General features: G+C 33.1%; 28 protein-coding genes and 3 long non-coding RNA genes across 43 annotated transcripts; 17 read left to right on the top strand and 14 right to left on the bottom strand.

Annotated features, from left to right (window-relative positions):
* Positions 1-8138: 8138 nt before the first annotated feature.
* LOC135840858 (noggin-like) lies at positions 8139-24681 on the bottom strand. Its single transcript, XM_065357584.1, has 4 exons — positions 24469-24681; positions 11888-12190; positions 10652-10971; positions 8139-10068 (listed from the first exon to the last, which is right to left on the bottom strand). The coding sequence occupies exons 2-4, from the start codon at positions 12170-12172 to the stop codon at positions 9870-9872; spliced, it is 804 nt and encodes a 267-aa protein (XP_065213656.1). The 5' UTR covers positions 12173-12190; positions 24469-24681; the 3' UTR covers positions 8139-9869.
* Positions 24682-35078: 10397 nt separating this feature from the next.
* On the bottom strand, positions 35079-47787 carry LOC135840870 (putative sodium-coupled neutral amino acid transporter 11). 2 transcript variants are annotated; one of them, XM_065357607.1, is made up of 8 exons: positions 47316-47787; positions 45749-45830; positions 38088-38297; positions 37626-37878; positions 36803-36873; positions 36540-36701; positions 36091-36341; positions 35079-35999 (listed from the first exon to the last, which is right to left on the bottom strand). In XM_065357607.1, exons 1-8 carry the CDS (start codon positions 47391-47393, stop codon positions 35781-35783), a joined length of 1326 nt encoding a protein of 441 aa, XP_065213679.1. In that variant the 5' UTR covers positions 47394-47787; the 3' UTR covers positions 35079-35780. The 2 variants fall into 2 exon arrangements, with proteins under 2 accessions (XP_065213679.1, XP_065213678.1); XM_065357606.1 differs by lacking the exon at positions 47316-47787 and adding an exon at positions 46075-46299.
* A 1888-nt stretch (positions 47788-49675) lies between these two features.
* LOC135840866 (pre-mRNA-splicing factor CWC22 homolog) lies at positions 49676-52573 on the bottom strand. Its single transcript, XM_065357595.1, has 3 exons — positions 50937-52573; positions 50429-50746; positions 49676-50122 (listed from the first exon to the last, which is right to left on the bottom strand). The coding sequence occupies exons 1-2, from the start codon at positions 52527-52529 to the stop codon at positions 50447-50449; spliced, it is 1893 nt and encodes a 630-aa protein (XP_065213667.1). The 5' UTR covers positions 52530-52573; the 3' UTR covers positions 49676-50122; positions 50429-50446.
* Positions 52574-60942: 8369 nt separating this feature from the next.
* PDCD-5 (programmed cell death 5) lies at positions 60943-61951 on the top strand. Its single transcript, XM_065357617.1, has 4 exons — positions 60943-61200; positions 61287-61404; positions 61483-61652; positions 61770-61951. The coding sequence occupies exons 1-4, from the start codon at positions 61135-61137 to the stop codon at positions 61812-61814; spliced, it is 399 nt and encodes a 132-aa protein (XP_065213689.1). The 5' UTR covers positions 60943-61134; the 3' UTR covers positions 61815-61951.
* A 333-nt stretch (positions 61952-62284) lies between these two features.
* Positions 62285-64570, bottom strand: LOC135840872 (uncharacterized). Its single transcript, XM_065357608.1, has 8 exons — positions 64331-64570; positions 63920-64246; positions 63474-63829; positions 63334-63407; positions 63183-63261; positions 63060-63116; positions 62829-62989; positions 62285-62749 (listed from the first exon to the last, which is right to left on the bottom strand). The coding sequence occupies exons 1-8, from the start codon at positions 64458-64460 to the stop codon at positions 62653-62655; spliced, it is 1281 nt and encodes a 426-aa protein (XP_065213680.1). The 5' UTR covers positions 64461-64570; the 3' UTR covers positions 62285-62652.
* A 151-nt stretch (positions 64571-64721) lies between these two features.
* On the top strand, positions 64722-67352 carry Tmx3 (Thioredoxin-related transmembrane protein 3). Its single transcript, XM_065357609.1, has 12 exons — positions 64722-65111; positions 65185-65242; positions 65304-65343; positions 65429-65592; positions 65659-65845; positions 65917-65994; positions 66080-66146; positions 66224-66404; positions 66479-66532; positions 66608-66800; positions 66870-67068; positions 67143-67352. The coding sequence occupies exons 1-12, from the start codon at positions 65078-65080 to the stop codon at positions 67160-67162; spliced, it is 1275 nt and encodes a 424-aa protein (XP_065213681.1). The 5' UTR covers positions 64722-65077; the 3' UTR covers positions 67163-67352.
* Positions 67353-67444: 92 nt separating this feature from the next.
* On the bottom strand, positions 67445-69005 carry Fitm (acyl-coenzyme A diphosphatase Fitm). Its single transcript, XM_065357615.1, has one exon. It carries the CDS (start codon positions 68693-68695, stop codon positions 67631-67633), a length of 1065 nt encoding a protein of 354 aa, XP_065213687.1. The 5' UTR covers positions 68696-69005; the 3' UTR covers positions 67445-67630.
* A 146-nt stretch (positions 69006-69151) lies between these two features.
* On the top strand, positions 69152-76671 carry Gp210 (nucleoporin 210). The gene is made up of 18 exons (XM_065357592.1): positions 69152-69448; positions 69526-69797; positions 69886-70097; positions 70169-70309; positions 70382-70686; positions 70776-71060; positions 71146-73381; positions 73466-73705; positions 73858-74028; positions 74114-74299; positions 74378-74524; positions 74605-74826; positions 74904-75153; positions 75230-75456; positions 75529-75699; positions 75775-75913; positions 75992-76048; positions 76125-76671. Exons 1-18 carry the CDS (start codon positions 69297-69299, stop codon positions 76259-76261), a joined length of 5550 nt encoding a protein of 1849 aa, XP_065213664.1. The 5' UTR covers positions 69152-69296; the 3' UTR covers positions 76262-76671.
* A 52-nt stretch (positions 76672-76723) lies between these two features.
* On the bottom strand, positions 76724-82174 carry LOC135840868 (tRNA (guanine(37)-N1)-methyltransferase). 7 transcript variants are annotated; one of them, XM_065357604.1, is made up of 5 exons: positions 82090-82173; positions 78783-80855; positions 77479-78636; positions 77076-77193; positions 76724-76996 (listed from the first exon to the last, which is right to left on the bottom strand). In XM_065357604.1, exons 3-4 carry the CDS (start codon positions 78634-78636, stop codon positions 77179-77181), a joined length of 1173 nt encoding a protein of 390 aa, XP_065213676.1. In that variant the 5' UTR covers positions 78783-80855; positions 82090-82173; the 3' UTR covers positions 76724-76996; positions 77076-77178. The 7 variants fall into 7 exon arrangements, with proteins under 7 accessions (XP_065213676.1, XP_065213675.1, XP_065213674.1 ...); XM_065357603.1 differs by having other exon boundaries at positions 77076-77196; XM_065357602.1 differs by having other exon boundaries at positions 77076-78636; positions 82090-82174.
* A 779-nt stretch (positions 82175-82953) lies between these two features.
* On the top strand, positions 82954-85661 carry CCT2 (chaperonin containing TCP1 subunit 2). Its single transcript, XM_065357596.1, has 10 exons — positions 82954-83160; positions 83228-83401; positions 83474-83609; positions 83680-83809; positions 83878-84080; positions 84166-84394; positions 84465-84639; positions 84705-84882; positions 84951-85154; positions 85230-85661. The coding sequence occupies exons 1-10, from the start codon at positions 83158-83160 to the stop codon at positions 85400-85402; spliced, it is 1605 nt and encodes a 534-aa protein (XP_065213668.1). The 5' UTR covers positions 82954-83157; the 3' UTR covers positions 85403-85661.
* Positions 85662-85721: 60 nt separating this feature from the next.
* Positions 85722-88924, bottom strand: LOC135840869 (zinc finger protein OZF). Its single transcript, XM_065357605.1, has 5 exons — positions 88724-88924; positions 88474-88602; positions 87865-88385; positions 86665-87432; positions 85722-86590 (listed from the first exon to the last, which is right to left on the bottom strand). Exons 3-5 carry the CDS (start codon positions 88152-88154, stop codon positions 86308-86310), a joined length of 1341 nt encoding a protein of 446 aa, XP_065213677.1. The 5' UTR covers positions 88155-88385; positions 88474-88602; positions 88724-88924; the 3' UTR covers positions 85722-86307.
* A 142-nt stretch (positions 88925-89066) lies between these two features.
* LOC135840875 (uncharacterized) lies at positions 89067-90608 on the top strand. Its single transcript, XM_065357612.1, has 2 exons — positions 89067-90283; positions 90356-90608. Exons 1-2 carry the CDS (start codon positions 89275-89277, stop codon positions 90523-90525), a joined length of 1179 nt encoding a protein of 392 aa, XP_065213684.1. The 5' UTR covers positions 89067-89274; the 3' UTR covers positions 90526-90608.
* Positions 90609-90714: 106 nt separating this feature from the next.
* On the bottom strand, positions 90715-93410 carry rush (rush hour). The gene is made up of 9 exons (XM_065357616.1): positions 93027-93410; positions 92857-92921; positions 92658-92795; positions 92519-92582; positions 92318-92443; positions 92147-92253; positions 91834-91999; positions 91601-91698; positions 90715-91524 (listed from the first exon to the last, which is right to left on the bottom strand). The coding sequence occupies exons 1-9, from the start codon at positions 93040-93042 to the stop codon at positions 91468-91470; spliced, it is 837 nt and encodes a 278-aa protein (XP_065213688.1). The 5' UTR covers positions 93043-93410; the 3' UTR covers positions 90715-91467.
* A 264-nt stretch (positions 93411-93674) lies between these two features.
* On the top strand, positions 93675-94585 carry RNASEK (Ribonuclease kappa). Its single transcript, XM_065357619.1, has 3 exons — positions 93675-93879; positions 93969-94091; positions 94327-94585. Exons 1-3 carry the CDS (start codon positions 93811-93813, stop codon positions 94426-94428), a joined length of 294 nt encoding a protein of 97 aa, XP_065213691.1. The 5' UTR covers positions 93675-93810; the 3' UTR covers positions 94429-94585.
* Positions 93734-99128, bottom strand: LOC135840874 (farnesyl pyrophosphate synthase-like). Its single transcript, XM_065357610.1, has 8 exons — positions 98739-99128; positions 98492-98660; positions 96992-97132; positions 95903-96106; positions 95523-95690; positions 95359-95436; positions 95156-95290; positions 93734-95064 (listed from the first exon to the last, which is right to left on the bottom strand). The coding sequence occupies exons 1-8, from the start codon at positions 98897-98899 to the stop codon at positions 94864-94866; spliced, it is 1257 nt and encodes a 418-aa protein (XP_065213682.1). The 5' UTR covers positions 98900-99128; the 3' UTR covers positions 93734-94863.
* Positions 99129-99309: 181 nt separating this feature from the next.
* LOC135840876 (mitogen-activated protein kinase p38a-like) lies at positions 99310-103578 on the top strand. Of its 2 annotated transcripts, none has more exons than XM_065357613.1 (10): positions 99310-99548; positions 100005-100134; positions 100221-100279; positions 100352-100493; positions 100573-100735; positions 100812-100883; positions 101027-101106; positions 102851-102929; positions 103008-103181; positions 103267-103578. In XM_065357613.1, exons 1-10 carry the CDS (start codon positions 99448-99450, stop codon positions 103332-103334), a joined length of 1068 nt encoding a protein of 355 aa, XP_065213685.1. In that variant the 5' UTR covers positions 99310-99447; the 3' UTR covers positions 103335-103578. The 2 variants fall into 2 exon arrangements, with proteins under 2 accessions (XP_065213685.1, XP_065213686.1); XM_065357614.1 differs by lacking the exon at positions 101027-101106 and adding an exon at positions 101639-101718.
* A 102-nt stretch (positions 103579-103680) lies between these two features.
* ND-13B (NADH dehydrogenase (ubiquinone) subunit ND-13B) lies at positions 103681-104848 on the bottom strand. The gene is made up of 3 exons (XM_065357618.1): positions 104689-104848; positions 104451-104612; positions 103681-103995 (listed from the first exon to the last, which is right to left on the bottom strand). Exons 1-3 carry the CDS (start codon positions 104707-104709, stop codon positions 103822-103824), a joined length of 357 nt encoding a protein of 118 aa, XP_065213690.1. The 5' UTR covers positions 104710-104848; the 3' UTR covers positions 103681-103821.
* A 235-nt stretch (positions 104849-105083) lies between these two features.
* GCS1 (mannosyl-oligosaccharide glucosidase) lies at positions 105084-108455 on the top strand. The gene is made up of 2 exons (XM_065357593.1): positions 105084-105310; positions 105383-108455. Exon 2 carries the CDS (start codon positions 105390-105392, stop codon positions 107775-107777), a length of 2388 nt encoding a protein of 795 aa, XP_065213665.1. The 5' UTR covers positions 105084-105310; positions 105383-105389; the 3' UTR covers positions 107778-108455.
* On the bottom strand, positions 106577-111126 carry LOC135840864 (uncharacterized). The gene has a single exon (XM_065357594.1). It carries the CDS (start codon positions 110834-110836, stop codon positions 108629-108631), a length of 2208 nt encoding a protein of 735 aa, XP_065213666.1. The 5' UTR covers positions 110837-111126; the 3' UTR covers positions 106577-108628.
* Positions 111127-111562: 436 nt separating this feature from the next.
* ND-B17 (NADH dehydrogenase (ubiquinone) B17 subunit) lies at positions 111563-112595 on the top strand. Its single transcript, XM_065357620.1, has 3 exons — positions 111563-112000; positions 112067-112171; positions 112242-112595. Exons 1-3 carry the CDS (start codon positions 111674-111676, stop codon positions 112452-112454), a joined length of 645 nt encoding a protein of 214 aa, XP_065213692.1. The 5' UTR covers positions 111563-111673; the 3' UTR covers positions 112455-112595.
* LOC135840884 (uncharacterized) lies at positions 112584-138233 on the bottom strand. Of its 2 annotated transcripts, XM_065357622.1 has the most exons (5): positions 138008-138233; positions 113497-113616; positions 113231-113422; positions 112987-113151; positions 112584-112898 (listed from the first exon to the last, which is right to left on the bottom strand). In XM_065357622.1, the coding sequence occupies exons 2-5, from the start codon at positions 113566-113568 to the stop codon at positions 112785-112787; spliced, it is 543 nt and encodes a 180-aa protein (XP_065213694.1). In that variant the 5' UTR covers positions 113569-113616; positions 138008-138233; the 3' UTR covers positions 112584-112784. The 2 variants fall into 2 exon arrangements, with proteins under 2 accessions (XP_065213694.1, XP_065213693.1); XM_065357621.1 differs by lacking the exon at positions 138008-138233 and having other exon boundaries at positions 113497-113727.
* On the top strand, positions 114599-120416 carry LOC135840614 (dynein beta chain, ciliary-like). Its single transcript, XM_065357239.1, has 16 exons — positions 114599-114724; positions 114817-115050; positions 115191-115387; positions 115483-115619; positions 115700-115852; positions 115928-116139; positions 116207-116304; positions 116417-116546; positions 118407-118691; positions 118781-118891; positions 119027-119181; positions 119261-119453; positions 119539-119675; positions 119756-119871; positions 119969-120173; positions 120251-120416. The coding sequence occupies exons 1-16, from the start codon at positions 114599-114601 to the stop codon at positions 120414-120416; spliced, it is 2655 nt and encodes an 884-aa protein (XP_065213311.1).
* LOC135840885 (dynein beta chain, ciliary-like) lies at positions 122471-137913 on the top strand. The gene is given in 54 exon segments (XM_065357624.1): positions 122471-122681; positions 122777-123294; positions 123404-123569; positions 123734-123857; positions 123949-124097; positions 124166-124411; positions 124499-124723; positions 124824-125050; positions 125127-125265; positions 125343-125576; positions 125648-125826; positions 125901-126036; positions 126099-126233; positions 126439-126701; positions 126800-127005; positions 127056-127297; positions 127391-127601; positions 127715-127842; positions 127969-128400; positions 128872-129045; positions 129116-129311; positions 129386-129498; positions 129568-129761; positions 129831-130050; positions 130119-130280; positions 130369-130568; positions 130662-130818; positions 130893-131081; positions 131166-131405; positions 131474-131707; positions 131790-131916; positions 131994-132127; positions 132206-132334; positions 132404-132557; positions 132631-132773; positions 132843-133012; positions 133081-133219; positions 133297-133461; positions 133543-133736; positions 133832-134036; positions 134107-134412; positions 134481-134651; positions 134735-134883; positions 134962-135129; positions 135245-135377; positions 135462-135605; positions 135684-135821; positions 135900-136125; positions 136212-136387; positions 136473-136715; positions 136799-136981; positions 137056-137229; positions 137326-137474; positions 137562-137913. Coding segments are annotated over 53 exon segments (9909 nt in total). The 5' UTR covers positions 122471-122681; positions 122777-123121; the 3' UTR covers positions 137857-137913.
* Positions 138234-139095: 862 nt separating the features above from the next.
* On the bottom strand, positions 139096-141489 carry LOC135841074 (uncharacterized). The gene is made up of 2 exons (XR_010557835.1): positions 141218-141489; positions 139096-139699 (listed from the first exon to the last, which is right to left on the bottom strand). It is a non-coding gene; the product is annotated as an uncharacterized LOC135841074 (long non-coding RNA).
* Positions 141490-144469: 2980 nt separating this feature from the next.
* LOC135840893 (uncharacterized) lies at positions 144470-190648 on the top strand. Of its 4 annotated transcripts, XM_065357637.1 has the most exons (8): positions 155034-155245; positions 165639-166174; positions 182462-182598; positions 182716-182922; positions 187230-187403; positions 187509-187631; positions 187736-187863; positions 187960-190648. In XM_065357637.1, the coding sequence occupies exons 2-7, from the start codon at positions 165778-165780 to the stop codon at positions 187859-187861; spliced, it is 1164 nt and encodes a 387-aa protein (XP_065213709.1). In that variant the 5' UTR covers positions 155034-155245; positions 165639-165777; the 3' UTR covers positions 187862-187863; positions 187960-190648. The 4 variants fall into 4 exon arrangements, with proteins under 4 accessions (XP_065213710.1, XP_065213709.1, XP_065213708.1 ...); XM_065357638.1 differs by lacking the exons at positions 155034-155245; positions 165639-166174 and adding exons at positions 144470-144862; positions 144952-145139 and having other exon boundaries at positions 187736-190648; XM_065357636.1 differs by lacking the exon at positions 155034-155245 and adding an exon at positions 160452-160622 and having other exon boundaries at positions 187736-190648.
* A 1009-nt stretch (positions 190649-191657) lies between these two features.
* On the top strand, positions 191658-194182 carry LOC135840891 (uncharacterized). The gene is made up of 2 exons (XM_065357634.1): positions 191658-191825; positions 191948-194182. The coding sequence occupies exon 2, from the start codon at positions 191991-191993 to the stop codon at positions 194112-194114; it is 2124 nt and encodes a 707-aa protein (XP_065213706.1). The 5' UTR covers positions 191658-191825; positions 191948-191990; the 3' UTR covers positions 194115-194182.
* Positions 194183-196953: 2771 nt separating this feature from the next.
* Positions 196954-201016, top strand: LOC135840944 (uncharacterized). The gene is made up of 3 exons (XR_010557815.1): positions 196954-197751; positions 199524-199597; positions 199691-201016. It is a non-coding gene; the product is annotated as an uncharacterized LOC135840944 (long non-coding RNA).
* A 1255-nt stretch (positions 201017-202271) lies between these two features.
* On the top strand, positions 202272-206759 carry LOC135840894 (uncharacterized). The gene is made up of 3 exons (XM_065357640.1): positions 202272-202547; positions 204646-204719; positions 204823-206759. Exons 2-3 carry the CDS (start codon positions 204686-204688, stop codon positions 205407-205409), a joined length of 621 nt encoding a protein of 206 aa, XP_065213712.1. The 5' UTR covers positions 202272-202547; positions 204646-204685; the 3' UTR covers positions 205410-206759.
* Positions 206760-210022: 3263 nt separating this feature from the next.
* On the top strand, positions 210023-211638 carry LOC135840895 (ejaculatory bulb-specific protein 3). Its single transcript, XM_065357641.1, has 2 exons — positions 210023-210296; positions 211232-211638. The coding sequence occupies exons 1-2, from the start codon at positions 210125-210127 to the stop codon at positions 211372-211374; spliced, it is 315 nt and encodes a 104-aa protein (XP_065213713.1). The 5' UTR covers positions 210023-210124; the 3' UTR covers positions 211375-211638.
* Positions 211639-214563: 2925 nt separating this feature from the next.
* Positions 214564-217348, top strand: LOC135840898 (uncharacterized). Its single transcript, XR_010557797.1, has 3 exons — positions 214564-214733; positions 214822-216208; positions 216280-217348. It is a non-coding gene; the product is annotated as an uncharacterized LOC135840898 (long non-coding RNA).
* A 5706-nt stretch (positions 217349-223054) lies between these two features.
* On the bottom strand, positions 223055-228023 carry EbpIII (Ejaculatory bulb protein III). Its single transcript, XM_065357682.1, has 2 exons — positions 227735-228023; positions 223055-223423 (listed from the first exon to the last, which is right to left on the bottom strand). The coding sequence occupies exons 1-2, from the start codon at positions 228006-228008 to the stop codon at positions 223224-223226; spliced, it is 474 nt and encodes a 157-aa protein (XP_065213754.1). The 5' UTR covers positions 228009-228023; the 3' UTR covers positions 223055-223223.
* Between the last annotated feature and the right edge of the window lie 7647 nt (positions 228024-235670).

Here is a 235670-nt window from a genome sequence, read left to right on the forward strand (position 1 = left end):
CGATTTTTGGAAAGAGCATAGTCTAAAACCCCCAAAACCAAATTTTCAGCTGCCCAAGTTCATTTTTCGATTTTTGGCGAATTTTTGAAAATTCAAAATTGACTGTTTTTGGAGATTTATGCGTTTTTTAAAAGTGTACGTACTTGATCAATAAAAATGGTCAAAATAAGTCCCAAAACTAATATTAATTACCCAAATCTAAATTTCACCATTTCCAGCCATACTGGAGCCTCCAGCGCGATTTTTCAATTTCTCCAGCAAAAGATGACCGTTTGTGAGGAAATTTTTGAAATTTGCGCGAATCGCTGTATTTCTTCAAGAATTAACCCTCGGAGCGCAAATTCTACCATTTCCAGCCGTTTTGGAGCGAGAGTGACACCTCAAAAAACCACTCTTGAGGTGTCACTCTCAAAATTGGCTCAAATGTGGATAAACTCGTCAAACAGGTCGAGTATAATACATAACTCGATTTTTAGCTGCCCAACTGCATAGTCACGCCTTCTGGAGCAAATTCAAAATTTTGGAGAAATTGAAAAATCGCGCTGGAGGCTCCAGAATGGCTGGAAATTGTGAAATTTGGATTTCGAAGGGTTGGTTTTGGACAAAATACAGCGATTCGCGTGAATTTCAAAAATTTCCACACAAACGGGAAGCTTTTGATTTTTTGGATTTTTTAATTTTGAAAAAAACTGGTCAAAACGCCACTTTTGAGGTGTCACTCTCAAAATCGACTCAAATGTGGATGAACTCGTTAAACAGGTCGAGTGTAATATACAACTCGATTTTTAGCTGCCCAACTGCATAGTCACGCCTTCTGGAGCAAATTCAAAATTTTGGAGAAATTGAAAAATCGCGCTGGAGGCTCCAGAATGGCTGGAAATTGTGAAATTTGGATTTCGAAGGGTTGGTTTTGGACAAAATACAGCGATTCGCGTGAATTTCAAAAATTTCCACACAAACGGGAAGCTTTTGATTTTTTGGATTTTTTAATTTTGAAAAAAACTGGTCAAAACGCCACTTTTGAGGTGTCACTCTCAAAATCGACTCAAATGTGGATGAACTCGTTAAACAGGTCGAGTGTAATATACAACTCGATTTTTAGCTGCCCAACTGCATAGTCACGCCTTCTGGAGCAAATTCAAAATTTTGGAGAAATTGAAAAATCGCGCTGGAGGCTCCAGAATGGCTGGAAATTGTGAAATTTGGATTTCGAAGGGTTGGTTTTGGACAAAATACAGCGATTCGCGTGAATTTCAAAAATTTCCACACAAACGGGAAGCTTTTGATTTTTTGGATTTTTTAATTTTGAAAAAAGCTGGTCAAAAAGCCACTTTTGAGGTGTCACTCTCAAAATCGACTCAAATGTGGATGAACTCGTTAAACAGGTCGAGTGTAATATACAACTCGATTTTTAGCTGCCCAACTTCATGTTCACGCCTTCTGGAGCGAATTCAAAATTCTGGAGAAATTGAAAAATCGCGCTGGAGGCTTCAGAATGGCTGGAAATGGTGAAATTTGGATTTGGGTAATTAATATTAGTTTTGGGACTTATTTTGACCATTTTTATTGATCAAGTACGTACTTTTAAAAAAAAGCATAAATCGCCAAAAACAGTCAATTTTGAATTTTCAAAAATTCGCCAAAAATCGAAAAATGAACTTGGGCAGCTGAAAATTTAGTTTTGGGGGTTTTAGACTATGCTCTTTCCAAAAATCGCAGTCCCGTTCAAATCGGAGAGTGACACCTCAAGAGGTTCCCTTGTAAGTATGAGCCGTTTTTTTTCTTTTCAAAAAACAAGAACATTTATGACAGATTAGAGAGAATGTTTTTGGCTGAAAAATAAGCATTTCCTGCCCAAAAAAGTTCATTATCAATAGAAATTTAGGCGAAAAATAGATAATTCTAACTTACTTAATAAAAATTTAAAAAATCGTGTTTTTGGTAAAAAATAACTGTTTTTTTTTGTAGAAAATGGGCATTTGTGTCGTGGAATGCCTTAGGTTTGTGTGTTAGTGAACAACATTTTTTTTTTTTTTTCGATAAAAATGCGTTTCGAGATAACATTTTTTGATCTCTGATGAGAAGATGATGGATTGATGGGGCTCAGATTTCGGATGCATAAAGCTCAAAATAAGTGGTATGATGAGAGCGACATTGGGTGTGAAAAAGTTTCAAAAGTTCAAAAATCGCAACCTCACCTCTCTCTTTATTGCTAGACTACACAGAAAAAAGTTGGAGCCTTTCAAAATTGATAACTATAGAATTTTTTTCAAAAAGAGATGAGCTTTTCGGGAAAAATTATTTTTTTTCCTTCAGAAAATATCAGAATTTTTGGCGACAGAAAATAAGCAATCGGGAACATTTTTTTCAGAAAACGAGCTGTTTGAATGAAATAAGCTTTTTTGGTAGAAAAAGCATTTTATTTATTTTTTTTTTTTTTGAAAGACGTTGCATAGCATTTCTTTAGGTAAAGATGAGTTTTTTTTGCAAAAAATTAGCAGGTAAGTATTCATTTTTTTACTCATAAAAATGAGCGTATTTTTTAAGAAGAATCAAAAAGAGAGCTTTTTTTAGGAAAAAAAAATCAGATTTTTGGCACAGAATGACATTTGTTTAGCAAAGTATAAAATTTTTGGAGAATGTGAGGAGAATTTTTAGCAACTACATATTGTAACAGAAAATGAGCATCTTTGACAGAAAGTGTACCTACATTTTCAGCAGAAAATAAGATGTTTGTACGAATAAGAGATTTTTTTGTTTTTTTTTTTGTTTTAAATGGGCATTTACAGAATTTTAACCATTTTTAGCGAATTAGAACATTTTTTAAAGGAAAAAATGAGATTTTTGGAAAATATGAAGTGAATTTTTGACAAAAAAGTGCCTTGTGACAAAAAATGAGCATTTTTGATAAAACACGAGCATTTTAGACAGAAGAACGAATATAAACATTTTAAGCAGAAAATAAGATTTTTTATGAATGAGTTTTTTTGATGGAAAATAAACTTTTTTTTGTAATAAAAAAATGTGCATCATTCATAGAATTTTTTGTACATTTTTCGACAAGGCATTTTTGGCAAGAAAAAGAGCATTTTTGGCATAGAAGAGCCAAAATGAGCATTTTTTGGAAGAAGAATGAGCGTTTCAATTTTTGCAAAAATGTGCATGTTTTGGTTGGGCAAGAATGTTTTTTTTGGTAAAACTGAGATTTTTGGTGAATTAGTACTTTTTGGTGGAAAAATCGGAGAATTTTTGTATGTATTTTTGTAAAAAAGTTATCATGATTGATCCTTGTACAAAAATATGAGTTTTTTGGCATAAAAATTGAACATTTGTTTTTAACAAAGCGTACTTTGGTAGAAAAATGGGCGTTAGTTATTAACTTATTACCTATTTTTTGCAAAAATGTACCTACCTATATTTTGGGAAAAATGAGTTTTAAAAAAATCATCTTTTTGACATGAATGATCTTGATCTGTATGTTGGCAAAAATTAGCACATTAACGTCAGATAAAACCGTTTAAAAATATGTAAAAATAATATTGTTAGCTTTTATGGAGAATCATATAATAACTCATGGGTCTTTCAAATACGCAGTGATGCGTGCTGTGCTTATTAGAAGTATTTTTTGAAGAAAAAAAAGTTGACTGAATGAAAAGTTATGACTCATAAGGAGCTTTTTAAAATATCCAAGTTCATTTGCAGTATTTTTTTTAAACAGTACGTTAGCTGGATTAAAAATTACATACGGTGTTTTCCTTATTTTTTATTCGAGTTACTGGATATATATTTACATTTTTGAAGCGTTTTTAGTTGTTCTTGTTTTTATGACATTTTAATAATAAGTTTTGAGATTATTTTTAACCAATATTTTTCAACTTTTATTCATTTTATCAATTATTTTAGTAATTTGTTGCGATTTCTACGTTAATTTCACAGTTTTTATTACACTGATTGTAATTTTTGCAAGGTTTTATTTATCGATGATTTTTGATCAATTTTTTTCAATACTCTTAATTGTCAACAATTTTTCAGTCATTAAGACATTTTTTAATAAAATGATTTTCTGTAACAAATTGTTTATTTTTTAACCAACTGTTTGCGATGCATTCCAGAAAATTCCTAAGCACTTTTGGTGAGAATTTTGCTCAATCGGGCACCTACCTATACCATTTTTTTAAAAATAAATTTTGTTGTATCCTGCAATAAATATCAAGTACATAGGTATTTAGGATTTCACGAATAAATCCTTCATACACATGCGAGTAAGTACCTAAGCCAACGAAGTCCGTAGTCAAAACCTAAAAAAAAATCTACACCTCAGGCAGGCGTACTCAGAAGCAGGGTAAAAATCATCCCCTGAAATCCGTGTAACAATACGTGCCTATCTTTACAAAACGACGAAACCTCGATCGCTAACACGAAGTTAATCCTCATTTACTCGGCTATACTTACCTATTCATATACGCGCCCAAAAGTATATTTATTGATATTTAATAAGGCAATAAGTCATCCTGATTTCTATTCAATAAACTAAATCAGAAAAGGGCTGAAAAGGCACCTACCTATAGCCATTTTTTTCTACTAAGACGTTGAACGAATTGTATCAAATTTAATACGGTGGCACTGGCAGAGGTACCTTTCGGGACATATAGTAGGTATGGATGAATAGGCCTATGTACTAATCTTCCAGTATGTCTAGCTATACGTACGTGTTACGTTATAGAAGCTTGATTTGTCAGACAGCATCATCGCAGCGGCGAAAAAAGTAAAATCTTAAGTTTCAAACAAATAAAGGATATATATTCGAATACAAATAGTATTAGCCAACTGGCTGGAATGTAACGAGCGGTATCCATTGTTCTGGAAATACTTGGAAGAATGATCTGGTCCATTGTTGGGTATGATTTTGTAAATGTGAATTCGTGCTTAGACGGGTCAACATTGGATTATCGCTACCAAACGTACTGAAGAGCAGCAGCATTCGGACCATGAATACATCTATAGGTTGCCTTTCAAGTAACACTCACACATACATTTACGTACCTACACACCGAGAGAAAACTACTAAAAAAGATTATAGAAAAAAGATTCATATTAAAACCTAGTAGTACCTATCTATTCGTTTCCTGTCGAATATTTTTCTACAATTTGTGTAGGCCTACGGGTGTTGTTTGTAATACAAACATAGGCTAAGTATGCTCTCATAGAATCTTTAATATGTACAAAAGCAAAGATGTCAAACTGTTGACACCCGTTGCAGTTTTTCTAAATTACAAATACGTTTTTTCTTTCTTTTTTTCTCTCTTCTTGTTTTTTTTTTTTTTTGTGCATGTTCTTTTACTACATATTAAAGACTCGCCATAGGAGAACGATTAAACCTTTCGAAAAACAATAAGTCTTCAAATATTCACAATAATGGTTAAATTTACAAGATCTCTTCTCGAGACCCGTATTAAATGTCCGTTCTTGAAAAAACGTCTGCGCCTGGTTTCTGAGGACAGACCGTATTTTCTCGTATTTTTCTGACTATATGAGACGACGAGGCATCATTCACGAGACACGGCGCGATTCTCTCCTACCATCGTACGATTATCATCGAAAATGTGAAATCAAAGCTTATTCATCGGTTATTTTTCTAATTATTCAACCCGACGCCGTATTGAATTGCTTCCCACTAACCCACACTTCTTTACTATTAAGTCATCGCCAACCACGTAAACAATTTTGTCTCCCTAATGCGCTTATCGTTTGAAATCTAATAGCTCTCGGTGGAGTACTCGACTGACGCCCGTACATTCGGCTCCAGTTCTGAAAATATATAAGTTACAACGATTCAGACCGACGATGAGATGTTGGGTCAAAAAATTGAAATTAATATTTCTAGAGAGTCTTTTTTCAGGATATCAAATATTGAATTCATTTTATAAGATGAGAAATTTTTTTAAAAAGTACTTCCAGGTACATTATACCTATAGGTATATGTGATCTGTGTGGAAAGCTGAGTGTTTGAATTAGATATGATTATTAATTTATGGCACAGGTGGATCATAGATTACTGAAACTGTAATTTTCCATTCGGAAGATCTACAATTCTACTCATTCTTACTTTGCTGAGTGGGAGGCTCATCTATCGTATACAATTTGGTTTTTTATAAACAAGCAAAACGTATACATCATTGACCAAAGCACGAAAATAAATTTAATAAGAATAAATAAGTGGGTAATCGAATATGAAAAATAACAAAGTAATTTAATACGAGCTTGGGAAGCACGAGGGTGTAATCAATAACCAATGTATGTACATACCTCCTACCTGCCTCTTTCATTTCAGCACCTTCGAAGCTTTTTTTCATCATTATGGTTTTCCGAATGTATTGGGGGCTGGAGGAGCTAATAACATAATTTTTATTTAATTAATTAATTTCGTTTTAAAAATGGTTGATTAGATTTTGGTCTAAAATTTAGCGCTGATTTCAAAAAACAAGTGTACTTTTTTCCATCACATGAAAATTTTTTACATTTTCACAAAAATTAGGTACCTAATTTATTTCTTGATTGAAAATTTATGTCTTTAAATTTTTCATATTTTTTGATAGGAAAACGTGAATTTTCTGGGACAATTAATTAAGCATCCTACAAAAAAATAAAAAATGAATACAGAAATGAAATTCTATCTAGGACATAAAATGTCTTATCAATGTAGTCCAGTTACATAATTCTCTTCTCGAGAGCTTAATATTTTTTTATAAGGATTTGTGATTTGAAGTTCAAGTTTTTTTTTTTTTTTCATTTTCCATCCAAAAAACTATAAGTAAACTGACAAGTTCCTTTGAAAGAACATATGGAAACTTTTCCGCTATAAGAAATTTTATGCCCTATAATTTTGTTACTATTTTTTTTTTTTTTTTTACGTAAGATGCTTAGTTAGGTCAGAAAATCCACTGATGAAAAAATTTTCAACTGGTTACATACAAAATTGATTTTGTGGAAAATTCTTTGCCTACTAATCCGGTGGAATTGTAATTATTTTTTTACTTGAAAAAAAATAGAAATTTTGAGGGACCATAATGGGTCAAATCTAAAAAAATAAGTAGATTATTCGATTTTTATTTCAAAATTAGAACTCAGAAGGTCATTGAAATTAGTAGGTAATGTTTGATTTCAGAACCCTCAAAATTTTGTCAAAAATTACATTTTCTTATTTCAATAACTATAATATTGCATTTTTCGATAATTTTTTTTGAAATTTTGTAAAAATACTCGTGTTTGCTCCAAGTTTCATTTGTCTTGACTGTGAGATACTTATTATAGTCTTGAAAGTTTTTCAGTGTCATGAATGATTTTCATCCCTCTGCCATACCTCTTCTCTCCTTTGGAGGGTTAGAAATAAAAGTATAGTTTATTTTTGGATTTTCAACGTTTTTTGTGGCAATTTTATAATTGTTATGTTTTCTTTTCTTTTCAAACAAAATGAATAAGTGAGAATAATTTCTTCATTTCAAATCTTCAAATGATTCAAATACTACCTATTAATTTTATGCCATTTTAGAGCTAATTTCCTCCAGAAATGTCTATAGGTACCCAACTTTGGTTGATAAAAGTGACATTTCACACAACTTTTTTAAATAGAAAAAAATTTGAAAATCTTCAACTATCTTAGTCCTATGTGTAAATTCAAAAAAAAAAAAACGGTAAAAATAAAATGCTGCAAGCTTTAGAATGACTTACTTACTAAAGTTTTGTTTTAAATTGGAAATTTTTTTAAAATTTTCAACATTTCGTCAAAATCCAAAAATAATCTTTAGCACCTAAAATGTTAATTGCGGGGCTTAAAGCTCACTCTTTCGATCTAGTTTGGTTTTATTCAAATCTCGAGTGTGCCAGTTCAAGAGATTCTGAGATTAAAAGGTTCAAACCCGCCTTCTCTCCATCATCCCTTTGTAAAGGAACCTGAAATTGAAAAGAAATTCGGAGACTCGGCAGCTTTTTAGATCAATTTCTTTGACGATTCTTGCGACTATTTTTAAAAACAGTGAACTGAACACAATTTGTCATGAATGCAGCGATGATAACTCATTTATGTACCTTTACCTACATATTTAGATAGGCAGTTAATTTGAAAAATGATCGACAATAGGTAACGAAAAAATATTTTAATCCTTAAATATAAATAATAATAATTTTTTAAAAATGCACAATTTTTAATAATAAAGCTTACAAGTGTAGTAAAATATACACGTCGATAATTTTCACTGGTTTATGTTCCATAATAATTAGGTACCTAGGTACATACTAACAAATGATTTATGTATTAGGTACTTCACAGATCATTTTTCATCCATCTGTTCTCACTATTTTTTTCAGTTCCCTAATCCCCATTCATATATGTGATGTCTACTTGATCTTTGTTCCTTTTTTGCTGGCGTGAGTCTTTTTTTTGTTTTTTGGTCAAAATATACCCACAAAAGACAAATGCAGTATAGGATGGCAAATTGTCAAGTTGTTTTTTTTTTTTTTGAATAATGCCTTTGCAAATTAGTTACAATAAATGTTGAGTTACGATCTTATTATTTGGTTTTCTTTATAAACAAGTTTCCCTTTCTGACGGAAAAAATAGGCTTTCTTTCATTCATAAATGGTTCCAAGTAGGTATTTAGATCTACTAACTCATAACAAAAGAAAAAAAATCGAAACAGATTTCAGTTTTGTTTGTCATGTTTTCTGTAATTCTTTGTCGGGGTGATTTTTCCTTCAGTTTTAGAAAAATGGATTTTAAATTATGCTATTGTCTAGGTATTCATTAGTCAATTCTGCAAGATGAGAATGTGATAGTAGAGGGAGAGAATGAAACACTAGTAGGTATACTAATACCTATCTTTTTTAAATCAAGTACCTACCTATGAAAAGTTGACTATCTGATGACTTATAAGAAATTTAAACAAAGTGTTCTTAATTTCAACTGCAAGTAGTTTCACTTATCCTAATTACTTCTATGAATTTCAAAAGCTGCTTCAATCATCTCCTCTCCTCTTTTTATATGTATGTTTTGGTATTTTACTTGAAAAATTATCACAACAAAAATGAGTACCTATCTGAGATAGGTTCTTAGAAACAATTTAATGTAGAAAACTTGATCACGTTGTCATTATTTGTATACCTATCTATGAATTGTTCACTTTCTTCATAGGTGTAAGAAATCAACCTGTTTTGAGAAACATTAAAATACAATTACAATAATTTTGTTGGCACCCTTACTGATTCATAGAGAGGTACCTATGTATTATAAAACATTTACCCATTTATTTAAAAATGCAGCCAAATCTGAGCTTTTCACAAACAAAATCATCTATTCCATTAGGCAAGTATAAGTAGGTAGGTACCATTGAAATAAGCTGAGATTTACACAGCAGCAACTTCATTTTTTTAGGATGAATATTTTCACTTAAAACCTTTCAAGACGAGTTACGACTTTATTAAATGAACATACAAATAGAAAAAAACTCATAAATGTTTCATACTTCGATCATAAGTGGTGCTACTTTCACAATCATGATGAAATTTGCAATCATCCAATTGAATTTAAATACAAAAAGTGCAGGGTAACTCCCTGGTGGTATTAAATAAAAAAAATTTATCTACACAAATGATATAGGTACACATAAATATAAATATAACGAAAGACTTGTTTTACATGTTAGAAAGAAGTACAAAAAAAATTTATGTAAAATTTCAACGAGCTACTTTCATCCAAGGAAATAAAATTTTTACATTTGACCCGATCGCTTGCGGTACATTTACATACCAGCAACAGGTTTGGTGTACATTGATCTTTGAAATGGGAATTTTTTTAGCTCGTCTTGATGCAATTTTCATCCGCAAGAACAAACACAATCTTCTGGAACTGGATATGGCACTTTGATCCACATGCATCGATACTTCTTCCTCTTCTTTCTTTTGTTAATCTTGTTTCCAGTTTTGTTTGTGTCTGTAGGGGCTACATTGTTATCATGTTTCTTGACCTGGTTGACATTTTTTCGTTTATGGCCTTTCTTCATTGATTTTTTCTCACTGTAATGAAACAAAAAAATGTAATAGGAGTAGGTACCTCTGAAGTTGATGAAAAAATAAAGCTATGGTAGGTATGGTATGGTATAGTGTAAGTTTAGAAACATTCCTGGACTTAGGTAATATTGATTTTATTTTAAAATATTTCAGGGGTAGGCTAATTTGACTTGTGATGACTTTGATGCCACTTCATGATGGAGGATGACACTATAGAATATAGGTACCTACTATGAAACATCAGATGTTAACTAACTCGCCGCAAAATACACAAATTTAAAAATTATACTTCAAGATTAAAGCTAGTGTGGCATTTAAATGAGCTCATTTATCATATTATAAAGTTTGTGGTTAGTTTTATATTACACTTAGAAAGAATGGAGGTTTCCGACGATATCGTGTATCACATTTACAAAGGTAGTGAACCTTTGTGGTGTGGTTTTGTAAAAAAAAATAATATACTGACTAAAGTGAACTTAATATAATTCAATTGTCAATGTCCTTCGTGACAGCAGCCAGAGTATACCATGTTACTCTCTGGCTCAATGTATATCTGGGTACCTATTTATAATATTCGCATAATACGTACCGACAATGCCATCTCAATATATTGAGAATTTTTGCAGCTCCAGGGGCACAGGTCATGCCTGGAGGCCAGCTGCACGTCATATTCCCTAAGCATTCGCCTAGTTTAACGAACCTAGGCCAAAAATAAGGCCCCAGATCATTCCAAGTGAATCGAATTGGACATGTTGCTCTTCTGACCAGCCAATTTTTCACTAATTCTCGATATTGACCAGGAAGATCTTCTGGTAATTGGAGCAGATCTTCTTGCCTCGACAACGTACTATTGTCCACTAATGCTCGTAAAGCTCGTACTGCTTTTCGTTCATTTTCTTCTGCGGCACCCTGTGAGATTGAGTAATGTGTTAAGATTTTAATCTGAGTACCATAGGGCTCCGAGACACCAAAGGGCCCGGATTTGAAACCATCACCAATTGACTCGGGAGGTTGAAAATGGGCTACAAACCAAATTTAAACTTTCTACGCTGGTTTGCTGAAGTTTTGTTTTTTTCTAATTTTTGTCCAATAATTTAAATTTTTTTAAATTCTCAAAAATTTGAAAGAAAAATTTCATCCCCTGAAATTTTTGACTGGTGGTAAACGAGTCCAAAAAGATTTTGAAAATTTGAGCTTGAATCGCTAGAATGAGTCACAAAGATAGTACCTAACAAGTTAATAGATGCTGAATTTTATTTTCATTTTACATACAGCGCTTTTTTTGAAAACTGGAGAAACCAAAAATTTGCTAGAGGCTACAGAACGATTCAAAACTGTCATCAATCGACACAGGAGGTGAAAAATAGGCTACAAACCAAATTTCAGCTTTATAGGTCGATTTGCTGAAATTTTGATTTTTTTATAATTTGAATTTTAAAAAATTTGAAAAATCAATTTCAGCACTTGAAATTTTGGCTGGCGGCATATTTTGCGGTTCTTTTTCAATTCCCTTATATCCAGTTTAACAATTTTCCTACCGATTAGGATACTTCACTTGCGAAAGGTCCTTTGAGGCGAAAGTCAGAAATTAAAATTCGAAATTTTCGATAAATTCTGAATTTTAAACGCTTGTATGATTTTACTTAATCTCTGAATCAGCGTCAAATACTGGGATGCAATAACGACCTCAAATAAAAGTGGAATTTTTTTTTACTTCCATAAGTAAAATATTCCCAATTTTTCCACAGCAAAAAGAAAACGCAAAAATTTCAATTTTTAAATATTTTACAAAACTATTGAAAATAGGTAATGAAAATCATCTTACATTTATCGTCTGTTTTTCTCTATTCTTTCTCATCCATTTGTGATCGTAATCATTGCCCATGAGCAGCAATAACTTAGGTTCGTGCATATCTCGTTTTCTCGGCTTGAAGGCTGATTTTCTGGGATTCTCCCAAACTTTGAATGAGAACTGCATTTTGGAGGGTTCAGTCTCCTGCGATCCCATTAGCATTAAAGGCGAAGTGTCCACTACATCTCCATTAAAATTACTCGTACATATTTGTGTCAATCCAAGAAGTATCAGAATTGACAAAAAATAATCCAACATGGTTCTGCATTCGTCTACCTATTTTCAAAAACATAAAAAAAGACAACTTGAGTTCAACGGCAAAAAAATAGAAAACTCATTCTTAAGTACAAATTTTATATTTTAAACATTTACATAATTATTATGATATCGATAAAGATAGCATCCATATATGAATACAAACGGAAACCTCTCGCGGGCTTCTAATTATTAATGAAAAATGACTACGTTAACTGTACGTTTATTGGAATAACATTCAAATCAGCCATATAAGTGTATAGACCGCGAGTGCTTTGATATAACCATAGTATATTAATAATCGCTATAAAAAAGCAGAAAATTTATTCGACCAACATTTTCGACGATATTGTTATTGGAAAGAAAAGTGGCGCGTTCAAAGGGTCGCATAAATTTCAACCTTATATGTATGATAAAACGCCACACATTGTTCAATCAACATTCATAAATATCTGGCAACTGGTTAACGCTCAGGGTACCTTACCTTTACCTACAAATTACAATACATGGTTAAATACTTGAGCGGTATATCTTCCACTGTACTACACTTTTTTACATACGAGTATATGTAAGTAGAAGTACACATGGTAAATCTTTTATATTTGTATACTACCTACCGAAGTAGGTAACAAGGATGAAATTAAACGTTGCGTAAATGTTAATATAAGGTGAACAATGTCCATAAATGTGGAATATACTGCCGCTATTAAGCATCGTAGGAAGTGATAATGAATTTATTAGGTTGAGTTCGTGATTATTCCACAAGTACTCGGGGGTGGCGATGGTGGAATACGACAAATTTTCATTTTTCCATATGTACATTATATACCTACCTATACCAATCGTAAGTAAGCACTTAAACTCATTTGCGTTTATTTGAACAAAAAATTAGCAATAGTTCTCAAGACTTGGAAGGCGTTTCCGCGTAATATTTGATAAATCAGTTGTCCTCTGTGTAAATAAAGTTGAACATAATATGGTTTTAAGGATGATAAACCGATGTAGGCCTACAGACAAATGTATTTTAAATACTTGAAATGGATTTCCGTTATGGGAACATTATCACGAAGGACGTTCCAGCAATTATTTTGTGGAAAATGTCTGTTTCTGTATTCAATAGCTATGTACCTAATCAGCTGTTTATCTAGGGAGGTGGTGAATGAAAATGTTTATTTGAAGCTGGCTCCACTTTTTTGAATTTTTAGTGTTTTAGCCCTTCCCTCCCTTCTCAATAATCCTTTATCATTTTTATTGAGATTGTTCATTGTTCATTTAGGTGACGTAGTTCTGAATAAAACTTTTGCTTTCCCTCAATTGACGTATGTATATCAACATCAAAATCATAATCAATTAATTTTGAGAAATGAAAAAAAATCAAAAATTCTGTTTTTGAAATATTTTAAATTGAAATTGCAAGTTTTGGTGATTTTCAACTCGCCTTTTTTGAAACGCGGAAAGGACGAAATAGATTAATGTTCATACTTTTTACTTTTCTTTCCCAACAGTGAACTGCTCCTTTGTTTCAGCGGATAGGCAACATGTTTAATAGGGCGGTTCGCAGAAAGAAATGTTTGATCATTTTGACTCAATTCAAAAAAGAAAAAACTCATTTTGATTTGAAATTCATTCAGAAAGATTTTGAACCTCAGAAGTGCACAGCTGAATGGAAGATATGAGTCTTCAGAAAAGTGGAATTTTCAACAAAAAAAAATGTGGTTTTTTCGCTCTTGCCACGTATACTTAATCGTTTGATGGGAAAAATAGCCCATTTTCAAAAAGTAGTATTTAAAATTTAAGGGGAGGGGTGATATCATTTCCGAATCTGGGGAAATATTTTGAAACGCAGTAGTGCCAATTTTTTGGTCAATATTGGCAATTTCAAAAAGTCAAAAAAAATTGCTTGATAAGTTTTTGGTTATTCTTCTCAATTTTTTAATAATGACCAAAAAATTGGCACCACTGTATTCCGAAACATTTTTCTCGTTTCAAAAATTATATCTTTTTGGAACTGGAATATTTTTCCCAAATCAAATTGGGTAGGGGCTATAGAGCGAAAAAATTACGAATTTTTCGAAAATGCTCTCTGTTTGAGGACACATATCTCCTATTCAGGGGTACCTCCGGAGCTAAAAAATGTTTGAGTAACTTTCAACTCAAAAAAAAATGAAGGTCTCCGCTGAATTTGGTCAAAATCCTCCTACATTTTCTCTCACGATCCAACCATTAAGTAGGTCCTAACAAAGGGGACCTTTCAAACTGAGACCCTCCGACTCGAACGAAACTAATTGTTAGCTAGATGGAGAGAGCATGTCAGAAAACCCCGATAACCAAAGTTTTAGACACTAAAAATAGCTTTTTTGATTTCTGGCAAATTTCTGAAAATTTTTTTGAAATCAAAAAAACTGCGTTTTTGGCGATTTTTCCAACTTTTTTACAAATTTTTCATTCGCAGCTCCAAGATTTCTGATATTTTGATAGGGTGTCCAATAAGCACCAACCAAAGCATTTTCGATCTCTCCAGTTCGCAGAAATTTGGAATTTGTGGAGAAAATTGAAAACTCGATGAAGACTTCAGGATGGTCTAAAATTATTAGTTTTCGAGGGGAGGGGGATGTACTGAAGATTGATCACATTGGCTCATTTTGTTCAAGGGAATAATCTTTCATAAAAACAGTTTTTTTTTACAAATTTTTTTAAATTTCAAAAGTCTGCCAAAAATTTAAAAATGAACTTTGGCACCTGAAATTTTGATTACAGCAGAGGTTTTAATGAATTCTCTTTTGATCTGGGTTGGTTTAGTTGAAATTAGAGGACGTCATTTCAAAAACGTGCCAAGGTATTTTTTCGAAACCAACTATAAAATCCCCCCCTTCCCTCTAACTAACCACCTATGACCTATCCAAAAAAAAGTACATTAGTTTCGTTCAAAAAATTTGGAAAAAATTTCGCCTCGCAGTTGAACAACATTGAACATGATGTGTGCTCGTGTTCCCACCATAATTCACAGCAAAGGTTCAAGTCGTGATCATAATTCAATATAGGCACCTTTTCCAGTAGACATTATTACCTACTCGAGCGAGCCTCCGTAAATTTATTAATTTTTTAATACGTACCTACACATACCCAGCTACTGGTACGTATAATAAACCGAAAGTAAAATTTTTTTCCTGTGTAAAAAAATTGCGCGCTTTTAAATTTGATTTAATTTGCGCGGCGTGAGATGATGCCATGTTCTGTGTCCATTTTCACAGCTAATACGATTTGAAATTTTTATAGGATTCCCTAAAAGGAAATTTTTTATTGCCAATTAAAAACGAATGTATTTGAGGTTAGTGTTTGAACGAAGGTCATTAATGCCCTGTAAAGAGTATAATAAATGCGAAAAATTGCTAGAACTTATGATATTTCATTAAATTGTACAAGTCGTGTCGATGAGAATGTCGAATAAATGGAGAAATTTTTAGCGTACGATTCGAATTACTCATAGCGAGACCTTGAGATTTGCTGCTACTAGGAAATTTTTCTGCGATGTTTTCAATCGATTTGTTGGCATTTCGAATGTGTTAAGGTATCCCACAGAGATGCTCGATATCGGCGATTTTATTTTACCGCTGTGATCGAACAATCACAAGTTTATAGTGTAGTTAGGTATACACTGGTATACGTACGAGTATGACATACCTACCTACATTGAAGATCGAAACGATACTTCATCTGAATAATGTTGTAAAAATACTCGTACCTGACTTAATAGTTAATACTCGTGTGCTTCACGCTTCACATTCAACTTTTACTAAACTTGCCTGCACTGAAATTACCTATTTCTGAAATTGGGGAAATATTTTAAAATGCAGTAGTGCACATTTTTTGGTCATTATTGCCAATTTCAAAGAATCGAGAAGAATTGCCAAAAACCTATTTACCATTTTTTTTGATTTTTTGAAATCGGAAATAATGACCAAAAATTGGCATCACTGTATTCTAAAATATTTCCACAGTTTAAAAAATGATATCTTTCGACGTTTTGGCTTAATTAGGTAATTAAGGTGCAAAGCAAAATATTTGGTAGAAAAAATTTTCAAAACACGAATTTATCCGAAAATGAGCGGTTTGCAAATTTTTAACTGCTCAGTGTAATCTTAAAAGTGGTTTTGGATTTTTATGACATGCAATGGCCTTAGTCGATGCAGAATCTCAAAAACTACCTATCTGTTGAAACTGGTCCATTTTTCTCAATATTATAGGTTCGGTAGGGGCTAGAGCAAAAGAACTCACGATTTTTTTGAAAATGTCCCCTCTTTGAGGACTCCTATCTTTCCTCTAGGGGCACCTCGGGTACCAAAAAATTTTCTGAGTGGCTTTCAACTCAAAATGAAAGTCTCCACTGAATTTGGTCAAATTCCTCCGATATTTCTTTTTTGCAATTCACCCCTGCCTTTCATTTACCTACATAGGTACTTACTTGAACTAACACCCTGAGCATGCCTCAAAACTCTCTTAACCAAAATTTTTAGTACTTACAAAAAATATTTTTTGAATTTTTGGTGATGGCAAAAATTTGATTCGCATATTTTAAAAACTGTTAATGTGGAAATTTTTCAATTTTTTTGTTGATTACATTTTTTCAACAGTAAATTTGATTTCAACCTACTGTACAAAAACAACCACTCTTAGGTCATTCTGAAGCCTTCAGAAAATTCTAAATCTTCCTCTTAAAATTTTTAATTTTATAAAATTCTTCAGAAATTCACAAATGACGAGCTTTATAACGTCCTAGATCTTTGGTTATGGGAGAATTTTTAAAATTTTTGATTCTCAACAAAGAGTGTGTAAATAAGTCCCAATCGAGCTCTAATAATTTTTCAACATCATTTGCAAAGTTTGAATGCATTTAATTCGCCATACTGTAGGTAAGAAAACCACAAGATTTTTACTCCTGATATCCCTGGTGGTGGAAAAAAGGTTGAGGGGATCTCGAATATTTTTGTAGAGCAACAGCTTCTTAGTTCCAATACCTAAGTACAGAGTTTCTTCCCGAATCGTGCGCTCTGATTTTTTGAGTTTTGAGAGCTATTAATTTCAAATTCTAACCTGTTTTTCAACACAAACCTCTCAAGACCAACAAACAAGCCAACAAACTTTTTAAAATTAGAAAAATTACAATTGTGACCAGAGCTTTATTGAGTTTTTAGAGAAATATGGGGCATTTTGTGCGGTCTAAAATGAGCATACTGCACCAAAAAAAACCTTGAGACACATAACAGAAAAGTTGAAAAAATTCCTAAGAATAACTTTTGGATTTGAATTTAGTTTGTATCTAAATAAAATTTGGAACAAATAAGTTGAAAATTGACACATGAATTTTGATCGAAAAGTTACTCTTGGTGTGCTCATCCTGGAATGTTCAGAGAATGGGAGTTGGAAGCTTAACATAATTATTAATAAAGTTTTTCAATTTCAAAATTCAAGCTGAGGCATAAATTGGTTCTTCAAGAAGCTACTTTACAAAAAGAAACGTTTCAGGAAACTTGAAAAAATCCAGGAGTGATCCTTGAGCTGGTCTATGACTTCGTAATAAAAATACTTTTAAAAATTTGACAAAAGAACTTTGATCGAAAAATTATTTTGATGCCAGTGTGAGGCACAGGGTACTGGGGAGGGAGTAAGGAATATAAAAACTTCATCAGCGATATCTAGCTGGTTTCAAAATCCAAGTAGGGGCATAAATTAGGAACACCTTCGGGCACACTTTGAATCCAAAATACGAGCTATCGTTACTCTTAGAACAAATCGAATTAGATGACCGAAAATTCAAAAAAAAAAACTTTGAATACCCCTGATTTACTCTGCTGAAGAATATGGTGAAAATATAATTTAAATCTCGACAGGCGCATAATGAGGGCATCGGCATTAAACACGATTTCAAAAAATAATATTCTCAAACGTTCGTACGTATTTCTCCTTTTTCGTTTCCAATTTATGTTGTTGGTATCATCTATTCTCATTGCATTACGTCAGTTGAAAAAATAACTTGTCTAGACAGGGTCCGACGAATTTATTAAGAAATTATTATTTATATTAATTTATTCATCGGATGCATTTGTTTTAATTCGATTTTCTCGCCTCCAATTTTTTTTCGCACGTATCAAATTTCTCTGTACCTACGAGTCATGCCGGCAATCGATGACTTAACTTAGGATGCTCGATGCAACAAGTCGATCTCGATGAGATCTTCGCATAACGTCGAAACGATAACGATTTATAGATTTTTTTTCCACTGGTTTTTAAAATATACTCGTAGGTAGGTAAGTTACCTTACCTATATTATAGAATGTGTGAAATTTGGAACTTAGTTAATGGAACCATCTGAGTGTAAATTTAATAAATATAGTTTTTTTTCCTTTGTACTTATACTTGAGCCCCTCTCCCCCACAATGAAACCCGTCTAACCAGTTTACCTGTTGGTACACGTACTACACGACGACTTATATATTCTTTCTATATCGACGCTTACTTATTTCCCTAAGGAACAGAAACGTTATTTGAGGGCAACGTGCTTGTTCGTCCAAAAAAGAAGAAAATCCGAACACGATGAGAATACAGTACATGGTTGAAAATTAGCAGCGATTGCCTCTATGACATATATATGCCGGCGTAGCCTCCTACACTTCTCCGTGTCATAAATCGAAATCAAAAGATACTGGAAGGGAGGGGAAGGGAGGGAGAATGTAGTAAAATCATAACGTTTATGTATTGAATGTTGTTTGTGGCTGCCTCCTACAAACCATGTACTGTACACTATTCTAATATCTCTATACACCTGGATGGCGATTGAATTAGAAAATAAATACGTTTTTATTTTCAACACTTTTCATTTCAAAGTTGACAAGTTTACGAGTAATACTACAAATCGTGACTAATCTGACGGTCAAGGTTATCGAATACTCATAATATGTATAATGTCGTTAGGCGAGTTAGCTCGATTGCTTTCGGCAACTAAAACTTCCAGGTTAAATCGTCATAGGGTAATATTCACGTACACGATTAATGCATTTGTAAAAAAAAAAAGAAGATATGCAACATTGTGAAACGCCTAATTAAACAATAAAATGCGAACATGTCGTTTTTGATAAGGGGACGTGGATATGGACGAGAGCCAGAGTAGAGGTAATTATGGACAAAGAGTTTATTATTTTTACTATTTATTTTTTTAAAAATTGTACCATTGTATAATTTTTCCAACCGACGCCGACGTCGGCAAATTTTATTTTTCTCGGCCAAGGGCTAACCTATTTTTCTCGCTTTATTACAATGTCGATTTGTTGGTGTTTTTTTTCTTTCTTATTTTTTAATTTAAGTATTTTATTGCGATCACTTTCTCGTTCTAGTTTTAATTGCGCGAGACTGACTTTATATTACATATATGAACGTATAAAGTGTAATTATCAACGCGTATAATGATGTCCTGATTTCCGTACGTGAATTAATTATTTCATCGAGCGGTGTGTCATCGATAGGTAGGTACTGTTATTATTGCATATAATTTCGTTTCGAACAAGGTAACTTGCAACAAAGATGTAGTCTAAATTATGGTATCGTTTCTTCTTGAAAATACTTATGTAGCTTATACGTGAATCGTATGTAAGTATTTTGGTGTTGGAGCTCAACTGCTCGAGCAATTTGGCCTATAACGAATAATCCAAGTCTGGTGCAAATTATGAGCAAGCCAGTAGGCCAGCAACCCATAGAATTTGGTCGAGCTAGAATTTAGCTCACTGACAAGCCATCTTACCTGCAGCTCGAAACCAAATTTTGAGCTGTTGAAGTCGATTCTTTGATTTTTGGCGAATTTTTGAAAATTATTTGTACAGTAATATGAGTAGGTTCATTTTTTTTTTTTTTTTTTCAAAAGAAGGTGAATCTTGAAAAAAAGTCTGTAGGTACCTACACCTACATCGATTTCCGTAGGTACTGAAATCGATCCCTCAAACTGATTGTGACCACTTTCAAGCATATCTGGCGAGTCTTTGGCAAAAATTTAATTTCCTTCGGCACACTGGAATGACTCTTGTCCAGAAGGAGTTGAAATCAACTTCTTTTTTGGCGAAAGTTCCACATCAGTTGGAAGAGGTCACGATTGATTCAGTTCAGGTGGGGGAAAAGTGACCTTGAAGATGGAGGGAGTTTCCGAGGATTTGATGAAGAAATTTGTGCAGTTTTGATTTTTTTTTTTTTTTTTGTTGAATGGGTGTTGGAAATTTTACCTTGAGAGAAATATTTTTCACCACGATTGTTTAATATCAAATCTTATGAAGGAATTAAATGTTCAGGTAGGTACTAAAATTTATTACAGTTTTTTCTAGAGCAATTCTGCAGTGTTGGGAAAACGTCTACTTTTTCCAGATATTCCAGATCGATGCAAAAATCGTTGCAATGGCCACTGGAAGGGTCCACTATAGAGAAAATTGGGTGTTCTGAGTGATTTTCTGCAAAAATGAGAAATTCTGAATGTTTTTCAACACTTAAAAAACATTTTGAATCCTGTACTTCGGATGCACTACCTTTTCATCCCTTCTTCCAATCGATTCGTGATAATACAGCATGTTTTAGAGTATACTTAGTTACAAGAGGATGGAAAAAAGGCAACTTCTGCAGGAGACTCAAGATCGATTTCAAAATAGTACCTATAGCAGTCGATTTGAGAGAATGAGAGGATGAGTGTTGATTTCGGGACAGAAACGTTCAGATATCTGTCTTGCGAAGTTCTCGTGGGCTGTTTTGCAATTTCCAAAAATTCGTCAAAAATCGAAAAATCAGCTGTGGGAGCTAAAAATTTTATTCTGAGGTGTGGGCGACATTCACCAGTATAAAGAGCCAAAATTTCAGTTCGATCGAAGCTAATGAATCGTGAAAGTTCCTTATTCAGGATTATTGAATAGAAACGGTCACTTCACTTATCAAATAGGTAAATTTTGGGGTACCTATTGTTTCGCCGCGGACGATTCGCCGCGGACGTTTCGCCGCAGATCATTTCGCCGCCGCCGAAAAACCCGAAAAAAAGGTCAGTTTTGAAAAAGCGTTCGTTTCGCCGCCGTGGTGATACACTACATAATACACATCTTAATTATTCTGGATTTTGACCAAAAATTGTTGAGAAAGTTTACCTCGAGTGGGAGACTACCCTAAGGAAATTTTAGCCTCCAGCCGCACAGGGAGCTGAGCTAGGGTCGACCAAATTAAGATCAATATCGAAAAAACGTGTTTTTGACAGTTTTTTTTTGCAACTTCATCTCTGCAAAACTTCGCCCACTTTTCTAAAAAAGTGCTACTTCATTTTCTGAACCTCCCCGACTCTGTGACTTTGAAAGAAACGAGGATATTTCAACCTGCTGAGCCCGAATTCAGCGTTTTTTCAAGAGGAAGTTTTGATGCTTAAAATGTGTCACGAAATCGGCAAAGAATAGTGATTTTTGCCACCCCCTAATCCTCAAGTCGATTGCAGAGGACTGAAAGAGAAAGGAGTTGATCGAGGTTCTGCTCACGCGACTACTAAAAAATGGCAAAAGACCACGTTTTTTCCTAAAATGACCCTTCTTATAATACCTCTGGTTCAGACAAATACCATAATGTTATCTGAATGTGAACAGTTTTCTAATTTCGTTCCTACTTCTTATTTTATAAAATATAATTTCGTTTTTTATCATTACGTAATCTTTCACCACCGTGGCGGCGAAACGAACGCTTTTTTAAAACTGACCTTTTATTCAGGTTTTTCGGCGGCGGCGAAACGTCCGCGGCGAATCGTCCGCGGCGAATCGTCCGCGGCGAATCGTCCGCGGCGAAACAAACGGCTCCCTAAATTTTGCACACGGTTTTATTTATTTAGGTAATTATTGATCTTTTAGCACATTTTATCAAAAAATTATGAAATTTTCTTTCAAAATGTCGGAAAAATCGGGTATTTTTCAATTTATCATCCGTTAAAGCATATAATTTGTTTGCAGTAAAAATTGAAATTAATTCAATTCGAGTATTAGATCATTTTTTTGAAGGGGGGGGGGTGCTGGCACATAGGGGTGCAGTAAACCTCCTAGGTTAATTAAAAAATGCATCCCCTAATAATAATTGTCAATCCATATTCCTCCACATCCTTTTAACTTGAATTGAAAACTTTGGCTCACAATAGGTAGGATCAATAATAAAACCTATCAATTTTTCCCAAATACCTTACTCCTTTTTTTGTGATAAGAAATTTGATATTTAAAAAAATTGTTGATGACAAAAATGAATTTTCAAGGAAACATCAAAGTTTAATAAATAATAATGAGTGATCAATGATCATGATTTGGCATTTTTGATTCTGCAAACGTTGAATGGAAAAATGTTTCATAAGTGATTTTTTTGTTGAAGTACTAGGTAGGTACTAAATCATAAATGATGGAAATAACAATTAAAAGTCTACCTATGCATGTACTTCAAAAAGGGTTGGGTGGGGTCACGAGCATGCCCCTAGGTAAACATTACCAAATGGCAAATTTTCGTAAATTCTTGATTTTTTTTTTTTGAAATGGTAGAAAAATAATTTTAAATATTCTATAATTTCAAGATAAGGTAGGTAAAGTAGGTACCTACCTACCTACATATTTTTATTTATCAAAAATGAAGTCTTATGAAACTTTCGATTAATTTAGTTTCTTGATTTTTTTGGTATTTCAAGTGCAGGACCAAGCAGATTAGGTATAATGTAGTCCGAATTGCCAAACAACAATTGATCCGCGAAATCGATTAAAATAATTTTGAAGAAACACAAATTTTCATTTTTATTGCCAATTTTTATTTTCCCGTTTGATCTATGTTGAAGAAAGGGGCAATTGACTTTTATCAAAAGGCTGAAATTTACTACCTATAAACAACATTTATACCTATAAATTCATTCAAAAAATGTTTATGTTTACATTAGTATGAAGAATTCATCTGCTTAGCGAGCCTTCCCATTCCTTTCTATAGCATCTCTTTAAAAGGATAGATCATGTGCAAAAAATATTGCCTATGTTTTCTAACGAAGGAGCAGTTAATCCAGAGAAGATGAGCATTATGATCGTTCATGCTGTAAAATGCAACTCCCTTCAACAATTTTCCATCCTACTTATTCCCTTCTTCCCTCCCTCACCTTTCATCCCTTCCTTCTTTCGTCCAAATTATGCACGAATGATGCAGAATTTTGAACCAAAGTCGGTGAGCCTATATTGTCTAGTTGATCAGTCTTTTTACACTGCTAGTCCCATAAAAAAAACTCATGTTCGAATGGTTGGTTCAGAAACCACGAATTTTTGAAAAACTATCAAAATAGAACGTCAAAATTTAAAAAATCTTTTTCCATTCAGATTTAGATTAGTACACGATGGCATTGCTTAAAAAATAATACCTCCCCCCCCCCATTCACATCCTCACGTTCAATGGACTTTGGATTCTATCCGGTTAATATTTCAGTCATTTGACTAAACCAAAAATAAAACATTTTAAATTCCATTATCACCTGTATTAAAAATGATAAACACAAATCCAAAAATTAAATTAGTCTCAAAAAATATACTCGTTAGTAAAGCAAAATATTGACAAAATGATCTAAAATTTCGGAAATAAAATCACTGTGAATTACATGTATTATGAAAAAAATTGAAACAAATCGTACTTTTTTCCAACTTTAATTCGTACATGTACCTAGATCATTGACCCTGGTTTTAAAATGATGAAACTAACACGTGGGAAATTTAATTTAGGAAGGCACTCTGCGTTTACGTAGGTATTTGAATCTATTTAAAACAGCAACTAGATAATTTGCTAACCATTTATGGTAATTTAAAATCAGATCATTTTTCGAACAAGTGGGTATTTTTAGCGTTGATTTCCTCTACAAAAATTCGAACAAGTGCACAATAACAATCGTGAAAATGTTTTTATATAAATTTTTAAAAAAGGTACTTACAAATTATGTAAGTATAAAATACCTATCATCAAACGAAAATCTGAAATACCGAAAATTGTCGAATACAACGAATAAAACATGTCAATGAATTATACGAGTGAATTTTTTCAAAACCATAAAGAAAAGGAAAAAAAAGATCAACGCACTGAACAAACGACAAAGTAGTAATAATAAAAAAACGACGAATTGAAAACACAAAACACTATTTAGCCGGCAAAAGGCGCACATTAATCAGAGGCATCTCGTTAACAAAATACGAAATCATAATACATTCGAGAAAAAAAAAATACGTAAAAAATTGTATCAAACTTACCGCATTTTTCGCGTGTTGTGTACATAAACAGCGAACAATTGATAGTTGAAAAAATTGTTCATTTGAAATATAGGTAGTTAAGATGGTAACAAGCGAACCGTACAAACAATGGTGTATTCGAGTATTGAGGGATTTTGTGCATAAACCAGTCGACTAAGGTTCACTCAGACAGCTTGGCGACTTGGTTTGGCCACCTCTCCCTCTACACCTTGAAACGTATAATCAGACTTCTCCATATTGACCAGTATATCTTCCCACACTTAACACATACGCTTTCACACATAGCTCTTCGAATATACTCTTACCACACGTGCACACTGATGCATGTTTTTATTCTTCTTCTTCTTGTTCTTTTGTTACGGTCGTGCCAAGCAGCATTAATAAAAAAAAAAAAAAAAGGAGAGAAAAAAAGGTACTCGGCTTTGCCTTTCTAAAACGTCACTTTTAATAAGAATTATGTTCAATTTAAGTATATAAAACGTGCAATGTAGCAGAAGTATTTTTTGTCCCCCGCGCTGCATTTTTCGCGATTATTGATGATCTTAATTTTTCCAATGGATTAATCTCTTTCTCGCGAGAAGGTGGTTTAATTTTTTCAAGGGTGTGGTGTGGACTGTGGATGGTGGACGGTGGACGGTGGACGGTGTTGTGTGCTAAATGCTTTTTGCAAATAGCCGCGCTGCAGATCTTCCAGTTCCAGCTACAGCGCTTACGTGCATACAGGGTGTCACATGTCACATCAAGGCCTATATTGATCTTGCCATATTTCGGATTTAGCAATGCTTGCCTGTCTTGAGATTTTAAAGGGTACCTAGTGATTTTGGAAATTCCAGAAAAGAAGGCATGTTGTTGGATTCTCCCTAAAGGCTCAGATTCTCTACAACTCCTCATTTGAGAGAAAGTGGAAGACCATGGACCAGAGAGACACTGAAAGGTCGGATTGATGCCGAACCCACAAAATATAAGTTAATTTGAACTCAATGTCATTCTTTCCAAAATTGGGTGGCATGGAGAGGTACTGTGGTAAGAAGAGCCTCGTATCTAAAAAAAAAAGAGTGGATATTTTGAATTTAATGCTCTCGCCAAAACCTAACGAATGATCTGCCGCACGTCATCATTTTGGTGGTATTTTGACTATTTTTAGAGACGCTGGTGTGGGTGTTTAAAGTAGTCGAGTCGAAAAAAATTAATGAAAATTTGTACTAATCGTGCTTAAATAATTTAAAATCAGCAAAATGCTTCTTCACGTTTGCATTTTGTGTATATTTTGATCTAAATCGAAAGTCATTCCTCGAAAATGTAGTTTTTGGCTTTTTAAATTTTAATTATAGGTATACGTATAGGACCTACTAATTTTGAATCTTCCCAAACTATAATTTTATCAAAACTCGAAAGGCACTAAATTTAAGAGGAATGGAAGAGCCAAATTCAATTTTAGATTTAAGCTTATGAAAGGCAAATGAGATTTTATCTTTCAATTGTGATTTTTTTGCTCATCTTGATTAATTCTCCCAAATTCAGCGTTGTAAAATTAACTAAATTTCATGAAAAATTGCTTCGTTTTTAGAAGCCAAAATGAGCACTTGTTCTTTTAAAACTATATTCAAATTCAAAATTTAACAGACGTTTGACAGGAGCACAGGACACCCTGTATACGCGTGGTCTATGCATATGACATATTGTGTACACTCTTCTACTCTGTATACTGCGATACGTGATTTTTAACGAGTTACTGCACATTTCAATGGCTTTTTAAATGTATTAACTCTAACTCGGTATGTTCATTTGCGTTTATGTCTGCTTTATTCTTCAAACGTTGGCAGGAAGGAAGCTTACCTATACGTATATGTACTTGTTCATAGGTAAGTATTTACCTGTTGAAACTGGTGGATTATCTGGTCAAAATATTTCACTTTTCTGGGTACCTATAAAGTTTTATTTGTTGATCTTTGTACCTTTACTTGGGTTTTATTTTCCCTGAATTTCTTTCTCTCTTTCCATTTAGAAAATTTGAATATGCAATCGAGACAGCCAGGTTCATAAACTGTATGCTTAAAAGTACCTTATCTACATATTGAAACTCAACTAGTTTGAAATTCAATCAATGAATGTACAAATCAGTCGGTCACAATGTAATCTAAGTGTATTCTTAATATAATAATGGTGTCCGATTAAAGGATAAATTATTGGTATATAATACCTGATTTTGATTTTTTTTTGTCAGCCATTTTTTTATTGTTGGTACTTCCAATAATTTCTGGAAACGTTGGATTCGCAAAGCACGAGTAGGTACCTAGCCAGTCTAGTTAGTTTATTGCCTATCACGAAAGGTGAATGTGTCAGGACTGAGGACTGTAAATACATATTAGGTTTTCAAATTCACGCGTGAAAGAAATAGATTATCTGTTCAAGAATGTCCAAAGATTGAGAAAGATCACAATACATAGCTAGAAAATTCAATCAGATACAAAGTTGAAAATTTTATTTAAAAATATCTAATATTTTATGTTGGGGTAGGTGGTGGACATTTTTTTTCAAAATTATTCGAAGGTTTCAGTTTTTAATGTTGGTCTAATGGAGCATTTTTCTGGTCAAAGTGAAAAAATTATTGGCAATGTTCTCAAATAATGGGTACCTATCAACTTTTTAAAACTAATTATTTGCATAATTTTGGTATGTTTTGGAGTCTTCGGCGGTGAGGTTTCAATTTCCTCCATTTAAAATCTTGCATCCTGTCTTTCAAAGTTGTTTTTGCTGAAAGTGTGTCCCTAATGCAACCTGATGTAATTCTGTCTAGATTGGTTCGCAATTGATAAAAATATAGAATATTGGGTAATTTTTTCATATTTTACACTTGGAAAATTGTCCACATATTTCACTGCTTTTCCAAATTTTAAAAATAGAAAAGCAACGTGGTATGTAAAATAAATGAAATCTGACTTTTGCATCACAGCATGGGAAAAAACCTCAACTTTTGGACATTTTTCCCGAACGTTGCTGTGTATATTTGGCGAGTGGAGCATCTATGATTTCTACTCTAAAACGCCCTGTATTTTCATATGTACGTATACTTTCGAGGACTTGAAGCAGAAATATCCAGTTTTCTCATTTACATGCATTTGCACCAACTGAAAAAAAAAAAATAGATAGGTAATAAGGTAAGTAGGTAGCCAGTTTTATTTTGGCATGAATGAAAATATATTATCGATTTTTGGCAATTTTTAACGGAATTCTTTCAAACTTGCAGAAATGCTAGTCTCTATCAAGGACCCTTTGAGGAAATTTCTGGAATTTTTTCAAATGTGTCTTCTCAGGAAAATGCTTATTTTTAGCTTTTCGATGGCACTTTTGAAACGTGCAATCATAAAAAATATATTCGCAGGCCTTTTTTTGTATTTCCTTCGTGGGGGGGAGGAGCGTCAAATTGAAGTTGCAAGTTCCCAATTTTCATATCCTCCTCCCCTCCCGGCCACTGTGTTTTGAGAAAAAAGTCGAAGTAGGTGCCTGAATTATTTTTTTATTGTTTAAAAAAATATTTTTGGAAATATAAAAAAGTAACATTTGTTTTAATTCAAGTACAAGGTACATAACAAGTACTAAAGGTACAAACTTAATAAATGCTAAATTTTAGATTTAGAGCAATTTCCAAATTTTCATCAAATTTTCGTCGTAATATTTTGATCATTTTTTTTTTGCACTTCGAATAATAATGTTCCATAATTCAGACCACGATTTTTGGAAAGAGCATAGTCTAAAACCCCCAAAATCAAATTTTCAGTTGCCCAAGTTCATTTTTCGATTTTTGGCGAATTTTTGAAAATTCAAAATTGACTGTTTTTGGAGATTTATGCTTTTTTTAAAAAAAAGTACGTATTTGATCTATAAAAATGGTCAAAATAAGTCCCAAAACTAATATTAATTACCCAAATCTAAATTTCACCATTTCCAGCCATTCTGGAGCCTCCAGCGCGATTTTTCAATTTCTCCAGAATTTTGAATTTGCTCCAGAAGGCGTGAACATGAAGTTGGGCAGCTAAAAATCGAATTGTATATTACACTCAACCTGTTTAACGAGTTTATTCACATTTGAGCCGATTTTGAGAGTGACACCTCAAAAGTGGTTTTTTGAGGTGTCACTCTCGCTCCAAAATGGCTGGAAATGGTAGAATTTGCGCTTCGGGGGTTAGTTCTTGAAGAAATACAGCGATTCGTACATATTTCAAAAATTCCCTCGCAAACAGTTCATTTTTTTGGATTTTTTAATTTTGAAAAAAGCTGGTCAAAAAGCTACTTTTGAGGTTTCACTCTCAAAATCGGCTCAAATGTGAATAAACTCGTTAAACAGGTCGAGTGTAATATACAATTCGATTTTTAGCTGCCCAACTGCATATTCACGCCTTCTGGAGCAAATTCGAAATTCTGGAGAAATTGAAAAATCGCGCTGGAGGCTCCAGAATGGCTGGAAATGGTGAAATTTAGATTAGGGTAATTAATATTAGTTTTGGGACTTATTTTGACCATTTTTATAGATCAAATACGTACTTTTTTTTTTAAAAAAAGCATAAATCACCAAAAAACAGTCAATTTTGAATTTTCAAAAATTCGCCAAAAATCGAAAAATGAACTTAGGCAGCTGAAAATTTGATTTTGGGGGTTATAGACTATGCTCTTTCCAAAAATCGCGGCCCCGTTCAAATCCAAGTGTGACACCTCAAGAGGTTCCCTTGTTAGGTACCTACCTTTTCAGTTAAAATTTGATGTAGGTAAACGAAAATTCGGAACAATAGGAGAGAGGCTAAAGAAGGGGCAGCAAGGAGAAGCTGTAAATTTAATCAGAGAACTTTTAAACAGATCAGAGAAGCCACTTTCAACAATCTGTTTTAAAATCGGAGCAGGTGGTCCATGTTTGCCCGATCAACTCTCTCACCTATCTGCTAAAATGTCTTTCGGTGAACATCAGAATACCGACTATCGTCAGAATATGGAAAAAATTCGAACTGGCAGAAACAAAATTAAACGAAACAAACATGAATGAGAAGAGCACCCCTTCCCTCCTTATTCCTACAATTTTCAGTACCCGTTTAATTTTTCAATTTTTAATAAGTTTTTGAAACGATAAAAATGAACATGAACTTATCGGACTAAAATGTTCGAAACAGTAGGTACTATCCTCGTAAAATCAAACGATCAAATGTCCAAAGAGGCTATGCAAGTACGAGTATACCTATAGGTGATTAGGTGCATAATTAACACCAACGAAAAATTTACCTATTTCCAACTACGTAATGAAATTTTATAACTTCATCAGTAGGTAATATAGACTGGAAGCGAGTTTATCTAAATGACAAACAAATCGTGGTAGAAACGTGTTAAAAAATTTATTATCGTCGACAAAAGAGCCAACATCAGGACTGGATATACTCGTAATAAAGAAATTGCCATCAAGTAGCATCAGCGCACCGAGTGCATAATTTTTCAACCTTCGTCGTGTGAGGTACACAACGACTCATCCCACGTATTTTCTTCCTTTTTTTACCCTCTAGTGTTGCTCGATCACTCGTTCTCTTTCTTTTTTCGAAAACTAATGAAAAAAAAAAAAACTAGTAGGTAAATTTTATTAGGTGCTACCTCGGTCACGAATGACCCAATAAAGTATTAACGCGTCTGTTTTTATGTATTTCATTGGCACATTATACCTAATTTCTCATTACGAAACCGAAACTATCTCGATGTTAGCTGCGCATTAATATACACCCGAGTAGATAAATATATTTTTTCGAGGATTAAAAAATTGCATTTTCGATCGAATTTAATACCTAAAATTTGCGTGTGCACCGTAGACTAGGTATAGATAAACGTGTGAAGATCGCTATCGTCGACAATTTGAGAGAAGAAAAACACCTTAACAATATGCATCGGACACCTACATTCGTATCGAATTAATATAGCAATGATTTCTGACACAATATACTTTTTCAGCGTTGTGTTTTTTTTTCTCAATCACTTCTATTCGTGGTGAACCACGTAATGTGCGAAATTTATTGTTAACGATATGTCCGTGACCACTGACCACCGACTGACCGACGTCAATGGTACTATTCAAATTTTCAAATACATGCGCCCCGATGAGAACGAGAATCGCAGAGGTATAGGTACAACAATTACCTATACGTGTGGTGATGAGGGGATTAGGTATTTGTTTAAAATTGCAAACGACAATATTAGTCGAGTTGATTATAAGACCAAAACCTACGCGAGTTTTTTTGAAACAAATAACGTCGTTGGTCTAATGTTAAAACAGTGACGAAATTTTCGGTACACGAAATTATTGTAAATATAATCAGTTAACCCACGTAATGAGGTAAAAAGTTATAGAAACTAGTTAATTCTTAATTCCGATATACCCGAGTGGAAGGTTCGTAAATTTGCTATTGTGGTCTGGATTCTATTTTTAATTCTTTTCTCATTTGTTTTCTCGCCCGAATTGATTTTGCATCTATAGGTACTCAAGTAGCCCCTCTCTCTCTCTCGATATAGGTACCAATAAATTTATGATCGAATCTTCGACTTCTCGTTTTTTCCAAAATATCATTCCAACGATGGTTATTCGCGTAATTAGTCTCAAGTCTCGCGGTACCCTTTTGAACTCTTCGTGGAGTTTTCGATGTTAAACGTATATAAAAATGTGAATCATGGCTACGTTATGCGAATATTTGGTTAAACAGATAACACTTCGCGGACGCATTTTTAAACGACGAATTTCAAAGGAAATCGATCGGTGTTTGTCGTTGCGAAAATATATACGATGCGGGAGATTATATTATAGTTAGAGAGGTACCTATACTATTTGTTGAGGAGAGAGAAAAAAAAGCATTGACACATTTTGCTATATAGGTAGTATATAGTGTCATCGAATCCAATCGGACAGCTGAATCCGAAATTCCATCTTAGGTACCGCGTACTATACTACGTTGATAAATCACTATGTGAAGCCGGTTTCCACTTCTACAGCCCGAAAGAACTACCCTTGATTAAAAAACAAATTAAAAAATGTTCGCTCGAGTATAAATCATTCTATTGTGATTTGTAAGTTGGGTATTTTGGACGTCCGCTTCGACGAAACAACTTAGGCGATGCGATTGTTTTTCGAGAACCGCGTGAATCAAGAAGAGAGTAGGCCTATCGAGTGAATCACTGCGGTAAAATCGTATTTTTTTTCGTCTTGAATGGTGGGTGCTGGGCTAGACGTAAAATACGAGTACCATACCTTACCTATATACCTCTCGAATGATGAAAATTTAGATGATCTGGTGTTTAGATTAACTAATAGCATATATGGGTATGAATTTTTAGGTTTTTTTTTCTCTACCTACCTATGTAAATTGATCGAAATGGGTTATTTTTATATTTTTGGTTTTCAAAGTATCTGATTTCTGTACGATTGAGAATATGCTGCGGGAGAATCGGAGCCGATTGCAGTGTGTCGTGAAAAATGTATTATGTTTGGTACCTACGTATTTTAATGTTATCGAAGTCTTCGTGATGATTTTCAATTTTTTTTTTCGAAAAGTTTAGATATTCAAAAGAAATAATTATGAGTCTCAAAAATGCACCTGGATCCGAGAACTACTCGAAAAACATTTTATACTCATATGGCTCAACTTGACGAATTCGTACTGTTCTTCAATCGTCTTGAAATAAAATCAAAAATAATTGTTTCTTATAATGTTAAAAAAAATGAAAAATATGCTGAAATGGGCAGTTGTATAGAGATTATAGCAAATCGCAAAAAAAAATATAAGATTTTGACCAAATTCAGTAAAACCCCTAATTTTGGGCCGGAAGTTACTCAGAAAAATTTTCAGTTATGGAGCTGTCCTTAAAAAAGAGATACGAGTCCTCAAAAAGAGGGTAATTTTAGCAAAAAATCGTGGCTTTTTTGCTGCAACCCCTAACCAATCTATTCTGAGAGAAAAGCACAGTTCCAAAAGGTAGGTAATACCTATTCAAGATTCTGAGCTGACCTAAGCCATTGCCATCAAAATCCAAGACCACTTTTAGCATTCTACTGAGTGATTGAAAATTTGAAGATCGCTTACTTTAGGGTAAATCTGTGTTTTAAAAATATTTTCTTCTAGAATATTTTGCATTATAACCCCAAAACATCAAAAATTTAATTTTTGAAATTAGAAAAGTGTTTTGAAATACAGTGGTGCCAATTTTTGATGCATAAAAACGTATGCTGAATTGCTGATATTACGCAGCTTCATAATTTTTGAACAAAACAAAATTTTCATTTCAGAAGACTCTTGGATTTGTATGGAAATTACACGTCATCGTCTGTTTGAATTTTCAATCTTGTTTGTAATTTCTTTTTGGAATTTGATTTTGTTTTTTAATTTAATAATTTCTCAATAATTAGAAGCTTACACTTCTCAATTTCTTTTACAAATTCCAAAATAAAATCTCGACCAATTTTCAAAACTTATTTCACGTTTTTTCTCCTTGCAGAAAATTTTATTTTATTCAAAGCTGAAATTTTTCTTAATTCAAAGAGTAAAAATATTGTTCATTTTCGAAAACTTTTTAAAAATTTGGATTTTTACCATTTTTTTTATTATTGAAGTTCCGAAACAAAATTTGATCAAAATTGACTCCCCCCCTCCCGCCACATTTTACCCCATTTTATTCCAATTTTGTTGCGATTTAAATACATATTTTTCTTTGTAAACTGTCGAAGTTGTTGAAAAAAGTAATTGAAATTTAGTGTTTTGGAACGTTAAATTTTTCCTTCGTGGGTCTTATGAAAAAATTGGAAAAAATGATCGAAAAAATTTTCAGTTGATAAAATTTGTTATCAAACTATCAGCTTAGTTTTTTGTTTCAGTCGGCATATGTAAATTTGGTTTAGGAAATTTTGGAGAAAATTAAAGAAAATTATTAATTTCCAAAATAAGTGATCACTCAATTCCAATTTTTTTTTACAAACATCACAATCTGATTGTTCAGTCCAACTTGTTTCATGAAAATTTTATCGGTTGAACTTCTCTCAGGTGTTAAAAGGTTAAGATTTTTCAAGTTCTTAAATTTCAATTTTGAAATTGTAGAAAACAAGAAGAGTTCTAATTTAGGTACTGATCTTCGAGTATTCTATCAATAGAGTATTCATATTTTGTCTACATAAAAAATTAAAGGCATTAGAGTATTTTAAACGGAATCATTTTCACCAATTTTACAATATTTCTATAAGGAGTTAGGCACGCGATCTCGAATAATCAATACCAAAGAGCTCAATAATCTTCCCCTTCAACTTTCAGTATTGGCAAACTAATTTACACTCGAGTAGTTTGGGAATCTAAGGTACCTAGACTTAGGTACCTATATATCTGAATCACTAGAATTGGCACAAATCAAAGTGAACAACTCACGTAAAATTATTTTAGGCGTCAAGATTTATTTTTCATTTTCAATTTTTAGTAGGTAAATTTCTAAAAATTGAAAAAATTGAAAAAAAATAAATGGCAAATTTTCAACTTTTTCATGCATTTGTTTTTTTCAAATACCGAAAATGAACACCAAATTATTACTTTATCTCAAATTCTCAACAATAGAATTTTATAACAACTATCTTTTGGCATCTGGGTCATTTATGAGCCTCCAGCAAGTTTTAAATTTTTTTCTTTCAGTAATTTCATGTTGGACTGGAAATAATTCTAATACGAGTAAATATAAAAAATACAACAGACAATTTTGACCTGCTTTTTAAAATTTTTCAATTTGACGAATTTGCTGAAAATCCAAGGCTGAAGTTTCACATTTAAAGTCCAGTCCTGGTATCTAACTGAGATCGCAGGTTTCATCGGTACTTATTATTTTGACCTGTTTTTTTCTGGTTCAAATTGAAATGTCTTCACGTGGTTCTTCAGCAAGTTTTAAGAAATATGGATGATTTTTCTGACAACTTTTTTAAAATAATTTTAGAGACTTTTTTTTCAATTTTATTTCATATTGTTCGAATTCTCAATAGATTGGTAGGCTGTAAACAGATTGAAACTTCAATTTTTAGCATATCTTCAGTTTTTTTTTTCTTTTTTTTTCCGTTAATGAGTCCGTGGTATTCTGGTAGTGGCAAAAGATACGAATCAATAATGATAGATGATTTTGTATTAAAACTCCTACTTACTTACAAATTATTCTTCATTCAGTCAAAAAACTAGACCACTATTGACAAAATCAGAAAATATTTTGATTCATCTGACATATAAACCCCAATTTTTTGCAAAAAGTGACGCGCTATGAATTTTTTATCAAGCTTTTTAAAATTAAGTTGGCAATCATTCAAATTTCAATAAATTCAAAATTGTTCGACGAAAATTATCTGTAGAATGTTATTAATCCTGGTCATTTCAAAATTTCTAAACTAAACTCTTCTTCATTGTTACTGAAAAAAAAAAGGAATAAAGAAACGAAAAAATATACCTATGCTAAGAAAAATGTTTGTTTAGCTCAGCCAGCATTTTTCTCAAACATTTGATACAAAAATGCAAACCTATTTTGATTAATACTCGTTTGAGGGAAGCTTTCACCCTAATTAAAACATAACTAGTAAGTAACAGCAATAAATAAATAAATTTTATTTACAAAAAAGTGTATAAAAATAACAAGTGTCATTTTCTTGAATAAAAATAAAATGATAAAAACAATCACGTCTGCAGATGACCACTTGATAAGGTACTACCTACGCGTGTTGAAATTCTGACTATCGACCAGTCTGTATAATATTACATCTAAATTTTTTTAGAAAAAAATTTAAAAATTTAGGTTTTCAAATTCACGCCTGTTATTATATTAGAATTTTCTAAAAACGTCATCAATATCATAAAGTGTGGAATAAATGCATTAAAGTGAAAAAAAAGGTGGTGACGTTTATTCTTCAAAATTAAACCCCCATTAACATTTAAGATTGAATCAAAATTATGATGCCCTCACAGGAAAAGATGGAAGTAAATCAAAGCTTTTCATTCCAATAGGTATTCACGGAAATACCATCAAAATCAAAATATGTATTAGCCGCAAGGTACACAATTCTTCGAAAGCTACAAAAATACATTAAATTCATCGTGGTTCATCTAGATGCGTTTTGATTGATAACTAAATACATATTTATAATACCTAAGATTTCTGACTTTTTGACGAGTACATCTACAAAATTAAAATAATTGAGATTGGCTTACTATAATATGTAGTTGATACCTTTAATATCAAGGTACCTAGGTACGCAACGAAAGTATTAACCGTATGAATTTGACTGGTCAGCGGCTACAGTAAAACATATCCCTATTCTTATTACAGCTCAAATATTGCGTCCAATTTCTCAGCAATAATAAACTACCGACGATTGCGGTGAAACATCCAAATATAGCCAACAAAATAGCAGGCATTTTTCGTTTGCTTAGCAACGGGCCATCTTCCAATCTAATGTAGATTACTGCTGGTAATACAAATGCTAATGGTATCGCCGAAAAAATACCCTGTAAAATTACAACAATCATTAGATGTCAATGAGTCGAACAAATAATGAGGGATTTTTTTATCAACTATATCGAATTTTGAAAAACTTACGTTTAATTCGAGTACAATTCCGAGACAACTGGTCGTAATGGAAATCAGATATGTACTCAAGACTAAAGTTAAAGTGATGACTATGTGTTTGAAGAGTGATAATTCGTAATGAATTGGACCAATTAATTGCGTTATTACTGATCTCGCTGTCATGCATTCGATAGGATAAGCGAATAATACGGTGAAGGCGAAAGCAAATCTGGCCAAATTGATTAGATCATCGTTCCAGCAATAGTTTTGGAAAACGTCACCTGTACAGAGAAGAGAAATAAATTAGCTCGTGGGCTAACAAAACAGTATAAAATGGCCTACTTTTTTTCGCCATTTTTGAAAATTTTACGCATCCGCAAAGTACCTATTGCAATGACAATAGCTCATTTTATGTTTGAATTTATGGATGGCGTATCTCACATGGATATGGATATTTCTTTTTTAAGGTGATGCAGTACCTTCTGTGTATCCCGTGAAGGTAACATAACCAGAGATTCCAAAAACGCAGAGTATTATTAACGAAATGGTAACTGAAACGCAGGTAACTTGGTTCCATTTTTTTTGACTAACGTTTTCAATTGACTCGTATAATAAGAACACATTGTGGTGGCACATGAAAGCTGCAGAAAATAAGTAAAAGATTATAAAATAGATACTTACTAAGTAACTAATTAAATAGGTACTACTGAAAAGTACATGAAAATGAATAAGTAATTCTTACCAAATGCCATGATTCCAAATGCTGAAAAAATATTTAAACTAAAAAATTTATAAGCGTCTTCACTTTTTGGCCTGCGAAAAATACAATAAAAAATTTGAAATTTTTATGGTTAATATACTTAACACAATATAAAGTAGGTACTAGATAGGTCTATTGTTGGAGCTGTTTTTAAATACAAAATCAAAAATCTTGAAATAAAAACTTGGAAAATTTTTTTTCAAAGAATATTTTTACTAAAATAATGTTTAACTTGGAACAAATTTTAATATCCTAATTTGTTGTTCAATAATCTGGTTATCAAGTACCTAGTTGAAAGAAATTAATTTTTGATTTAATTCTCTTTTTAAAAATTTCTTACAAGAAATTATACCTAAATAAATTCAATGTTTTAATTTTTCTTTCAAGTTGTAACATTTCTGATTTTTTTCGACAATCACTGAAATAACAAAGTAGTTTTTAACGACGATCACGTCAAATTCATCAGTTTTCTGCCATTAAAGATTGTATTCGCAGTGGTTTTCAGCAATGTTTATGATATTTTATCATTTTTTCCACTGTGAAACAATTTTTATGGTAGGTAATTTAATGTACTTTTCGTACATATTATAACAATATTTTTATAATATTTTACGTTATTATTTTGTTGGGTACGATTTTAAAGGAGCATCTCAATGAGCTACATTAAAACATGATTTAAGCCAATTTAGAAACATCAAGACTAGGTAGTTCACATTCAAAAATTATTTTTATCAGTATTTTTTTTTTTTTTAATTTTTACTTTAAAATTAAGGATACTTACGAATTTTTACATAAACATACTTACACAATGGTAGATAAGGTTCCAACTCTTATAAATAAAGCAACCATAATGAATAGGATTAGGCCGAACGATATAATCGATGCTCTGGCCAATCCGACTAAATCTTTCTTCAAGCATAAAGGAACTGTTGTGAAAAGCGTTGCGATTCCGATGACAAAATCACGCCGCACGAATACTGAATTCGATGCCAATGAAAATAATCTGACCATTACTTTGGTTAACGTATCGCCAACAATTATATTATAACTTATCATCGCTGAAACAGAATTCAATCAAATAATGTGTAGGTAAAATTGTATTCTGATCTGATACATATCTAAATAATTGCACTCGAGACATTTTGTCAATATGTAGGTAGGTAACTTTTCGGTTCAAAACAGCGAACTGCGTACACAGTACAACGTACAATATACTTGTAACAATATTTACCTAGATGTACATTCAGTAATTAAAAATTTCATTTACCAGTAAACGGATAAACAAACTGCAGAATCGACAACAAGATGAATCCTCCTCTGCCATAAGCTGACTCCATCATACCTTGGTAGGTAAATTTGTTGGATAAATGAGCACATTCTATCATCAATTTCAGCGAATAATCCGTTATAAATGCTACAACCACCAATAGCATCAAACCAGCTCCAAATCCTGCCTCTTGTAAAGCGAATGGTATACCTATACATTGAAAGAAAAAATATTAAGTATACCAGATACCTACGTACATTCTAAATGATATAATTTTTGCAATAATAATTTAAATGTATATTTTTTTTAACACAGTAAAAATGTTCTCCAAATATACAAAGTGGATGCCATTACTGGAAAGAAAATTATGCAAACTTGAGTAGTAATGAACTATAGCCCTTTTCAAAATATTATGAAATAAATTCCCTGATATACGTGTACCTACAATATGAAAGTATCTTAGATTTTGGCTTACTGCCAAATAGGCAATTTTCATTACATAAGTCTGTACAGAAATCACACCGAAGTGGTTATACTTCTGGAGTGGAGACCAGTCAAATAAGAATATTCAGCCTATCATTAAGGTATTTAATAGGTACTTAATCGATAAATAAATCATTCAGATATATAAGTGAAATGTGGTTTGATTTGAATAATTACCCTGTGGGCACGTTTGGCACTTTAGTGCCAGTATTTGACATTGCGTCAAAGTGAGACTGAGACGCAATGCCAATTTCCAGTGCCAGTGTCACAGTGTCAGAGTGCCAGTGTCAGTGCCACTGGCACCGAGAACTGATACAGTGCGTCAAAGTGAGACTGAGACGCATTGTCAATTTACCAATGCCAGTGCCAAAGTGTCAGAGTGCCAGTGCCAGTGCCGGTGCGGAAAAATTTTGAGGAGCTATGTAATTTTCATCTTTTTCTGTCGTTTTTCGATCGTTCTCAGAACAGTGTTGCCTCAGTAGAGGGCTACGAGAGAAATATCATTTTCACCGTTACATCACTTACTCGAAATTTTTCCGGCACCAGCTGGGCTCGAACCTGGGTTCCTCGCGTGACAGTCCGTTGCTTTACCGATTACGCCACCGCGTGAGATATACGTAAGCGCGATAAAGTGACTGTTAGTTGGTTATTGCAAAAAGAATGTGAGTTGCTCTTGCTCATTCATTTTGAGCATGCATCACTCAAATTTTACACAAATTATTTCATTTTGAAAATTACTAGGGTATAGGTATTAATTCTAAAATTAATATCCGATTACAGAAATTCTTATCTGCTGATTTAGTTTTGATTTTTATTCTTTTTTTTCTAAAAAATACTAGAAAGGTTCCAATTGAAATTTTTTTTTTCAATCAAAATTTTCAAAAAGTACATATAAAGCTCAAAAATTTTAAATATTAAAAAAAAACGAAGTTTCATTTGTTGAAAAAGCGCATTTCAACAAAAAATTACTGATAATTTTTTGTGAAAAAAGTTGCAATAAGGTTTCAAAGCAAATTTTTCTCATATTCAAAAAAAAAAAAATCAACATAATAATATGATGAGAAGCTGCTCCTAAAAACTTTTTTTTTTAATATTGAGTTTTTTTCTCAAAAATCAGAGATTTTTTCAAGAAGAACAAAAAACAGATTTTTTAAAATAACGAGCAAGTAAGCACGAGAATACCAAATTTTTTGTAAATTTTATTTTATTTTTTGAAAAGAAAGTAATTATTACGCAATGAAGAAATTTAAAAACTTTTATTTCTTATTAGTGGTGTTCTTTCTGATATATGTTGATCACGAAAAGAAAATTTGTAAGATTTTGAGAAAATTCAGCAAAGACCTCCATTTTAAGTTGAAATTTGCTTAGAAAAACTTTTAGTTTTGGAGGTGCCTCTGAAGAAGGATATTGTAATTTTTATAAAAACTGTGAAATTAGCATTAAAAAATTCACTGAAAAGTATCAAAAATTGAGTTAAAATTACGGAAGATTACGTAAAACATCATTAAGAATTGTAAAAAAAACACACATTTCAAAAGAATTTACTCGTCGAGATTCCCTAAAAAAAAAACATGGTGGAATTTGGCATAAAATGTTAGAAATGAAAAAAATTAAAAATTTGAAATATTGCTCAAATATTATATCAAAATGGAGTAAAGTACCTCATTTGCAAAAAATTTCATGAAATGAGATACTGTAAAATGTAATGTAGAAAGTTCTAAAAATTGTGAAACCTCAACAAAAACATTAAAATATTTTGTAAAAAAAACCCTAGTAGGTAAATGTTAAAAGCGCTAAAATTTATTTTATATTTAAAAATTAAAAAAAACAACGTAAAATTGATCAAGACATATAGAAAGGTGCTTGAAAACATCCTTACCTAAGAAGCCATTACCTATAATAATTAACTTCTGCAATTCAATGAGAAGTCTCGAGATTTGGACAGAATCTCTGAAAAATCGCTTGTAGATCATTAAAAATTAACAAAATGTGATCAGCTCCCATAGAAAACTTCACGAAACTTCTTTTGAGATTGCATAAAAATAATACTCCGAAAATTATTCAACTTTTTATAAGTAGATAAATCAATAAATCGTTAAAATTTAGCAAAACTTTGAGAAAATCGTTTGAAAATTTGTAAAAATGCTATGAAAAATTGAAAATACTTTGCCCCTAACCCAACCTGTTTTAGGAAAAATAGTCCGGTTTCAAAAGATAGTATTTGAGATTCTGAGTCGATCTAGGCCATTTATTTCTTCTGAGCGATTAAAAATTTGCAAAAAAATATCCCTAGGTACTTATAATATCGCCAACTTTGAAAAACATTTCGAAAAAAAAACATCTGATTTCCTATCAATTTTTTTATATTTTTTATCTAATATTTCCCCAGTTTCAGGAATAATGCCTTTCAATGTTGTATTGATATACCTACCTAATTAATGCGAAATATTGGCGAAGAAAAAATTATCAAAATACGAATTTACCCAAAAATATATTTGAAAATTTCCAATCGCCCTATGGAACACTAAAAGTGCTAATGAATTTTGAAGGCTATGGCCTAGATCGACGCAAAATCTTGAATACTTATCTTTTAGAACTGGGTCATTTTCTCCAAAACCACTCACCAGTCTCATTCATTTTAAGGTAATAATTAAACCACTCAAACGCATACCAAAAAAAAATGTACCTACTCGTATCAACAAACTCAATTTCAAACTTTTCATGCATAAATTTTTTAAACTCAACTTTAAATCAAAATTCAATTCAAAAAAAATTGAAAATTTTGCGATTTTTTTAATTTTTAGTGTTTAAGCAAAGTTTTATAAAACCAAAAAAAATTTGTCCTTTGTTTTGTTTTTTTAATTAGAAACTTAGTAAAAATTGTAGGTACAACAATAATAACAATGGTACCGATTTACGAGTGTAAGAACTTGAAAGGTAAATTCCAGTGCCAACATTTTACACTCGAGTGCCGTCGCCTGACACTCCAGTGTCACGATATGACACTGAGTGCCAGTGCCAGTGTCAGAATATGACACTGAGTGCCCGTGCCTGATACTCCAGTGTCACGATATGACACTGAGTGCCAGTGCCAGTGTCCAAATATGACACCGAGTGCCAAAATATGACACCGAGTGCCAAAATATGACACTGAGTGCCAAAATTTGACACTGAGTGCCAAAATGTGACACTAAAGTGTCACATTTTGGCACTTTTACGCTGGCATTGCGTCCTGAGTGCCAAACGTGCCCACAGGGTAGTATATTGAAAAAAAAAGTATCATACTTTTTTTCTAAAAAATAGAAAATTAAATTGAAAAACCCAAAGGTGAGACTGAAAAGTTGAAACTGTCGAAAGGCTACGTATACGAATTTTTTCACTCTACCAGATCCAGTATACCTACCTACGAACTGCATTCGCGTTTTTTGTTGTTGTTGTTTTTTTAATTTTTTTTCAATTTTTTATTTTTTTAGGGGTATAAATACCTATTGAATATTTAAAAACAAAAAAAGTGTTATTACAAAATAAAATAATAAGCTCTTTGAGTAAGTATGGAAAATTATTTAACGACAATATCCAATAAATGTTGCCATCATTCAAGATATTTGTTTGGATGTTTGTATTTTTGCACTCTTATGTTACAATACCTCGAGGCTGTCCATGCTTGAATGCATGAAAACATAATATTTTTATCATAAAAAAAAAAGTAAAAACACAAATAAGTCGAGCAGGTAAATGTAAATATGTCTACTTATAATACCTATGACTAGAAATACCCATAAAACGACCTTGAACACCAATTAATTGATAATTATTCGAATGCAACTTAGGGTGCTTATGCTTACATCAGTTTATAAAAAAATAAAAATTTTAGTGATTTTCTAAAGGAAATTTTACACAGGAAGGCAAGTGATCGGCATAATACGTAAGATGCATTTTTTCTCACCCTTCTCCCTATAAATACAAGAAAGCGGAACTTGACTTGATCAAGATTTCATTTGATCTTACATTTAGTACTTTTTGTCTTTTTCAGACAAAACGATTAAAAAGTGAATTCATTGAAGTTGAAATTTCACTTTCATAAACTTCTTATCTGTTTTTTGTAATTAGACTCGAACTACCGAGAGTCATTGACCTTGTTACATTTTACTCTTAATGTTTATTCTGCAGTAAACAAAATATCATACCTATGTCCTCATGGCTACAGTAGGTTTACGTAGGTACCCACTTTGAATAGGTACATATTGGATTAAGGTGAGATGTCTAGTTGTTTTTGAAAGATAACTCGGTTCGACGACTTTCTGACGTCAATTACATATTAATTGGGAAAGAATTAAAAATACACATGTACAAGTTCTAAGTTATAAACTCATCAGATTGTTGTCACGTTTGAAAAAAATTCCACTGGAAAATTTTAATCGTTATTACGTTACTCGTACCCTTTCCGGGACATGTATCAACAATATCAACATCTTATACCGTCTCGGATGCGGTGAAATGAATCGAGAGCCGATCTAAAGAGGGAAGGGGGGGTCAAGCTATCGCTATCATTAAAGTTGAAAATAAAATATGAATAAATAATAATTTTAGGTTTAATCCAGAATTCCTGCTAGCATAATAAGATAGAATAACCTATCAATTTTTAAATTTTTAGATCTTTACTGGCCTCTAATAATATTCACTAAAAAAATACTAAATTTTTTTTAGGTGGAGAGAGGGGGTGAAAATATTGATTTTTCCGAATAAAACAGTGAGTTTTCAAAGTGAAATAAGAGATAGAATGAGCAATTTTTCACTTAATTTAAAAATTCTCATTATCTCATTTCACTTTTTTGAATTTTTGACAGCTTCAGTAGGTAATGGTTTTTTTTTTGAAATTTAGTTTTTCGATTTTCAAAAAGAAAAAGAGACCCAAGCGAAGCGAGAGCCATCTGTATATTTCAAAGGGTGAAAACACAACATGTTTTTCATGAAAAAGTTTGGTTTTTCCTGGCTTTAAAACTTTAGAATTTGAATAAGTTTTTTTTTTTTTTTTTTTTTAAAGAAACACTGTTTTTAATGTGACGAGCTTATTTTTTGGTTCAAACCAAAATTTGTTATAGCATAGATGTTTGAAAAGTTTAATTTTGAAACAAACAAACAGACTTGAGAGAAACTAATAAGGCTGCGAAAATGTATTATTTAGAAAGTAAATTACCTGCACACCTATCATTTTTTTTTGCAAGAATACGTCAATTTTTCTGTCTTTAACGTTCTTTAAAATTAGATCATGTTTTTGATGCAAAAATTCAGACATAAAAAAAATCAGACCCGAGCCACGCAAGGGCAAACGCTTTCAAAAATTCGTAATTTTCAACTTTAACTGATCTGAAACGAAACTTTCCAATTTAGATTAAAATTTTCAACCAAAATTGGCAATTTTTTTCTTATATTATTCGGAAATTTATCAAATATAGCTTTGTAATTTAGGTATCAAAAAAATCACAATTTTTCCAACTGAAGGCTCATTTTCCAATCTCATTACTTGAATTTTCATGCATTGTGGTGGGGGACAGGTTGCCCCTTCTAAAGATAGAATAGATCAAATAAAACTAGTGAAAAGTTTTAATTTTGATTTTTCGATGGTTCCGCGTATTCAAGCCCTCGAATATTTAACATGATAAGGTGACCTAAACACGTTATCGAATCGTCAAATAGCCTACCTTCATACTTATACTTACATGTTGAAGTACAAATGATGTGAGAAACTTAATATGTAGGTATTTATGTGTAGTGGAAGTAAACGTATCATAATACTCGTATAATAATATGTAAATATGCCTGTTAAATTTACTTTACATTGTTTTTCTCGAAAAGAAATAAGATAATTTTTCATCATATGATTGGTGGGCTTAGTATACATAGACCTCGTACATAAATGTATGTGCGTTGTACCTACGTCATTTATTTTATTGTTCGTTGCATTCTCCTCAAAATAACGTTTGGCACAACTACGTGTAGGTACACATTTTTCTACAAATTTTATTTAAAAATTGCCCACAATTTCTTGAACGGAGACTTTAAGGTACAAAAAAGAAATCGAATTGAATTTTTTAAAAAAAGCTCAACTTCTTGTTTTTTCAAAAGCTGAACTTATTACCTGTAGTACATGTTTACCTACTTCGATTATTGAAAATAAAAATAAACTTAGTTATGTTATCGAATTACCCATCTTTACGTATGTATAATCGATATTTCTATTAGGTATCTAAGTACATGTGTATAAGACTGTAAGTTCTTTAATTAATTAGTGCTCCGTTTAAGGTATCACGTTTTCACGTTAATTGATTCAAAAACTCAGCTCTTAAACCATTTTTGATATTGCAATAATCATTCGGGACCAATTTCTCTGTTTTTAATTAAGTATCTAATCACGAGACCGATAACTACCGTTTGCGTTTCTCTGTTCGAGGTTAATTAATTATTTATCAGGAACTTCGCGAACATAAAATTCATTCATCCGATGGCTAAATAGGTACTTAATAATGATAAAAATGAGCTACTAAAATCTCTCTCGGCTTTAATTTTTTCACCGTAATGATTTTGAAGCGCTCTGGTTGGTAATTGTTTAAAGCACCTAAGTACTCAAGTAAGATGAACTTTGGTAACTTTGGAAGATTATTTAAGTAGGTACCTACGTATCTACGTATGTTGAATGAAAAAACCCAACGATAAAATGTCTCTGTTTGTATTTCGATTGGGAAAAGGTTATCACGTATTTACCTCTATTGTACTCATTTGATTTAAAAAAGAAAAAAGAGAAACATGAAAGTGAGGTAGGTTGAGGTACCTGCATGTGGAAGATTGTATAAAATGAAGAATACCTAACATGATACTTAGGCAGGTACTGTAGACATTAAAAATAGAACAAGTGTCTGATTCGATGGGTACCTAACTAATTTCTTTTTGCAAAAATATTTTTCAGAAAAAAAAAACAACAACAACAACAAAACAGGGTAAGTATGTAGAAGTACATAGGTATGAAGTATCTACTCAATTATACATCATACAAAATATCTACTCCAAATTACATTAAAGTTGAATCTCAATCAGCACGCAATCCTAATAATGAATTGGTCGAGATTTGATTAAATTAAATGAAAAAAAATCCATTTCAACAAAATATTTTTCATACTCACCGATGACTCCACTGCCCACAATACAGTTGATGTAATTGAAACACGCAAACTTCGAACCATTTTTTTTCACCAATTTTTCCGTCTGCAAATCAACAAAGTAACTTTTTTCAGTGATAAAAGAAACGACCATTTTTTTATATGTACTTATGGTGAATAATTCCCTATAGGATCAAAACTCCATTAATTTTAAAAACTTCGCGAAATTGATCTCGTGATCATCTGGTCCAGCGACCAACAACCGTGTGATGAATAATCATTGGTACCTAATAAATTAAAGATAAAGTTTTTAGATGTTGGGCTACTCTATGCGATACCTACTAACGTACCTCCGAATCGTTATCTTCGATGAAGTTCACGAGACAGAAATTTTTCACTGGCCTAATGACGTAGCTTATCATATTAAAAAACATATGTTTAAAAAACTTATCAAAATTTATTTAGAACACGATTTGAATTTTTAATTGAAAATTCTAACGAAACAGGTAGGTGTCGATAATTGTCAAACGACATTGCATGAATTCACCATTGAACTAGTAAAAATGTGCCATGCACTGATGAGTAAATTTTTTCTGGTATTGTTTAAACCTTAGTTAGGTGCAATACATGTGTGGATTATTTACGACGTGTGTTACACTTGTTTCAATACAAATTGTATATGGAATTTAACTATCGAACGTTTTTACGCATAAATGAATGGTTACGTTAAAAATTTTACCAACATCAAGTTTGAACGATGTTTGATCAAAATTTTATTGTTTTTTCGCCGTTATAATTTTTTAAATGTATTTTCACACTAATTACTATACGTTCATTTCATTGTATTGGCGAAGTAATGTAGGTATAGGTACGAGTGCATGCATCGTCATCACTAAGTATATTATACCTAGGTACATTATATTCCTTAACTTCTGTCGATTTGTTTTTATTCAGAATTTTTCCAACGATTTGTCGGAACAACGAGTAAATTACATGTACTCATCTCTTTTAACATGAAATACCCAGATGATACTTTGATATTACGAGTAATTAAGAAAAAGAAGAAATCAGCGTAGCAACAACGAGAGAAAATTAGCCAAATAATAAAGAACTAGGCGAAACCATTGATTAAAGGTCAACTTATATTGATTATTACATCGAGCTGATCGTGAAAAAAGAAACCTAGACGAGCTATCTTCAGATAAGCTTTTATGAATCGAATTCAAAATCTTTTCGCATTAATGAAAACCTTCAATGATTTTTAAATGCTTTGGATAGGTAATTAGGTATAAACTCATATCAATTTATACGTGCTGTAATCGTCGCATGGAGTCTAAAAAGCCCTGCGCAAAACAATTCGTTAGCAAAAAGTTTTCTTTTCTATTCATAAGACATGAGTAGGTAGGTTGAACAATTAAAACTTTCATTTGTTAGCTCCACGAAATTTAAAAAAATATATCTAGGTGTTGTAGGTATCTGTCCATGATTTCAGTTTCAGGGAAACTTTTTTGCACTGCAAATTCTTGATTAAAAAATTGAGTGGGTAGGTATAAATAAATTAAAAGAAACAATAGGTAACAGAATTACTCACCCCGTAGATGCGAATCGAACCATTACGTGCTTCTAAAATACATTTTTTTTCGTTTTGCGAGGTCGAATCGAAACTCATTTTTAGAGCTGTGAATGTGATAGCTTAAAGTTAAGCTTAAGTAAAAACAAATAAACAACCAGTTGTACATTAAATAAAACTTCGTTATCCTAATCAGAAAATGTCAAAGCAGACACGTTTCGATATATAACGTGGAATTCAAAAAAATATGAAGCTTTCAAGCTTTCAGCAATTAGCAAAAAATATCGAAGCGAAAAAACACACGACTGAGTAGTCTCGTTTAGAATTTACACTAAAACTAGATTATTCAATTCATTACTGAATCGAAACATTGTTTCAAAGGTCAAAATTCAAAGATCTTATCTCAGGCGAAACTTTACGTACGATAACGTATCTCACAACAAGAAATCACAGGACGACTTGGTGTTAGCCAAACTAGTTTGCAAATAAAAATATACCTAAGTAAATTATTTTTATCATTCATGAACGAAGACGAAGGTTCGGTTTTCGCCTGTCGTCAATGTCGTCCCAGTTCTGAGTTCAGTTTTCAGTTCATGCCACTTGCCTGAATCATCTGATCACTTCCGTACGCTGCCACCTTACCATTTTAAAATCAATGGTATTTAATTATTTACCTATTTATAATTTTCTAGTCAGCACGTGTATCAAGTATGGATTGGTTAGATAGGAATTTTTTTAAATTTTAAAATAAATTCTGCCTTCCCCTTCGCCAATGAAAAAGAAGATGAACTTGGTAGGTAAAGTTGTTTGCTATGCAAACAGTGTTGCTTTCAAAAATGAAGTAACGTTTTGTCAGAAATAAAATTAAAATAATGCAGTTGTAAGTGATAACCGAATTGCACCATTCATAGAAGAAAATAAATCGTAAATTTGATTATTCACAATTTTTAAGCTCTAAATCCTTCTTGATTTCCCTTCATTTTCTAAAAATTTCCATTTCTCTTCAACATTACCATTCAGTTGCAACACTGAACAATGTTACAAAATTCGATGAACGCGAAGCTCATAAGTCATAACATAACCGCTGGATGTGAAGTAGGAGGTAGACCTACGACATAAGAGTACCTCTAGTACGGTTATTGACCGGATGCGGACGTTAATAACCACGAGGAGGATACACTGATTTGTTCAACGGATAATACTTTTATAACAAATTAAAACCCATGTACAGAATAATACGTTTATTATAATTAATATCTGTACAATTACATAAACATACATGTATTATTCTCTTCAGCGTTACTCAATAAGACCGACACCAATTATTCTCATTACCGTTCTCGGCTCGAAGCACTGGACGGGTTTAGGAATAGTAGCATCAGATCACAAGAGCCAACACTGGGCAACTTTTGGTAGCCCAGCTTCTTCTATATATATTGATCGGATACGTAACTCATCTGCGAGAAGCGTTCCGGCGCAGTACGTAGCGGTTCCCTGCACGCCCCCTACCCACTACATTGCCCCCCGAGCCGTCCAAGGGGTCACCTTGAATCGGCGCGGAAACCACGCAGCGGGGGAAGGGGGGTGCCACCGATCCTACTTTTCAATCAGAGGCCGGATAGCCAAAGATTTACAAGTAGGGCGTACTTTCCCTAGACCAATTTTTACAACAAATATCGAAAGATGGAGAGACTCGGTTCAAAGAACCCCCTACTTTAATTCTAATTTCATTAAAACAATAAAAAATTCTTAATACTAAGTATAAAATAACAAAAAATTGGCAAAAACGCCGGTCAAAAAAATAAAAAACATTACAACATAGTTAAAAATATCGACCGTACACAGCGCTATAGTAGCGTCACGATTACAAAAAAATAGAAGTTGGCAGCAGTGGCCGAAAATCAACAACAACAGCATCGTGTTTGTAAACACGACGATAAAAAATGGTTGACAATTCCAAAATTTACAATTTTTTATTAAATTTTGAGTTTTTTACCCTACAAATTCTCGTTTAAATGCGGTAACTGCAAAGGACGATGTTGTCGACGATGTTTTTCGACGCTGGATACGATGACCGGTAAGTCTTCTCTTCGTAGCAACTGCTACTTTATACACACTTTTTTAGATGGATTTTCAAGATCTCATCTTTCTTACTCTGGTTTGTTTTTCAATTTTTTAGGCCACTCAACCGCATATTTCAGGATGACTCATCTCACTACTCATTGCTGCTGGTAAGTACTACATCTCACACTTACTATTATTTTACTATTTTTTACTAAGATTATTTCATTTTACTTTACAGGTATTTTATCAATGGTGATAATTTCCATGGTTCAATTTGGAACCGAAGACTTTTCTCAATTTATTTGGTAAGTTCACTCTTTCCCTCTCATGCTATTTCTATTTCTTTCGATACCAGAGTTTTTTGAGTGTTTTTATTTTTTGTTACAGAATTGAATTTTGATTTTTGCTCGGTATCTACGGTTACTTTGGTCGAACGTTACGATGAAATGATTTTGGATTTTGCCTTTTTCTTCTTCGAGCGTTTTTGCGAGGTGTTTTTTACGCATAAATAACAGGTACAATACTATTTATCGTTTTTTGTCGTTTTATTTGGTACGAGTTCTTATAATTAATATCACAGTTATTTCTTGTTTTTTAATCATCTTCCAGGAGTTTTTCTAGCACGAAATCCGCCGGAAATACTTCGACCTTGTGCCTTGCTGGAATTGTTCGCTGCGATAATACCGTGAAAGAACGGTTAATTATTGTCACCACATTCACCGTCACCGGAGGTGTAATGACGTGCACCCGTACCATTTCTTGTTCTGAAACAGAAAACACATTCATCGTGAGTTGATTTTACTTTTTAATTATTTTGCACAATTTAAAATGAACTTTGTGTATAATTTTCTTAATCAAATTAGCATTAAGCGGGATGAGTTTTTTTTTTCTTTTTTAGTGTGTAGTGTAATTATTGGTTAATTATGAATACATGAGATGTGATTATTACTATTGATTCGTGCATTAATTATTTGTTTGTAATATGGTAATGAGATGAGTATTTTGCAAGCAAATGAGTAGATTACTTTTTTCGATGTTTTTCGTGCTTATTACTTTTTTCTTTCTTTTACCTATTTACTTCTTTTTGTTTAATAGGTTCTGCGAGGTCTTCTTGACCTGCGTGGTGCACGATTTGGATAGCTCGACCCCCGAAGGTACTCGGCATAATTTTGTGGCGGTTGATTGTACGATTCGCGATATTGGTCAGGCGGATACCGATTGCCTGCACTTTGCTGATAGGTTTGGTGGTTGGTTTGTTGGCGATTGGGCTGTCTGAACCTGTTACCCATGTTCGGCTTGAACTTTCGCTTCAGTGGTCGTTGACCTTGCCCCCTGGGCATTTGGTGCCTTTGTTTTGGCTTTGGGTGATCGTATTTCGGTGGCTGTCGCTAGGTAAATATAAGATTTTTAATTAGAACATTTTTCGTCGTATTTTTCGCATGTTAGTAGGTACCTATTTGTTAGATTTTTTTCTTAATTAATTTTTTTACCAATTTACCCGAGATGTTAGGTTTAGGTAGGTACCTATCTTATTTTAATGGTTAATTTTTTGATACTAATTTTGAATTTTATTTTTACCGATTTTTCAGCCGAGTTATTTTCCGAAGATTCTGACGATGGAGCCAACTTTTTTCCGGTAGCCAATTCGAGCTCTCGAAACAAATATTCGACTAAGTCGTTGGAAGGTACGTAATAGCCACTTTTTGTACGGTGCCATCTTCCTCCTCTAAAATCCTCGGTCGCAATTTTAATTCTTTCGCAACATTCTACCCTTTCGGCGGATTTTCCCCAATCGATTAAAATTGAATTGTATTTTTTGATCTTAGCATCAATTTCAAAATCACCCACATAGGGTACCAAAGAAATACGCGTAAGTTCGACGTTCGGTTTTAATCCGTCGACAAATTTTTTCACTTCTTCGGCTACTTCTTCGGGTAACCGGTTTTGATTTTGAAAATCTTCAAAACCACACTCAATATAATAATGTTTCTCGGTCGTCGGTGGGCAGTTATCGAGGAAACTTTCCAACGTTGATTTTGGCGCCACATATCCGGCCATATCGTGCTTTACGTAATTTGCTACTGCACCTAACACTCCGTTGCCCAGTACTAGCCTGTGTCTCCAATACAATTTGTTTTCTTCGAAATTGTAGGTCCAGTTTCGAGTTGGCAAACGAATTTTCTTATCCGTTGGAACTAGAGTTTTTTTCAGTTCCTCATTTCGGTCTTTGAGGTCGTTGTTTTTCCTCATTAGTGATTCAAATTTCTCTTTTAATGAATCATACTTCGTTTTAAATTCGAGTGCTTTTAATCTTAATGACCGTTCGTTTCTTTCTGTTTCAGATGAAGTGAAACTTGGTGGCGAATACCCTGACGACGATTTCACCGGTCGCTGTTGTATTTTATCATCGTCGGAGTCGAACAATGATTCGACATGTTTGTTCTGGTTTGCAGTTAACGACGGCGAGACATTTTTGGCAGATACCTTCGGCAGTGGTGCTGGTGACTTCGGAGGTTTAGCAGTTTTGGCGGTTGCTTTTGTCGTTGGTTCGGATTTTTTCTCGGTGGCTTTCGATTGTTTCTCGTTGCGCTTCGCTTTTTTGGTGCGCTTAGACTTCTTTTTAGTTGATTTGGGTGAGTTTGGTTTTGTTTTCTTTGAAGATTTTTTCACTTTCTTAGATATTTTACGTTTTTTCACCGGTGACGCTAATTTAGATTTGTTTTTACGTTTTTTCAGAGGAGAGGTACCGATGATTTTAGGTATTTTAAACTCAGAAATCTTACCTTCGTTCTCGACGACGGGTATCTCTTCGAAAGAAGTACCAGCGATTTGCGTCGAATGGCGGCGGATCGGCGGCGAATTTTGGGGCGAATCGTCGGTCTCGGATTTCAAAAGCTTGTCTTCGAGTTGCTTGGCTGCTATCTCGTCGGTTTCATCTGGCTCGGATAATGATGTCGAGCTTGGAGATTTCGACGGTGACGACGACGATCGGTTCGACGAAGAGGACGACGACGATGATGACGACGACGACGAACTCGACGAAGAAGAAGAAGAAGAAGACGACGATTCCGAGTCAGCTTTTTTAGACTCTTGATACGGTGACGGTGATTTTTCCCGTTCATTTACCGGCGATACATTTAACGATTGGTTATTGTTCGATTCGTCGTCCATACTAGCAACAGAAAATTACAAGCCACCTTTTATCGATCACGTTTTATTTGGTAAGTTTTTTATTTTTAATTGAATTATTTTTAAAATTAAATAGTTATTAGCTTTACCTTGTAGATTTATTCGACGAATTGATCAGCTTATAGAACTAATTGAGTTCTTTTTCCAGAATTAACACGTAGGATTGGAACCCAATTTGGCGAGCACGTTTTCACGATGCAGATTTCGGTGGTGAGCAATTTTTCACGCTTTTTCCGCGAGGAAGAATCACTTTTATTACTCAGAGGTAATTTTCAACAGTTTTAATCACGATGTGAACAATAATTGCGCTTTTTAACACTTTATTTGCAATAATTAATTAGTAAAAAAAAACTTTTCACTTTTCAACTTGCACGAAACGTATATGTGAGCTACTAGGTAGGTACCTATTTCACTGACACAAGGCAACTGCAACGTTGTTGCGTTCTGCGTTCGGTTCGTGGTGGTTTACGTTATCATTGGGACTTGGGAGGTGGTTTTTTCCCATTGTTTGAGTTTTTCATAGTTTATTCCCAATAACAAAAGATAGATTTAGCTTGTTCCATACTGAGTACCTTTTGGATGAGGTGGGATTTTACTGCATTGGTAGCGTCTGTTGTTTTACACGTTGATAGGCACAGAACACTAAGTTCGTGTAACCTATCTTGTGTAATCTGATCGCTTACTTTTTGCAACCAGACTAAATCTTTTTCATCTTGACTTCTCAGTATGGTATGAATTTCTTTGACTTTTTTAGCAATTTTTATTTTTTGATCTTGTTCTCTTTTTTCTCTAATTTGTTTTTGGCGTTCTTGAACCAAAAGTTTTCGAGCTTTTTTCAAATTTTTCAAATGCTCGTGCAGTACAGGGTCAAGCTCCCTATTTGGTAATTTAAATAACCATTTACCAGTTGCTTTGTAATGGTTATGCGCTATTTCTTCTTCTTTTAATTTTTGTTCAGCTCTTTCTTGTAATTCTTTCATTCTTCTTTCTTCTTTCAAAAGCATATCAAAAAATGCATGCTCATCATCAATTTTTTCCTCAATTTTTTTCTGTTCTTTTCTTTCGGTTAATCTGGTCCTGTCATAAATTCTTTCTTGGAAGGGACGTTCGTCAAAAATGGATTTATAACGAACTTCATCCTCCAACATTCTTAATTGTTTTTTATTTACAAATGGGGTCATTTGGCGTACGTTGGCGATAGGCCTATCTTCTTGTTGAGTTGATTTATAATTTTGGACTCTATAACAGTTGGTATGTATTTTATATAGGATAACGTAGGGTCCCTTTCTTTTAGGATATAGTTTACCAGACACCATTTTATTGCTATCGCTTTGGCAATGGGTGTCTAGCATCACGAGGTCACCGACCTCTACTCTTTTTGCTACGTCATCGTTTTTGTTAAATTCTTGTTCATCTTTAATAATTTTTTCGTGATTTTTGAGTCTGATGTAGGTACCTATCTTTTCCATTTTGGTATTCGGATTTTCGCGTAGAATTACTTCTAGCTCATCCTCATACACAGCAGCCTTAGCCAAACGGTCTGCAATGGCATTTCCATAGTCGTACTTATGCCCCTCTACATACTTGATCTCGATATGCTCAAATTGTTTTTTCAATTTGTCAATTTTTTCTAAAATTTCTCTGTTTAAAATTTCTTTTCCATTGCTTTTCCAATTTTTTGCAATGTACTGCTCGGTTCTTTTTATAGTATCGATTGCATATCGAGAATCAGTATTAATTTGCAATTTTTTATGATCAGTTTTTCTCAAAATTAATTCCATGGCCAATTCAATCGCCGTCAATTCAGCTACATTGTTGGTATTTTTTTCTACATTTAATTTATGGCTTACATTCTTTTTACCATAAGGTTTGAAACAAATTCCAATGCCAGCAACCGCATCATCGTTACCATTTCGAGTACATGCCCCATCAGTATATATATGAACGACCCCTTTTTCGATTAGAAGGTCATCGTCCTCTATATATCGATCATTTTGAATGTTGTCGAACGGTATGTAATCCAGCATCTTGGTCAATTTTTCTCTTAATTTGGAATATTCGCCATCTAAATCATATTCTTGCATTTCAAATACTTGGGGGTCGGGTTGTTCATTAAATGCCCCAATAATCTCATTTGGGGTCAGACCAAACTCAGTTGGCCGAAGGTTCATGACCTTCTCTGCATCACGGATATATTTATCCCAATTTTCATGGGTGTAGTGGTGTTCCTCTTCAAATTGCTCATTTATTGCAATTCTGAGCAATGTCCCCAATTCTCTCATCGTACGCTCACAGGAATTAGCTGGAGCATTGTACGGTGCAATGTGTGTACATTTTATTTTATTCTTTTCACAGGTGTCTTTCCATTCTTGGGAGATAAATTGGGGTCCATTGTCAGTAGTAATAGTTTGCAATTTATGCCCCAATGCTGCCAATTCGTCGCGAATTCTGAGTAATAAATCAGTGCAGCGTTCAGTTGTCATGTCGGGGGCATCATAGAACCAAGTGTAATGGCTAAATATATCCTTGCCAACAATGACTGCTTTAGAGCCACCTTCTTTATTTGGCAATGGACCAAAAATGTCCATTGTTACGAGTTCGCCGACCTCTTTGGCTACAATTTTAGAATATTGAGGATATTTTTTAAATCCATAAACTTTATTTGTTTTGCAAGTTCTGCATACATTTAATAATATTTGTATGTGTTTTTTAGCATTGGGGAAATAATATGTTCGTTCGAAGATGGTGGCTAGCCTGGCACTGCCAAGATGACCATACCAGTGATGCAGATAGTTCACCACTTCAGCAAACAAATTTTCAGGTAAGACCACCATGTCCTGCCTTTTTACTTTTCGATATAAAACACCATTTTTAATTATGTATTTATCTTTCAAATTTTTAATTTTGCTGTTTACTGCCTTTTGTCCGCGTACCTCTACTTTTAACTCCACTTTCCCGCTCCTCAGGACTTCTTTAATTTTACTCAGGTTATCGTCTAGGTCCTGACGGACTTCAATCATTTCTAGAGCATTTCTAAGGTTAGGGGGAAGTTTTTGTCGCGTAAAAGAATACTGGATCAAATTGCATTTTAAGGTCACTTCAGGGGGCATAGGGTCAAAATACCTTTTATGGTCTTTTTTGATCGAAAAATCGATATTAAAACTATTCAAAATTGTTATCCAGTATGCTGCTTTGATATGCATTTGCCCCACTGAACGTATTTTGTTTACCATTGTTTGCATACTGTGAGGTACATTGACCTTTCGGCCTATTAGCCAAATTTGACATTTTTTTAATACAGTAATTAGGGCCAAAATTCTTTTTTCAATTAGAGAGTAATTTTTTTGGTGTTTTTTCAGGCATGAACTGACGAACATGACGATGTTGTCTCGGTTTTCATCGTCCTTTTGGTAGATGACCGCATTCACCGTGTCATTGTCGTGGGCCACTTCAATGAAGAATTCGCGATCTGGATCTGGAGCAGTAAGTTCAAACTGTTGGCAAAATGCCTCGTACAATTGGTCAAACGCCCGCATATGTTTTTCTCCCCATTCCCACTTGGTATCTTTTTCAAGTAGGTCAGTCATTGGTCTTAAGATTGTTTGGTAATTTTTTATAAATTTGGAGTATAGCATAGTTAAGCCAGTTAGCTGTTGGATATGTTTTTTCTCTTTTAAAACTACTCCATTTTTCCTTTTTGAAAAAAATTTATTTCTAAATTTTTCTAATTTTTCCAATTTAATCTGCTGCTTTCCAATTTTATTTTTGTCAAGTACATAGCCCAAATGATCGATTTTTTCTTTAAATAATTTTGTTTTATCGGCATTGAGTGTTAAGCCAGCCGCTTGTAGACGTTTTAAAAATTCAACAATTGCTGCAATATGTTCTTCAAAATTTTTCGATTTGATTCTGGCATCGTCTACGTATAGGTCTAGGTCTTTTAAACCATACAAAATTTTTCTGAGCATTTTAATAAAATAGGCAGCAGCAATTTTAACTCCAAAAGGCATTCTCATATATTCATAGGTCTGGCCATCGACCTTAAATGCCAAAAATTTCCAAAAAGCTGGGTGTATTCTCATTTGCCAGTACCCATAGTTGAAATCAAAGGTGGACTGGTATTTTACTCCATGTCCACTATGTACAATTTTGTCCAAATTTGATGCCTCGTTAGGGTCATCTTCGAGCAACATATTTAAAATTGGGGGGTCTATACATATGCGAACTCTACCATCAGATTTTTCTCTGACTAATGTACTGCTAACATATTTTGAATCAGAAGGTCGAGCAATTTCATTTATTAACATTCGATTTAATTCTTCAAAAACTTTATGCTCGTTGTGTTTACTAGGTATAAAATTGCGGTGTTTCCAGTTGACAGAATCTGGATCGACTTTCCAATTTAATTTGTACTCTTCGGTTTTATCATACCCCACCTCATCTCGCCAAACTCCAGCGTAAGGAGAAATTTGCTCGATGGCATACATTTTTCGGTCGTACGTGAGGTTTGAATTTCGAATTTGTCGAATAATTTGGTCGAATCTGTTTTTTGGAGTTTCCACCGTTTCTTCGTACCTCTCTTCAACTTCGCATACGTGGACTGTTACTTTTTTAACTCCATGTATTGCGTGTAAACTGTCTGCTACGAATTTTTTGTACCTTTTTTCTGGTAATTTTTTACATTTTGCACGACCTTTTTCCGTCGACGCTCCAATTTTTTCTAATTTCATGGTATCTCTACCAATTAGGAATCCACAAGGAAGGGTTTTTACGATGTAAAATGGAATTACACATTCGATATCTTTAAAATACATTTTAATATTTACAGAAAATGGGAATGTATTTTCTTTTTCCCCATTTGCCACAGTAATTACTACCCTATGCTTTGGGATTGCATATTCGATCGATTCTTTTTGTCTTTTCTCAATAACTTGCATCATTCTTTCGCTGATTAAATTTACTTCTGCCCCTGTATCTAACAAACCGCAGAATTTTTCACTTCCAATTTTCCATTTGATTACACACGTATTAGGTGGTTCATTTTCTTCTTTATTTTTTCCAGATTCCGCAGAATTTGCTGATTTTTGGTCAGCTGGAAGATCGCTGCTGGTATTGCTGTCAACTTGGGTTTTTTCAACTTCAGCTACTAGTACTTGTTGAGGTGACTCGGATATATTATCGGTCTGTACTGCCTTATTCGATGTTTTGTTATTGGTTTGCTTCTTTTTTTCTTTTTCAGCTGCTTCGAACTCTTGCATGCATTTTGTGAATGAAAACGGTTCGTTTGTTTGCTGCCGGGTGGAATTTGCCACTCCTGAATTGGCCACTGGAATTGAAGACGTCGGCTGTTCAACTGAATCGATCGGTGGTGTTATTACTATTTTAGGTGTATTTGATACGCTCGTTTGAGTTGCAATATTATTTTGTGCATTTTTATCGACGTGTTTTTCGCTTGATTTTGCATTTTGTTGTTGTTGTCTTTCCATGTATTCCCCTCCTTGGTCCTTGTATTTTGAATTTTCGAAAATTTGCGTCTTGGAGTTTAGGGTCGTAGCATTTTTTGGAACTACTTTTTTCGAATTTTTAAATTTTTTATTTTTATTCTTTTTTCTTCGATTTTGGGAGTCTAACTTCGCGAGTAAAATTTCATAATCGATTTGTTCGATCTCTCGACCCTCGATAATTTGTTCTACTTCGCGAACCATTGCTACGTGGCATGGTTTTAACATGTATTTTTTCATAGGTGGTTTATTTGATCGATGATTTTTCTCAAATAGGTGCCTATTAATTTTTACGTTTCCAAATTCGGTTTTTTCGATCGCGTTAGCTTGATTTTTACGAAGGAAAATGTCAGCTTGAGATGTTAGGAGGTGGGTTTTTGTAATTTGAGTGATTTTTTGAAACAATCTGCGCAAAGCAAGATATCTTTTCAACGTTTTCGCGTTTTTTCTCTCTTTTACATAGGGTAACAGTATAGGAAAATTAACATAGATGTTTTCACCGCCATTTTCGCGTATATGGTCGATAATATCGACCATATATTCTTCAATGTAGGCGAAGGGGGCGAAGAGATCGTTGACTTCGTCCTCCCCAATCGATAAAATTACATTTTTGTTGAAATTTTTCATTTTCTTAATATGCAGCCAATGCTGCTCAATTGTTCGGTTGTTTGAAATTCGATTTGCCACTGCGCCTTCTCCTATTCGGTCGTATATTTCATTTTTTATTTTATACGTCCTACCCCCACCTCTCGTTGCAGTCTTTTTGACCACATACATCGTCAATTTCCGTTTTTTGAGCCCCCAGGCTTAGAATTTTGATAAAACAGTTGCTCTGGGGTTGGTTGGGGAATTGATTGGGAGTTTGGTGCTTGAGGTGGTTGATTTTGGGGGGTACCATTTTGTATATTTTGAATGCTTAAATCGCCTCTAACACCTTGACCGGTTGAATTGAATTTTGGAGGGGGTTTTCTCCATTGTGTATCCGGTACATACGATCCATAATTTCCTCTTCCTCGATAGTTAAAATTTCTAACTCGTACCTCGTGGAAATTGGGTATAAAATTTTTACCTTTGTAATTTGAAACTCTTGGTTTCTCTTGTTGAATTTCTCTGGCTTCTTCTGTTACTTGGGGGTCAGTTTTTTGATGGAAATTTGTATGTACGTACTTCGTAGAATGAACGTACATAGCTAGATATTCATCAGTCACTGATTTCTTTGCCACAGTAAGTTTCTTCACGAGGTCTTCCTTAGTATTCAACTCTTCGAGGTTCATTTTATTTTGGATTGCATGGGGGATTTTTTCGAGAATTTTATCAATGATTTGCTCGGCTGTTAGTTTGGTAGCCGCTAACGTATCATACCACATAGAAAAATATTCGATATAGTCGGCCATTGTTTTTATTTTTTCGACATTATCGGTTCTAAAGTACTCGATGGCGGATTGTTTCGCCGTTTGGTCCCAATATAGATTTAAAAATTGCGGTATTAATTTTTCTAATTCTTCCCCTTCTTGAATTTTGGTTTCCCAAGCTTGTGTTTTATACTCTACACAAGAAATAAATAACATGCGACGATTTACAGGGCTTAGGTTTTGCTCAATCTCTTTTGTTTGAAATTGTTTAACAAATCTGACCGGATGGTGTATCATTTTCTGAGTGAACATCGTAGCACTTTTTCTGAAAAGTTCAATAAAGACCAATTCAGATGAAGATTTCTCTCCTCCTGCCTGTGCCACTCTCGCTTCAGCACCTTTCAACAAGATATCTACGGTCTTTTTCATTTCTTGTTCATTGTTTTGCCACATAGTAGTACTTTCAGTTTTTAATTCGTCGATGATAGAATTTTTAAAAGATACTATTGCTTCGCCTACGTCTTTATTCGTTTCAGTACACCATTTTCCCATTAATTCGTTGACAGATTTATCAACCGAAGATTCCAACTCTTTCACTTTTTCATTGTGTTTTGCTAGATAGGTAGCTTCGATTTCTTTTACCTTCTCATCTAATTTGGTCTTGTAATTAGTCTCTAGCTCAGTTGCTTTATCTTCGAATTGCTTCTTAATCTGGTCTTCGATTAATGTTTTAAAATCACTAAACTCCTGTTGAGAAACCATTTTGATTTTATTTTTTCTGGTTTTTCTATGTATAGGTAGCGATTTATCAATCAAAAGATTACTACGGTGCCTACGAATTTGTGGTGGAGTGATTCTAGCAGGACTTGAATCTTCCACTAAAAAACGACGCGGGGTATTATTTTTATCCGTTTTTGATTAATTTTTTAATTGTTCAATTTCAAGAATAAATTCTTGTTCGGATATTCTTGCGTTTTTATTGCAAAGAAATAATACTTTATCAAATATACTTTGATTTTTTAAGCCTCACGTTGTTGGATTAATTTTTTATTAATCGTGGGCGATTTTCTCAACAAATTCATTAATTTGTAAAAAATAAATCCGTGCCTTTGTCGAGCGCCAATGAAGTAGGAGGTAGACCTACGACATAAGAGTACCTCTAGTACGGTTATTGACCGGATGCGGACGTTAATAACCACGAGGAGGATACACTGATTTGTTCAACGGATAATACTTTTATAACAAATTAAAACCCATGTACAGAATAATACGTTTATTATAATTAATATCTGTACAATTACATAAACATACATGTATTATTCTCTTCAGCGTTACTCAATAAGACCGACACCAATTATTCTCATTACCGTTCTCGGCTCGAAGCACTGGACGGGTTTAGGAATAGTAGCATCAGATCACAAGAGCCAACACTGGGCAACTTTTGGTAGCCCAGCTTCTTCTATATATATTGATCGGATACGTAACTCATCTGCGAGAAGCGTTCCGGCGCAGTACGTAGCGGTTCCCTGCACGCCCCCTACCCACTACAGATGTTGATAATCTGATTGATATCAAAATCATCATACACAATGCAAAATACGACTTGCGTAATTTACGTTCATTAGTTCTACGAAATTATAAAGTGATTCATGTATTTTTTAATTTTAAACATCTTAAGGTAGTACAGCGGTTCCCTCTGTATCATAATTGAGCGTCGGAAATCATTGAACCATCATGGGGGATGATATGTTGGACGATATTCGTGCCAGGAGATTGGCTCAACTACAAAATGAATACAAAGTAAGTTAAATTTTCCTTTGTTCAGATCATCTGTATAGATATCTGCGAGTTTACTGTATAATGATTCTACCTACTTCTTATTGTAGGGTCCTGGAGGTTCGGCTACAGATAAAGCCGCAGCTGAAGAGGAACGAAGAGCTACTGCTAATGAAATGAAGAATTCAATGTTAAGTCAGGTGCTAACGCAGGGTGCCAGAGCAAGATGTACGTATATTGTTTCTTATTGATCAAGCAATAGAATTACTTAATCCGAAAGAGAATTAATTTCTATGTTATCTGCAGTGAATACCTTAATGATTGGCAAACCAGAGAAAGGCAAATTGGTAGAGAATTTAATTCTGCAAATGGCTCAGACAGGTCAAATAATGAATAGATTAAGTGAAGAAGAGCTAATTGGTTTATTAGAAAAAGTAAATCAACAATTTGGTAGTAAACAGAAGACCACTGTGAAGGTAAACTTGAAACAAATAACTTCATTGCATTTCATTTTTCAGTTGAACATTCATATTGTACTCCATAGTGATTTTATAGTTGCTAAGTGATAACAAGAGTTCATTTTTCTTTTACAGTTTGATCGACGAAGAGCAGCCCTAGATTCGGACGATGAATTGTAAATACCTGATAAATAACTGTACGTGCAGAATCGAACTGCAAATAACATGAGGGAAAAAACATTGATTGTCTAATTTTAAAATTTTTCTAACTTATTCACGTGTTTAACCTATAAATAAATCAGTTTTGTGTATATCTATTTCGCCTATTTGCTTGGATTTTATTTTGAAATAATTTAATAAAACGCCAAATTACAAACCGATTTACGAACGTGGGTGTAGATTTGAAAATCAAGTATATATGAGTTGTGAGTGGTTCGCAGCGTTGCAGTTCATTTCTATGCGTAAACTGATTGTTCTTGGTTTATTAAATAACTGAAGAGAAAAGGGCATACGATCACAACCAGTGCGTTGAAAATCCCAAGATCATTTTTTGATGTAGATAGAAAACATCAAATCAAATTGATGATCATAATTTTCTAATCTCTAATCGACCAACAACAGCTACAGCTTTGAAAATTATTTCGAATAAATTAATAGAATGAAATAGGTATATTAACATATTACATAAGATAATTCAAAAAACGCATCAGCCATTATGCAAGGCAAGTAAAAAAAAAACCTATATAATATTTAAAAAATTTCATACAAATGATTACATAAACAAAATTTTTAATTTTAAAAGCTAAGTCAATTTTAACAATAAGTTTATCGATTAACATGGTAATTAAATAATAAACGAATACACTGTTTTAAAAGTATAAATATATATGTACTGATAGTAAAAAAAAAAAGGGTACATAAAGATTATCAAAATAAAAGGAAAAACTATAAATCGAATTTGACAAGAAAGGCAAATTGTGTGGAGTTACCAAAATACTGCGTAATATCATCGTGAAATTCAATCATTCTTCGATTCAGGATGTTCTGCAGATGCAATATCTTCATCAGTTATACTGAAATCTGATTTCATTTCACAAATAACACCCATTAATTGCCTGTAACACAAGTTGTTCAGTGAGAAACATAATACGATGTATAAATGCAAATATGCACGATAGAAAAGTAAGAACATACTTCACTAATCTCTCAGAAGTATCAGTCATTTTCTTTATTTTTAAAATTAATTCAGCTTTGGATAACGCAGATTCGTTATTTTTTCCATCTTGTAATACTTTACTTTCAGATCGAGCAGCACCTGGTTCTACTTTTTCTTTCTGTAACTTCAATAGCTCTCTCTGAAACACAAACGGTCATTTAATCATTGATCGTACAGGTGAGAATAAGCTTTCAACTAATATTTTTCACCTTGGATGCTTCTAATTCTCTACGTAGAACCGCCATTTCATCTTCAGATGACTTATTCTGAAATAGAAGGTATAAATAATTGTCGATTCGATAATAAATGAAGAAATGAGTATTAAAAATTACAGTTTGAGTGTTGGCATCACTTGACATTTGCAGTTTTGATATTTCCAATGCCATAACTAAATCTTCTAATTCTTTAATCCTACAAATTAGATATAACATTTTGAGTAAAATGAAAAAAATAATCATTCAAGTATTCGGAAAATTTTACAACCTATCGTCTTTTTTCATCAGTACACTCTGTAATACAGATACTTCATCTCGCAATCGATGGATTTCTTCTCTCAACTAAAAATATCAAAAAATGTAAATCTCCGTCAAAAAAAAAAAGTTCTTTTAGTTTACAGAACATACCGTTGCTATTAAATTACGCCTTTCTAGATTCGAATCAACGCTGGATCCATTATCATTAGTTATAATTCTAGGATCTCGGTGTCGACTAGCCCCATGACCGAGGATGTGCCCATCAGAAAGAAAATCAGGTAAACGTCCACCTGACGCGGCCAATTCTATAGGACTTCTAACATCACCGCAAGCAGATGCGTTACCAGTTTGTGTAGTTAAATCGAATGGTAACGAAGAAGCCTGTGCCGGATGAGGTTCGTCCGAGAGAAAATTTGGCACAGGTAAATCGAGAGGAATTCTATTTCTATTTGATCTGTTAGAAGCTTGCGCCAAGTCTTCATGAAATCGGTGGCTCGAACTGGCAGCTATTTAATAAATGAATAAAAAGATCAGTGTTTAGAGTAATACGTGTACTTGTACACAATGTATAACCATCATACATGTACTACACTTACCTCTGGATGGTTCGCCGGATTCCGGGTTATAAGATTCGTATGGTGTAAAATCAGGCAAAACTTTAGGATTAAAATCGCTGTTGAAATAGATGTGTTCTAAGGCCAAATTATCTTGAACGAAATCTGGTAGAACTGGACTCTCAGGATCTACAGCTGATCCTTCTGGATTTGGTCTTTCTTGACGCGAATAACGATATAAGTCGGGGCAAGCTGAACTAGAGGATGCGGACGATGATGCAGCTCCAGCATCATTTTGTAGAAAATGTCGAAAGGAGATGGGTCCATCTTCTCGACGAGTTTGGCTGCCATCAGGATTCCGACGTTTTCCTACATGATATGATAATTTTTTATAAAGAAAGGTGTAAGGTAAGACGCGGGTAAGGTGATGTTACAAGACAGAATTCTGATTACCTTCCTGCGAATGGTCTCCTAAACCAATGTCCGGCTCTAATCTTACAATGTTGGGAAGATATTCTTCTCTTTGGGTTTCACGATTATCTTCATCGTTTTCAATCGGATTGTTATTACTTTCGTCGGTCATAATTGAAACGCATCCGCTGAACTGCAATTAATTTTTTCTCGTCAAAATGTACGAATTCAAACTTTTAACCTCAACTTACTAGCATCGTCGAAAAAATGATAATGTTATCTTTTCAAAATAGGTAATAACCACTTACCTACCAAATTTATGTAGTTTGTTTACAATCTGGTGCATGTGCAAAACCTCGGTATAGGCAACCTATTCGACATCTCACAAATTTTTCGTTTCGAAGGTGGAAGGAGGGAGGATAGAGGAGAGCTATTCAAAATTGATTTTTTGTAGAATTAAAATTGGATGATGATGTGAACATTCATAAAATTATTGTAAAATATATTTCAATTTTTGCTACATTGTATTCTGAAATAAGTATACTGTTGGAAATTACATTCATCTGAGTGAATTCTTCAAAACCGGTGTGATTGCTTCTCATTTTACTATTTTTTTTTTACAAGAAAATGAAATGTACCCAGATACATTTCTTATCATATTTTGAAATAGTATTATTGAATACGATTGTTATTAAGACGTAAAATTTAGCACTTATTACAATTCCGAATCAATCAATCATTCATTCCAATGTAGCTTTCGTTTAGATTTACTTTCTTGTTCTCTCAATCATGTATATCCAGTCCGGTATTATTTTATTTTTAGGTGAGTCGATTATTTTTTGTACCTTTACCTAGATGTAAATATTATAGAATAACATATTAAAATATTGTTTCAGGGTTCATAGTCAGTTTAGTATCATCGGTGAATCCTCGTGTTTTGGAGTTGAACGAAAGGTAAAACCTCTTCATGATGTACAGATATATGGTCATTGTACTAATCTTTCATTTTTCGCAGATTCCTCGATGTTAAGAAAGATGGGAATTGGTTAGTGATGGTGAGTACTTTTGCCTACGAAGAATACTGTATTGAAAATAACAATTACATACCTAATTGCTTGCTTGATTTGAAAACTATTTCAGTTTTATGCTCCTTGGTGTGCTCACTGTAAACGACTGGATCCGATATGGTCTCAAGTTCAACAAACTCTTCACACAACTAATATTCGAGTTTCCAAAATGGACTGTGTTTCCAATAAAAACGCTTGCCATCTATTAAAAATCCAAACCTACCCAACAATCATGTTGTACGTTATTTCAATGTTCAATGAATATCGTTTAACGCCTGATATTTAATAATTATTTTTCTTTAGTTTGAAAGGTGATCAAGATCAGTTTATTTATAACGGAGACCGTTCGACTGAAGAAATAGTACATTTTACTCTCAGAGTTGCAAATCCACCGGTTAGAAAATTCAATAATGGTGAGCTGATCGATCGACTGAAACGAGAAAAGATAATTTTCTTTTCATATTTGGGAGAACCAAAAGGAGATCTATGGGTAAACAGAAGAGTTGTAGCCTATATTCTCGTATTAAGTGCAATTTTATCGTAGGTATTATCTTTGTGTAGGACTTATATCGTGAAGTTGCTGTCCGATTTCAACCGTATTCTTATTTTTATCACGCTCCTCCATCCATTGCGAAAAAGGTAGGTTATGCAGCTCTTCAAATTTGAGTTTAGATGAAGCTACTCGATTTACGAAACTGTAATCAATTTTTATTAATTTATGCAGCACTTCAAGTCTCATGGAATGCCGGCAATTGTCGTTCATAAGGAGAATAATGTTTATGTTTTTGATGGTGAGTGCTAATCTGATGTGAATTCGTTTTCTGAATTGATGATTTTTTTCTATTTGGTCGTTTTAAATGAATTTCAGAAAGTGAATGGAGTCTCAGTCTGAACCATAGTCTCCATCGCTGGGTTAACGAAGAACGTTTCCCTACGTTTATGAAGATCACACGGCTGAATATCAATTCTCTCATGGAAACGAATAAATTTTTAGTGCTCGCAATAGTTGAAGAAAACAAGGTTCAAGAAATACCTGATCATATGAAAGAGTCAGTGAAAAAATTCTAAGTACGATTATTTTGCTAAAATTTCCAGTAATTTAATTTATGCATTTTATTGACAGGTTCAAAAATATGGTCGAATCAGTGATAAAAAATTACAGGGATAGATTCCACAGGTACACAATTTGAATTGGAACTTTTTGAAACGAAATAATATTTACTTGATTGACAAAAAAATCATTTTTTGACAGGACGTTTCAATTTGGATGGGTTGGAACACCAGATTTGGCAAATTCAATCGCTATGATGAAAGTTCCACTACCTTATTTATTAGTTTTAAATTCGACAACGAATCATCATCATATTCCAGAAGATGAACCGACTCAGCTTACTCCAGAAGCTATTACGATATTTTTGGATTCCATTCAGAATCAGTCTGCCAAGGTAGATTGAGAAATTGATCATTCTCAGTCTCATCATGACTAGATAATTTCAATGTTTTTTTCATTTTAGACGTATGGAGGAAACCATTTCTTCATTTCCCTGTACCGAATGTATTTCGAAGTATTATCCAATTTATCCGAAATGTGGAAAGGAAATCCGGTATTGACTGCGGTAGTTTTCGGATTACCTTTGGGCTTTCTTTCGTTAATATGTTATTCAATTTGTTGCGCCGATATTTTAGATGCTGACGATGAGGAATGCGACGATGGTAAATACATATCTTGGTTTTCTTCATATCAACTGATTTTTGAACGATGTAGTTTTCATTTTTTTTTTGTTTAGGTCATGAAAAGAAAGAGTGAAGTTTGCATATACCAATATGGTTCTAGTCATTAGATATAATAATTGGGGTACAAAGGAAAATATTATATTGTGGAGATGGCAATTATATGGTAATGGTGTTTGCCAATTTAGTGTGTAATGTACTTAATTTAGGAAATGTGTGGTCAGTTTTTATTTATGTATCGTGTAAAAAATTGTTTACGTTCATAACTTGTGTTTGTTTTCTTATCTGAATGAATTCAATTCAATTCAATTCAATTTGTTGGGAAGCTTTTGAAGGAAAAAAACGTGAAAAACAAAAATAAACGCACAAGGTTTATTTATCATGAAAAAACAGCAACAAAATTAAGACAGAACACCTCACAATCAATAACAAATTAGTAACTTAGAATAACAAAAACCGTTGTGTATAATGCATAGTTAACTTGAAGCATACAAAGAAAAAGAAAAAAAATACCCTGAAAAACATAGAATGAATGATTATATTTTTACCGATCACTATTTCTTGATGCTAAAGTTGCAGCCAATGACGGCAAACTGTTTTTTCTACTCAGTGAAGCTCGTCTGTTCATCGGCTGTTTTTCTTCGCTCGTATAATACACGAATAATCCGTCTCCCGGAGCACTGGGAGGAACATTACTGAACTTGAACCATAATTCGTAGGTAAAATACCACGTAAAAATAGCTATAATGCCGCTGAGTAATTTCTCAGGCATCGAATGAAAATATAAAACCGTGGTGAGCAACATGAAATCCCAAATTAGCGAGAAAACAGTCAAAATAATGAACGATACTCGCACGTAAGGTAGAAATTTCTCGTAAGATGAAGCCAGTGTGTTGAAATCATCGGTGTTCAAGTTACGTAAAGGACCAAAATTCGTAAGTGAATTTGTTCGAGCATGTCGTTCATCTCTGATCAAGTTTTGCATATCTTCCCATCCGAGAATCGGACGAGCTTCTTCGATCAGTAACAAATTGCTGTAGATTAAAATAAAAGCATGACCTGAGAGATCAAATCCTTTCCAGCGAAAACCTTTGGAGATGCATTCGTATCGTGTTCGCAGATCTCGTTTATCCGTGCAGTGTCCGTACAATCCTTCGATATATATGAACAAATTCACCCAGAAAAACCAGAAGAATGTTGCTATGGCTAACCGTACAAGATGTTTGTAAATTAACGGTTTCTTACCGCAACAATAGCAATAAGTTGTCATGTAAACGAAAGGAATACTTAAAGCTAAAGTCCAAAACCACCCTAACTTAACAAAATACTGATTCAAAAAATTGGCAGTGTTAGAAAAATACATCTTAGGTACAGGTAAAGTGTCAGCAACGCTTGAAAGTGCGAATAAACAGGTTAAGTAGGCCAGAATTCTTACGTATGTGCTGAAGAATACAATTTTCTTACATAAATGCATTCCAATCATTAGAAAAACGTACTTTATCGACGAAGGATCTGGCAATGGTTTGAGAACTTTCGTCGGCTGTTTTGAGCTCGAGGTTTTGTAGTCGTTGAGCGAATTAGCTCTCGTAGGTCTTCTAGCCGATGACATGATGAAATTTTGAGAAATGAATGTCGAGCACAGGACCACAGGTAACTGATAAGTCGTTTATATGAGACGAAAAGTTGCACTCGCGAATTTTGTTCTGTTCTACATTACATTTTTTTCAAATGGAACACATCGCAAAGCTTTTCAACGGAGATGATTTCTGCCTTTTTCAAAACACCGATGTCGATTTACAAAGTGATCGAGTTCGTTTATTGTATTGAGATAATTACCTCGGAAGGTCCAAGTATCAAAGTTCTATTTTATTTCGTTAGTAATTACTTTTAACCTACACACTACGTGAAATTTAAACTTTTTGAAAAAAAAAATGATAAGTAAAATTTGAAATTTGATAAGGATTTGTTGTCAAAAAAAATTTTGTCGCGTGTCATTTCATTTTTTTTACCAAAATGTTCAGGCATTCAAAAAAACATTCACTCAACTGCATTAAATCGCCATAGTTCCAAGCAAAAAAGATCAAAAAAATTTTGAGCTGAGAAGTTCTCAAAAAATTCAAAAACCGAAATGAACGTTATTCTATACACCGGTTATTTTAATTTTTAATTAAAAGTTCCTATTGAAAATGGTTGTTTAAAAGTTAAGAAAAATGAATTACTTCTTACGAGTGTTAGTTTTAGCTTGTGTGCTTGGCCCTTGTGTGGGATCCAAGTTGAGTTTACCTCGTGTTTTATTACCGCTCTCCAAGTCTTCACCAACGAATTTCACCCTGAAAGTATCGAGCAATGGATGTTATACTTGGTAAGTTAGCCAGTACGTTCTTGCACACCTAGAACGTCCAGTATTCCATACTATGATCTATTAAAAAATGATTTCAGGACGCTGTCAAGATTGGACATTGTACAAATCATCCCACAAGATTTGAACAAAAAGTTGGACTGTTCTTCGGAAGTAATCCTGATGACAATTACCAAGGAATTTATTCGGAACACCGTTATCGTTCTGGTTGAAGAAGTAACTACGAAAGAAGTTCTACGATGCGATGTAATTGTGGATGTCATCTCCTCTCTTCAGATCATCACCAAAACTCGCCAGCTGTACGTTGAAGAATCACCTGAAATTTTCGAAGTGCGAGCTTACGATAAACAAGGTAAATTCGTTGCGAAATTTATATTTTACACTATCGTTTCGATCTTATTTTCGTATTTACGTCTGTATATTCGATTTGTGTATTTCAGGCAACGAATTCTCTACTCTGGAAGGCATTCAGTTTGTTTGGAGTGTTAGTAGTGGTAATGCGCAAGATTTATCGAGCAAAAATGACGTTATACGGTTTATCAATTTTAAGGACTCGTATTATGAAATACCTTCGAAAATTCACGATGTAGATGCTCAAGTTTCCAAAGAGTACATGGTTTTATTAGAAGGCGTTAAAACTGGAACTGCTAATGTGAGTTTTAAAATGAGTGTTTTTTTCATCTTGGTCGAAATAAGTTTTATTCATCTTTTGCTTTCTTTTAGGTTTCTGTTGAGCTGGGTCATCATGAATACCGTAGTGTTCCACCTACCACCGTTCAGTTAAACGTTATCGCGAATCTTCTAATAGAACCTGCTGACTTGTATATTTTGCAAGGCGATATCGCTCATTACAAATTGTTACAAGTAAATATTCGATCATTAGGTACTTAAACTTAGCTCACGTATATTTTTTCTATTCCTTTGAATTCTTATTAGGTGAAAAATGGTCGATTCGTCGAATTACCTTTACCATCAAACCAATATTCGTTAGTCATCGAGGATGAAACAGTTGCTAGGCAGCTACGACCTTGGATCATAGAAGCTTTGAAAGTTGGCGGAACCAAATTGATGCTTTCTGATGTGAACAGTAAAATGTCGCACAAAGAACGAAAAACGTATTTACCTTCGGTGAACTTGAATGTAGTTGTACCTGCTTATATGAGTCTCGTAACATTGCCGAATAATAATTGGATTACCGTACTTTATCAATCAAATACTATTGTCGCAGAATTGTATGATAGGTATGTTTTCATGCTGGTTTTAAAGCTGCATTTTAAAGAAATCGTTGCATTATGTATTTGAAATATTGATATTCAACGTTTATTTTCAGCAATAACCATAAAATCCATACTGGCCCGTACACCGTGATAAAAATGAATATCGAAAACAAATTCAGAGCAACAGAAACGGCGGCAAACGGCAGCTATGTTATCGGGTATCCTGAAGCCACAGGAATAGTTCATGTTCACGTTATATTCAATTCTGTTCGTTCTAATGACCAAAGATTGATCTCGTTCAATGAGTTACACGCAGAAGCTGATCTCACTGTGTATGATCCCTTAGCCATCAATCCGTCTGAAATTCGGATACCATGGGATGCTGAAGAATCTCCCAAGTAAGAAACCTACCATTTGCGAAACTCCTAAAAACTAACACGTGCTTTGAAACGAGACCTAATTCACTATCTCAAATATTTTCAGATTGAATTATCCGTTACACGTGACCGGAGGCGACGGTTTGTACCAGTGGAGCATTTCCGATACTCATATTGCAATCGTTACGCAGGCGGGAATCGTTAAACCGAAAAGTATCGGTCGTACAAAAGTCACCGTTTCGTTGCCTAAAAATCCAGCTTTACAGGCCTCAGCTGGAGTACTCGTTCAGCCTCCTTCTAAGCTGGTCATCGTGCGTAGTACAATCGACGGAGAAATTGGCTCACCCGTATTTTTGGCTGTTGCCTTATTCTATAGTTTCGAAACTTCGACCGGTATTAGGAAATCCGCGCTATTCACCAACTGTACAGGATTCCCATTCGATATAAACATTCACAGTGGAGACTTCTACTATAATTCGAGTAGCCACGCTGTAACTCCATCAGATGCGTGTACCACTTTGGGCATCATTGGCAAAGTAGCTGGTAGTACTTCGGTGACAGTATCGTATCGTGCCGAAAACCAGATTTTACAAGACTCGGTTACCATAGCAGCCTACGAACCTTTACGTGTATTGAGTCCGGATACTGGCAAAACGGTGCTATCAGTTGGAGCCCAGAGATACGTTGTCTTTGAAGGTGGTCCTTCCAGAAACAGTAAAGGCCATAAGGTCGATATAGATAGCGATAAAAGTGTAATGGCCATTGAACAAACGTACGACGGAATCAACAACAAACGTATTTTCTTAGTAACGTGTCAAAATCTCGGCAAAGGATTCATCTCATTACTAGAAAAAAGTTTGGTGGACATGGATGGATTATCAGTTCCGGTGAAAAAACAAGTCCATATCGAGTGTTCAAATCCGACAGCTTTTGCTTTATCAGCCGATATTTTGGATAAAAATTCAGCTTGTCCGATTGTATTCCAAGATGCGAATACCGTACTGAATAATAAACCGATCATCGTACGAATTAGTGTTACAAACAATCAAGGCGAAGTGTTCGATAACGCAACAAGTCTGGAAGTAAAATGGGCACTATCAGACGAAAGTCTCGGCGAAATAAATTTCCAAGACGCGATTAAATTACAAGAAGATATCAAACCGAACTACAAGCTACCTTTGTACCATTATCAAATCATCACGCCATCCTCTAAAATCGGATCTTTAATTGTTACTGCGAGAATAATGAATTATAAGAAATCCTGGCTCCAAACACTCAGTATCAACTCGGATGAGAAAACGTTGAAGATAAAGGATTTGCGTGAGACTTTGACCCTCAAATTGGTCGATAACGTACGTATATCGCCGCCATTTATATCGTTGTATAATTATCCGGAAAACGTAGCGGTATTCCATATCAGTCACGGTTCGGGATTCTACAATATCACATCGGATGCCGGTAAAGCTGCTCAAATTAATTTTTCCGAAATTTCCAAAAGTGTGGAAATCGTGCCATACTTACCAGGCACGTTCAAATTGAAAGTAAAAGACGAATGTTTCAACTCCGAGTCAGTCAGCGCCGAAGTACTCATCTTGACCGTATCTCAAATTAACGTCGACGTACAAGATAAAGTTGAAAAAGGAAAAACTATCAAAGCTTATTTGACGTTGATTGATTCCGAAGGTAACATCGTATCTAAGAAGGATCTTCTAAACGTTAAACTAGAATCCGATACGAATATTGTTCATGTAAATTGCGATACCGTCGAACGTTCTAGGATAATTTGTACGATCCGAGGTCTAGAATTAGGATTTGCCAATCTAGTATTCACTTCGGGATACGGCGAATCGATTGTACGTAGTAAATCGATCGGTATCCAGGTTTATCCGCCTTTGCAAATTTTTCCCAAGAATACGACCCTTATTCCGGGAGCTTCGATACAACTTGAAGCGAAAGGCGGTCCTCAACCTCACTGCGTTATTGAGTTCAGCGTCTCGAATAATATCATTAAAATTGACAACGCCGGCAACGTGATCGGTAAAGAGATCGGAGAAACTATTGTGACTGGAAACGCTGTTGAAATACAAGCAAACGGAGATAAGACTGTGTATTCTAGCAGTAAGGTCGTGATATACGTTGTTCATTTGGAAGGTATCCGCATACAGACTCCTATAACCACCATCAAAAGTAACGCAAAGGCGCCTATTTGGGTTGAAGCGATCCCGTATCAAATTTCACCTCTAGTTTTAGCTTCGGTAACTCCGCCATTATCTTTCAAATGGGATGTATCGTCTCCCGATAGCGTTGTTTTGGAGCATATTTTCCAGGATACCGGTGTAAAAGTAAGTTTGTGTCGAATCGTGTTCGAGAAAAGGTATTTTTTTCCATCGAATTCGTACTAATGTGAATATTTTCTGTACTTTTAGGTTTCTGACAGCGATAAAGTATCGATGAGATTGAAATCTCTCAAAAAAGGAAACGTAGTCATTTCTGTCAACGTGACAACGCCTCGAAGTATTCGTAATATAGCTAGCGACGGAAGACATGTTTTCTTCGATTCCATTACGGTTAAAGTATTCGATGAATTGTTAGTTTCTAACCAAGATCGCAGTCCGGTGTTGTTGCCTCCGGTGACCAATTATGATTTGAAGACCAACAAAGACAAGGTGCATACAGAATAATCGTAATTCATGTATAATATTTTTGGACTGGATTCAACAGTTCAATTCTATAAACCTTTTGATGAGTAACTTGACGTATATTCATGTGTATTATTCCATCGTAATGTTTTCATTGTAATCTGTTTCTTTCAAACCAGCTGTCACGAGTATTATTTGCAAATAACGCTCATTCTTGTGGCCGAACATCTGTTTTTGACGTAAATAACAAAGGAGTGGTGTCCACGTCGAATGTATATGGTGTGGATTGTTTAGCAGTAACTTCGATCGAAGAAGAGGAGATATCTCAAAACGCTTTGATTTGCGTAGAAGTACGTATCGTCGTAGTAGTGATGATTTTCAAGTTGAGATGAATATTTCGTACTATTTCTCATTCGAAATTTCTCATGTTCGCAGGTTTTACCAGTTAAATACATGATGTTGAGTGTAATCCCTGAATTACAAGTCGATCCTGAAATTTCTATTTATGGTTTACCTAAAGGAGTACGATTACCGTTTGAAATAACTTATCACGATAATTACGGTCGTCAATTCGCATCGACTAAAAATGTAGCCGCCTTTCAACTGAGTAAAATTGACAAAGTACGTGAAACTTTTCTCCGATTAGATAAATAGAAAAAGATACATCATTGTAATAACATTTCGATTTTTTCCCATTAGATTAGAGTATCTGAGATCGAAAATAATAAAATTTATGTCGATTTATTGGATTACGGTTCGACGATATTGAAACTGTACGACGAAGATGAGTCATTGATGCCGGATTTCGTTAGAATAAACACAGTTCCCTATATTCAACCTGATAAAGTGAGCAGTATTTCATCTAGGTGTAGATTTTCTCAACTTGACATTTGGAGATTTTCTAATCGCGAATAATTTAATTACAGGTGAAGATGGTAGTCGGTGACGTAATATGTTTCAACGCTCCTGCTATTACCGATGAAGGCTCGATCTGTATGTGGAATACAAGCAACGAGAATGCTTTGGCGATAAACAAATGGACCGGTTTAGCGGTGGCCAAATCGGAACAATCTAACGTCATTGTTTCGTACCAATGCAGTAACGATGTGAAAATTATCACCACAGCTGACATATACGCGTTGCAAAAAGTAATTATTTTTTCGTATCCTTGTCATTACGCTGAACGATCAAACGATGCTGATTTTAATTCTCTTCAATTATCTAGGTTGAAATCGTATCTAATAAAGTTGAGAATATAAGCAACAACGGTAAACGTTTCGTTGTTCCTTTGCGATTGCTGAACAGAGCTGATAATTCAGATATCGACGAGAAAATTAAACAGTTTTCGAAGAATTGCCCCAAGAGTGATAGTGCATTTTATCCATACGAATGTGAAATCAAATTCAACGAAGGTTTCACCGCGTTCGATATAAGCAGCGTTTTCAAAACGTATCCTCATTTTGATATTACTAATGGTAAGTGTACCTCATCTATGCCTTTTTAAAATTTTGATTATTGAAGAAACTGAATCGAAAATGTTGCTATGTTTAGGACACTCTTGCGTAATTGAATCGGCCAGTGTTAACACGCCTCAGTTGAGTAAAATCGATGCCAAAGTAACCTTGAAGGTTACATGGGGAAGATATCACACTGTAACGACAATCATTCCGTTCAAACCCGCTATATTTTTCGACTCTGAGAAGCTCGTGATTAACGATGAGAAACCTACCGATTATATTCGTTTGGTTGGATCACCCTCAGTATTGAATAACGTTCAAGTAGGTTAACTAAATCAAGCATCTACTCGTTTGTAAAAATAAGCTTTTAATTGTTACATATTTATTGTTCAGATTGTACCGTCGAACGCCAAGTTCATCGCAGTTAGAGAAGAAACCGATGAGATCGCAAATCTCGCCAAATTCGCCGTGTACGTGAAACCGGCCTTTTTGAAAGATGCTCATTGTCCCTCAACTGACCTTAGCGTTACAGTCGTATCGGAATTGACTAATCAAAACGTGAAGGTGAGATTATATTTTTGAAATGGTGAAATAGTATTGTATTATGTTCTCGAGTAATATATCATTTTCGTTTCACAGATTCCTATCAACGTCAATGTGAACGCGGAACGTTACGCTGTGCCGAGTGATTTGAGTGAAACGGTGACTCACTTTATGGAAGATCACTCATTCAAGGTGTTCGTAGGCGTTATTGTAGGTCTTATTATTTACGTGGCAGGTAAGTTGACTAGGTTTTGAGAAGAAATTGAAATCATTTCGTCGGAATTGAAATTCTAATTGTTTGTATGTTATTTAGCTATGAAAATATTCAACAGAAAAAGTGTAGACGATGCTAGAGATGTAACATTCAGATGTGAGTATGAAAAACTTGATTATTGATTTTTTTTTATCTCCGAATTGAATTCTAAATCGAGTAATTTTTTCTACAGCTTTAGATATGTCTCATAATCGTAGCCATTTGTCGGATAGTTCTCCTCCTGGATTATATAGATATTCGAAACCGAGTTTAGAACAAATGCAAATGATGTATAATCGATCACCGACCAAGATCTCAAGAAGGCATTAGAAAAAAAATCATCATTCTTTTATTTTTATGTATAAGTATATTTCGTTTTGTTTCGATGACTTGGAAAAAGTATTATTCGGTTGTGCAGCTGTAACCATGAACTACGTTGTGAATGCTCCTCGAACATGTTTCCAAAATTAGTACTTAAGTTGTGCCTGATGAAAAATAATTTGTGTGATATATTTTTAAGCGGTAAGTATTTTCTCTTAATTATTTAAGAGTTATCTTCTTCAAATTGAAGAGAGTTTCTTAACTATGTTTTTTTGTAATCGAGTCACATTCTACAAGTTTTATATTAAGATTTGCGATTATTGTTTTGTTCATAAGGTGTTCTTTGTTTTTTGTAAAAAAAAAAAAAAATAAGTATGATTTTTTTCGTGTATAATTATAAAACCTTTTTGACGGTGTTAGTCGTATTTTGTTATTTAAAAAACTAAAGCTGTGAAAATTCAAAGAATGAAATAACAAAGTGCATTAACTTTTATTTAAAAAACCTTATAATAATTACATGATAATGGGAAATCACATTTTGAAAGAATTTAGTACTTCTAACGCTTGCTCGCAATTTTTTTCCATTTCTTTGAACTTTTCTATTTGCTCAGCTTTTGAAGGAGCGGTAACTTGAGCTATTTTCACGGTTTCAGTTTTTGGTTGAGGTGTTCGTCGGATTTCGTTACTCAAAGCGAATAATTGTTGATCAATGGATTCGATTTTTTGTTTATTTTGTACCGATATCTGCGAACGAAAAAAGAGAATTAGAATCTTAATTGACAAGTGAGAAGATGAATGCTATAGACGACGATCTGATTCTTACATTTTTCAAACGTGCCGCGTCCAAGGATTTGAATTTATGTTTCGCTTTGGCGCTACGACTATCGGAAACTTTGAATACGTTTTTAGATTTCTGATTCTTTGATTTACCCATTTGTCAGCTGCTAAAATATGTACATTAGGTTATCCAAATAGGTAGTCGAACAAGACATTGTAGTACGTATTAATAATTTATTACTAAATGTAATCTAATGATATCGCTAACACAAAGTAACACGTTAATAATGAACGTCCATTTCAGAAGACAATTCGTTATCTAGACGTAATTTTTTCTCAGAGATTTGATCATCTGAGCCGATGCTTGCACGTTTATCACTGGATAATATTTCTTTAGTCAAGACAAATGAAATCCGCATCATTTCTTTTTTAGGAGAAACATTTCTCACCGGAAACACATTTTCATTTTCAATACGATATTTCAGCGTTGCTTCGACCAACGATTTAGCAGCATCTTTGGCATCCGCGTTTTTCGGTACGAAGCAATATAAATGTACAACGGGTAATAATTGATCGGGATAGGAAGACAGTTCATTTCTAGTAAATAATCCGATAAAATTAGTCAAAAACGTATACGCGATAGCAGGAAGATTCATAGTGATGTGAATGGAATACGGTTTGGCAGGATTGAAATTCTGAGAACGTCGCAGCATATCTTGTTTCACATGTTGTTTGATAAAATCCGCTCCGTCTTTATTGAAAATTTCCAATCCTAGTTTCACTTTATTGATATATTTGTTACGTTGTAAATATTTACACGATTCGGGATTCGCATCGTTGGCTAATACGATGCAGCCTTTTTTTGCAGCAGGAATCGCGAAAGGTCCAATTCCACAGAATACATCGTAAAGTACATCTCCTTTGTTTAGTTTACTAACAATTTCATGATGTTCTTCGTGTAATCGAGAATTCCAATACACGGTTTTGAAATCCAATTCGAATTTACATCCGTTTTCATTAACAACTGTACACAAATCGTCGCTACCAGCTAAAACTTCCAAGTTGAACGTTCGGTAAACGTTATCGATGCTTTGGATTTTATTCACAACGCTTTCGCAATTCTTCACCTTTTCTAGTAACACTTTGCCTATGACGTGTTTATACGGTAGAAGCTCGGGTTTCAAATTCACGTGAATGATTTTACCAGTTTGAGTGAATCCGGAAAACGCCGTATTCTCAGGAATGATGCAATTTATGACTTCGTGCGTGCTCCAGTTATCGTAACCTATGGTGATCTCTCGATAAACAAGATTATCGGGTGTTAGACCATAATTACGTAGTAATTCCCGATGCTTGTCATCGAAGGACTCGAAATCCTTTACGAGATTAGGATCCAAGTAAATCAACTTCCTTCCCGAATCTGGATCGTCGTAAACTTGCTTGATTTTGTCCATTTTTAGAAGATAACGCTTTACGGTGTTGATAACTGAATGAACCAAATTAACATCTATGCTGAGAAGTGGTACTTGGATTTTTTTCAAAAATTTGTCTTTATCGAGTTCTTTCATGCCCCGAATACATGCTGGAGGTGATGTTATTTTCTCCATCTGAAATGAAAAGCGGTTCTATTGTCTTTTCTTATAACGGAAATGTAAACACCGGCGAGAATGACCAGTTCATTGAGATTACAGTTACCTCTCGATAGTTACGATATAATTAGCGATGTAAGCACAAATTGTCTTTATAAACTTACTTTTTTGACGTATTGTAGCTGGATGAGAATTATATTTGCATAATTTTACGTTATACAAGATTACTATTGCGAAAATTTGTTTAAACGAGAATAATAAAATTCATACTCGAAGAATGAAGAAAGCAAAGCAAAATTTGTTCTGTTATCAGTGTCATCAGACGCTCCACGTGGTGCTGAACGAAAATGGTGGGAGGCCAGTGTAGGAAACATATTAACAATTAACGAACAATTAATAACGTTTATTATAAAAAAAATAACAAGGAATATAATTATTACATCTTAACGCTTCGAATATCATAACAAGAATACTCGTACATCACGTACACACGAGGAGAGAGACACAACGAGCGTAATTACCGGGAATTACCCGTGAGGTTTACCACACTCGGCCATTCTGCAGTGTGTGTTGTCCTCAACACACCGATTCACGCACTTTTTACGAAATTTCGGCGAACGCAACTCCGGGGAAATGGTACAATTTTCCTCCGAAAAACAAAAACGACAATTATCGCGCTTATCACTAACAATAAACGATTTTTCACGAACTGGTTTTCGCTTCCTTTTCCGATTACGAACACGAATTTCACTCTTTTCAGCAATTTTGCCGGCGTTTTCGACTCGAACGAAGTTGACAGACGTTTCAACGATGTTACACGGCGATTTTTTGGCACTAAACACGACACTATTTTCGTTTAACGACACACGATTCGCCTGTGTGATGATAAATTGATCTTTCCACTTGATCATCGCAACATTCGGGTTTTCGATCCAAGAACAGCCAATGACGAGAGGAACAGGTAACGCATTATCACGGAGGATTAGAATTTCCGTTTCGGGTACTGCCACACCATCGACTGAGACCGTACCTACGATTTTACCAAGTACTTCCGATCCGTTTTCCAAATTACCAACGCCGAAAATTCTCGTATTCGAAGGGGGTTGAATAGTTTCGCACAGGGTGACTGCAGTTGACGCTCGCATCACACATACGCTACTACCATTATCGATCAACGCTCCCGAAATCGTTTTTCCGTTGATAACAGCCGTTTTCACATATTTTTCACGATCAACACCTAACGCTGTATTGACCAGAAGGACGGATTCGGACTTTTTCGTTTCAGGATCAGGAACAACCGGTTTTTCGTTTTCACTTTCAGCAACGTCAGGTTTCGATTTACTAGATTCAAATTCACGAAGTCGTTTGCTCCAATCGGCAGCTTTCGAATAATCGTAAATACGTAGATAATTCGCCATATCTTCGGACTTAAACCCAGCACAAACAGCATTTTTCGATTCTGCAACGGATGCACCAACATCTTTAGCTAAACGCAGCTTATCGAAGATGTATTCGATTGATGATTCGTTATCTTGTTGACATCGCGCGGAGAAACGTTCCCACTTGTCAACCACGTTTCCATCATCTTCGCCAATAAACGTTTCCCAAAAACAACTTCGAAAATCGGACCACGATTTGATATCGTCCGCATTGAGTAGATACCAACTTTTGGCTGCTTTCGTAAGTAATCGCTTCGCAGTTTCCAGCTTTTGTAGTTTATTCCAACCACCGATCAGGCCTTGATTTTCGACGCTTTTCAACCATTCTTTTGCTTCAGTAGCAGACACCTCACCCGTAAACTTCGATATTTCCGGCAGTAGCACTGCGCTGCTAGCTGCTTGGACGATTTCGCTAACGGTATTCATTGAGAGGTCCACTTTCGATGGAGAAAAAGGTGGCGATTGATTTCGTTTCGTTTTGACCATGCTTTCGGCAGAAATCGCGAACAACACACAAAAACACACTTTCAATTATTCAAAACACTTCGTTGACGCACATTCGACCACTTCTGAAATATGTAGGAAACATATTAACAATTAACGAACAATTAATAACGTTTATTATAAAAAAAATAACAAGGAATATAATTATTACATCTTAACGCTTCGAATATCATAACAAGAATACTCGTACATCACGTACACACGAGGAGAGAGACACAACGAGCGTAATTACCGGGAATTACCCGTGAGGTTTACCACAGCCAGTGACGAGGAGGGGAAGTTGGGTCTGCATTTCTGCAAAAAATTTCGCGATTTTTAAATTTTGAAAAAGTTAAACTGTATTTTCCTTTCATTTTAATTTCATTTTTAATTTTAATTTTACTACACATTTTTATAAACACCACGTAACATTTTTTGACACCTTTCTCACGTTGCTGTTTTTATACTTCTCATTCTCATATCTCATCACTAATGAATGAGAATGATTTTGAATTTTGATTCTGAATTTGAAATTTAATACATACCCCAAAATTCGTAGCACATTGCCTGGGCTTGAATTCAGCCATTCCCTGAGTGAATGTTAAATCTCAAAAATTACCAAGCTACGAGTGATTGACATTTCAAGTTTCAACAAAAAGATTAACAAGCATCGTAATAATTTTGCCATCAGAATTCGAATGCTTGAAATCAGAAATGAAACTCTAAAGTAAGAAAGCTACCTAGGGTAGGGAGTATTGTATTCCAACTCGTACAATTTTTTTTTTTGAATCGAACAAAGATAGATCGAAGAGTAGGTATACAAAAATGTATCACCAGCCAAAATTCCAAATGCTGAATGCATTTTGGTGAATTTTTGAAAGTTAAAGAACCCAAAAATAAGAAAAAAATCAAATTTACTATATTAGGTAGGTGCTCTGTAGAGCTGAAATTCAAGATTTACTCAATTTTTGATTTTTGACCCACCAAATCGAATGGAAACGGCTTCGAACCGTTGGAGTACCTCTGTCCTCTACCTACCTATGTAGTTTTGGAGCCTTCAGCAGATTTTAGAAATTTGAAAATTATCTAGTTGCTACCGAATGTTGATTTGTATTTGTAAGGGGAATCGCTTGAACCGAAATTGGCGAGATTTTCCTATTTCAAAGAAAATCTATTGAAGAAGAGTATGTTCCAAAGGCCAATTTAATATACCCTCCTTCAAGTTTTAACCAAAATTTCAAGTGTAGAGAAGAGACACATTTTAAAAATTTTGATGAAGATTACAGCTTTCTAGGAATTTGGTGACATTTTGATATATTTTTCTCATTTTTGGTTCAATGTTTGATTATTAAAAATTCACCAAAAAATAAAAATCGAAAAAAGCACTCCAACTCCTGAAATTTTGGCTGGTGGTATATTTTTGTATACTCTTTTGGTCTAGCATGTGTTGGGTTCAAAAATTGCGCATTGCATAATAATTTCTCAATCGTTTTTCTTATTGAAAACTAAGTGCGAGTAAATTAAATAAGTAGTTTGCAGAGGCACTCACTGTTTCATTTGTCTTTTCATTCGTAACTTTTCCTGTATTTATGATTAAAGTAAACAAAACTATCAAACGTGATATTACGTTAGTCAAAATGAGTGACATGACTCCCTGAAATTTCATAAATCAAGATGTTCATAAATAAAATAAAACGCAATAAATGATACATACATTTATCATCTGTATATTTAAAATTTTATGATGGAGATAATCTGAAGCATTCGTTAATCATTGCTTAGGCTTCGGCTAGTCTATTAGCTAAAACATAAGCTAGGTATATACGTATTAATTAAGTAATTATGAACTGAAAATTAATTACAAGTTACAACTTTATGATAATCAGTACAGCGAAGCCGAAGAGCATATTACAATACAAATACAAATACAAATAATTTTTACACAATCAAATCAAAATGTTTATGGATTACGATTACGAATTTCGCTGATTATTTTGGTTTCTTTCATTCAATGAAGATTGAAGATGTCAGAATTTCTTCGTGTTCTCTCACTTTCTACAGATTCTTTTCTTCGAGTTCATTTTTATTTTGAAACGCTGTTTCTTTTATTTTCTAATCAATTTAAAAGTTTTAAGTTGAAAACTAACCAGCAAGCAGCAACTGAACCCTCAAATTATGTTTGAAATTGAAATTTGAAGAATATTCCAAATTCGAATAACAAATTTTTTATTTTGTCAAAAAAATTAATTTTTTTTTTTTTTTGAAAAATGAGCGGCGATCTGGATCAAATGTTACCATTCAGAACACCGAACGTGAAAAATTACTATAATCAGAACTATTTTTGTTTATAAGTTCGCAACATTGATAAAATTGAATGAAAGAAACCGGTCGCAAGTCCAAAAAATAACAAACCAATGGATGCGAACTGCACATTATTGAAGAAGTTGAAGTGAATAAGGAGTTTACGAAACCTTACGTTACACCTGTTAGTAAAACAGTTTTAATCGAACAATTAAAGTATTTATATTTTAAATATAATAAATATTAATTCAACACCTGCGAGGAACCGTTCAGGTCTTCATAAATCTACTTTCTTCAACTCTCCGTCAAACTCACAATGGTATGTATGCAAAGCATGATTTTCCTAGTGTTGAGAGTATCAATTAATTCTAAAATCATTTTTCTAGACTTCGTTAAACCCAGTACGTGTTTTAAAACAAGAAGCCGAAGAAGAAAAGGCCGAAACAGCCAGGTTATCAAGTTTCGTCGGCGCCATAGCTGTCGGTGACTTGGTCAAAAGTACTCTTGGACCTAAAGGAATGGATAAAATTTTAGTTTCGATGGGACGTAACCATGGCCTAGTAAGATGAAACAATTTCTCTATTCATCCTTGTCGTATTCTATTCTTGTTATACTAACATATTTCTCTTCAGGTCGAAATCACGAACGACGGTGCCACCATTCTAAAATCAATCGGTGTAGATAATCCGGCCGCTAAAATTTTAGTCGATATGGCTAGAGTTCAAGACGACGAAGTAGGAGATGGAACTACTTCGGTCACAGTATTCGGTAAATTGATCTCTTTACTTTGATGACATTTATTACTCGACATATTGTGTACTACTTTGTGTAATTCCAGCTGCCGAATTATTACGCGAAGCTGAGAAATTAGTGGCTCAAAAAATCCATCCTCAAACTATAATCGCTGGTTGGAGACGAGCTGTGCAAATCGCGTTAGAAGCTCTATCAAGAAATTCTTTAGATAATAGGTATGTTGTAATGTGGCTATAATATGGTTTTAGTGGTGGAATTTTTGTTAATTTTCATTTTTACTTAGCGGTAATAACGAGAAATTTGAAGAAGATTTACTCAACATTGCTCGCACAACTTTAAGTTCAAAGATTCTTTCCCAGCATAAAGAACAATTCTCCAAACTTGCTGTGCAAGCTGTTCTCCGTTTAAAAGGTTCCGGCGATCTATCAGCCATCCAAATAATTAAAAAGAAAGGCGGTTGCCTAGAAAATTCGTTTTTGGACGATGGTTTGTTTAAATTCTTGTTTGCAATTCAAATCTATCGCGTAATTCTTCGATGGTAAATTGATAATACTTATTTTATATTCGTTAGGTTTCTTACTCGACAAAAAAATCGGCCAGCATCAACCCAAAAGAATTGAAAACGCTCGTATTTTGATCGCCAATACTCCCATGGATACCGATAAAATTAAAGTATTCGGATCCAAAGTGAAAGTCGACTCGATGGCTAAAATAGCCGATATTGAATTAGCCGAAAAAGAGAAAATGAAAGATAAGGTTAATAAAATCTTGAAACACAAATGCAACGTATTCATCAACAGGTAAAATAAGATTTTTTAGACGTTTTAAATCCTCGAAAGTCAATCTTTCTAATATTAATGTATTTTGTAGGCAATTGATTTACAACTACCCGGAACAATTATTCGCCGATGCCGGTGTTATGGCTATTGAACATGCTGATTTCGATGGAGTCGAGCGTCTTGCGCTTGTAACCGGTGGCGAAATCGTTTCCACGTTTGATGATCCCGAACGTGTAAAATTGGGTCAATGCAGCTTAATCGAAGAAGTACGTTACAATGTTTGAATTATTTCTTAAACTCAGATTCCGATTGTAATCCTACTCCATTTTAGGTTATGATTGGCGAAGATACTTTATTACGGTTTTCCGGAGTTCAATTAGGCGAAGCTTGTACTATTGTGATTCGTGGTGCTACTCAGCAGATCATCGATGAAGCCGATCGTTCTCTCCACGATGCTCTTTGCGTACTGGCTACTACAGTTCGCGAAACCAAAGTTGTATTCGGTGGTGGTATGTTGGAAATTATCAAACGTCAACTCCCCTTTATTTATCTTGTGATTAATCGCGAATTCTTACAGGTTGCAGTGAGATGTTGATGGCATGCGCTGTCAACGCTGAAGCGGCTAAAACACCGGGTAAAGAAGCTGTGGCTATGGAATCGTTCGCTTTCGCTTTACAAATGTTACCTACTGTTATTGCCGATAATGCTGGTTACGATTCGGCTCAATTAGTCAGCGAATTACGAGCTGAACACACGTGCGGAAATAATACCGCTGGATTAGGTTTGTTGAAAGTAATCATTTATAATTTTATCGTAGTGGACATTTTTTTTGAAAACCAATGTTGATTTCTTTCAGATATGGAAGTTGGAAGAATCGGTTGTATGAAGAAATTAGGTATTACAGAATCATTCGTAGTGAAACAACAAATGCTTCTGTCCGCTTCTGAAGCTGCCGAAATGATCCTTCGTGTTGATAATATCATAAGAGCTGCGCCTAGAAAACGTGTCGCTGATCGTGGTCGATGTTAAAATTATTGCTGCCGTTTTATTTTTTACTAAAATTAAGAACGAACTAATTGTATTTAACATTACTTCACATTCTTACTTGTTTAAATCCTGTTTTTACATCCCAGATTTATTTAACATTATTTATTTAAGCCTTCGCGTCGAAACCGTCGTATTTCTTCGTAAGCAAATAATTTTTATACAAAATTTCCGTTTTTTTTTTATTTTTAAAAATTATATTTTGTATTAATTTCCTGCAAATAGATAAATTCATCGAAAAGTATGTTTTCTGTACATTTTACTAACGAAAAAAAAAGGCCTGTTGAAAGAAAAAATTCGAACATCATTCGTCAATGAATTTATTAATCATTGCTAGAAAATACGTAACATCGTAAAACGTACGAGAAAATTACAAAAGTACCTGTTGGACTAATGACTCAAAACTATGTAATATAAAAGGAATGCATAGAACTACATCAAAAACAGTAATTCTGAACACCCGGTAACATATTTGTATAAACGAAAGAGTGTCGTTATAAATTACATCTTAATAATAAAATATATTTGAAAATGTAATTAAAACTCGAAATATAAAAAATGAAAGTCGTTTGTACATTACATAACCCTTTAAAAATTTAATGGTACCACTATTATATAGGGAAAAATTTGAAACAGTAAAATATCTATTGATAACACATCCTAAATTTCAAGGAACGTGATCTTTTTCGAGATTAGACCCACTAAACTTCGAATAAAGATTTCGACTAGCAATTCATGATCGGATTGACTAATGAAAGTTTCATTTGAAAAGATGATTAATAGCACTCAAACAGAAAGAAAGAGATCAAAGAGATCCTAAAAAAATGGTTTCCTTAAAATTATAAAATAAAAACATAATTCTCTTATGTGAAAAAAAAATGAACACAATTTTATGGTTGATTTTGGGCAACCTTCTTATCGCCGTTTTTCCAATACCATGACCCTGGATGTTGAGTCAACCCAATTAGTATATCTTCCGCAGTACGTTTGGCTTGTTTTAATTTATGCATATGAACTTTAGGTATTGTCCATTCTAATAATATTTCAATATTTTTCAGAAGGGTGACATTTTCGTCAAAATCTTCGCTATTATAAGGTCGTCTTCCAGAACTTTTAATAGTTTCACACAACACGTCATCGATTAGACGCTTACCGAAACCCAATCTTTCGAGCCTGAAACGAACAAATGTTTGAATCAAAGCGTGTAATTACTAGTCTTACTTTAGCATACTGAACCAACAACGTACCTTTCCGGTGATGAAATCTTCTTCAGCAATATGGCCAACAGGGTTCTCATATTAGAAATGCTCATCCTGGTACCATCGGCTTGATCATTTTCGACATCTTGCTCGGTTCCGCTACAGTTTTCTTGATGTTGAATGAACGATTTTTTCCCTTTGAAATTCATCTTACAAACGGTGCAAAAATACGGTTTATCAGTTTTATGTATTGTTCTCATATGCTTCCTCAGATGAGCTAATTGACCGAAGGCGGTATTTTCGCAAATAAAACATCTGAACGGTTTTTCTCCGGTATGAACTCGAATATGAATTTTAAGCACCGAAGAATGCGAAAACGTAGCGTCGCAAATCGGACAAACGTAAGGCTTATCACCGGTATGAGTTCTTTGATGAACGGTCAACTGCGATTTTTGTACGAAAGTTGCTTCGCATTTATCGCATTTGTACGGTTTTTCTTGTTGATGAATACGTAGATGCTGCCTAAGATGGCCTTTGAAATTAGCGTTGCATATTTTACAAGTGAATGCTTTTTGATTACGATGGTAACAGTTTAAATGCTTATGAAGCCCGTCCTGACGTACGAATGCTTTACCGCAGATTTCACAAACGAAGTCACGTTTTCCTTGATGACGTTTCAAGTGATTCTGTAGGTTGGTACGATTTGTGAATGATTTACCGCATAGGTCGCAAACGAAGGGACGTGTTTTCAGATGAGTTCGTTGATGTTGCGAAAGTAATCCGGCTCGACGGAAGCGTTTGTGACATTCGAGACATCTTTAAAAATAAAATCAAGATTAATTTCGGGTATTGAAATTCAAGTATCATAGATAGCCAAGTACCTAATACCTATTATACTATTTTAATATAAACCACAACCTTAAATGCATGCAAGCTTGCATTATTTCAAGGAAAATGTTTAAAGAATGCAACATTATTGCAATTGTGCTAAAAATAATTTTATACAGCCACCACCAATAAAATTATTTTTAATACGAATGCCTGTAATTCAGATTTTTTTTCGTTTGTTCGGATTGTTTGCTGCTGTATTTGTCACCTGGATCTCGTTTAGGTTTTTTTTTGGCGGTATAAAAATTTACCAGAATGTTCGAGATATAGCCTTCGAGTAACATAGTTCAAGTAATTAAAAAAAAAACACGACAAAATTAGAAAATAACGTTGATCAACCACTGAACTTGAAATGTTTACCTGTATGGTTTTTCTCCAGTATGAATTCTAATATGTTGTTTAAGGTTATTTTTTAAATAAAATGGTTTGTTGCAATAAAAGCATATATACAACGAATCCGCATCTTTGGTATGATGTACACCGATCATGTGAAGCTGCAAATTACTACTTTGGGTGAATTTATTTCCACACAGGTTACAATGATAGGGTTTTTCTCCGGTATGCGTACGGTAATGCTTTTTCAACAGATATTTAAACACGAAGCTTTTCGTGCAAACATTACATTGAAAACGACTTTTCTCTTTACTCATGTCGTCAATTCACTATAGGTAAGCTTTCTCTTGAAGATTATACTGGTTGCAATCAATACGAAAGCTAACTTGATAAGTATCCTAAATTGTTTAGCAAAAGGATAGGTCAGTTTATTAAGAAGAAAGTCAACTTAGTAACTCCCAATCACCATTTCGTGCTTTAAATTCATCTATAAATTGAAGTGCTAAAAAAAGTACATGCATAGCACCAGGAAGTCTCCAAACACCGGACTGAAAGTCAACAGGATTCGTTTTAATGAAAGTTATCCGTTACTGCCACCAAACTGATTCCTTAATGAATATAGCTCAATCAATTTACATTATTTTGGCAGCTCATGTGATGGGATTGACTAGACTACTTGAACCGATGAATTGAAAGTAATAATTCGTGGTAGCTAATTCCTTGACAAGGGTTTCCCTTAGCATCGCTCAAGTCCATTAGTTCAACCTGAAATGTGAATGAAAGATTAAAATTACTGCTGTATTTACTTGGGTTTCGAATGATTGTTCAACAAATTCTGATAAGTGATAACATTTGGAAGCGATAAGGTTTCAGAAAATGTACTCACTTTTCCTTTGAAATGAACTTCATTTCTCACATGACAGCTTTTCAGTAGCACTTGTTCATTTAGATCTTCACATGGATCAGTTTTTAGGATCACTGACCATCACAAGATACTCACACAATTAGATATTTTCGCCGAAAATTCACCGACGACACCGACGGAAAATCCGAAATGTCTGCAGTGATCAGCTGATCACACACTGGGTAACAATGCGAGAGCAATTTTTCATTTCTCTTCCTGACTTCGTAATTTCAAATTACCTGAATGTTTATGGAAAATTTATTTTTGGTAAAAATTCAGCTCTACTTCGTTAATAAATGTGATTAATTTTCTAAAATGCAAAAGTAAATTTTTCTGTTATCAATTTATGTCAAAAATCATCAAAAGTCGAAAGTTTTATCTTTTTAGAACGATACTTTGAAAATTTGACAGTTTTTTTACTTCCAACGTTGTTTTACATTGTTACTTAGTAATCTCAGTCAACTGTAAAATGTTCATTCAAGAATTTTAAGATTCAAGTGTTTTCGGTGCATCTCGATCATCAATGTGAAAAAATGAATTCAAAAGCATTCGAGTACTTCGTAAAAGTATTGAGAAATAATACTGCAGCGTTGAATTACCATAAGTACGTCTCGAAGCCAGTTCTACTCACGAATTCATTCAGGTACTCGACCACCACTTCTAAACCTGCAGATATATTGGATTTTTACGCTGATCTGATAACACAAAAATTCGAGAAATCTCAACTTGAAAACAACCTATCACCACCAGTACCGCTAGAGAAAAAACCGCACACAGATAAAGCTTTTCCAACGACGAGTAAAGTTGATCTAATAATATCAGACATGAATACAAGAAATCCTCACATAACTTCCAAAATGTTGGCAAATCAGTTGACTGTTTCGTTGGAAAAAGTGGATTTTCCTGAGATCAGTAAAATAATTAGTTTCTGTATCGATAAACGAATGACTTTACCGGGCAGCTTATTGTGTACAATTGCTTGCAAATATTCGAATCACGGTTTATTAGATGATTTAACATTGTTGCAAACGCTATGTAAACTCGACGAAGAAGAATATCGTAATAATGCCGAATTTCTGCATTACTTCGCGTATTGCTACTGGATTTGCGGTAATAGTACGAAATGTGTCAAATTTCTGAGAGAATGCTGCGATAAATACCCTACTTTGAACGATGTAACCAAAAGAATTTTGAAAATGATTATATCTCAAGCAGTTAGCTCCAGAAGTCAAGCTCAGCTCGTTATTATAACAGATTTCGTCAAAGAATTCACGGATCGGTTTAGCGATTATTATTTACTCACTGTGTTGTGGAAAGAACTATTCCTAAGCGAATGGTTCGCTGATCAACAGCTAGCCGATGAGTTGTTAGATTCTAACGAAGAGCTACAGAAATGCATTACGTTAATAGTTCCTACATTAGTTTCACATCTACTGGGTGCTAATAAAGTCGACGACGTTTATCGTTTTACACAAGTGCTTTTAAAGTACAGTTTAATAGATCAGTATTCAATGACGCTTCAGATACTCTTCGATCATCATTGTAAGTTAATTTCGTAGCATTAGAGTTCATTTGATAATTTGCATCGATTCTAATGTTTATGTATTTCTCCAGGTACTCTTAATGATAAAAGTCGATGCGCTGAAATTGTCAAATCATCTGTTGCATTGAAAGCGCCGTTACGAGAAGAACAATATAAGCAATTTATTTCTTGGACCGTGTTTGGGAGTCCGTCGAAGTATATTGATAAAGCCGTTATGGAGAAGCTTTATTCGTCATTTTAGTATTTTTTTTTATCGTGTATCGTTTGCGAACCATTTCTAATTTGTTATTACTTAGTTTTCAAATAAATGATTTGTTCAGTTTATTTTTTCATTACTTCAGAATCCCAATCAAGTTTCAGGTAATATGTACATTCGTCGACAGAAATTATTCCAACATGAATATTCGATCATTTCAAATGTTGGTAATAATACATGAATAAAGTATCGTATATTTATAAAATGAATAACAAATTAGGTATTTCATTTAAAATAATATATTAAAGTGATAAATTAGAAAATAAAAATATAATAAAAATTGTAACATAATTAAAAACAACAGTATAAATTTAATCACAATATAATTCGAACAGTTATGGTATCTTAAAAATAAATAGATACTCTAATTCTAACACCTCGTAACCCATAAAAAAAATCAATTTTCGTTTCTTGACGAATCGAATGGCGCAATCCGCAGGAGTCCACGAGTAATACTTTTGGAGTTAAAGTCATCACGTAACCCACAACTAATTTCCTTTTATCGAAATACCTCGTAACCCACGTGAAACAACCAAAATCTTTAAAAAAAAATCCGGAGGTTTCTTTCAGTTACTGTAACCCTCAAAAAAAATTTGCCCCTCGTAAGCCACTCTTTTCAGAAACAAATGGGAGAATCCATAAAATGTATATGTGAAAATGTTTCTATTTCCGTCACATTTATATTAGAATCGTAACATGCAAAAAAAAGTAATTATTTTATTTTTATAAGTTTTTTTTCGTATCTTGAAAAATTTGGTGCTTGCGGGTTACAAGGTGTTGAAATTGGTTTTGAAATAGTACAAATTAAACTAATTGATTTGCAGTTAGTATAGTGCTATCAACATTTTACAAGTGTATTAAACTTTTTTTTTGCACATTCAACGTTTAGGAAATGGAGAATGTGATACTTTAGGCGAAAAAAACTGATCAGCAAGTCTTTAACGAACGACTTCCGGCGTTCACACTGTCTCTGTAAAATCTCGGCTGCAACCAAAAAATGAAAAAATTGAATATTTTTACAGAAAATTTCATCCCATTAGATAAAAAAAAACATACGTACCTGTTCGATCTGAGCATCGTGATATTGGTGAGAACGATTACTTTCATCATCATCATCTGAATCTTCTTCTCCTGATGAATCAGGAGATGCCAATTGATCTAAACAAATAAAATTGAAGTATAAAACCACATACTGAAAGTTACATCGCATTGTTTGTCTAAATTCTTTAAGCATTTTCTATTTCATTCATATTCAAAAAGCATAATCTTCTAAAAATCAAATTATCAACGTACTGTTTCTGTAGTTATTAGAGTTGCTAATTTGCTGAGCCTTTTGAAGCGATAATTCATCATAGCAATTCAAACAAACACGTAGTGGTTTGGAAGACTGATTAGGCAATAAATAGCGTTTGTTTGAACACGGACCACACACAACAGCTCCGCATTTACGACAATGGTGCTGCACAGAATAGAAAACAATAACGATTTTTAAATTACAAATATTCTACAGTTACATTTTTCACTTTAAAGTTTCGAAATCCAACTTTTCTTCACGGTAACATCAATACAAACGATACTATAGTTACTCAAAGATGAAAATACATACTCGTCGATTTAAAACAGTAAATTGACTCTTTTTACAATGCATACAGACAGCTGCTTCGGCATCCGGTACCCATACTGCAGCATGTTCTGATACTGCTTTCTTCCCACCTTTTGAAAGATCATCATCAGTATGGCTTTTAAAATTTAAGTAACAAATAATCCAACTTCATACTTTTTCTTAGCAAGTCTTCGATACATTTATTGATATGAGCCATCCATTCTTGTTTTTCTGTTGATGTAGCGGCGTACACGGCAAATGATTTTGAAGCAGTCCTTATAAGCCATCCGTTGCGTAATTCTGATAAAAATTCAAACAGATCGTTATCCAGAACCTTGAGAAATAGTAGAATAAAACTGATTCAAATATACTTACGACCATCATCTTCCAAAGATTCCAATTTGACCTCTTCCAAAGGTATAATATGTTGTTTATTGTACTAATAAAGAATATCCGTGTTATTTTATTTGCAATCGTAACAAGATTAATAAATAAATCAAAGTTACGAACATACCTTCTTTTTGTTAATCAGAATATTGCCATATACAAGTATATCGTTGAAAAGAAAAAATTGACGAGGTTTCGGTCTTTTTCGACAAACTTTAGTTAGGACACCTTCACCAACCAAAACACGACCAGGAACTGCCAAAGGCTGTCAAACAAATCAATCAGTAATCATCATCCAACGTGAAACAATGCATCAAAATTATTACCTGCCCCGAGCTACCGAAGCAGCTTTCCACCATGGATATTCTGCGAGCATTAGCTTCGCTATTGACTGAAAGAAAAATTACAACGTGATTTAATTAGAAATTGTTTAAAATTTCGCTGAATTTTCTCTAATGCGTAGCACAGGAACGGTAAAGCTTTGTTTTAAACTCACCTAATCTATCGACCATGATGATGATTATTGAATATTATTGTTTTCGCACGTAATATCTTATGTAATAGTACACTTGAATAAAATCAAATTCAACATTTAAATATTTGTCGCGTAAAGTAATTGGGAAATTTCGATGACGACAACAAATGATCATAACACCAGATTATCAGCATTATTATCACTTCATTTTCTATCTTTATTCTATTACCGACGAATAGTACATAGAGTAATAGTAACTTCAATAATTGAATAAGGTGATGTGGGATGAAAATGACGTATTGAACAAATGATTAGTATATAACAGTAGTTGAAAACGAAACCATAAACATAAAGAAAACTAATCTTTCTCACCGAAGTAAATTTTGTACAAACCACAACAATAAAAAAATTTCAACTTCAGATCCAATCCGAGAAAGTTTTCAATTTGATAGGCGAAGACTTGTGACAACCAATCAAAAACCATAAAACTCAAAACTCAAAAAAATGTTGAGACTTCAGACGCGTCATCGCAATTTGACCAATGAAAAATGAGCTTTTTCATAATCTTGTGTGTACAAGTTCGAATATAGGTTCGAAACGCGAACCACCCGAAACAATTATCCATAAAAAAAGTACAGACCTTACTCGTAGAAAGGAGGAGGAACCATATGAACCATAGGGTGTGTTAGTACTTTTTGATATGATAAGTGTTTTATGGAAGTTGTAGATTTTTATTCCGTTTCCTTTCTTTCGTTCGATTATTGAATATATTTTCTTTAAAAAACATTTATTTTTACTATACAAAATGCCTCTGTGCTCCCCGTCGTTGTCGCTTTGTGGTATCATCATTAGTATTTGGGGAGTCATTCAATTAGTAAGTATAATCTGGACGTAAAACTAAAAACATGTCACTAACTCGCAGATAAGTTCCTCGAATTATTCCTCGCCCTTATTCGTTTTCAGGTACTGATGGGATTCTTTTACAAAATGCATAGTTTAGCATTAGCTGAAGATTTACCTGGTTTAGAGGGAAATGTCTCCACGCCTGATCTAGTACGGGCCGCTGCGAATATGGGTTATGAACAGGTGAGTTCCTGATGTTTGAATATTTATGATGTTAATCTCTAGGTATTATATACGATTCATTGTGATTTCGAATCACCAATTCAAATAGAAATTTCGTTGCGTCAACTTGGACACTTTTCTCTTTTTGAATCTAATAATTTATTCAAACAATAACTACTTACATCAATTGAAAAATTAAAAGAATACATGAACTTAGATATATGAAAAATGACAAATATTTCTTTTGATTTTACAGAACGCGTTCAATTGTTGGATCGCGGCGTGCCTTTATATTATCACACTTTTAGTATCGGGCCATCAATTTTATTTAAACAGTCGTAATTCGATAAGCATGTAAATTGTAAAAAAGAAAAAACTTGTGTACATTGTTCATTTTAGATTAACTTGTATAATAATGATTAGATAGTGGATTTTACTTTTACCATTCCATATATTGATTTAGTTAATTGTCTGCATGAATATATTATAAATAAAATACGTGTTTTAAATAAGAACTATTTCAAATTAATATATTAGGTATGTTCAACTAGGAAAAAAAAATCGAAGGCACAAACATCAGCATAAATGACGGTAACATAATATAAACTTTGAGGTGATCGTGAAAACAAAATGATTCTGGTAACCGATTTACTGCTTTATCAGTGAATAAAAACTAACCATAAAAATCTTCACGTATAAAAATTTAAAATACAAATTTCAAAATTTTCCGTATCATAATGGAGATTAGCTTAATAGATAGTCAGTCTTCCACGAAGATGCATAGATATTGTTATTAATTACTCCGTTTGTAAATTTTATCGAGAATCTTGAAAAATATTTTTTGAGGAACGCCTCTAGATAATTGCTGAATTTGATCCACAATCAATTTATAGGCGTCTTCTTCGTAGGCAGCAAAAATAGATGGAATGCCGATATCTTGATAGATTTTTTTCACAGTTTCCACTTTTTGTGGATCTGCGCTTCCGTAACATTTCTAGGAAAAATAAGCAAAGTACATTAGCAATGAACAAAAGTCAATTCGATGTACATTGTACGCAAAACAAATCATGCGACGACGTTCATACCTCCAACGTTTGTTTTTGTTGAGCAGTTGCTCTTTGTAAAGCTACCACTATTAGCCAAGAGCATTTACCATCTTGAATGTCAGTACCGATTTTACCAATTTCATCTGCATCTCCAAAACAGTCCAAATAATCGTCCTGAAACCATTTTGTTTTTAATTCACTCGTTTGATTTGATAAATAACAAGCGAAATATGGATTTATACCTGTATTTGGAAATAATGTCCCATTTCGAGGAGTATATACTTCACTTGCCTATGTACCTCTGGATCGTTTATTCCGGCCTTAAATTACATCAAAAATTATTAGGTGTTTGGTAAATTACGTAATTGTTGTGGTAAAATTGTAACAACTGATGTTAGTATATTACCATGTACATAGACAATGCTACAGGCAAATGAAAGGAGTAATAGGCCGTCTTATATTTTACGATGGCCTTATAACGATCCATCGTGAATTTATCTAATTTTCTGGTTTTCTGGAAAGTATGACACGTCAGCATATCCAACGATTGTCCCATTGAGGTTTTTAAAATCGTCTGTAAATAAATTCAAATTTGTTATTCAGAGTGCAGAAGTACGAATAGGTATTTTCAAAAAATAATTTAATTAAAATATTTGTAGATGTACTTATGTTATAGCGTGACAGAAAATTGAACGTAAATTTAAATCAGTGGATACTTTTATAGCTTTTTTTCCCATCAATTTAATGATCATAAAATAATGATTTTCTAGTGATTTCTATCCTTACGTCGTGAAAAGCCTCCAAAACGTGCAAATAGTACGGTTTATCTCTGAAATACTTCTTTAAAATCACAAAAACGCCGTTTTCCACTAGAACACCATCGTTGATCGCGATATTATTGGTTTCATCGACCCGGTACCAGCACGGACGACCTCTTCTCGTTTCAGCTCCATCCATAATATCGTCCAATATTAAAAGAAATGCTTGAAGCTAAAAAATTGAAAATAAAAATTCATTTCAATACGATTGCTTTTCAAAAGCAGAATAATAATAACGGAAAATGAATCAAGTATCGATTAAAAGTATCAGTAAATTTGTTGGAACAGGTTTCGATTCTATCACGATGTTAACCAGTCATAAAATTCGTAAAAAAAATACCATTTGTTTTAAGAAATTCCCACCACAGATGATAGTTTCAATGATAAAATCGTATGTCATGAATTTCCGTTCAAAAACTTCGAGTTACAAAGATACACCCAGGAAGTTGAAATTTATTTATTCGATTATTATCACCGTCGCGGCGGTTGTTAAAAATGGTTTATTTTCGACTGAAACTCTATCTTTATTCATGAAAGCGTCTTCATCATTATTTCCAGTCTCCGCTCAATTATTCCAAAATGTAAATTGAGTCGTGAGATTTAAATATACGTTATTTATATATTTTTTTATTCATTGTTATTGCACGTGCTGTAGGTATTATGCACGGATATTCTTTTACCAAATGAATATTGATTTAAGGTATTTTTAAAAAAATATATCGATCGAAAGAGTACACCTCAATCCTAATTTGGCATTTTCCTCTTTTTTACGCAATAAGAGCCAAAATTATTATTCGCGAATCAGTTTTTTATACGTAATTTTTTAAACGAAAGTTGAAATTCGAAAAAAATTTGTACATATAAATTTCCTTCATAAAAATCAAGGTTATTTTAATAATCAAATTGCAACGTGCGCATGCAAAACTGCGATTAACAAGTGAATAGTTATTCGTACGTAGAGAATTACATCCCATTTTCATGATTTTTTTGTTTTAATTAACCAGCCGAGCGAATTAACATAAGCAATAAACAGTCTGTAACTACTTTTTGCGCCTACCATCTCGATACACCATCCGAGTACATGAGCCAGTCGTATATTCTCAGGTGTTAATTCAGCTGGGGGACAGAAGACACGGTATGCGGTGACTAGAGCTAATCCACGATTTTTCTTTCCTCCGGGGACGTTATACTGCAGTACCTAAATTTATATATTACATTAGGACATGAGCGTTAATTACCGGACGATAAACGCGAAATTAAATTTCAAATCAAAGTGCGAGGCCATCAAATGAATTAAGAGTAAAAATAATTTTGACATGAATTTTATCATCAGTATTGGCCGTGAAATTTAAAAAAAAGTGAGTGATTATAAGTTGAAAAAATGTTCAAAAAATGCTGAATTTTCTCAATCATATGAGAAGAGAATTTTTTGTAACATTTAAAATGTTACAAGTCTAATGGAATGTATTGAAAAATCATTCAAACCATTATTTTCATAAAAAAAGCAAATCTGCAAAATTTGATTTTAAAACCGTGTACTGTAAAATCAGTAGTTTACGACGAGCGTCTGGAGTCTGACATTACACAAAACCTATCCGCCAATCAGAATCTGTTAGGGAGGAGTTTCTCGTTATCACGTTTGAATATCATATTATCAGATGCTAACGAACTCAATTTTGAAAAAAAACATCAAAAATGTAAAATTTCTATGATGAAATAGATGAATAAATAAAATTAATATACTTCCATCAATTCAAATGTCGCTTTGAAAATGAAAAAAAGTAAAAACATGTCCAAATTGACTTGGTAAGATCACTAAGATCGTTGATTTTCATGTGTGTGTTGTGATGTTACTGATTATTAAAAGAATACGTAATGAAAACGGTTTACTTAGTTTTTTATTTATCTAATTTCAATAGTACCTATGACATTTGTGCGGAAAGATTTTGCGAAATATACAGCACTTCGAACGCATTTGAAGAAAATAAATTCATACTCTTGAAACATCATCCATTCAAGACCTCGTACTTGGGAAGAAGGAAGGCGTTTTCAAATTCAATTGCTCACACTTCTCAAAGTCCTTCAATTTAATTATTTAAATCATTATTATAATCATCATCTTCTCTCTTACTTATACTTTACCAGTTCGCTTTTTCTGAAATCTGAAATGAATGATGTTTCAAAGTGAGATTGACTGTTATCTATTTTGGTAACAAACTACTTTTTCAACATACATAGTATGAGATTTAAATTTTGTGATTACTTCATTATTTTCATTTCGTGCTGAATTAAACAGTCATCTACGTCTATTTTTTTACTTTATTGATCATTTATACATTCAAACTAGTTCGAATTGAAAGGATGATGATAAGCACAAAAATAAATAAAGTGCTACTTGCAATATGATTGGCGGATAGGTTTTGTGTAATGTCAGACTCCAGACGCTCGTTACTTAACGTACCTATGATTAAAATCATGACAATATTAAAATGCTAAATTTTCATAGGCTTAGCTTTAGCAAAATAGAATACAATATATTTCTTTTTTAAAAGCCCACCTTAGCATACCACTTGGTGACATCAGGAATATCTAGATGTCTTCCAGCATCAGTCAAATCACGTACGATATCCGGAAATACAGCCATAAACTCTCTACTTTCATCCTTTGCAACTGCTGTCCCAGTTAAAGCAACAGGTGCAATAGGTGTATAAATATTAGTAGAATACCTGCAAAAAAAATCAAGAAAAAATAACAGAACTAAAAAGGTGAATTTTTATGGTTCTTTTAAATGAATATTTACTTACCATTTCAATGTGCTGATTGGATTGGTCAACAGCTTCGTTTCAGATTGAAATGGTAAAATAGCAAGAGATGCAGTCCGCTTGTAGCTCATCAGTGAATTGGAACAGATCGGTAATCCAAAGCTTGGATTTCTTTGCAAAATGTAATTGAATAATGGACGCATAGTGCCGAAAGATTTGCAAACAAGATGCGAAAAATCATGAAATTTTGACAGCTTCAAAATCGTAACAACCGTTTAGAGTACAAAATGATCAACACACATCTGAATTCTGAAGCATTTCAGATGATTTATGATTTGATTCGTATTCGTCGAGTGAAAACGTAAACTACATTGCTTTCGTCATAGCAAACACGTTATCACAGGTGATGTTTATATCAGTATGGGAGAAAAGTCAAGGATACAGAAGTTACAAGGACTTATCTGACATTTGTCGTTTTGTTTATTTGGTTACCATTGGTAACTTGGAGATTGGAGCTTTCTCTACTTTCTACGAATCTTGGTCCTTGAATTAAAAAAATCACGTCTGCCTACGGTGGGCGGGGGCAGCAAGGCGCAGTACGCAGTAATCAAGTCAACATCTTTTTGAGGCAAATTGTTTTTGCTATCAATAATCCATTTGAACTTGTTAAAGTAGTTTCATTATTCGTATTTACGAGCTTTCACTTAACGTGTGATTCGAACAGCAATTTTTTGTTATTATGTTCTAAAGTATGCCTTTTTATAAAGTGGAAATCCATAAAACAGAATGGGAAGTGCCGGACAGATATCAGATGCTAACACCAGTTGGATCTGGTGCTTATGGACAAGTTTGGTAAGAAGTTTCTTTCTTGAAAATTCGATTAGGTTCGAAGTTCAAGTAGTTGTACGTTAGAATTTTACACAACTCAAAGTTCCGTTCCTGCACATCAAGAGTGTGTGGACTTCAACACGATTGTTCTGGATCAGATAATTTGATTACTATGCATCTTTTTCTTAAATTAATCTCAAAGTAGAAAGTACTATCATATCTTTCGATGTATTTGATGTTACGTGAGATGAACGTAAACCGAATCACCTATTTATTATTTCACGTAATTTGATATTCTCATTTTGTATCTTTGTTTTTTTCAAATTTGAATTTGGCCAAGTACCAATTTTATACAACCCACCATTTTTTTAATTCGGGTACTCTATTAGAATATGCCGAAAAAAAACTGAAATTATTTTTGTAATTGGTTCCTTCAAAGGTTATAAATTCATTAATCTAAAATTATCGTTCATTTTTCAGCTCAGCATTGGATACTACAAATGGTACGAGAGTGGCTATCAAGAAATTAGCTAGACCTTTCCAATCAGCAGTTCATGCGAAACGCACGTACAGAGAATTGAGAATGTTGAGGCATATGAATCACGAAAATGTAAAAATATTGATGCAAACGACTTTAAATTTAAGCATACTACATATGTATGTAGCTATGGGTTTTCAATCTTGATTTTTTTTCAGGTTATTGGTTTGCTTGATGTATTTACACCGGCCACTAGTTTAAGAAATTTTAATCAGTTGTACGTATAAATTTCCAGTTTTCGTTCAGTTCTTCGTGTGATAGATTTACTAACTCTTTTTTTGTTTTATAGATACTTAGTTACACATTTAATGGGTGCAGATTTAAATAATATTTTAAAAACTCAACGTTTATCGGACGAACATGTGCAATTTTTAGTTTATCAAATTTTACGAGGGTTAAAGTATATTCATTCGGCAGGAATTATTCATAGGGTAAGTAATATCTTCGCCGATTTCGTGGATTATCGTTGAATTTCCTCATTCGAGAACATATTTTTTTTCCATTTTTAAGGACTTGAAGCCTTCTAATATCGCGGTCAACGAAGACTGCGAATTGAAAATACTTGATTTCGGTCTCGCCAGACCTACTGAAAATGAAATGACAGGGTATGTGGCTACTCGATGGTACCGAGCTCCTGAAATCATGTTGAACTGGATGCATTATAATCAGACAGGTATTATTTTTATTACTTACATATTGACTGATGGACTGCAAATCTCAACGGTTACATTTCGTATCTTGTTTTACAGTTGATATATGGTCAGTTGGTTGTATCATGGCTGAGTTATTAACTAGTAGAACGTTATTCCCAGGCACCGATCGTATCCTTTTGCTGTATAGATATTATTTTTTCAAGTTCCATTCTAATTTAGAGAAAAAACACATCTTAGATAATCCTTTGTACCCTAGAATTTTTGTAATTCTAACCAGTAGGTTTTTATATATCCCCTTATCATTTGCATAGACATACATCAATTGAATTTAATTTTGGACTTGTTGGGTACCCCACGTGCGGAATTTTTGGCCAAAATTTCTAGCGAATCGGTAAGTTCAGTGCACTCTGTGGTGACCGAACAAAATTTTGTATTTGTTCATTAATCTTGGTTGTGTATGATATTATTCTATTTCGTTTCGTGCACTTAACAAAATGCTTAATTTGACGTTGCTATCCAAGGTGTGGCATTTTTGGATCAAAACTTGTACATTTACATTGTTATTAACTCAATTTATTCTACCTACATCGGCTTTCTGCTTGAAGTGTTTTTAATTTCATTTATAACCTTAAATTTATCATCATCTTCAAAAATTTCAAGTTCAATATTCTTCAACTGAATGATCCAAAAAAAAAAAAACAGAAGTACATGATTATACCATATTTTTACATCTCAATTTTGAGCATAAACATCTCCATACAAGAGTAGAAGTTCTCACTTTATTTATTAAACGAAGTACTCGTAATTCGCCGTAGTATGATGCACATTTCATTTTGTTTCCAAATACATACAGCCATTCTGTATTCCAGATTTAGCGCAAAATTTTTTTCAAAGAACTTAATCCTTAACGAAATTTAATTTAGACCTTGATCACTTAAATCGGGTTCTTGTTCTTTGTGGAACACCATCTGAAGAATGTATTGCCAAAATAACCAGCGTAGAGGTATGATTATATGTAGGAAGTATTGATTAGTTGTTTCTAGGTATTGTACATCTGTTTTCTTTTTACCATTAAAAATAAGGGGTTTTTCAATATCTCATTTACTAATATTTATAACACATTCATTGCACACTAAAAAAAAAGAAGGGTGGGGGAGGGGTAAAATTGGCGGAAATCCCAACTTGAAATTGTGAAAATTCTCAACCGCGAGTTTTATTTCGATAGGTAGTACAGCGTACAACAAAGATAAACAAAAATCACTCTTGAAAAAATGAGATCATTTACATCAAGCACTTGCACACTCAGAATACGCAAGTACGGCGATTTTTTCGTATCAGATAAGATATGTATTTAGAAAAGGCTGCTGTACTGTACTTTCCCCAACTGCTGATTCAGTAGATGATCTCAACTGAAGGCTTATTAGGTTTACATTTCGCTCTGATAGCGAGTTTTTTTTATCTATTACGAAATCAATCAGTTAAATTTTGCTGATTTGCAGCTGGCTTTCATTTTCCAAGAATCAGCGGGCGACTTACCTAATACCTATAAATAGACCTATCCAACATTGAAATTGAACAATATTGCCGATATAATACAATTGATTCAGTTATCTCAACTGATGATTTGGTAATGTTCTTTATATTTATATTACAAAAATGGATTTTCATTTGATTGATTTTTACGTATTGCTCATTGCTCAAAAAGTAGATACAACTTATTCGATTTTCCCAACTTCTTCCTAAAATGGAAACTTTTCCGGAGGGAAGTTCTCCTCTCCACCCTATCGGTACGTCCCTGATATTGGTGTATTTGAAAGTTGATTTTATTTGATTCTGAAAATAAACCTGCATAGATTTTTATGAAAATCTGTCTAACGTGTGTGGATTTTCAGAAAAATCTATACAGGTTTACATCGTAGCCTTCTTAATACGGAAACTGTACATACATTACATGAAAAACGTATTTTTTCGCCAGTCACTACTATTAATCTTCAAGTTAATGAAAAAGTTGACGTAGATCATTCTTTGAAAAAAAAAATAAAAAAATAACTTTATACGATTTTATTTATGAAACGAAGGGAAAAATTTATTATGGATTTTGTTGATGTATTGTTTTCTAAAATATAATTTTTCAGGCCAAGAACTACATTAATAATTTACCGGTGCTGCGGAAAAAAGATTTCAAAGAAGTGTTTAAAGGTGCTAATCCTCTTGGTGAGCGATACACGACTTATAAATTTGAATTATTTCATTACGTGAGTACAGCATATTTATAAATTGATAATTTTACAGCCATTGAATTACTGGAATTGATGTTGGAGCTAGACTCTGATAAACGTATAACTGCTGAACAAGCACTTGCTCACCCGTATTTAGCTCAATACGCTGACCCCACCGATGAACCAGTTTCGCCTCCATATGATCAGAGCTTTGAAGCTATGGATTTACCAGTTGAGCAATGGAAAGGTAGTAGAAAAAAATTGAGCCATTTTTTTCATCAAATTATACTTATTTTTTGTTTCGCTAATTCATCATTTTTATATCTGTTTAGAGCTTGTTTATGAAGGAGTTAGAAATTTCGTACCTCATATAGCATTGCAACCAAATAACGATGTTTGAACTAATTACCCCGGATGGTTTTTCTAGATTTACAAGAGAATTTATATTTTAGGTTAATGCAGCCATACACGCATTATCTGTGATATTCTGTTTGAATATGTTTACTTAGTCGCAATATTACTTACCGTGTACCTACCGGTTTTATTCGGTTGACGTAATTTTTCATGTATTTTCTGTTTAACTCTTTAATTTGAATGAAATATATTTTCACTTGCTCATTAATTAAAAGTGATTTGCCATTGTATTATGGATTATTTTGTAAACAACTTTTAGCTGGGTAAAATTTCAACATGTTTAATATTTTGTATTCTTCACGTTTTATTTTCCGTTGTAGAAATTTAATCTCTTCTTATTACGAGCTTGAAATAGATTTATTTTAAAGCATATCCAAGTTTTAATTTATATACATGACTTACAATGAAAAACTGAAACAAACAAAAGTTTAACGTACTACTACATAGAATAAACCGTAATTTCGAAAAACACCTTAATTATTCGGAGGCCAGGTCCATTGATTTGGAGGTGCCTGGTTAACCAACGGTTCCCAGGGTTTCCAAATAACGAATTTTCTAGCTAAGAGTAATTCTTGTTCGGCTTGCTTGATGAGTTCTTCTACTTGACCACAATTCACTTTCTTCTCTATTTCTTCGTAATTTTTACTCTGTAACAATAAGATTCGAAATAATACAAGAGTTATGGAATAAAAAATGAGTGAATTTAGCTATCTTGATACGACGAAAATTGGGGAAGTCTGCATGAGGTAATGATACAACTTTCACTATTGTATCAGCATATTGCTCGCAAGAATACAACGTGAAGAATTCTTCAGCTTAAAAGAGATCAATATACAGTATGAGGTATTCTCAATTCCCTACTTGGGTAAATTTATGCCTCTACGTCGTTATTTGGTTTATGAGTGAAGGTGTTTGCCCAATAGCTGACAGAGAATCACAACACCATTATAAGTCAAAGTACATGTAGAATTCAACCACGTATTTTCTCATTTCTCATTAATGATTAATAATCTACACATCATGTAGCTCGTGTAATGGTACAGAGTAACTAGGACTCATCATTTGCAGATACGGATTATTTGTATGTGCTAGAAAAACTCACATCTATCACAGCTTGTAATCTGTTTTGTACGATTTCTTCGGTATATTTTCTGTAAGCTGCATTGGGTGGAGCTTTTTTCAATACTTTTAAAATTTTACCGTAGAGTACTCGTAGTTTATGTTCAGGATTTCTAGCTACTGCTAAACCTGTGAGTCCGGTGGTCTGAAAATAAAAATTCGTTCGTAGGTATAACACAGGTATATGAGGACATATTATTGAAGATGTTCGACGCACTTACCTTTTTCAAAACGCCTGCCATATTAAATTGAAGCTTAATCGTATAAAATTTAGCTCAAAACTCAAATTTTTGCATTGAAAAAAATTAATTTCATCCCTTATCGGTCAAAAGTCAAAATCAAAACATTATCACATCATTTCGTAAAAGAACTGATTCCGAAACTGTCTTCATTTTGGAAAAAATTGAAATACGATTTTAATAAGAAAAATGCGACGAATTTAGAGTTTTATTAATTTTAATAATCGGTAATTATAATTAAATTACTAATTAAAGTACATTTCATCAAAAATTATGGCTAATTTTAAAATAAAATCAATTTATTTTCTGTTCAATTTTTTCAAAACCTGTGATAACGCTGATACAAGAATCCATGCCTTATTTCAATAATTGATTTTTTATCAAGTTTCTCTGGTTTCTCTCGGAAAGTTCAAGTTGTGTTGAACTTCTGCCGAATTCAAACGCGAAAGTTCGGTGTTGAAATTTTAGTGACTGACTCGTAAAAATAACACGCTGAGTTGGCAAATCTGAAGCTTTGAACCTATGTGCAAGGCTTAATTAGTATTTTACAGTCAAGTGTTAGACATTCCTTAGTTTTCACTGAATTTTGTAAACAATATGTGAAGTAAGTTTCCCTTTGAAATTAATTATTTACGTGGTAATCAAGTTGTGTTTTCATTTTACGCGATATTTACAGGTGAAAAATGCCTAAAATGGAGCCATCCAAGAAGCAGGCGATGAATGAAAATGACAGGTTTCAATCGGAAGAAGGTTCTTCGTACCTGTGTTCGACGAGAACTTTTATACCTGCATTTTGTCTCGTCATAGCTTTCCTCATAGGATACAAAGGGTATTTGGAGACTCGAATCAATACCCCGTTCGATAAAGTTAAAATTGTTCAGAAGACCGGCTTAGCTGTACCAGACCGATATTGGGGTAGTTACCGGCCAAATGTTTACTTCGGTATGAAAACACGCGATCCTTATTCCTTAGTTACCGGCATCATGTGGTATTATCCTGAAACAATCGAACGTGGCGGTGATATTCGTCATTGGTGCGAGCAGAGTGATTACCTAAAAGGTTATTCGTGGGTAGAACACGATGGTCGAAACTTCGGCGTTCAAGTTATCAACGACGATGGTATCGAAATAACCACTTCTTTCGTGAAAAAACTTCGTGGTGGTTATGGAGGTGATTGGACTGCCAGAGTGTCGTTTAATACCAAAATAAAATCAAGAATTGGAGATGTCGTATCGCTCATGTTCTACACAGCTATAGAAAACCAGACCATTGGTTATATACAGCCAGAGTATTTCGATTTGGCTGGAGTTGATGGGTATACCGAAGGCTTAGGTCACTTTAAAATCAAACTAAGTAATGTGACTCAATCAGTGATTCACGAGTCTTTTCTCTTCACCAGATGTGCCGGCCTAAATTTAATCAAAGAAACTGTGCTGGGAACGCTTTCTGCCTTGAGAAGCAACGACGTTCGGTTATTCTCACTACCTAATGAAGTGTCATCCATGAGCACAAAAGACAACTTATTTGTGACTCAAGTTACTTTAAAAATTCCTTTCGATATCGATATAATTTTCGAATCGCAAAATGCTCTTCGACCTGAACCGTTGGCTGGTAAAAATTACGATGCAGAATTAGAAAAACACATCAAGTCATTCAACGATAAATTTGAAAATACTTTCAAACTCGCTAGCAAAGGATATTCCGAAGACGAAGTGAAATTCGCCCAAGCCGCATTTAGTAATTTAATCGGCGGTATTGGTTACTTTTATGGAACATCTAGAGTTCTTTCAGAACACACCGAATCTCCGGTACCGTACTGGAAAGCTGCCCTTTATACAGCCGTACCATCGAGAAGTTTTTTCCCTAGAGGCTTTCTGTGGGATGAAGGTTTTCACGGCTTGATGATCTCAGTTTGGGATTTGGATATCGAATTAGATATTATAAGTCACTGGTTCGATTTGATGAACGTTGAAGGATGGATTCCACGTGAACAAATCCTAGGCGCGGAAGCCCTCGATCGTGTACCGGCTGAATTCGTCACCCAAGTCAACACGAACGCGAATCCTCCGTTGTTTCTTTTGACGTTGAATTTCATCATACAAAATTTCGAAGAACAATTGATCGAACAATCTACTAGACTGGAAACGTTGGATAGAATGTATACGAGATTGGTCGCATGGTTTGATTGGTTCAATACCACCCAAACGGGTAATGTTTTTGGAACTTACAGATGGCGTGGAAGAGATGCCAATACTACTCGAGAGCTTAATCCTAAAACTTTAACTTCCGGTTTTGACGATTACCCGAGAGCTTCTCATCCTACCGATGAAGAACGACACATCGATTTACGCTGCTGGATTGCTTATAGCGCTGCAACAATCGTCACTATTTCCAATTTATTGAACAAACCGAGTTATCGGTTCGCCGAAACAGCCGCATATCTCAAAGATAACACATTGTTGGACCGGTATCATTGGTCAGACAAGTACGAAGTCTATGCGGATTATGGCCTGCATACCGATGATGTAATACTAGCCTATCCTTCTGGGAAATCTCGCGGTCCTCGAGTCAAAGAAAGACGTGTTCTGAAGCCGCCTGTTTATCGGCTAGTCGATACTACCTTTGGCTACAACAGTCTGATGCCATTGATTACGTTTATTATCGATCCGGATAGTCCGAAACTTGGTAAAATTTTAGAGAAAATCGCCGACCCTGAATTATTATGGACTGATTTTGGATTACGGTCGCTTTCTAAAAAATCACCCTTGTATATGAAGTATAATACTGAACAAGATCGCCCATACTGGAGAGGTCCTATTTGGATTAATGTCAACTATTTAGTGGTGAGAGCTTTGAAACATTACAGCGAGACCCTCGGACCGTACAATAAAGTAGCCGAATCTTTGTATCATAAATTACGAAACAATATCGTAAAAAATGTTTATTCAGAATACAAAAGAACAGGATATTTATGGGAACATTACAATGAACGTACAGGCCATGGTGAAGGTGCGAGACCTTTCACAGGTTGGACTTCCTTGGTCATTTTAATGATGGCTGAAATTTTCTAGTCAAATTGTTATTTATTTTTATGCGATATTCTTCCATCTTGCGAGGTTTTATGATTTCATTTTCCTGTACCATTATTATCGTCATTTTACCACTTTTTCATTATATCAATGCAGCGATAGGTATCGAGTAGTATCATTACAGGTCAAGTAATACTTAGTTTCGTTAACCCCCCCCCCTCCCCCAATCCCTATCATTGTTAACTAGGTACCTACTTAATCAATTTTTTTCTGATAAGTATAATATTTTTTACTATTTTTCATTAAAAATTTATGTTCAGATAAGATGCGATTACAAACGAGATGTTGAATGAAATATTTTCTTTTTGTCTATTAATCCTCGTGAGCGATAATTGCATTTGATTTTAAAATATTTATATTATATTTCCTCTGCTCTTTGTGATTATACTATTATTTTATTTCAGGTTGTTGTAATTTAATTTTTATAGTTTTTGATATTTTTCATCTATTATTATGAATTTTATTACCTTTGTGTACTCTTAGCATTACATTCTGAGTAGTTAATCACTTTCATCATGTAAAATTTGGAATTGCACAATTTTGTTACCGAAAGGAGAAGATTGAGTTTTCTTTTTATCTACGTTCTGCCATCATTATTAGATCCTTCCTATAAACTTGATGTTTACTTAACTATTTATTAAAAATTATTTTTCTTTCGAAGATCTCGAATTTATTTTCATTAATTTCTTTCTATTCGATCGTTTCAATTTTATAATGTTATATGGTAAAAAAAATAAATGAAAAAAAAAATGAAAATCAAATCAAAAAATTTTAAAAATGGTACCTCACATAAAATCTTTCAATTTTTTCTATTTTGGAGATTAATTTTGGATTCATTCTTGATCTAACCAAGAAATATCGACTTCTGAACCATTAGGCCATGTTAATAATTGCCAATTATTCGTTGTTCTATTAAAATATATTGGAAATTCATCCGAACCAATCGGATTTTGAACATGGACTGTAACATCTGTGGTTCCATTCGGATGAATATTCATTCCAATATAAGTACTCCTTTTGATAAATTGTATTCTTTCTACGATATCTTTCGAAAGTAAAGCTTCTTGCATAGCTATACCAGAGCACGAGTCGTCATATTTACATCTTATAATCGTTATTCTATCGAAAAATTCTTCGAATATAACGATATCGCCTCCAATTTTACTTTTATAATACACTTTAGCCTCAAATTTGGAAATGCATTGCATTTTGAGCGCCACTACGTACATCACCGAAGCTACAAGATCTTCGTTATTTTTAACGTTGAATTCTTTACCGACTTTTTTCAGAATATTCTCAAAAGGAGGTAAACTAGCGTATAACGCTTTTAAAGTATCTTTGAAATCAAGCACGTCGAATACTTCATCTCTGACCAATTCTCCCAGATGTTCGGCAGCATTTCGTAGAATCGCGTCGTCGATACCGTATCGGTCCGAATAAAAGAAAATTAATCTTTGCGTTAATTCATACGCTACTTCATCGTTGGGTAATTTTGCTCGAATCATCGTTAAACTATCATATTGAACTTCCGCTATAGCCAAATATCCTTTTTGCAAAAGGTAGGAAAAAAATAACTCGCAAATATGAGGAGGAACTCTATACTCGTCCATTTGGGTATGAAATAGTTGCTTTAAATTTAAAAGCAATTCTTCACCGAAACGTAAATGATCCATGTTAATCAATATTGTATTTTCTTGAAGTAAATCCGTTATTTTATTCCTTATAAGTCTACTTTTTCGAATTGCTGTCTCAATAAAATCAGTTCTCTCTTTTTCTTCCCAATAACTTTGAATATTTTTTGTTTTTAAGAATTTTATCACCGATGAAGGATTGTAAAGATGCTGTATCGTGCCATTTCTTACACATAGGCAATATCCATTATACCATCGTTTAGCAGCTTTTGTTGTGTTGCGTAAAATTCGATGTTGGTCGAATAATAATTGTACATCCTCTTCGTGGAAACCATAATACCTCAGAATGGGGTTAGGCTTATAAATGATATTGTATTCCACGACGTTATTCCATTTTGAATATACTGTTTGTTGAGCCATACGTAAAGTGCCTGTAATAATTCCCTTCATCAGGTACACATTGTCTTTGAAAATACTGCCTAAAAACAGTTCGAAAAACATTAGAAGCTTTTTTACATCTGTTTCGGGGAATTTCCCGTTGAAATAAATGCTACGTAATGGGACATCGTACTCGTCTATCAAAATGAAAACTTTTTTTCGAAAATGATCGTGTAAAAGAGCGCATAAATAATATAAACTGTATTCCAAATGTTCCGTGATTTCTCGCCCGTGCAGAATTTTATCGAATCTTTCTAAATCATCTTGCGCTGTCCCTTTCACCCTAACGGTATCGTTATTCACGACGTTTTGCAACGCATTCAACAAGTATTTATGGTCTTCAAAAGAAACACGCACAGCTTCTCTGATTTTTCTTATAACATCTTCGTAATTGTCGCCTCTGGTATGTTTCAGGTCTAAATAAATTACGACATGTTGTCCTAAATGACGATCTATAATTTCAGCATGTTCAGAAATGAGTAAATGAGATGGTAATTTCTCTTCTGAACCATCGTTTAAGGTTATAATACCGTCGTGAAATAATTTAAAGCTGGAGGTTTTTTCAATTGGCAATATTGCATTACCTTTTGCATCGACTTGCTGGCTAATGAAAGTTTTAAGCATATCCAAATTATTCGTTTTACCCCAACCTTTAGGGCATATAATTAGTTGAACTGCGTGCGGATTTTGTAGAATTTCCTTAATTAGTAGTGTTTTATCGATGAACATGGCACTCTGTGTTAATAGGTCTTTGAACGTCGAAACTCCGTCGGCGATTGAATTACTGTAATTGATTTGCTTTGCTTCTTTTATGACGAGTAAAGTTTTGTTACTGTAATTGCATTGTATGAAAGGGATCAGTAATAAAAAACTGGCTGCAAAAGATAGGATGCTCGTGTTCATCTTGATCTTGAATACGAAAATAGCTGCTGATCTCGCGGAGAGTCGAAAGGTTATTGCACTCGATATCATATTGTCGAATTATTATGCCAACTTGTCAGGGAATATGTGTTTATAAAATGTTGCACATGGCGATGCCAACATGCTTATTCGAATTATCTACAAATTTCGTTGAAAAAATTGACAAAAAGGTACTTTACAGATAGGTATCCCGCAAAAGTAAAATAAAAAATCATGCACGTAGCTGAAAGGAGCACTAATAATTATTTCATTTGTTGATCTCTTGCGATTATTCAGTAAATTAATCTACACAAGGAAGATTTTTTCTGTAACGAGTTAACGAGTAATGAGTATTTTGATAATGATGAATTACGACTATGAAACGACGTTTTAATTACTGCTGATTTGGTTTTGAATTTGATTTTCCTATCCTACCTACATTTTATTACCATTTGGCATTTCAATTTTCAAATAAGTTATAAGCTTATAAGTAAACCAAATTCGTAAAAAGGTAAAAACATAAAATGCACGCGATTCAAAATTCAAAAAATTGAAAATAAAAATATAAAAAATTTGTTGATTTGATCTTGATTTTATTTTTGAATAAATTTTTTTAGAAATTTTAAAATTTGAATATTATTGAAAAATCAGAAATAAATGAAAATCAAAAATGTTGTAAAATAATGAATTACCAACGAATTCCTGTTTTTTACGCTGTAATTACCACTTTTTCTGTGCCCGAATCGGATTCGGCGATTCAGCGATTCTGCCAATTTAACATCTATGACAACAATTTTTATCAATCGTTCGGAAAATTTTGTTTTCGTAGATGCGTAAAATTCGTAATGAAATGCCCTTACTAAGTCTTTGATCACAAAAAAGTTTTGAGTGTATAATTTAGTGTTAAGAATGACGGATAAAGATACTTTTATCCAAGAAAAACTCGTGGGTTATCATGATAAACCATGCAGTTACTGGCAAAGACTCCCATATCGGTCAGATACAGGCGGTGTTTCTCCTATGCTGCTGGAAGGTTTGGAAAAATACACTAATCACCGAATTCATGGTATGACACCGGACCGACGAGCTTGGAGGAAGCAGTTTTTGTTGGATCAGAATCTGTCTCATAGAGAACCTGTTTTCGTTCCGGAATTGTACTACGAAATCAATAACCCAATAAGACGGTTCTTGAGATATCCGTACAACAAACTGGAACAGGCTGTCCTGAAGATAACTGTAAGTGAAAAATCTCCATCGTTATTGACGAATTCCAGATATTTTCATTGTGTTGTATATTTCCAGGGAAACTCATTGGTCGCCAAATCCGCAAAAATCTATGCTGTCAAATCCACGTATTATCTCTTATTCATATTCGCTGCGTCGTATTACTTCATGTATAACAAGAGGGTAATTATCCATTTTACGTACGGTTAGCTTTGTACGAATATGCATTAATTGTTTTTTGTTTTGAATATAGGATTGGACTCGAATCGGAGGAATCACGGTGCAACAGTCTAAACCCATCATATTTCCTGGAGCTCCTGGGTACCCTTACGAATCAAATATGAAATTGAGTGAATTTTACGACATGGGCTTCAGCAAAAGTGCATTGTTTAAATCTGAGGAACGGATTAAAGCTGAATACGCGAAAGAATTGGAGCAAAAGAAGCTAGCTCAAAAGAAACAATAAATCATTTTGAAAGGAAACAATGAGTAAAACTTGTAGTAATGTTTCTTCCCGGAGCACTCTTATTGGATGAAATAATTTATTACTGTTTCATCGGTAGTTATCAATGTAAAATATTATACAAAATAAAGGTTTGTTCGTTAATTTTTATTGTTCTTAATAAGATACATATAATATTTACATCAAGATGATACCAGTCTCGCATTATTATTGTCACCGCGAATCCATTCAAATACATATATCGGCGTAAAATTTCGACCAATCGTTCAGTATTGGTAAAATAGCTTTCGTTCAAACCAAATCGACATTTTTCAAATTTAATGAATAAATTGACTAAAATAAGAAGTTGGGGAAATCAAAAACCATAGGCATTCCTGTCTTCACTCCGCAAATGACCGAACTAAAATGTACAATACGTTTGGCGATATTCTCACGACTTTCTTCTTCCTGTACAAAAGAAGAACATGGACTGATTTAATATAAAGCCGTAAGTAATACTTTTACAAACCTACGAAAAAGATACTAATTTTCTTACTTCTATATTTCCGTGTATCATTTGTAAACGGTACTTCTGACAGAGAGTTGACAATTCGTCTACGCTAAGGCCTAAATTTCCTGTGCCCAAATGATTACAGCAATTGACCAGAACAATTCTATCACATAAATAAATCGGTTCTACCAGACAGAGATTTCGTTCAACCTGAAAATGAAAAAAAAAACATTATGCAATGGAACATAAAAACAAAATATGTAGTACGGTTAATGAATGATAATATTACTTGTTCAATACTATTTCTTTCCTTCGTATCCATCAAGAACACAATGAAATCCACATGAATTGGTGCAGACGACGTTAAAATGTTCTCTATGCTCTCTGTTACAGATACATTGACCGGGATTCTCAGATATTTCAGACTTAATGAGGTGATCGTATCATACATCAATCGACAGAAGTTACTCGAACCAACAAGCTGCGTAATCGAATATCGAGTTTACAATTAAGAAAGAAATATGTGGAGAGTTATACTGAAAAATGTAATTTTACCAGCAACGAAAACTGAGCGTTTTTCAATCCTTTGTTACCGAAACGTAATATCATCTGCGAATCAGGTCCCATTTTGGAATAGAAGTACGCTGTTCAAATCGCAATCATTCAATTCAAAGTCTGGAAATGAAAATCAAATGAAAAAAGAACATTAAAATACTTTTTCTTTTGAATTTTTTGAAAATGAAAAATGAAAATAGCACTTGATGGCGCTCAACTAATCTGTTGTTGTGTTTTTTCAGTGATAAAAATAAAGAGTTTTGATTGGTTAAAAAGACGAGAAAACAGTGTTGTCCAAATGAAACACCTATCGTTATTACAGTGTTGCCTACTTCCCTCCCTAGTAATTAATTTATTTTGAATTATTTTTGCAAAATTTTAATTCTATTACCGGTACTTGTAGTCCTGTTCCTGTACCAATACATATTTTTTTGAAAATCCAAATAGTGAACACCAGAAATTGCCGATTCAGCAATCAATAATCAACCATAGGCGAATCTTACTTTATCAAGAATTCAAAATTTTTTCAATTTTTTATACTCAATGTTTTTTCACTACAATATTTCTCATCAGTTTTCTGTACTTCCAAGGTCATTCATACAGCCTCTTTCTAGCCGAATCCTAATCCATTCAGCTGCTTCCAATAAAATTCTCAGAAGAAAAGCTGTTCTCAGTTAGATAATTAATTAAGTATGCAACTATGCAATAGCTATAAGGCTGGCTGTGTTTTTGTTTCTTCAGTGCCGATTTGAAAAAAAGAAGCATTGCATTGGTACTGTACCGTAAAAACTACTTACCCTACATACACCCTACGTACCAGGTAGTTACGTGTGAAAAAGTTTGATTGATTAAAAGTGGTAACTACGGGCTGAATCCCGCACATATAGTGGTAAGTTAGGTATATTAGAACACCTGTAAACAAGCTTGCACTAATCGGTAGGATCACGAACTCCAATCAATAATTGTTTCAGAAGTAGGTACGCAGCCGAGTAAAATGAATGGAATATTATGGAAATCAGGGATCAATTTATGTACCTACCTCGTAGTCGTAGTATTTCATAAGGTTTTAATTTAATAACTTTAGCCTAATTTTACTCGTATTATGGAAGCACAAGAATTGGAATCCGAAGACGATTCTTTATACGAGCATATCTTGAAATATGCCCAGCTACACTTGAAATTTAAATCGGATAAATGGGCGAAAATGATGGCAAATGAAGAATACAAGGTACCGTTTTATACTCAATTTTATTAGGTACTTGAAAGTTGAACTGTTGAAGTAAATGTTTATGTACCATGTTCGCATTCAAATTTTCACAGAATATTATTCATAAATTCATAACAAATGCAGATCAAATACTGCTCCTAGTTACATTTTCAACAGATGGATTTTTAATACCGTATTTGGAATACAATACTACTTTCAAAAGTAAATCTGTATTTTTCATAAAAACCTGCCGATGCCTCGTTACAGAAGACAATAAGGATAAAATTTTAGTGATCGGCGATTGTAATGCAAATATCCTGCATCATTTGAGACTGATCGTAAATGAAGTAGGTGCCCGGTATAGTAGGTACATTGAACAATCATTCGTACTCGAACCAATAATAATTTATTATTTCAATTTTTCGCAGAATTCTGTTCATTAGTGTTGTTTACCTATTTTTTTTTTTTTTTATTATTATTAATTTAGGTATTTGGAACGATACTGCTAAACCCTCTGAATCACACAGGGTGGTCACCAACTCTAGAAGAAGATGTTAAAAGAAACGTATACAATTTAAAAGAAAATATTAGACAACTACAGAACATGATGCAAGGAAAAACTTTACTTCTCATTCCAGAGCACATCGAACAATTTTGTAATTTGAATCGTGCTAGCACTATCAAGTACGTATTTGTTTTATAGATCCAGAATATTGTAGGCAGATGAGTGCCTCGAGATATCTATTTAAGATTTTTAATGAATTTTCTAAAATTCTCAGCAAAGAAGCAGTGGATATACATGTTAGAAATTCCATCGAATTCACCGTTTCGAATTGGATTTCGCAAGTTACGTTTGTTATTTCGGAATCATCTGATACGCTATTCGCCAATAATTTTGAGCCTAATTTGAATACCGGTGAGTAGACCAAACATTTAGGATAGAAGTTATTCATACTTAATTTCACATACCTACTTAATGGCGTTTATGACTTGTAGAAATCAATTTTTGGGAAAGTAAATTGGAAAATGTACAAGGCATTTTAAATCAGCTCGGTGAAGAAACCATTCAGAACATATCTAAAATTTTGAATATTTTAGAAAGCCCATTTTACGCCCAATTGAAAGAATTACGCACTAAAATATCCAATTGTAAGTAAGATAACGATGTTCAGAGTTTGATACAACTACTTGGAAATCACTTGGAATTTATTTCAATTTTATTAGATAAATCAGAAGTTGAAAATATAAAATTGTACTTGAAACCGTTGTCGCTTCGCATCGAGAGTTTGGAAAAAACCGATTATAAATATTTGAAGAAAAGCATACCCGATTTAATCCAAATGCTGTTCATCATTTATGTAAATTGTATCGAACTGAGGCATAATAATAGGTTTATCCATATCGTGAAAGAAGTTTGCAATAGTCTTCTATCTATGGTAAGTATTATAACTTTTATTAAACAAAAAAGAGATAGGTGCTGAAAACTTTGCACTTTTGATCAAGACCAGCAGGTACTTGAACCCATCATCGATATTTCAAGAAGATCCAGGTGACGTAATGACTAAAATTTCAACAGCTATCGATGCACTTTTGCATTTCAAGTAATTACCTACTACCTACCTTACCCTACTATCTACGAGAAGATACACCTGGATTTTACCAAAAAAAAGGCCCAAATTTATTTATGTAATCTATTTTTCTTCTTTTCTTCAGAGAATTATTTACGTACAGTCACGCTCATCTCAGCTATTATACCACAAATAGACACATTTTTTGGAGCATAAGCAGTGAAGATGCATTGGAAAAATTTAACGCATTTTTAAATCGTGTATCAGTAACGCAAGTAAGTTTTTTTTTTACATCTTATGGTTGGAAGATTTATACGAAATAGTAAAGTTACCTAATATATAGTCCGGCATTTATGACAATAGGAGTAATTGCACCGGTGCACCCCCCCCGGATCCTCCGGGACAACTTTTTTCTTAAAGGGGACATCCTAAGGAACATTTTAAAGCAAACTTGCCCAAAAAAAAGTTGGCCTTACTTCCAAATGGCGGCCATTTTGATTGACATATCAGCCGAAATCGCAAATTTTGCGTTTCAACATAGGACTTGCACGAAATTTTTCACACCTTACAAAGGTAGATCGAAAGATCATGCAAAAATTTATCACCTGTCAAAATTTCAAATGCTAAAGTGCGTTTTTCGATTTTTGGTGAATTTTTGAAAATCCATTATACTTAGGCCAAAAATGAGGGAAAAAATCAAAATGTTACCAAATTGACCAAGAAAGCTGAAATTTGGGATATACCCTATTTTCGACATGCCAAATCGATTGGAAAAGGTTTCAACCCGTTTTGAGCAGTTCTGGAGCCTCCAGCAGATTTTTAAAACTCGAAATTCCCACAAAATTTCATCAAATTGAAGTTGTAAAGCTGAAATTTATTCTAAAAATTAATTTTAATACGCTACGAAGTACTGCAGGTGAATTTCAAGTCGTTTTGGAGCCTCCAGCGACCTTTTGAAAATTCCTGAAGCCACCAGCAGATTTTTGAAACTAAATTTTCACAAAATTTCATCAAATGGAGATGGAAAGATGAAATTTACTCTACACTCCTATTTTAACACCCTCTGAAGACGACTTCAGGTGGGTTCAAGTCATTTTAGAGCCTCCAGCGATTTTTTTAAAAATTACTGGAGCCTCCAGTAGATTTTTGAAACTTGAAATTTCCCCAAAATTTCATCAAACTGACTTGGAGAGTCGAAATTCATTCTGCAAACTAATTTCAATACGCTACGAAGTTGACTGCTGGTGGATTTCAAGTCGTTTTGGAGCCTCCAGCGACTTTTTGAAAGGTTGTATGGCGTTTTTTTGGAAAACTGAAATTTCCTAAATGTAGCTGGGAGCTTCAAAACCATTTGAAACCACCATGTAGTCTGCGAAGTAAATTTCAGCTTACCAACTTCATTTGATAAATTAATGTTGCGGGAATTTCAAGTTTCAAAAATCTACTGGAAGCTCCAGTAATTTTCAAAAAAGTCGCTGGAGGCTCTAAAATGACTTGAAGTTCTCCTGCAGTACTTCGTAGCGTATTGAAATCAGTTTTTAGAATAAATTTCAGCTTTACAACTCCAATTTGATGGAATTTTGTGGGAATTTCGAGTTTCAAACATCTGCTGGAGGCTCCAGAACTGTTCAAAACGGTTTGAAATCATTTCCTATCGATTTGGCATGTCGAAAATATGGTATTCCCAAATTTCAGCTCTCTTTGGTCAATTTGGTAAAATTTTGATTTTTTCCTCATTTTTGGCCTAAATTGGATATTAAAAAATTCATCAAAAATCGAAAAACGCACTTTAGCACTTGAAATTTTGACAGGTGATAAATTTTTGCATGATCTTTCGATCTACCTTTGTAAGGTTTAAAAAATTTCACGCAAGTCCTATGTTGAAACGCAAAATCTGCGATTTCGGCTGACCTGTCAATCAAAATGGCCGCCATTTTGTTAGTGAGGCCAATTTTTTTTGGGCAGGTTTGCTTTAAAATGTTTCTTAGGATGTCCCCTTTAAGAAAAAAGTTGTCCTGGAGGATCGGCGAGGGGGGGAGCAATTACTCCTATTGTCATATGCCGGACTAATAGCAATGAGTTCTTGCTGCAAAAGTGGCAAAAATGACTCAAAATTCGCTTACTTTTAATTTCAGAACTTTTTCCTTACCATACTGCAATACAGAGAGCTCGAAAAAATGGAATTCAGCGGAGTAATCGGATACACATTGTCTTTAAAAGCAGTTGAAATATTCGAGCAGTTTAATACTTTACTGAATCGTTTTTACGAAGGAAATTACAACCCCCTGGATACGTCTGAAAACGCTTTTTTGGAAGAATATGTGAGATTCGATGATCAAATTTCTGATATGGATAAAAGATTGACTAATATTTTCAGCAAAGCATTTGAAAACTGTTTCAATATGGATCATTTTTTCAAGGTAGGTACAGGTATTTATAGGGTTGCATTTAAATATCAAATTTTATTCGTTTTGTAAGAGAGAATTTGATCATAATAACATTTTTCCAGCTCATATTAATGCTTGGGAAATTACTACACAGACCAGCTATTCGTTGTGAAGTTGAGAAGAAATATCTTAATTTATTATCAATATTTGAAAACGAACTGGAGGAGGTAACTGTAAGTATATTTGATAAGGTTTCCATAAGTAAAATTTGCAGAAAGAATTGTATTACCTACCAACCTGTAGAGAACTCATTTTTATTTAAAAATTACACAATCCGGAACTACATTTTTACTCTTGCAATTGTGCAGACGATTTACAGTGAGATAAGAAATTCCTGCTTGTTACACGATTCGAAAACTTTCGTGAAAAATTTTCCTCCTTTCAGCGGAGCCCTTTCAACAATAATGCAAATTAAAAACAGAGTGTCACCGTGGGCGGAAATGTTGAATTTCATGGATAACTGGTACCTATATTCTTTATCCATTCAAATTTTCTTCTCTAAAATCTCTAAAATTTCTAAAACCTGCCTATCTTTTTGGCAGTTTGGTAGGTGTACCAGATACAACGTCGTATATGAACAAATACAACGAACTGATGCGCTTGTTAGAAGAAATTGAAAAGGACGTGACTGAAAAGTGGCTAGGAGAGATTCCCCATCAAATAGAAACAAACCTGAATAAGGACTTATTCGTTATTCATTCTAATAATATTTTAGAATTGAATTTTACGGATGAAGTAAGTAATTTAAGCATTATTTTTTCATGTCCTATCAATTTATTTTTGAGAAGAGTAATTAATATGATATGAACTTGATTTTCAGTTGGCTTCTGCATTAAAAGAAACACGTTATGTGAAACTTCTGCAATATGGACAAATACCCGAATGTGTTGAGAAATTATACGATCGTTCGGAAGAATTATACCAAGTTTCGCGAAAATTAGAACGTACAATTACTCAGTGAGTTGTATTTGTGGCTTTTATTTTCAATTTTAAAATTAATTTGATTAGGTAGGTAACTCATTTCTTGTAAACTTCAGATACAATGGCATTCGTCAAAACAGTAAAATTGAAGAACTCGAATTGATTGAACACGAATTGAAAAATATCGATTCGATTATTTCAAATATTCAGCATAATTTTACTTGGAATTCAGGTTTATTTATTTTTTTTTTAACATTGAAAATTTAAAATTTGTCCCTAACTAACAAAGCTGTAAAAATACCTACTTGACTCGATGTGAATAATTATAGATTTACAAGATGCAATTACGAATTTATATCAAGTTACCAACAGTTTGTTTGAAAAATTGTCGAAAACTCAGACCAATTTATCACAAATTGAGCAGCTGATAAATCAATGGAATGAGAGTCCACTTTTTATCAGATATGAAGATACTGGACTAATTCATTACGTCGGATGGGACCACATTGAAATTCAATCCATTGTAAATAAAAGGTACCATCGTCTTTACACGAAGAAATTTATGAAAATAAATCATAATGAAAGTAAAATGTACTTCGCCAATATTACAGGTACAAGGATATATCAGAAACGAGTGACAAAATTTGCGAGCTTCTCAAAGAAAATTTGCAACTTTTTTGCAACGTAGTAAAAAAACCAGATAGTGATAGACAAATTAGTTCTTCATCAAGTGAATTAGGCGAGTCTAAAAATCAATTAATAGCGAATAAAGGCTGATTAATTTAATCGATTAATTTTTAATGGCTATTTTACAAACGAATTTTAGGTTCAAGCACAAAACAAATATCTACTTACAAGTCAAAAATGTTACGAATGGCCAAAAAATCGCTGCAAGCGAAAAAAATCGAATTAAAAGTATACAAAACACAAACTCCAACTTTGCCAGATAACGAAGCAACTTACAATTTAGTACGTATAGATAGGTAGTGCCTACTTAAATTACAACAAATTGAAGAAATAAAAAATTTAGATGAAAACTTGACGTTAATCATTGGTGAAATTTCTTTTCAGGAAGAATTCAGTAGCATGATTAATAACGATGACGAAATGCGACAAAAGTACAAAAATTATTTGATATTGGTGGAAACTTTTGTTCGGAAAGGTTTACTGAAAGCGACTTTATGCAGGTCTGTAGCATAACTTTTGGGTTCATAAGAGAAAAAAGCACCTTATTAATTCACGCAAGTCCCTATTATTCGTTGTAGTATCAATTACCTTGTGGAAGAAATGAAAGAAAGTAAATTGCCGTTATTTCAAATACGTATGGAGCTTCAAGAACCACACATAAAATTCTATCCGGATACAGATTTAAATAATAAAAGTAATATTTTAACTCATATCGTCCACATGATGACTTACATAGAGAATATGGTCGATATTGTGCCTCATGTCATCCACACTGAGTGTATTTGCGAAGTAAGAGAATTTTCATTCGGTCATATTTATATAGGTACCTACTTAACAAGGTAGGTAGGTATTTCAATCGACAGAAAATTTTTAAAATAAAGCTACACCGAAAAGGGTGCAAAAATATATTACGTAAAAGTGCATTTTTTCAACTTTTGGCAAATTTTTGAAAATTACCTAAAGAGCCAAAAATGCCAAAAAAAAAAAAAATCAAAACACCAAAGAAACCAAAGAAACTGAAATTAGTTATGCATGCTATTTTCGATCTTTCAAGTCGATTGAAAACTGTTTCGAACCATTTTTAGCAGTTTTGGAGCCTCTACTAGAATTTTAAAAATAGAAATTTCCACAAAATTTGACAGAAATTAAGTTGAAAAGCTAAAATTTACTTTGTGCGTACTATACGTACCATAATTTCAACAAGCTGACTAAAGAGTCGGTTAGAAATGATTTCAAGCAGTTCTAGATCCTCCAGCCATGTTTTGATGATTCCAGATTTTCAAAAAGTTTCATAAAAATTGTCCAAATTTAGTTGAGTAGGTAAGTAGATTACTAAAAATACCAACCAAATCAAGTTGGACAGTTTTTATGGCACATTTTGAAAAGCCTGCCAAAAGCTCAGCTTCAGATCTGCTCAAAACGGTTTAAAACTGTTTTCCATTAATGTGGGAGGTCAAAAATATGATACAAATCAAATTGAAATTTAGATTTTTTTCAACATTTTGAAATAATTAAATTACGTAAATTAAATTTTTTTAAATTTTTAAAAATTCACCAAAAATCGAAAAATCCACTTCAGCTTCTGAAATTTTGACTAATGATGTAGGTATTTTAGCATTTTCTTTAAATCCAACTACATTACTTACATATGTCTGGTTCAAAAAGTTTTCTGCTGATTGTGAAATCTCCTTTGTAAGAATTTCAAATCGAATTATGTACTTCAAAATAATCCTTTGCTGCTTAGAAACTCGAAGAAGATTATACGAAACTTCGAAATTCCAAGACTAGTGTTGTGAATATGATCGAAGAATCTCTCAAAGAAGTATATCTTTTTCTATTTCCCATTTGAAAAATCATACCCGCTATTCATGGTTAACTTCTCATAATTATTGCTTTTTAGACCAAAACTCTGGTAGAAAATTTCGAACAGTATAGCTATCTATGGCTAGATGATATGAATGAATGCCTTAAACAATTTCTCACTTATGGAAGGCAATTAACAGTCGATGAACAAGAAGTTCTTAACAAAACTATTACAGAAAATGAATGTTCTTTTATCAAAGAAACGTCTTTGAAATTGGAAGATTTCAAAACTCAGGCGAGTATTTATCAATGGAACCTCCTCCCTCCCTATCATACTGAATGCAACAATTACGTAATATTTTTTAATGATGATATATTCTAGATCGATTACTACAATGATTTGAAAGAAGAAATACGAAAATTGAACGATTTCAAAATAATAAACAACTGGTTAAAAGTTGATTTGAGCCACTTTAAAGAAATGCTCATAAATTTAGTAGAAAAATGGAGCATGTTATTCAAACAATATCTCATCGATCAAGTTAATAATAGGTTTGTATTCTACAAAAAATTGACGAAAAATTAAGTAGGTATTAGATAAGGTACCTATCTCAAAGTGAGTGTATGAAATTTCACCGATATTTCAGTTTGGCTGAATTGAAAGAATTTATCATCGATGCGGAGAAAGGTCTAATGCAACCTTTGGACGAAGGAGAATACGGAAATTTAATCAAAGTTATGAGTTATTTGGTCAATGTGCGAGATCGAGCTCCGGATACTGATTTTATGTTCGAACCGCTGCAAGAAATTGTTGATCTTCTCGTATCTTATGATATTGAATTTCATGAGGAAACCTATCGTCTTATGCAGGTATAGGTACCTATTTAAAAATAAGAAAGAACATCCTACCTATATCAAGATAATGCCTTAACACCTAAACTAACATACTCTGCCTGATTGGAAATTGATGAGTAATTTTTTCTAAATCACCTATGCAGGAATTACCTGATCGTTGGAATAATACTAAACGTCTCTGCGTTTCGGCTAAATCAGCCGCAGCTCCATTCATTCAAGCTGAAGTGAATATAATCAGAAAAAGAATTGTGCTATTTGATATCAAACAAACAGTGTACAAAGATGTTTACAAAAACAAAACGTTTTTCAAGTAAATTAAGATAATTTCTAATTTATATACTCGTAATAACGATTCTATCACCAGACCATATCATTTTTTTTCAACTAAAACTAAGACAAAATTTTCAATTTTTTGACAGGTGGGATTGCGAACATCCGTACAAAGAAATTGATAAAACGAACGAAGAAATTTTTCAAATGGAGAACACGCTGTTTAAATTATCCGAACAAGCCAATTTATTCGAAATAGCCCAAGTTGATTTTAAAACGATGCAGACGTTAAGGAAAGATTTGAAATTAGCAAAGGTAAAATTTTTTCGTTTTTCACAGCTGAGGTTTTGAATTGTTTTTTTTTTTTGTCAATTCCTGAAATTCAATGATAGGGAAAACATGCAAAATCCTCCCTATCATTTCATGATCAATGCTTTTTAGCGAAACTGAGTCTGAGAGGTAAGACTTCTTTTTTGTAGGTATTATGGGATTACATATTTTTGGTGAATTCGTGGTTCAATGACTGGAAAGAAACACAGTGGAAAGAAATCAATTCAGAAATGGTGGACATTGAATTGAAAAAATTCTCCAGAGAAATAAAAAGTAGGTACCTATACCTACCTCATCACTATTTCGATTAGAAGTGTGGCTAACTTGTCAACTAATGAAAAATCTTAATTTTAAATTTCTCCAGCTCTTGACAAAGATGTTAAAGAATGGGAAATATATTTAAACTTGGAAACCATGATCAAAGACATGATTACAGCTCTTCGAGCAATTACAGAACTGCAAAATCCGGCTATACGACAACGGCACTGGGATCAGCTGATGATCGCAACTAATGTATAAATCTCAACTCTCCACATTTGTAAAAGTTTGTTTATACCACAATGAATTTATTTTTTCTGCAGGAAAATTTCGAAATTAGAGACACCACTACGTTAACCGATCTGCTCGAATTGAATTTACATCAATACGAAGAAGAAGTCAAAACCATTGTTGATAAGTCAGTTAAAGAAATGTCGATGGAAAAATCACTCAAAGAATTTGCAGCTGTTTGGTCAAATATGGAATTTAAGTACGAGATGCATCCTTGTTTGAACATACAGTTGTTGAAATGTAGCGAAGATGTCATCGAGAAATTAGAAGATAATCAAGTAAATATCCAAGATATCCCATACAATATTATAGGATATTCCCATCTCCTTATTACAACATGTAATCATCTTTACCCAATTTTTTAGATTCAGCTGCAAAACATGATGAGTTCAAAATTCATCTCTTATTTTTTGGAAGAAGTTTCCGAATGGCAACAAACACTAGCGAATGCAGATCAATTAATTAACATTTGGTTGGAAGTACAACGAACTTGGTTATATCTTCAATCCATTTTTGTCGGAAGTGATGATATTTGTAATCAATTTCCAGAGGATTCTACCAGATTTCATCGAATCGATTCCGAATTTAGGGTGAGTACATAGATAGGTGCCTAGCGCGGTACCATTAATCGATAATCATTTTCAAACAGTTAACCTATTATACATATATTGATGAAATTATGATCATCAGACATTATTAGAAAAAATGCTGGAAAATCCCAACATCCTGCAAGCTTCGAAAATACCCAAATTGTACGAAAACTTGGAAATATTACAAATAGAACTGACAAAATGCGAAAAAGCTCTGTCAAAATTCTTGGAAACGAAACGTTTGATTTATCCTCGTTTTTATTTCATTTCACCGGTCGATCTTCTGGATATTTTAGCCAATGGCAATCAGCCAGAAATGGTTTCAAGGTTTGAAAAATATTGTGGATTTCATTATAATAATTTTTATCAATCTCTACTTACTTTATGATTTTAATTTTTTCAGGCATTTGACAAAATTATACGATTCTATAGCTAAATTAAAATTCTCTTCTGATCTTGATCAACGACACATTGCCCGAGGAATGTTTGCCAAAGATGGCGAATACGTCGAATTTGTAGAAAAATGCGAATGCATTGGACATGTGAGGTTTATTCTCAACTCCTTAATAACATTTTCATCGCATATTCGAAATTTATTTCAATAAAATTTCTTTTAAAGGTGGAAAAATGGCTAAACAATGTAACGAAATGTATGAAAGAAACCGGTAGGAAGTATTTGGCTGATGCTGTGTTGGCCTACGATGAAAAACCCAGAGAGCAATGGTTATTCGATTATCCGGCTCAGACAGCTTTATGTGCGACTCAAATATGGTGGACGAGTGAAGTAAACATGGCATTTACTCAAATCGAGGAAGGTTATGAAAATGCTTTGAAAGATTACAACAAAAAACAAGTAAGTCTAGGTCCAGTAGAACAATATAGCAGGTGCTTCAATCACAATCCATTTTTTCCTCAATATTGCAGATTACTCAACTCAATCAATTGATATCACTTTTGCTCAGCGATTTATCAGCAGGTGATCGTCAGAAGATCATGACAATTTGCACGATTGATGTGCATTCTAGAGATGTTGTTTCGAGGCTGATTTCTGAAAATATTGAGACTGGATCAGCGTTTCAATGGCAATCACAACTTCGACATAGGTTCTTATTCTTGCATTAGATTGGCCACTTTATGAAAGATACCTCGGTCGACTTTTGTTGAATTTGTGTTTTAGATGGGATACAACAAAAAATGATTGTTTTGCAAATATCTGCGATGCGGAATTCCGTTACAATCATGAATATTTAGGAAACACTTCACGTTTAGTGATAACACCTTTGACAGATCGATGCTACATTACGTTAACTCAGGTAGGTAGGTACAAATAAGAAATGGTTTTTACTTCAACATCATCTTTTCTTTTCTTTTCTAGTCACTACACTTGATAATGGGTGGTGCTGCAGCTGGACCTGCTGGCACTGGTAAGACTGAAACCACCAAAGATTTAGGAAAAGCTTTAGGCATGATGGTTTATGTTTTCAACTGTTCAGAGCAAATGGACTACAAAGTACCTACTTAATTTACTTGACATCCAAGCCAGGAAAATGATTGTATTTGATCAGATCTGCTCGTACCAAATTGGATCAAGGGAATACCCAGAACTAAATTAAATCAGATTTGCTCCAATATGGTCAATTTTTGGTCTGATCAGATCCAATATTTTCTCCCCAAAGATGGCTGAGGTTTGCTTAAATTACTCTTTGTCTTCACAGTCTTGCTGGAATATATACAAAGGTTTGGCTCAAACCGGTTCTTGGGGATGTTTCGATGAATTCAATAGAATCGCAGTCGAAGTTCTATCAGTTGTTGCTGTACAAGTCAAATGTATACTTGACGCTTTGAAATGTAAAAAGACAGAATTCAACTTTCTCGGTGAGAACATTTCTCTAGTTCCAACAGTCGGAATGTTTATTACAATGAATCCAGGGTACGAAGGCAGAACAGAACTGCCAGAAAATCTGAAAACTTTATACAGGTATTTCAATAATATGTACGATTTTGTCAGGTTCAGCATACCTACCCATGATAGGAATAGGATAATTAATTATACATGGAATAAATTCGAATTTGCAGACCTTGCGCTATGATAGTGCCAGACTTCGAATTGATATGCGAAATAATGCTGATAACCGAAGGATTTCAAAATGCAAGAATCTTGGCTAGAAAATTCATCACTTTGTATTCTCTATGCAAAGAATTACTATCGAAGCAAGACCATTACGATTGGGGTTTAAGAGCCATAAAATCTTTACTCGTGATGGCAGGCTCATTGAAGGAAAGTTAATTGCTGTCAACAATCTCTCTCATCCTCCTTAATTATTATCTGAAGAATTTTTCTATATTTAGAGGGAGGATCCCAAGAGACCGGAGGAAGAAATATTAATGCGAGCATTACGAGACTTCAATGTACCTAAAATAGTAACCGACGATGTTCCTATATTCATGAGCCTTATACAGGATCTATTTCCTATGCTCGATGTACCTCGAAAACAAGATATGAATTTTGAAAGTCAAGCCAAAATGGCTGCCGTTGATTTGAAATTGCAACCTGAAGATAATTTCATTTTAAAAGTATATAGTACATATACAATACATTTCTCATCAAGAAAATAATTTTCGGCTTATTACAAAGGGATGCATAATTTGGATCAACATTTTTTTCAGGTCGTTCAATTGAAGGAATTGCTCAACGTCAGGCATTCAGTATTCATCGTTGGTAATGCTGGCAGTGGTAAAACTCAGATTTGGAAAACACTGCATAGAACTTACGTGAATGCGAAGATGAAACCTTATTATAACGTTATTGAACCAAAAGCTGTGACTACCGATGAGTTATTTGGTATCATTAACCCAGCCACCAGAGAATGGAAAGATGGTGAGATATTTTTAAAGTATGTACATAAAAATCACAAATCAGTCTTCAAGAAGTATGCGTATGTACCTACTTAGTAGCTTAATTTACTTAACCAATTCACGTAAAAATCATAGGGCTATTCTCTACTTTAATTCGAGAGCAAACTTTGATGAGCGGATCTGGACCAAAATGGATGATAATGGATGGAGATATAGATCCAATGTGGATTGAATCCCTAAATACCGTCATGGACGACAATAAAGTCAGTATACCTCTACCTACTCAACCTTACCTACCTCACTCGTCGTAGCATTGATCATTGATCACTCATCATTAATCAAATTTACAAGTAGGTACTGATGGTTTAATGAGCTCTATCTTTTTGTAGGTTTTGACTTTAGCCAGCAACGAACGAATCTACCTAACACCGAATATGTGGCTAATATTTGAAATATCCAACTTACATTCAGCAACACCCGCCACCGTATCCAGAGCTGGTATTTTATTCATCAATTCGCAAGACCTAGGATGGAGTCCTTACGTCACTAGTTGGATAGAAACTCGTACAAACGAATCTGAAAAAGCAAACTTGACCGTATTATTCGATAAATACGTCCCCTCTGTTGTCGAAGTTTATAGGACAAAATTCAAAAAAATTATTCCAATACCGGAAATCACCTGCGTTCAGATGCTTTGCTCTTTGTTAGAATGTCTATTTATTCCTTCAAATGTTCCTAGAGATTGTCCGAAAGAATGGTACGAGATTTATTTCGTGTTTGCTTGCGTTTGGGCATTCGGTTCAGCTTTGTACCAGGATCAGGTATGATTTATAGGATGTGTCGTTTTTCTCTTTTTTTTTTGAATGATGAAAAAAATGGAAAATTTTAATAAAGCTGTCAAATTTCGACGAAGTGGGCAAATTTGGAAAATTTTTAGTCTGAATAAAGAGACTATTTTGCCAAATTTTTTGAAATATGAATTAACTTACACATTTTTAAAAGCTTGGAAAATTTCTGTTTTAGATGCTTACTTAATTGACTTTCAAAAATGTCAAATGTGGAGAAATTGACTTTTTGTAAAAAAAAAACTTGATAATTTACTTCTTAAAATGTAAATTTTCAAAAACTTTGACCCTCACTTTGCTCAGGCGTGTTAGTTTTTCCTATTCAAAATCGAACTTTCTAAAAATCTATTATTCACACTCAAAAAATAAACTCCTCGAATAAAAAATATTATATCTATATTTTTTACTAGCCAAAGCGTTATCAAATGAGGTTTTATTGTATTTCAGTTGATCGATTACCGAAGCGAATTCACTAAATGGTGGACCAACGAATTCAAAACGGTGAAATTTCCACCCACCGGATTACTTTTCAATTATTATGTAGATCCTAAAACGAAAAAATTCCTTCCATGGTCGGATAAAGTCGGTAGATTTGAACTGGATCCTGATATACCATTAACTGTGAGACAAATGCGAAACACTTTGATGGAAATTTCAAATTCCAGATAATTTCTCAGAGTTTATTTTCCAGACTTCACTCGTAAGCACCACAGAAACAGCAAAAATTCAATATTTTCTAAATTTATTGATATCTAAGAAAAATCCAGTCATGTTGGTAGGCGGTTCTGGCTACGGGAAGACTGTGCTGATGTCTCATAAGCTCTCGAATTTATCAGATATCGAGTACAGAGTTACGAATATATCGTTAAACTATTATTCAACATCCGGTTCGTCTTTCAGTGCGAAAAATGTCACCTTATGTGAAGTTTTCATACTGACAACTTCGTGTTTAAATTTGCAGAGACGTTGCAAAAAGTATTGGAAAAACCATTGGAAAAGAAAGCAGGACGAAATTACGGTCCTACTGGAAATAAAACCATGGTGTACTTTATAGATGATCTGAATGCTCCACAAGTTGGCTTGATATTTTTTTTCAATTTCATTTCTCGAGAATATGAGCGTAACCTTTTGATGTTTATTCAGGTGGACAGATATGGTACAGTACAACCTCATACTTTGATCAGACAACACCTGAACTATAAACAATGGTATGATCGATCCAAGTTAACCCTCAAGGATATCCATAATATCATGTTTGTCTCTTGTATGAATCCCACGTCCGGTAATTCGACAATTGACCAAAGATTACAAAGATTTTTCTACATTTTTGCGTTAAGGTAAATAGTGAATCGCACCGATCTGTTACAAAATGAAAATACGTTTCAATTCTGATTTTCGTCATCCAGCCCTCCAAGTACAGAAATACTTCATTCCATATACAACTCGATTTTGACTCAACATTTGAAGAATTCCGGGTACACGTTTCCCATCCAAGTTATTCGATCTTCAGATCTGCTGGTACAGTTGACTTTGGCCACTCATTTGAAAATAACTCAGACTTTTCTGCCAACAGCGACTAAATTTCATTACGTATTTAATCTGAAAGATTTGACCAACTTATTCCAAGTGAGAATAATATTTTAGACGTATTTTCAGCTTCATCTATTACTTAATTAAAAAATATACGAATGCAGGGACTTCTATTTGCCAATCACGAATGTGTTGTAAATCCTGGAAAACTGGTACGATTATGGATCCACGAAGCCTATCGCGTTTATTCGGATAAATTGGTTGATCAAAAAGACAAGGACACGTTTTCAAAACTTTTGATTGAAAATGTCAAAAAGGTTTTCCCAGTAAGCAATTTATAGTCGCTTTTTATTTCATCAAGATCTAAAATACGCTCGTCGTCTTTTTTTAAATGGAAAATTCCACTTTTTCAAGGAAATTCCCGAATCAGACTACAATGAAAAGCCATTGATCTATTGTCATTTTGCTGATGGTATCGGTAATTTGAAGTATTTACCAATCAATTCGTGGTCCAAGCTGCATAAATTATTAAACGAAGCTCTCCATAATTATAACGAGTTGGTGGGATCGATGAATTTGGTATTTTTCGAAGATGCCATGGCTCATATTTGCAGGTACCTGCGTTGACGTTCGTCTCATTTTACCCACACTTCAAATATTGAACAGAAAGGTAGCAAATTTTTCAAAACTTTCATATTTTTTCACAGAATAAATCGAATACTAGAAACTCCAAGAGGTAATGTAATCTTAGTAGGTGTAGGAGGTAGTGGAAAACAATCTTTGGCTCGTCTGGCAGCTTTTATATCTTCAATGGAGACATTTCAAATACAATTGAAGAAAGGATACAGCATTTCCAATATCAAAGTAGGTACCTACATATTTTAGAATCTTCACAAAAGAATAAAGTATTTACTCAACATAAAAATTACCGTTCCTAGGTTGATTTCGCTCAATTATACATTAAAGCTGGACTCAAGAGTATAAGTTCAGTTTTTCTAATGACCGATGCACAGATTTCCGATGAAAAATTTCTCGTCCCAGTAAACGATTTTCTAGCTTGCGGAGAAATCCCAGAATTATTTTCCGACGACGAAGTTACCAATATAATCAACACCGTTAGACCAGAGGTGCCGATTTTAATCATATTTTGAAGAAAAAAATCCAAGTAACCTATAAAGTTGGGTATGGGGATAAATCGTGATGATTTTCAGGTCAAAAGCACAGGTATAGCAGATACCAGAGAAAACTGCTGGAAATTTTTCATCGAACGGGTCAGAAAGTACTTGAAAATTGTGCTATGTTTCTCACCAGTTGGACCAACGTTTAGAAACAGAGCTCGAAAATTTCCAGCAATTATAAATAATACTTACATAGATTGGTTTCAAGAATGGCCTCAAGAAGCCCTCGAATCTGTTTCTTTGAAATTTCTCAATAAGCTCGACGTTTTACCTGTAAGTGCGATTTTCAGATTTTTTTTTAAAAAGCAAATTAAACTGAGAGAAATTTTTTCTAACCGCAGAGCGAATTACGAAAACCAGTATCATTATTTATGACAAACGTGCACATGTCTGTTGGTACAATTTCCACCAAATATCGAGTCAATGACCGACGATATAATTACACGACGCCGAAAAGCTTCTTAGAGCAATTACACCTGTACGAGAAGTTATTAAGACAAAAAAATAATGAAAATAAAGCCAACATCGAACGATTCCAAAATGGAATTCAAAGACTCGTCAGATGTGCTGAACAAGTAAGATCCTATTTGCAAGTTCAGCTTATTTTTTTGGGCTTTGATATCAAACTGTTTGAGACTGAGTTCTATTTCTTAATAGGTCGACGAATTAAAAATCAGTTTGGCAGAACAAGAGATCGTTCTGGCAGAAAAGAAAGAAAAAACCGAGGAACTCATTAAAATAATCGAAAAAGAAACTGTTAAAACGAAACGAGAAAAAACCTTGGGTGAGAAAATTTTCTATTCCATTTATTTCGTAATAAAAATTACTCGGTTTTGTAAATCGTATTTTTATTATTCACAGCTGCTGATGAAGAAAGAAAAGTTCGTATTATAGAAGAAGATGTAGCAGTGAAACAGAAAATGTGCGAAGAAGATTTAAGAAATGCTGAGCCCATGTTGGTGGCAGCTAAACAGGCGCTAAATATTTTAAATAAAGTGAGCTGAACTTGATCTCACAAATTAAAACGTTCAAACGAAGCAAACAATACTTATCCTACCAAATTAAATTTTCAGAGCAATCTAACAGAATTGAAATCTTTCGGCAGCCCTCCAGCTATTGTCGCAAATGTCACCGCAGCTGTCATGGTATTATTGGCGAAAAAAGGGAAAATACCAAAAGATCGAAGCTGGAAGGCTTGCAAAGTAGGACTTGTTCTTTTTTCAATTTTGAATACTTATTTCATTTTTAAAAATTAAAATTTTGAATTTTAGATCATGATGGCGAAGCTGGATGGTTTTCTCGACACACTGATAAACTACAGCGTTGAAAATATTAATCCGGAAGTTGTCAAAAGTATTCAGCCATATTTGAAAAACCCAGAATTCAACCCAGATCTCGTGCGAATGAAATCTTCTGCAGCTGCAGGTATATTTTTATCCGCAAACGACTCCATTTGTCGAATAAAAAGACCAAACTAATCAATTTCGATAATTCAAAGGCCTTTGCGAATGGGTTATCAACATCATGAAGTATTACGAAATTTGGACAATCGTGGAACCCAAACGAAAAGCTTTAAGTCAAGCAACTTTAGAATACACAGCAGCTGCAAATAAATTGACCACACTTAATGAAAAAATCCAAGTATGATGAATCTAAACTGGAAAATTTCGTTAAATTGAAAAAAAAATCTGTCAATGTGAAATGTTACAGGCTCTAGAAGGTACACTACAGCAACTGAATGAAAAATTAGAAGATGCGAACAACGACAAAGAAAACTGTGTACAGCAAAAAGAAGAAACGTCAGAGAAAATAAACCTAGCAAATAGATTAGTGAAAGGCTTAGCATCTGAAAGTGTTCGCTGGAGGGAGAGTATAACCAAGTAAATTCCAGACCAATGTTTACAGAAGAACCTTTCAGCTTCATAATTCATTAATTATTAAATTAAAGTTTGGAGAAAGCAGCTTTAACATTACCAGGTGATATACTTCTCGTATCAGCTTACATATCATACGTTGGATGCTTCACGAAAACTTACAGGAACGAATTGTTACACAAGTATTGGTTGCCATTCTTGAGAAAGCTCAAGGTATGCGTGATTTTCCTCAAAACTTGCTCGATAAGTAAATCGTTTTTGATTTAAATATCGAATTGATTCAATTTCAGCCTGAAATTCCCATCTCATGCGAAGATGATTTTTTACCAGTACTGGCTGATGAAGCTCAAGTTGCTTCATGGAACAACGAAGCACTTCCAAATGATAGGATGTCGGCGGAAAATGCCATGATATTGACTCATTCAGAAAGATGGCCTTTGATGATTGATCCACAGGTATGAATTCATTTTTTTTTTTTTTTAATATAGAAACACAAGTTCAGCCATTTGCATATGGTATGTTTTAATTTTTTATAGCTTCAAGGCATTCGTTGGATTAAAACAAGATATGGTAGGGATCTGAACGTTGTGAAGCAGAATCAAGACAACGCGATAGATATAATCGAACACTGTGTCTCAGAAGGACGCACGTTATTATTTGAAAATATCGAAGAACACATAGATCCTATTTTTGATAATTTGATTGGCAGGAATTTACTGAAGAAAGGAAGGTATCGAGCAGAGAAGTTGCATTTTCTAAACATTAACCTTATTATGAATATTTAAAATTTCAAACTAGGCACCTACTCAATTAATTTTTTTATAGGACGATGAAATTGGATGAAAAAGAGATCGATTTTGATCCAAAATTTCGACTCATTCTACATACAAAGTTAGGCAACCCGCATTACAAACCAGAAATCCAAGCTCAAACAACACTTATCAATTTCACAGTTACTAAAGATGGGCTAGAGGATCAATTATTGGCCGAAGTAATGAAAGCCGAGAGACCAGACTTGGAACAACACAAAGTAAAAAAATTATTTTTCGGAGAAAATTTTCTGATGTGAAATAATCGAGTCTCAAAAAAATTGTTCACAGTCTAATTTAACAAAAGAACAAAACGATTACAAAATTAAATTAAAATCACTCGAGGATGAATTACTAGAACAACTTTCATCAGCTGAAGGGGATGTGTTACGCGATAAACGACTGGTTGAAAATTTGGAATCGTCTAAAAAAATGGCTATTGAAATTGTCGAAAAAGTGTCCGAATCGAGAATGGCTTCCATAAAAATTGACGAAGCTAGAGAACAGTTTCGATCTGTAGCTACAAGAGCTTCGATATTATACTTCATTATGAACGATTTGCATAAAATTAATCCGATTTATCAATTTTCATTGAAAGTACGTATCACGATATTTTACATAAGAAATTAATCCTTTTTTTTTAGTGACTAATTTTCATTTTACAGTCTTTCAGCGGAGTTTTTCAAAATGCAATTGTAAACACTGAACAGAGTAACGATTTACAAATCCATATTCACGATTTAATTGACGCAGTTTCTTACGATACATTCACTTATATCAATATGGGACTTTTTCAAGCTGACAGATTGACGTTTCTTTTATTGATGACCATACAAGTGCGAATAAGATAAAATTAGTCAATATTTGTATCATGTGAACTTCATAATAAGTATTTAAAAATTCTTACACATTTCAACAGATACTATCACACGCTAACGAAATAAACGCCGAAGAGTTGGATTTTTTGTTGAGATTTCCCACAATGACCAGCATAACAAGCCCCGTTGATTTTCTTACTAATCAACTATGGGGTGGTATTAAAAATATATCAATGATGGATGAATTCAGGTAAATATACGAACCAGAGCACTGAAATTCAATTCGAACAGAAAATTGAAAAATAGTTTCATCTGTGTACATTTACAGAGGTCTAGATAAAGATATTGAAGGTTCAGCCAAACGATGGAAAAAGTTTGTCGAAGGCGAAACACCTGAAAGGGAAAAACTACCTCAAGAATGGAAAAATAAAACCGGTTTACAGAAACTATGCATCATTCGAGCTCTCAGACCAGATCGAATGAGTCACGCTATCAAGTAGGTACCTATACTTACGAATATAAGTTCCAACTTACAAATGGTACACCGAAACATTTAATGTAAAAAAAATCTCTATTAAATGTACCTATATTTTGTACTTGAATTATTGCAGATGCTTCGTTGAAGAAAAACTTGGAGTGAAATATGTAGAACCCAGAAGCGTAGATTTTGCCGAAATTTTCAAAAAAATGGATCCCACAACCCCCATATTTTTCATTCTATCACCAGGAGTTGATCCCACTAGAGTTAATACCCATTAAAATAGTTTTACATCCGGCACCTACCAACTTAATTTTGAACGTTCAGCATAAATTGATGGAATTTTACAGGAAGTTGAAGCACTTGGATTGGTATTAGGTTATTCTACAGAAAACGAAAATTTTCACAACATATCGCTAGGACAGGGTCAAGAAACTTTGGCAGAATTGGCTATTGAAAAAAGCTATAAAGAAGGTCATTGGGTCATGTTACAGGTAATAATGACAGATCATAGTTTTTTTCTATCAATATTATCAATACCTACCTTAAAAATAAATTTTCTCAAAATACAGAATATTCATCTGGTGAAGAGTTGGTTGCCAATACTGGATAAAAAATTGGAAATTTCGTTCGAAAATCCACATTCCAACTATAGATTATTTATGAGCGCAGAATCAGCCAATACACCACAACTGCACGTCATTCCTCAAGTAAATTCAATTAATAGATTCAATAAAGGTAAAAAAAGATGACAATGAATGCAGAAATTTTTTTTCAATATGTTTCAGGGTATTTTGGAATCATCGATAAAAATCACTAACGAACCCCCAACGGGGATACTTGCAAATTTGCACAAAGCTTTGGACAATTTTGACCAAGAAACGCTAGAAACCTGTTCCAAAGAAGTAGAATTCAAGACGATACTTTTTGCACTCTGTTATTTCCACGCATGTATTGCAGAAAGACGTAAATTTGGTCCACAAGGATGGAATCAATTGTATCCTTTCAACGTCGGTGTGTTTTAATTTAAACCCATGTGTTAAACCTCACTTAAAATCAAAAAGTACAGTACCTTTAAATTTCTTTTTCATTGATTTCAGGGGATTTAATCATCAGCGTACATGTTCTATACAACTATTTAGAATCCAGTTTTAAAATTCCATGGGAAGATCTACGATTTTTATTCGGAGAAATTATGTACGGTGGCCATATTACCGATGATTGGGATAGAAAGCTTTGTCGTACATATTTACAAGAGTTTCTAAATCCACAATTGGTTAGCTATACTTTACAAATTACTTAACCCAAAACGTGACCTAGCAATTAAAAAAAGAAAAAATAATGAAACTTCCAATTTTTAGCTGGAAGGTGAAACCAAATTAGCTCCCGGGTTTCCAGCACCCCCGAACATGGATTATCAAAATTATCACAAATACATAGAAGAAATGTTACCACCAGAAAGTCCAATATTGTACGGACTCAATCCCAACGCTGAAATAGGATTTTTGACCAACCAAGCTGAAAACTTATTCAAAATGATTTTGGAACTTCAGCCACGAGATTTCAGTTCTTCTGGTATTTATGGAATGAGCAGGGATGATAAAGTGAGACTCGAGGTTTATTTTCAACATGGCAGATAAAATGCAAATATTGTACTAAATGTTGGAAAAATTTTCTCATCTCACAGGTACGACAAACTATAGATGAAATTTTAGATAAAATTCCCGATGAATTTAATATACAAGATATGGCCATCAGAGCTGAAGAAAGAACTCCATATACCACAGTTGTATTCCAAGAATGTGAAAGAATGAATGGCTTAATGGCTGAAATCAAAAGTTCACTAATTAAACTTAATTTGGGACTAAAGGTTGGTCAATATTTTTTCTACTTCATAGCTTGAATCATCATCACGGTGAAACGTATACTTATCTACTTTTCTAGGGAGAACTAACCATTACACCAGAAATGGAAGAAATAGAAGAATCCGTATACCTCGATAAAGTTCCAAAAACGTGGGAAATCAAAGCATACCCTTCTCTGCTCGGTTTATCAGCTTGGTTTTCTGATCTACTTTGTCGTCTGAAAGAATTAGAATCGTGGGTGGCTGATTTCTGCGTAAGTAAAACCATGTATAGATATGACCTTTTTGTAATAGGTACTTCATAAAAGTTCATCGAAATGTGACTCAGATTTCTCAAAATATTTTTCCAGTTACCATCATCTGTATGGTTGGGAGGATTATTTAACCCACAAGCTTTTTTAACAGCTGTAATGCAAAGTGCTGCACATAAAAACGAATGGCCTCTGGATAAAATGACTCTACATTGCGAAGTAACCAAAAAGCAAAAAGATGAATTCTCGTAAGCATTTCATATTCAACGTACCTAGCTATGTACATTTATGATTAGTGAGTCGAAAAACCTCTCAATTTTTTATCTAATGTGTAGAACTGCTCCACGTGATGGTGTTTACATAAATGGATTATACATGGAAGGAGCTCGATGGGATGTGGAAAGCGGTTACATCACGGATTCAAAACTGAAAGAATTATTTTTCCCAATGCCTGTTATCTATATCAAGGGTATTACTGTCGATAAACACGACATGAGAAATATGTACGAATGTCCCATATACAGGACGAGGCAAAGAGGACTCACTTACATCTCTTCTTTCAACTTGAAAACCAAAGAGAAACCATCGAAATGGATCATCGCTGGGGCTGCTTTGTTGTTATCGATTTAAAATACGCACGCATGTACTATTGATTGGAAATGCTAGTTAAATAAAAATACATTACACACACAGATTGACTGTAAATCTTCTGATTAATTTCATCTATTTGAAATTTGATTCTTAAATGAGTACCTATGTATTATATTGTATTCTTACTCACCCGCATCAGAGTCGAATTCAACGAGATTACAGGATGGAGAATTGGAGAAGGCCGATTGATAGGTGTTCGGTGTGTTCAGCGATTAGTAATATTGCAATCCATGTTTATGAAGGTAATCCATTTTACACAAAACTTTTTCACACAAATTATGAACTCTGAACTCAACAAAAAGGAACTGAGCACTGACCACTGAGTATCCACTGAGCTAAGCGTAAAACGACGAATGATAAAACCTCTTTAGTGATAAGAAGAAAAGGCGAAGTGTGGGCGAAGGGGCACAACGCAAACAACATTACATTCGCGTGTGGAGAACGAGTTGGAGAACGAGGAGGAGATTTGACATTTTTGACGTCGATTTCTATTTTTCATTTCTTCACTCTTTTCCCTTCTTTGTCAGTTTATAAAAATTACAAAAAAAAAAAAATGACAAAATCTAAGTAAATTTGACAAAAGTGCAGGAAAAGTGTTGATGTTGAACAAAAATTCATTCAAATAATGTTAAATAAAACACTCGAAAAAGCATTGAATTCAATAATCATGAAAAATAAATTGAAAATTAATGAAAATTCAGAAAAATTCGCCAATTGTCATACTTAACTTATAATACGTAGGTAGATGAAAACTAAAAGGTGCTGTAATAAAAAGTGAAGACGCAATGAAATGTGTAAAACATTATAACGAAAATCAAAACTTCAGAAGTACATAAAAATAAAACTGAAAAGAAAACCCGTTGAAAATGTGTTGGAATGACATTAAAATCCCGAAAAAAATGGCTACAGTCTGAAATTGATTCAATTGAAAGTGCAAAAAAACAAAAACTGAAAATCAAAAACCGCAAACTTGAACTGAAGAAGTCAAAGAAGTGAAAACGTTTGTTCTAGATTTTGACAAAATAATTTCATCTGTTTTCAACATTATCTATTGATTTCAACTTTTTATATTATTTTAACGAAGTTCTAAACACTTCTTCATGCAACTTTGGTCACATTTTTAGGTACTAGATAAGTATAAGTTTCAATTTTTTCAATTTTCAGTTAAAATTTTTTATATTTCCATGCCAAACCATTATAATTAAAATGTTAAAGTGATACGCTGCATTTAATCTATATATTTAAATAGAACATTTATTTACATTGCAATTATTTAGTAACTTACATAAGAAATATGAAACATACCTCGGGCTCATGACAGTACATACCAAAATAAGCCAACGATTTACCTACACCTTTTTAATTTATATTAGCTGAAGATGATCTCTAAAAAATATTCTAGCTTAGTCCAGTATTTCTTCTGCATGATTTTGTCAAAGTTGAAAAAAACAATATATTTCCAATTTCCATAATATAGGTTTCAATTAATAGGTAGTTGTTATTGGTGATTATTTTACTAAGTAGGTATCTATTTTATTTCTACTTTACACTTTTTTCATAATTTTTTTGAATTAATTGTATTGTGAAAAATAGGTACAAATTATCACTTGACAAATAAAATCCGCACAGTAAAACTTATATAAAATATTCGCTGACTGATCATAGGTCAGGTATTTGAAATCCAATCGCACACGTCGTTCAACAGTTAAGAAAAAATGGCTAAATGTAGCATAGCTGTGTCATTATTACTCACAACTATGCCAACATCTTGCCGCCTCTTCCTAACAAATTTTTATATTCGTAGCAGCAGTATTCGTATCGTCTGGAACAATAAATAATCATTTCGTTGAACTTATGAAATAACGTATGTATATCGATGTTTTCATAATAACAATAATTCAAGCATCAAGCACATGTACTTATTCGTCTCCAGTCCCATCTCCTATTAAAATTCCAATCACAATCAAGTTTAGTGTTGTGTTCTAGCACGTCCCATCTCTAAAAAAATTTTGACAGGTTAATATTCTTCGCGTGGCGTACAGAATGTCTATATGCAAGGAAGTCAGGTATTTTATTTGGTTATGCATGGTTATAGGCGATTTTTTTATTGCTGGAGATATTGATTTCGTTATGTGAATGCAGATTGATTAATACATAAAATGGAGGAAAATTTCGCGAATTTTTTCATCTTCCCTGATGGCAGAATTTAAGAGGCATTTTAATATTATTTGAAATATTTTCTGAAGATTGAAATTATATTTCCTTTAGTATCTACTCGTATTTGGCCAAGTATGAGTCGTTGGTAATTTGGTACCTAGGTATGAACTGAGTAATTGTCGACGAATTTTTTCCTACCTACCTACCTATCTATGTTTCTTTCATTATAGACTAAAAAATTTTGAGCTTACAAGATCTCATATTCGTTCAAGTATAAAAGAACAAATTACAATAATAATTTGTAATAATAATCGTGCTGAATTTGGAAATATTATGAAAATAAAATTTGCATAGGTAGATACCTTACATGACAAATTATGTTGATAATTTTCATCACTGATTTGTACCTGACCTATATGTATTATTCGTGAAAATCACTTCAAAATTTTCAATGAAAATAAAAACATGTTTATCAATGAAAAACCATGCAATTAATTAGGCGATCTACTCTTCTACTGAACTTAAAAATTAGGAAAAAATTTTAAATTATAACTTATAAGTAAGCTATTCGTCTGTTAATGAGTAGGTTGTTCAACTACAGGTGCTTCACATTTATAAAATAAATGTCCAAGATTGAATTTAAATTTTTTGGAATTGTACCAACTCAGAGTACATTACTGATAGGTCCTGCCTTTAAAAAAAAAAAAACAGCTTTAAAGTAGGTAGGTACCCAATTTGAAACTGAAACTAATTTAGGGACAATCCCCACCATGATAAAGTATGGTACCTACACTGCATCCAAATAAAGAATCCATTTCGATTGTAAATGATGCTCTTTTTAATTCTAAAATGACAAAATTTTCACTAACAGCTGACTACAGTGAAATGTTGACTCAGCCAAACAATAATGAACCCACATCTAATAACAAACAAAAAGCCATGTAAATTTTTTCTAATTTTTTTTTCAATTTTAGAATAGATTAAAAACACAAGTGATCGATTTCTAATAAATGATTTAGATCTTATTCGTAATGAAAATTACGAAGAACCTAACCTAATCAGCTAGATAGATATATAGGTATTTCAACTATACCTACTATGTACATTACATACATTGATGACCACGACGACGTTATCAGTTTGAAAACATGCTTACATACACAAAACAAATAAAAACGCTTACCTTTGAATTTTGAATTGGAAAAAAAATTATATAACACGATAAAATAGAACTCGTAATCGTAAAAAAACACATTTATTAAATCCGAAACGGAAAAGGTTATACTCGACAAATGCTCACTCGCCGGTGATTTCGTAACATTCACTCGGACAGATATCTACTAAAGTGACAATGATTTTGTCGAACGGTGTTAGGACATCATCTCAACTAGTGAACTTCTTTGCATAAGTATTTGTTTTAAACAATAGAACTTTAGATGACGTTTCATTCGCACAGTAATGTTAACATAAATATGCTAAGAGTGTAAAGCCTTGTGAATGTTTAGATTCATTATGAGAGACCCACCGCTATATCTTCTCCTATGAATCTTAATATGATTACTTTACGTTTACACATACTTCGGTTTGGTTTGTTTACTGAGGAAGTGTGAAACGTCGATCGTAATGAAAAGCTTATAAAATATAAATTTGCGGCGGATAACGTCTCGTATGTGACTTCCTTTGATGAAAAGAGACAGAACAAGAAGAACATACGTGTAGGTGAAAATTCAAATTATTGTACCTACTCGGAATAGGTTAATCAACTTGTGCCTAGATTTTATATCATGGTTAAATACCTAGTCTTTTATTTCGTATTGGTTTGCAGTTAACAAAATCAGTTTCAGTTCTTCGAATTGAGCATTAATTTTCCTTGCAGGGATTTCCGTTTAGGCTACCTACCTATAGTAAAGGTAATGCAAAGGAGGGGAGATACTCAGAAGTAACTGTATGATCGACTGAATGCTATACGCAGAGAGAAATAAGTAGGTACTTACTTCTGTGCGTGATTTTTTAAAATATGATTTTGGTGTAAAGTTATCGCAATTTTACATAAATTTCGTTGAAAATATTTTCACTAAAGTAAAAACCGTCAGATTTATGAATCACTGATTCATTAGGAATCATAAGATTTATGCCTCAAATGACCAAAAACATTTGGAGAATTTTTAGTTGGGTACCTCTTTTTATCAATTTTTTGAAATTGGCAAATCGGCACTTTTGTATTCCAAAATATTTCCCCGTGTTTAGAACTTATAAATTATGTACATTTATGTTTTGGAACTTTTGGCTTAATTAATGCAAAATATTTGGGAAGAAAAAATTTTCAAAGCACGAATTTATCCAAATAAATGAGCATTTTACAAATTTTCAACTTTTCAGTAGAACTCCAAAAATGGGTTTGCCTTTTTATGGCAATGACCTAAAGTCGACGCACAATCTCAAATAGGTACACGTCCTTTTGAAACTGGGCCATTCAGGAATCATATATTCCCTTAGCGGGGTCATCTGCAGAGCAAAACTTTTTTCTGAGTGACTTTCAACTCAACAACCAAAATTAAGGTCTACATCACTGAATTTGGTCAAAGTCCACAGATATTTTTTTTCATCTAACACACTACGTACCGTATTAATTATATAAATTAGCGTTATTCAGAAGGAGTGTCCTACAATTTAAAATTCAAGAAAATCTTGAAGAAGTTGAGCATTTTTGAGTTCAAGTAGGTAATATTTTGAAGTTTCAATTCAAGTTATAATAACCATGAATCAAAAACAGACGATGTGATCAATGTTCAATTACTCTGACTTTTTTCAAAGAATGTTCACCTTCGATTTCCTCAGGCAGTGATTCTGCTTAAAAAACTGTTAAATGTTCCCAAAAGCAAAAATAAGTTTAATTGAGGAAAAAACGAAGCTAGAAATGTGTGAATGATTTTATTTACTATCACATCCTTGATTCGTCCTATCTTGACTTTTGGTTCTATAGTATGGATAGGTAGCTCTAAAACAAATTTTAAAAAGCTCAACACATTTCAAAACAAAATTCTTCGCATCGTAACCCACAGCCCATGGTTTGTCCGCAATTCACAAATACATAGAGAATTAAATGTAACAGATCTGTACACTCATGCTCTAATTTTAAGTATGAATACATATTGTAATATGTCAAAATTGTCAAATTTACGTGATATTCTTTTACCAACAGTAAACAGAAGATTAAAACCTAAACTAATTCAAGACCTATTATAAAATATGACGTAAGTTTGTAGTTTGTGATAGTACTTTGTGTACTGATACAGTAAATAAATATGATGATGATGATTTACTAATTTTTTTCTGTATCTCGTATCCTAAAATAGAATTTCTTCAAATTTGAAGACTCTCGCAAAATCTTGGTCGAAGTAATCAAGAAAAGGATTGGAAAAAGGTAATACATATTTAATTAATTATAATACGTGCTTTGATCTCTTTTTACGACAAAATCAAATTCATGAGTAGCATCGAAGTAAGTACCTACCAGCTACCTATTAAAGAATTGCTGGAAAAACACTAAAAGTCATCATAATTCTTAGACCTGAGACCAGAGCTTGGTTCTAAAGGGCTGTACGAAACACTCAGATCCTGATCAGAATTCAAAAATTATGTACCTATTTGAAACACCAAGTAAACATCAAAAGAATAAGGTTTGGACGCCAGTGACCAAAATCACTTTTTCAAAAAGAAAGTCTTAGTGGTGATTTTGTTCCACGATGAAATTTCCAAATCTCAAAAGTTGAAAAATCGTGACCCCGCCCTTCTATCTTGCTCCAAAAAAAGTTGAAGCAGTCCAATCAAATTTTACAACTATAGAACTTTTTTGAAAGTAAAAAATTATGGTAATTTTTTGCTAGGTACTAAGAAAGCTCGATTAGTCAATTTTGATTTTTGAACGTCTCCGACTTTTTTTTTTCAAAGTGAGTTAGAATTAGAACTTAGAGTGAGAGTTTCTGATGCGGTACTGTCTGTATCTGACAATGAGTTATTCCATGACACAAAAATGGTTTTTATTTTTTCAATTTTATTTTCAATTTTTTTGTAGGGCTTGCCAAACCGAAAAATAACGATTTCGGTTTCGCTTTCGGTAGTTTCGGTTAGTGTTGCCAGGTTTAGGTTTAACGTTTTCGTTTTCGGTTTCGATTACTTTTACTAGTGGTATGTAACCGAAAAAAATCCCATTCAACTGGTTTTTTCATTGGTTTTTTTCGGTTACTATTTCGGTATCGATTTCGGTTTGGTTTGGAGCCATCCAACAAATGACGTAGTATTCTTTCAACCAATAGGAAACGCGCCAAGTTCAGCTTTAGCGTAATTCGAACATAACCTTGACAATTTACGTACCATGACTCGAGTAACCAACTCGAATGTTTATTTTTCTTATCTACTGAATTTGGTTGCTATCAGTCACTTGCTAACAAAATATGCCGAGCGATGCCGAGCGAAGGAGTGTAAGTTAGTTAGGTGCATGTAGTTAATTTAATATCGTCTCAATTCAGCGCAATTAAAGTCATTAAATGTGCTGTAGTGATAATTAATTCAGTTTGATTAAAATTGCGGCGTGCACGTGGAGTGTTTTTATCGTGCGCGAGCATTCGTGATGATAATGAATTTACCTTTTACTCGATAGTAAAAATTTTTTGCAAGTAAAAATAAAGGAATGCCGATTACCTCAAATGGATTCAGCAATCAGTAAAACTACTTACGAATTATTGTCCGTATCTGACTCAGACAGCGATGCCCGACAACAAATACAAGACATACATTTCAAATCTCCCAGAAGAAAACGTCTAAGAAAGTAAGAATTTTTTCTATCAACGAATAAAAAATTCTTCAAACTGAAAAATTTGTTTTTAAAATTTTATTGTATTATTTTTTGCTCTGCAGAAGATTACCATCGAACCGAGTCAGAAGATACGATAGTATACAGAATCAAACATGTTGCTATGCATATGGCAGAATGCTAAGTCTTTCATTTATCATAGTAATTTTATGCTGTTGGCTACTTATATTATCCTGGTTGGTGGTGATATTCAACGACGAATTGAGAAGATTCGATAGCAATATTATGGCCAGTAAGTAATTTTACGACTTTATATTTAATCGATTTAAATTTTGATAATAAGGATCGAAGTGAAAAGAGTAAAATTTTCACGAACGTCGTTCTTTGTAAATTTTACTCACTCTTTGATGTAGAATGTAGAATTACCGATCGTAAATTTTTCTACGTGAAGATAACAATTCAGAGTAATAAAATGCCAACCCTAAATGCATTTTTTCCTCGATATAAAAGAAAGGAAATTTTTTACGCTGCGAAGTTCGCGGTTCTTTTGACTACAGTCTAAGTATATTTTATAAATGAGGAAAAAAACACACTTTCTTTTACAAGTTCTTTACTTCAAAAAAAGAAAAAAAGAAAAGTTGTAAAAAAAACCTAGAGGCGAGTTTGAAATTTTTTTTAAGTATCGTCCTGAGATGAATAAAAATTTTAGCGCGAGTTTCGCCTTCGCCGACGAAAAAGTCAATGTTAATAGTCTTTACAAAATAAAAAGCCTCTTTTGTCTGTTAATTTATGTATAAATAATAAACGTTTTAATATCGCTGGGCAACTTTAATGGGAAAAGTTTCACCTTTGAAAATACAAACAAATTAAAAATTCAACCGTTCAACCACCAATTACACCCTTGGAGCTCGCTATGCTAAAAAAAAAAACATCTCACTGTTTAAAAAATTTTCAAAAAAGTGCTATACAAACGATTATTATGTACGAATACATTTGTCTAAGAAACCACTTCGCAGAAAACACACCCTTAAAAATGATTTTAATTAAGAAAATCTGCTCCGTTAGCGATGATGGAATTCGTCGAATTTGTTTTAAAAGACGCGATTATTTTTCCAACAAACGAGTTTTTTTCCCTCTCTTTGCTAAATCCTTCTGGCTGGCAAATTAATTCGACGCAGTTGAGCGAATTTAAGCGGCAATATAATCGCTGGGTAGTGTTTTAAAATTGATTAACGTAAATTTAATCCATTTCGAATTCGCTGTGTGGGATGATTCTAAAATTAATTGAATTATCGCGCATAAAATACTCGTACAAAGAAATCTTTTTCCTCTTCAATGAATGGGGTTCTATTTGAGAAATTTATATAAAATCGCAAAATTTTCCATCGATGAAGTAACCTCTTGAATCCCCAGCGTATAGTTCATAGTTGGATTTAAAACCAACGAATATGAATTTAAATACTGGCTTGTTATACAGGGTGTCCCATTCAACATTGTGTACTTGGGTGTTCTACACGTATGATATGAGTGTTGAATAATTTGGCTGGAAATACAGCAACCCTAACTACATCAGTGTGAATTGAGTTCCTTACATCCAAAAAATTAAGAGGTGCAGAATTGAATTTAGAGAGCATTTGGTGTTCAGATTGATTGATTGATTTGTTCATCTCAGTGGCATAGAAAACAGGAGAGAAAAGTGTCTCCGCAATTTTTGGGCAATTTTGGAAGCCCTGAGTCTTCAATTTTCCTAAAAAAATTTCGGAAACTACCTTGTAGATATTCAAGCTTTCATCTATTTATTAAGACGCAAATCTTGCTGTGCGATTGTTTTTTTGTGTCCCCCCCCCCACCTGTCCTACAAGTTTCCTAATGTTTTCAAAACGACGTTGTTTTTCTAGACGAATTCCAAAACTTTTTATGCAAAAAGTTGGGCTGAAAACTTAGATTGTGATATTTGGGGGAAAAATTGAATTTGAGTCATCAGTCGTCAATTCATCATTCACTTTGGATAGCAGAAGGAGTATTTGGATTTTCAAAGTCAAATTGAAAGGTCCAGATGCGAACAAAAGGTCAATTTGAACAAAAAATGTCTGTAAAATATCATCACTTGAGAATTTTTTTGATTCTTTTCTCCTTAATTGTTTTATATTATTATTAAAGAAAAAATTTAATACCACTAAGCACAGCATAAAAAAACCTTTTTTTAACGAATTAAACAGCTCAAAAAAAATTTTAAATTATAACAAAATTGAAAATATGAACCACGGTCAAATATTGTGTGGATTTTCGATGTTGAAAAAATTGGAATTTTGGTTTGAATTATAAAAACTTATATAACATTGCTATGCTCATGCACATGCAGCTTTAAATTCTAAAACAAATTTAAAAAAAAAATAGTCAACATTTTTGTGATTTTACTCCCTACTCAAATTTATTTATTGGTAAGTAATAGATTTCATGCAGAGGCAGTTGTGTTGGATTCACAGACCAGAGTTTCTTCACTCGCCATCTTTGAGTGATATGTCCTCTCCTTCTACAGACAAGGTGCTAGTTTCAAGAGTTCTAGCTGTCAGTGTTGCACCAAAGTTTCCTCATTTGTCTCATTAAGTTTGACAGTATTTTTTATCAGTTCTCTATGTAGATACGATCAATTGAGGCGTGCAGTTTCTAACCTGAGACGTTTTGGTGTTCTCAGTGCTCGTTGTAGGAAAGAGGCAGAGCTTACAGGTGTTCTCACAGTAGCTGAGCTTAGTAAAGCATCCAAATTTCTTATTCGAGTTGCTCATAGGCAAAGTGTTTTACAGACAAGCTCAGTAGTTTAGCTAAAAATGGTCCATTACCAAAGGAGAGTCATCTCAAATCTCTCAATCCGATTCTAGAAGGCGGTATACTTAGAGTTGGAGGTCGGCTAGAGAACTCTGAGTTAGTTTACGACGAGAAGCATCCGATAATCCTTAACGCCTCCCATAGGCTGACATTATTACTGATTAGAGACACTCACTACCAGACTGCACATTGCTTCTCTATGCCAGGGAGTAAGATATCTTATAAGTAATCAGCGCCTCTATGAGTAAGTCAATAGGCTGGGAGTGATTGAACTCGGGATTTGCAAGATAATACTGAGAGGTAAACTTCCAGGAGGCTGGGATGTCAAAGGATTTACTAGGTAATCGGATCAGTCACATGATCAACGACTGTGGCTCGGGTTACTTTGGAAAACTATTTTGTTGATTACCAAAAATTTTTAAAAATTTTTCACTATAAATTAGCTTTCTTGTGGCCAAGGCTTTTTTGGTCACCTGGAGAAAGGATGCATCTAAATCCATCAGTAAAAAATGATTTTATTCTGAATTTTAAACAAATGATTGACTGCTCATTCAAAAATAAAAATAGACAACATCTTCAAACAAAGTGTTTTGTTTCTCGTTCCTGGTCAAGTGGTCATACTCAAATCTGAAGTACACATAGCGAACATTTTTGATAGCTGATACCTCGTATAATATTAATCAACGCTGAATGAACGCGAAGAGGTCTATGAGACAAACAAGAAATACATATTCCAAGTTTGCACATACCTAAGACGATGAAAAACTATAATTTTAAAGAACAGGTTTAATTATATTGAAAATCTGCCCGTTACAACGTCAAGGTCATCGGTCAATCCGTACAATTTTTTCACTTTATTTTTACTCGTTCGTAATTACTCGTACATATTAGAATTAATGAAATCTTTCGAATACCTACCTATACTTACCCAAAGCGAATACCATATTGTTGTTATTCTCATTTTATTTATTTTTTAAAAGAAACAATGACGTATGTCGAAAGCAGATACACGTACGTTTACGATTTTTGGCCAATTTAATGTCGAACGTTGTCGTTTTGAACCCATTCAAGCAAAAAGTTTCAAATAGCTTTCATTTAGTCGCTATATTCTTTCGTCGTCGTCGGGGTTTTGGTTTGACTTTTATTATGAAATTTCATGTTGAAAAAATTCGTCTTTTCGTAGTAGTTTATTTCCTTTGGGATGTGAGAGTAACTTACCTTGTATACTTTTTTCGTAATTCAATTTCCAAATTGTAACTTTTACCGGTATATTGCTGATTGTGCAGCACCTAACCTCGAATCGGTTACAATAAACGAAACCATCTTCGTCGCCGCATCCGGAATTCGATTATACGAGTATTGTCGATGGCGATGCCGGGTTTACGCTGAAATAACTTTGTAAATAGGTCGTTGAGAATTTTCGTTCACCTTTCGAGTGAAATTTTGAAGAATTGAAGCGTCAACTTTGTGTAAATAATCGCTCAAAAGTTTCACCTAGTATTTTAACTTTGTATTGTGTAGACGAAGATAAGATTATTTATTATACGCGTTACAATATCAGCGCACACGATACCTACATGACACTGGTGTAGGAATTAAACGACTCTAAGTCGGTCATATTTGCTGTCGCGTGAGCTTTCATTGTGCCTAAATTGTAGCTATAGTTTGACGTATTCAGAAGATGTGTGTTCTATGTGTATGTGATTCTAAGACTAAAACGAGTGGATTAAGGTGACGAAATTTAAACGAGGTGAATTCATGCGAATAAATAATATTATACAAGAGACCTGCTACCTTTTATCATCTGTCTGCGGACGAGTTCAAGTTGAATAGTGCTTTGAAGTTGGGAATGAAAAATATACAACTTTTTAAGTCCAAACTAAATGAAACTCTCGAGTACCTTTCGAACTTTCAAGTCGTATTTAATTAAGAGAACTTATTGGTGTGAAAAATATGCCGAATTTTTGTTCGGCTCGTTTCATTTTTTTTTTTTTTTTTTTTTTTTTTTTTTATCGAAAAAATACTCGTATTTTTGAGACGAGGGTACGATGTATGTATATTTGATGAGTAATAATGATAACTTGGGTAAGAGGATTGTTTTTTGGGAAGGGTACTTGAATCTTGGATTAAATCATGATTGAAAAAAAAAATCAATTACGTGATTTCGATTGAATGATTTTTTTTTCAAGTGAGTTATTTGATAAAAATCGTAAATTTTTTTGAATAACTTGAAAATCGTTAAATAAAATAAGAGTATGCATTTGGTTGATTTCACTCGTAACTCGTTCATAAATCTTGTTAAAATAATACCTTGACTATAAACTTGAAATATTTTGAAAATTTTAGAAACTGCTTTGAAATGCCTTAGAATGCATACAGATTTACAAAATTGGCTATAAATATTGTTAGAAGTATTCTAAAAATTCGTGAAAATAATGTAGATTTGTTGAATGCATTGAAAAAAATAGTTTTAAAATATCTCAAAATTTTTTTAAAATAAAAATGAAAAAATGATTTGGTTTTTTAAATTTTTTGAATTCTTTTTTAGGGTTAAAAAAACGAAAATTACGAGGTCAGAAAAAAAATGAAATTTAATATTTCAAAAAAAATGATGAGTTGATTTTATGAAACTAACGACATATCTTTTAATTGAACTATATTTTATTGTGACATTCTGCAAACGTGAAAATTAGAAAATAAGTACCTACCAGATTAAATCTTGTGTACCCATACCTAGTTACCTACTTAAGTACTACCTATTTTTAATGAAAAATTCACGAACAACTTGATGAATTAGAAACATTAATAAATCACTGTTTTTTGCGAAATAACACGCAATGACGCAAACCAATGCTGAAATGAAAAGAACCATGAAAATATTTTCATTGGGAAATTTTTTACTTTGACGAACTCGCTCATTAAGCTTTTATTAAATTATACGCTTCTTTGTTACGATATTAGGTTCATATAGAGGTACACATTTTTCACAAACTTTTCCCAAATTATTGTTTTGCTAGACAGGTAAAAAAAAAAAACCTTTGGTTCATTATACCATAATATACCTAGATAGAAAATTATGGTTCTTTCAATGTTGTCTGTTTTATGAATTTTGTGATCGTATGTTACGTACGTTTATCGTTATTGAAATATTTGCACTAGAAGATAACATCTTTGATACAAAAGAAACGAAATTTCGTTATTCACGAATAAATCACGAGGTCTTTCATCGATTTGAAATAATTGAACGGGCTTTAATTTCCTCTTCTATAATTATCATATTTCATCGTGTAATCATTGACTCATTAACTGGGGAAGAGAGGTAATATTGCCTGCTGCTTTTTCCCTTCTTTTGACGACGAATTACTATATGGAATCTCTTTCATATCTACGAGTACGTATAATATTGATTTCGTGTAGATGAATTAAATTCTTCTTGCTAACTCTTCTTTGCGTAACGAATGTGTGTGCGGGCTGGGAAATGAACTTTCATCGTCAAACTTGAAAAATTTGGAATAGGTTTAGGTGTAATTTTATCTGATAAGGAAATGTTCGATGACTCGATGAGCATGTTGCCTTTGGATCAAATTGAACACCCAAATTACTGCAGAAAAAATCAGTATTGAGCAAAATTTTGACAATGGAAAGAGTAATACTTGGAAACGTGAAATATGAATACCTACCTACTGTAATATATTGCCCTGATGAGTTTTGAAAATGAAAATTTTCTGTAATGATGGGTTATTCCCATGTTTATATCAAACATTTCTATGGAATCTGGTCACCTTTACATTTGACATCCTGTCATCATCATCACACCCCTACACGTACACACGTGCGTTCATTGCACAACAGAATGCTACGGATTTGACTGTTGTGGTTGCCTCAAGAATTCAGTGATGAATTTATCATAAAACTTGCGATATTTTTAAATAACATCGTCGTTAAAAATAGATTTATTGGGTTCGAAAATGACGTCTGGAAGCGTTAAGATGACTTATGTAGCTTTTGGCAGATTTTTCAATTTCAGATTAATATAATTTTTTTATCAGTTCAAGGCTGCTGGTTGTAGAGATGTAGAATGTTTCAAGTGTGAAGTGTGAAGTTGACTCTGGAAGTTCTCTTACGAGTTTTCTTTGAACAATTTTCGTACATACTTAGTTGTGGATTTTTTTTTCAGACTTGGATTTCATGTAGCTAATAAGAGTAGGTTCCTAAGTAAGAGAAGTAAGGGGAGGTGCATTTTTAATTTTTTGAGAATTGAAATTGAATTGCAATTTTACATATTGAAGGGGAAGGAGAAGTGGGGAAATAGGTAAGTGTTACATTGTTCTCAAAACGTGAATAGAAAATCCCATCATCAATAAAAACATTAGGGTGCTTCATCGATTTTTAGCTTTTTTAAAATTTGTGTGCAGACCTTAGCAAAAAATACTGTGAAATGGTCTCAAAAAATTGGTAGTAAAAAGCTGAACTTCTCAAGTCACACGTTCTTCCTCCAAAAAAAGCTTCAAATTACAAAATTAAAAATTTTTTCATAAAAGTTAACTTGATGGTTTTGATAAAATTCAAGTACAATACCCAGTGAAATTTTTTCAGACCCTTATTTTCTTTTTTATCCCTTTTTCAAGTGCCCAAAAATGCAATTTTTTGATCAACTTGAAAACTTACTAATAATTTTTGGTCACTTCCTGCTTATTTTATTCATTCATTTTTTTAGTGAATTACCAACTGGTTATTTATGGTAAATTACCAACTGGTTATTTATGGTAAATTACCAACTGGTAATTTTTGGTAAATTACCAACTGGTATTTTTTGGTAAATTACCAACTGGTATTTTTTGGTAAATTACCAACTGGTAATTTTTGGTAAATTACCAACTGGTAATTTTTTGTAAATTACCAACTGGTAACTTTAGGTAAATTATCAACCGGTAATTTTTGGTAAATTATCAACTGATAATTTTTGGTAAAATTACCAATTGGCAATTTTTGGGAAGTCACTGGTGATTCGATATTTTATGGTGAATTACTGATAATTTGGTAATTTTTGAATTCTGGAAAATTACTAGTAACTTTTGGTAAATCACAATATGTATTGTCAGACTTTCGAAAACGAAAAAAAAATGGAAATCGTGTAGAGTTGCTATCAATGAAATTTCATTATTGAATTGATATCTAAAGGCTCGTTTATAATGGTAATTGAAAAACCTGAAATAAAATATGTACCTAGTTGAAAAGTTCATCTGGCGTTTCTCAATGAAATCGTTTATATCAGTAAGTAATTGAAATTTCTATGGTTTTTCATTGAAAAGTTGGAATATTTCAAATTTTTAATTTCTTTTGATCATTTTTCAATTACTATTATAAAGGAGCCTTAAAGCATACCACTACGAAGGCCATTTTCCATGTGTAATAATTTTGTAATTACCGAATTCACTGCAATATAAAATTCTTTTTTGTATTCAAAAAAAAAAGTTGAAATTTTGAACTTTTCTGTACAAGGAGGGGGAATGAATATTAACTTGAAATGTTAGAGAGCTATTTCAAAAACCTGAGCTCAAAATATCGAGAAATGGGAGGGAGAGCTTCTTACTTGCGCTCTTCCCTCAAAAAGGCTCCAAAATTTCAAATTTCTGAAAAAAAAATTCAAAATGTTCAAAAATGAAATCACTTTTTGTAAAAGTATAATGCACTTACCTACTAATAATTAGCTGCCTAAAAATATTATCAACGAAGATTTGTTACCCTCGCATTTTTTTATACGCACTAAAAAATTCGTAATGTGTATAAGTTTTTTGATGAAAATTTTTTCATATTAATACCTGGGCTTGGGACAAAATATTTTAACCCTTAAAAATGACAAAATTCGTAGATTTTGGATCTCTGGTCTCTTTTTCTCGAGTATACATATTCCCAATAACCAGTTACTAGAGCTCTTAAAATGGTGAAAGGGTGAATAAAAATATTTTTCTCTCTATTTTCTACGAATTTTTCTGAAGAATTTAGGAAGCAACATTGAGAATTTGTCAGTATTGATAGGTACTTTTGGACAATTAATTTCATTTCTGCTTAGAATAGTTCAGTTTTCAATTTTTTTTTCAATTTTTAGAACTTTTAATTTCGTTGGGGTCATGAAAATCTCTAGTCAGGATCACAAAGTGTTTTCCACAGTTTTATCAACTCGTCTTATTAGTTATTTTCCTTCAATTTATCTATTTATATCGTATTTCATGAGCTACTGCAGCCGAGGGGGGGGGGTTCTCTTCATAGATCTGGTGACTTCTCTACACTCCTTGATGTCTTGTTTTGATGATTTTTTTTCTTAAATCACCTCGTTTCATAACTTACACTATTTTGTGTACATATGTACAAACAAGCAATGGAATGTCGAATGAAATTAGCGAAAAGATTTGGACGAGCATTCGAGCACTATAGTACATGTTGGCTGTGTGTACAATATAGTTACACCTGGATTTTCCTTCCATTTGGCTCTGTTTCTGTGTAAGTAATTACGATGGTAACCTTGAATGGGAATAAGTTAGCAAACGAAACAAATTTCGAAGATGTACTTAAACGATAATGTAATGTCTCGAATCGATTCGTTTGCACCTCGGAAAATTTCGCTCGTCTGACTGCGAATAAAATTCGTTCACGTTTCATCCGGCACTCGGAAAATTATACGCTTTTCGTTGCTCGAATTCTAAACGATGCTGCAATTAAGTGAAAAAAAATAAATAAATACCAAAGAAATAAAACAGTCGGACGTTGAAAAATCATTAAACTTTGTCACGCAGCTTTGTGTATACTTCGGTGTGGAAAACCCCTTCATTGGTGGTATTCGCCATTCAGCAAAGGACCGATTGATCCGTGAACGATTATATAGGAAAGAATTCGGCGTTGGTACAAAAACAAAGGGAAAAAAGGGTACAGCTTATGTTTAGTTGACATGCAAAAGCAACCGGAAAATTCCAACGTTACGTAATGGTAAAAATATATAGGACGTGAAGGAAAAAGTGTTATAAGCCTAGAAAAAAGAAATACGTGTAGGTTTATTTCTGAGAAAAAATTAGTATAGTGAAATGAAAAGTGAAATTTAAAAAGCTTTCGAGTATACGGCATGTGGCCACACACGAAACGTGTTGAGATTTTTTTTCCTGCCCAAACTGCACTCGGCGCTCGAATCGTCGAGTTTGTGTAGTAATTTTTTTTCATCTTTCACGTAAAATCCAAAATTGCTGACGCGAGAACGCTGCGCACCTTTTATAAAATACGTACACCGTTTTATAAGACGAAAGATGCGATCGATGTTTTAACGGTAGCGTTCGTTCCCTCTTCGCTCTTGCAACGTAGTATTTAAATTCAGTCGTATAGTTTTTGGGATGCGAACGAGCGAAATCGACGACGACGCTGAGCTTTGCTAGCTTTTTTGGTCGGTTCGGTTAACGCGGCGACGAATTCCAGCGAATTAACGTACCATATTTTCGAGCCAGCTTAGTTTAATTTGTGATTTATTTTTCGAAATCTCATCGTTCGGATACTCGGGTGTTTTTCGAATCGGCGGATCCATCATGTGTAAGTTTTTTCTGCCACTGCTACTGTCAGATTTTTACGTACGTTGGTATGGTTTTTCTCCGCAATACGAGTGTAGATAGATAACGATTCTCGCGTGTACGTGTGGTGCTTTCCACCAGTCGAAGCAGGCCGGTCACCAATCTAGCTTTTAGAGCTCGAACGTGAACGTGATTTTCAAGTTGGCCAATTTTTCCATCATCTGGAAATATTTAAACCTATCGATAACATTACGAGTATATCTGGGTATCGTTGGTTTATTCGAATTCGAATGGGTGTGTGAAACTGATAGGTTTCGGTTTGCAATCGATTATCATTTGCATACGAGATTCGCTGCTGTATGTCGAGAGATACCTACGCCACAGCAGCTGGTGCTAGTCGTGGGCTCGTGGCTATACCATAATAAAAAAAAGCTCGGTTTTTCGCGGCGTGTCGACAATTTCACGTGTACTTAATCTCGTTAGGTGTTGTTTGTAGTATTTAATTCGTACGCCGTGTTTCGGGCAATTTGACGTAATCGTCGAGCGTATTTTTTCGCCTGTGACACGCGAAATAAACACGAGTCAAGTCCGCAGGGTTTGCTCGTTAATTACCCCTGAAAATTCAGACTTGAAATTAGCTATCTTACCACCCACTATGCTGACTGCACTGGTCGTTTTCTCACATATACGAATGTGCTTTTTGGTTGAAAAATACCTAGCCAGGTTTTGCCCGGCAGCGCTGATTTTATCCAAAAGCTGTCTCACACACACCCCCTCCCCCCTTCTCCTACCCTCTCACTTAACGATCTAGTTGTAAATAAACACTTCCGTTCCATTAAATTTAATGTCGTTAGAGATCACGTCACTCTAGGTACCTAGCATTTCCTGAATTAGGCGCGTTGTTGTTTCGCCGAACGTTTAATTTATGCGGCTAAACGATAATTACGTGAGTCGTGAGACCCCTAAATTATTAGCAAGCTGTGCTCTGTGCTGTCCCTTCGCATTGTCCCCACCAAAAGATGCAGCGAATTCAAATATCGAACGGTTAACGTGTGACGAACGAGCCAAAGGTGCCTCAGCCTGTTACTTTTTTACTCGCCCTTCATCGATGCTTATAGGAGCTATACCTATACGAGTGACTAGGACCCCTTAGACAGGTAGTAAAGCTGTGAAATAGTGAAATGGAATTGAAACATACAGCCTGCAGATGGAAAGGGCTTCTAGTTTATTCTGTTTGTATACTTTTGTTGTTGTTTTGATTTTTTGGGTGGTTGTTTTGGTTTCTCAACCCTCTTCTCCGGCGTGTTTATTTCATCAGATCTCGTTGATAATGTATTGGTTGGAATACGAGGTACTCCACGTTAGATTTCGTAAAGATTTTTCTTCTGAGGTGTTTTTTTTGTGTGATCAATAAGAGGGGAGTTGATGGTTTTTGAGATGAGGACAGATGTTTTGCCAGATGAAACTCATCTAGGAGAAATTACTCGTTTTTAGGCCAAATTTTGAGAAACCAAGATTCATAATATCGATTTCACGAATTACCGATGACTTACCTACTTATCTATGACGTCACGTATTTATGTATTATGCACTATATTTCTCTGTAGGTACTTCAAGTCTCAACTTTTTTTCTCAAAATTCTGTACATGATTAAATTCTTGAGAATAATTATACGTATTAAATAATTTCTATGCGTGCAACTTCCAAAAATTCAAAACAGATAATCGTCGAATAAAGAACGCTCTCGTGTTGTGATATTGAGAATATAATAGACTTGGTTTTGTTTCAAAATCGAGATTTAATTTTAAAGTATCATTTTATAGATTATAAATTACATAGGGATAGGTAATTAAAAATCTACTCGGAGTCCGGACTATTGAGAGAAAAAACTGAATGACAAAAATTTGCTTGAATTTTCATAATCTGCGTAATCAGTAGAATCAATCAAAATTTTATCTGAAATGAAATCCAATCGGGTTGACTTGAGTGATTTTCACCTTATTTCAAGAATTTGTTATGGGAGGATGGGGTAGGGGTGGTAATACCACTGAGCAAAATTATTTTCTATTTGAAGTTCGTAATGTAAGTATAATTTTTTTTTTTTTTTTGAAGCATTGTTTTCTATACTTTTTGGACAAGTAGGTACTACGTAATTATGACTTTTGAAAGCATTAAATTTAAACATCGAATAACCCAGAATTGTTTTGAAATTTTTGAAATTTCGAGCTCATTGAGAGGGAGGAGTAAAGTGCAGACGGCTCAGTTTTTAACGATCTGATTTTTTGGTAATTTTCTAACAAAAAAAAAATACTTTAACCACCCTTGAGAAATTTAAAAGTTATTTGTGCAATCAAATAAAATAAAAAATGAAAAAGGTAAAAAAATTGACTAATTTTTCCAGTATAAAATTCAACAGTCAGTTGAGATCAAGTAGATTTTTGTCGTCAGTTTTTGAAACACCCAAACAATTCAAGTGAATGTGATGCTTGTTTGCTTTGGAAATTGATACAATTATCAAAATGTGGGGATGTTCTATTTCAAAATTTTCAAAATGTCCATGTTCTCTCTCTGACTTTTGAAAACTTGGAAAAAATTTCTACGAATTTTTGACATTATGTCAGACTATTATAATCTTTAAAAATTCACCAATTTCTGAAATTTCTGCTTACACTGAAGAAGACTTTTAGATATCAAGTCTCACTTGCGAGAACTTGGAAAAAATTGACAAATTTGTTGGAGTTATGTCAGAAATCCAAAAAATAACATTAATATTGAGCCAAACTTTTCTGTTTGTTTGGAATTCCAAACATTGAGTTCTTTTGAGCAAAAACATAATATCCGTAATTTAAAACTTCCCTTCGGAGAGGAGATTTGACACCCATTTTTAAGTATGTAAAATAATCGAATCATAATTCCATTCGAGAAAAAAATGATTTAAGTTGTGTTCAACTTTGAATCCAGGTTCGTCCACCTCTAGATGCGTCTCCAGTGACAGATTGCTTCGCAGCCACTTTGGAGGGGGGGGGGGAGAATGCTTTGAGCAGTCTCAAAATTTGCTTATGAAAATTTTTTCAATTCTTCAAATTTATTTCATTAAAAAAAAAAGTTGGAAATTTTCAAATTTTCTTTAGAACATGAGAAATGTTTGTGAGTAAATTGGGAGTATTTTGATTTTTTTAGTTGATTATTTAAGGTTTTCGTTTCATGAGCTTTCATTTTTCTTTAATTTTGGGATTTTTAAAAAAACATTTTTGAAACCCTCCTTTCTGAAAAATGTTGAAATGTTGAAATTTTATCCATCATACTGCATTTAGTTCTCGTAGGTCAAAACTGGTGCTTACAATTGAATTGCCCATTTATTTTTCCGAGTTTTTTTTTTTTTTTTTTTTGATCTAATTTTCAAGATTCATTATTGATTTGTCAAAAATATTATATTTTAAAAAATATATCAATTCAAAATTTACTGATAATTAAATGTGAACATAGCTCACCCTATTTTCAACTTTCTGTAAGTTTTCATCAACATATGCCAGAAAATGTCAACAAAGTATTATTTTAAGAAAGAAAAAAGGCAAAAACAGTAAAAAATCGAAGTTTCTTTCATTTTCTCAAAATTTGAAAGTTCTACTAGGGTACTAAAAGTCGTGCAAACATAAGCATATAGGTACGTAGTATGTGAAAAATGTTCTTGATTTCACTTTTTTCGATAAATATTTTTCCATCGATTTGCTCCATTTCAGGGACCTTTTTTTGAAATACTATTTAGGTATAGATGATTAATTTTTTTATGATTGATAATGCTGGATGAAGATTGAAGAACTTGCATATCTGCTGTAAAGTTACTCCAACGGTCATTCCATTCGGATTCAATTGCTTTCAAAACAAATTTCATTGTTATTTTAGAATTTTATTTTAAAAATTGCGAATTGAGTTGAGAGAAATTTGGAATAATCTGTAGGCGAAATTCCCAATTCAACCCACAAATACTTTCTATAAACCCTTTGTTTATAACCAAACATTTCCGAATTTCAAATAAAGTGAGGGGGCCGAACTACGAAGTTGAAAATTTCATTTTACACTACCAGCGAGAGTTCCCAGCACGTAAATTAGAACTTCGAGTATAAAAGAATGATTAGGCGACTAGGCGAGGCATGTATTTGTATAATGCGTGGATGTTGTTGTGCTTTGTTGTTGAAATGAAAGTTCAATATGTTTATTGGAAAAGAAACGATGGCTACAGTAAATTGAATATCATCCAAAAACCAATACTCACTCTTGGCATAGGAAAAACAAAAGGGAATGCGGTACTTTCAACTCGATGATAAAATATGCTGCGAAACTGTACCCATTACGGTAACTTTTTTCTTTTTATCTTTAGACCCTCTAGACCAACTTAGAACTTGGAATTCCCCCTTCTACGATACGTTTTATACGTTCCCATTCGATTTAATAGACTTATATTCGGCATCTGATAAGATGTTTGGTAGTTTGGTAGTCTCTTCTCTTCGAATGTTATCTTATTTACAGTATCGTGAAAAGGGATCTACTCTGGGATGGTAAAAAAGGAAGAGGTGTAAGAGAAAAAAGGAAATGAAAGCTGTTTTTTTTAAAAAATAAATACAATTCCGTCTTCGTCCTGCTCGAATCTTTTATTTTTTTTCATAAGATACGTAAGATACCATTTTATCCGAGTAAAATTTCTTTCAGAGGAAAAATATGAATGAAATGATCGGTAGGTCTAGGTACCTAAAAATGTATTCGAGTACGTTGATATCGTAAAAAGAAAACTTTATCGTTTGATTTTCACTTAATCGTTTTAAAAGGTTCAAATATCAAACACGTGTTCTTTATCGAAATTCTACTAGGTACTGCTGTTAACTCGACAAAAATTCAATCGTCGAAAAATTTTCATCCACTGTTTCACAACCCAATGGTCAATAATTTATTGCTCGTAGATATTTTCGTAAAAATACGACTATACCCACTTACAGGAAAGTGGTGAGGTGTGAACTTAAGACTTTTATCCTCGCAGCAACATTTTTCTTTTTTTCCACCTTCAAATTAATGACATGTTTGGTTCAAATTGCTTCTCAGCGAGTAAATATTTTGAAATAGTTGGTAAACTTTTCGATGGTAACGGTTCCTAAATTGATTGATAAGAAAATTACCGCCATAAAAATACCTACAGTTGGTTTCTGCTTTATCGAAAGTTCATCGAGTTGGATTTTTTCTATCGAATTTTATTGACGTGGAAAAGTTTTTCTAGTTCGGTTGCCTATTGGCTATTTAAGTAGTGCGGAGACTTACTTATTTTGAACAGTTGAAATTTTCATTTCAAAATAATAAAAAGGGTGAAAAGTTGTGAAAAATCGATGGTTGGATAAATTATTCAAACTTGGGTATATTTTATTGATTTTTAACTCTTGTGCTGTCGTAATATTCTCTCTTATTTACCGAAGTAAAATTGGTTGCAACTTTTAAATGTTTGGAAAGCATTTTGAATTATTTCCATTAATATGTAATTTATTTGCATTTTTTATAAATGTTGAAAAATCGATAGTTCTTTCTCTTAAATTGATTACTTACTCTTTGAAAAATGAACAGATCGTGTCGAGTGTCATTTTTTTGAACTCATACTTTCTACTCTGATCCTTTTTATCAGTATAACCATTATTATTACGATTCCGCAGAAAATTAATGTGACTACTTACCTAAAATGTACGTAGAATTGAAAAATCCAAGCATCGCGTACTCGATGCGAATAACCTCAGCAGGAAATCAACTTTGCGAATATAGATAAGCTCCGAGATAAAATAAGGGATAAGCTGAAAAAGTCATGAATTACGATTACGACGTGCTAAGTTCGTTGAAACATTCATTTTCGCACGTGTTGAAACTTATTCCCGAGAAAATTTGAATAATTTTGGCCAAGTTCGCGTTCAGTTTGGATATTTCTTACGCTTATAACGTAGGTAGTCCTGGAAACCTTCGTCTAAATATTTTTCTACCGGGTAAAAAAGATGATAGTGTACTTTAAAAAAGGTAATTTACGTATTTGCATACTTATTCTGTATACGTACTTTCAACTTTGTGGTATACCATACCATGCAAAGATTACATTATTAGGTACATCTGCGTCTATGTAGATTTCAGATATAGGTACCCATCCATCTACCTACTCCAATCGTTGATATCCTATAAAATCGCGTGAATCTTATCATAAATTTGATAGTTTTGTTCTGTGGCATGAGCGATTGCGCCGTCGAATAACAGATATTTAAATGTCAACGCATTTGGATGATAATTTTCGCAAATACGTCAAGGATGAAATATCATTATTTTGGTCAAATTCTAGTGTTAATGGTAAATTACGTATAGGTATAAAATATTTACGTCTAGGTCTACGTACCGAGTAATCGCTATTTCCATTTACGATTACGTCGTTAGTTTTGCTTGCCCGTCACGAACGTCGCATATACGTACGATCGTAATTACTTATTCCGGAGAATTATTCTGTACGCAAACGTATAGGGTTGGAGAATAGACTGAGAACCTTTCTGTACTTACCAAGAATTTGGTACAAATTTGGCGACAAATGTGTAATGATCGTAAAACCGCAGCTTAACCTCGATCTGTCTATGTCACGTGATGTAGATTTTCCAAGACGTAATTCAAGTACGTATCTGCGAAAAATAATATTAAAATTGATCGAATTTCCTTTTTTCGAGGGAAAAAATTCTTGAAACATGAACATTTTTATGAGAATTTTCGAAATTCATTCGTAAGGAAAATACGAAGATTTTTTTTGTTTTTGTGCAGGAGATAAGTTCAAAGAAAAAAGGTCGAAAAATATGATAAAATGTTGGAAAAAAGGCTAAACTTTTGTAGAAAAACGATTCCCTTCTGACTTTTTTTAAATTTCAAGAAAGTTTTGTTGGTAAATCTGAAAATTTTATTGTAGAAGGTCAACATTTTTTTCAACTTCTAAAAAAAGCTGCATGTTTTTTATCTACATATATATGTTAAAGAAAAACTATAATAGCTAGCAGTTAGGAAATTTAGTTTTCTGCAATTGTCTTCAATGAAATGTTTTTGTAACGCCTTTATTTCGTTCAAAAAATCAACTTACGTATATGAAAAGACCTTTTTTTTCTTGACAATTTTTACCTCAGGACTTTCAACATCACCTTTTGCACCCCTGACATTTCTGCAGAATTTAATTCCACGGTTTCGAAAAAAATTGAAATAAAATAAAATTTCAGTATTGAAATAAAATATTATTAAATTTCAGTATTCAGTTCAGTACTTATGTTAGTTAAGTATTCAGTTCAGTTCACTGTTAAGTTAAGTTCAGTTCTGTACCGTATTCTGTTCAGTTCAGCATTCATTTCGGGTTCCAATGAAAGATGTTCGAGGGTTCAAATAAAAATTTTAAAAAGTTTCTAAAAAATAGTGTTCTTCCATCGCTTATTGGTTTTTGAAAATTTTTGAAATATTGAATTTGAAACACATACTGTGTTTGTCTCAGTCACAGGTCCATACTTGGGTCTGAAAACACCCACTGATTGAAACAGTGTGTTTGTCTCAAACACAGGTCCTAACTTGGGTCTGAATACACCCACTGATCAAAACAGTGTCTGTCTCAACCACAGGTCCTTTACTTGGGTTTGGAAACACTCACTGATTGAAAACTGTGTCTGAATTGTCTGACCAATCACTTGATTTTGGCCAAAAAGTGGAGTAGGTTTCTTGTTCTAAATTTTATGCTTTTTTCCTCTTTGATCCAATTTCGGGAACTTTTATTAAGAAAATCAAAACAAAAACAAAAAACTGGCCAAATTGTGATCTAATGAAATTTATGATAGGAAATTTCATACCATACTACCTATTCAATTTTGTCAAAGGATAATTATTCAATTTATTAGAGATGAAAAAAAATCTTCAGAAAAACTACTAGAAACTTGAAGTTTACAACATCTTAGAGTAAAAATCACATGAAAATTATTTTAAGCAATGAATAGGTATTTAATTAACATAGAATATTTTTTTATCATATCAAGAAGTTGAAAAGTGAACTAATAAAAAATTGTGACTCCTTTAGCTTTCAAGTTGTTTTCTTTTGAATAAAAACGAGACATCCTTTAAAAAAATGGTGTGTGAATGATGGGAAATTTTTTGCAAGTCATGGTTTGAATAAGTGGATGAAAAAAGTGCAAAAATCTACATTTGGATGCGAATCGGAAAGATTTCAGCCTCCTAGGTTTTTCAGTTGGGAGAGGGGGGGCTCCAGCCATGAAACAAAAGCAAAAATCCGTGAGAATTAGCATATTTTTTTGAGTTGAACTGCACCTTTCATTGAATTGAAATGACAAATGACTAAAAAAATCTCGAAGGTTAGTTTCCAAAATAAATTAATTTTTCAAAATTCGGAGTTCAAAAAACATTTTCCTTATGAATGTTCAATGATTTGTTTTTTTTTCGACGTGAAATCATCACCTTTTTATCCAGCACGGTATCGAACAGTCCTGCTGCTAATCCTTCAAGTCTTGCTTTTTTCTTGCTTTTTGTTTGTGTGTCCTGAACTCCTGATGTCCTACTTTTGACATGCTTTTTTCCAATCTAATTTTTAATTTTTCAATTCATATTCTTCCTTTGTAAAATTTTGAAAACACTTCATTACGAAATTATTCATTTACCAAACTCGCAACTCTGAATTTAAAATTTGCTAATTTTTCAAAACTTCACATTTAGCAAATGAAAAATTTTCTACTCTTCATTTCGCTTGGCCAAAAATAAATTTCTTTCCTTTGTTATGAGTGATTTTGCGAGTAGAAAAACAAGAATGAATTTTTTTACTTATGTGTAAATCCATCGAAAAAGTTTCATAAAATAAAATTGCACGTTTCGGTATTCTAGAAATGAAATACAAATATTTTCCAAAATTGTTGCCTATGCCTCGCTTAACTCGATTGGAAACATGTTCTCATTTCTTTTTTTTCTGAAATAATTTTCAAAGCGTTGATTGACATTTTTTAAAGAACAAATTTGTTCAAAAGTATGATGAAAATTTCATTAAAAATGCTCAAAAGAAATTTTAAAAATGGAAAAAACTAAAAATTAAAATGGTAAAGATATTTTTGATCCACCCTTCTCCAGCTCGAAAGAACATTAGAATATCCAAATACGTTGTAAAAATAAAAAATCGACGTGTAAAATTTTGAACCCCCCCCCTTCGAGCCCTCTGCCAAAAGAAGTAGTAAAATCTTGGTAAAGTCACTGAAAAAACGAAAGAAAAATGTTGACCCCTGCCTTCAAAAAAAAAAATTGCCAAGTATTTTTGAAAAATATTCTGCCATAAATCCTGCTGAAATTTTGCTTTTTTATTTAGAAATCTTGTTAAAAACCTTGAAATGTTACCTCTGTTGAGTAGGTGAAAACAGAAACAGACAGAAAATGAAGTTTCTCTTTTTATTTTATTTTTATCAAGGTGTAACAGAAAAAGTGACATAGTGATACGAGTGTTTTATCAAAATGTCAGCCTAATGTAGCAATTTCGATAGGAAGAATGCTTTAACTGTATTATTTTGAAACATCATACATTATTTCAAATAGGTACCTTCGATAATTTTTGTCAAAATATGATTACATCAAGTAAAGTTTTTTCGAGCTCATTTTTTCTGATTTTTTTTTCGATTGGCTCGCTGCCAAAAAATAATCATTTTGAAATTACCTATCTAACGAATATTTCGTGTTTTCAATAACGTCACATTGCGATAGTTAGCTAGTCGGTGGTCAATAATGCTGTATAGTCCCATACCCAGAACAGGAAAATATTTCCAGGAACCTTTATCTCGATTATATAGGTGCTCAAAGATACGTATACGTACATATTGTAGGTATCTATGGCTATAAGTTGGACGATAGGTGATATGTAGGTAGGTAGTAGGTACATTATCGGTGAATGACCTCAATGGTGCCATCTTGAATAAGAATAACCTTATATCTGAAACGTCGGTCCGTTCGGTCCGTCTGTCGTTGTCAACCCACGCGTTTTCAGTCGAATCGACTACAGCTTTTATGATATTACCGGTCGCTATATAAATGAATTGGTGCGCGAGGAAAAAAGAGAAAAGTTGATGGTGCAGATTTAACTTGCAAATGAATCCGACATTCATTAAAGTAACGTGATAAATATACCTATATACACGTGCGTTATCTTCTAGATACCTACGCGACTTACCAACTGTAGTAAATGGTCTGTGAAGCGAGGATATTTTAGCTTAGCTTTTCGTATTCGAATGCAGTCCTAGCATTACGATTCGAAGAACCATACCATACGTACGCAAAAAAAAGTGTGCTTTGTCGTATTCGTATCTCTAATTATTATATGTACGCTTATCTGCCACTGCCGATAGGACGAAGACGACGATCAATAGTTGTTGTATTGGAATAGTAATACTCCGCGAACCAGTTCGATTCAGTGAAACAATCTATATGATCGTGTAAATCATCCTCGCCGCCGGTAAACGTAGTCGTGTGTTCGGGCCTGGCGCGATGGACAGCGCTAGAATATCGGTTCCTTTGCGCGCGTCCAATTTATCGGGTAAAAAAATGCGTAAACGTCGCGAACTGGACGCCCTAGTCGCGTCCAATGGAATGAAGCGATTCAGCGCCTATAACGGAGGACCGGTTTGCGTAAAACCAGGCACAAACTATCACGATCAATTGCTCTCCGAGTCGACCGACGATCAAGAGGATTATTGGAGATCGAGGAATAAAGCGGCTGCGAAAAGAAACAGATCAACGATGCTGAGGCGAAGATGCTCTTCTTTATTGAATGTGTGCACGATTTTATTAGTTTTTGGATGCGTTATGGTTACGTCGACGGTTCTGTGGCTGTTTTTGGATATCAAACATCAGGCCAATTACCTGCATAGTGAAATGGATCAAGGTAATGGGAGTTTAAACCGCAAATATCGATGCTTTATGTTCGAGTGGGGTGGTATTTTTGTTGAAATTGTGGGTAGTATAGTGTGGGGACTGAGTGGAGGCCATAATTGCGTTTCGAAGTGATCTGAAACAAGATCAGTTTTCCATATCAATACCAATGTTGATCACAAGAAGTTCAATGTGGTGGTGTATTGTTTGACCTTTGATCTTCCAAGAGTATCTACTTGTCATTTTTATAAAATATTATTGCTTATCCTTATCCAACTTGAGAAATATCCAGTTACAAATTCTGTTTTGCATCCTTCTGCCCAATTTTAAAGTAGGAAGAGTGTTGACTGATCAGCTTCATTTAATTTTGAGGAAAGCAGGTTTTAAAATGGCTTATTTCAAAAAATGATCAAAATTTTAACATCTTCTTGGTATCTAACTTGGTGAAACACTCAAAGGTATTGCTGTAACGAAACGATCCACATAGTAGACCATGTTGCGGCTCTAAAATGTTGAAATTTTACCGAAAACTCAACCTACATACATCGAGATTAATATTTTTGTTGCCAGGTTCAAAAATTAAACAAAATGAGTAAGACACAAAATCACTGATTTGAAAATTGAAAGAGAGGGAAAACAACTCATTTTTGAATTTTTTTGGAATTATGAATTTGGATTTCAGTTTTTGCTCTTATCTTAGCAGAATGACACATCGGGCCAGAAAAATACGAGAACCATGAACCAAAAATGTACCTTATATAATTTACTATCAAGTAAAGCGAATCATTTATGCGGATCGACTCTCAAAAAGTAAGGGTAAAAATTATGAAAAGTTTCTCATTTTTTGCAAAAATTACCCAAAAATGTAATTTTTTTGCCAGAAATGTCCAAGAAGTTGAAAGTATCACTTTTTTGCAAAAGATTCTCAAAAAGTACTGTTTTTTATCACAATTGTCAAATTCTTGCTTTTTGTTAAAAATTGGAAAAAATTTTGTTTTTGAACAAAATTGCCAAAAATTTTGATTTTTTGCTAAAAGTTGCGAAGAAGTCCTGTCATTTACTGTGAAAGTCTCACTTTCTGCCAAAATACCCAAAAGTCTTGCTTTTTGTCTGAATGGCCAAAAATTGCTAAAATTTGTCGTTTTCCTCAAAAAGTTCCAAATGATTGTTTTTTCCAAAAATCTCGTTTTTTTGCTGGAAATTGCAAAATGATGCCATTTTTTTGTCAAAAATTGTGAAAAGTATCACTTTTTTGCTAATAGTTGCCAAGAAGTCCTGCTTTTTGCTAAAATTGTGAAAATCTCTGTTTAGATTTCAAAAATGATGTTTCTATTTAAAATATTCTGTGTTTTTTTTTTGGTGATTTTTTTTCTAAATTGAAATTTATTTATTTATTACTTTTTGCAGTGCCAGCTTTTTGGTTATTTTTTAAATCTTTTTTGGTTACTAAATTCACTTTCCTCAAGTTACCTAAAAGTCTCCTTTTCTGCCATAAATAGCAAAAAGTCTCGGCTTTTGTCAAAATTACCAAAAAATGTTGTTTCTTGACAGAAATTGCTGAAAATTTCTCTTCTTTGTTAATAATCTCAAATGCCTTATTTTTTTTCAAAATTGTCAACGCGTCTCGGTTTTTGTGAACATTTTCCAAAAAAATCACTTTTTTACCAAAGAATTTTCAAAAAGTCTCACTTTTTCGACAAAAGTTGAAAAAAGTATCGCTTTTTGACTTTAATTTCCAAAAAGTCTCGCTTCTTGCCAGAAATTGAAAAAAACTCGCTTTTCACCAAATTACTAAAAAATGTTGCCTTTTCACCTAAAAGTGCCACAAAGTCTCATTTTTTTGTGTAAAATTAATAAAAATTGTCGCTTTTTTCAACAAAAAAAATTAAATTTTTTGTAAATTGCTGAAAAGTTTTCCTTTTTGTCAAAAATTACCAAAAAAGCTCTGCCTTTTGCTAAAATTGTCAAAATATCGATTTTTTAAAACCAGAAAATGGTGCTAAAAAGTCTTGCTTCATCACCAAAAAATTTCGAAGTAGTGTCACTTTTCTGACCAAAATTTAGAAAAAGGTAGGTAAGTAGGAAGTACCCATTTATCTTTTTTTTGCATTTTCTTTGATAAAATGTTCTGTCTTTTTTGACATTTTTTTTTTCAAAAGTTACTTTTTTTGGGGAAAAAATCAAGTACGAACCCTGCTTTTGCTTATGCCCTTGAAGGAGTGTCAAAATCTAATTTTGAAAATTAGTCTCTTGGAAAGAGGACCAAAAAAGATTTCCGCTAGAGTTTTTCATAAAATAGTTTTTTGAAAAGAAATTCAAAATATTTTGTAACTTGTATTTTTTTTTTACCTCGAAACGTAATTTTTGTTAAAACACAAGAATTTGCACCATCAGATAAATAATGAATTTTTGGCCAAATGTGGTATTTTACTATTCATATCGCCTCAAATCCCTGTTTTTGTTTCCTTATCGCTTGCTTTTCTTTCGTAAAATTATCGCAGATTGTTCGTCGCCTCGGGTCGGGTGTTTCATTAATTATACGCGAATGAACAATTAAGATTTAATCTTTTGTACGGTGTAAAGCTTTGTTTCAAATCATGCTATGTTTTGGCGAGCTTCTGGAAGTGTCAAGCTGACCGAGTTCAAGGTTGAATTTTGACTAATACAATGTACGACTGTACTTTTATACAATTAAATAAGGTTTTCGCAATGTACTTTATATGTACGTTATAATAATAATAATAGCATTAGTGTAACAAGACGAACTACACACATGTTGCCAGTACCACACGTTTACTATACGTAAAGACGTAGACAATTTATGTGCTATTAACGTAAATTGACAAATTCGTCAAATACCGCAAATTACCTACAAATTACACACGCACGTACTCATTATTTATACACGTTGTTCTTACTCTCCTGGGCTAAAGGTGGGCTCCTGTACCTGTATGTAGAAGACGTGAGGTTATCAAATCGAATTTGTAATTTGGTGGCGAATGTCGATTTCGATTTACGTTATTAGAGTACATAAAAGGATACTGGGTAATTACGAGAATGTGGAATACATTCGTACATTGTATATTTCAATAAGTTAGTCGTCTATCGATCAAGGGCGTGATCCGACGTCGAGGAAATATTAAATAGAAGGGTTTCTCAATTGTAAGAGAACGTTGCGACTATGAAAGCTATTTTGGCATCATGCTGAGTATCTGAGAAAATTAGCTTCCTATGAAAAGGCGAAAATCGATTTGTTTTCCCGGTTAAAGAGCTACCTACCTGCATACCTATTGTACTTGCTCGAGATGGTGTGAATTACAATTCAAAGGTGGTTTTATACGTATTCATATTTTAAAAATATACTTATTGTTTTTGAATCTAAAGGAGGTACATTGTATGAAAATTGGAATCAAAGTTGAACATTTGTACATTTTCGAAGGAAACAAAAATCAATTACCTATTATTTATTATTTATTATGGAAAAAATCAGTTCACCAAAACCTGTGATGTTTAATTTGGGTTCCAAAAAGGTACAGATTTTCACTCCAAGAACCGAAAATTGTCCGAAAAAAATTAACCACTCGCTATAAATCAAATTTAATTGTATACAATTATGTAACGAAGAACGTTTTGAATAAAGTTCAAGGCTGTTTTAAATTTTTTCGAAAAACAACCTTCTCAAATAATGAAGAAATTTAATTTTCAAAATTTGCATTTACCTACCTAAATTTCACCCTTGGCTTTTTTATAATTAATAATTTGAACTTATTTCAATTTTTGCTTGTTTCTTTACAAAAATCTGATTTCATATTTTACAAAAAAAAAAAGAAAAGATGAAACGCTGTTTTTTTGCTCTTTCTCCTTTTACGTACCTAGACCTACCTAATATTAATTACTTTTTACGTTTTATATCAAATTAAAAAAGGTCACAAAAATATTGTAATGTTTTTCAATTAAACCTTGACTTGATTAATGAAAAGACCCAACACTGTATTAAAAAGTAGAATAGCAAAAAATGAAATGTAAGATGAGAGTATAAAAGAAACTAGGTAGGTAGAGGTATACCTCGGTTGTGTATTCTTTTATCACCAATATACTTATCTACCTATGATAATTATGCTATCTCGTCATAATGAAATTTTTATTAAATTTTCAATTTATTAAAAAATTTTTCCATAAATTAAGGTCACTCGAGTTGGAAAACAACGCGGTATTTTCTTTGATGAAAATGTCTCATTTGAATGAATAATTATCTACGCGTACCTAAATGAAAGATTTCATTTCTTCAGGGTAGAATTGAAATTTCACAAACGAGTTCGTGTTTTTTTGTTGTTGAAAATTTTAATTCTTTTCTAAATGAGATCTCCACAGTTCCCTTCTCTCACTCTATGGTATACGCCACCAAACTTGCATATTTCAATCATCTGTACTATGAAAAAAGGGTCCTTCGAGTAGAATCGTCATAATTATTTACAATGCAGTGCAAATTTTATTGTTTGATGAGTGAGTAGGGAGGGAGGGAATCTTTTAGAAAGATTCTGAAGCTGGAATTGGAAAGCCAAAACTATCATTTTGTGACACTGCTTATTTAAAAGAAAATTGAATTCCAAACACTTTTTTGTAAGTACTTACCTATAAATTTTACTCTTCACTCCATCTGCGGAGCATTTCGTTGGAAACCTGAAAAATGATTTTGAGTACCCCCCCCCCTCCTTATTCCTGCACAAATCGTACTTACGAGTCCGAAAAAAAAAGTTTAAAAATGACAGTTGTAAATCAAGTCAAAATTAAAAAGTCAAAGTGATTTTTTTTATTTTTGGTGAATTTTTAAAAATCAAATTTGGCCCAAAAAAATACAAAAAAATCAGAATTACGTCAAAAGCCAGAAATTTAAAATGTGGTACGTACCATATTTTTGATCTTCTGGATGGATTGGAACTAGTTTTGAGCTGTTTTGAGCAGCTCTGAAGCCTCAAGCAAATTTTTGAGAAATGAGCCCTTCAAAATTTTATGTAACGGAGTTGAAAAACAAAAATTTATGTTATCACACAAATTTCAATGTGGCGAGCCGATTGGAGATGGTTTCTAACCACTCTGGAGCTTCCAGCCATATTTTGACAATTCCAGATTTCCAAGAAGTGCCATAAAATCTGCTCAAAATAAACTTTGGGCTGTGTAAACGCAATTAATGCTTGTTGATGATGAATTGATGACCAACTTGATCGATCAACTCATCCATTTCGAATTGATGGGAATCTACATGAAACTGTGCATCGTCTGTAGTAACGTAATCATCAATATTCCATTTTAGTTCAAAAAATTTTGAATTTTTATCAAAATTGGGAATTTTTGTACCTCCTTAGAGATGTTAAAATTCCATTTTGAGAAATTTGCTTTAAAAAAAGAGCAACAAGTTATTCACCTCAATTTTTTCAAATTTCTAAATGGTACCTTTCAACGTTTGTACTTGACACGTGTCATGAAAACTTTGAGCTTTTAACACGAAAATTTTAAATACAACTTTTTCATGCAATTACAACCCCCACCCCCCACTCCAAAAAATTCAATTTCCAATTTCGAATTTTTATTTGTTCATTTTTCAAAGCTCTACGATCTTCCTTTAAAGATTTTCCCCATATCTTATTTTTTCATGAAATTAATGGACCACTAATTTCGAATCACTGAACTGGTTTTGAAAAATCATAATATCATGTTCTAATTGTTTTCCCATCGAACACTATACTTTCGTGTCATGCTGTACATTTTGCTTCATCATAGACCAAAATCGATAATTTTCTCGTTTCACTTTGATTATTATAACCACATCAAAGTAATCTACCGAGCCGCTATAATTCGAATACTTCTACAAAACTTTACTATGTATGTATGTAGTCTAGGTGAGTATGAGTACTTAGAGTTGGAATCATGAAAATTACCCAGCCTCTCGACTTCTCGAGTGCTTCGTGTGTAATAATGATCTACTCTACCTACTCTGTACACGCGTCATTTGTTTCAAACAACGACCAACGACGCGATCAATGTTTAATTAATGTTGACCGTGAAAATGAGACTGTATATCTTAAGAGTAACTGAATATATCTACTGCGGCTACCGCATTTTTCTCAAACGAAAACGGCGCATCGCCGACAACGACACCTTACCCCCTTTAGTCCTTTTTAATATACGTGACTACATTTACCGCTATTCGTTCCTTTTTTTCATTTTTTTACTCCAGAGTTTATTTTCTCGTATAGGTATTATGCACCTGCGTAGTATCAAGTATGTACTTCTAGTTTGACCCATTCTATTCCGTTATGTTATAGTAAATGACATGAGGACATAACATTTCAATCTGTTCCGTATCAAAACGTCATAAATGCTTTGGCGAAGTGAACTCGTGTGACGTAAAATTCACGTAATAACGTAATATCGTTCATTCAAAGCAACTACTCCATTAACCTTGCATCCAGCAGTAACGCCATCGTGAACGATTTAATTACGTCGTTGGATTTGGATTCCGTACATTTACTTACCATTAGACTAGACTCTTACTACCTACGTTACTTACCCATGTGCTACGTATTATTATTATTTTACCGGCTTTTCGTAGAAAAGTCAGGTACTGTATTTGTCTCAACTGTGACAGTTTCGGTCCGGAGTAAATTTTCTTTGCGTTTTGGGGTGTTGGGATCATTGTGGGACCATTAGTTTTTTTTCAGGTTTCCTTAAAGTTTATATATATATATATATATATGTGTTTATGTACCAATTTTGTGGCAGAGTAAACTCGAAACCTATGAAATTTTGAACAAAGTGCTTTATCCCTCCCGACTGGTGTATTGTCGAAATTTTGAGATTTCGAGTTTTATTAAAATCGGTTCAGGCGTTCCCTCGATATTTCAGATTAAGTGATATTTTTTGTCATTTTTGCGTCCTTTTGCAGACTTCCTCATCAGTTTTGCTTTTGGTATACCTATTTTTTTCTAAGAATAACTATTTTGCTTAGCAATAATCAGTAACGTCTGTCTTAATATACCCAAACGATTTCTCAGTTTATTTATTGTTAGGAATTCGATGGAAAGTCGGTTCACGTGTTCCTCTGATAGTTCAGCTTAGGTAGGCCTAATTGATTTTTGGTGGCATTTTTGCAGACTTTTGCAGACTTCCTCATCAGTTTTGTTTTTGGTACATCTATTTTTTTAAAAGCATAAATGTTTTGCTTAGCAATCACCAATGTCTGTCTTAATACCCAAACGATTTCTCAGTTTATTTCTTGTTTCGAAATATTTAAGTTTCGAGATGGGACTCTTTGACGGGGGGGGGGGGTGGGGAGCACCCTCACCCCCAATTTTGGGTGAAACTTTCAAAAGAAAATCTGGGGCATGTGATATATCGAATTGTATGTTTTCGGTGACGCTCAACACGAATATGACGTCAGATTTTTGATTGGACCCCATCCACGGCCCCCGGCACCTCCCCAAAGGGGGTAAAGATTCAAAAAAGTGTTTTGTTCGTGCGACACATGAAATAGTATTTTTCTTGTAACGCTGAATACGAATATGGTGCGAAACATGAAAAGCATTGTTTTGATGCCTCTTCCATCCCTCAACTTAGGCCTGTTCTCATTTCTTTTTCAATACCTATCCTAAAAAAAATGTTTAAAATCCTAAAATTTTGAAAGCCAAAAAATAAACTCCTTGCATATAAAAAACATGGCTTTTAATTCTCTCAGAATACAACTTTTTAAATGTCTCTGTTCACGCTTAATATGTTTTTAATACGTTTTTTAATTCTGAAAAGCCGGTTATCTCACGCTTTTTTGCGTGAGTGTTTTTTTTTTAGTATAATGTGATGATTGCTAATGCGTGTAGATGCGATGTTTTGAGTAGGTTTTTTTTGCTATTGCTGGGCCTGTATTGATATATCTGAAAACCAGTTCTGTTGCACGGCTAAGGCTAAGGCTAAGGTTGAAATTGATATTATTCGTTGTGGTATTTTTATCAGATGACTATGCTATCGTGTTAACGAGATCTGATTTGATCGTCATAAAAAAAAAATCAAAACATACTTAAGTACCTACGTACGTCATCAATGTTTTAGCTGGATGCTAATCGGGAAAATTTTGCTGGCCGGATTTCAATTTTGATTTTGGGAAGGAACGACTTGAACCAGTCATTTCAAAATTCTGCTCTTTAGGATGTGCGAATGAACGAAAGAAAATTTTTGAAAAATTGATGAAAAAAATCAAACCATCAACCATTATCTAGAAAGAACACATTTGAATCACAATTGTTATATTTTGAGACTCGATTTTGACGTGAGTGGAGATGGTAGGATCATTCCATGCCAAATCGGCGGATTTTTGCTCGAGGGGTCTTCGATTTGGTTCAAAATCAGATCATGTGTAGAAGTCATCAAACGATGGCGAATGACGCAAACCGGACATTTTTTCGATTTTTTTTGGCCGGAACTGTGGGGCTTTAAAGTTCTCCAAAATGACCGAAAATGGAAAATTTCAGTTGCAAATTACTCCGGTTGTACATGGTATAGAATTTTGAACTTTTTTTTTCAAATTGTAGTACTTTGAGAGGGTAATTGCCGAATGATGTCAAAATCAGTGTTACCACTTTCAAAAACCTAAAAAAGTCGATTCAAAAATTTATGATTTAAATTATAACGACGATGTCCGCGAGTAAAAATTCTGAAAAAATTCTCAGTTTTAGTCCTTTTTATGTAGAATAACATATCAAAAAATTATACTAGCATTTTTTTTCATTTTCGAGAAAAAAAATTACAAGTTTTATACTTATTGCAAAAACACCAATCAGAAACCTAAAAAAAACGAAAATTTTCGCATTTTTGAGATATTTTACCAATGTGTAGACGAACATGTGAAAAAACCCCCCTCCCCAATTTGTCAACGAATTGACGAGAAATACCATTTTTCGTGCTATAATAATTTTAGGAGTGAAACATTGAAAAAATTTTGCCGCCGTTTTAAACAAAAGCAGAAAACTAAAAAATGAATATTTTTGCATTTTTGAAATATTTTACCAATATGTAGACGGACAAAACATGCTTCTTTCATGAAATGCAGTAATTTTACTTGCTGTTTGCCACTGGATTATTATTGTTTTTACCTACGTCTGAGAGTCAAAAACGGAAAATTTTAATTTTCGTGTCTTTTTACGTCCATTGCAAATTGCATTTTTCCCAAAAAATTTGACCTTGAAAGTCTGGAGACGGCAAAAAAAAGACAAAAAGCACATTTTTTGTAAGATTTTGATTTTTTGAGCATGTTGGACAGATTTTTGAGCTACAAAAAAAATATATTTTATACTTTAGGATGTAACTAAATTTCTGAAAAAATTTTGTAGAAGTGACCGACCCTCCCCGTTTTTTTCTACGAATTTTTGAAATTTTCAACCGCCCCTTCGCCCAAAACAACTCTAATAGAAATTTTTTTGGAAAAAAATCCACATACGCGTCTACCTAGTGACTACATTGGGTACCATTTGTTTCGCCGCGGACGTTTCGCCGCGGACATTTCGCCGCGGATGTTTCGCCGCCGCCGAAAAAAGGTCATTTTTGAAAAAGCGTTCATTTCGCCGCCACGGTGATGTATTACAAAATACACAGCTGTTCATACATGAAATGAACTGAATGAGAAGTAAATAAGTACGTGCTGAATGAGAGATGTTCTGTGATGAAGGCAGTAGTCCAGGTCTTTCAGGGTCCAGGGCTTGAATGAAGTGTTCAGAGCTTTCCGGGGCTTTTCAGGGCTTGAAATTAAGGGGTTCCATGGAAAAGGGGCCTTGGTCAATTTTTTATTTTTTTCACTGATTTTCATAAGTTCAAATGGACTTGCAAAATTTTATTACAAGCTAACATTTTCCAATTCGTTTTACGTTTTTTTCTCATGGACGAAAGTTCAATACATGTATCACTGAATATGGTGAAATTAATATAAAAAATAATTTTTCATACATTCAAAATTGTAAATAATAATAAAAAAAAGACTAAGGCCCCTTTTCCAAGAAACCCCTCAATGTCTAGCCCTGAAAACCCCCAGAATAGCCCTGAACACTTCATTCAAGCCCTGGACACTGAGCCCTGAAATCCAAACCCGAAGTTTCCTGGGCCCCAATCCAAGCCCAAGACCTAATAAATTTTTGATTGAAAGCCCACGCTCCGAAACCCAGAACCTGAAAAAAAATCTTTTGGGGGCTCAACCCCGAATGTCATAAATGTGAATAATTTTCTAATTACATACTTATAATTTTATCTAACATGATTTTATTTTTTATCATTACGTAATGTTCCACTGTGGCGGCGAAACGATCGCTTTTTCAAAAATGACCTTTTTTCGGCGGCGGCGAAACGTCCGCGGCGAAATGTCCGCGGCGAAATGTCCGCGGCGAAACAAACAGTTCCCGACTACATTTTATGAAATTTTCAAAAATGTTGGACCCCCCTCCCGGAGAACGAAAATTTTAAATTTTGACCACATATGGGTTCATTTTTCGGGTTGTGATGGGGGGGGGGGGTCGATTCGAAATTTTTTTTGGATGGTTTTACATCAAAACTAACATTTTGGGTGAGTTTCGTCAATATTGAAGAAAGTGTTGATTTCACTGCCTAATTCTAAAAGGCTCTTTCTAGGTAATTTTTTCAGAAATTTTTACTCAAGAAATCGAGAGTTTGTAACTCGAGTTAATTCCCTCAGTTTCAATTCGTATCAATGAAAATAGCTTTGTACAGCTACAGTGTATGAAAATATTAATAAAATTTGTACGGTATTTTTTTTGTGGAGGAATGGTCTTGTGACAGCTTTTTTCTGTTAATGTTACAAAATCTCTAAATCATCAAGTATTTTCTACCAAAATGTTGATAATGTAGTATGTATCACGTAAGTTTTCTTTTTTCAAATAAAAAATGCAAGTTTTTTAATGTTTTATTAGTCAATTGGGTTAATCATTCACCCCCCCCCCCCCAAAAAAAAAGAAAGAAAAAAGAAAAAATTTCCAAATTACTTGTACATATTTAATGTTTTTTTAAATACTGAATTATGAATCATAAAAATTCACATAAAAGCTCCGAATTGAAAAAAGAGTTGTCCGGACCCGAACACCTACTATGTATAGCAACAAAGTATCGACACTTGCATCAATGTAATCAAGTCTCGCCTTAGATAAGGCAAATATTTTACAAAATACTCAACTAGAATCTAGATACTTACATGAAATATGATACCTTTGTTAGGAAACTTTATTGTAAAATTGGTGCTAAACCATGACCTTACTGGAGATAAGGCCAAAAGGAGGAGGTATAGGACAGCAACCTCTTCCAGTAAGTACTCTGCGAAATTAATCTTCGAGTTGGAAAAATTGAGTACGATCACAAATGAAGAAACAAGGTTAATTACCTTTATTTTAAGCAGAATGTTAAAAAAATTGCTTTTCGAATTTGGATGGTTATGGTACTTTGAAAAAAGGCAGATATTTTTAGTTGAAGAAATCGAAATTGTTTGATGAATTTCCGCTTCTTTGCCTTTCCAATATTTTCCTTTTGGATCGCCCTTGTAAAAAAGTGATTAACGCTGAATCGACCAGCAGCTAAAAAAAATCATTTTAAAAATTCTGTACGTGTAACGAAGTCGACGACTTGAAGCAATAATTAAGAATTAAATATTCAGTAAGAAAAAGGGTTTCTTTCAAACACGAAAACATTTCGTCTTTTATCATCACCGAAGCAAAAACATTCACCCCTGATATCTTTCTAAAATTAAAACCACCATCGGAGTAAATAATTACACGTATTTTGCGTCTTACATGCTTACCATGGTACTTACCTCACGAGGTTTATATAAAAGCGCCATATCGTTTTTAAAATGAAAAGAAACCTACAATGGTGTAGGTAAATAATGTTTTTAAAATACCATACCTTTACTATTCAAAGACTATAAATACCTTAGAATCGATACAATGTGTAAAGTGTTATTTCAACATAGGATAGGTAACGTCAAATCGTCAACCTGCATAATAGAGCGAATATCACGCTATAAAAATATACGCCTTCTGTGCCAAGGACGGATTAAAATCGTCCAGCTTTTAATCTCAATTTCTAAAGACATTTCCGAATACAATATCTATATACTTCCTTACATAATTTTATGACTCGGTGGTTCCTGTCCAGCGAGTGTCCAGTTTGTTCGTTCATCTTCGCGATTTGTATAGAACTGGCATGTACGAGTAAAATGACCGTGAAAATGATATCCTAAAATACGTCACGATTTTTATATTTTGATATGGTCGAAAAAATTTTAAAACGTGAACTTATACACTTGGCAATTATTTATTTACTTTTGTGAAAGAGAAGCCTATAACATTACACCTATAGGTAATCTGCATGTATACAAGATGAGATAGAAATTAAAAATTCGACCGTAATAGGTAATAGCCTATGGCCTACCTGGTTATTTGATACATAATTATGCTGTTTTGCGATGCACGAGTTATACCTATCTGGATGTTTTCATGTTTTCCTGTTAAGTACTTAGCTACCTTTGGTATTATGAAACTGATTTTTATTATTGAATTTTTTTTCCTCATTATTCGTTATTCGCAAGATTTATGTACCTACACTGTGTAAACTTATTCTAAAAACAAAAAATAAGCTTCATAATTTTATTGTAACGTGTTTTTGATATTTTCGTTCACCTACGTCATGGATACGATAAACCTGTAGACTTATTGGCTGGCTTGAACGTAAACACGTGAAATTAATGGTGAATTTTTTTCATTTCGGAGTAGTAAACATTGAATAGATTTAACCTAGTGTAAAAAAAATTAACGTTGGTGGTTGAAAAAATGTAATCTGGTCATTTTACGAGTGCACTTACCTACCAATAAAGATGGTAGTTCATAATGTTTTGGACATAAAGTACATATGTATTAATATATTTTGTATACGACAATAATGAATGTTGAAAAATTGCCAACTTTTAAATTAAACTTTTACCTCTGAAATTGATATTTTGGTTTTAGTCGAATTTTTTTGCAATTTCATTGTAGGGTTTCCATTGTTATATTATGGATTTTTATTGCAGAATTGAATTTTCTTAAAGTTAGAACTCATTTGTTTAGAAATTACTTCTTGAAAAATTATTTTCATCTGTTTTGAACTCGAAAAACGTGTTTTGGATTTTTTTCCAGTGGGGGACAAACTGTTCTTAAAAAATCCTAAATGTGTAGATGTAGACTGAAGTGTCCCAAGTGTCCCATGTGGTGGAATAATTTGCGAACATTTTTAGTCCTTGAAATGATCCCGAGTTTATCATCATATTTTCTGTGACTTCATATTTTGCCAATATTTAGCAAAATTTAACGAAAAATCAACGAAATTGACAGAAAAGCCAATCAAAGCCAAGCCACCAAAATTAGTAAATTTCTCCAACTTTTTTTAAATTGCGATAATTATGGATTTTTATTGTTTTTTTTCCAACACCTCAATTCTTGCTGAATACTAAATTTTAGAAATAAAATTAGTATTTTTACTGATACAAAATAAAGAAGTTGGATCTGTCATTATGAAAAAAAAATCGAATTCGTCGATATGTGGCACAGAACAAGTGCTCAATTTTTTTCTCAAGATGGCCCAGTAAAATAACCACCATCATTTTTGTCTAGACCTTTCAAGGGGCTGGGACAGATTTTGTAATCATCAAGTTAAGCATTTGTGATTCCTTACAAAACTACCAAAATTTGAAAGCTGTTATCTTAAAACTGGCTGAACCTCGACCAAATCTGGTTGGATGGTTTTAAATAAAATAAATGAGAAAATTGAAATTATCAATTTAGAATTTGAAAAACTCGAATTTGGGCTTTTTATATTATAGCTCAACTTGTCGCGATACTCAAGTGCAGAAGTTGAAAACCGCCATCTATTTGAAAAATTACATTTTTTAAATAAATGGATTCGTTTTCAAATTGAAACTTAACATCTCTCGGGGGCATAAAAGCCTCCAATTTTGATCTAAATTCCACAAAAAAAAATTAAAAAGAAATGCTAAATCGATTGTTAATGATTTTAGGGCGTTGAGTTTGAATATTGGCTTATTTTTTTCATTCCGATTCGACTTCTCCTAACTCCTGCCTCCCTCATACCACTGCTGTCATACTTGGTCAAAATTTTGAAAAAATTGAAAACGACTTGTGACGAGTCGTTTGCTTGGGTTTTTGAGGTAAATGAGCTCGAATTTTTATTTTTTTTCGAATATAACCTCTCAATGCCCCTCCATGTTCTCCAATTTTGTGAAAAATTTTGAAAAATGATGATGATATGGTATGACGTGTGAATCCCAACTAATTCGAAGTCGTTGAGTTTGAATATTTATTTTTTGGATTTGAGCCCTCCCCCCTCGATTTTGAAAAAAGTGACGAACCTCGGTCTTCAAATTCATAATTGACGGGTCCAGAAGCAAAACTCACTTTTGCCACCAAAATTAATTTCGTTGTTTTTGCTGTTTCGGGTACAGTTTTTCAGGCTTCATGACCCTATTCGTAATACTTGTTTCTTTGTTAATGATTCGATTCCGAGTGAACGCTCTCTCGTAAATTGAGAGTATTAACTTGCGATTTTTTCTTGGTGCGATTTGGAATTTGGATGCTTCTGACCATGGATAAAAATCAGCATGAAGAGGTGAAATTCATAATGGGGGTCCTTAGAAGTGGAGTTTTGAATGTTTTGAGTAGAATTTTGAAAAAATTGACTACCTTCATTAAAAAAATCAGTCTAATTTTGTGAAAATAAATTTTTCGATCTGAAAACTTTTTTTCTATAATATCGTGTTCTTTTACTTGAGGGGTTAAATGGAAAAGGGGTCTTAGTCATTTTTTTTATTTTTTACTGATTTTTACATGTTGAAAATAGATTTGGAATCTTTTTCTATATGCAAATATTTTCCAATTCGGTTTTTTTTTCATGGAAGAGCACTTTAATATCACGGAATATGGTGAAATTAATAATAAAAAAAAATTAAATACCTATATTCAAAATTGTAAAAATCAAAAAAACAAAAAAATGGCTAAGGTCCCTTTTCCATGGAACCACTCACTTCATTTACAGTGTTGTAAAATTGTTAAAACGATCGATTGCGGTTGTTTTTTGACCACAATTCTCGACCTTCGAGTCGAAACACACTTTTGCCAAACTTGATTTTCACTTCAAAGCGGAGCCGTCGGGTATTGGACCAATTTTTCGCAGGAGACTACAGCTACCTTATTCTCTCGAAAATTCTACATACCCAGATTAAGACCATTTTCAGTTTCGAAGTTCGCCCACCTAAATTGGTAATCGTTTCAACTTGTTTTCTCGAAATCAACTTTTTGGCAGAAGTGAGTTTTGCTTTTAGAGCCCTCAGTTATGAGAAAGGAAATTGAAAATGTCACTAAATAAACTTTCGACTGCGACTTCAGTCTTCAAATCTTGAAATTTGATTTTTCCTCTACAGATAGGGGTACATACTATTATCTACTTATTCATCTCGAATTCAGTTTAAATCGAATGGTTTCCTTGAAAAATCACCTCTATAAGCTGCTTGTACGCTTTTTTCCCATAAAACAGTAATTAGATTTTCATATCACTTGAGAGAGAGCCTTTATTCCAAGAAACTTTGTGTTGGTGTAATGGCAATCGTATTCATCTCATGGATTTACCGCCCTGTTTATTGCTGAGCATAATCGTTCCAAAGTTAGTTGTCTGGGTATTTCTACTTAAAAAGAAAGAAAAAATAGTAAAAGTTGGAGTTTATTTATCAACTTTTTTCGTCTTGGTAATCTACATCAAGGGCACGAGTACATTTACAAAATTCTTTTATACTACGGATCCTAAATTTAGTGTCGTAGGAAACTAATTTGGGCATCAATTTTAATACTTTGGGTTTCGTTTGTGTTGTTTTATATAAGTTTTTACTCGTTTGATTGAAATTTACGACAATTTTTAAAAGACTTTTTCCAACATTATAGTACCTCGAACTATATACGACATTGTATCCATTGTACTTTTATTCGCAAAATCGTTTAAAGCTTGCCAGGTATCCACGTTGAATAAAATTTGCGATCGTGTCTACGTAGGCTACATACTTTTTAATTTACGACATTAATTCTGTAAAAAATTTCAGTCTATTTTTATTCTTTATAATATGAGCAGTTATTAATCTCACGAAAACGCCAAAATATGTACATTATTTATTTTTTGAATGCGAAGTAAAATTAATTTTGTGTTTTTGTTTCTGTTTCAGTTGTCTCTGGTAATCAAGGTATACCAGAATCAGTACGGCAGTGCCATTTGCAAACTAAAGAATTACAAAGAAATCAGTCTGAAATGACTGTTCGAATAAATAGTTTAAATACACAATTGAATAGTTTAAGTAAAGAGGTGAGTAACTGAGTACCTATTTATCAATAAGTATCACTTGATCTAATTATAAAATAGACCACCACTTAGCTACACTTTCGTACTTAACCCATTTTTCTATATTTTTTCTGCCCTCAGATATCGCAGATTTCAAACGATTTGAAATCAGTTCAAAGTAAATTAAACTCATCTACGGAGCGCTCTAATGTTCCTACTCATTCTGGCCTTACAGAGATGACGAATTGGATTAGCGTTTTGAACGATACCGTTGCTCAACTAAAACAATCGGAAAATCGTATGCAAGATGGTTTCCATACGTTAACTAATAACGTAACTAGTCTTAAGGTAAATACGAGTACCTAAATAGCTCGCGTGGTTACCTTCCTATTTTTTTTCCTCTTTCATTTCGAAACTGTCTCGTGATATATTACTATTTTCACTCGCACTCGACTCGTCGCTAATGAAATACGTAAACTAGCAATTTGAAGATTTGCGGTGATTTACAATGTTAAATTAGACTAAATTAACATTTTGTTGCGCGCCTAATTGCGGTGTTTGTGTATTCCATTTAATTTGCTTGCGAAAAAACACCTTGTTTCTGTTACGGGTTACCAAATGAAAAGATTGTAGGTTTTGGAAAAAAATTCGAACTTACGTTACTGTTACTCGTATTACGTAAGAACCGAGGAACTTTTTTTCGTTCGTGGAAATTTATCATACCCTTCCCTTCTTCTCTTCTTGTCTTATAGTCTGTCATTTAATGTTTAGTCTTTTTAAAAGCGTGCATTATTGTTATCGCTGTAGAAGGAAAATTCATAGTGAGCTGTGTTTCAGAATTTTATCTCTATTACCTACAACCTTCTCTCTATTCATTGGGAATTGAATTACTCGCGTTCAGTCATGTTTTAAGTATGTGTGATTGTATGTTGATTGTTGTGTAGTCTATGGTATACCCATTTTACCCATAGATCCGGCGAATTTTATGACTAAGTTAATAATCAATTACGACTACGAGCTGTTATGTCGAATCAGCGTCGCGTTACAAATTTGCGACGAATTGATAAGCCGTATCAACCATACAAAGTCACGTCTTACAATCGCTAATCCTACGTACAAATATAATAATTCAACAACTACATATACAGAATTGTTATCTCGAGTTTATTTTAAAATTTTGATCATCTGGCGTTTTAAAAAAATTCTCTCAGCCTCTCTTAAGTTAGATATCTATTGATTGTCAATTAACTATCAATTTCTTAAATCTCTAAATCAAGTAGACATTTTCAATCATAATTTGCGAGTATAGCGAGTATGGAATTTGAATCGTTTAAAAATCGTTTTCTGATTCTTCCAATTTGAGTTTCTTTGAACCATTTAGGAAAAATATTGCTATACTTCATGTACAGTAGTTGACAAGGAAGCTTTAGAATAGATCGGTTCGTGTTCTTATTTGAGCATTTAAAAAAAAAAATTGAAGGGTCCATCAAATGATCCAACTGTAAAACTTCCTCTGCTCAATTTCAAAATTTACGGTCGTAGAAATTTTTTTTTTTTTTTTTTTTTTTTTAAATTTATTTAACCACGCCGTGTACAGCCGTTTGGCTAGAGACGTGGAGACAATTTGAAGTTAGATTTTGTTGTGCAGGTCTCTTTTGTGTAGAAAAAATTCAAAAAAATTGATTGAGCAGTGACTGTAAGATAAGATAGTCTTTTTTGGTCATCTTAATATTTCAATTTTCCTAGTTTTGTTAGACAAATTATCTACCTACCTAGATACGAATAGTCAAAAAAAGATTTTGAAAGCCAGATTTTCTGAACGAATGCTTGAAGATGACAAAAAGTTTGATTGGGCTGTTGGAAGTGCGTAAATGGTGTTTTTGGCTTTTTAAAAATTTCCTTAGCTTTTTCAAATCGGCTTCCAATTATTCGAAGTGAATATTGATATTTGATCGGTAGATTCTTGTATAAAAAATTGATAGGTAGTAAAAATGCTAATAAAAGTAAAAAATGATCAGGAATGGCGATTTGTAAGGTTGTTGGGTCTCCAATTTAATTTTTTTAAATTTATTCACTATAAATTGAGTCATCAAAATGTGTATTTCTCAACAAGGTACTAATCTTGAAAAACTACTCTAAAAAAATTGAATTATGACTTGGAAATTCTGGAAAATTTTTGCTTCCTAATCGAATTTTTCGATTCAAAATCAATAATATGAAGATCCTCATTTTAAAAATGCCACAAATTTCTATTACCCTTACGAATTTTGTGATAGGTAAATGACATTTTAGGGCCTCCAATTTTGGAAAAAAGAGATTGAACTCTGACATGAGCTCATGAAACCTGTTTTCAGCGATTTTTAATTGAAAAGAATTGCATTCTAGTTTTCTGTATGATTATGTAAGGATAATTTTTAAAATATTCATTCAATTATTTTTAAAATTATATTTTCAATTTTCAGAATTTGTGAGGATTTAATACAATCAAAAACGATAAAAAATTTCATTTATTTTTTTTTAAATTTTGTAATGTGTCCTCAAAGTTTAAAAATTTAAAAAAAATTTCAACTGCGATAAGTTGGAAATGGAGTATTAGTAGTTTGAAGTATCTAAAAAATTCTAATTTTCTGTATTGTTAAGAAAAAAACAATAATTTTTAAAATATTCGTTTATTTTTTTTCATTTTTTTTTTCAATTTTTAAAATTTATTGTGGTTTAAGATTGAAAATGAGAAAAAAATTCATTGAAAATTTTTTTTTAAATTTCTGCAATGTGACTTTGAAGTTTCAAGATTTAAAAAAAAATGTCAACTGTAATAAGTTGGAAATGGAGTAGTTTATCAAGAGTATCTGAAGTACTTTCATTGTCGGATTAAAATTTACTCAAAATAATTTCTCATTGTGTGTATCATTTCAGCTAAAGAGGGAAATATCAGAATTTAGAATCAGCAGAAAAATTTTAAAAACATCTAAAAATACACCATCACACCAAGTTTTGAGTTTTATTTTATTTTTCAATATTTGGAGATTTTTTGAAAATTTAAAATTCAATGGCTCTTGTCATTTTTATAGAAAAAGATTAAATTCGATCAAATTTAAATACACGTAGAAAGCTAAAACTGGCTTCATATTCTAATTTTGACCTCTTGAATCGAATTGTGGCAATTTCGAGCAATTCTGGAGCCTCCAGCAGATTTTTGAATTTTCCAGTAATGTAAAAAATGTGATTTAGAAGAAACAAAAATGAAATTTTTGAAAACTTGTACCTAAAACTTTCATAATGGTTCTAAAAATGATAAATTCGTATACTTACTGATTTTCATTTTTTCCCCTTTTTCATGACAATTTTCCGAAAACAGGAAATTCAAATTCCGCTGGAGGTTCCAGATCCAGAATGGCTCGAAGTTGAAACCACCATCAATCGATTAGAGTGGTCAAACAACGAGTTTAAATCAAATTTCTGCTTTTTACCTCAATTTAATCAAATTTTGATTTTTTTTGTGGAAAAATGGATCAAATTTGAATTTTTAAAATCGCTCAAAAATGAAATTCAGTGCCTGAAATTTGATCTAATGGTGTATTTTTATTTGGCCCTTCGGTTTTGTTTTTCTTTTTTCCCAAGATACATTCTCAGTGAAAAAGAAAATATGATTCAAAAAATTTGCGTTTCTAGTTTTTAGTATCTAAATGGAAATGGAAAATCGCTTTTAGATGACGTTTTGAAGAAAAATCACCTACCTACACTGGTCTCAAATTCTCATTCCATTACTTTTTGAACTCATTTTGGTAAATTTTTCGGAGAAAAAACTCAAACGTCATAAATTAAAGTTAAAAAAAAAAAGTTCTTTCTAAATAATCAGCATTGCATATGACAGCACAACTGATTTAATTTTTTTACAATTTAACGAGTTTATAATTTTATTAACTCGTGTATGTAGTTCCTGATTTGAAATTTAGGTCATTCGTTGCTTCACAATACATCACAAAGTACTTACCTACTTGATTCAATTTCAACTTCGGTTATTCTTTGTATCCAATTACTTTTCATAAATTTGACGTACGTTCAACAATATTTGTAATTTTTATACGTTATTTTTATATTTTATTTTGTTTACATCTGTATCTGTTGAGTAATATTAAGTGAGGGTACTTATAGACTATAGAGGGTATGCAAAATTAATAAAGTAGATGTTCCCTTCGGAGGAATCATTTTGTTCATTTGAATAATTGATAGACTCTACTAATTACAAACTGAGAACTAAATCGGTGATTTTCCACCAAGTAGGTATACTCGTAATTAAGGTCGTGTGCGAAAATCCTAAAAATAATAATGCGGATTCTTTTCAATCTGTGAACTACAATAATTATCATCATTAAACAAATCAAATGTATGCTAATTAGAATTAATTATTCGCATCTACCCACTAATCTGGCATGCATTTGTTTAAATTCTTATCTTTGTATAATTTCCGATGAATGTATAAAAATTACTCGAATTTCGTAATTCATCGTACCTAGGTACGTTATCTTATAAGGAAATTGTATCGAACAAAATAATTATATTCAATTCGCAGTTATCGTAATTCTACGTAATTACTTACTCGATTTGTTGTATGGCTTGCCTAATTTTTGAATTGTTTACGATTTTTGTTACAGGAGAAATTATCATCGCAAAAAGTTCCTAATGGAGGTGTTTCCGTTACTAATAAAGAAACCAGTTCGAGTGATTTTCAACAAATCGTCGATAATTTAAATTATTCCTTCACATATCTAAATACCTCGTTGAATAACGAAATCAACCTAATTAAGATGAATCATTCGCAAGATCACGTGAGTTGACCAAAATTCTTCGCGTGTTTATTGATTTTATGATCAATGATCCTAAACAAATACAATTACACAACTAACTATTTGTTTGTTGTTTTTTTTTCGCAGCATTTGATTGAAGTTATACAGTCGTATTTAAATCAAACTATCAACCCTGGATTGAGTAACTTGACCGAAGAACATACTCAAATCGCAGCACTTCCTGATACGGTGAAAAATTTGACTCAAAAGGTACGATTGAGACCTGGGAATTGGGATTTGAATCTGATCAATTTATATTAATTAATAATAAGTAGAAACGTGAATTAAAATTTTTGTATTTTTTTCTCCTACAGTACGAATTCTTGGATTTGAAGCTGAAATCTTTAATCGAAGAAATCCACTCGCTCAACGAAACCAACAAAACTGATAAAATCGATATTCCTACGACTACGAATTCAGTGCCTACTGCGAATAATTAAAGGTACAAGACGTCTATCCGTTTGGAATAATTATTCTCCAAAAATAACGCCTTCAAGAACAAACTCTACTATAATTAAATGTGTAAAATTTTGCGCAGGGTTTCGACGAAGCAATTCTAATGTGAATTTTAATCCGAACCTAACTCGGTATCGTATTCGATTAATTTGTATACCTACTTATACTGAAAATCATCATTTTTGCGAATGATCACGTACAAGTGAACGTTATGTTACCATATTGTATTGACGCGACGGTTTATTAGCGATAACTTTAGCTTTTATACTGGTACTCGATGCTTCGACGTGATTGAAATTTTCTTGCCGAAATCCAAACTAGTATGAATGGTTGTGTGATGTTAACGAAATTGACAATTTTTTTTCATTTTGCTTCTCAACTTATACGTAGGTAGATTAGGTGCGCAAACTTGCCTGTGTACATTTTTTCGTGTTTTTTATGATTATAATTTTTTCTTTTCGTTGGACAAAAACGACTGTTGAAGATGAACTTTGAGTTGAGAAGGTTCGTGTTTTAATTTTTATATTTTTTGTTTATTTGTTGAAAAAACAAAAAACCTGCAGTGTGGTCGATCGATCGTGACTTTGAATGTCTCGAAGACTGCATGATATGAACCAGATTAATCTGTGAGATCCGGATTTTGGATTTAAAATCATAGATCTAAACCAGAATTTTGAATGGATTCTGTATCTTAGATCTGGATTCAAATTTTCCTAATTTTAAAATTTCAAGATTCAATTGAAAAAAAATTATAACTAGTTATTGAATTTTTGGCAAAAAAAAAATATTTTTTAGATTGCTGCCAAAGATTATCCTAATGTAATATTTTTGATTTTGTTTGTTTGGATTTTTTAAAGCAGATTTAACAAGATGGGGAATTTGGAGCTTTTTTTCATTTTTCAACATTATTCTCATCAGTCAGTGATTTTTTTTTCAAATTACTCGTTTAAAAATTTCATATTTTGTTTCAAAAACAACATCTAGCGTCACAAATAGTCCTATATTTATGGATAGAAAATGAAATCTAGGGGTGCTCAAAATTTGTGATGGTGGCAGAGAATTTCTGAGTTACTGCCCATCTTCGAAATTGAAGGAGCTATAGGAATTGAAATTTGTGAAGTCATTTTTCCTTCTCAATAATGCAAACAAATAAATTTAAAAATAGGACCAGTTTTTTGACAATTTGAGTTTAAAAAACTCGATTTTTGGATTTAAAAAATTAATTTATGTATTGATATTGATACTTGGCGAAATATTTGATATTTTATCGAAACATAATTTTCATTAGTTTTCTCATTTTTCCCCTCAAATTGGTTAAATCAGGAACTTGAATGATGCAGTAGTTAAATTTTAAATTTTCGGACAAAAATTCTGAACTATTTAAAATTTAAAAATTTTCATTTGAAACAAATTATTTTTTCAAATGTTTTTTTTCTTTCGTTTTTTTTTTTCTTAATCAAAAATGTTGATAATTATATGCAACAGAAAATATTATTAAATCCACCTTAAAAGTAACTGGTTTCGCCAGTAATATTCAAATTTTCACCATGTTCTGACTTCTAATTGATCGACCACACTGTGCATTTTTTTTCTTTTTTTCTCGTAATACGCAATACGCACCATGATGAAATTTTTCGAACACAATAGCTTAAGCGTTAAAGATTTTGTAATGGCTTTGAGCAATACAAACGAAATTATTCATAAGTATGTGGCATTGATCTCTTGAAATTATGCCTCTTAGATTGTTTTATTTTTATTTTTTGTTGCGGGTGGAATGGAAAGTTTCACTCGGCCAATAATTTACTAGTCCATTATGTTAATTATAGTAAAATTGTATATTTTTAAGACTAGTCATGTAGAGTGAATGTTGATCGCTAACTAATTCCTTGAGGTAACTGTTAAGTTTATTGTTTTTTTTCCCTGTGGTATTCCTCTTACGAGCATATACCGCTGTTTTACGTTTATGATTTGCATTTCTACTTTTATTATAAGGTATTCTAAATGAAATAAAATATTGCTAGCCATTGAAAATCGAGATATTCCGAAGAGTGTGATTTTATTTTACTTTTATATCATTCCTTGTATGTACGTAGAGTTATTTTTGTGTTATTAAGGTACTTATTGTTTCGTGTTTTTCTTTTTCGTTTTTTGTTTTGTTTTGGAAGAAATTTAGAAATTTTTTTTTTAATCTTTACTATCGCATATCTTTTATAACTTGATAGGGTAAATATTACAAATCCGTTCATTCGAAGGCCTAATGTTCGAAGATTCGTACAAAATTTCCTAATGAGAACAAAAATTCGTGGACAAAAAATAATTAAATTCGGTAAGATCATTTTTTTTTTTTAAATTTGTAATAAATATTTAGGTTTTATTTTGAACGTATTTCTTTGACTGAAAATAAAACAATAATAAAATTTATTTCTTTAAAAAAAAGTGAAAATGAAAGATCTGCAGCGTTCTTTATTAATTTTTTAAAATCATTTTACATTTATGTACATTTGCTGTATTGGCGAATAAACGATATGAATTTATACATATTTTTACATTATTAAGAAATTATCATCCTCAACCACACTACGTTAGAGTATTACCATCTTGAAGTGGAAGTCGTAGGCCTATTTCGTTACCTCAGTTTATTGTAATGTGATATAAGAATTCGATTTCATTTTATAATTTGTATATAGAATAGAATAATACTTTTTCTCGTTCTTTGTGTGTACAATATTTCAGATTATAAAATTAGAATCGAAATATATATTTGTTTGGTACGATTTTGTTGATTTCGCTACGTATACTTTTGATGCGCTATACTTTCGAATTTAGGAATTATAATCGTACTTAAATTCGGTCAGGTAAGAAGTAGGCAATTTATCTGCTACTCAAATTTGGTTGGTACCATTTTAATTGAATACGTGAACGTACAACCAGCTTATTTCTCCTAAATTGCGACAATTCACTATTTATTTCAAACAGTTAATGCGAATAATTTGTTTTTAGAATTCTACGTTTTATTATTTCAGCCAAATAATATGCACGGATACTCATCGTCTTATGAAGAGTATGAAGAGAACACAAATCATTATCAATGACTTTTGGTTATATTCTGTAACCATACAATATCTCATACCTCGTACCTTTGTGGTACCTACGTACGTATCTTAACAACACAGGGGAAGATGTTGCATCCCTATCTCTTTCAAATAATAAATTGGTTAATTAAACTAACATACCCTCTAGAAAGATTAATCGTTTTTAATCGGACCCAGAACTCTCAAGAGAGAACTAAATTGCATTATACTTATTTAACCTTAGTCCTTCGTTATAATATTATTAATAGATCTACGTAAGCCCCTCACCACTGATGTTGTAAAATTTGTGGGTAAATACAAATGTAGGATACTCCACGTATATGTATTTTGTTGATGTTCGATTCTTAAAATGCTACCTATCCTTAATTACTTACCTGTGTAGAATAAAGTACAGGTAATACTTTGAGGTTTCTAGTTTCTTATACCTAGTCAAGTAGTCTGTAGTCACTCAACTTATGTCTCGTTAATTACATATCGTAATAATTGCAAACGTAGAACTGGAACATCATCTACAGAAATATGTCTTATTAATTAATAATTACCAAACTTCAAGTCAAGTTTTCATTTCAACTTTCAAGATCAAAATATCAAGAATGAAGAATAAATGCTGATTTAGCAAAAATGTGACGAATGATGAGTTTCAGGTACTGTTCAAATTCGTTCTTTTTTTAAGAACGTTCTCATCTTTGACTCTTATTATCATTCATTATTATCAGATTATCAAAAAGCAATCTTATTATAAATTTAAATTGTAAAATGGGTTAAAAAATCTACTTGTTGCAAAACCTTTCAACAATTTCGAGAGTTTCAGGTGTTCCAGTCACCAGTCAGTAAAACTGAGAAATGAGAAAAGCAGGTACGTTTACATAAGTACATAGTTAGTTCACTTTTTTTTCTGAAATGAAAATTTAATTTTTGATTACACTCACGCTTGTCTTATGCTCGCTGCTGAAGTCACTTTTGTAACATTTGTTTCAGGTTATTTTCGTTTTATTCGCGTCTATGGTAATCTAATCCTGAAATGGCTCAAGACTTGAACATGGTCTATGATCTCGTCTGCCCTAGTCCTCCGGCTCTAAAAGAACTCTCATCCATCGCTGTAACAGTGGAATTATGGCGTGAAAAAGTACGCAAGCATCGCTTAAATGATTTATATGACAATCGAGATTTGAACTTGTTCAACTCTGAACTTGATTCGTGTACCGTACCCGTACTTCCTGATCTACCATCAACAGTTTTTTCACTTGTTGAAAAACACTTCGGTAAGATGCACTCTGCACTCTCTGCATTGAATGGGGGTTGGATCTGGGATGTGTGGGGTAAAATCGATAACATTGATTGCAATTTTAATGGTACTATTAATTACGATAGACTTGCCAAACGAGTTGTACTCTGTGAAGAAATCAGCGATGAATTTAAGTTCAAGATCGCTTGTAATTATTGCTTAGAGGATGCTGTTATGCGAATTTGGCCATCTGTGTCTGAACACTTCAACTTGAATGACATGATTTTCGACATCGATCCTTTATTGTATTATTGGATTTGCCGTCTTCAAGATCAATTGTATAAGGTACCTTTATTTGGACACGATTACGCAGCTATCGATGAAAAACTAATTCGAATTCTCGACACCGAAAATTGGTCTTCTGTCGAATACTTTTGGAATCGGTTAAAAGTTGCCTCGAGTCGATTAGAAAACGCCAAGTACTTACATAGAAGAAATGGCCATATATTCTGTAGATACATACTCGCAAGATTGAGTAAGGAAGAACTCGATGCGTTCATGGCTGATGTGGGTGATGATATAATGTGCGCTCTACTGATAGGTGGGATTTCGAGTCATAATGCATGCCCTGGAATGGATATTGAAAATCTTTACGTTTTAGCAGCGTGGAACTATATTAAACATAAAATAAGCGATAGCAGTTTCATTTGCTTTGTTCGAGAGATACTTAATGATCAGAGTCAGGATAGTTGTTGTGTTCTGTCGAATGACCAGGTTTTCTCTCGCGAGTTATGGAATAGTACTCCTAGTCATTTGAAACAGCTCGTAATACAGCATTGTTTACTCGACAGATCTTTATTCGTGAACGATGATGTTTGTACTGTGAGAAATAATTGGATGTTATTCCGTATACTTGAAGATGCTCCGTTTAAGATCAGAAACTCTTTTTGGCGCGAAAATTGGCATATTTTGTTGAGCGGTATCAAAACAGAGGATTTGCAAAAATTAATGATTTTATGCTGCGAGAACGAAGAAGACATTATTCTGTTCAAAAAAACTCATTTGTCTAAGTATGAAAATATCAGCTCGAATGGCTTAGAACATCTTAAACAGTCGCGCATTCGAGAGTTGAATGAATTTTTAAATTATTGCTGTTCGGATGAGGAAACCATTTCAGCTGTACGGCTGAATTTATTAAACGAACACTTGAATTTTTACCGAATTCCTGGTCCTTATTTTTTTCTGAACGGTTGTAGTCATCATGAAATTGCCAATTTTATCAGCAGTGGCCATTCACTGAGTGCATTTATTACCGATAGTTTTAACGATATCGATCTCGCCGCTGATTTCAAAAATAACCTACTGTTGGCACCTCGAACGAGCGGAATGTTATCCAGATGTGTAATTCGCAACTACAGACTAAAGGATGTAATGCAATTAGTCGATACATTTGTAACATCTGAGCAAGCGGCAGTTAATTTCAAAGAATGCCATCTTATACCTGCTATAGTGAATCTTTTGATAGATGAAGATGATACCAGATTCCAGTTTGAATACGACGCGTTTGAAAAGTTCACACAGTGGTGTTTCGGAAGTGACGAAAAAATCGCGAAATTCAAACAAACGTTACCTCTTGATGAAATCGTTCGAAATTTAATCGCGGATGAAGATGCTAATGTTCGTCACGCTCTGGATGAAGGGTCTTGGGAACAGAGACGTTTGGGCGTTGTTTATTCTTCCATCGTTCAATTTTTAGAATGGTATTTTTCTACTCCCGAAGAAGTCGCAGACTTTGAAAAAAAGGTTGATTGGTTCGAGAAATTTCACTGCAATTTCAAACAAGTAGCGAAAAATGTGTTCATTATTGATAGACATTCTGTCACGGATTTTTTTAATAAAGAATTTGATACTAATTACTAAGGGATAAGTATTATTTATTGTTATTTAATTGAAGTAAGAAGTGAAAATTACAAATGTTTTTTATGCGATTGTATTTTTTTTTTTTTTTTTTTTTTTTTTTAGTGAGAATTACAGTTGCACACTATTATTACATTCAGTGCTAGTTATGAAAAGCAATCAGCCCGAATCTTTTCGGAAATAAATGTATCGATATTGAAACTCGGAAAAATTGACTAGTAAATTACAATTATACCGATTAAAAAAATTTCATATTTAAAAGATGAAGTCTAAAAAAATTAGTTGAAAAATCGAATGAAAACTTATGTACTAAAGTCTAACAGAAAGTGATGGGTAATTGACAAAACTAAACGTTGCCAAAAATTAGTGGAATATTGAAACATGAGGTTTTTTAGAAAATCGGTGGTAAGAATATTAGTATCTAGTCGTTGTAAATCGAAACAAAGTTGATGGAAGATCAAGAAAAATTAACAAAACAAAAACTATTCAAAATGCATTATAGGTGAGGTGACTGAACTTTGAATATCATAATTGTTCCATCCCATTTTCTTCTTTAAAAATGCAGATTTTATAGTTTTGAAGTAGTCACCAGTTATTTTTTAAACATTATACCTACAAATGAACTTTTAAAAAAATCATTTTTGTTAAACATCAAATCATTATTTTATAAAAGGGAGCTGATCAAAGTATTCGCCTCAATTTTTTGTGAAAATTAGATTTTTAGGGATAGCGTGTATCAAAACTATCTTAAAATTTGACTTGAATTTCAGCAGCCTGAGCTGCCAAAATTGTATTTTCACTTTTTGCAGGACTCAGACTAGGTTGCTTTGTTAGTAATGGTTACTTTTTCAAAATTTTGGTTATCAAATTTCAAAAATTAAATTTGTTCAAGTCTTGCTTTTTTCCATAAATTGAGAAAAACCTCGCTTTTTCTAGAATTGCTAAAAAGGTTTGCCTTTTTTTTAAATCACAAATTCCACAAATCTGCCGAAAATTACAAAAAGTCACGCTTTCTGAAAGAAATGATATGTCAACAAAGTTGCCTACTCTAAAGGCAAAATAATTATTCGAAACGTGAGGTTTTTCGGTGCATTCAATTTTTTGCATTTAAAACAGTTTTTAATGCGGAAAATTGGCATCCCTGGCTGAGAACAATGATAAATTTTAAATCAATGGGCTAAATTTACCCCAGAATCACCTTATCAACATTCATAAAGGGCTTCAAAATGAAGAAAAGCGTGAAAATATTTTAAAGATGTCAAAGAGGTTGCCTACTCTCAAGGCAATAAAATTATTCAAAATATGGGAATTTTTGAGCAGTTTTTCAAAAACTATTATTTTTTATTATTATGCACTTAGTTCGAGGTCATTTTTGGTCGATTTTGTAATTAATTATATCTACCTCCTCCCTCGTTCAATATGACCTTTTTTAACATTCTCGTAGGACATAGCAAGTAAAAAAGTAATGTTATAGACCTATCGAGTTTTCCTAAAGTTCATTTTCGGCCATCAAGTTGTGATTTATTTTTCACGTCGGTGTAAAACAATACTCTGCTGGAAATGAAAAAATAAACGCGTTATCTACACTTGAAAATTATTTTTTCTTTAAAAATAAAAATTTTTTTAAAAAACTTCTAAAATTGGATAAGTTTGATGGATGGCATTGTCGTTCAGTTTCGAAAAAAAAAACGCTTATCTAATTATAAAAATATATATTGCGCATTTGAGAAATTAAGTTTGAGCATTGAACAATCATGTTTACATATGGGATATATGAGTAATAGATTTACCTTATGACGAGAGATAACCTAACCTGTCACAAAAGGTGTTCAACCAGTTCCAGGAAAAAGCAAATTGATAAACCCAAATGACAGAAGGAACAAAACAATTACTCAGCAATATACGTAATAAACTTGAAATGTGGTAATACAATTATCAGAAAAGAAAAAAAAATTCCAGAAATCTTCTCTCATTAATTATCTAGTAGGTATATTTTTGAAATTGTTGGTATAAATAGAGTTACAATTATTAAACATTTTCAATTCAGTGTCTAATTGCTTTCTTATTCGTTACACCTTACCTACTGTAAGTTGAAGTGAAATTGTGTTCGGTGTCTGTCAAAAATCTGCAATATGAAGTCATTTGTAGCTGCAGTTTTGCTTATCGCGTGTTATTTGGCCATCTATGGAGTTCACGCCATACATGATCTTCCTCTTCCTTCAATTGAATGCTGCAGAGAACCTACACCAGATCCGGAGGCATGATCCCAATAATGAAGAATTTATTAAGTACAATGAAGTTTCCATTGGTAGGCAATAGGCATACACATTTGCTCAAAAAAAGCTCAATAGTTTCTTCTACGAATATATTCCATTATTAAGCGTTATATGAATCTTATGTTTGTAAGTTCTTATCTTTTCAGTTGTGTTCTTTTTCTGCTCAAATAATATTGTATTTACACATATGTACTTGGATTACATTTTACCCACTGGCCACTCTAGAAATCATTTAAAACTATTCACTTTTTTTTATTGCTTAAGTAGATAATTCCTAAAAATCGCCATATTGTTTTCAAAATTTATTCAAAAGCCTTGCTTATTGTTAGGTGAGTGTTTACCAGAAATTCCAAAAATATCACTTTTTTGCTAATAATCTTCAAAAGTCCTACTGTTTGCTGCAATTGTCAAAATCGTAAAAAATTCTTGATTTTCAACAAAATTTCTAAAAATATTATTTTTTTAAAATTGTCCAAAAGCTCTGCTTTTTGCGGAAATTGTCAACATTTTGCATTTTTCATCGATAGTTTCAGAAAATCTAGTTTCATTTTTTAAAATTAAAAACCAAAGCATTTCAAATACGTAATGTTCTGTTTTTTTTGGGGGGGGGATGGCAATTTTTTTCAACATTGAAATGTCTTGCTCGCGTTTTGTTAGTTTTTTGGTTACTTTTTCAAGCTTTTTTGGTTACCACTGTTACTTTTTTTTAAAGAAATTGAGTACGAGCCCTAAATAACGGTTCTGTTGGATTGATGAGATGCAACATAATGAGCTGCATGTTTTTTTAAGAAACAAAAATTGAAATGGATTTTCAAAATTCTGGTGAAATATACTAAATAGCTGGGTGTTTCATAATGGACGTCAAATACACACCCAATTCGCCAGGTAGTGTAATAACTCCAAGGGGAAAAAGTGTAAATTGGATCATTGACGGTAAAAATTTGAGAGAGCAAAGTTATCTTCTAGTACTGTAGGTGCATTTTTCGAAGTAGGAAAAATCAATTCAAGAGCAATTAATCTTTTAAAAAGCACGTTGACTGGCGGTCTTTTGCATTAGTCTCGTCTGCATAGATTTTTTAATAGGTACCTAGATAATAAAAACCGGATGCTGTGTAAGGATTACTGGCGCGCCTGGGACCACATTCTTTCAGCGCATGCGCGGGTAGAAGGGTAGTTTTACTAGGGATGATTCAACGCGAAAGATGTATCATTTTCATTATTTGTGAACTGAAGCAGCGTACAGCTCTGTGAAGAAGGCTTTTTTTTGTCATTTTTTCGTGTTTTTGCATTGCATTTTATCGAGTACCTATACTTCTGTTTATTGTGCCATCCAACGTTTGAAGCCTGCTACAGTTGAATTATCGGTGAGTTGAATTTACATGGATAGCTTTTATCACAGAGTAGATATCTTAAAATTTAAGGATGGAATGGAAACCAAACTCCCGAATCTGTTTTCCTGAAATTATCGTTGCGTTGAAAGGAGGAGTATCGATAAGATAAGGCCATTTTTTGGCCTTTTGGGCCCGAACAGTTATCGACTCGACCACTCTTAAAATGTTGTAATAAATATACAAAATACGAATCCGTGGTTAGTTGACCCAAAATGACCACTTTTTGGGCTCCAGGGGTTCCCAAAGTTGCGAATAAAGAAATAATTTTAGAAACCACTGAGAATTATTTTCAAAAACTTCTTTAGCGTAATATATCTGTTTGAACCTGCTAAACGTCACGCGAGATGATTTTTCTATTTTTGACCCTCAGGGACAGAAATTGGGGAGTTTTGATTTTTTGAAAATTTTGGAACCACCATTTTGAACCTACTCCTTTGAGCCTCGCTAAAAATCTTTTTACAGTTAATTAGTATCTGAAAGACGTCCATCTTACCAAATTTTGAGCTCCATAAAATTTTGCGCTGGTACTCAAAAATCCAATTTTCCAATTTTTCGCAATTTCGATATTTTGGGAACCCCTGGAAAACTAGAAACATGCGATTTGCGCCAAACGTATAACGTTTTGAGGTATACATATATTCAATTAGGTATCCAAATAAAAATGTTTAATTAAGCTCCCTGCATATTCGTAATTTTGAACTCTTTTTTTGGAGCCCCCCACTTTAGGCACCCCTAAAAAAGGCGTTTATGCATATTTTTTCAAATAATTAAAATCTAAAATAATCGATTTAAAAACATTGGTAGGTAGTAGGTACCTATAATTTAAATGTACCTAGGTAATCATGATGTGCACGAGTTCCGATTCTGAAAAATTATTCTCAGTTTTAATCCTTCTTTAGCGGAATAACATTAGTAGATAGGTATTTATTAGGTATCGAAAAATTGGACGGACATTCTTTTTCATTTTCGAGAAAAAAATTACAAGGTTGGCACTTATTGCAAAAATACCATCAGAAATCTGAAAAATAAAATTTTTTGCATTTTTGAGATATTTTATACCAATGTGTAGAAAATGTGAAAAAATACCCCCCCCCCCTGACAACGAATCTTTCATTCCGGTTTGTGTCATTCGTTATTGTTTGATAACCTCCTCACATGATCTGATTAAAAAAAAGATCGAAGATTCATTGTGAAAAAAAGCGCTGATTTGGCATGGAATGACCCACCTACTGATGTCAAAATTAGTTTTTTTTTCCTTTTTTTTTTTGTCGGAAATAATTTAGAAAATTTGGCAACATACATATACTGCAGATAGGTAACGAATATTTGAGAAAAAAAAATGCTAATTCTCGTATCATGTGTCACTTTACAATGTGGGGTAGGTACTAGGTAGGTATGTCACTTGACGCAATACAATGATACAGTTTTTAAAATTTCGTTTTTGTCCCCTCTCTCTTTCATTTGACTTGAATTTTGCACAAAAAAAGGTTTCATTTTGTAAGTTTTGTAAAACTCTTTTCACTGGAAGTCAGCGCGAGTTGTTAGGAGAAAAAATGACGGAATTAAAAGCAAAAAAAAAAAAAAAAACTGAGTCAAATTATTACACCAGTTGACCCTAGACACGACGATTACTTTGATTTGGTGACCTAATTTGATTTTTTTGTTTTTTTGCATAAGCTCAAAATGAAATAAGTTTGAGTAAATCAATACCTAATCAATCTTCATCGTATATACTCGTATTTCAGACTTTGAAAAAACGTTACTAATTTCTCCAATTTACGAGACATGGATTATAAGGGAATACTGAATTTCGTCAAGGGTAAGTTGTGTTCTTTTTGTGAACAGGGCATTTAGGGAACCAGCTCTTTATTTATGAATATTGTTACCTACATTGAAAAAAATATAATTGCAGACTACAATAATGGGCAGAACCCGGGTCCATACACAGCAGAAGAACAACGTATACTCAAACACGTAAGATACATCAGCGTACCGTGCGCTTCTAATGAAAACAGACACCTCACGCTGTTTATTTGCCGACACCTCGTAGACTTTCAAGAACCGCCGTTCAATCAGTATCAGTTGGTAGATGCGCTGCCCCTAAAGAATAGAAGAAAACCTCGCTGCTCGTGGGCATTGCTGTATAGATTTGTAGATGAGAACGCTCAGTATTCTGACGGTGGCGAAGCGGCAAAAAGGGCGAATTATGTTCTCCGAAGCATGCATCCTACAAACGTGCATGAAGAAACGAAAATATCGAAAGTAACGATAGATAATCAGGACTTTTGGAGGAGGGTCATTAGACTTAATAAAGGTCTGCCTCTGCTTGATTGCAATTGCGGGCCGATTACTGAAAATTTCGTGACGCAGTCCAATTTGAACATGATTGTGGAAACTGCAGAGGAATACAGGGAAAGCTTGAAAAATTATCTTAATCTTCGACTGAAGTTAATTGTCGATGCAGACCAGAAGACGGTAGGTTCGATTGATGATGAGTAGATGACTCTGTAGTCCAGTCATAGATTTACCTTTATGACGAGAGATAGCTTAACCTGTCAAAAAAAGTGTTGAACCAGTTCCAGGAAAAAGCAAATTGATAAACCCAAATGACAGAAGAAACAAAACAATTACTCAACAATATACGTAATAAACTTGAAATGTGGTAATACAATTATCAGAAAAGAAAAAAAAGTCAAGATATATCTTCTCTCATTAATTATCCAGTAGGTATATTTTTGAAATTGTTGGTATAAATAGAGTTACAATTATTAAACTTTTTCAATTCAGTGTCTAATTGCTTTCTTATTCGTTACACCTCACATATACTGTAAGTTAAAGTGAAATTGTGTTCGGTGTCTGTCAAAAACCTACAATATGAAGTCATTTGTTGCTGCAGTTTTGCTTATCGCGTGTTATTTGACCATCTATGGAGTTCACGCCGTACATGATCTTCCTCTTCCTTCAATTGAATGCTGCAGAGAACCTACACCAGATCCGGAGGCATGATCCCAAATGAAGAATTTTGAATTTATTACAATGAAGTTTCCATTGGTAGGCAATAGGCATACACATTTGCTCAAAAAACCTCTCAATAGTTTCTTCTACGAATATATTCCATTATTAAGCGTTATGAATCTTATGTTCGTAAGTTCTTATCTTTTCAGTTATGTTCTTTTTCTGCTCAAATAATATTGTATTTGCACATATTGTACTTAATAGATTACATTTTACCCACTGACCACTCTAGAAATCATTTGAAACTATTCACATATTTTTTCATTACATAATAGGTACCTACTTATTTATATCGGGTCTTTGCAAATTAAGCATACGTTTCCAAACTGCACTAAGTCCATTTTCAAAGATTCTGAGGTTGCAAGGCCATCTAGCATAAAGTTGTGGCCCAAAATGGCTGATTTTCTGATATGTTGTGCCCAAGGGTCTGGCTACAACATATCAAAAAATCAGCTAATTTGGGCCATTTCTACGTTTCCAAATTGTACCAAGTACCATGAATTTCTTATCAATATTTTTTTGGACTTATATGTATTTTTTTGGACTTAGTGCGTTTTGGAAACGTATGCTTCAAATAATTTCCAAAAATTTCCAATTTTCGATTTTGAATTTTATACGCACCTACAACCACATATTTTTTTCAAAATTTACTCAAAAGTCTTGTTTATGTGTTTACCAGAAATTCCAAAAAATATCACTTTTTTGCTAATAATCTCCAAAAGTTCTGCTGTTTGCTGAAATTGTCAAAGGACTGTGTTTTGCCAAAAATCGTAAAGAATTCTTGACTTTTAACAAAATTCCTAAAGATATTATTATTTTTTTTTTAATTGCCCAAAATCCCTGCTTTTTACTGTTTCAGAAAATCTATGTTCTATGTAGTATAATTTTTAAAAATCAAAAACCAAAGTATTTCAATTCGTAATGTTCTGTTTTTTTGTTTGGGGGGGGGGAGCAATTTTTTGGTTACCACACTTACTTTTTTTGGAGAAATTGAGTACGAGCCCTGAATAACGGTTATGTTGAATTGATGAGGTGCAACAGAATGATATGAGCTGCATGTTTTTCTAAGAAACTGAAATTGAAATGGATTTCAAAATTCTAATGAAATATAGTAAATAGTTGGGTGCTCCATAATGGACGTCAAATACACATCAAATTCGCCAGGTAAAGTAGTAACTTCAAGGGGGGGGAAAGTGTAAAAATTGGATCATTGACAGTAAGAATTTTGAGAGAGCAAAGTGACTTCTGGTAGGTGCATTTTTCGAAATAGGAAAAATCACTTCAAGAGCAATACCATGTCAAATCAGATAAAAAATTGGAAAATGGATTTTTTTTTCAATATTTTGTAGCCCTATGTGTTGTAGAGGTCATGATATTGGTGGGGCACTATAGCGCCTTAACGTTGGTGTGACATAGTGTGACAATAAGAATTTTTCAATACTATATACCCTTATTTTAACCCTTTTTGAACCATTATGACTTGCGATTTTAAATAAAAAGTAAAAACCGGATGCTGTGCAGGGTAGACTAGTGCGTCTGGGACCACATTCTTTCTGCGCATGCGTGGGTAGAGGGGTAGTTTCAGTATCAGTAAAGTCGTTGCAACTGAACTGAAGTATGAAGCAGCGTGCACGATGCAAGCTCTGTAAAGAAGACTTTTTTTGTCATTTGTTGTGATTTTGCATTGCACTTAATCGAGTACTTGTGTTTATTGTGCCTTTCAACGTTTGAAGCCCGCTACAGTTAAATTATTGGTAAGTTAAATTTACATGGATAACTTTTATCATACCTACCTTAATACATATTTAAGGATGGAAACCAAACCCCTGTTCATGAAATTATCGTTGCGTTGAAATTTACAAGTCTTATCATCCCACGTTTTTCAAAAGATATAGCACGTGGAATTCATGCCTACATTCGTTTGTAAATTTTTTCCTCTCTAAAATAACGCATGTACTCGTATGTATGTGGCTGTCTAAAAAAGATAAAGAAACCGAAAATATACTTATTTGGAGCATTGGAGCTAGAAGAAAATTATTAATACGTAGGTATTCAAAACGTCTAATTACCTAGATCCTGAGTATATTTTCTAGTGACGAAGAATAAACGTTTAAAAAATGTATTAAAATTAAGTTGGTATACTCGTACGTAAAAAATTGCTGTTTATGTAGGAGTTGCTTTTGTGAACTTTGATTGCACTTAGCAGAGACAATATGCCCGGAGGGCTAAGGAGGGGGGTCAGCCTAAAATTCGGTGTTTTTGGCTAAATAGTGAATTCATACGCGAGGAATTTGAGTAAATGAGTCGCGAATGGGTTCCTGGGGGGGAGGGGGTTGGGTCGAGCAATTCATTGCAATAATCGGTATCCCGCTATAGAGTTTGATAGGAAGCTTGTGAGGCGATTTTGCACAATGAAATGTTGTCAAAATCCCATTTAGGCACACCGGCGTCGGTGAAAATGAACGTCATATTCGAAATCAGCGACCCAAAATTAGTCCAAAACCGTTGCTGCCTGCGTGCAAAGTCGCAACTTCCGACACCACTTCAGGCACTTCTGAAACTGCAAACTGCAGTGTGCATGAAAAAAATGGGTGTCGGAAGTTTGGGAATTCAATTTCGAGGTTGGCGGTTTTTTTGTTGGGGGGGGGGAGTCCAGTGGCGTACCCAGAGCATACCTGGAGGGGGGGTTTGGTTTTGTGAGAAAGGTCCATCTTATGATGCTAGGAAGAGGGGGGGAATAGCCCGAGCGTAGCGGGGGCAAAGGCTTTTGAAAAATCTCATTTTAATAAATGTGAAAGGACGTTTTTTTTATAAGAAGAGGTTGATTGTTTTGGCACTTTTGGCTTCAAAATTTCAGAATTTGAATGATTTTTTTTTAGAAATTCCAAGTCTGAAATAGAAAAGCAAAAATGCCCAAACAAAATGAGGGCAAAAGCTCACGAAATTTCGTGTATTGAGAAGTAAAAAAAACATTTTTTTTTCGATCCGAGGAGTTTATTTTTGGATTTACATAAAATCGGTTCTGGTTTCGGGATTTTCATTTCAAACAATTTTAAGCCCAAATTGACTACTTAATTGACCCTTTATCAAGGAGTCTAAAAAATGGGAGTTTTTGAATTCATGTGCGCTGAAGCAATTTTAATCGTCAAATTTTAACGGCGACCCTGAGCTAAAAGGAGGGGGGTGGTCGAGACCCCCCCTGGCTACGGAGGACGGCGAATTTATTACCGCAAACCGCAGCTCATGAAACTTCTTCCTTCTCCTGTAAAATGGGTTAGAATTCACTCATATAAGGCCGAGATCCGCCGATTTGGCATGGACTGATCCACCTACTGATGTCAAAATGTTTTTTTTTTCGAAAATTTCATTAACACCCTATACTGATAATTTTAAAAATGTTTTTGAATGAAAATATTTGAAAAAAAATCAGTTTTCATGCTAATAATTTATGTCATGTACATATCACTTTAAGATATAGGGTACCTACTCGTATGTCACTCAACACAGTACAATAATTGTCAAGTGACAAAATTTTTAAAAAATTTTGCCCACTCTCTCTCTCCCATTTGACTTGAATTTTGCCAAAAAAAAGTCTCATTTTGTAGGTGTAGGTTTTCTGAAACTTTTTCCAGTGAAAGTCAACGCGAGTTGTTAGGAAAAAAATGACGGAATTAAAAGCAAAAAAAAAAAAAAACTGAGTCACATTACACCATTTGACCATAATCCCTACGAACTCTTTGGTTTGGTGACCCAATTTGAATTTTTTGTTTTTTGCATAAGTAAGCTCAAAACGAAACAAGTGTGAAAAATTAATAGGTATATACCTAATCGATCTTCATCGTATTATTTCAGACTTTGATGAAAACTTACTAATTTCTCCAATTTACGAGACATGGATTATACGGCAATACGGAATTTCGTCAACGGTAAGTTGTATTCTTTTTGTGGACAGGGCATATTTGGCATTTATAGGGAACCAGCTTTTTATTTATGAATATTTTTACCTACATTGAGAAAATATAATTGCAGATGTCAAGAATGGGAAGAACTCGGGTCCATATACAGCAGAAGAAGACCGTATCCTGCATCACTTAAGAAACTGTAGCATACCGTGCGCTTCTAATGAAAACAGACACCTCACGCTGTTTATTTGCCGACGCCTCGGAAACTTTCAAGAACCGCCGCTGAATCTGTATCAGTTAGTAGATGCACTGCCTATAAAAAATAGAAGAAAACCTCGCTGCTCGTGGGCATTGCTGTATCGATTTGTAGATGAGAGAACTCAACATTCCGACGGTGGCTATATGGTAAAACTGGCGAATCAAGATCTTCAAGGCACGCCCACAAACGCGCAAATCCAAGGCAAATTATCAAAAGTAACGATAGATAATCAGGACTTTTGGAGGATGGTCATTAGAATCTTTGAAGGCCCTTGCCATTGCGGGCCGTCTACTGAAAAATTCGAGACGCAGCCCAATTTGGACATGGTTGTGGAAACCGCAGACGAATACAGGGAAAGCTTAGAAAATTATCTTAATCTTCGACTGAAGTTAATTGTCGATGAAGGCTGGGAGGCGGAAGGTTCGATTGATGATGAGTTGATGATGCCTCTATAGTCCAGTCAAATTAGCAAAATAATGAGGGGGCAATTGGGAGAATCGAGGTGGCAAACTGATTCTTAGTATACTGGTTCATATTTATGCCCTGATAACGAATCCGAGGAGTCCACTACTGTCCTGAGTGAGCTTTCCCCCAAATTGTGGATCTTGCACCCCCTCAAAAAAATCAGGATTTGACCAATAAGTATATCGAAAAATCATTGACTATACCTACCTTTTCGTTTTCACAATGTGCATATCTGTAGGTATGAAATTTCCAATTCAATCGCAACGGACAACGTAAAAATTTGAAATTAAAAAAAAAAATAGATATTTTTGTGTTATTAAGGTATGTACCTACTTATTGTTTCGTGTTTTTCTTTTTCGTTTTTTTTGGGGGGTTTGAAAAGAATTTACATTTTTTAAATCTTTACTACTTATGGCATAGGTATAGGGCAATTATTACAAATTCGCTCATTTGAAGGCCTAATGTTCGCAGATTTGTAAAAAATTCTTAATGAGAACAAAAGTTTGTGGACAAAAAAAAATAATTAAACTCGGTAAAATTTTTTTTTTAATTTTGTAATAAATGATTGTTTAGGTATTTTGAAGGTACTTATTTCTTTGACTAAAAAACAATAATAAAATTTATTTCTTAGAAAAAAAAAAACTGAAAGATCTGCAGTGTTCTTTATTAATTTTTTGAAATCAGTTTACATTTTGTACATTTGCTGTATTGGTGAATAAACGATATGAATTTATAGGTACATATTATTACATTATTAAGAAATTATCATCTTCAAGCACCTTATAGAGTATTACCATCTTGAAGTGGAAGTCGTAGGTCTATTTTGTTACCTAAGTTTATTGTAATGTGATATAAGAATTCGATTTCGTTTTATAATTATTTGTATGTGTATAGGATAGAATAGGTAATACTTTTTCTCGTTCTTTGTGTGTACAATATTTCAGATTATAAAATTAGAATCGAAATATACATATATTTGTTTAGTACGATTTTGCTGATTTCAACGTATGTACTTTTGATGATGTACTTTCAAATTTAAGAATAATTATATTCATACTCAGATTCCTTATTCACATAAGAAGTTGACGATTTACATGTTTCATTGATAAAATATCAAGTATTTTTCGTAGGAATGGTGCCTCTGCTATTCAAGTTTGGTTTGTACTATTTTAATTGAATACTTATAACTTGAAAACAAAAAGATAGGATGTTGACCACTGTGAATATTTCAAAAATCAGCGAGCTTATCTCGGTTCTTTTAAACATTTTTTTCCTTGTATTAATGTTTTTAGACCAAAACCAGAAAATACATTATTAAAAAAAAAAAAAAAAAAAAAAAACAGAGAACAATGAAATTCTGATTTCTGCTAAGAGTGGCTATTGAAGGAAGTTGTGTGCCTTAAAAATTGTGAAAACTAATTAAACTCTGCTAATTCCGGAACATTTTTTTCATTTTTATTCATAAATTAAATGTTTGCGACACATTGCATGGGAATGGAGAAAGTTTTAATGCTTCAAAAATTTTAAAAGTCAATATTTCGAACATTCTTACAGCTTTTGACATTACACTGATTTGTTTGACCCAAGAAGCAAAAAATAAAAAATCGAACATTACAAAATAATTTAATTTTTGATATCACAGAAGTCGATCTGACAATGAGAAGGTTTATACTTACGCTCCTAAAATTTTATCCAAAATTGAAACTTCTGAAAAATTTCAGCTCGCGAGTAATTTGAATTTTTATAGTCTACTACAAAGAATCCAGTTCTAATACAAATAGGTATACCTACACTTCATAATAATAAAGTTGATTCAGCCAGTTTTTGTTTTGTTACATACATTGAGAAATGTTTTTTCAAAGCCTTAAAACTGATATAACAAAACAGAAAGTAAAATGCATTTCGTTAATTTTTTTATTTTCAAATATGTGACATTTATTTCCTCCTCAAGATGTAATTCTTGAAATTACAAATAGTAAGTTGGTGGAAATAATTTGAAATTGAAAATACCAGATTTAAAAAGGAAGGGACGGAAGGAAAACTAAAAGAAATAAAAATTTAGAATTAATTGTTTAGGTACCTATGGATTGGCCGAAGATTAATAATGAAGGTACGTAGTTTGGCAAACAACAAGAAAAAAAGGAAAAAAATATCATATAAAAATTAAAATGAATTGTAGGTATAGGTTAGGTATGTATGTACTTCTGTATACGTGTATAAAAACTACACTGATCAGATAAGAATGTTTTAAACAAGTACTATGCTTATTTGCCTACCAATGGAGACATCATTATAATAAATTTTTCATTTGGGATCATGCCTCCGGATCTGGTGTTGGTTCTCTGCAGCATTCTATCAGTGAAATATTTGCATTGGCTCCATTAATGGCGAAATAACACGCGACAAGCAAAATTGCAGCAACAAATGACTTCATATTGTAGTTTTTTGATAGTTGATACTTGATATCAAAAACAACTTCACTTCAAATTAAGTAAGATACCCAACGAAGGTATACATTAACAATTAAGCACTGGATTGAAAATGTCTTTACATTTACAATTACGAGTATATGGTAACCTTATTTATGCAATTTTTAAAAAAAAATAATGGAATCATTAGTGAGATTGAGATAAGGATTTTCGACTTTTTTGGGGGAAATTGAATATTGCCAGTGTTAGATATAAGTGTTAAAGTGCCCACTACCCACAGCCGAATTTCTTTTTCTTGTTATTCGGTTTTATCTGTAAACGTATAAGTACTTAGCTTTTCCCAAGAACAGCTGGTTAAGTACTTTTTGTGACAGGCAGTCCAGAATATTTCTCTTCGTAAGCCGAATTCGTAGATCATTTATTTTGGTGTAAATTCGTGTTTTGAAAACTTTTCCTTCGCAAATATTTCCCATTAATCGCACCAAAATATTGGAAAATACAGTTGGTGACCCTGAAAAAATATTTTGGAATACAGTACACAGTAGTGCCAATTTGTTGATCTTTGTTGTAATTTTCAAAAAATCAAAAAAATACTTAGTCAAAAAATAATAAATTTTTTTCGACTTTTCGAAGTTGGCAGTAATGAACAAAAAATTGGCATCACTGCGTTCTAAAATATTTCTTCAGAGTTATTAGTAAATTCTAGCTTTCTAACTTCATTGGGTAAAATTTTATGAAAAGTACAACCTTCAAAAATCTACTGAAAGCTCCACGAACAGCTCAAAATGGTTCAAAACTATTTTAAATTCATTTAGAAGGTCCAAAATAAGATTTATACCAAATTTTTCTTTTTTTTGTGTGTTACTTTGGTAAAATTTTTTTTAATGTCTTGCTGTTTCTTTATCAAAAATCCACCAAAAACTGAATGCACTTTGGCAACTGAAATTTAAGCTGATAATGCTTTTTCGTATGAGATTTGAGGTTCTGAATCAAAAAAACACAATTTTTACGAAAATGGCCTTACTTTGAGGATCATTGAATTGACTTAGTCTCCTGACCTGAACAACCAGAGGTCTCAAAATTTTCCCGGGTAGTCTCCTACTCAACGTAAACTTCCTCGCCAATTTTCGTCAAAATTCAGGATGTTTTTTTTCCTCATTCCATCCTGATGTAGGTAAATGCTTCATTAAAATAGGTAATGAAAACACAAATTCTGCTTAGGCGCCTACATCTACAGTATACGTAAACCTAAGCCAGCCACATCGATCAGTGTAATGAATTAATATCACAATATCGAATCAAGTTTATAATTCGACATAGGTAGACTACACGTATCTAAAAAATATACAGTAAATATGTTATCCATTCCTATTTATTCAACAATCATGCATAACGTTCGTTGAACCTGAATGTAGAGATTTTTTATGCTCTTTTTTATTTTATATTCGAATGGGAGTAGGTACAATTTATTTATTCAATATTCATAAAGTTTGAAGGCCGGATCTAATCGTTCTTATACCTATAAGAAATTCACATAGTATAGGATATAGGTAAGGTATTAAAGTTTTCTTCGCAGCTACAATAAAGTCATTGTGACAAAAATAATCACACCATAACATGGGTACTTGAACTAGATCGATAATGGTAATGGTGATCAATTCACGAAACCAGGGTGATAATAATTAAATAAGTACCTACACCTATCTGGGATCTACCTCGTGTATCTCTCACATCTTTATTTCTAATTATTGTTCTACGAAGGTACCTACAAAAGTGTATCCTACGACTCGTGTTGATAAATTTGCATACCTCAAACTCGAAGGAGAACTCTCATACAAAACCCACAAGACGACATATTTCTTCACATCTGTCACGACTGAAGGATCACAGCAGCATTGAACTTGATGAGTTTTTTTTTTTTTTTTTTTTTTTTGTAAACTTTTACGAAACTGCTGCATAATCATACTCGAAACGTTGCACTGCTTCGCTAGTCAATAATCGTACAGTAACTACACGATAACCAAGTGTAAAATCATCCAATTAGCTAAGGCTGAATAATCGTACATATCCGAAATTCACGGTCATTTGATCTCGATTGGTCGAAAGGCTAGGTAAGTAGGCCAATAAAATATTATATTTGGGTAATTATTCGTACACTATTACGCTTAAATAGCTGATAACTGATAAGAAATTGTCTAAACGTATTGTCGCTTGTCGCCTGTGTCGAAGACTTGACAGAGTTGTTCGGTTTTACCTACACCTGCTATATTGTAATTATGAATTTTTCCATTTATATTTTAGTCATTTTTGCCACCCTTGTGTCGGTGTGTTGGTGTGAAAAAAATGCCGATTTGGATACTTTACTAGCTGATAAGAATTTCGTTCGTAAACAAATTAGCTGCGTTTTGGGTAAAGGAAGATGTGATAAATTTGGTACTAATTTGAAAGGTGAGTAAAGATTTTGTATAGATTTTTATTTTTTATTTAAAAAAGGTTTGGTAATTGGATTAACATAGGTAGGTATGAGGTCTTCGTAAAGAATATTTTCATCTTAAACTAATGCGATCGTTTAATTAAAACTCGATTATTAATTAGGTACCCATGATGAGAATGAGAATATAAGAATACCATTCTCCTTGATATTAGGTTATCCTAATGATTTATTTTTAATTATTCATTCACATATCGCACCATCGCGCATCGATCGTCCATCGAGTATCAATTTTTTTTTCTCGCCACGTATCGTGGCTTTTGTTTTAAAAAAAAAATATAATTAGCATACCTGTAGGCGATCCCATTGATGATTGGGAGAATGGATTGTTTAGCACGTAACATAATCAATATTGACTTCGTAATCGTATAGGTAGATATACTTGTAGGTACTTAGATTAATAATAAGCGACCATTTCTCAAAACAATGTATTGGGTAATGGTCATCATCGGTGTAGATGACCTCCAAACCATTAATGAATATGTTGACATGCGTTTCATTTATTAGCCTGGTAAAAGGAAATATTGAAATAGGTCCGTTATTATTGCCATGTACCATGTACCTCTACTTATACCTTACCTACCCAGGTATATAATGATGTAATTCAAATATTATATTAGTCTTTCGTCTTCTTATATGTGTATGACCAGTCGAGAATAATTATGAAATCTTTTGTCGTATCTGCTAGAACTTCAAATGTGTACGAGTTTACGAGTAAAATATAATTTCACGCTGAATTTCTGGTGTATTTTTCACCTCTGTATGAGTATTATATTACACTTATGGATAAAATATTTAATCCGAGTTTATCTTTACGAATATTTTTTGTCCAATGATGAATGAATTTCACAAAATATTATACTATAACTCGAATACATAATTCCTCTTTCAGCCTCACTACCAAAAGTAATCGGCCAAAATTGCGAATCGTGTAGTCCAGAAGAAGCCACAAACGCTAAAAAAATTATCGGTTTCGTGAAACAAAACTATCCCGAAGTTTGGAACAAAGTTGCTCAACGGTATTCCGGAAAATGAAACACAAACCATCCCAAATCAGTAGCTGAGGTTGTTTTTTCGTATAAAAATTTAACGCAGTTATGCATCATGAATTCATGATTGGCCATAACTATTTTTATTTTATTTTATTACTTATTTTATAATTAATTATGTTTGCTTATAATTTTTTTTTTTTTTTTTTTTTTTTTACTACCATAGGCTATAATGTGTTTTGTATTCATCGCAGTCTTATTTAAGCGTACCTAGTCTTGTATTTAACTAGTAAAATTTAGGTAAATTTTTTACGTATTTTTTATTTGTATTTTATCTATTATTTAGCTACGTTCGCATAATTCTCGGTATATTTTGACGATACTTGATAGGAAAATATACTCCATGTTTTATACCTATACCAGCACGTTCGTAGAAATTTTGCAATATTTATTCACTTCCTTGTCACGTAGGTACGAGGTGCCTACGTTTGGTATTGTTTGAATTGACATACGAGAAATTTTCGATGAAAATGTATGGAATATTTAGGCAGATAATCAAAATGTTTGTCAACTGTTGATAAAATAATAAACAGGAATGGATAAATAAGTACAATGAAGGTACGTAATGTATTGCAAACGCGTGTTTTATTGGTCTACATTTTTATATGTATATTGTCATGAATTAAATCCATAAATCGAAATATGAATCGCAAAAAAAAAGTCGAAGGATTCCAAGCAAATTCATATTGAGTTTAAAAAAAATTGAGGTAGTAATAAAACACCATCACAGTGTTAATTCTCAGTGGTTGGTTTTAATTTTTAACAAGTTTCGAAAATTTCAACTCGACTTAATAAAGTCAAAATGTGATTAACTAAATCGAAATACAGAGGTGCCCAAAAGTCAGTTTACGCCATCAAAAGTCACATGCATATAATTCAAGAACTAAGCCGCATAAAGAAAAACTAATAACATTAATCTCATAGGAAATTTTATCCTCTACAATTTTCTTAAGGGTCACTTTTCTCTAGGATGCACAGTTTTCCGGAAAAATCAACTTTTATGGTCAAAAAACGTGAATTTTTAAAAAAAATGAAAAAAATTTAAAATTAATTCAGCAATTAATTTCAGCTATTTTTAACATGATTGATGATTCCCACAATTTAATGAAATATAAATGATCTTTTCAAAAAAAAAAAAAAACACGTCAAAATTTTTTTTTACAAAAACGCCAGACCCTTGTTGAGGAGAGGGTGCTACCAAAATAAAATTTTGTAAAAATGAAAAAAAATCGAGTGATACATCACGATGTAGGTTTTTTGGGTCAAGAAACACGAATCTAAGGTCCTTTTCCCCCTCGAACCCTTTGGGGAAGTGCTACCAAAATCAAATTTTGTAAAAATGAAAAAAATCTAATGATATGTCAAAGTGTAGGTTTTTTGGGTCAAGAAAAACGAATCTGAGGTCTTTTTTTCCCTCAGACCCCTCGGGGGCCATTGAAGAGGTGCTACCAAAATCAAATTTTGTAAAAATGAAACAAAGTCGAGTGATATGTTGAAATACTTATAGGTTTTTTGGGTCGAGAAAAACGAATCTGAGGTCCTTTTTTCCCTCAGACCCCTCGGGGGCCATTGAGGAGGTGCTACCAAAATCAAATTTTGTAAAAATGAAACAAAATCGAGTGATACGTTATAATACTTATAGGTTTTTTGGGTCGAGAAACACGAATCTGAGGTACTTTTTTTCCTCAATACTCTTAAGGGCTCTTGAGGGCCCTTGGGGAGGTGGTACCGAAATCAAATTTTATAAAAATTTTAAAAAATCGAGTGATACATCAAAATGTAGGTTTTTTGGGTCGAGAAACACGAATTTGAAGTCCTTTTTTCACTCAGCCTCTATGGGGAGGTGCTACTGAAATAAAATTTTGAAAAAAATCACAAAAATTCGAGTAGTGTATCAAAATCCAGGTTTTCTTTTGGATGGGAGGTTTTGTTTGTCAGTTTTTCAATCATTCGGCCCGATATCGTTGGTTATTTTATATCATAACTACATAGAAAATCTCGCCAACTCGCAAAGTAACTAACCACACCCAAATTGTACACACTCCCGTTTAAGACGAGATATCTCAAGAATGGTAACACCTCCCCAACAGCCCCCGAGGGGTCTGAGGGAAAAAAGGACCTCAGATTCGTGTTTCTCGACCCAAAAAACCTACATTTTGACATATCACTCGGTTTTTTTTTCATTTTTACAAAATTTGATTTTGGTAGCAACTCCCCTCCCCCTCAGGATCTGGCGTTTTTGTAACAAAAAATTTTTGACGTGTTTTTTTTTTGAAAAGACCATTTATATTTCATCAAATTATGTGAATCATGTTAAAAATAGCTGAAATTAACTGCTGAATTAATTTTAAACTTTTTTCCCCATTTTTTTTCATTTTTTTTTAAATTCACTTTTTTTGACATAAAAGTTGATTTTCCCGGCAAACGGTGCATCCTAGCAAAAAATGATCTTGAAGAAAATTGTAGAGGATAAAATTTCCTATCAGATTAATGCCATTAGTTTTTCTTCAGGAAGCTTAGTTCTTGAATTATATGTGATTTTTGATGGCACAAACTGACTTTTGGGCACCCCTGTAGAATAAAGGTCGTGTTTGAATCTGCATTAGATTTTTGATCCGGTACACTCGAAACTCGAATGAGAATAAGTTTGAGCTGCTTTGGAGCCTTCGGCGAATTTTTGAATTCACATTATTGCAAAAGTTCTCCTGAAAAGTGAAAATTGCCCAAATAAAGGTTTAACCTGCTCTAATTCGAATCAATTGTGTTCGTGACCCCTTTCCTTTAATTTCATTAGTTGGGAACCATTTCCCAAAATTTGTTCCCATGATACTGGTTCAAATTTACTGCCACAGCTAGTTACGTAATTTTTGGGGAAAAAACAACTGAAAATCGTGTTTTGTTTTGATTTAAAGTCTAAACGACCGAAATAAATTCTAGAAAAATTATGATGTAAGTAGAAGTGATGCTCACCGCCCAAAAAAATGAGAAAACTAATAATTTAATTGATAACTTTTTTTATTACTTAATCAATTACCTTTATCTAGATATGCATACTCAAGTTATCAAGCGTAATGAATGAAATGCTTTCAAAAAATGTGTGAAGGAAATACGAGTTCGTCCTATCAAACATTTCAATCAATTTAGGACGTCAATAACCCAACATGCTATCTTTGATGGTTATCAATTGTGATAAATTTTCCATCTCTAGAAAGCTTTTCTCATTGAGTCTGTACATATACCTATTCAGGAACAATACTTTGTTTGCAAAGACGATTTTTATTCTATTAGGTACCTAGTTTCTAGTTTTATCAAGTTTGGTGTTTTTACAATAGAAGAATGAAAACAGTAAGTAAAGTACGGATTCGAATTTTTCTTCATTTTATTTTTAGTTATTTATTTATTTTTTGTTACCTCGCAACGATTAATTTTATAGATTTTACTTTTGATGCTCGGCTTGTATTGGGTGTCAGCAGCCGAAACGCGAGCTTTTCGACCAGTTGAAGTTCAGCAGGCTCAACCACTTAATCTGTATGATTCCGATGTCAGTCCGAATTCAGCTCCATCGGGCGAATTGCATTTTGAACAAAATCCTGCTTTTGAAATACGTGGTTGATCGGGTCAGAGTTGAGCCAAAGGCGTGAAATGTTTTGGTTTATCAGGCGATTTTGGAATTCAGCCACTGGGCAGAACATTCCACTCAATTCAACTTACCTATTAAAGAAGGCAATCCCCTAGACCCTAGTGTTTATTTTTAAGTATATTCAAGATCCCTACAATTTTTTTAAAATTTTCACACCGTATAGAAACTAATTTTTGCATTGAAATATTATAAGCATTAAAATTCTGTAATAATTAACGGTTCCAAATTACATTTGAGACAGGCAGAAAAATATAAGGCATGGTATTTTTATTTGAACATAAGTAATTCTCCCCTTGATTTTACCTCCCATATGTACCTTAGTATTACGCAACTGAAGAAGTATCTCAAGTGATGAACAATTCTTCATAAATAGGATACAGAAAAATCAAAAGGATCTCCAAAAATACTTACACCATCAGGTCAAATTTTAGATGCTAAGTAAACTCTTTATTTTTCAATTTTTTGGTCATTTAAAAAAATAAGGATTATTTTCCATGAAAAACTCAGAATTTGATCAATTTGAGGTGGACACTAAGAAATCTAAATTTTGATTCGTCTTATTTTCAACCTCTAAAATCGATTAATGAGGGTTTCAAGCTGTTTTGGAAACACCAGCGAATTTTAAAATTTTGAACAATTTAATTCCAAAACGTGTTTATACCTAATTGTTTGGATCTGATCTAATTGAAAATTTTTTTAATCCAATTATCAAAATTTTGGTAAAGGAATGTTGAATATGAAACAGATTTTGAAGACGATTTAATTGATGACTTTTTTTTTTATTATCTACCAATAAATCAATTACCTATAGGTACCTAGATATAGATAAGTACTCAAGTTATCAATCATAATGAATAAAATGCTTTCAAAAAATGTGCGAAGAAAATACGAGTTCATTCTCTCAAACACTTAGCTATAGTTAGAGCATATCAAACAGTAAAATCAAACATTTCAGTCAATATAGCCAACAATCTTCCAATATTATGTTATCTTTGATGGTTATCATATTGTGATAAATTTTCCATTTCTACTTCTACTAGAAATATTTTCTCATTGAGAATTCAGAAAAAATACTTTGCTTGCAAAGACGATTTTTATTCTATATAAGAAAGATAGGTACCTACTACCTAGTTTCTAGTTTCGTCAACATTGGTGATTTTACAACAGAAGAATGAAAGCAGTAAGTAAAATAGGTACCTATAGTTTAAATTTTTTATTTTTTATTACCTCGAAAAATGATTAATTTTATAGATTTTACTATTGATGCTCGCCTTGTATTGGGTATTAGCTGCGGAATCACGATTTTTTCAAGCAGCTAAAATTCAACAGGCTGAACCATTAGATCAGGGTGGCTCGGACCGACACAGTCCGGATGGTGCAGAAGAAGAACGAACATGGATATTTGAACACTTAACTAGCGTGCCTATGAAATAAATGGTCGACCGGGTCAGAGTTAAGCCAAAGGCTTGAAATATTTACCATGCCATTTTGGTATTTAAGGCACAACAGCGCCCTTCTCACTGCGCTGCACTCTACTCAATTCAACTTACCTAGGTATAAGTGAATCGGTGAGAACAGAAAGGGGCTAAGTCCATTTTCGCACTTTTCAGGAATAACAAAAAACTGATTTATTTGAAAATCAAAAAATTTTGGTAAGCATGCTCAAGGTCATTGAAAGAGAACCCCAAGACACAATTTTTAGCACTGTTTAGGAAAAAAAATATTCACGTGCGCCGGCGCTGTTGCTGCCTAAACAAATGGGACTTAGACCCTTTCTGCACCCAATCGCCAAAATTTCTCTTGAAATTTGCTCGGGCACGAATGGGGCTTGATTCTACATCTAGGTACATCACTTAGACTGCTATCTCGTTTAAATTGACCAAAAACCCCTTGAGGTATAAGAGTTTTTGCCGAAGTTGTTAATTTTTCTGTCTTTTTTCAGTACATAGATGAACTTAAATTTCAAAAAATAGTCTTCTCAAAAATGTTAGTTATTTTTCAAGGAATTCAAAAAATTTTACAAAAAAGTCATAAAGGCGGATCCGACCATTTTCTGCACCCAAATACCACTTTCCCGGCAGTTTTGCAAAAATCTGACATCACCAGTCGATCCGCCGTACTTTGAAACCCCCCTATCCGTGAAAAAAAAATTTCCGAAAATGTAACTTGGTCCCTTTCTGTTTTCACCGATTCAAGTATTAACGAAAGGCAGCCCCCTTAGCGTTTATTGTCATATTTAAGGTACAATTTTTCTAAAATTTTTACCCTAAGAAACTAATTTTTGTACTGAAAGAATATTATAAGAAATTTGAACATAATCCTCAATATCCCTTTGATTTTATCTCATATTTGTATTACACAATTATAAAAGTACCTACTACCTACCTAACTCAATTGATAAAAAATTCTTCACACAGGATACGGAAAAATCAAAAAGACCTCCAAAAATACTTACACCATCAGGTCAAATTTTAGATATGTACCGGTAATAAACTTTTCATTTTTCAATTTTTGGTCAGTTAAAAAAAATGGATTATTTTCCACGACAAATTCAGAGTTTGATCAAATTGAGGTGAACATCAAGAAATCTAAAGTTTGATTCATCTTATGTTCAACCTCAAAAATCAATTAATGGTGGTTTCTAGCTGTATTAGAAACACCAGCGGATTTTCGGATTTTCCATGAATTTCAAAATTTTTAAAATCTTTAACAATTTAATTCCAAAGTGTTTACACCTAATTGTTTGGTTCTAATTAAAAAATTTAAATCAAATTTTCAAAATTTTGGTAAAGGAAGCTATAGGTAAGTATGAAACAAATTTTGTAATTTTGAAAGTAATTTTTAACATTTTTTTAAATTTTGAAGATTTGATTTTGATACTTACCTAAGTAAAGGATGCTACAATAAAATCAATTTTAAAACTGATTTTGAAATTTTTGAAACCCCCTAAAACTCAACGTAATCATAATTGTAAAATACCTTCAATACTTACCCAATTCTTTCCACCAACATCGGTATGACTCATATATAAGATACATATGTATAGAGTGCGGATTTTTATGCACGAAAAATCTCAAATTATGCACATAATTTATGCTTTCTAAAAGCCTGAAATATGTCATTTTTATGCATTTAAATGCTGAAAAATGCAAAATATGCACAATTGAGATGGGTGTTGTTGGAAAGCATTTTTCAATCTGAGTACAATAGTAGGACTCATTTTTTGTTATTTTCCAATTAAATTCTATAAAACACACAAAAAAAGGAAAAAAATACAAACAGCATGAATTGAAAATCGTCATAAATTGAAAAATCACAAAATCAGTTGTAAAAAATTTTTACTTTTATTTTTTGTTGTTTTGGCAGCCATTTTGATTAAAAAAAAAACTTGAAAAATGAAAATTTTGGTCAAAATTTTTGAAATATGCTGAAAATGGCCAAAATATGTCGTTTTATGCACATTTAATGCTAGAATTATGACGTTTTATGCATTTAAAGCCAAAATATGCAAAATATGCACAATCAAATTGGGCTCATTTTACTCAAAATGTTCCGAATCACAAAGATCAATTCGATATGCGCAATTATCTCGTACATATCAAAATATGCAAAAAATAAAAATCCGCACTCTACATATGTACAACAATTGTTAATTCTTTTCATTCTACTAACAATACCAACTGCTGAGAAAATGATAGAAAAGTCACCTTGAATTAAGAAAAGGAATGAGTAATTTGTCATTTCACTCATTCAGCATGACTCATACCTGGATCAAAAATTAAATAGGAATTGGGTATACCTACTTACAAAGGCAAAGAAACACATGAAATACAAATAAAAAACTTGATATTAATTGGTTGTATAAATGAACCGATCATGGCGAGCAAAAAAATCGTTGTAAGTGTAAGTAGGTAATTTGAAAGTTGAAAAATTGTAAAAATAAGCAAAAGAGTAATTAGAGTAATTATTTAAGAGCTGAAATTATGTATTATTAAAAGTCATAATCATAATCGAGTTCTAATAACCAATTTTTCAATATAATTTGCAAAATTTAAATATATTATGTATTTAATTTATTTTATTGAAAAATCTAAGTTGTGATTTTTTCGCTCGCCATGATCAGATGAACTCTGTTGCTACATAGATTACTTTATTTTTACTTTTCAAATTGTCGTGAAAAGTTTAATGCAAAAATTCGCTGGAAGCTCCAGAACGGCTTGAAACTATCACCAATCGATTTTGGAGGTCAAAAATAAGATAAAGTAATGTTACCTATAATATATTCATTTCTGTTTTCTAAATTTGATAGTCATGTCTTTCGATTTCGCTCAATTTTTTTTTAAAATATCTACCCACCCAGTAGATAAGAAACCCGCAATCAGTTTGGTCCCAACCCCCTAAGGGGGCGGGTGGGGGGGAGCTTCCATTATTTTCACATTGTCTCGAGGTACTCAACTTCAGCAGCGCATTCCTCCTCCAAAACTATGATACTTTGATCAAAACTGATTTCACAGTTCGAAAGGGTATTGAATTTTGAACTTTTTAAGCATTTTGAAATTTTCAAAATTTGAAAGTTAAACTTTAAAATTGAAAGTTCAAATTTCAAAATGGCGCTGTAAGTGGGAGCTACCATTTAAAATTCTGAAAAAATTTCCATAGATGTACCTTTTGATGCTTTTTCGAAATATTCAAGTTTCGAGATGGGATCTCTTAATGGAAGGGGAGCACCCCTCCCCCCCCAATTGGGGCAAAACTTTCGAAAAACAATCTGGGGCATGTGATATATCGAATTGTATGTTTTTGGTAACGCTGAATACGAATATGACGTTAGATTTTTGATTCGACCCCATCCACGGCCCCCAGCACCTCCCCAAATGGGGTTAAAGTTCAAAATAGGTTTTTTTCGTGCGACACATCAAATAGTATGTTTTTGGTAACGCTGAACACGAATATGACGTTAGATTTTTGATTGGACCCCATCCACGGCCCCAGCACCTCCCCAAAGGGGGTAACCCAAAAAAATGGTTTCAATCGTGTGACACATGAAATAGTATGTTTTCGATATCACTGAACACAAATATAGCCGTAGTTTTTCAAATTGACCTCACCCATGGCTCCTAGAAGCTCCCCCAATTGGTAAAAGTCCAAAAAATTGGTTGGAGGCCGTATATGGGGTCCAACCAAAAATCTGACGTCATATTCGTGTTCAGCGTCACTAAAAACATACTATTTGATGCGTCACACGAAAAAACCCCTATTTTGAACTCTTACCCCATTTGGGGAGGTGCAGGGGGCCGTGGATGGGGTCGAAATATAACGTCATATTCGATGTTCAGCGTTATCAAAAACGTACAATTCGATATATCACATGCCCCAGATTTTTTTTCGAAAGTTTTGCCCCAAATTGGGGGTGCGGGTGATCCCCCTCCATTGAGAGATCCCATCTCGAAACTTGAATATTTTAAAAAAGCATCAAAAGGTACATCTATGGAAATTTTTTCAGAATTTTAAATGGTAGCTCCCACTTACAGCGCTATTTTGAAATTTAAACTTTCAATTTTAAAGTTTAACTTTCAAATTTTGAAAATTTCAAAATGCTTAAAAAGTTCAAAATTCAATACCCTTTCGAACTGTGAAATCAGTTTTGATCAAAGTATCATAGTTTTGGAGGAGGAATGCGCTGCTGAAGTTGAGTACCTCGAGACAATGTGAAAATAATGGAAGCTCCCCCCCCCCACCCGCCCCTTAGGGGGTTGGGACCAAACTGATTGCGGGTTTCTTATCTACTGGGTGGGTAGATATTGTAAAAAAAAATTGAGTGAAATCGAAAGACATGACTCAAAAACGTTGGTCGAATTGACATGGAATGACCCAAAAATGAGTAATTTCGACTTTTTTGAGGTATAGTTTGCTTATTTGCGTTTGCATAATTGATCTTACCAGTTTTTTGTTACCTATTAGGACTTACCTATACAGTTACCTGAAGTGGGTAAAACTGGTGACTGATTTAATTTTATCAAAATCTGAAGCAGCTATTAAATTACACTACGTATGTAGAAGTCTGAAATCACCTAAAAATAAATTGAATCAATTTTTCATAGAAAACTGCCACTTTATTTTTTTATGCCATCTTTAAAATGTAAAAAAAAGTCTTGAAATATTCATTGTTATAATCAAATCAGAAGAAGTTGAGTTTTTCAACGTTTCAAATGGGCATATACAATTTGGGCACAAGATAAGCAAGCACACCAGGTGGTCAGTAATGACACATACAAACTGGGCACATAAGTAAAAAAGAACGAAAGGAACACATACAAATTGGGCACAATAGAAAAAATGAACGAAATCGAAAAGAAGCCATACTATTTCGACACACTAGAAAATAATCAAATAGGTAAAATAGATAGGACATGTATCCACACATATGTTCTCAATAGATTTCATCCAAGATGTACAATTGTACATATGTAGGTACTCATCAACAAAGTAGGTACCTAGTACCTACTCTGCTAATTCATGTACTTACAATACTTACAAGGAAGGTGCCCCTGGTGACATTCACCGATTTAAACGATTTTTGCACCATTGAATAGAGGACATCGGACATAGCCTAACCCCAAATTTTCAGCTGCTGAAGTAGATATTTCAGTAATCCCAGGGGATTTTTCGATTTTCACATGGCAATTTTGAAAAATTGCCCAGAAATCGTCGGCCCAGGTCGCATACCAAATCCTCTCGTATTATTTGGGCATTTTAATACATATCATGAGACTAGCCCGTGGTGAAATTTTCAGCTGCTGAAGTTGATATTTTTTGACCAATTTTTATTTCAAAATATGCAATGTGAAAATCGAAAAATCGCCCTGCACGGCCAAAATATCAACTTCAGCAGCAACAAATTTCACTGTGGATTAGTGTCATCATATGTATTAAAATTCCCAAATAATATGGAAGTTTTCGATATGCGACCTGCGTCGGCTATTTTTGATCAATTTTTCAAAATTGCTACTCGGATTTATACTTACGAGATGTGAAAAATCGAAAAATCGCTCTCAAAAATCGTAATATCAACTTCAGCACCTGAAAATTAATGGTGGTTAGGCTAAATTTGATGTTCTCTATCTAATGGTGCAAGAATCTTTGAAATCGGTGAATGTCACCTGGGGCACCTCCCTTGTTAGGTACATAAAATTAAACTTACATCCATCCCTATTATCCGTATTAGAGTACTGTACCTAAACTAGGTACCTACTTGCGTATTTATGCGCAGGTTAGGTGTGACAAATTTTTTACATTCAAGTTTTTAAATAAAAGTTTTAAATGCGAGGTTCATTCTTTCCATGTGTGCCCAGTTTGTATGTGCTCTTTTCGTTCTTTTTTTTCTAGTGTGCCCAGTTTGTATGTGCCCAATTTGTATGTGTCATTAGAGGGCGATTTCTAGCAGTGTGCCCAGTTTGTATGCCAGGAGTGAGAATGTGCCCAAATTGTATATGCCCTTTCAAATATGTAATACTTATCTACTTGTAATTTAAAATTTTCATTAATTTTTAAAATGTATATTGGGTAGGTACCTACTTTTCTCTCACTTTTTTTTGAAAAAATTTACCTACCTATGTAATATTTCTACGTTGGCTAAGCGTGTTTTTTTGTAAATTTCCACGAGTTGTTACATTGATTGACAAAGTTTGTGTACAAATTACCATTGTTCATTATGCGAATAATCTGATGTGCAAAAAAGAATAAAATGTTTAATTACATAACTCGCATCTTACACATGCTCGATGTCAGCATAATATTTTCATTGGCCGTTTTAAGATAAAGCACATTTACTCACCAAGATTAAAAGAACTTTAAACCTGTTTTATCACACGATGTTGTTACTCCAGCAGCTAACAGCTTATATTCGCTTTACTCGTCTTGAGCAGTGAGCTCACTTGAGAATGATACAATATATTGACACATTTTAGCAACAAGAGAAAATGTTTCGCTAATGGGCATTTAAAGCAAATTACGAAAACGTATCATATGTATGAGAATAATAATTTAATAAATATTATATAGGTACTTGACAAGATATAAAAAAAGAAACTTTTTACAAAATTAGCACAGGCGCTGAACCGTATATTAACATAATATACCTATCGTACGTAAAAATATAGCGAAACTTATAAGATAACGAGAACATGTCGAAATTTTTAAGCTTTAGCAGGTTTTTCATTTAAGATTTCGGCTCTGTATTTTTGTTCGAATTTGCCATCTGGGTCGTATTTCTTGGATAACTTCTTGTATTCGGCTGGTTTCTTTTCGATCAAGTGGACGAGAACTTTGCGTGAGACGGATTTTTGTTTTTCGTTACATTTGTCGCAACCGGAGGATAGGGCGTCTGGGAGAACCTCTGTAAAAATACAGCATTGTTTGAGCATTTTCAAGTTTTGTAATAAATCGACCAAAAAGTACCTAATTATTGTTACACTTGAAGTATATACCTATTTCTTATAACAAATCTATACGGATATTTGAGAGAAAAAAAATTAAGAATGCCACTTCAGTTTTGAATTAGAAGATTGATTGATAACAAAGTTGATAATCGAATAAACCTGCCTAATTTAATAAGCAGAAGATAGCATTGGCTCTCAGATTATCTCATTTCAAATCCCCTTGAGCAGTTGAGCTGTGAAAAAACTGAATCGATGAAAGACCATCTCCTGATCTCCATATTCGAGTTCAATTACCTCATTTTGTAATTTCTGGTTTTCGTAACCCTCCAGCGTAGAATTTTTTTCTATACTCATATCTTTTCACATTAGTCATCATGTCGATAACTTGGAAAGTGCAACAACAACATTACATAACATCCAGACAAAAATATGCATTTTAAAATTTGTACTTGTAAGTATCCAGTTTACGACGATGCGACGAACCCAAACTCGATGTCGAAATCGAAAATCAAAAGAAGAATAAACAAGTTGTCAACTTCTTGTATTTGTATTCGAGCATCTTCGCACTGAACACCGATGAAGGTCAGACACTTTCTATTTTATCGCTCCATTTCCATAACGTCGCTAATGGACTTTGCTACTCTATATACGTATATAGCTCGTCTCTCGAACAATCTGAATTTCTTACGTAACTGAATTAAAAGTAAAATGAACCAACCTAACAAATGGAAATCAATCGCGGAAACAGATCATCAATTTGATACCTAGCTAGGTACCTACACCTTGGTATAACTTCAAACTTTATCAGTGAAAGTACTTAGCGTGTGTACCGTGTAACAACGGTATCTGTATTTTTATCGATCATTTATCTACATTAGAATATAGTCAGTCTGGGCAGAGAAAGTGATACCGATCGATGGTTAACGGCTGTTTAGTTGTTGCATAAAAAAAGTAGGTACCGAGTAACTACCTATATTTTTATTGAATACGTAGCGGTTATTTAATCGACGAAAGACGAAATTATTCATGCTGGGTTAATGAGTACCTAAGTAATTATTATTTTGTTACGAGGTGTGGTTGCCTGTTCATTTTTGTTGACATTTTTTTTGGACTAGGTACTTCGTCTCTTCAAATGGGAAAAATTATGAGAATGTAAATTGAAGCTAACCTATTCTATTGGAATTATAAAAGTTACGATTGTTGATAGGTAGAAACCTTAAATCAATTTTCGAATAAAAGGAAACACTCGAGTGCATTTTTTTGAACAATTTTTAAAAAAATTTAAATTTCAAAATCTGTCAATTGATTTTAAAATGAGTAAAAGATTTGAATTTGAGTTCAAAAGTCAGAACAGAACAAGAATTTCAAAATGAGATTTGAAACTCGTGAAATTTTACAATGATAATTGGTGATATGGTTACAAAAAAATGTTGGAAAATATTTCAACATGATTCTCAACAATTTTGAAACTTGAAAGGCAAGCATCTTGGAGTTGGAAAATCTTAAGCTCTAAAATTTTCATTAGCTGTTTTTTTTTTTTTTTTTTTGTAAAATGACTGTTTTTTGAATTTTTATGTCAAAAGTCAGAACAAGAATTTCAATGAGAGATTTAAAACTCATAAAAATGTTATTGGGGTCGTTAAAAAAAAAAAAAAAAAAAAAAAAAAAAAAAAACAGAAAATAGCTCCACAATTTTTAACAAATTTGAAAGGCAATCATCTTGGACTTGGAAAATCTTTAGCTCTAAAATTTTTATTCTTTAGGTACTTTTTTTTTTTTTTTTTTTTTTGAAAAATGACTGTTTATAGATTTTTATGCTTCAAAACCCGAAGGAATTTTCATTACAATTATCACTTAGTGGTCAAATGATTATTTTCGTATAGGTCTCATTTTATTTCGAAGGTGTTAATAGCATCGAATGTCGTATGAAAATGAATCATACTCAGACCATTCTATATGGTTTAAGCTATAAATAGCTCATTACGATCCTCAACCTGCAGTGGAAGAATTTTTAACGAATGGACGTTGAAACATAGAACCTAATGTGAATGCTTATTCTGATGACGATCTCCAGGATTTTTTTTTTATTGAGAGCCAAAAAGCGTTTGTGGATTTAGAGTTTGATCAGTTTTTTTTAAATGAAAAATTAAATCAATCAGGTTGTATAATTTTCAAGACAAAATTGTGCAATTCTTTCCTGAATTAAAATAATTCAGAAATTTTTTGAGGAAAACCGCCAGTTATTGGATGGTCATTGGACGATTTTTTTTATGATACCTATCTATTGAAAACCCTCGTTGAAAAACGCCAACAAAAACCTCTCCTGATTTTGTTTCTTTAATTATCAAATCATTTTTTCCCCAGAACTTGGATTTAAAAATTGGCTGCATCGTGAATTTCTTACATAAACAGATAAGTAAGTAGGTACCTAGTTAAAATGTTTTCTTGGGTATTTGTCTAAAATTATTTTGAAAAAAGATTTGAATTGAATGTGGTGCATATTACAGATGAGAAAAAAAATCAAATTTCTGTCCCCTCTCGCTCCTCTCCTGCGAAAAAATTGGCAATTCAGTAATTTGGAAACAAAATATAAATACCTAAGTAAGTGTTTTCCTTTTCGAACCAAAAGATCAATATTTACTCTAAATTATTTTGAATTATGTACCCTTCAAAGGTACCTATACCTACTACCATTCGATTCTATATACACGTTTCCATCAATTTTTATTCATTTTGGTGAGAAAAAACACGTGAATTATATTTACAAAAAATTCCAAATTTTGAAATTTTGAAATTTTGAAGAGTTTTGTAGGCAGAATGAATATTTTACGAAAAAAACCCAGCTCCCTTTTGAACACAGGTATTGACAAAAAAAACTCACAATTTTGTTCCAAAAATTTCAAAAATCTTGAGTATTTAGAACTGAGTAATTGGAAAGAAGAATGACAATTTATCCAAGCAGCTCGTTTTTTTAACCAATTATCATAGAAACGTAGATTATTGATGAGAAAAAAAAAACGAATTTCAGTTCCCTTTGCCCCTCCTCTTCAAATCATCAACAATAATTTGGGCATTCTCTATAGGTATTGTCATTATCACATGCGAGATTCATTTTTGATTTTTTTTTTAAATCAAGATTTTATTTTAATAAATATTCACGTTTGATTAAAAAAAAAAAATCAAAAAATATGACTTCAGAACCTTTGCATTCTTCCTCTTTCTCCTCTTTTTCTGCATTCAAATTTCAAATTGAGCTATCGAGCATCTTTATTCAAAAAAGTGATTCAATTTTTTACGCTTGTTTTTGAAAATAACCAAAGTGAATTTTTTTGATAGGTAGCAATTACAATTATCCAGTTGTTTTAACCCAAACAAATTTCGCATCATCTTCAAATATTCCACAATATCCAGGGGCACGCTCGTGCCCCATCCTGCCCTCCTCCGAGACAAAAATGCGATTTTATTTTACTTTTTAAAAGCTATTTGTGATACTCATTTCAAACTTGTTTATGTAGGTACAACAAATTATGAAATCTAGTAAAGCAAGTGGATCAAACCATTTCCCAGATTTGAAAAAAAAAGTAGAATTTTTTGCATAGGTACCTATTTGGGTTTTCAAAAAAATGCTTACCTAGTAAGTATTATTTTTAAAAAAAAAGTACTTTTACTTAATTTTAGAATCATCTCGTTTTTCTATTTAAAAAAAAATCAATTAAAGTCGATGTGAAATAAGAAAGAAAGCTCAAAGATTCAATTTGTTGTTTGAACCTTGATTATCCAGCTTTTATGCCATTCTATCACATTCTTTGATAACCTCCTTCAACTTTCCAAAAAAAGGTAATTCTTATAGCAACTAAAAAAGGAAGTTTTCCGAAGGTCGATCGTCTCAAAATTTTCAATTCTCCAATAAACTGTGCTTACTTATAGGATCAACTTTTCATCGCTGTGAACTCAAAACTGGAACATTCTTCACCCTAACGACGAATTTTGAAAATTCATTGAGGGGAAAAGTTTGAATTTAAGGCTTAGTTGCAAATAAATTGAAAAGCAATAATTTCGAACAAATGCCTAGGATTTACTTTTTTTAAACAAATAAAATAATTCTGCAAAAAAGAAGTAGGTACTTCAAGTGCATTACATATTAATTTGAAAAAATTAAAATAAAAAAAATAATTTAAAAAAACACAAAGGCCTAAATCACAGACCATCTAAATTCGTACAAAATAAATATTTTACTCAATTTTTTTCTAATAAAATTTTCAACTTACTCTTCAATTCACGTCCTTCGTTGGTGCACGGTCCTTCTCCCAAAAGACATTTGATATAATTGGACAAAATTCTATCATTTTGTAACACGGAATCTACATCGAAATTATCATATTTATTGGTATATTTATCTTCGGCCAACGTAACAGCGAAAGCGATCAAAAATAAGGTAGCAAAAGTAAACGACTTCATCTTAGGTAATAATTTAATTTGACGCGACGTTGTTGTATCACTAACAATATCGGTACTTTCGAACTGATGTGTTATGATGACCATGGAGGATGTATATAAAGAGTCCCCACTATGCGTTTTCTCACATCATCGTCCTCAAGTTCCGCAGTAGGTACCTACATTATACATATCTAATTATCTATACTACAAATAAGTTCAACTAACTTGTCGTTTATGGTACAGGGTTATCGCGAAAAAAAAAATCATCTTATTGTTAATTAATTGCGTCAATTTTCGCTACAACAACGACGACTCTAGATTTAACTAGATTTTGTGCAACGGTGCCCTGTGGTACTTTTATTCCGCGAATTGGTGAAAATACTCACGAGTTGCTGGATGATTCGATTAACAAAACTTGTTATGGTTTTTTTCTTATAATTTTATTTCCTGAAGTTGGAGAAATTCAACGACGTAGTGTAGATTTTCGTCCTTTGAAATGCAATTTTTTTTTCAATTTTCTGCGAATTGTTTACTCCCAGGCCTGAATTGTGTGACCTATGACACGATTAGGTTATGCGAGTGGAACATTTTTATTTACTTTTTCCTAGACTTTTTTTAAATGGAAAATCCATCTCGATAAAGTGGATGACCTAATAATAGATTGATTAGGAACAACGGTTCGTTAATATCCTTGTCCTTCTGAATCATCAGCATCGAGCTAACGTTGTTGCATATTCATGAAAACAAGTCTGTTCTTAAAATGAGGTTAAATCGCAAACAGAATGTTTACTTTTTCGGGGAATTTTTATTCCTGGAAAGCTATTATGATTGATTGTATCTATGTGCGGGGATTTGATTGAAAAAATTGTGATCAATTTTTATGTAATGGTTTAGATATAGATATAGGTACTCAGCTGGGTGCAAGAGATGCAAAAAGCAATCATTTGAATAGGTATTCGGTACTTTACTATGTGAGAAACAATAGTTGAAACATGAAATAACAAACAAATGAAATATTTAAAAAAATTAATAAAAATTTCTCTCTGAAAAAAAAGAGAAAATAACTTATGCAGCAATTTATAGAAGTCTTATTAAAATGAATCAGCTTTTAAAAGAATAAAACAAACAAACAAAAATTAGAAAATACCTACAAAAAAATGTCTGAAAGATTTAACAAAACATTTTTTAAAAATCTGACAAAATTCAATAACTTTCTACTGAAATGTCAGTATTTTAGTCAGAGAACTAGAAAAATAGTTGAAATCATCGTTTAGCAAAATATGATTGCTGCAAAATAATATTAAAATGACGGTTTTTCGAAAAAAAATATATTTTTTACTGCTGTTTTTTTTATATTTTTCAAATCAAGTTTCCCATGTTTTCCATTTATTTTTTTTTATTATTTTATTTTTTGCATTTTAGAAGAATTTTATCATTTTTATTCAATGGTTGAGAAACGATTCAATTCTTGCACATTTCATTGGTTCATTAAAAGTTTCATTTTGTCAGCTCACGTGAAATTTTTAGTTCCTGTTTAAAGAATTGTACTAATACCTGATAATTTTTAAATAATTTTTTCTATCCCAAAGTACCACTAGTCCAGGGAAATTAGCATTTCATTGGGAAAAGTGAGGTAGAAAGCTGAATTTTGTTATACTGGTCCATTTTCATGTGCTGAACACGAATCTGATGAGTCCTCGCGCGTCCCTAGTGAGTGTTCTCCCCCAGTGTGGATTTTATTAGCTCCCCAAAACCAGTTTTTTGCAATTTTCTCCCCCGGATAGCATTTTAGCGAAAAATATGTGGTTAGATAAAAGAATCTATGTCAAATTTCCGATCTAGTGATGTATCAACTGTTCTTCTACCCCCCCCCCCCCCCAAGGGTGTGGAGCTAGAACCATACAAATGAGCGGGGTTTTCTAAAAAGCTATTGGCGCATAGGAGGGGTGAAATGTCCCCCGAGAGCGTTCGGGTTGATCTTGATACTAGCATGGAAGGTGGATAGCATCGAGAAACTACCACGTGAAAAATTTCAGATCCACACCACCTCCCCTTTTTGGGGAACCCCCTTTTCTGAAATTTCAATAACACTTTTCTCAGCCCCATTTCAATTGATTTTGAAAATTTTTCAGTATGTTATGTACATATATCCTTAGTAGGGATCCCCACAAAAAATTGTAACCCTCGCCCCTCATATTTACCCCTCAAAATGGCGTTTTTTAATATTTTTTATACAAATTAACAATCAAGATTGCGAGGTACTTACAATTTTGGAAGCACGTTTTTTGGATGTATTTTTGGCCTCCAAACATCATTTATACTTTTTTTTAGAAATTTTTGGAAGAATGTGTTTTAGGGGGGGGGGTAGGGGGTGAAATGGGAATTTTGAGAAAAATAACTATTAATGAGTAGGGTATCGTTTTCATATGATTCGATACCGCTGAGCACGAATATGACTTTAAATTTTCTGCTACAATCACGTAGCCCTCTCCAGAGCCCGTCAGTCCCCCTCAATTTTCACTATTTTTGAAATGAAGTTATTTTGATTAGCCCAGTAAAATAGCAGAAAAAAATAGGTGAACTCAAACATTATTGCGATTAAAGGTTTTTTTGGTGAATATTGTCTAGGGTGGTATGCTGAACAACATACTAAAAGTCCCCACCCCTACCTCACGAGCTAACCCCCCACAGTGGATCAAAGCCCCCCCTAAAATCAGTTTTTCGTCAAGAACTCCTGAAATATTGAATTTTGAGTAAAATGAGCTCAGTGATCATTTCATCTCCTCTCCAATACCTATCAAATGAGCTTTCGACCAACTCCCTAGCCTCAAGAGGGTGGCGCTACGACCCCTCAAAGTGACGTGATTTTAATATAATTTTACATTTTATGACTTGCTACTTGTAACCTGTTCTAATTGATAAAATGAAGCCAAACTTGGGGAATGGAATTCTTTTGGGAGGTAGAGTTGACCTCTGGAGTGGTTAGGGTCAAAGTTGAAAATTACAGAAAGGTCATTTTTTTGGAGGGGCATAACATGACCCCAAATGGATGAAAAGGGACCAAAATCATACGATCAGACAGTATTCCCATTGTGATCAACGTATGCGAATTTCAGCTTCCTAGGTCATCCCCACTCCTTTTAAGATGGAAAAAACCGAAAATAGGGGCAAAATATAAGGGGATTTTCACCTTAATTCCGCTTTAAATGGGGTGGAGATGACCTAGGAAGCTGAAATTCGGATATGTTGATCACAATGGAAATACTGTCTGATCGTATGATTTTGGACCCTTTTCATCCACTCGTACAACACCACTGCACAATTATTCTTCCCCTTTGGTGGATCCCTGCCCCTTCTCAATGATCCTTTTTTTCGTCCAATTTTCCTGGACTACAAGACCGTATCAAGTTGATTTTTTTTTTTTTTGAAACAAATTTTTTCTTCTGTATCAGTTAATTTACTTTATTTTCTTTTTTTTTAAATTTCTAATTAAACATTTTTGGAACATTTTTGTTTCGTTTGAAATTTTTTAAAGAATTTTTTTGCCTTTTCAAACCAATGCCAAATTTTCGAGATTCACCAAATCTAATCAAAATTTATTGCTTTTGAAAAATCAACACCCATATCTTCTATCAATGTAAAAATTTTGACTTTGGTTAGATTTCATTCATTTGAAAAACCTATCCGAATTTGTAAAAATTGCCAAAGCAATCCGCTTTTTTGATTTAATTATTCCAAACATAAATTAGCTTATCCAAATTTGTGCAAAATCTATCCAAATTTTCAAACTTTACAAAAGCTAATCTAACACGTGAATTTATTGCTTGTCAACCAACTTCATTCAAATTGTTAACGTTGGTATCTAATTTACTCGTAATAGTGTAATTCATCCAATCAAAGTTTTCAGTTTTGGTGAACTTAATTATGTAATTGAATTTTGATAGGTATTTTACAAAATCAATTGATTTGTTTATAAATTATCGTTGAACCAAAATGCAAGTGTTGAGTTAATCAAACCCAATCTGAATTCATTGCTCTGCGAAACCTATCTGAAGTTTCGAGTTTCGAGTTTCAGCAAACAAAATTTGATACCTATCATATCTTTGCTGAGCTTAAAAAAATTCAAATTTTCAGAGGTTTGCCAAACAACATCTGAATTTTTATTTATTTTGTAAAAAATTTCATTGCTCTTGACTTAAATTATAAAAAAAATAAGTAGGTTTAGGTACCTATATTTTGAATCAAGCATTTTTTTTGTCTTTTACCAAGTATTCTAAAATTATTTCCGACCATTGCATAGTTATTATAAATGATTTTAGGTATTTAAAATTTAAATAATTGATTTTATTTTGATTGTAATTTCTTATTTAATAGTCAAAATTATTTTTGTTCTATGTATTACCTTTTTTTTTTTTTTTTTTTTTTTTTTTTTGAAAAACCTCACAGATGTTTTCTCAAATTATTAGTTCATGAACTTAAATTATAAAATGAATGGTTGGATTTTAGACCAATTTTTCATTCGTAAAAAAATGACGATGAGAATGAGATGATTGATGTTTCTTTTATGTGTAGAATTTGCGAATAGATATGTAGATAACGGCATTGGAACATTTTATTATTATCTATTTTTTCACTGAGTATATCTATATATTTTCATGATATAATTACTGGTAGTATTTCACCTTTATTATTACCAATTTGAACTCGGAATCCCGCTACATGAATAAGTGCACATTGCCATATTTATTTGAAAAATTTTCATCAATCATAGAGTGAAGTAAGTAAATATGAAACCACACGACTACATATTTACAAGAGTTGATCTCAGCAGGTATAGGTCTAGGTACTCGGATGTGCAAAAAATTTTCGCTAATATCTACCTCTACCTACTTGTTTAAGACTAGTACCTACATGTACGAGGATAAGAATGTTTGATTCTTATTTCAACTTATCTGTAAGTACAAGATCAAGGCTACTTTTATTTCGTGCTTTTGTATAGTGAAGCATTACTCATGTACCTACACGATGTGAGATAAGTGTTTGAATTAGAAACCAATGATGAGTATTTCACGAGTAAATTCAACTACATAACTTATATGTATTAGGTATCTAAGTTGAATGCCCAAATATGCTTTTTTAATTTATTTGTTTTCTTTGACCAGAAGATGATATTGCCAAAAAGGAAATTGAACAAAAAAAAACCTTGAGTATTTGGTAAGTACTTCTCACTTCTGTCTCAGTAAGTGAGTATTTCCGTCTTCGAATAATAATAGTGGAGAAAAATATTGACTATTTTCGATTCATCATCTTTCCTGGTAGAATGAAATGCAAAGAATCGCTTATTTACCTACACGAGCGATTTTATATTTTCATAATATGGACTCGGTTGACGAAGAAGTTGTACTTCGGTACTTAATTTTGTACAACTACAAAGTAGGTGAGAAATATTCACAATTGAATGTTTCAATTTTTACGGCAAACCCGTTGAAGAATAAATTAAAATTACAATATTAATATAATTTTCAAGCGATGCAATTTATTGTGCTTAGCTGTGTATACGGTAGCCTAAGATGAATGAGGAGGTACGTAGATATAGGTACACATCTTGTACAAATAAGGTTGGTAATAGATTTATCATCATCTGATTGCGATGAAGGTATGTATCATTAGATAGGGAGTGGGGGGGGGTTTACCTCAGACCCTCTCCCCTCCCCTCCCAATATTTTTCATGCTAATTAGCCAGGTGTGGTTGGAACAAATTTTGAAAGAGGGGTTGGAAGCAAAAAAGTTGAATAATTTTAAATGTTCAAAAACGATTCTTTTAAACTTGACAAAAATTTGAATTTGATCTATTGCAAGGTTGGAACTGAAATCCAAAATTAAAAATTCGCATTTTTTCGTGTGATTTTTCGTTTTTTTTAACCTTTTTGCCTTTTGCCTTTGAAAATTAAATTTGAAAAGAGAACAGAGTATTTTCAGAAAAATTTATAATTTGTGAGGTAAGTTTTCAATACCTACCTATAAGATATTTCAACGCAAAAATGTTGTGCTTTTTGGTACCTATTTTTGAATAAAATTCTTCTGGCGAGGGAGTTGAACGCTGGTGTCGAATGGGTCGAATTTTTAATACATTATTCTGAACACTTAGACCTACCCAAACTGTTTGAATTTGACATATCGTAACGAAAACGTAAAAGTCTGGTAGGATCATTGATCTTACTTATATCTATTAGAATCTTACATCGCTTCCTGATATCAGTGGTAACATTGGCAAGTAGTCGAGTGTTTACAAATAAAATTTTCGTGTTATAGTTTCACATAATTTTACATACCTACAGTATTTTGTGTACAAATAAATCGCTAATATGCTATGTACGAGTATAAGCATCATTTGAAAATAAATTTTATTGAATTCATTCACCCGTATAAAAATTAATTCGCCTAATAGAAGAGTTAATTTTAAATGATCGGAGGATGCCGCAGTACATGCAAAAGCATCTTTATCGTACCTATAACTACATAAATTACATTTTCCGGTGATGTAAATAATACGTACTCGAGTTTATATAAAAATTCTTGGAGCACTTTTCTGGGGAGGGGGGATTATTTACGTTATGAATTTACTTCGGTACCCTACCTACATATTCGCTCAATGGGACTCAGAAAAGTGTAGACTTCTCTACAGCAAGGTATAATCATCAAAATATTGATACCTACTGATTTGAGAAGAATTGAAGACTGGTCTAATCTGGTCGTTAGTAGTGACTGTCTTGGTCTATGATTGAAATTTCCACTCGATAAGCATCACGTTGGAAATTTATCTTACTACATACATACATAATATAATACACTTTGTATAAAGTACATATAGGTACATTGACAGTAGAATCTAGACTAGACACGCCATCGTTAAGAACATGTTAAACTCACAATTACTTGCATGCAATCTTCAAGCTTGCATCATATAAACACGTGATAATTGAATGAATTATTCATTTTAAGTAATTAATACATAATACGATTTAGATATATAAAACAAATTTTTTGATGGAAGCTGCGAATATGAATTTTGAGAATATGCCTATAATAGAATCAAATAATCCCGAAAACGGTATTTTTTTTCAGGTATTATGTAAACTAATTTCATTCAACACAATATGATTTTGTTTGGATTTCCCCCCGAAAATGTAATTATAATTTGATATTACGTTTGCCACTATGTAGTTATAAGGTACTCAAGTTTGCTCTCAGAATTTTTTAAAACTGCTCAAAAAAGGTTTTAACAAAATTTTTTTGATTTTCCGCTGTAATATCAGTAGGAAGGAACATAATTTAAAAATCTCTCAAATTAAATTTTTCAATAATTTTAAAAACCATGATTCGATTTTGGGCTTAAAATTTTTCAAAACTTGTAAAAAAAATTTGGAAAGATATTTTTGATTTTGAGCAGAAATCTTTACTCATTTTGATAGGTTGCATTCAGAATTCTTCGGACTTGGAATTTTGTTAAATTGCTCAAAATCATTTTGAATAAGCATAAATTTCTTTCCAATTGCAGCGCAATTTCAAGTCGAGGCACATGTCAATAATGTCACTATAGAATAAATCAACATTTTTTTAAGTAATAAAATTTCAAAATTAAGAATTCATCTATCCATTGAACATAGTCTACTAATTAAATCGAAAAAATAAAAAGAATGACTTTTTGATGACTATTGGACGACTTTTTTTCAAGCCACGTGGGTTTGAAATTAAACTTTTATGGAT

This window comes from Planococcus citri, chromosome 3 (assembly GCF_950023065.1).
Source record: "Planococcus citri chromosome 3, ihPlaCitr1.1, whole genome shotgun sequence".
Lineage (NCBI taxonomy): Eukaryota > Metazoa > Arthropoda > Insecta > Hemiptera > Pseudococcidae > Planococcus > Planococcus citri.

What these genes read in the sequence shown, in the direction of transcription:
- LOC135840868 (XM_065357601.1), bottom strand. Translation starts at nt 80,543, where the DNA reads ATGGTCAAAACGAAACGAAATCAATCGCCACCTTTTTCTCCATCGAAA.
- CCT2 (XM_065357596.1), top strand. An exon ending in AGAAATTCTTTAGATAATAG is followed by an intron (nt 83,810 to 83,877) that starts GTATGTTGTAAT and finishes ATTTTTACTTAG; the next exon opens with CGGTAATAACGAGAAATTTG. An exon ending in AAATTCGTTTTTGGACGATG is followed by an intron (nt 84,081 to 84,165) that starts GTTTGTTTAAAT and finishes TATATTCGTTAG; the next exon opens with GTTTCTTACTCGACAAAAAA.
- ND-B17 (XM_065357620.1), top strand. Translation starts at nt 111,674, where the DNA reads ATGACGGATAAAGATACTTTTATCCAAGAAAAACTCGTGGGTTATCAT. An exon ending in AGGCTGTCCTGAAGATAACT is followed by an intron (nt 112,001 to 112,066) that starts GTAAGTGAAAAA and finishes GTATATTTCCAG; the next exon opens with GGAAACTCATTGGTCGCCAA. An exon ending in ACTTCATGTATAACAAGAGG is followed by an intron (nt 112,172 to 112,241) that starts GTAATTATCCAT and finishes TTTTGAATATAG; the next exon opens with GATTGGACTCGAATCGGAGG.
- LOC135840614 (XM_065357239.1), top strand. Translation starts at nt 114,599, where the DNA reads ATGGAAGCACAAGAATTGGAATCCGAAGACGATTCTTTATACGAGCAT. An exon ending in ATCGTGTATCAGTAACGCAA is followed by an intron (nt 116,547 to 118,406) that starts GTAAGTTTTTTT and finishes TTTTAATTTCAG; the next exon opens with AACTTTTTCCTTACCATACT. An exon ending in ATATGGATCATTTTTTCAAG is followed by an intron (nt 118,692 to 118,780) that starts GTAGGTACAGGT and finishes ACATTTTTCCAG; the next exon opens with CTCATATTAATGCTTGGGAA.
- LOC135840864 (XM_065357594.1), bottom strand. Translation starts at nt 110,836, where the DNA reads ATGATATCGAGTGCAATAACCTTTCGACTCTCCGCGAGATCAGCAGCT.
- LOC135840858 (XM_065357584.1), bottom strand. Translation starts at nt 12,172, where the DNA reads ATGTTGGATTATTTTTTGTCAATTCTGATACTTCTTGGATTGACACAA. An exon ending in GAGAAAAACAGACGATAAAT is followed by an intron (nt 10,972 to 11,887) that starts GTAAGATGATTT and finishes TCAATCTCACAG; the next exon opens with GGTGCCGCAGAAGAAAATGA. An exon ending in ATATTGAGATGGCATTGTCG is followed by an intron (nt 10,069 to 10,651) that starts GTACGTATTATG and finishes GTTTCATTACAG; the next exon opens with TGAGAAAAAATCAATGAAGA.
- LOC135840893 (XM_065357637.1), top strand. Translation starts at nt 165,778, where the DNA reads ATGGACAGCGCTAGAATATCGGTTCCTTTGCGCGCGTCCAATTTATCG. An exon ending in TGAATCATTCGCAAGATCAC is followed by an intron (nt 187,404 to 187,508) that starts GTGAGTTGACCA and finishes TTTTTTTCGCAG; the next exon opens with CATTTGATTGAAGTTATACA. An exon ending in TGAAAAATTTGACTCAAAAG is followed by an intron (nt 187,632 to 187,735) that starts GTACGATTGAGA and finishes TTTCTCCTACAG; the next exon opens with TACGAATTCTTGGATTTGAA.
- Gp210 (XM_065357592.1), top strand. Translation starts at nt 69,297, where the DNA reads ATGAATTACTTCTTACGAGTGTTAGTTTTAGCTTGTGTGCTTGGCCCT. An exon ending in GATGCTGAAGAATCTCCCAA is followed by an intron (nt 71,061 to 71,145) that starts GTAAGAAACCTA and finishes AAATATTTTCAG; the next exon opens with ATTGAATTATCCGTTACACG. An exon ending in TCTTATTATTTACGTGGCAG is followed by an intron (nt 75,914 to 75,991) that starts GTAAGTTGACTA and finishes TATGTTATTTAG; the next exon opens with CTATGAAAATATTCAACAGA.
- LOC135840876 (XM_065357613.1), top strand. Translation starts at nt 99,448, where the DNA reads ATGCCTTTTTATAAAGTGGAAATCCATAAAACAGAATGGGAAGTGCCG. An exon ending in GGCATATGAATCACGAAAAT is followed by an intron (nt 100,135 to 100,220) that starts GTAAAAATATTG and finishes ATTTTTTTTCAG; the next exon opens with GTTATTGGTTTGCTTGATGT. An exon ending in CCAAAATTTCTAGCGAATCG is followed by an intron (nt 101,107 to 102,850) that starts GTAAGTTCAGTG and finishes ATAATTTTTCAG; the next exon opens with GCCAAGAACTACATTAATAA.
- LOC135840884 (XM_065357622.1), bottom strand. Translation starts at nt 113,568, where the DNA reads ATGGGACCTGATTCGCAGATGATATTACGTTTCGGTAACAAAGGATTG. An exon ending in ACGCTCAGTTTTCGTTGCTG is followed by an intron (nt 113,423 to 113,496) that starts GTAAAATTACAT and finishes TCGATTACGCAG; the next exon opens with CTTGTTGGTTCGAGTAACTT. An exon ending in AAAGAAATAGTATTGAACAA is followed by an intron (nt 113,152 to 113,230) that starts GTAATATTATCA and finishes TTTCATTTTCAG; the next exon opens with GTTGAACGAAATCTCTGTCT.
- LOC135840872 (XM_065357608.1), bottom strand. Translation starts at nt 64,460, where the DNA reads ATGACCGACGAAAGTAATAACAATCCGATTGAAAACGATGAAGATAAT. An exon ending in GTGATGCCAACACTCAAACT is followed by an intron (nt 63,117 to 63,182) that starts GTAATTTTTAAT and finishes CTTCTATTTCAG; the next exon opens with AATAAGTCATCTGAAGATGA. An exon ending in ACTTCTGAGAGATTAGTGAA is followed by an intron (nt 62,750 to 62,828) that starts GTATGTTCTTAC and finishes CTTGTGTTACAG; the next exon opens with GCAATTAATGGGTGTTATTT.
- LOC135840875 (XM_065357612.1), top strand. Translation starts at nt 89,275, where the DNA reads ATGAATTCAAAAGCATTCGAGTACTTCGTAAAAGTATTGAGAAATAAT. An exon ending in GATACTCTTCGATCATCATT is followed by an intron (nt 90,284 to 90,355) that starts GTAAGTTAATTT and finishes GTATTTCTCCAG; the next exon opens with GTACTCTTAATGATAAAAGT.
- LOC135840874 (XM_065357610.1), bottom strand. Translation starts at nt 98,899, where the DNA reads ATGCGTCCATTATTCAATTACATTTTGCAAAGAAATCCAAGCTTTGGA. An exon ending in TCGGATGGTGTATCGAGATG is followed by an intron (nt 96,107 to 96,991) that starts GTAGGCGCAAAA and finishes TCAATTTTTTAG; the next exon opens with CTTCAAGCATTTCTTTTAAT. An exon ending in TTTTGGAGGCTTTTCACGAC is followed by an intron (nt 95,691 to 95,902) that starts GTAAGGATAGAA and finishes ATTTATTTACAG; the next exon opens with ACGATTTTAAAAACCTCAAT.
- LOC135840891 (XM_065357634.1), top strand. Translation starts at nt 191,991, where the DNA reads ATGGCTCAAGACTTGAACATGGTCTATGATCTCGTCTGCCCTAGTCCT.
- ND-13B (XM_065357618.1), bottom strand. Translation starts at nt 104,709, where the DNA reads ATGGCAGGCGTTTTGAAAAAG. An exon ending in TGGCAGGCGTTTTGAAAAAG is followed by an intron (nt 104,613 to 104,688) that starts GTAAGTGCGTCG and finishes TTTTATTTTCAG; the next exon opens with ACCACCGGACTCACAGGTTT. An exon ending in GATTACAAGCTGTGATAGAT is followed by an intron (nt 103,996 to 104,450) that starts GTGAGTTTTTCT and finishes TTATTGTTACAG; the next exon opens with AGTAAAAATTACGAAGAAAT.
- PDCD-5 (XM_065357617.1), top strand. Translation starts at nt 61,135, where the DNA reads ATGGGGGATGATATGTTGGACGATATTCGTGCCAGGAGATTGGCTCAA. An exon ending in AACTACAAAATGAATACAAA is followed by an intron (nt 61,201 to 61,286) that starts GTAAGTTAAATT and finishes TTCTTATTGTAG; the next exon opens with GGTCCTGGAGGTTCGGCTAC. An exon ending in GCAGGGTGCCAGAGCAAGAT is followed by an intron (nt 61,405 to 61,482) that starts GTACGTATATTG and finishes TGTTATCTGCAG; the next exon opens with TGAATACCTTAATGATTGGC.
- RNASEK (XM_065357619.1), top strand. Translation starts at nt 93,811, where the DNA reads ATGCCTCTGTGCTCCCCGTCGTTGTCGCTTTGTGGTATCATCATTAGT. An exon ending in TTTGGGGAGTCATTCAATTA is followed by an intron (nt 93,880 to 93,968) that starts GTAAGTATAATC and finishes ATTCGTTTTCAG; the next exon opens with GTACTGATGGGATTCTTTTA. An exon ending in CGAATATGGGTTATGAACAG is followed by an intron (nt 94,092 to 94,326) that starts GTGAGTTCCTGA and finishes TTGATTTTACAG; the next exon opens with AACGCGTTCAATTGTTGGAT.
- rush (XM_065357616.1), bottom strand. An exon ending in CGAAGACTTGCTAAGAAAAA is followed by an intron (nt 92,254 to 92,317) that starts GTATGAAGTTGG and finishes ATCTTTCAAAAG; the next exon opens with GTGGGAAGAAAGCAGTATCA. An exon ending in CTCTAATAACTACAGAAACA is followed by an intron (nt 91,699 to 91,833) that starts GTACGTTGATAA and finishes TTATTTGTTTAG; the next exon opens with ATCAATTGGCATCTCCTGAT.
- LOC135840895 (XM_065357641.1), top strand. Translation starts at nt 210,125, where the DNA reads ATGAATTTTTCCATTTATATTTTAGTCATTTTTGCCACCCTTGTGTCG. An exon ending in ATTTGGTACTAATTTGAAAG is followed by an intron (nt 210,297 to 211,231) that starts GTGAGTAAAGAT and finishes TTCCTCTTTCAG; the next exon opens with CCTCACTACCAAAAGTAATC.
- LOC135840894 (XM_065357640.1), top strand. Translation starts at nt 204,686, where the DNA reads ATGGATTATACGGCAATACGGAATTTCGTCAACG. An exon ending in AATACGGAATTTCGTCAACG is followed by an intron (nt 204,720 to 204,822) that starts GTAAGTTGTATT and finishes ATATAATTGCAG; the next exon opens with ATGTCAAGAATGGGAAGAAC.
- EbpIII (XM_065357682.1), bottom strand. Translation starts at nt 228,008, where the DNA reads ATGGTCATCATAACACATCAGTTCGAAAGTACCGATATTGTTAGTGAT. An exon ending in CGAAGGACGTGAATTGAAGA is followed by an intron (nt 223,424 to 227,734) that starts GTAAGTTGAAAA and finishes GTATTTTTACAG; the next exon opens with AGGTTCTCCCAGACGCCCTA.
- Fitm (XM_065357615.1), bottom strand. Translation starts at nt 68,695, where the DNA reads ATGTCATCGGCTAGAAGACCTACGAGAGCTAATTCGCTCAACGACTAC.
- GCS1 (XM_065357593.1), top strand. Translation starts at nt 105,390, where the DNA reads ATGCCTAAAATGGAGCCATCCAAGAAGCAGGCGATGAATGAAAATGAC.
- LOC135840870 (XM_065357606.1), bottom strand. Translation starts at nt 46,158, where the DNA reads ATGTTTTTTAATATGATAAGCTACGTCATTAGGCCAGTGAAAAATTTC. An exon ending in GTTTGTTTATCCGTTTACTG is followed by an intron (nt 37,879 to 38,087) that starts GTAAATGAAATT and finishes ATTCTGTTTCAG; the next exon opens with CGATGATAAGTTATAATATA. An exon ending in ATTTGGAATCATGGCATTTG is followed by an intron (nt 36,702 to 36,802) that starts GTAAGAATTACT and finishes TATTTTCTGCAG; the next exon opens with CTTTCATGTGCCACCACAAT.
- LOC135840869 (XM_065357605.1), bottom strand. Translation starts at nt 88,154, where the DNA reads ATGAGTAAAGAGAAAAGTCGTTTTCAATGTAATGTTTGCACGAAAAGC. An exon ending in ACTGGAGAAAAACCATACAG is followed by an intron (nt 87,433 to 87,864) that starts GTAAACATTTCA and finishes TTATTTTTAAAG; the next exon opens with ATGTCTCGAATGTCACAAAC. An exon ending in AAGATTTCATCACCGGAAAG is followed by an intron (nt 86,591 to 86,664) that starts GTACGTTGTTGG and finishes TGTTCGTTTCAG; the next exon opens with GCTCGAAAGATTGGGTTTCG.
- Tmx3 (XM_065357609.1), top strand. Translation starts at nt 65,078, where the DNA reads ATGTATATCCAGTCCGGTATTATTTTATTTTTAG. An exon ending in ATGGGAATTGGTTAGTGATG is followed by an intron (nt 65,344 to 65,428) that starts GTGAGTACTTTT and finishes AAACTATTTCAG; the next exon opens with TTTTATGCTCCTTGGTGTGC. An exon ending in ATACCTGATCATATGAAAGA is followed by an intron (nt 66,405 to 66,478) that starts GTCAGTGAAAAA and finishes TTTTATTGACAG; the next exon opens with GTTCAAAAATATGGTCGAAT.
- LOC135840866 (XM_065357595.1), bottom strand. Translation starts at nt 52,529, where the DNA reads ATGGACGACGAATCGAACAATAACCAATCGTTAAATGTATCGCCGGTA. An exon ending in ATAACTCGGCTGAAAAATCG is followed by an intron (nt 50,747 to 50,936) that starts GTAAAAATAAAA and finishes ATATTTACCTAG; the next exon opens with CGACAGCCACCGAAATACGA.